At 41.7% G+C, this 249,926-nt stretch overlaps 3 protein-coding genes and 1 long non-coding RNA gene across 5 annotated transcripts; 2 read left to right on the top strand and 2 right to left on the bottom strand.

The window, feature by feature from the left end:
* Positions 1 to 8,157: 8,157 nt before the first annotated feature.
* cbsa (cystathionine beta-synthase a) lies at positions 8,158 to 74,364 on the bottom strand. 2 transcript variants are annotated; one of them, XM_034175101.1, is made up of 15 exons: positions 74,281 to 74,364; positions 35,034 to 35,331; positions 34,428 to 34,534; positions 34,140 to 34,274; positions 28,745 to 28,824; positions 26,467 to 26,671; positions 25,453 to 25,544; positions 25,183 to 25,308; positions 24,831 to 24,915; positions 24,650 to 24,755; positions 23,230 to 23,307; positions 22,974 to 23,108; positions 21,901 to 22,009; positions 20,300 to 20,384; positions 8,158 to 8,972 (listed from the first exon to the last, which is right to left on the bottom strand). In XM_034175101.1, exons 2-15 carry the CDS (start codon positions 35,321 to 35,323, stop codon positions 8,842 to 8,844), a joined length of 1,764 nt encoding a protein of 587 aa, XP_034030992.1. In that variant the 5' UTR covers positions 35,324 to 35,331; positions 74,281 to 74,364; the 3' UTR covers positions 8,158 to 8,841. The 2 variants fall into 2 exon arrangements, with proteins under 2 accessions (XP_034030992.1, XP_034031002.1); XM_034175111.1 differs by lacking the exons at positions 34,428 to 34,534; positions 74,281 to 74,364 and having other exon boundaries at positions 35,034 to 35,285.
* Positions 17,316 to 20,387, top strand: LOC117514588. The gene is made up of 2 exons (XR_004561905.1): positions 17,316 to 18,101; positions 20,266 to 20,387. It is a non-coding gene; the product is annotated as an uncharacterized LOC117514588 (long non-coding RNA).
* Positions 74,365 to 76,116: 1,752 nt separating the features above from the next.
* Positions 76,117 to 130,560, bottom strand: LOC117514565 (splicing factor U2AF 35 kDa subunit-like). Its single transcript, XM_034175093.1, is given in 9 exon segments — positions 76,117 to 76,237; positions 76,330 to 76,422; positions 91,632 to 91,765; positions 109,565 to 109,663; positions 111,158 to 111,207; positions 113,342 to 113,408; positions 125,062 to 125,138; positions 125,141 to 125,148; positions 130,517 to 130,560. Coding segments are annotated over 9 exon segments (681 nt in total). The 3' UTR covers positions 76,117 to 76,128.
* Positions 130,561 to 166,580: 36,020 nt separating this feature from the next.
* LOC117515198 lies at positions 166,581 to 172,551 on the top strand. The gene is made up of 6 exons (XM_034175707.1): positions 166,581 to 166,794; positions 167,973 to 168,299; positions 171,562 to 171,597; positions 171,735 to 171,863; positions 171,965 to 171,999; positions 172,084 to 172,551. Exons 1-6 carry the CDS (start codon positions 166,581 to 166,583, stop codon positions 172,438 to 172,440), a joined length of 1,098 nt encoding a protein of 365 aa, XP_034031598.1. The 3' UTR covers positions 172,441 to 172,551.
* Positions 172,552 to 249,926: the final 77,375 nt, after the last annotated feature.

Genomic DNA, 249,926 nt, shown 5'->3' with positions numbered 1-249,926 from the left:
TGTCTTTATGTCTGTAAGACAATCCTGCAGTTTAGCTAATTGGTGGTGTCCTCTGGCTTCATGGATAGATAAAGCTGGGTATCATCTGCGTAACAATGAAAATTTAAGCAATACCGTCTAATAATACTACCTAAGGGAAGCATGTTATAAGTGAATAAAATTGGTCCTAGCACAGAACCTTGTGGAACTCCATAATTAACCTTAGTCTGTGAAGAAGATTCCCCATTTACATGAACAAATTGTAATCTATTAGACAAATATGATTCAAACCACCGCAGCGCAGTGCCTTTAATACCTATGGCATGCTCTAACCTCTGTAATAAAATTTTATGGTCAACAGTATCAAAAGCAGCACTGAGGTCTAACAGAACAAGCACAGAGATGAGTCCACTGTCCGAGGCCATAAGAAGATCATTTGTAACCTTCACTAATGCTGTTTCTGTACTATGATGAATTCTAAAAACCTGCTGAAACTCTTCAAATAGACCATTCCTCTGCAGATGATCGTTAGCTGTTGTACAACTACCTTTCAAGAATTTTTGAGAGAGAAAAGGAAGGTTGGAGATTGGCCTATAATTAGCTAAGATAGCTGGGTCAAGTGATGGCTTTTTTAAGTAATGGTTTAATTACTGCCACCTTTAAAAGCCTGTGGTACATAGCCAACTAACAAAGATAGATTGATCATATTTAAGATCGAAGCATTAAATAATGGTAGGGCTCCTTGAGCAGCCTGGTAGGAATGGGGTCTAATAACATGTTGATGGTTGGATGAAGTAACTAATGAAAATAACTCAGACAGAACAATCGGAGAGATGAGTCTAACCAAATACCGGCATCACTGAAGCAGCCAAAGATAACGATACGTCTTTGGGATGGTTATGAGTAATTTTTTCTCTAATAGTTAAAATTTGTTAGCAAAGAAAGTCATGAAAGTCATTACTAGTTAAAGTTAATGGAATACTCAGCTCAATAGAGCTCTGACTCTTTGTCAGCCTGGCTACAGTGCTGAAAAGAAACCTGGGGTTGTTCTTATTTTCTTCAATTAGTGATGAGTAGAAGATGTCCTAGCTTTACGGAGGGCTTTTTATAGAGCAACAGACTCTTTTTCCAGGCTAAGTGAAGATCTTCTAAATTAGTGAGACGCCATTTCCTCTCCAACTTACGGGTTATCTGCTTTAAGCTACGAGTTTGTGAGTTATACCACGGAGTCAGGCACTTCTGATTTAAAGCTCTCTTTTTTCAGAGGAGCTACAGCATCCAAAGTTGTCTTCAATGAGGATGTAAACTATTGACGAGATACTCTATCTCACTTACAGAGTTTAGGTAGCTACTCTGCACTGTGTTGGTATATGGCATTAGAGAACATAAAGAAGGACATCATATCCTTAAACTAGTTACAGCGCTTTCTGAAAGACTTCTAGTGTAATGAAACTTATTCCCCACTGCTGGGTAGTCCATCAGAGTAAATGTAAATGTTATTAAGAAATGATCAGACAGCAGGGAGTTTTCAGGGAATACTGTTAAGTCTTCTATTCCATACCATAAGTCAGAACAAGATCTAAGATATGATTAAAGTGGTGGGTGGACTCATTTACTTTTTGAGCAAAGCCAATAGAGTCTAATAATAGATTAAATGCAGTGTTGAGGCTGTCATTCTCAGCATCTGTGTGGATGTTAAAATCGGCCACTATAATTATCTTATCTGAGCTAAGCACTAAGTCAGACAAAAGGTCTGAAAATTCACAGAGAAACTCACAGTAACGACCAGGTGGACGATAGATAATAACAAATAAACTGGTTTTTGGGACGTCCAATTTGGATGGACAAGACTAAGAGTCAAGCTTTCAAATGAATTAAAGCTCTGTCTGTGTTTTTGATTAATTAATAAGCTGGAATGGAAGATTGCTGCTAATCCTCCGCCTCGGCCCGTGCTACGAGCATTCTGACAGTTAGTGTGACTCGGGGGTGTTGACTCATTTAAACTAACATATTCATCCTGCTGTAACCAGGTTTCTGTAAGGCAGAATAAATCAATATGTTGATCAATTATTATATCATTTACCAACAGGGACTTAGAAGAGAGAGACCTAATGTTTAATAGACCACATTTAACTGTTTTAGTCTGTGGTGCAGTTGAAGGTGCTATATTATTTTTCTTTTTGAATTTTTATGCTTAAATAGATTTTGCTGGTTATTGGTAGTCTGGGAGCAGGCACCGTCTCTACGGGGATGGGGTAATGAGGGGATGGCAGGGGGAGAGAAGCTGCAGAGAGGTGTGTAAGACTACAACTCTGCTTCCTGGTCCCAACCCTGGATAGTCACGGTTTGGAGGATTTAAGAAAATTGGCCAGATTTCTAGAAATGAGAGCTGCTCCATCCAAAGTGGGATGGATGCCGTCTCTCCTAACAAGACCAGGTTTTCCCCAGAAGCTTTGCCAATTATCTATGAAGCCCACCTCTTTTTTTGGACACCACTCAGACAGCCAGCAATTCAAGGAGAACATGCGGCTAAACATGTCACTCCCGGTCTGATTGGGGAGGGGCCCAGAGAAAACTACAGAGTCCGACATTGTTTTTGCAAAGTTACACACCGATTTAATGTTAATTTTAGTGACCTCCGATTGGCGTAACCGGGTGTCATTACTGCCGTCGTGAATTACAATTTTACCAAATTTACGCTTAGCCTTAGCCAGCAGTTTCAAATTTCCTTCAATGTCGCCTGCTCTGGCCCCCGGAAGACAACTGACTATGGTTGCTGGTGTCGCTAACTTCACATTTCTCAAAACAGAGTCGCCAATAACCAGAGTTTGATCCTCGGCGGGTGTGTCGCCGAGTGGGGAAAAATGGTTAGAAATGTGAACGGGTTGGCGGTGTACACGGGGCTTCTGTTTAGAACTACGCTTCCTCCTCACAGTCACCCAGTCGGCCTGCTTTCCCGGCTGCTCGGGATCTGCCAGAGGGGAACTAACGGCGGCTAAGCTACCTTGGTCCGCACCGACTACAGGGGCCTGGCTAGCTGTAGAATTTTCCACGGTGCGGAGCCGAGTCTCCAATTCGCCCAGCCTGGCCTCCAAAGCTACGAATAAGCTACACTTATTACAAGTACCATTACTGCTAAAGGAGGCCGAGGAATAACTAAACATTTCACACCCAGAGCAGAAAAGTGCAGGAGAGACAGGAGAAGCCGCCATGCTAAATCGGCTAAGAGCTAGTAGCTGCGCTAAGCTAGCGGATTCCTAAAAACACGCAAAGTGAATAATGTGTAAATAATTTAGAGGTGATTCAGCAGAAGGAGTGCTTTAGTTAAGGCACGTAAAGATTACACTGGGAAACAAATCGTAATCTAGATAACTAGATCAATCTAACTGCGCAGATTAAACAGCTAACAGATACAGAAAAACACAGCTGTGCTCCGGAACAGGAAGTAATACAATACCGCAGTGAGAGCCAACAACCAGTCAGAATGCACATGCTCACTTTTGTCTGCGACATGCACACCTGTGATTCCATTTCCCCGTCAAAGAATAATCTTATTGTACTTCATTCAAATTTACACCTATAGTCTTTATACAATTGTTTGTCTGATTAAACCAGTCACTGAAAGGCTCTGGGGCACTGATTTTAGCTGAAAACAGGACATTATAATTCTGTAAACTGTATCTATTACCTTTTACGCAAAACAGGTGTTTGATTATCATGTAAATATTCGCTATGTGTATGTGAGTTCAAGAAAGAAAATCTACAGTGAAAGAATGTATTCACAGCGCCTTTCCCACATTTCATGTTACAGCCTTATTCCCAAATGCAGTAAATTCATTTTTACCCTCAAAATTCTACTCACAACATCCCATAATGACAATATGAAAAAACTAATTTTTTGCAAATCATGGAGGGGTCTGAAATTTTCATCTTAGGTGCATGTCCACTGTGAAAGACAATCTAAAAAAAAAAAAAAAAAATCGGAAATCACAATGTATGATTTTTTTTTAAATAATTTATTTGTATGTTACTGCTGAAAATAAGTATTTGATCACCTACCAACCACAGACCTGTTAATTTTTCGTTAAGAAGTCCTCTTATTCTGCACTCTTTACCTGTATTAATTGCACCTGTTTGAAGTTGTTACCTGTATAAAAGACACCTGTTCACACAGTCAATCACACTCCAACCTGTCCACCATAGCCAAGACCAAAGAGCTGTCTAAGGACACCAGGAACAAAACTGTAGACCTGCACAAGGCTGGGATGGACTACAGGACAACAGGCAAGCAGCTTGGTAGAAGACAACAACTGTCATGATTATTTATTAGAAAGTGGAAGAAACACAAAATGACTGTCAGTCTCCCTCGGTCTGGGATTCCATGCAAGATCTCACTTTGTGGGGTAAGGATGATTCTGAGAAAGCTCAGAACTACACAGGAGGACCTAGTCAATGACCTGAAGAGAGCTGGGACCACAGTCACAAAGATTACATTAGTAACACATGATGCTGTCATGTTTTAAAATCCTGCAGAGCAGCAAGGTCCCCCTGCTCAAGCCAGCACATGTCCAGGCCCGTTTGAAGTTCACCAGTGACCATCTGGATGATCCAGAGGAGGCATGGGAGAAGGTCATGTGGTCAGATGAGACCAGAATAGAGCTTTTTGGAATCAACTCCACTTACCATGTTTAGAGGATGAGAACAACCCCAAGAAAACCATCCCAACCATGATGCATTGGGGTGGAAACATCATACTCTGGGGGTGCTCTTCTGCACAGGGGACAGGACGACTGTACTGTATTGAAGGGATGATGGATGGGGTCATGTATTGCGAGATTTTGGCAAACAACTTCCTTCCCTCAGTAAGAGCATTGAAGATGGGTCATGACTGGGTCTTCCAGCATGACAATGACCCCAAACACACAGCCAGGGCAACTAAGGAGGGGCTCCGTAAGAAGCATTTCAAGGTCCTGGAGTGGCCTGGCCAGTCTCCAGACCTGAACTCAAAAGAAAATCTTTGGAGGGAGCTGAAACTCCAAACCTGAAAGATCTAGAGAAGATCTGTATGAAGGAGTGGACCAAAATCCCTGCTGCAGTGTGTGCAAACCTGGTGAAAAACTACAGGAAATGTTTGACCTCTGTAATTGCAAACAAAGGCTACTGTACCAAATATTAAAATTGATTTTCACAGGTGTTCAAATACTTATTTGCAGCAGTAACATACAAATAAATTATTTAAAAAAAAATCATACATTGTGATTTCCGTTTTTTTTTTTTTTTAAGATTATGTCTCTCACAGTGGACATGCACCTAAGATGAAAATTTCAGATCCCTCCATGATTTCTAAGTGGGAGAACTTGCAAAACCGCAGGGTGTTCAAATACTATACATGTATGTATATACACTCAACAAAAATATAAACGCAACACCTTTGGTTTTGCTCCCATTTTGTATGAGATGAACTCAAAGATCTAAAACTTTTTCCACATACACAATATCACCATTTCCCTCAAATATTGTTCACAAACCAGTCTAAATCTGTGATAGTGAGCACTTCTCCTTTACTGAGATAATCCATCCCACCTCACAGGTGTGCCATATCAAGATGCTGATTAGACACCATGATTAGTGCACAGGTGTGCCTTAGACTGCCCACAATAAAAGGCCACTCTGAAAGGTGCAGTTTTATCACACAGCACAATGCCACAGATGTTGCAAGATTTGAGGGAGCGTGCAATTGGCATGCTGACAGCAGGAATGTCAACCAGAGCTGTTGCTCGTGTATTGAATGTTCATTTCTCTACCATAAGCCGTCTCCAAAGGTGTTTCAGAGAATTTGGCAGTACATCCAACCAGCCTCACAACCGCAGACCACGTGTAACCACACCAGCCCAGGACCTCCACATCCAGCATGTTCAGCTCCAAGATCGTCTGAGACCAGCCACTCAGACAGCTGCTGAAACAATCGGTTTGCATAACCAAAGAATTTCTGCACAAACTGTCAGAAACCGTCTCAGGGAAGCTCACCTGCATGCTCGTTGTCCTCATCGGGGTCTCGACCTGGCTCCAGTTCGTCGTCGTAACCGACTTGAGTGGGCAAATGCTCACATTTGCTGGCGTTTGGCACGTTGGAGAGGTGTTCTCTTCACAGATGATGTGAAGGAGATGTGTTGCACACTGCATGAGGCAAATGGTGGTCACACCAGATACTGACTGGTATCCCCCCCAATAAAACAAAACTGCACCTTTCAGAGTGGCCTTTTATTGTGGACAGTCTAAGGCACACCTGTGCACTAATCATGGTGTCTAATCAGCATCTTGGTATGGCACACCTGTGAGGTGGGATGGATTATCTCAGCAAAGGAGAAGTGCTCACTATCACAGATTTAGACTGGTTTGTGAACAATATTTGAGGGAAATGGTGATATTGTGTATGTGGAAAAAGTTTTAGATCTTTGAGTTCATCTCATACAAAATGGGAGCAAAACCAAAAGTGTTGCGTTTATATTTTTTGTTGAGTATATATATATATATATATATATGTGTGTGTGTGTGTGTGTAATTATGTATGTGTAGGTGTATGTTGGTGTGTGTATATATGTGTCTTCATCTACATACATATATGTAGATGAAGACACAGGGTTCACTAGATGTTTATGATAATGGGATTTGAGTTTGTGTTGTTAAAGGTGTTTGTAGCATGGCCCAAGCAGAGGGTCACCCCTTAGAGTCTGGTCTGCTTGAGGCTTCTTCCTCAATACATCAGAGGGAGTTTGTCCTTACCACTGTCGCCTGTGTGCTTGCTCTGGGGGTTGGTAATATGTATACGGGGTGGGCGTTTATAAGCTTTGCTTCTGCTCACCCCCTTTTTGGTCACGTCACTATGGAACTGTCTTGTGTATCAGTTTTTGCTATTGTCAAGTTTGTGTGCCAAAATAAATAAATTCAATTCACTTAAGTATTCACAGCCTTTGCTCAATACTTTGTTGATGCACCTTTGGCAGCAATTACAGCCTCAGGTTTTCTTGAATATGTCACAAGCTTGGTGCACCTATCTTTGAGCAGTTTTCTCAATTTCTCTTTGCAACACCTTTCAAGCTCTATCAGTTTGGATGGGGAGCGTCAGTGCACAGCTATTTTCAGATCTCTCCAGAGATGTTCAATCGGATTCAGGTCTGGACTCTGGCTGGGCCGCTCAAGGACATTCAAAGTTGTCCTGAAGTCACTCCTTTGATATCTTGGCTGTGTGCTTAGGGTCATTGTCCTGTTGAAAGATGAACCGTCGCCCCAGTCTTAGGTCAAGAGCGCTCTGGAGCAGGTTTTCATCCAGGATGTCTCTGTACATTGCTGCATTCATCTTTCCCTCAATCCTGACTAGTCTCCCAGTTCCTGCCACTGAAAAACATCCCTACAGCATGATGCTGCCACCACGCTTCACTGTAGGGATGGTGTCTGGTTTCCTCCAAACATAACATTCACACCAAAAAGCTGAATCTTTGTCTCATCAGACCAGAGAATTTTCTTTCTCATGGTCTGAGAGTCCTTCAGGTGCCTTTTGGCAAACTCCAGGTGGACTGCCATGTGCCTTTTACTCTGTCTGGACACTACCATACAGGCCTGATTGGTGGATTGCTGCAGAGGTAGTTGTCCTTCTGGAAGGTTCTTCTTTCTCCACATAGGAATCCTGGAGCTGTGACAGCGTGACCATCGGGTTCAGGCCGTGAATACTTTATGTACCTGTGATTCCTTTTTTTCTTTTTTAAATAAATTTGCCAAAATCTCAAAACTTTTTCCACGGTGTCATTATGGCAGCATGGGGTATTGTGGGCAGAATTTTGAGGGAAAAAATACATTTCAACCATTTTGGAATAAGGCTGTAACATAAAAAATTGTGGATAAAGTGCAGTGCTGTGAATCCTTTCTGTATGCACAGTATCCATCCATCCATCCCTAGGGAGGTCTTCTAGGCATGTCCAATTTTGAGGACACCTCGGGTTAGACCCAGGACACTGTGGAGGAATTATACTTTCCACCTGACTTGGGAACATCTCAGGATCCCTCAGGAACATTTACAAGACTTGGCCAAGAACAGGGAAGTTTGGGAGAGCTGTTTGTCTACTAACACTGTGACCCAGACAAGCGGCAGAAAATTAATGAATCTAGAAATACTTATGAAGCAAAGTTTCAAAATATTCCATGAGGTTTATTTAATCTCAAACATTAAGAATCATGCTTCCTCCAACTAACATTAAGTATTGTGTTACATTCATAACACTGAAAGAATATCAGATTTTAAAAACTTTGCTGTACAAATGCATCACATCTTACTTTCTGCGTACAAATAGACAAAAAGTAAACCACCATACAGGGCGACAAAAATACAGCATACATTCAGTCATATTGATAAATGGAAGAGTTTGTTATGAATCTCCACATCTTCAATATGTAACTGATACCCTAGCAAACAATAAGGCCAAAAAGAAGAAGAAGGAGGAGGAGGAGAAGAAAAAAGGCATTGGAGATAAAGCAATGTAACGAACTTGACATTCAAGACTGATAGTTAATAAAAGCTTTATATATAAGTGGCACACCCCTCGCTTTATGAGCACTACAGGACGATCAACCCATTTTATTCAAAGTCAACTATAATAAACTGACTGATAATGCGCATTGCTTATTATACCTTATGACTTATATTCAAGGATGAAAAACAGAACAATTGTAAATTGGGGGAAGAGAATTTACCTCAAGCAAAAGCTGTGAAGTTTACTTTATGCCATCACCAAACGAGCATTTACTAATCCTGCCACAGTGCAAATTATGACAAGTTAAGAAATGCACATGTTGACACTATTGTGTCAGTCACAGCTCATCAGTGGTCTCTGCCATCAACTGTTCTCTCCTTTCTCGGCTTGTGACAAAGTTCAGAAGGTCAACAGCCGTTACCACACCAAAAACCATCTGCTTTACACTGGGGGCGCCATCCACCAAATCTGAAAAAGAAAAAAAACAAAAAAAACAAGCAGAAGGTGAAAATTTTGAAAAGAAAAAAAAAAAAAAATCAAAAACTGGATAAGATAATGCAGAGAGTTGTTGCCACGCCTACAGAGCAGTCAGCCTATTCAAAGACATTTACAGCTGCATACCCTGGCAGATTTTTTTTTTTTTTTTTTTTTACATTTTTCAGAGAATATGAATACCACAAAACTTTTTGTTCACTCATGGTTCATGGTTGGGTGAAGCCATTTATTGTCAAACAATGGTGTTTACCCTTTTTAAATCATAATGACAACAGAAACTAACCAAATGACCCTGATCACACATTTACCCTGGTGATTTTGGCCTGATAAAATGCACACAAGTTAACACAAACAGGTCTGAATGGCTACTAAAGGTAACCATCCTCACCTGTGATCTGTTTGCTTGTAAGCAGTGTGTGTGTATAAGGGCCCTGTCCCACTGGCGTTTAGAAGGATTTGCATATGGATTGCACACAAAATTGGCCCATATTCGCCAAACATCCGCAATATCCGTGTAACATGCCTGTATGAGTCGGCCGTCATCCGAACACGCCCGTGATCATCCGCAGAGGCACGCATGTCCACAGCCAGGACTTCTGAGCTGTTCAAAACTCTGGATGCGGATGACATCCGCCTTACATACTCCATATATACTCAAGTCATACACAATACATACTCACTCTATGCGCTGTATATCTGCCATTAACCGCTGATATCTACAACTGACGGGGATTTGCGGCTTGGCAGCGGACTGGGACAGTGTGTAAACAGATATATATCATGCCCATCATGTCCACATCACAAACTAAAATATGTTGTAGTGAAAGCATACAAATTGGCCACGAATAAAGCGGTTTTATTACATCTGCATTGCAGCTGATTTGCGGACAATCTGTGAATGCATAACAAACACATCACGTAAACCCAAAGTGTTGCAGAAAGTGACATACCTGCCAGTCAGTGCCGTTCCGGCTGTGTAAATCCACAAAGACGTAATAGCTGCTGCAATCCAGAACTTTTATTTAACACCAAGAAAAGGAAGAGTTGCTGTTTACCCACAACTCACTCAAAAAAAAAAAAAAAAAAACACAGTCTCACACCCCGAGCGGCTTCCCCCCTCCCGCTCCCCAAACTCATGAACAGTTAACCCTCGCATGACAAAATGAACAAACTCTGTGATCAACTTGTCCAAGTCCAGCAAATGCTCCAGAGGTTGCATTGTTGGTGTGAATAGTGACGCCGACGGCCCGAGTGTGCTTCTTTTATGACCGCAATGCAGATGCCATGCACGCGCAACACGTGCGCGATGCATTCATAATACATCCGTAATACTGCCGTGATAATCTCAATGTGTCAGATCAGTTTCCTCACTACATGCGTTATATAACTGTGATTCTTCATCATATATTCGCTATATATTATTAATATATCCGTAATTCATACTGGGACATTTGTCATTTTTGGCCATTTTTGTTGCGGACAACAACGAACACCCGCAATTTGTATACTCAATTCATGCGCAATTAATCCTCTCCCCAGTGGAACAGGGCCCGAAAAGATTAGTGAGTTTCTGGGCTCCTGACAGACCCTTGCGTCTTTCATTCAGTGCTGCATCGATGTTTCTGAGTCATAAGGAAAGCAAAGGAATTGTCAAAGAAAAGGTAATGGAACTGTATAAAATAGGAAAGGGTTATAAAAAGATATCCAATGGATTGAGAATGTCAATCAGCAGTGTTTAAACTCTAATTAAGAAGTGAAAAGGAGGGATTCTGTTGGAACAACACCACAATCACGTAGACTAACAAAAATCTCAGCAACAACTGCCAGGAAAATTGTTCAGGATGCAAAGAAAAAGCCACAAATATCTTCAGGTGAAATACAGGACTCTCTAAAAAAAAAAGTGGTGTGACTGTTTTAAGATGCACAATAAAGAAGCACCTGAAGAAAAATGGGCTGCATGGTTGAGTTGCCAGAAGAAATCCATTACTATGCAAAAGCCACAAAGTACCACCCTTACAATATGCCAAACAGCATTTGGAGTGATGAGACCAAAACTGAACTTTTTGGCCACAACCATAAAAGGCCTATGATGAAAGGTACACCCTTCCTACTGTGAAAACAAGGAAATGGATTGCTGATGTTTTGGGGGATGTGTGAGCTACAAAGTCACAGGAAACCTGGCCAAAATTGATGGCAGGATAAATGCTACATGTTATTACAAAATACAGGAGGAAAATTTGCACTCATCACCCAGGAAGCTGCGCATGGGACACACTTGGATGTTCCAATATGACAATGATCCAAAAAACAAGGACAAGTCGACCTGTCATTAGCTACAGCAGAATAAATTTAAGTAGCCATCTCAGTCTCCTGACCTCAATATCACTGAGCCACTGTGGGGAGATCTCAAATGTGCAGTTCATGCAAGACAGCGCAGGAATTTACAGGAACTGGAGTTTTTTTGCCAAGAAGAATGTGCAGCTTTACCATTAGAGAAAATAAAAAGCCTCATTCACAACTACCACAAAAGACTCCAAGCTGTCACTGACGTTAAAGGGGGAAATACACTCTATTAAGAACTGGGGTATGTCAATTTTTGATCAGGGTTATTGACTAGTTTCTATTGTCATTATGATTTAAAAAGAGTAAACACTGTTGTTTAACAATAAATGCTTCACCCAACCACTAACCATGAGTGAAAAAAGTTTGTGATATCATTCATATTCTCTGAAAAATGCTCCCCCCCCCAAAAAAAAAAAATCAATAATTCTGCCAGGGTATGTAAACTTTTGAACACAGCTGTATGCAAGAACACACAACACACTATATGCCAGGGGTAGGCAACCTGTTGTTGTGTGGGCCGCTGAAGAGGAGGTACTGCTGGCCCACCACCACCAGAGGGCACCCTGCCTGGAGTGCGGGCTCCAGGCACCAGAGGGCGCTGCCGCCTCACAGGAGCAGCCGGGGTGACAGCTGACACTCATCACCCATGACAGCTGTCACCACTCATCGGATCAGCATCGGTATATCAGCAAGACGTCATCTCCACCTCTTTGCCGAGATATCGTTCTACCTGGAAGGTAACGTACCTCAGCTGACTGTTTGACAGTATTCTTTTGTGACTTTGTGCGTTGTATTGTGGACTACTTTTCCAACGAGAGGTGGAGGTAGCTTTCCTGCCGTACGGATTCCTGGGTGCAAACGCGCCCTCATTTAATTGCTTTTTGTTCCTCGCCAGCAGTACCAGGTCCGACACGCGGAGGCAATGGCCACCTGGGAGTTCGGGACTTGGCGGCTCCAGTATTCCTGGGGTCTGGTGGCGGAGGAAATCGTGTGGTTCCGGTTCTGCTTTGGACAGGCGTCTCCTATCTTCGAGCCTGCCCACACGACACCTTTGTGAATTGACTCTTGTCTATTGTTGTAATCTGTTGTATTTGTTGTGCACATTCACAACAGTAAAGTGTTGTTATTTGACCTACTCCATTGTCCGTTCATTTGCGCCCCCTGTTGTGGGTCCATGTACCTACACTTTCCCAACACCTGTTCCAGAAAGAGCCATGAGGGTGCAGGTTTTCTTTGCAGCCACTGACTCCACCAGGTGATTTCACTGATTAACTGATTCCATCTGCTCAAAGTGATATTAATCAGTAAAATCACCTGGTGGAGTCAGTGGCTGCAAAGAAAACCTGCACCCTCATGGCTCTTTCTGGAACAGGTTGCCTACCCCTGCTATATGCCATCAGGCATTGTGAAGTTAATAGCTGGGTGGTTAATGTTACTCATGACGTAACAATGACTGGATGTCTTTAGTACGAGGTCTCTTTGGAGGATCCATGTGTACTGCTGGAATGACTGTCAAATGAGGAGTTTGGCAGTGCACAGCCATTTTCAGATCTCTCCAGAGATGTACAGTTGGATTCAGGTCTGGGCTCTGGCCGGGCCTGAAGAGTTGACCTGAAGCCACGCCTTTGATATCTTGTTTGTGTGCTTAGGCTCATTGTCTTGCTGAAAGATGAACAATCGCTCCACTCTGAGGTCAAGCGCGCTCTGGAGCAGGTTTTAATCCAGGATGTCTCTGTACATTGCCACATTCATTTTCCCTCAATCCTGACTAGTCTCTCAGTTCCTGCTGCTGAAAAATATCCTCACAGCATGATGGTACCACCACCATGCTTCACTACCGGGATGGTGCCTGGTTTTGTCCAAACAGGACGCCTGGCATTCATGCCCAAGAATTCAAAAAAACATAATATGTGGAAAACGTGCGATGCTGTGAATACTTTCCGGATGCACCGTATACTCTTCAGGATGGACGGACAGAAGGACCAACAGACAGACAGAAATCGCCATGACATAACCCCCTGCAGGTCTTTGAGCACCAGGGGATAAGAAGTGGGTGTTAAGAGTCACAGACTCTTCAGCAATGTGTCCTTGAGAGAAGAAAATGATCCCACACAGTCAGTGGGACAGACTGGATGTAAAAGTGGCATAAAACACAAAACGGCAGTGAATCATATGCCTACAACCACAGATATGTCACCACATGACTATGGGTTGACATATTAGTGCCACACCCATGTTCACCTTCAGGTGGTTATGAACTGGGTGAATGTTTTTAAGTGCAGTGTTAATCCTGCCTCCATCCCCAATGAGAAAAAGACTTCAACCTGGAAATTAATGTCAGACAGAGGATGGAATGATTTAAGGTTCATTGACCATCTCAAGTGGACATACACATTATGCATAGTTATTACGTCCATTGTATTATTGAGGATTCATTTTATTGTTGAACAAGTACAATGCTTTCAGTCATGCCACGAGTCTTCCATTACTGGAGTCTGTCGGTTTCTTGATGTGTTGACGATCATCTTCTTGTGTAACAGCAACCACAGCCTCCCAAATGCCCAGTCTACTGTTTTCCCCTCAGTGTAAATGTCACATTTAGAAAGGGTTCACAAGTTCTCAATAGGTTTTAAGTGAGGAGAGGAAGGATGCCATGTCATTATTCTGTCATTGCTGAGGACTTTGCTGGGGAACGAAGCAGTGGAGTACTTTGATGTATGTGATGGGGCATTGTCCTGCATAAAAAATCATGGCCTTCTTGAATGAGACTTCTTTCTGGACAACTAGCAAGTCCCTGTGGCTTATCCCTTATATTCATTCGGGGTCCCCATAGCAGCTCTGAGGTGGATGTGCCATCTTGGTTCAGCACCAATTTTACACTGGATTAACTTCCTGGCGTAACTCTATATTACATATTACATGGAGATTGGACAGGAGTGAGTTTTGAACCAGGAACCTTCCGCACTGAAAATAAACGTACTTAACCGCTTGGTCACCACCCCTGCCCTGACATCTTCTAAAAACTGGCAGTAGGTTTGGGTGTTTAAGGTCTAAGTAGCTCATCCTTAGTAACAGCAATCCACAACAGAACCCCAACTCCACCTTGCTGGCGTCTGACTTGAAATGGTGCCATTTGCCCACTAGTGACCCAGCCATGGGCCCATCCATCTGGTCCATAAAGAGTCATTCTCATTTCATCTGTCTATAAAAACTTTGAAATATCAGTCTTCAGATATTTCTTGCCCCAAATTTCAACTTGTGAGTCTTTTTCAGCGGTGACTGTGTTTCAGCCTTTCTGACCTGGTCATGTCTCTGAGAACAAAGCAACTTGTGCTTCTGGACACTCCAGGTAGATTGCAGCTCTGGAATTTGGTGGCACTGCAGTATAATGGGTTCCTGATAGCAGCATGATTCATTTTTCAAGCTTTGCAATTAATTTGCATCTTGTTTGCGTGTTTCTTGCAATCCTGTTAACTATTTGCAACAAAGCATTTGTTCATCATTGTGTAAACGATCTTACCACGTGGGCTCAGGAACACTTAAAAAAAACATTGTCAGTTAACACGGTTCGCTGCTACATCTACAAGTGCAAGTTAAAACTCTCCCATGCAAAGCGAACGTCATACATCAACAACATACAGAAGCGCCACTGCCTTCTCTGGGCCCGAGCTCATTTGAAATGGACAGACGCAAAGTGGGAAAGTGTGCTGTGGTCTGATGAGTCCACATTTCAAATTGTTTTTGGAAATCATGGACGTCGTGTCCTCCAGACAAAAGAGGAAAAAGGCCATCCAGTTTACCAGCGCAAAGTTCCAAACCCAGCAACTGTGATGGTATGGGGGTGTGTTAGTGCCCATGGCATGGGCAACTTACACATCTGTGATGGCACCATCAATGCTGAAAGGTACATCCAGGTTTTAGAGAAACACATGCTGCCATCCAAACATCTTTTTCAGGGACGTCCCTGCTTATTTCAGCAAGACAATGCCAAGCCACATTCTGCACGTGTTACAACAGTGTGGCTTCGTAGTAGAAGAGTGCGGGTACTAGACTGGCCTGCCTGCAGTCCAGACCCATCATCCATTGAAAATGTGTGGCGTATTATGAAGCGTAACATAACAACGGAGAACGGACAATGGAGATCCCGGACTGTTGAACAACTGAAGTCGTACATCAAGCAATAAAGGGACATAATTCTTCCTACAAAGTTTCAACAATTAGTGTCCTCAGTTCCCAAATGCTTATTGAATGTTGTTACAAGGAAACATACCACTGTCCCAGGTTTTTTGAAATGTGTTGTAGGCATCCATTTCAAAATGATCAAATATTTGCACAAAAACTATAAAGTTTATCAGTTTGAACATTAAATATCTTGTCTTTGTGGTGTATTCAACTGAATATAAGTTGAAGAGGATTTGCAAATCAATGTATCCTGTGTTTATCTACATTTTACACAACGTCCCAACTTCATTGGAATTGGGGTTGTACTATGATCGCCCACACTCCAAAAAAGTGCAAAAACAGGATAAGCGGCTTAGTCCAGCTTGCCTCCTAACAGTCTGGTTTATAAAGTGCACACCTAGCAACTGGCAGACCTGGCAACCTGCTCGAAAATGAAAGTGAGGAGCTGCTCCCTCAGCCAGAACCGCAAGAACTGCTGCTTCAGCTTCAAATATTTACCTAGAGGGAGCACAGTCAAACAGGTTTCAAGCCGTACTCACTAAGAATATCACGTATAAAGAACGTTTGAATGTGACTGAAGTTGTTAAGACCACGAATACCCAGAAATGATAAATGAAATTTTGAACAGTCCAAAAATTTGAGCCAGATTTCAAATCTGAGGTCAATGAGGACCGTAACTAACGTATACAAAGTTTATTTGATTGACAAAGACGGATCAAGAAGTTACTGTGATGCTTCAAAACACACCTCAATTTGCTATTTGGGATTAAACTGGAAGGAACGCCGCTCTGTGGAATAGCCCTACAAGAATGTTTCAGTCCACTAAGCACTCAGGTTTATATTGCTCAGAGTTGGAAAATACACTGACATAAGATCAGGATTCTCACTTTCCTAATAATTGTGCAGGAGAGTGTAGAAAAAGGAATAATCAGGTTTCTAATTTAATTTAACCAGGTTAGCCCCACTGAGATTGAGCAGGGGTGGCGGCCAAGTGGTTAGTGCACTAAGTTTCAGTGTAGAAGGTTCCCGGTTCAAATCTCACCCCTACCACAGTTCTCCATGTCATGTGGAGTTGCCTTAGGAAGGGCATCTGGCGTAAAACTTGTGCCAATTCAACAGGCAGATCCACCTCAGATTTGTTATGGTGACCCCGAGTGCAAAACAAGGGAGCACCTGAAGGGGCTTACTTAGTCCCATGGAGATCGAGATCTCTTTTGGAAGGGAGACCTGGACAATTATAAAGTTTCCAATTCACCTAACCTGCATGTCTTTAGATGTGGGAGGAAACTGGAGCACCCAGAAGAAACCTACAGAAGAACATGCAAAGTCCACACAGATAGGCCACAGGAGGGAATTGATCCCATGACCTTCTTGCTGCGAGGCAAACATGGCCCGTATGGGGAAAAAAACCCGCGACCTTGGCGTTTTTAGCCCAACGCTCTAACCAACTGAGCTAACCAGCCATGGATTATGAGCTCCTAACCCACTACAGCCTGCTCTTACATCTGAAATAAATAGTGAATAGTGACATTGGTTTCCTTTAACCTTAATTTTAATCAACTTTCTGGTATTCATTGGGTGGTATAAGGGTTAAGGCTTGAGACAGGCTGATAAACAGTGAGGCCGGTAATCTCTCTCGGTGCTCTGTAGTGATAGACTGATAATTGGGCAGGGTCAATTATTGGCCAATGCCGATAATTGGCATGGCCAATGCTCAGCCAATTATGGGTCTAACCCTAGTTAAGGCACCATCTGATGTACTGAAACCTCTTGTCTGCAGTGACCCCGGTTCAATTCTTGTGTTGAGCAACCCTTTCTGTAGGTCATTTTTCATAATAGTGTAATTTAAAAAAACACATGAAATATCATTAAATTAATTTAAAATTAACATATTAAAGCAACATAAATATGTTGGTCTTTTGGAGGCCCCTGTTTTTTTCAAGGTCACCACATTTCCAGTTGAAATAGACATTGGGATTTGGCACAAATTTTATGCCAGATGCCTTTCCTAATACAACTCCAGGTTTACCTGGCGAAACAGACACAGTCCCAGAGCTTATCTTCCTGGGTAGGTCCCAATTTACCTCGGTGGACTGCCCAAGTACAGCCTATGAACAGGAACCACTAACTTTACAAATCAAACATCTGAAAGCAATTCCAGAAGTTGAGCCATTTTCCTATAGATTGGCATGGGGCTGGAAATTTGACCTTGACCTGTAACATTTATTGTTGACTGATTGTAAATAAGTGATTAAATAAACAGAAAGAGCTTCCCCACCTCTTCTTCCTAATATAGCTATAAAGTTTGATCTAAATCATAAATTTCAGGCAAATCTAAAATCCATTTAAAGACTATGACAGAGACCAAGGCGATGACAACAGCTTAAGCTTCTTGCGGTGTAGAAATAAAGAGCCGTTTCTATAGTGATTGTCCCAAAATCATTTCTTGATAAGAAAACACTGTACTTAGTGCAGCACAGTGGCTTAGTAGTAGTTTGCACGGTTTCCTCACAGCAAGAAGGTCTTGGGATCACGTCCCGCCTGGTCCTTTCTGTGTAGAGTTTGCACGTTCTCCCTGTGTTCACGTGGGTTCCTCTGGGTGCTCCGGCTTCCTCTCACTTCCAAAGACTAGCTCATGTGAAATAGTGACCAGTGGCGGCTGGCCCACAGGGGCGCCGCCCTCCCAGATGTGGAGGGGAAAAATTATAAAATGTATTTTTTAAAAGTATTATCAATGTCAGTTTTACTTAATAGGATGTGCCTACATGTAATCTGAATTAGTAAAACAACATTTCCACCAACTGACTCTCATTCAGCTGTGCATTTCCACTGACAGAAGTACAGAACATATCATTTCTTGTCTTGGGCGTTCACTCATCTGCCCCTTAAGTGCAGCAAAACGTCCAACTGTGTATGTTGCTAAGCAGATTAATAAATATTTGGCCAACCAGCATCGCCAAATTTAATGGCTTGTGGCAGAGGTGAGACAAAGTCACCATCAAGTCACTTTCAAGTTATGAATCAGCAAGTCCCAAGTCAAGTCTCAAGTCAGAATGACCACCAATTGTTTGCAAGCTGACTTGAGACTTGACTTGGGACTTACAGATTGATGACTTGAGAATGACTTGACAGTGACTTCGTCCCACCTCTGGCTTGTGGGCACCAGAACTGGTGCCCATGGGGCCAACTGTGTGTGGTTGCTAAGGAAATATAATAAATATTTGGCCAATCAGCATTGCAAAATTAAATGCTTGTGTCACCCGTAGATTTATCAAAGTGCTGCTGTTTTTGGCGGAAACAGAAACCCCACCAACGTTTGGGTTATATTTATTTTTTGTCTTGTGTTTTGCTGGAGTAAGTTGAAGAACTTTGGGACTTTACGATTGCTGCTCCTCCTGGCCATTATGTCCTCGGAGGTTTTCAGCTGCGGACTGACTCACCTTTGTCAGTCCGCAGCTGAAAACCTTGTAAATCCTAACAGCTCATCAGGTGAGCTGAAGAGCTGTTAGGATTTATTCCCAAATGTTGCTCCTGGTGTGGAAATTAGGATGAAAATTTAAGCTAAAACGAATGAGTGGTGTTTGTTTCTTTGTTTTAGGGGGTCAAAGCTGTGATCTTTATTGGTATAGCGGACCAGTTATAACGGTTAGGGGGAGACCGGGGCTGTTTGTAACAGTGTCCAAAGCTGCAGCCATGCTGGCAATTTTATTTCAGTTTACATGTAATGAGGATCAGCCCACAGAAGTGAAATATTCTTTGGAGTATTCCACAGTCTAAACGAATGATTTGCTCAGTTTATAAAAACAAACAAAAAACCTAAAATAGTAATTTACATGTTTTTAAGAAATTCTAACTCAGCCAGTGAGTATATACAAGACACTTACAGTCAGACTAACTAAAGTTTAGCAAAGAATTTAATTAAGTGGCTTTGTATAAATGGTTAAAATTAACCAATTTAATTTAAAGATTTTGGTGTTATTAGTTAGCCAAATTATTTAATTTAAGTTATTCTAGCTCCTTTATTTTGCCTCCATTCCACTCAGTAATGTTCATGCAAAATATTACCTCAATTTTCTCTCACACACACACACACACACACACACACACACACACACACACACACACACACACACACACACACACACACACACACACACACACACACACACACACACACTCCCTCTCTTTCTCTCACTCACACACACACTCCCTCTCTTTCTCTCACTCACACACACACTCCCTCTCTTTCTCTCACACACACACACACACACACACACACACACACACACACACACACACACACACACACACACACACACACACACACACACTCCCTCTCTCTCTCTCACACACACACACACACACACACACACACACACACACACACACACACACACACACACACACACACACACACACACACACACACACACACACACACACTCTCTCCTCTTTTTTAGACGGCGGTGTGAACATTGTAATATGTACTTAATGTTCTTTTATCATTTGAGGATTTTTTCCATATTTTGAAAGAGTCTAAATTTGACGGTATTTTCTATTCTGTTGAGGTCTGTGTCACTGTGAAACCCGTGATCTGTGATTTTTTTTTCACCAGCCGCCACTGATGTTGACTCTAAATTGGCCGTAGGTGCGAATGTGTTTGCCCCATGACTGCCGGGATAAGCTACAGCTCACCCCCCCCCCCCCCCCCCCCCCCCCCCAAGGTGACCCTTGATTGGAGTTAAGTGCCTATAGAAAATTAACATTGTACTTACACTGAATCTGTTCATGGACCACCAGGGCAAAGTGGTCAGTCTCCAAGATACGGGACAACTTCCCCAAATTGTCAGTCAGACGGATCTGCAAATCATAGAGAGAATAGTGAGATAGATTGTTCGTGAATTAGTAAGGTCCCATCCACACAGCAAAGCTAAATAGACGACAGATGGCTGTGGTGAATGTTGGTATAAATGAATGGAGCACTGTGATGCTAATAAATTAAGTGTAGAAAGGACTTTCAGCTTTTAAAGTGTTAATTTTTTTTCTTCTTGTTGGTTGTGGGACAAGTGGCAGCAGGCTGAGAAATGCAAATAGAGCAGACAAACACCAAGGGACTTCTTTAAAAACACCATTTATTCTTTCCACAATAAAGATTTAAAAGTATTTCCAGATGTCTTCCAAAACAAGCGCTTCTTATGTAGATAAATTTTTATGAGCCTGTTTTTATGAATCCAGTTGAAATGACAACAGGTAAGATTAAGACTACATATACTCAGTGTTTGACTGGCTTTAATTATTTGAAACGTCACAGATGTTATACTGCACCTGTGTATTTGTGTACCATCCTGAATAAAGATATATTTTATTATTATGATGCCACTATGTAGTGTAGCGTTAGCTTCTGCTGCTACAATGATTAGCGCTTACACATCTCAGTTTTCTGTGGAAGTGTGACAGAGCCACATATAGGCCTGGCACACTACAGCATTTTTGGTTGTTTTAGCCTTTTTTGTGTGTAGATGCTCATAAACCTTGAAAGAGTGCTGTGTTTACGGAACACTATTTAAAAACGACAAAGATCATATTGGGAAAGTTTGGAAATGTTTGGAGGAAACCAGGCACCATCCCTACAGTGAAGCATGGTGGTGGCAACATCATGCTTTGGGGATGTTTTTCAGCAGCAGGAACTGGAAGACTAGTCAGGATTGAGGGAAAGATGAATGCAGCAATGTACAGAGTCATCCTGGATGAAAACCTGCACCAGAGCACTCTTCACCTCCAACTGGGGCAACTGTTCATCTTTCAGCAGGACAATGACCCTAAGCACACAACCAAGATATCAAAGGAGTAACTTCAGGACAACTTTGAATGTCCTTGAGTGGCCCAGCCAGAGGCCAGACCTGAATCCAAATGAACATCTCTGGAAAGATCTGAAAATGGCATCAAATGGAAAGTGGCTATAGACTGACACTCCCCATTCAACCCGATGGAGCTTAAGAGGTACTGCAATGAGGAATGGGCAAAACTGTCCAAAGATAGGTGCACCAAGCTTGTGGCATCATATTCATGAAGACCTGAGGCTGTAATTGCTGCCAAAGGTGCATCAACAAATTATTGAGCAAAGGGTGTGAATACTTGTGTACATGTGATTTCATAGTTTTTTATTTTTAATAAATGTACAGAAATTTCAAAAAAAACTTTTTTCATGTCGAAGTACCAGTTTGAGGTGAAAATGAATGTGTTCCATAAGGCTGTAACATAACAAAATGTGGAAAAAGTGAATCGCTGTGAATACTTTCCAGGTGCACCGTATGCTGTCAGACATGACAAGACAAAAATAAATATCTCCAAATACACTACAACAACTGTGTTTTACCTGCTTGAACTGTTTGTAGATAACTTTGCTGACTGGGTCTGACAACTTTATCTTTCCTGCCAGCACATAGGCCAACATGTTGCCTAAAGTCACCATTCCCAAGATTAACCTGCCAATAGAAACACAAATGTACAGGGGTTGATGATCCTACATTTCAGGAGTACTGCAAGCACTTACTTAGTTAGTTGCAACTAGGGATGCACCGATCCACAATTTTTCACTTCCGATCTGATCCAGAGCCCTGTTTGCTTGCCTTAGTTTTATAGATTAAAGAGAAAAGACAGCACTCTGTCCCTGTCTCCTCCCTTTCTCTCTCTCTGCCTGTCTCTCGCTCTCTCTTTCTCTCTCCCTCCATCTCTCTCTTTCTTCTCTAACTGTTTAAGTGCTGCGCAAACTTTGAACTTTTGGTAAACACAACACGAAGCCTTTCAACTGTAAAATAAATATAATCATCAACGCTCATGATTTTAATGGATTAAAGGATTTTAATGGAGACTTTTTCCCTTTCAACGGACAGAATCTCTGTTTGCTGTCCTCCTCGACTGCACGCAGACCTGGCGTTTTACAGCATCAGGACAGAAGCGGCTAACTTTTTAGAACACATTTTCAGCAACAATTCAGTTAATTTTTTGGAAAATCCGTGCTCGACAAACAGGCAATTTGAAGCCGAGAGCCGGGCAGAAATTTGCAGCTAACCGCAGCTAGAACACTGTGGAAGAGAGCGCTCTCAAACAGCCTGGCTTCAGAAAACCTCCCTCTCCTCCTCCCGCTCAGCAGTAAACAAGCAAAGAGTAAACAACAGCAGTTAAGAGGATTCTCAGTGGCTCTTCTCCGGTATTGGAAAATGTCGTGGGTTGGACTGGTATTTTCCGATACGTGAATTACGTTGGTATCTGCACCCGATACCCATCCAGGATCGGCTCGGTCCCATCCCTAAATGCAACATAATTGAAGCAGTAAGTGTAGTTGTTAATAGTATTTCAACAGTTTTGGTGGCATTTCCCCACTTCAAGAAAAGCATCTTGACACAAGTGTTTTATGGCTTGTTCTTGTTTCTACAGACAGACACCCACCCAGCTTCATCGACCACTGGTGCCTGGTCAAAACCATTGTCCTTGAGGATTTTGATAGTGTTCTGACAACTGACTGTTGGCAGGACGGTAAGTGGAGCAGACAAGTTCAAGTTCTGCAGCTTCAAGTTCCACCACCTAAGAGAAAGTGGAGGGGGCACTTGTAACAAGTACTGCAATGTAGAGGTGACCAGTTATGGGAATAAACTCTTTTCAAGGTTTAAAAAAGAACAACAACAACAAAAAAAAACAATCTTACCATGGCTTTTTCACCATGAGGTCCTTCTCCATCAAGAAGCCCTTCTGGAACATCCACTTATCACTGAGGAATTTAGACCTTGAAATAGATAAAGTATCAATGTCAAATTTGCCCCCTTCGTAAATACACAGCGATGACAGATAAGTAGACAATGATTTTCAGATCAACCAACCACTTGCCATCATCTCAAGGCCCAGTTAAGACAGAGTTATTACAAATACAAGTCAGATTGGAACTGAATGCAAGCACTGCGGCCATGCATTGCTCCATCACCCATGCTACCAAACCACCTTGGGTCTGGATGATAGCTGCTGAAATGGACAATCGGTCTATCCCCAACACTTGAACCCTTGATCTGCTGGAGCCAAGTGAAACGTGCTCATCTCCTAGGGCTTCTGCAACCACAGAGGTCCTCAACACTGAGGCACACATGTACTGGATCACACCCAGAGAAACATAATACTTAGCCAAAATGTCAAAGCTTCTCATAAGTCACAAATAGAATAATAGTTAAACACATTACCTTTGTCACTTTTGCAGATACCACTCTAGTTTACATGGTGCTAAATCTAGAGATTTAGCACCATGTAAATTGTGATGTGTGAGCCTGCGCAAGGGAGGATATATATATATATATATATATATACACACACACACACACCCACACACACTGTATGTATAGTTGGACCCTGCATTATGTGGCCACTGTCATGACAGAGACCCATGAGTTAATGCTGTCCAAGCCTACTCAAAAACCAAGTGTTGTTTTTTAACACCACAATGGGGGTTGACATAAATTCATGTCTGCTGTGAAGTTGAAACTCTGGGTCCTGTGCAATTGAGGCCGAGATGTCAGGGAAGAGCCTACGTCGTCACAAGATTACTGACAGAGGTGTTTGGTGATGTGATACCTTTGCAGGAGAAGGAAAGACAAATTTTGTGTTCTGGTGCTTCCTGTGTTATTGTATGGTCACCAGAGTTGGATGCTAAGGAACTTTGGTACTACTGTGGGTGTCTTGAGAGAATCCTTGGTTACTGGCAGACTGACCATATCAACTGAACGGTAACTTTGAGAGACTTAAGGGAGTCATATCAATTGCAAGATGAGGAAAAGTTTCATACCAACATGTTTGATACAGCAGTGCCTTTTTCTGGGCATGATGCAGCACACAGATGCCTCGGTGTTGAGGAACCTACCAAGTGAAAAAGGCCAAGTGGGACAGCCACGTTTCACTTGGCTGTGGCAAATAGATGGTTACTTTCAAGAGGTAGGTATGGGCCAGTTGTATGTCTGGGTGGTTACAATCTAGGACCCCGGGTGGTCAGTGGTGTGGAGGATACAGTGATGATGCTGCACATGCTTGTCGACCAGACAACAGAAAAATACAGTTTGTAGCACTGGGTAAATGTGAATCCATACATATAGTTCCGGACTGAGTCTGGCAGGATAACCACACAGCGCTGGCCCTCTTTCAGATCTTTTGCAACCTTCACTGCTGCTGCCACGGCACTGCCAGAACTGCCTCCTGTTAACACAGCAAAAAGTGGTTTGGCATCAACAGAATATTTCTGTTAGTGTTTGCAGGAATACAAGAACTTACCACACAGTAGGCCTTCATCTCTGATCAACATACGAGACATATTGAAGGACTCCTTATCATTGGACTTGTACCATGTGTCAACTACCTGGAGAAACGCAACAAGAAATCAAGAATTAGCCATTTGTCAGTCAGTGAGGGTATAGTGGCCATAAACGTCATGAAGGAACATCTAATCCAGAACAGTGCAGAAAAGCTACATGGAATGAAAAATCTATTGTATGTCAAATAAGAAAAATTAGTTAAATTGATACTAAAAAACAACAACAAATAAAACCCAAACAAAAAACAAAACAAAAAGATCAGGAATGACATTTTATCAAACAAGAAAATAGAAACAGCAGATGAAACCAACAGATCTGTCGAGGACAGTGGGGATGAAGTCGTAGCCAATGCCCTCCACCTCATACTGGGTTTTGTCTGTCTTGTTAAGATCATCTGGCTCAGCCAGGATGGAGCCTTCTGGGTCAACACCAACAATCTGCACAAACCACAAACAATCTGAAGCTACGCACAGGTTCATTTTTATTTAGTCAGCAGAAAATTAATATAAAAGTAGCTGGTATTTTGCAGCAGATACGATGGCAGAAATGGATGATATACCCCATCAGACTTGTGGACTTACTTTGATGTTGGGACAGCGTTCCTTCAGTTTGCGGGCGATACCCGTAATTGTTCCTCCTGTGCCTGCTCCAGCCACCAATATGTCCAGTTTACCTGTTAGAAGAATTTATAGCTCTGAGGAATTATTACAACCCCAGATCCTAAAAGGTTGGGATGATATTGAGAATGTGTAACACACACACTACCATTCAACTGAATATGAGAGTGGGTCCAAACTTTGACTGGTACTGTATACACACACACACACACACACACACACACACACACACACACACACACACACACACACACACACACACACACACACACACACACACACACACACACACACACACACACACACACACACACACACACACACACACTCACACTCTTTCTTTAATTAAAATTCAAAGTTTGTGGTGCAGGTGGCTGTTTGGTTACACATTGCCACTCTTGCCACGCCCGCCTCTTACTGCTGTGAAAGCAGGTTGAGCACTGTAACTCACTTTCATATGGAAACCATTTTGTAATGATTTAAAATGTGATCTCAGGTTTGTGAAAAGGTAAGATTTTCTGGCTTTTCCTTGAACACTTTTCACAAATCAATCTGAGATCATGTTTTAAATCATCTTAACAGTCACTGGGATAATCTAGTCTTGATTTGACAACTCTAGATGTATTTTTTTAATTGAATCTGGCCTAATGAAGTGTAGACATGAGAAGAAGAATAAAGGGAAATTTTAATTTTTTTTTTTTAATTTACGAAACTCTTCAGACATTTGGAAATAATTTTATAACAATAATGGCCCCATAGTTTAGCTGATATGCGGTAATATTCAATCATTTTTAAATATAATCATGACATTCAAAGACATTTACCAGTAATAAAAAAAAAAAAAAAAACAGTACCAAAAGAAAAAGAAATGAAGTACAACTGATGAACATTCTCATTTCAACAGGTACCACTGATATTAAAAACTGAGCTTGACAGCTGCAGAGCTCAGTTTTAATATTAAAGGGTACAGCGCCATACCATCACACTGCTCCAAGATCTCTTCAGCTGTGAAGTTGTAGTGAGCTAGAGGATTACTCGGGTTACAGTACTGATCCAGGATGTGAGAGTTGGGGATCTCGTTCTTAAGGCGCCATGCCACACCCACATGAGACTCTGGAGAATCAAAGCGAGCACTGGTTGGCGTGCGGACAATCTCTGCTCCGAGAGCTCTCAAAACATCAACCTAAAAACGGAGGGGAGGGTGGAGTGAAATGACAACAAAAGCGCAACAACCCCAGCCCCACCCACACCCATTTTGTGATATCTGTAAATTTATATATATATATAAAAAAGCCCGAACTATGTTTCCTATCCTTTTAAATTCCTTTTATTCATAATGGAACACGTCTCAGCCTCAACTTCTCTAAATTTTGGGTCTGTTAGTGAAGCTTAGGGCTAGTGGCCGGTGATCACCGTAGTATTTTCTCTGCTTTCCTGTTGATTTAATGCTGATGAATTATACCTTAGGCGTGGTTTCTCCGGCCAACCGATTCTGCTCTTTTTCTCTATCTGAGGTGTGTACGGCAATATGTGGGATTGGTGTCTGTGGACAACGGGATGCTGGACTGACCATGAGATGCCATGCCTAAAGCTGATGCAGCAGATGTCTTGATTTCCTGTTTTCTCTTTCTTCAGCTTTGTAAAAAGCTTGTAACTGTATAAATGGCCTATGAAGTGGGCCACCCCTCTGAGTCTGGTCTGCTTGAGGTTTCTTCTTCAATATATCTGAGGGAATTTTTCCCTTACCACTGTCCCCCCGTGTGCTTGCTCTAGGGGTTGATAAGGTTAGGCCTTACTTGTGTGAAGCACCTCGAGGCAGTGTTTTTGTGATTTGGCGCTATATAAAATGTAATAAATTGAAACTGAATCTGATCAAATCAAATGCAACTAATCACAATTTAGTGTTTAAAGTTGATAAAGATTTTGTTTTTCCGCACTGCTTTCCTCATAGATGTGTGCCTTAATGTAGCACTGCCACTAGATGGTGAGCCTGTCATGTTTATGTTCTCCTCACTCCTGGATGTAGCATTTTTCATCAATTATATTATATTTCATGTATACAGTATAGCTAAAAATGGACTGGGCACCTTTAATAAGATAAGATAAACTTTACTGATTCTACAGCGGAGAAAATCACTTGTTGCAGCACCAAGAGACGTACAGTAGTAAAGAAAAAGAAAAATACTTATATTCAAGAAAGGTGACCAAAGTATATTGCAATGTTTGCTGGTGGGTGCATAAATACTGATGTAAACAGATTATATGAAAAATACAATATAGTGAGTACAAGTATGTATTGCCCAGGATAAAATTCAGAGTTGTGCATGTAATAAGGCACAAAAGTTGACAGCAGATGTAGTTGATAGTGCAAAATAAGCAAGTGATTACGGCGCTAGAGCATTCTGAGGTATTATACAGTCTGACTACATTTGGAAAAACCACCTGCGGAGGCTTTGTTTTACACAGAGGCTGCAGCAATCTATTACTGAAGGAGCTGCTTAAGGCTCCCAGTCTCATGTAAAGGGTGAGAAGGGTTGTCCATAATTGACGACAACTTATTTAAAATCATCCTCTCACCCACCACGTCTATGGGGTCCAAAGTGCATTTAACCCCCTACCACCCGCTTCATTTTGGCTTGTCAGTATCTCATGAAGAAAAGTGAAATTTCCCATCGATGGGATATACAGGCTTACAAAGGGGTTAAAAGACAGAGCCAGCCCTTCTGACTAATCTATTAAATAAATGGACTGCATTTATATAGCGTTTTCCATCTGCTGCCATACAAGGTACTCACTACACACCGGGAGCAACTAGGGGATTAAAGACCTTGTCCAAGGGCCCTTAGTGATTTTTTGAACTGAGGATCCTCTGGTCTCAAGCCCAATGCTTTAACCACTAGACCATCACATCTCCAAAGTCTCTTCCTGTCCCTCTCAGAACTTCCATAACCCCAGCATCAAGTATGGCTGATGCCACTACAGAGTCATAAAGGTTTTTCAGTGGTACCCTGCACACAGCAAAGGACCTCAGTCTCCTCAGCAGGTGAAGGCAACTTTGGCCCTTCTTGTACAGGACATGTGTGTTGTGTGTCCAGTCTATTGTTAAGGTGAACACCCAGGTATTTGTACTTCTCCACAATCTCTATGTCCAAGCCCTGAATGTTCATAGGCACAATCTAATGTAATGCATAGTGGTGCTGGTACACATCCACGTGTATGTAGCTGAGTGATAGTTTCAGTTTGACAGAGAACTCACCTTCTCCATGCTCATTTTCTCAGGCATGACTATGATGCAGCGGTAGCCTTTCACAGCTGCAGCTAGGGCCAATCCAATACCTAAAAAGACCGTCTGAGTTTATGATTTATACACTGCTACTTAAAAAAGTGAAGTACTTCTAACAGCAACACAAACAACAGTGGTTACTAACAACAACAAAATTCCCTCGTTTGGAAAGCAAAGACAATTCCAGCTGAAGTCTGACTAACAAACTAGGGCACAGTTTTGAATAAGATTTTGTGAAGTCAGTTTTAGGAGTTTAGAATCAACAATGACAAAACAGAGCATACATTTGATGTTAAGCAGCAAACTTTTTCAGTAGAGAGAATAAGCCATTTACAGAGTTCTTTTTGCCTCATACAATAAACCTAATTGGGCCATTAGCTTCTGCTTGTTAACATGGTATTTGCATTATAAATAAATGTGAGTGAAATGATAACCCCCCCAAGCATCTAATAAGAGTTGTAATTAAGTGGAATTCTCCTTTATAAACATTGTTGTTACATTTCCACACCCAGGTAATTGCCAAGGAGATGAATATACCATATTTTCTGTAGTATATCAGTTTTTATAAACAAAAACAACAATAAAAAAAACTAGTTTGGGAGGCCCTACAACCTACACTCCAGGGTGGCTTATATACACCAACATGAGAAGAAAAACAAAAAGAACAAAATCACAACATCAAGTTTGTTATAATTATTTATATTTGACTTTCCCAGGAATCAAAGCACTAAACAAAATAAACAGCAATAATAAGAGAATAAATGACAATACCATAAGTGGTTTGGGTTAGTCCTGACTGTTCCACACAAAATTCTGCTTGATGCGCGGGTGGGCGTTTGCATAAACTTGGCCAAATATTATGTTTGTCAGACAGCCCATTTCAATAAAATGTCTGATTTCCTTACAAATAAAGAATAAATCACCTGTCTGTGTTTGTTTGTTTTTTTCCCCCTATCGTTTAGCCATTTAATAAATGTGTTACTCGTCAGTTGATGTCTGGTGCAACAAAAATAAATGATTTACTTCACTGAATCATTTTGCACAGTGTTTATATTAAAGCAGAAAATTCTGGCATGACATCAACACTAAACATTGTGAAAACAATTTTTTATGCTTTTTACAATATGCTGGAGGTCACAGAATTTATTTATTTTAGGTGGGCGTTTCATAAACTTTAATTAAAGTTTATGGGCATTTAACCAACTTTCTGTCTGGCCCTTTTTCACCTCTGCAGCAAAAGAAAAGAAAATGATGTGCACAGTCAGTTTTCAATGTTAACCACACGGACAATTTACTTTGCCGGAACATTTTGCACAGAGTTTATATTAATGCAGAAACCTCTGGCTCTCATGGAATTTTCAAAAAAGTTCCTACCTGTTTAAATTCAGGTGACTTTGTGTTTGTTGCTGTCTGAACATGCATAAAACCTTCTGACAAACTTTGCAGACATCAGCTGACAAGGAACTACTAACTAAAAGATACATCTTGAGATGCACTGGGACATGCCTTCAGTGATGTTCTGGAGCTCATCGGACATTTCGGGTCTTTCAACATCATACGCCCTCCCTCCGGCGACCCAGCAAGGGTTGATCAGACTCTGGCTTGTGTCCCAGTAGCATTTGCCCACAGATCGCTCCTCCTGATCCAAAGCCATCTGGAGGCTCTCTCTGCTGCCTCCATGGTGGACTTGATGGCCTTCCTTTTTGCAGCCCCTGTGATACCAAGCAGCGATACACCTTGCATAGTGAGCAGCCAGCAAAACCCCTGCACCCCACTTCAATGGGCTGGCAGTGTGCTTTCCAGCCTCTTCTTTGGCACTGTTTGACCAGCTCCTGGTACTTTGATCGTTTTCGCTCATTTGCCTCCACTATGCGATCCTCCCAGGAAACTGTCAGTTCAATCAATAGCACCTGCCTTGAGGAAACTAACGAGAGCACGATGTCTGGCCTCAAAGCAGTTGTTGCAATATGGTCTGGGAACTTCAGCTGTTTGTCCAAATCCACTCGTAGATCCCAGTTCACTGCTGAGGTGAGAAAGCCGGCTGCAGGTTTGGGGTGTGACTACAGCTGCTCTCCAGCCCCTGACGAAAGTGATGCTCCTTTTGCCCTGTTTTTTGGTGCTGTTGTTTTTATCCACTGCTTTAGAGAGAGTCTCTGCAACAGACTTCAGCACCTGGTCATGCCACCACCGGTATCGGCCCTCTCCCAAGGATATCAAGCAGCTGCTCCGAATGTGTTCCAGAAAGTCTCTCCTGGAGAACAGCGCGCAGGCTGGAGAATCACCCATGCACCAGAGGTGGAGATTGGATAGGCTGGGCAGGACATCATAAACGGCTCGAACCATGAAGCTGATGCACTGGGGTTCTGCCCGCTAGATCACCGGCCAGGAAGCCTTCCTCTCCAGCACACCCTCCCATCTTGTACATGCTCCTTGCTGTTGCATGCCCACCATCCTACTGGCCCGTTCCTCGACTCCTAAGCGCACCTATTTCAGGACTAGCTGGCGTTTGTCCTTGCCGTGTACCTTCTCAGAGTGGCTGAGGAAATGTTCCTAGCCCTGCACGTCCCTGAGTCACCATTCCCACTAGAGCCCTGTGCCTCAGCCGAGACTCTGCGACCTCCAAACTCTCCTGAGCCCTCCACTTCTTGGCCTTTCGTACCATGATGCCACTCTCGAGTCCTTGGAGTCCCGATAGAGCAAAGCCTCTCTTGTGCGATAAACCCTGAACTCCTCGTTGAGGCTGCTGAATGGCAGCTAGAGTTTGTTTCTTCCCATACAGCGCGGCACTGCAAATACTGCGTGGAAAGCCCATCCATCTACGGAGGTAGGCGCTTATCTTCCTCTCCAGTGTCTCTACTGTCGACAGGGACACCTCATACGCTTCTTTACTGTGAGCTAGCCACATTGTCACAGAACATTTCCCGTTTCTTGCACATGGAGTTTTCACAATAACAGCACAGGACAAACTGATTACGTCCTCACAAGTCGGACACAAAAAAGGAGACAAACATCGTGAAAACAAATTTTTTGCATTTTACAATATGCTGGGGGGGGGGGGGGGGGGTGTGTGTCACAGAATTAATTTATTTTAGGTGGCCGTTTAATAAACTTTAATTTTAAAAAAAATTTAATTTCATGTGAGTGTTTAACCAACTTTATTCTAAAAGGGGTGGACAGATGTTCAGCTCTGCGCTCTCAGAGGCATGAATAAGGTGATAAAACGCACACTGCAACAATATATAAAAATTCCAAATGAAAGAGCTCATAATACAGAAAAATGTGCGACATACGCTGGCGTGACATGCATGAATCCCCCCTTCAAGAGGCATTTACGGACAAGTACAATGTATACTTTGGATAATAAGGCAAATTATTTTGCTGAATTTTCCTCCTCATTGCACAAAGTGGTAGTACAAAGTTTGAAAAACAAACGTGACAGTCCAACACAGCTTATGGGTTTTTTCCTCCTCTTCATGACTTTTTTTTTTTTTTTTTTTACAGACAGGAGTAATACTCTGGTGTGACATACAATACTACAACTCCTGGCAATAATTATGGAATCACCGGCCTCGGAGGATGTTCATTCAGTTGTTTAATTTTGTAGAAAAAAAGCAGATCACAGACATGACACAAAACTAAAGTCATTTCAAATGGCAACTTTCTGGCTTTAAGAAACACTATAAGAAATCAAGAAAAAAATTGTGGCAGTCAGTAACGGTTACTTTTTTAGACCAAGCAGAGGGAAAAAAATACGGAATCACTAAATTCTGAGGAAAAAATTATGGAATCATGAAAAACAAAAGAAAGCTCCAACACATCACTAGTATTTTGTTGCACCACCTCTGGCTTTAATAACAGCTTGCAGTCTCTGAGGCATGGACTTAATGAGTGACAAACAGTACTCTTCATCAATCTGGCTCCAACTTTCTCTGACTGCTGTTGCCAGATCAGCTTTGCAGGTTGGAGCCTTGTCATGGACCATTTTCTTCAACTTCCACCAAAGATTAACAAATTGGATTAAGATCCGGACTATTTGCAGGCCATGACATTGACCCTATGTGTCTTTTTGCAAGGAATGTTTTCACAGTTTGGCAAGATGCATTATCATCTTGAAAAATGATTTCATCATCCCCAAACATCCTTTCAAATGATGGGATAAGTGTCCAAAATATCAACGTAAACTTGTGCATTTATTGATGATGTAATGACAGCCACCTCCCTAGTGCCTTTACCTGACATGCAGCCCCATATCATTAATGACTGTGGAAATTTACATGTTCTCTTCAGGCAGTCATCTTTATAAATCTCATTGGAATGGCACCAAACAAAAGTTTCAGCATCATCACCTTGCCCAATGCAGATTCGAGATTCATCACTGAATATGACTTTCATCCAGTCATCCACAGTCCACGATTGCTTTTCCTTAGCCCATTGTAACCTTGTTTTTTTCTGTTTAGGTGTTAATGATGGCTTTCGTTTAGCTTTTCTGTATGTAAATCCCATTTCCTTTAGGCGGTTTCTTACAGTTCGGTCACAGACGTTGACTCCAGTTTCCTCCCATTCGTTCCTCATTTGTTTTGTTGTGCATTTTCGATTTTTGAGACATACTGCTTTAAGTTTTCTGTCTTGACGCTTTGATGTCTTCCTTGGTCTACCAGTATGTTTGCCTTTAACAACCTTCCCATGTTGTATTTGGTCCAGAGTTTAGACACAGCTGACTGAACAACCAACATCTTTTGCAACATTGCGTGATGATTTACCCTCTTTTAAGAGTTTGATAATCCTCTCCTTTGTTTCAATTGACATCTCTCGTGTTGGAGCCATGATTCATGTCAGTCCACTTGGTGCAACAGCTCTCCAAGGTGTGATCACTCCTTTTTAGATGCAGACTAACGAGCAGATCTGATTTGATGCAGGTGTTAGTTTGGGGATGAAAATTTACAGGGTGATTCCATAATTTATTCCTCAGAATTGAGTGAGTCCATATTTGTTTCCCTCTGCTTGGTCTAAAAAAAGTAACCGTTACTGACTGCCACATTTTTTTTTCTTGATTTCTTATAGTGTTGCTTAAAGCCAGAAAGTTGCCATTTGAAATGGCTTTAGTTTTGTGTCATGTCTGTGATCTGCTTTTTTTTTCTACAAAATTAAACAACTGAATGAACATCCTCCGAGGCCGGTGATTCCATAATTTTTGCCAGGGGTTGTAGTAACAGTAGCTGCTACTGTTAACTGTTCTTAAAGGATTTAATAAGCACATATTTTGAAGACTGAACAATGTTAATTTCGACTGCAACACTTAAGGTCACTTTTAATGACTTTGAGGTTAGACAACACAACACAAGGTTTCCAGTTCTGCAGGGTTACAAACCTGTGTTTCCAGATGTGGGCTCAATGACTGTGTCTCCAGGTTTAAGGATTCCAGCTCTTTCAGCGTCTTCCATCATCTGCAAACTGATTCGGTCTTTGACACTGCCGCCTGCGTTGAAGAACTCGCACTTGCCCACTGTAGCACAAATATTTGGACAAGAAAGAAAGAAAGAAAGAAAACATGGACTTCTCTCATGTCTCAATGCCAATTTGTACCGTCATTTATGGGGTCAATGATTCAAAGTGAACAGACACGTAAACTTTCAAATTTGAAAGTTGTATGACTCACATAGTTCACATTTGAGTCCAAATGTTTTGGGGATCTTGTTGAGTTGTACCATAGGGGTATCACCAATTCTATACAGGATGTTTGGAAGAATGGCTGGAGCAGGAGATCTGGAGGAAAGAGAAGGTAGCAAAAAGAGATTCAGTCAAGCTACATAGACAATGGGTTAGTTAAAAAAGATGTCTTCCTATACCCTGCTGGGTGAAGCTCATTTAAATACATGGTCACAACTCAGATTGCTTGGAGGCTCATTTTGTTTTTTTCACAGGTGTTCACTTGTAGGTAGTGGAGCATGTGATGGTATAAACGCATTTTATGCTCTGCGCATTTCTTCATGAAAAATTTGCGTAACTGCTCAAAGCAAGGGATCTGTCAGTTTTCCATCAAAATCCTCTTTTATAGTTAATCTTTCTGTGGCAACAGGCGATAAATCTTAGCCTTAAAAGGAAATGGGGCCCTGGTCAAACAGCACTTGTACAGACTTGATCAGTATTACGCAGCCAAACAAGTAGTTAATTCTTTAGAGAAGAGGGTGTTTTACATTTGAATAACCTGATCTTGAATTTACACGTGACAGCAACATAAACATAAAAAGCTCTCCAGTTTCACCTTGTAACTGTTGGGTGAGGGGAATCTGCTTTGGAGGCCTGCAGACTCCATGTGCAGCGGCTGAGGAGGTCCGGGCGGATCCACTTTCTTTCTGCAGCAGTGTTCTTTGTTGTGAGCTGCATGGCCTGACTCGCTCCGTCAGAGTTGTCCTCTGGAGGCACTTGTTCAACTTCTTTAAGAGGAACGGTGTTCTCACGGTGACTGACTTCTCCGTTTGTGTGGCTGAGCTGTTTGTGTGGGCACACAGAGGCCTTCACACCACTTTCTTCAGATGGGGGAAGAGATGGCATGGCTAATGCTGGGGACAAAATAAAAAATAAAGTAATTAATAAACATGGCAGAATTCAGCAAGCAAAGTGTACATTCTAAAAATAATGATGCTGAGGGACTGAGCATCAAATAACTTGGGAGTACTCATCAACACTAGGTGAAGGAAAGAGGCACATCATATAATAGGAGGGTCAGCTGAAAGGATCTGCCACCAATGTGATTATTTAAAAAACAAAAAACAAACAAGATATCAAAGTGAAACTGGTGCAAGAATAATCCTTTACTTACTGACTAATATTACAACTGTTTTTCATCTGTAAGTTCAGACATGAGTAGGACTGCCTTCACTGATTGTGTGTAATTAGGATGGGTTAAATGCAGTACACAAATTTTGTTGTATGTATGTGCAATGACAAAAAGGAAAAAAATAATTAACATGCATACAGTAGTAGACCCCCCCCCCCCCCCAACACACACACACACACCATAGGTCGTCCACGATTTACTCTGCTGTAGAAAAGTGGGTGCATGATGGGTCCCAAAAATTGAACCAAAAGCAGGTTTGTCAAGAACACACAAGGTGATTCTTTCTTCTGCAAGACTGTCACTGACAATGTCCTGGGTGCATTACTATGACCCAGAAGACAAGCAGAAGTCATACGGATGTCATAAGGACTCACAATGCCCATTTGGACTGTGACGGTCTCGACCTCAGAACTTTTGGAACACGGCAACACTAAACTCCGATCAACATGTGAATGCTTTGCAAACGGTGCAAGTACGAGGTATAAGCTTGAAGCATGTTCATCCTGGAGAAATGCAAATCTTCACCTTGACAATGCTCGCTAGGGCTGCAACAAACGATTATTTGGGTAATTGATTAATCTGATGGGGTTTCGACACGATTAATTGATTAATCGGATTAGCGGGGAATTTTTTAAAAATGTGCCAGGGAAACAATTTTTCTCTCCTTCCATTACTTTATTTAACAACAGAACATTATTTGAAAACTTAAAATATTTGAAAATCAACAAATTGTCAAATGTCCCTTGGCTGTTCAAATATAAGATAATAAAGAATAAAACAGTTTATAATAAAGAACAAAAATAATTATTTCAAATGGCATTGCTTTATCAAAGGGCTGAGTTGCCATAAAACAACATTGAAACATATAAATGTTATAAAATATATGGTGAAAAAAGAGGTATTTTTATTGCTGCAAATGAGCAATTAGCATAACCAGTTAACCATAAAACCTAAATCAAAAACTGTAGCCTGTCTCATTGTATGTGCAACATTCTCTGTATACAGTGGCGGCTGGCCCATAGGGGGCACTCGGGCGCTGCCCTCCTAGATGTGGAGGGGAAAAGTCATAATATATATATTTAAAAAGTATTATCAATGTTAGTTTTACTTAATAGTATGTGCCTACATGTAATATGAATGATTAAAACAACACTTCCTCCAACTGACTCTCATTCAACAGTGCATTTCCACCGACAGAAGCAGAGAACGTATCATTCCTCGTCTTGGGCGATCATTCAAAGCGCCCTTGAAGTGCAGCGAAATAACCAATTGTATGTAGTTGCTAGGAAAAATTAATAAATATTTGGCAAATCAGCACTGCCAAAATTAATGGCTTTGGGGCGCTGGAATTTTAGCCCTTGCTACAAAAATGTGGGAACGTTAGATTGCTAGTCAGTGATATACGTGACGCTGCAGCTGCTGCTGTCAGTCAGTCAGTCAGTCAGGAAGAGATGATGGTGACGACGACGTTTGGGTTATATTTATTTATTTTTATTTTGTCTCCGTGTGTTTTGCTGGAGTAAGTTGAAGAACTCTTCGGAGGTTTAAAACGGGACAAAACTAATCGAATCAATGACACCAAAGATTGGCGGGGATCCTTTTGGAGGCGCATGGAGGTGTGCACATCAGATCTTTCTCGTGGTTTAATGACAATTGCACATCCCGGTGGGAGGAGAGACATTTGACTTGTTATAAACCGTGTCAGGCTTCATTCACACTGTCAGCGCGCACACGTCACGGAGGCTGCTGATCTGCATTCTTTACTGCGGGGTGGAAAGGAGCGCATCCACCTCTGCCAGCTGCAGACTGACTCCTCTGGATCCACTTCAGCTCAGGTGAGCTGACGAGCTGCTCGGATTTATTCCTGAATGTTGCTCCTGGTGTGGAAACGAGGATGAAAATTTAAGACAAAACGAATGAGTGATATTTTTTTGTTTGTTTTAGGGGCTCAAAGCTGTGATCTTTATTGGGACAGCAGACCAGTTATAATGGTAATAGGGGAGGCCGGGGCTGTTTGTAACAGTGTTCAAAGCTGCAGCCATGCTGGTATTTTGATTTCACTTGACACGTTATGAGGATCAGTTCACAGAAGTGAAATATTCTTTGGAGTATTCCACACTCTAAAACAAATTATTTGCTCAGTTTAAAAACAAAACAAAAACCCTAAAATAGCAATTTACATGTTTTTTAAAGAAATTCTAACTCAGCCACTGAGTACACACAAGACACTTATAGTAAGACAAACCCAAGTTTAGCAACGCATTTAATGAAGTGGTTTTGTATACTTCATTTGCTTTGTCCTCTACACTTAATTAATTTTAACCATTTTAATTTAAAGGTTTTGGTGTTATTAGTTAGTCAAGTTATTTCATTTAAGTTTTTCTAGCTTCTTTAGTTTGCCTCCATTCCACTCAGTAATGTTCATGCAAACTATTACCTTAATTTTCTCTCGCTCTCTCTCTCTCTCACACACACACACACACACACACACACACACACACACACACACACACACACACACACACACACACACACACACACACACACACACACACACACATTTTCTCTCTCTCTCTGAAGGTGGTGTGAACATTGTAGTATGTACATAATGTTCTTTTGTCAATTGAAGAATTTTTCCATATTTTGAAAGAGTGTAAATTTGGTGATATTTTCTATTTTGTTAAGGTCGGTGTCATTGTGAACCCCAGGATGTGTTTGTCTGAAGATAATAGCAGTGCAGTACAGTTTGGTGTACTATGTGTGTAATTGGTGTCAAATGGTGAAATGTTCTTTGCTCAAGAACTTGAGTGTTGTATTTGATACTGTTCCTTTCCAAAGTAGAAATGGGGCCTAATATAGCTGTAAATGGTTAACTTTATCTGTAAAACTGCTGATTTTGAGAAGGGCATGAAATGATTATGAATTGTAGTAATCTTCCGACTGTTCACTTGAATGCCTGTACTGGACAAGGCAAGGGAATCTATTGGCACAGCAGCCCCACCAAGACTGTTTTTCACCAGCCGCCACTGTCTGTATAACTTGTAAATTATGTGGTCATTTCACAATGACACACGTGACTCATCTCTCTCTCTCTCTCTGTCTGTCTGTGTGTGAGGGAACGAGAGACTCTTCACTCTCATACCGTATTTGAGCAAACTTTGGAAACATGAAGGCTTTCAACTGTAAAATAAAGCCTATAAATGAATTTCTGAAGCTATACAAGCAGAAGCAGCTCGTTTTATGTGAAGACTGACAGTTTTTTTCCGCTGCAGCGCTGCTCGACTCTCTGTCTGCGGGGGAGGGGGAGCGGCCAGTTCTGCACAGCCTGGCTGGATTTTAGAAAAACTACCTGATAGCACTACCAAACTACCTGTGACGGAGCTGTCAGAACACTGTGGCGCAGCGTCGTTGTTCCATTGTCTGGGGAGAACCCTGTGTTATCATGTTTTCCGATTGTCCGCTGCCTGGAGTGTGGCAGGAAAAACCGAAGACGCTTCCTCACGAGGTGCGAGAAGAATTTGAACGTTTTAAACCAAAAGAAATAAATAAAAAATAAAAAATGCCACTTGTCCGGTCGGACAACGATTTAGAGCTATTACTTGTCCGATTTTACACTTGTCCCGGACAATCAGACAAGCGTTAATGTTGATGGTAGGACTTTGACAACATTAAAAAAAAAAAAAAAAAACTGTCAGCGCTGTTACTGTTTTTTTTTTCTTTTTCTCTCACTCTCTGTCCCTCACCTCACTGCTCTGGGAGACGCGCAGACAGCCTGAGCCTGACTAGATCCAACCGTCAGGCTTCATATCACTGCCTGACTTGTCATACTGAGATGTTCCGACTGCTTACACAAAAATAAACAGACATTTGTTAACTTACCCAGACACTGAGCTCTCCCCTTCCTTGTTGATGACTCTGATATGCTTTCGTTTGAGATGCTGCATCACCATTGTACTCCCGTGCCATGCGAGGTCCGACTTGCAAATGTTGCAGTTAACAAGCGTCTTTGCATTGTTTAACGTAAAGTGCTCCCACACTTTGACTTCTTAACTTTCTTTTGTCTACTTGCATCTGCCATATTCTAACTGTAGTTCTACGAAACAGCGTCTGATCTGCTTTGTGCACTGGTCGCTACTGGCGTCAGAAGCTGACGTCATAATCGCTCGATACAACGCATCGATGACGCAATGTGTTGCCAACGACTGTTGTCATCGAATTTTATCGATTCGTTGTTGCAGCCCCAATGCTCGCACACAAATAAACACCCACCCATCCACATAGTACAGTCTAGATCTCACACCCACGTCTGAAGGACACCTGGGGAGGCGGATTACAGATCTGCTACCTTAACATCTTAAAACGAGTCCACATGGTGACTGTTAGCAAAGACAACTGAACTGTGTACATTTCAGTTCACTGTTGCTACCTTTGTAAGATCACGGTATAAAAAAGGGATCATTTTTAATGGTGTAAGTCATTTATTCCTTAATATTCAGAACAAATAGCAACACACCAAGAAATAGGAGAGATATAAGAAGAGAAATTCTTAATGAATGAATTAATACATTTAATAAAAGTTTTTTTCCTAAACTAAACAGAACAATAACATACCAGGTAATGCTTAAAAAAAAAAGAGAGAGAGAGAGAGATCTTGGCAGTCATGCAATCACCCCTCCAGAGAACAAATGAATAGCTGAGGTGCAAGCTGGAACATACCACTCAACTCTCCTTCACCTCGTTGAATGGTATGTTCCAGCTTGCACCTCATGAAATATTCGTACCATTGAACTCATAAACGGGCAGCACGTTGGCTTGGTGGTTCGCACTGTTGCCTCACAGCAAGAAGGTCATGGGCTCAATTCCTGCCTGTGGCCTTTCTGTGTGGAGTTTCCATGTTTTCCCCATGTTTGCGTGGGTTTCCTCCGGGTGCTCCGGTTTCCTCCCACATCCAAAGACATGCGGGTTAGGTGGATTGGAATCTTTAAATTGCCCGTAGGTGTGACTGTGTTTGTTTGTGGCCCTGTGACAGGCTGGCGTCCTGTCCTGGGTGTACCCCACCTCACGCTCTATGACTGCCGGGATAGGCTCCAGCCACCCCCCACCCCCAAGACCCTTCATTGGACTAAGCGGTTGAAGATGAGTGTGTGTGTGAACTCATAAACATTCATTATTTGTATAATATAAAAAAATAATAATAAACGTTAGCAATTTCTCTTGACAAACACAACTTAGTCGTAAATAAATGTTTTAAGACTAGTTTTGATGATCAGTGGAAGTTGACTTAATAATTCCTACAGGCAGGCTATTCCACAAGGTAGCAGCAATATGCTAAGATCCCTTCCTGCACCAAGTAAATAAAAGAAATAGCAACAGCACAGAAATAAAAATTGGCACATCAAAGGCAAAACACTTTCTGAAAATTAAACATGAAATTTCAATTTATAAAAATCAAAGAGATTTAAAAGCTGAATGTTAGAATGACAGCTTCTGCTATGGCCCCAAACACATCAATTCAAATGTACATAAAAATAAATAAATTCAATAATTTCTCTTCTAGTTTAGTTTCCAAATTGCCTAAAAACTAATTTCCCTGTTCGCAGGCAAAAACAAAACCCTGTTGACAGTGTAATTACTTCTTGTCAACATTACAATGTGTACCCAAGCAACTAAAAACAAAACAATGAACCACTCCTTAGTCTTACTCAGCCATATTTCACAAAAACAAAACAAAACAAAACAAAAAAACCCCCACACACACAAACACTTTAGGCTTCTTCTTCAGGAAGGCATTTTCGTTAGTGCACTATTGTAATTACTCTCTAACATGGTTTCATTTACTTATTGACTGAGTCCGAACAGCGCCTTCTGAGAACACAGAACTGAGAGCAGGGCAAATATAACACTGGTGACTGAGGAAAGTTTTGCCAAAATTGCATCAGATATCTCCACTCATCTATCCAGTCAATGTAAGATTAGTACTGCACCAAACACAAAGCCAAACAGGTGGATTAAATGTTAGAAAGGCAGTCTTGTGAATAGAGGGTCATGGGTTCAGTTCCCCAGTCAGGCAGGACAACCATGAAGGTGCACTTGAGGAAGATCCTTCATCCTCAAGTTGTTCTTTGTGTGATAATGCAGAATTTGACCCCTTATGGGGACCTGCACGCCGTTGTACAATATATACAACCCCTGGCAAAAATTATGGAATCACCGGCCTCGGAGGATGTTCATTCAGTTGTTTAATTTTGTAGAAAAAAAGCAGATCACAGACATGACACAAAACTAAAGTCATTTCAAATAGCAACTTTCTGGCTTTAAGAAACACTGTAAGAAATCAGGAAAAAAAATTGTGGCAGTCAGTAACGGTTACTTTTTTAGACCAAGCAGAGGGAAAAAAATATGGAATCATCAAATCAATTTTATTTATATAGCGCCAAATCACAACAAACAGTTGCCCCATGGCGCTTTATATTGTAAGGCAAGGCCATACAATAATTACGGAAAAACCCCAACGGTCAAAACGACCCCCTGTGAGCAAGCACTTGGCGACAGTGGGAAGGAAAAACTCCCTTTTAACAGGAAGAAACCTCCAGCAGAACCAGGCTCAGGGAGGGGCAGTCCTCTGCTGGGACTGGTTGGGGCTGAGGGAGAGAACCAAGAAAAAGACATGCTGTGGAGGGGAGCAGAGATCAATCACTAATGATTAAATGCAGAGTGGTGCATACAGAGCAAAAAGAGAAAGAAACACTCAGTGCATCATGGGAACCCCCCAACAGTCTAAGTCTATAGAAGCATAACTAAGGGATGATTCAGGGTCACCTGATCCAGCCCTAACTATAAGCTTTAGCAAAAAGGAAAGTTTTAAGCCTAATCTTAAAAGTAGAGAGGGTGTCTGTCTCCCTGATCTGAACTGGGAGCTGGTTCCACAGGAGAGGAGCCTGAAAGCTGAAGGCTCTGCCTCCCATTCTACTCTTACAAACCCTAGGAACTACAAGTAAGCCTGCAGTCTGAGAGCGAGTGCTCTATTGGGGTGATATGGTACTATGAGGTCCCTAAGATAAGATGGGACCTGATTATTCAAAACGTTATAAGTAAGAAGAAGAATTTTAAATTCTATTCTAGAATTAACAGGAAGCCAATGAAGAGAGGCCAATATGGGTGAGATATGCGCTCTCCTTCTAGTCCCTGTCAGTACTCTAGCTGCAGCATTTTGAATTAACTGAAGGCTTTTCATGGAACTTTTAGGACAACCTGATAATAATGAATTACAATAGTCCAGCCTAGAGGAAATAAATGCATGAATTAGTTTTTCAGCATCACTCTGAGACAAGACCTTTCTAATTTTAGAGATATTGCGCAAATGCAAAAAATTTGTTTAATATGCGCATTGAATGACCTATCCTGATCAAAAATGACTCCAAGATTTCTCACAGTATTACTAGAGGTCAGGGTAATGCCATCCAGAGTAAGGATCTGGTTAGACACCATGTTTCTAAGATTTGTGGGGCCAAGTACAATAACTTCAGTTTTATCTGAGTTTAAAAGCAGGAAATTAGAGGTCACCCATGTCTTTATGTCTGTAAGACAATCCTGCAGTTTAGCTAATTGGTGTGTGTCCTCTGGCTTCATGGATAGATAAAGCTGGGTATCATCTGCGTAACAATGAAAATGTAAGCAATACCGTCTAATAATACTACCTAAGGGAAGCATGTATAAAGTGAATAAAATTGGTCCTAGCACAGAACCTTGTGGAACTCCATAATTAACCTTAGTCTGTGAAGAAGATTCCCCATTTACATGAACAAATTGTAATCTATTAGATAAATATGATTCAAACCACCGCAGCGCAGTGCCTTTAATACCTATGGCATGCTCTAATCTCTGTAATAAAATTTTATTGTCAACAGTATCAAAAGCAGCACTGAGGTCTAACAGAACACGCACAGAGATAAGTCCACTGTCTGAGGCCATAAGAAGATCATTTGTAACCTTCACTAATGCTGTTTCTGTACTATGATGAATTCTAAACCCTGACTGAAACTCTTCAAATAGACCATTCCTCTGCAGATGATCAGTTAGCTGTTTTACAACTACCCTTTCAAGAATTTTTGAGAGAAAAGGAAGGTTGGAGATTGGCCTATACTTAGCTAAGATAGCTGGGTCAAGTGATGGCTTTTTAAGTAATGGTTTAATTACTGCCACCTTAAAAGCCTGTGGTACATAGCCAACTAATAAAGATAGATTGATCATATTTAAGATCGAAGCATTAATTAATGGTAGGGCTTCCTTGAGCAGCCTGGTAGGAATCGGGTCTAATAGACATGTTGATGGTTTGGAGGAAGTAACTAATGAAAATAACTCAGACAGAACAATCGGAGAGAAAGAGTCTAACCAAATACCGGCATCACTGAAAGCAGCCAAAGAGAACGATATGTCAACAGATGTAGACAACAGCAGCCAGCTCGCTCCGCTCGCTTCTGCTGAAGGAGGACTGAGCTCACAGCTATCTGACTACGTAAGACAGAAACTTTGGCTAGTTGTTACTAGTAGCCGACAGTACTAAAAGTTAGCGGTTAGCTGCAACTTCCTCTAAAATTTATTGTGGTTTATTGGTTTAGCGTTATAAAAGTTAACTTGGGGAGGTGATGGTCTAGTACCTGAATGAACTGAACCTCAGAATGAACTATTGAGTTTAGCTTTGACTTTTCATTTCCAGATGTGTGTCAAAATGCACCTTCACTATCTCACCTGCCCTCTCATTCTCCCCTGCATTTTATCCAGTCCCAGCAGCTCCGCAGGCTCACTTCCCTGGTTCCAGCCCCTGTCTCGTTGTCCTGTCTGTCCCGTCAGTCAAGTCCTCATGGTCCCTCCTCCTTTAGTCCTTCCACTGTGCAGTCCTTTGTTGTTTAATAAACTCTTGCTTAAACCTCTTTGCCTGCCTTGCTGCTCCTGCATTTGGGTCAACCATCTAAACCCCGGTTCTCCAACCGTAACATTTATAGCAATATGTGCGCAGTCATTAGCTCCAATTGATAAAAATTACAGACCTCTCTATTCTTTGTAGGTGGGAAAACCTGCAAAACTGATAGGGGGTCAAATACTTATTTTCCCCACTGTACATTAGGGAGACCGGCTCTCGTTGCAAATTGTGCTTTAATGTTGGAATGTGATGTACCTGGATGACATTCAGGTGACTGCGTTCCACACAGCTGGCATAGCTCGGCTCAAGGTTGACAGGCACACTCCTGACTGATCAGCCAGCTCCCGCTGAAATGCCCCTGTTGCCAGGATGCCCAGCATGGTCAGCACCTGTGTGGGCACAGAGAACCCCTGGCTCCTCACTGTATTGCACTCTAGGACCAACTGCAGTTCTCTGTGCAACTCCAATAACAGTGGCCTTTTTAATCAAAATCAGTTTGAGCCAATTGTCATCATTTGCACGTAAATCCTCGCATTCCCTGATTACACGCACACGTCGGACTGCACCATTTGCATGGCCCTCCAACAATGCTAACGCAGCCACTGTTAGTGCCATTTTATGCATCACTTTGCGCATGCTTTTATATTCACCCATATAACTGTAAACACATGGGTGTGCTAATTGTTCATCAGTGTGTCGCTGAAGTGCACATCACTCTGATGACTTCTTGTTTTCACAATATTAACAGTGTCCCAGCCAGACATGGGGTAATCACAATGTGTAATCGTACTCTATTATTACATTTTTTCATATACGAGGTCTGTCAATAATGTAACGGACCTTTTTATTTTTTTTTTAAGACTATATGGATTTGATTCATATGTTTTTACATCAGACAAGCTTGAACCCTCGTGCGCATGCGTGAGTTTTTCCACGCCTGTCGGTGACGTCATTTGCCTGTGAGCACACCTTGTGGAAGGAGTGGTCCCACCCCCTCGTCGGATTTTCATTGTCTGGAAATGGCGGAATGATTTGGACTTTTTTTCCATCAGAATTTTTTCAGAAGCTGTTTGAGACTGGCACCTGGAAACCATTTGAAAAATTTATCTGGCTTTCTGTGAAAAATTTACGGGCTTCACAGAGAATAAGGACTGTTACTACAGCTTTAAGGACGCTCGGCGCGCCGCGCTCCGAGCTGCGACGACGAGGCAGAAAACGCCAGATCATTTCTAAGCTGATGGCTCTGTGGATAAGAAACCGTCGTGTGCACTTTCTCTGGTTATCACAAGAGCTGGACATCAGCCATTTTCCAGCAGATTTCACTTTTAACAAGAGATTTTGTCATGGAAAGCCGCGCAGAGGCTTCGTGCGTAACGACTGATTCGCTGTTTGAGTGAGACAAAGGAACACCTCCGTTTCGGCGTGTCAGAGGACAAGTTAGGACAAGCCCAGCTTTCCACAATTTCTCTGATACTTACTGGACTGGTAAGCATTGAAAGCCAAGATAGGCATGTCTCAACTTGTCCCATGACACGCCGAAACGGAGGTGTTCTTTGTCTCGCTCAAACAGCGAATCGGTCGTTACGAACAAAGCCTCCGCGCAGCTTTCCATGACAAAATCTCTTGTTAAAAGTGAAATCTGCCGGAAAATGGCTGATGTCCAGCTCTTGTGATAACCAGAGAAAGTGCACATGATGGTCTCGTATCCACAGAGCCATCAGCTTAGAAATGATCTGACGTTTTCTGCCTCGTCGTCGCAGCTCGGAGCACGGCGCGCCGTGCTCCTTAAAGCCGTCCTTAAAGCTGTAGTAACAGTCCTTTTTCTCTGTGAAGCCCATAAAATTTTCACCGAAAGCCAGATAAATTTTTCAAATGGTTTCCAGGTGCCAGTCTCTAACAGCTTCTGAAAAAATTCTGATGGAAGTCCAAATCATTCCGCCATTTCCAGACAATGAAAATCTGACGAGGGGGCGGGACCACTCCTTCCATAAGGTGTGCTCACAGGCGAATGACGTCACCGACAGGCGTGGAAAAACTCACGCATGCGCACGAGGGTTCAAGCTTGTCTGACATAAAAACATATGAATCAAATCCATATAGTTAAAAAAAAAAAAAAAAAGGTCCGTTACTTTATTGACAGACCTCGTAGTCTAATGTAATCTATACTTTTAACCAAAATAGTTCAACAACAAATTTATTCAGAAGATTTCCTTTCCATTAGTACCAACAATATGCAAGCAGATTGTGTGACATTTCAATGGCCACACTGTATGGCAGACCCATTGTAAACTCTGATTATCATCCTAGGAATGAATGAACAAAAAAAAAAATTCAAAGTCAGATCTGAATAATTCAGTAAAATTCAACCATCCTTTCCATATTCTGTCAAATTTTTCAGTTTCCCTTCGCACAACATAGGTCAATTTCTCCATCATATGCATGTCATGCATTACATCAAACCAGTTTTCTTTTTTGGGCGCTCTAGTTTTTAGCCAATTTTTTAAATGCCCTTTTTTCCTGCCAACAGTATCAATCTCAACATTTTAAAATTCAAATTCTTTTGGTGAGTCACATCAATTTTCCCCAAATAAAACATTTCAAAAGTGAAAGGAAGATTTGTTTGAAGAACCCTATCTATACAGATGTCTTTCCAATAGTTTCTAATTAAAGGACAACTTCAAAAGATGTGAACATGTTTCGATACTACTTCCCCGCACAGTCGCCAACAGCCCATATCCTGATATTCGGCCTGTGCTGGAGCTCTAAAAAATAAATAAATAAATAAATAAAAATAACAATATTCTTCCAACCATGCTCTTTACACTTTAAAGAGGATTTTGTTTTTCATATTTGTTGATTTATACGGTCCCATTCCTCCTCGGTCAATTTAATATTAGCCTCCACTTCCCATTTCCTTTTTATATATTCAGTGTCTTCTCCCTTTAGGTTTTCTAAGTCCAAATATACTCAACGAAAATATAAAGGCAACACTTCTTATTTTCTTGATGTTACATCAGTAGGTGTCTGGACAGCCATCTGATTTCATCTGATTTTTGATTGAGTGGTTTTGCTCCCATTTTGTATGAGATGAACTCAAAGATCTAAAACTTTTTCCACATACACAATATCACCATTTCCCTCAAATATTGTTCACAAACCAGTCTAAATCTGTGATAGTGAGCACTTCTCCTTTGCTGAGATAATCCATCCCACCTCACAGGTGTGCCATATCAAGATGCTGATTAGACACCATGATTAGTGCACAGGTGTGCCTTAGACTGTCCACAACAAAAGGCCACTCTGAAAGGTGCAGTTTTGTTTTATTGGGGGGGGGGGGATACCAGTCAGTATCTGGTGTGACCACCATTTGCCTCATGCAGTGCAACACATCTCCTTCGCATAGAGTTGATCAGGTTGTCAATTGTGGCCTGTGGAATGTTGGTCCACTCCTCTTCAATGGCTGTGCGAAGTTGCTGGATATTGGCAGGAACTGGTACACTCTGTCATATACGCCGGTCCAGAGCATCCCAAACATGCTCAATGGGTGACATGTCTGGTGAGTATGCCGGCCATGCAAGAACTGGGACATTTTCAGCTTCCAAGAATTGTGTACAGATCCTTGCAACATGGGGCCGTGCATTATCCTGCTGCAACATGAGGTGATGTTCTTGGATGTATGGCACAACAATGGGCCTCAGGATCTCGTCACGGTATCTCTGTGCATTCAAAATGCCATCAATAAAATATACCTGTGTTCTTCGTCCATAACAGACGCCTGCCCATACCATAACCCCACCACCACCATGGGCCACTCGATCCACAACACTGACATCAGAAAACTGCTCACCCACATGACGCCACACACGCTGTCTGCCATCTGCCCTAAACAGTGTGAACCGGGATTCATCCATGAAGAGAACACCTCTCCAACGTGCAAAACGCCAGCGAATGTGAGCATTTGCCCACTCAAGTCGGTTATGATGACGAACTGGAGTCAGGTCGAGACCCCGATGAGGACAACGAGCATGCAGATGAGCTTCCCTGAGACGGTTTCTGACAGTTTGTGCAGAACTTCTTTGGTTATGCAAACCGATTGTTTCAGCAGCTGTCCGAGTGGCTGGTCTCAGACGATCTTGGAGGTGAACATGCTGGATGTGGAGGTCCTGGGCTGGTGTGGTTACACGTGGTCTGCAGTTGTGAGGCTGGTTGGATGTACTGCCAAATTCTCTGAAACACCTTTGGAGACGGCTTATGGTAGAGACATGAACATTCAATACACGAGCAACAGCTCTGGTTGACATTCCTGCTGTCAGCATGCCAATTGCACGCTCCCTCAAATCTTGCGACATCTGTGGCATTGTGCTGTGTGATAAAACTGCACCTTTCAGAGTGGCCTTTTATTGTGGGCAGTCTAAGGCACACCTGTGCACTAACCATGGTGTCTAATCAGCATCTTGATATGGCACACCTGTGAGGTGGGATGGATTATCTCAGCAAAGGAGAAGTGCTCACTATCACAGATTTAGACTGGTTTGTGAACAATATTCGAGGGAAATGGTGATATTGTGTATGTGGAAAAAGTTTTAGATCCTTGAGTTCATCTCATACAAAATGGGAGCAAAACCAAAAGTGTTGCGTTTATATTTTTGTTGAGTGTATATTTTTGAGATCAATTTCCTATTGAGTTTATTTTGGTAAGCCAAGACAAAAATTTTAATTACTGCTGTATCCATATGCATGTAATCTTTAATATCATGCTCCAAATAGTGCCTTAATTGTAGAAACTTGTAAAAGTCTTGGCTTTCCAAACCACACCATTCTCTTACTTCCTGGAAGCTTTTACAGTTATTATTTCCCACTAGTTCCCAAAACATGTGAGGGCCTTGTTTCCAGGCGTTAAATCTCTGATCACTTTTATTGGGAATAAAGTCTGAGTAAAAACCTATCCATCTTAGAAGTTTACAATGGTGTAACAAGTTATTCTTTAACACAATTTCGAACCAAACTTTCAGTGAAACTTCTAGCCATGGATTAATTTCATTGCTACACTGTTGTCTTAATTTATCATTTCCAATTAATGCTTGAACCGGAACTCCTCAAATCATATTGGCTTCAATTTCTTTCCACCTGAGGGGTTAAACAAGTTCAGCAACATTTTGATTTGTGAACTTGATAGTAGCTTTTAAAACTGAGCACCGTATTATAACACACAGGGACTTCTTTAACGACTCTGCATTTATTCATAACAGTTTCCACAAGAAAGAATTAAAGTATTTGTAAATGCCATCTTCCAAAACAAGGGTGTCTTCTGTTAAGTTTTCCATGGACTGTGATAATGAATCTGGCTGAAAGGACAACAGAGATCTGAATAAAAAAGGACTTCATTTTGTCAGTTTGCCACTTTGAAACATTGGAACTACTACATTGATTAGCTTCTTACAGCAGTTAAGGCTTAAGCACATGCTCCAGTCTCAGTTTTCTTGTGGAAGCATTACAGCACTACATACAGTCCTGGTATATGTACTACAGTGTTTTCAGTAGATTTGTGTGTATGGAGATATTTCTGGAAATAAATATACTGCAATATATAGCTATGGGCAAAAAATAAATAAATAAAAAATAATAATCACAATGAAAATTGTGCAGCCCCACTGCAGAAGTAAACCAAATCAGACTAGTGTCCCATCCAGAGGGAGTCAGACTCATCTGTTCACACTACAGAAACCTTAGCCAAGTGCCTATACAGGACTGACAAGTAATTACAAAAGGTGATTTAATTTAATTTATTTTCATTTATATAGCGCCAAATCACACCAAAGTTGCCTCAAGGTGCTTCACACAAGTAAGGTCTAACCTTACCAACCCCTACACCAAGCACGCAGGCGACAGTGGTAAGGAAACACTACCACTGAGGAAGAAACCTCAAGCAGACCAGACTCAAAGGGGTGACTCTCTGCTTCAGCCATGCTACTGACACAACTTACAAAATAATTCACAAAATTAATATACAGGAGATATTGCCAGTGCACAGGACAGGAGGTCCTCAGAAAACAGACACCACACCCATCCCTGGATGGTGCCCCACCTCAAACAGAGAGAGAGAGAGAGAGAGAGAGAGAGAGAGAGAGAGAGAGAGAGAGAGAGAGAGAGAGAAAAAACAGAATCAGACTTCAGAAAGGCAACAAATACAGTATAAGTTGTCAGCATTAAGCAACAAGAAGAACAAAAGAAATACTAAGGTGATCGCTGGCCACTAGCCCTAAGCTCGCTAAAAGGCCCAGAATTTAGATAAAGTTGAGGCTGCGGCCCGCTCCACAGCCTAATAAAATTTAAAAGAGCAAAAACCATAGTAACATACTATGCCAGTATGCTAGCCATACGAAATGGAAAATAAGTGCATCTTAAAGCTGGACTTTAAAGTCCCCACAGAATCTGACTGTTTTATTGATGCAGAGAGCTCATTCCACAGAACAGGGGCACGATAAGAGAAAGCTCTGTGACCCGCATACTTTATATTCACCCTAGGGACCCAATGTAGTCCTGCACCCTTAGAACGCAAAGCCCGTGTCAGTACGTAGGATTCAATTAAGTCAGCTAAGTAGGGAGGTGCCAGTCCATGAACAATTTTTTTAGGCTAGTAGCAGAACCTTAAAATCTGATCTCACTGGGACAGAACGCAGTGAAGAGATGCCAAAATGAGTGTAATATGGTCAAACTTTCTGCTTCGTGTCAAAAGTCTGGCAGCAGCATTTTGAACCAATTGGAGAGCCCTAATGCTGGACTGCGGTAAACCAGAAAATAGAACATTGCAGTAGTCCAATCTAGAAGAGAAAAATGCATGAATCAGGGTCTCAGCATCAGCCATAGACAGGATGGGATGAATCTTCACTATATTTCGCAGGTGGAAGAAAGCAGTCCTCGTAATATCTCTAATGTGGAGGTCAAAGGACAATGTAGGATCAAAAATTACCACAAGGTTCCTCACTTTGTCAGTGTGATGTATAGGGATGAACTGGTTCCTTTTGGGTATCATTAAGAAATTATTCGATCTACCGACATCAATAACCTTTTTGCTTAACGATTCCCTTATCGGTCCTACAGTGTGACCGTTGTTTTTGGGGGTGTTTGTCAGGAAAATGATCATTTCTCTACACTGATTACAGACCCTGCAGCGGGTCTGTAAACAACTTTTCTGCAGCGCGGCTTTGCTTTGAACCAATTGAAGCAGTGATTCGCAGGTCGAAGCAGTGCTTCGATCTGGTGCTTCGTTGATTCCTTGTTTTATTTCGCTTTATCTTAATTTTCCCCGCTAAAACCCTAAAAAGCATATGTCTGTGAGTAATATTTACCTTTTTTATGTTAAACCGACCTGTTATGGTCTTCTGAAACAGTTGATAGATGTATTTTATAACTTAAAAATGGGACCAATGCTAACGTGTTAGCATGTTTATGGCGTTTTCAATATTAAAGTGAGCATTAAGCTGTTTGTTTTCTGTATAATAATGCTCAACGTTAGTTGTCATAAAAGAGTCAAATTGTATTTTTTTCCATTTATTTTTATTCATATATTAATAACAATAGCAACAACAATAATAGTAATAATAACTCATAATGCTATAATTTTAGAGAAAGAGACAAAAAGAACCTGATGAAACAAAACAACAGAAAAGATAAAACCAACTAACAATGAACATAATATAAAATAAATGTTTCCTGTGAACACCTAGTGACTCTTACACCTCCACTTCATCTATGTTTTATTTAAGTTTAATAATTTGTTTCACTCAAACCATATTTTCAATGTGTACCATATTTTCAACCATATTTTCTTCAGTGATTTCCTCCAGAACTATCTGCCAAGCTAGAAAACTGCTGCATCCTAGTAAGAGCAGAATACTACTGGAATGAATTTGAATAAGGAAAGTTAGGTTTTTTTCTCACCAAAATGGATGCTGCACTCACTGCACTTTATTGTCTGGAATAGTCCCAGAATGCATTTCAGAGCTTCAAGAATTCAAACATTTTCATGTGAGTGGTGTTGGGGGGTAATTGTGGGTTTCAGCTTTTTTTTGTTTTTTTCACCACTTTCATCCCTGAATATGTTACTCGTGAGTCACTTTTGTGCGGATTAAAGTTACTAACTGGGACTCCTGTCTTGTTGTGAGAAAGAAAATTGTCCTACATTCTGTTCACACAGCTCCAAATGCTGCACGGCTCTCTGCCGAGTCAAGTTAGAACAACAGAGTCCAGTCGGAATTAATAAATTCAAAGTGAAACGCCGTTTAAATCAAATGACACCTCTTTCCAAATGTTGTAATCAGTGGTGGGCACAGTTCCGATAATAGACAATTATCAAAGATAACGTTTTCATTATCGGATTATCTTTTAAGATAACTTTAAAGACCATCATCGGACTAATTATCTTCCGATGAATTTTTGTCCGATAACTTTTAAACCGATAAACAAAATAAACAAAGTTGAACAGCGTTAAGCATTTTTAAAATTAGTTCAGCAACCACCTGTTAAACATTTTGTAACAGATGCACAGTTATAACCGTTGCAAACAGAAGAGAACTGCTTGTATAAAAAGCATTTCAATCCTCTGCAGACAAAGGAAAAACAGCCCCAAAAAACAAAAAAAAAAAAAAAACATTTCCTTTAACACCATACTGATATACTGGCAATATGACCCGAGTCATCCAGAGGCATACATCTTTAACTTATGGTTCAAATTTTAACCAAACTAATTTTGGACAAGTTACTATCATGTCTGAAGTTGTATAAAGTAAAAATATCAGATATATGTTTTAGTTTTAAAGTAATGTGTTAATTTTTAAGGTTTTGTGAGCACATGCTCTGCCCCGCAGTGCATTATGGGTAGGATGATGTAATCTCAGTACGTCTGTTCAGGCTCCAAGGACAACAGCATTAAACTCTAGTGCCTAAAACTCTCTTGTATATATTCTCTGCGTTTATAGACATTGATTTTTTAATTGTGATTGTTAAATTCCACGCATTTTAAATGTGAACAGACAGGGATTATCTAGAATTTGTTTTGAAAGCCTCTACTGCAATCTAGCATCTACTGGCCAGTAGTGTTCATGGCAGTGTCTGGGAACCAGTAGATGGCAGTGTTCTATTTATTTTGACCCCGGTTATGTCAGATATAAGACTTGTTCTTCTCTCTGCTCCTTTTCATTCTGGTGATTGTGATGCTTTATTTCTGTTTTTTGTTTTTTTTTTCTTTTAAATGAATAAAATAAATATTAAAGAAAGAAAGAAAGAAAGAAAGATGATTGTCAAATCAAATTTTTGCTTTGCAAATGGCTTTTTTTTTTTTACAAATGAAGTTTAAAAACAAAACAACTGCATAATAATAATAATAACAACATTATTACAAGACAGCTCTGCAGTGTTTGCACAGGCACAGTGCAAACGGTTGGATGCTACTTGTAGCTTTCAGCAGCAGGAAACCCTCACGAAGGCCGACCACAATAATATATCAAGGTTTGATTCTCATTCGACCATACGATCAGCGATCAGGAGGTGGTCATCAGATGTTGACCGAAGCTTGATACTCCATAATCACTACACGATGCAGGACGTACGATTAACCTGAAACTTGGTCCAAAAAATTCCTGCATGAAAAATCATCTCGCACAGTGTAAAGTATGTTTTACAACATCAAATGAATGTTGTAAAGAGAGAATGTGGAGAGAATGCGCGCAAACATGCGCACATTCTCTCCACATGCAAAAACATTTGCGATGACACTTCCAGAGCTCCGTAAAAATGCCTGTTTTTACAAATAAAAAAAAATGGAATATTTTACAAAAGCACATTTAAACACCAACACACAACAGACGTCAGATTAACGTGTTGGTTTACATAATGAATGACTGAACCAATCAGTGTTTAGCAGGTACCTTTACCCAGAATCGTTTGCGATCTGTCTGTTACAAAACCCCAGAATTAGTGCATTATTCAACATTAAAAGATATATGTCATATTTTAACTTTGTACAAATGACAGAATTGACATTAATGGAGTTATTCTATCGGTATTAATGTTATTTATAAATCAAAACCATAAGTCAATATGACTTTATTTTTCAAGACCTCCGCATGACCGGACCTTTATAATTGATACAGGGCTGGCTTTACGGCTGCTCTCAGGGTGCCTCTGTGCTGGGAGGGCTGTAATAAACAAGAGCTTCCAGCAGGGGCCGAATGTTGAAAGAAAAAGTGTGGTCTCATTGTTTGGGTCACGGGGTACCTCTGTCTGTGCTCAGAGCGCTGTAGAGCTTCCAGCAGGGGTAGACTGTTGAAAGAAAAAAGTATGGTCTTATTGTTTGGGTCTGTTGTTATTTTTAATATTATTAGAAGCTATTAAATGTTTTACTAGTAGTTGTAAATGTGCCAGAGATAATATTGGAATTTATCTGTTATCGGTTATCTGTAACGTCCGATAAATTTTTGGGTGGTTTATTGTGTTATCTTTATCGAAGATAACTTTTCAGTTATCTGATTATCGAAGTTAATTTTTTGGTTATCTGTGCCAACCACTGGTTGTAATACAAACAAACTGTAATCAATCAAAACATTTTTCCTCCCAAAACAAGACGTCCTGCACTGATGAGCAGCAGCTGGCCGAGGTCAACTCAGAGATACGGAGAGACATTCATGCCAAAATGTCTGAAAGGAAATGCTTTTGACAAAAACTACAGATTTATTTTTATTTATGTCCAGAGATCAAGGATCCAAATTTTTAAATTTTAAAAATTAAATCCAAAATTTAAAATGTTGTTGACATAGAAAACCTGTAAAGCCTACTTTTAGTACACAGAAAATTCACAGGAGGTATTGATAAGGGAATCGATAAGGAATCGGATCGATAATGGCATTGATAGATAAAATCTTATCAATACCCATCCCTAGTGATGTATGACACACGAGCCTAGCCTAAGCGTTAACTGGTAAAATTGATACTGATGTCTCACTGGACCAACAACCATCATTTCAGTCTTATCAGAGTTTAAAAGTAGGAAATTGATAGACATCCAACTTCTCACTGATACAAGGCAATCTTCTAAGGATTTTATGTGGACGAGGTGAGTACATCAGTTTAAGGCTTGACTGTTAACGATTTCTTAATATGACTGGCGTTGTAACTCCCCAGCCAAAAAAATAAAATATTAGGAGGATATCCACTCTTAAGACAATGATACATACAATAAGTTACATTTAGGAGACTTCAACATTATGTAGCTTCAAATACTTGACATGACAAACAGATCCATAAGTATTTGTACAATGGCAATTTTGTAATTGTATCTCAAACTACCATGATGGAATCAGAATAACACAAAGATGTGTATATAGGATTTAAGAAAAAGATTTTCAGCTTTAATTCAATGTGTTAAACCATTAAGGAATTACAGCCATTTTCATACATTTTTCAATTTCAGAGCCCACAAGTAATCCGACAAATAAAAGACCAGAATTACTATTAAAAATGTTCACTTTTACAGACGGTTTTCTTGAGAGAAGTCAGGGGATGGAAAGGTACAGGAACATTTTCAAGTCACTGACTATACCTTGGACTTTATTTACTTCAAACATTAAGAAATACAAGCAGTATGGTATATCTGACTGCAGCAAGCAGTTGTCATAAAATGAGTGGCCGTGCCAGAAGTAGACTTGCCTGTGATCAGAGAAACTGTGCAAAATGAAACTTTTGTTTGTTGCCAACCGCAATCAGTTATACAGCATCATGGTGGAACAGCAGAGAAAGATTTTATTTATAAAACTAGTGAACTGTCAGCTAGAGCTACCAGCCAGAATACTCATGACAGATGTCAAAACAAACTTAACGACGTCCTTCTTCAACCGGTTCAACCAGTCCAGCCTGCCTCACCCTCTCCCTCACTGCAGCCATCTCTCCTTCTTCCCTTATCACACCTTCTCCCCACCAGACATCACAGCAGCAGCCCCCCTCCCCCACCTCAACACAAGCTCCTCCATATATCACTGCGGCCCAGGTCAGAGGACAGCTGAGGAAGGTTCATCCTAGGAAAGCAGCAGACCTGGACAAGGTGTGTCCGCGGCTACTGAAGACCTGCGCGGCTGAACTGGGAGAACCACTACAATGCATCTTCAACTTTAGCATGCAGGTAGGGAGAGTGCCCACCCTCTAGAAGGCATCACCCATCCTTCCAGTTCCTAAGAAGAACCAGCCCAGCGAGCTGAACAACTTCCAACCAGTGGCACTCACTTCAAACCTGATGAAGACGTCGGAGTGGCTCCTCCTTGGCTTCCTCAAGCCCCAGGTGTAACACGCCCTGTTTGCACTTTGCATATCGAGCAGGTGTTGGTGTGGAGGATGCCATCCTCTACCTGCTACACTGAGTAGATAAGGGAAGCGGCACATTGAGGATTCTCTTTCTGGACTTCTCGCCATCCAGCCCCTTGTGCTCCAGGACAAACTGAACAGGTTGGGAGTGGACCCCTGCCTGGTCACTTGGATCTCCAGCTACCTCACAGACAGGCCACAGTATGTCAGGCCGAGGGACAACACGTCTGACACTGTTATCAGTAGAACCGGAGCACCACAGGGCAGGGTGCTGGCCCCTCTTCTCTTCACCCTGTACACCTCAGACGTTTGCTACAACTCTGAGCTGTGTCACATCCAGAAGTTCGCAGATGACACAGGGATGACAGGAAGGGGGAGTACAGGAGCCTAGTGAAGGACTTTGCCACACAAACCATCTACAGCTCAACAAAGGAGCTGGTCACTGAATGGTAAATGGACTGCATTTATATAGTGCTTTTCCAGATGCTCAAAGCGCTTTACACATCAATGCCTCACACTCACACCCTTTGTCAGGCTGCTGCCATGCAAGGTGCTCACTACACACCGGGAGCAACTAGGGGATTAAGGTCCCCCCTTAGTGGTTTTTCAGTCAGGCTGGGATTTGAACAGAGGTTCCTCTGGTCTCAAGCCCAACGCTTTAACCACTAGACCATCACCTCCCTTAAACTTAATTTTGGTAAGTCCAGACCAAGACCGCAACCAGCTCTGATCGAGGGAGCTGAGGTGGAGGCTGTAGATTCCTACAAGTACCTTGGGCTGTGGCTGGACAGCAAACTGGACTGGACAACCCACACCAACCACCTGTACAGAAAGGGACAGAACAGGCTGTACTTCAGGAGGAGGCTGCAGTCATTCAACATCTGCAGGAAACTCCTGTGGATGTTCTACCAGTCTGTGGTAGCCAGCATCCTCTTTTACACCATGGTGTGCTGGGGGACCACATCCAAGAAGGACACATCCAGGCTGGACAAACTGATCAAGCAAGCTGGCTCTGTGGGTGGCATGAATATGGACTCTCTGGTAACAGTGGCAGAGAACACTGGACAAACTGCTGGACATTATGGATGATGCCAGTCACCCTCTGCACAGTCATCAGCAACCACAGGAGTCTCTTCAGCCATCCCTTGGGCCATCAGACTGTACAACTCCTCACTCGGGGGGGAGGAGGAGTAACAGGAAGACAGAGGATGGGAATGAGAGGAACAGTAGTATCCAGTAGTGAGCAGCATTTCTGGTATTTATATTTGCAAATTGTTTCTTACTTTTAATTCTGTCTATTTTAATATATAAAGCTGACCATGTGTGTATGGGCGTGTGTACTCGCTATGCACAGCCATGGTAATTATGCAATCGACACCAAACTTGCTATGGTCACTGGGGCCCTTTGGTTAAAAGTGTATATATTAAATCACGACCCACTCACTGGAGACCTTATTTTTGCAATTCATGTGGTACTCAGGTCAGGTAGCAAGCAAGCTTCACACTTTATCTACTACATAGTAGCAGCTGGCTAGGGTGCACTTACAATCCAAATAGGACAGCGCGTGCCGCGTGAGTTAAGGCGCACGTTTTTCAATTAACATGTACCTGCTATGTACGGCATGCCAGAGCATTGCAGTGATATGACATGCTATCACCTTTTTAATCATCATTCACTTGAGTCTCATGAATATCACAAATTGCTCTCTGAAAATTAATGACAACATACAGACAATGCAACTTACTACACCTTAACTAAAGTGACGTGAAATATATAAGGACATCGCTAAAATTGTTCTCTATTACTCGTGCGCAGAACGTGTAACTCAGCTAATCTAATCTAAAAGTGTAAAGTTGGTCTTTAGGTGGGCTTGAGCTTTACATCCCCACATAACTTGAATTCTTGACATAAAGAGAGCAATGTTCATGTTACATGTGCTACTGCTACGGTAAAGCAACTGTGTGCTAAAATCCTCTGATCAGAGCTGGGCAACATTACAGTGAGTTTAACAAAAAAAACAAAACAAAAAAAAAACAAAACTCACAAACCCCAGGCTGTGGTGAATGTGGTAAATAAATAAAACATGAGGTGATGTCAGACAGCTGCTCTGTCGACCCCAACAGCAACCTAAGCATCAGCATGTCAACCACACAAGAAGAGCAGCGCATACATTTTCACTCAGCCCTAACAAATGGTGGGGCTCAATGTGAAGAGCAGGAATGCCAGTCTGTAAAACGATGAGGCCGCTCTGCACGACATACCAACTCGGTCAGGAAGTTGAAGGGAGAATTATGCTGAACACTGTAAAAATATAACACTGAAGACAGCATTAGCTGACCAACTGCATGTTTTCCATCAACCACTGGGTTTAGGAGAGCTCTGTCCTCCAAAAGGGCCAGTCTATAAAAGTATATTAGACTGGCATGTCCTGGTTGAAATCTTCTGTAGAAAAGCACAAAACTGGCAGTGCTGTATGCAAGCACTTCAGTGTGAACCAAACTACATCAGTTGTATGGAGATAAACAATTTGTTTTCCACCGTTCTTTAACCCTCTGGGGCCGACGCCGTCGTATACAACGGCTAAGACCAAGCTTTACTAAATTATAAATAACTTTTTAATGATTTGAGATAGAAACTTACTTTTTTGCTGAAAAGTTAACTTCGCGAACTTTCGAGACAGCCATCTGCCATCTTTGTACTCCTCATAAAAGCTGTGTGATGACGTGCGCAATGTGTGTCCAATCGGAATTGGTTCACCATCATATGGTTTTCCAAAATCCAATCGTAGGGCAGATTTACCTCACGTGAAAAGCCAAAGATCATTTTCAGGACTGATATGTTACTAGTTGGCCCGTTTGAATAGCCCCCTAGGTGCTCCAATGAATACATACTATTGGGTTCCAATGCGCCCTGCGCCATTATGCACAGCAATCAGTGAAAGCAGATGGAGCGCCTCTGATGACAATCTCACATGCTCAAACAAAGAGTGATCAGGACTGCTCCACTATACATGTGAATGTTACTGGATAACTCAGTTGCTTTCTCGGCGTAAAGCACTGTTTACCATATCAATGGAGCAAGGGGGAGGGCCGCTCCTCAGACTGTAAGGAGCCAAAGTGGGCCAAAGATTGATGAAAGCTGCTGTAAGGGGCTTTCACAGTAGCGCATTCGTACAGCTGCTCATTACAGCGTATCAGCTACGCTGTAATGAGCAGCTCTCCGCCCACTTCACATGGAGTTTTTTCTCAATACGTAGCAGTATGTTGAGGGCTACGCGCGTAGGACGCAAGAAATTAAATTTTAAATGTTTAATTTTCTTTGGCGTACAGCACAGCATGGAGCCTCCACGGGAGTCCACACAGCGCCGTGCTACTGTCCGCTATTGTGAGCCCGCCCACGCTGCAATACGGACTGTGTGTTGTGAAAGTGTTGGAACACGGACCCACAACAGGGGGCGCAAATGAACGGACAATGGAGGAGTCAAATAACACTGTTTTTACTGTTGTGAAATAGGCACAACAAACACAGCCGATTACAATATTGAAATTGAGTCCAATTACAACGGTGTCGTGTGGGCAGGCTCGACGATAGGAGACGTCTGTCCAAGTCGAACCGGAACCAACCCGATTTCCTCTGCCACCGAACCACGGGAATACTGGAGCCGCCAAGTCCCGAACTCCCAGGTGGCCACTGCCTCTGCTCGTCGGATCCGGTACTGCTGGCAAGGAACAGAAACAGTCAGGTGTGGGTGCGGCTGCACCCAGCAACACGGAGGGTGGAGATTCCACCTCCACCTCTCGTCAACAACAATAAAGGAATGTAGGAAGGTGAGTACTTATCCAAGAGTTGTCCAGTAGTCAGCTATCCTACAAACAATCAACAAGAATTACAACTGTAGTTAATAGCACGTTTGGGCGGAGATTGTTACCTCTTTGATAGGGCGATATCTCGGCAATGAGGTGGAGATGCCGTCCTGCTGATATACCTCCCTGTTGATTGGAATCAGCTGTCTCAGGTGATGGGTGACAGCTGTCACCCTGGCTGCTTCTGTGAGGCGGCAGCGCCCTCCGGTGCCTGGAGCCCGCACTCCAGGCAGGGCGCCCTCTGGTGGTGGTGGGCCAGCAGTACCTCCTCTTCAGCGGCCCACACAACAGGACCCCCCCCTCAACGGGCGCCTCCTGGCGCTCGACCAGGCTTGTCCGGGTGGCGACGGTAGAAGTCGGCCAGGAGGGCCGGGTCCAGGATGAAGCTCCTCTTCACCCAGGAGCGTTCTTCGGGGCCGTACCCCTCCCAGTCCACCAGATACTGAAAACCCCGGCCCATCCGTCGGACGTCGAGGAGCCGGCGCACAGTCCAAGCCGGCTCGCCGTCGATGATCCGGGCAGGAGGTGGTGCCGGACCCGGAGTGCAGAGGGGTGAGGTGTGATGAGGTTTGATCCTGGAGACGTGGAACACTGGATGAATCCGCAGTGAGGCCGGAAGCTGAAGCCTCACTGCGGCGGGATTGATGACCTTGAGAATCTTGTACGGACCAATGTATCGTTCTTGTAGTTTTGGGGAGTCCACTTGTAGGGGAATGTCCTTGGTGGACAACCACACTTCCTGCCCAGGATGATACGTGGGAGCCGGGGTCCGCCGCCGGTCTGCATGGTTCTTCGCCCTCATCCGGGCCTTCAACAAAGCAGAACGGGTGGCACGCCACACCCGACGGCACTTCCGTAGGTGGGCCTGGACCAAGGGCACACCGACCTCTCCCTCAACCACCGGAAACAACGGGGGCTGATACCCCAAGCACACCTCAAAAGGGGAGAGGCCGGTGGCTGATGATACTTGACTGTTGTGGGCGTACTCGATCCAGGCCAGGTGGGTACTCCAGGCCGTCGGGTGCGCGGCTGTCACACAACGTAGGGTCTGCTCCATCTCTTGGTTGGCCCGTTCTGCTTGCCCGTTGGTCTGGGGGTGATACCCGGACGAGAGACTGACCGTGGCCCCCAGTTCCCGGCAGAAGCTCCTCCAAACGTGCGAGGAGAACTGGGGGCCGCGATCGGAGACGATGTCTGATGGTATCCCATGCAGACGGACGACGTGGTGGACTAGGAGGTCCGCGGTCTCCTGGGCCGTTGGTAGCTTCGGGAGGGCCACGAAGTGGGCCGCCTTGGAGAATCGGTCCACTATCGTGAGAATGACGGTGTTTCCCTGGGACGGCGGAAGACCCGTGACAAAATCCAGGCCGATGTGAGACCAGGGGCGATGAGGCACGGGCAGCGGCTGTAGCAAACCCGAGGTCTTGCGGTGGTCAGCCTTGCCCCTGGCGCAGGTGGTACAGGCCTGGATGTAACCCCGGACGTCGGCCTCCAGGGACGCCCACCAGAAGCGCTGCCGGACGACTGCCACGGTTCTTCGCACCCCAGGATGACAGGAGAGCTTAGAACCGTGACAGAAGTCCAGGACTGCAGCCCTAGCTTCTGGTGGGACGTAGAGTTTGTTCTTCGGTCCGGTTCCGGGGTCCGGGTCTCGTGTCAGGGCCTCCCAGACGGTCTTCTCCACGTCCCAGGTGAGGGCGGCCACGATAGTGGACTCCGGGATGATGGGATCCGGGGGATCCGACGACTCCGTTCTGACTTCATCTTCATGTACCCGGGACAAAGCATCCGATCTTTGATTTTTGGTCCCGGGACGGTAGGTGATCCGGAAGTCAAAACGGCCGAAGAACAGTGACCAGCGGGCTTGCCTGGGATTCAGCCGCTTGGCGGTCCTGATATACTCCAGGTTCCGGTGGTCAGTGAAAACCGTGAATGGCACGGACGTTCCCTCCAACAGATGTCTCCACTCCTCAAGAGCCTCGTTCACCGCAAGGAGCTCTCGATTGCCGACGTCATAGTTCCGTTCGGCTGGGGTCAACCTGCGGGAAAAATAGGCACACGGGTGAAGGACCTTATCGGTCTTCCCGCTCTGGGACAGCACGGCTCCTATCCCTGAGTCCGAGGCATCCACTTCAACCACTAACTGGCGACTAGGATCGGGCTGCACCAGAACGGGTGCAGACGAGAAGCGCCGTTTCAACTCCTTGAACGCGGCATCGCAACGATCCGACCAGGTGAAGGGAACGTTTGGTGAGGTCAGGGCTGTCAGGGGGCTAACTACCTGACTATAGCCCTTAATGAACCTCCTGTAGAAATTAGCAAAGCCTAGGAACTGTTGCAACTTCCTACGGCTTGTGGGTTGGGGCCAGTCTCTCACCGCCGCAACCTTGGCCGGATCAGGAGCGACGGAGTTGGAGGAGATGATGAACCCCAGGAAGGATAAAGACGTGCGGTGGAACTCACACTTCTCGCCCTTCACAAACAGCCGGTTCTCCAACAACCGCTGCAGGACCTGACGTACATGCTTGACATGGGTCTCAGGGTCCGGAGAAAAGATGAGTATATCGTCTAGGTATACGAAGACGAACCGGTGCAGGAAATCCCGCAAGACATCGTTGACCAACGCTTGGAAAGTCGCGGGAGCGTTTGTGAGACCGAACGGCATGACCAGGTACTCAAAGTGACCTAAGGGGGTGTTGAATGCCGTCTTCCACTCGTCTCCCTTCCGGATCCGAACCAGGTGATACGCATTTCTAAGATCGAGCTTGGTGAAAATTCGGGCTCCATGCAGGGGTGTGAACACAGAATCCAACAGGGGCAACGGGTATCGATTGCGAACCGTGATTTCGTTCAGTCCCCTATAATCAATGCATGGACGAAGTCCGCCGTCTTTTTTACCCACAGAAAAGAAACCTGCACCCATCGGGGAGGTGGAATTCCGGATCAACCCGGCAGCTAACGAGTCCCGGATGTAGGTCTCCATTGATTCGCGCTCAGGCCGTGAGAGGTTGTACAGCCTACTGGACGGGAACTCACTGCCCGGAACCAAATCAATGGCACAATCATACGGGCGGTGGGGGGGGAAGAGTGAGAGCCAGATCCTTGCTGAACACGTCGACAAGGTCGTGGTACTCCACCGGCACCGTCCCCAGATTGGGCGGGACTCTGACCTCCTCCCTAGCCTGGGAGCCGGGAGGAACCGAGGAACCTAGACACACCCGATGGCAGGTTTCGCTCCACTGAACCACTACCCCGGACGGCCAATCAATCCGGGGATTGTGCTTCAACATCCAGGGAAATCCTAAAATCACACGGGAGGTGGCCGGAGTCACAAAAAACTCGATCACCTCCCGGTGATTTCCTGACACCACCAGAGTTACAGGTGGTGTCTTATGCGTGATTGGAGGGAGTAGGGAGCCATCTAGTGCTCGAACCTGCACAGGCAAGGTAAGCGCCACCAGAGGGAGCCCTATCTCCCTGGCCCATCTGCTGTCCAACAGATTCCCCTCAGAGCACGTGTCCACCAGTGCTGGGGCCTTCAGGGTTGATTCCTCATAAAGGATCGTAACTGGGAGTCGTGTAGCAATGTGGGTGTGTCCCACGTGAATGTCTTGGCCCACCCCTAGCCCAGTCTCTAGGGGCGGGCGTTGGTGTTTAACCGCTGGGGGCAGTCTCTTACGTGATGCTCTATCGAGCCACAAACAAAACAAGCTCCGTGGGCCCACCTCCTCTGTGCATCTGGTGCCCTAAATGTTGCCCTACTCGTGTCCATAGCTTCGTCAGCAGGGGGAGCTGTGGCCCCACGGAGGGCAGGGGCCGTGGAGCGTGGGGAAGGCGGAGCGCGGTCGGAACCGGAAGGGAGAGGGACGGCGCGTGCCCGGCCACGCCCTTCGTCTCGTTCCCGCCGACGTTCTTCTAACCGGTTGTCTAACCTTATGACAAGATCGATGAGCCCATCTAAATCCCGCGGTTTGTCCTTAGCCACCAGGTGCTCCTTAAGAACCAATGACAGTCCGTTTACAAAGGCGGCGTGGAGGGCAGTGCTATTCCAGCCGGACCTCGCAGCCGCGATGCGTAAGTCGACTGCATAGGCAGCTGCGCTCCGACGCCCCTGTCTCATCGACAGTAGCACAGTTGAAGCGGTTTCTCCTCTATTAAGGTGATCGAACACGGTTCTGATCTCCCTCACAAACCCATCATATGTCAGAAGGAGCCGTGAATTCTGCTCCCAGAGCGCTGTAGCCCAAGCGCGTGCCTCGCCGCGAAGCAGGTTTATTACATAAGCTACCTTGCTAGCATCGGTCGCGTACATGACTGGACGCTGTGCGAAGACGAGCGAACACTGCATAAGAAAGTCTGCGCACGTCTCCACACAGCCTCCGTACGGCTCTGGGGGGCTTATGTAAGCTTCAGGGGAAGGTGGGAGGGGTCGTTGAACGACCAGTGGAACATCGCTGTTACGCACAGGGTCGACGGGAGGGAGAGCCGCAGCGGCGCCCGGGGGGCGCGCTTCCACTTGTGCGGCGAGAGCCTCCACCCTGCGGTTCAGGAGGACGTTCTGCTCGGTCATTAAATCCAACCGAGTCGTGAAAGCGGTGAGGATCCGCTGCAACTCACCGATCACCCCTCCCAAGGACGCCTGCGCGCCCTGTTCTTCCACTGGCCGTTCAACAGCCGGTTGACGCCCCTCGGGATCCATGACGCTGGCCGAGATATCCTGTTGTGAAAGTGTTGGAACACGGACCCACAACAGGGGGCGCAAATGAACGGACAATGGAGGAGTCAAATAACACTGTTTTTACTGTTGTGAAACAGGCACAACAAACACAGCCGATTCCAATATTGAAATTGAGTCCAATTACAACGGTGTCGTGTGGGCAGGCTCGACGATAGGAGACGTCTGTCCAAGTCGAACCGGAACCAACCCGATTTCCTCTGCCACGAACCCCGGGAATACTGGAGCCGCCAAGTCCCGAACTCCCAGGTGGCCACTGCCTCCGCTCATCGGATCCGGTACTGCTGGCAAGGAACAGAAACAGTCAGGTGTGGGTGCGGCTGCACCCAGCAACACGGAGGGTGGCGATTCCACCTCCACCTCTCGTCAACAACAATAAAGGAATGTAGGAAGGTGAGTACTTATCCAAGAGTTGTCCAGTAGTCAGCTATCCTACAAACAATCAACAAGAATTACAACTGTAGTTAATAGCACGTTTGGGCGGAGATTGTTACCTCTTTGATAGGGCGATATCTCGGCAATGAGGTGGAGATGCCGTCCTGCTGATATACCTCCCTGTTGATTGGAATCAGCTGTCTCAGGTGATGGGTGACAGCTGTCACCCTGGCTGCTCCTGTGAGGCGGCAGCGCCCTCCGGTGCCTGGAGCCCGCACTCCAGGCAGGGCGCCCTCTGGTGGTGGTGGGCCAGCAGTACCTCCTCTTCAGCGGCCCACACAACACTGTGCGCAACTTCACATCTGCTTGTTGTTCTTCTGGAGCTATAAATACTGCGAGATCGTTGGTTCACTTTATCATACTGAACGAGGACTGTTTCAGTGTCGCATCATTTCATAAAACCGCTCTCTCTCTCACACACACACACACACACACACACAGAGGGAGAGCGAGCACGCGTGCGCTGTCATAAAGAGACAGATTCCTCTAAATAGTCACAGCTGTGATTATGGAGAGAGAGAGAGAGAGAGAGGTTTTATTCAGAGGAGTGAGTCTCCTTTTATAAAGGCGCTCTCTCGTGCACGCGCGCTCTCCCTCTCATCAAACGCCCTGATCGATCAGTCTGATCAAAGCTGAAAAGACCTGTGACTAAAATAAACTCGCACTCGCTACATTAAAAAAATAATAACAATAATAATGTTAAATGACTCTGTTAAGGGGCAGCACGGTGGCTTAGTGGTTAGTACTGTTGCCTCACAGCGAGAAGATTGTGGGTTCAATTCCCATGGCCTTTCTGTGTGGAGTTTGCATGTTCGCCCGTGTTTGCGTGGGTTTCCTCCGGGTGCTCCGGTTTCCTCCCACATCCAAAGACATGCAGGTTAGGTGGATTAGAATCTTAAAAAAAAAAAAAAAGAAAAAATTGTCCGTAGGTGTGTCTGTGTTTGTTTGTCTATTTTTGGCCCTGGGACAGACTAGCGTCCTGTCCAGGGTGTACCCCGCCTCGCGCTCTATGACTGCTGGGATAGGCTCCAACCCCTGCGACCCTTAATTGGACTAAGCGGTAGAAGATGGATGGACTCTGTTAAGCCGCACCACACCATGCAGAACAGAGCGCACTTCCACTGTGTGCACACGTGAACACACACACTCAAGAGAGAGAGAGAGAGAGAGAGAGAGAGGGGAGAGCGTGCGCGCGAGAGAGAGAGCGCGAGAAAGAAATCTGTTTTATTTTATTTCATTTTAAGCAGTATGATAGGGGAGAGAGACTGCTCACATGAACACACACACTCACGATAAAATCCCACTGATTTTCAAGCGCAGTCGTCTAGAGAGAACTGAAAAAAAGGGGAAGTGGCTTTTTATAGCGGCAAACGAAACACGCGCTGTGCACACATAAACACGCAGCTATACGAACGGAATTAACACTCGAGGTACGCGCGCACTCCAGGCGTACTAAAATAGCCACACACGCCACAATACGAAACTCGACTAACGGAATGCACAATGGAAAAATCCGAGCACGCACGTATTTGGGGTGTATTTCAGTGACTCGCAACGCCGCAATGAGCAGCTGTACGAATACGCCACTGTGAAAGCCCCTTTAGGAGCAGCACAGAACACTCCAAAGCACAGTAGAAGTTTGTGATGTAACCTTTGTGTAATAGCAGACAGAAATTGCTTTGAGATGAAGACAAACAAAACGCATAGACTATTTTGTATATATTGTTCAAAATGTGCACTTGTGTTCATTGTTTGAACCTTTTTGTTGTACAGTCTTTCACACAAGACCTCAAATTACCTTTATAAAGTGTCAAAACAGACTTAACACCACTTTCATCTATCCTCCTCCCCAACATTCGAAACAGATCTGCAGTTGCCACCAACCACACTGATGTTTGCGGATGATGGCAACAGTGGTGGGCCACATCAGGGACAACAATGAGCTGGCCTACAGAGAGGAGGTGGAACAGCTAGTGGACTGGTGAAGAAACAACAACCTGACCCTGAACATAGACAAAACCAAGAGATCATGATCTACTTCAGGAAGAACCAGCCCAGCCACTGTGGCTGTGGAGATGGTCAGCAGCATAAAGTTCCTGTGGGTGCACATTACAGACAACCCCACCTGGTCTGTGAGCACCACGTCACCGGACAAGGGGGAACAGCAGCGTGTGTACTTACTTCCTGCGCAGGATGAGGAGAGCTGACCTGCACCCACCCATCTTCACAACCTTCTGCAGAAGCATCATACAGTGCATTCTGACCAACTGCATTTCTATGTGGTCTGCAGGCTGCAGTGCCCCTGACTAAGGATGTCAGGAGAGTGGTTAGGACAGTGGAGAAGATGATTGGAACTTCTGCTCCCTCCATTCAGGACATCGCAGCCAAGTGCTGCATGCCCTGAGCCAGGATTATCACCAGTGACTCCTCGCACCCCCATCACAGGCTGTTTTTTTTTTTCTGATGGCCTTTGGAAAGAGGTTCTGCAGCATTCAGTGTAAAATCTCCAGGTTCTGTAACAACCTTTTCCCCAGATAAGCAGACTGCTGCTTTCTAAATGAAAATATGCTGCTCATGTTTCTACCTTTTAATTGCAGGACTGATAATTCCACAGGTCATTTTTACTCTTGCTTGCTAGATTAGATATAATAGATAGAAATTGTTTTTGAGACCTGTTAATCCTGTCCTGTGTCCACTGCAACAAAACTTTATTCTGTGTACACTTGTTGGATACTGAATGACGATAAAGTCTAAGTCTAATCTAGGCCAGCACAGAAGGCCTTGCAGGCCTGACGGCCCATCTCTGACCTCCCAAAACAGTTTATATTTACCATTCATAATCCTGCATCTTCAGCCTCTTTTCTCACATTCTAACAATTCTGGTCCTAGAGCATCTCCAGACTGCATGACATTCACACTGCACACACGGGGTTGCTAACTTTGTAACTTTAGCTGGAGTGAGATACTGCGTGCATGCCAATATTAAAAAAACAAACAACAAAAAAGCAGTCCTTGTTTACAAATATTTCAGCAAGCTCATCTACAGACATGCAAGAGGCAAATAAAGAAAAGTTGTTGATGGGGTTTAGCCATGCTAATGATCCCCAGAACCATTTTCTGCAATGAATTTGAAAGGAGAGATAGGAAGGCTAGAGGCAGCTGTCTATCCAACTCTTTACAAGCTGGACAAAATCTATCTTCATATGACAGCAACTTCTGGAGAGAAGAGGAATAGACTCCTGCCTAACACAGCTGAAATGATCTTGTTTTTAAATAAAAAACTTAGAAGCCCTGAAATCCACATTCATTTTGTTCAACTATGGTCCTAAAAGTCCCTAGTTGCAGAAGCATTTCACAATTTATAGCTGTATTACATACAGTATTTAATGATGGCACAATCATAAAAAATATAATATACGTACAGTGGCTTGCAAAAGTATTGGGCCCCTTGGTATTTCACACATTTTAATTCGTTTATGCCATTTCAACTACAAAACCTAAATCAGGCTTCACAATATAAGAAATTCTAAAATGTTCTTCCTTAAACTCAAATACAAAGCAAATCTCTCTGCAATTTGATATAAATGAATTAAAAATATAAAAACAAAGATGATGGGTTGCATAAGTAATGAGCCCCTTTGGTTTAATATCTGTAAATCAGTTTTATTGCCAATTTTCTTCAGACAAGTCAGGGGATGGATACATGAACATTTCGAAGTCACTGAATATGTCTTGGACTTTATACAAGTACGTGCAAGTGAAAGTTGGATTAAGAATGTTGAAGAGTTGGTGGTTGTGTGTGGCTACATGAGGGTATGGGTGCAGGTGGACGACAGTAAACCAGGGTTGACAAATGTCATGTGTTTATAGAGCTCCTGCTGGAAGTATTAATATTGGTGAGGGTGAATTGACAGCAATGTAAAAGCAACAAATAATAATAACTCAATATTTTGATCATCCCGTGTTTTGATTGAGACAATGTGAACTTTCATGAGACGCAACTAACCCCTGCTGCAAATCAAACAAGAAGTTGCAGGCTTTTGTAAAGCATTGATGACTGATGAAGTGCTTATTAATCATTATTTGATGTATGCAGATTAAGTTAGGCCTTAAAGCGGACCTGGGCAAACTGCAGCCCTTTGCATGTCTCTGTCCGGCCCTTATGAGGTCTGTGATTATTATTACATATATTAAAAATGTCAAGCTTGTGTGTTGCAAATCATTAGAGAGGTTTATTTAGGTATATTTAAATATTTACATATTATTACAATAATAAAAATTACCTATAAAAGCTATTAAATAGGTAATTTTTTTGTAAAATTTGTAATGGTAGACAGCCGAGTTATCGATGGTGTGGCCCTCGGACATAATTCAGGCTCCCTATGTGGCCCCTTGTAAAAATTAATTGCCCATCCCTGCCTTAAAGGATAGAGATTGTTGGACAACCTTTTCAAATGATTATTGTCCATCCTGACCCATGTTTATTCCTGTGAACTAAACATTGTTTGTGTATCTGATTCTGTCCTTGTTCAATTTTTCATTATTTCTATTTATTACTGGTGTTTAAGCATTGCTTGATCCAACAGATCTATTCTGGGATAAATTAGTAAAAGATACTTCAATTCACTTTCATTGATCCTGCATGTTTGATGTTCTGTGCAATAAAACTGTTTTAACATGACACCTCTTAATGGGTGTTCCACCACCCCTTGGAACCCCTGCTCAGTTGATATCCTTTCTCAGGCATGTATGGAAGTCCGCATGCCCATGACGGGTAAGATCCCATCTTAAACCCTGGGACAACCTAAGGCAGGCACAGTCACAGTCACAATTACTCGACCTTGTCTCTGTGACAATCTGAGGATATGGCACTGGGGTACTGTGGTGGGGTCAAATTTGCCCATATGCCTACATGTTAGGCAGTGTATTGATCTAATTGGAGTATTGGATCATTGTCGGGAATTGAACTGTCATATTAAGATCGGCCTGTATTGGAGACCATGCCTTAAACTGTTCACCTCAGGTAACTGAGGTAGCAAGGGGGATAAAATAAGATAAACTTTATTGAGCTCACAGAGGAGAAATTCACGTTACGTCAGCTCTTAAAAACACACAAGATGGGTGCAAGTAGAGGAAAATGTTCATCAAACAGCGTGTGCAAGGATAAGCAATAACAATAATACTTGTAACAGTACAATAAAATAAGAAAATGAGGTAGAAATAGAATATGTGTATAAACATATACACACACATATACATATGCATGCATATATGTACGTACATAAGTACACACACACACACACATATATATATATATATATATATATATATATATAAACGTGATTGGGATTGAAAGAGATAGGAGCATCTTATTTACAATATGCGAGATGGAGTTTAGGTGTGGTAAGGTGACATTAGTGCAGGGATTTGTAAACGAGTTGTTATTGCACATGATTTGTGGACATATTAATATTGCATGTGATTTGTGGACATATTATTGCATGTGGTTATTTCACAGTGTTGTACAGTCTGACAGTAGCAGGGAGAAACGACCTGCGGTATCGTTCCTTCTTGCACTGAGGGTGCCTCAGCCTGTCACTGTACGAGCTGTTCAGCTCCACTACAGTCCGCTGCAGAGGGTGAGGAGTTGTCCGTGATGGATTTGAACTTGGCTAACACCCTCCTCTCAGCCACCTCCTCCAGAGGACATCCCAGGACAGAACTGGAATTGCTGACCAGCTTATTCAGTCGCTTTCTCTCGGCTATATAAGTCATATGCACATAATAATCGATATTAATCAATTCTTATCATTCATCCAATCAATCAATTTTGTTGGTGGTTCCTGCACGAAAAATCCAGCTCGAAGGACCATGAAATGTCAGTGTTTCTCACGTGGTCATTCTCTGTGATAATTTGAGTTGTCTTTTCCACCAGGTTCAACTCTGACAATCATACAGATGTAACTTTAATTGTAAACTTGCAGGTCTTTGGACCCGGAAACAGATTTATCATGTGATGCATCATGTCAGAGCTTAACAACCGGATTGGCTCATTAATGTTGTTAAACAAAAATATAGTGAAAAATTTCAAGATGCACATAGAACCTTTATTATTTAACATACATAACAGTGCTCATTTCATTGTTCCATGGAAGTGCTATGTTAAAGATTGGCCACCAATACCAGACGTCACCTTATTTCACTGTATCAGATGCTTCGAAACAGCCATTTCAGGGTGATTCTTAGACTATGGGCACTTATGTCCTTTGATCATATTATATGAAAAACAGAAAAAATGGGAAATTTCACTTTTATAGTTATCTTTACAATGAAAGTGTTAAGAAATTTGTTCTAGTAGTCTATGATGACTTTTTCACCTTTTCTCAGTATCATTATATGCAAATATTGCCGTTTTGTGCTTGTCCCACACCCAGCCTTTTGATCTTCAATGATAAAAATGAATAATAAAAAAACATTTTTTCTAATGTTTTAAAATCTCTGAATAAAATATCAGTAAAATAATCAAAACATAATTGGGGTATTCAATGTCATACAAATGTTGTGATTTCTTTTAAAACAAAATGTAGTTGTCCCACACTATTTCCACCACAACACTGTAATGTCCCTTTAAACAGTTTGTATGAAAGATTGTTTGGGTAGTTTCTATGGAGATAAACAGTGACATCAGAGCACATGTATATAGCGCCAAATCACAACAAACAGTTGCCCCAAGGCGCTTTATATTGTAAGGCAATGGTGTGGTGGAAATTACATTTACAAGGCCAATAGTGCCCGTAGTTAAAGAATCACCCTTCAACACAATTGTTTCATATCGATTCAATGGTTCAAAACGCGCCAGTTTCTCCATCACCAATAAAACACACCAGTGATGACAAATTTTTAGTGCATATGCACGGATAGACTTACAATCATGAATACTTGCTAAGCAGGACATTAAATAATGTTCGACATGCCCTTTAAATGATCTAGCCTATTGTCTCAACACACAGACTGATTAGGCTATGTCTACAGTGACAAGGGACCCAATTTTATTAGACAACAATGTGCTGTGGTCTGGTCTGGTCTAATCCAGTCATCAACAGAAAATTAATGGGAGAAACTTTTATTTTGGCATGACATTTCATGCTTTTGCATGAGAGTGAGAGATTGATGCTGAAAGCATGAGTGTCACGGCAGATGTGTGAAAGTTGGCAACCCTGCACACATATTAACTGATGATGTACTCGGCTCTCACATAAAACAAGAGTTCCTTTTCAGTTTGACATATTGGCCCAGTTAAACATTCATTTTTTCCTTGTCTCAAAAAAAGTCACAGTAGACGTGCCTAATGAAACATCTCCCCTGTCACTAGAAGCTGCATAACTATTTTTCAAAAGTTACTACTTTTAAATAACTACTAGTTTTTTGGTTCTATCAATTGCATAGATGTGAAGGGGGGGGGGGGGGCAGCATAACAAGTGCAGATTTAGCTTGAACCTGTAGCCCATATCAGGCCCCTGAACCACTAGTTTGACACCAGTCAGTTTGATTTGCCATGTTGGCACAATTACAAATGGATTGTTTCCATGTTAAACAGCCACGTCATTGCAGCAGGACAGTCTGACTCTGTCAGAAAAGTTTAGACAGTTCTCACGTTTTCAGTTTCCCTGTATGCAACGTGGTCATTATGGGTTTCAACTGGCATTATTTACTGCAGGAGTCCAGAGGGCGGGGATGTACTTCAAAATGCGTATTTGCACATTTTCTAAAAATGTGGGAAAAAACTACGTCCCGCCCTCCATCCGCCAATTCGACACCTATGCATCACATGAGCACCCCCCCCCCCCATTACTTTAGAATTAATCTAATCAAATGATTTTATTCCCCCCGCCCCCCAACACACTTCTTGTCCCACTTTTTTTTTTAAACGTCCCTTCGACCGATTAGTCGTAGACAAAACTGTGCCAACATATGGAACAGTTACGTATGGAGCATTGTTTTACATCAACAGCTGTAAAAATAAGGGATGGGAAAGGTCTGAAAATGTTTCAAGTTCGATAAAACAGCAAAAAGCAGGAACATAAAATCTCCTGCCTCACAGAATCTGACGCAAAGTCAGAAAATTCTTGACTAAATAGCGACGTGCACGCAAGTACACGTTAATAGTGCATACGAACAAAGGGAGAAATACGGCAGAAAAGCTGCGCTTTGAAGAGACGCGTTTACTCCAGGAAACAGAAAAGGGAAACCCGACTCCTACGCGTTTATAAAGCTAAACCACACAGCTTCAGAGCAGCTCTCAGACAGAGAGCATCCCACCGTGACAGATTTTTACATCCCGGCTTTTATCTCAACTGTCCACTCACCTAGGAGCTCTGCTGTCCTCAAAACCTTTATTTGACGAAACCGCGGTGCAGAGAAAGAAACAAAGACAGAATGGCGTGACGCTCTTCTGCTGCACTGAAGCCAGAACCCACAAAGAAAGCGAAGAGGGCTGCGCGTGGGGCAGGGATGGGGACGGAGCCACAGCCTCGGGCCTCTGATTGGCTGCAGCATGGGCGTCAAAGCGACCTGCTGCACCAATCAGAGATGCTCTTCGGTGATGGTTTTTGGCTGATGAAGCTGTTGTCCACACCATCTGTTTACATATTACCAGACATCCTGCAAGAACTTTGACGTTTGACACATACTGAGAACTTCACACGGACATTTTTTTTTTGGACAATAAAGTTTATAATTTTATTTTTTTGTCCTGCAAGTGATCACAAACAATCTGAAACATGAATAAAATTTCCCCCACATCAGATTCTGGCCCTTTTCACATGATCTGTAGACGAATCGGATCAAAACGCCACAAAAATGGACAATGTCAACATGTAGACATCTTCAGTTCCACACTTTCAAAACTTTGATCTATTTTGTTGTGTGAGATGATGTGGGCACTGTTCAACTCATCTACTAACAGCTATTTAGAAAAGATTTTTATTAGCATATTAGGTTTTCAGCCATTTAAAAAGAATAGAAGACCAATTAGCTTCCACTAAATGTTGCGAACTATGAGTCAGTTAACATTTTTAGAAATTAAGTTTAATGATCAAAACAATTTGTAACCCCCCCAAAATACATTAGTATCTGCTGGTTTATACACTGATCCAATACGTTATATGGAGACAAGAAGGCAACAAGCATCACCTCCAGATAGCGTCAAATAAAATTACATTAAATACTTTCCATGTTTTCTTTTAAATACTTCTTTTTATATACTCTTTATACAGTGAATAAACTATGTTGAAAGTTTAATTGCTCATTCACTTATTCATGCACATCTTGATCATCATCTGATTTTGGCATGCCAAATCTTTTTGGGAACCTCCATGTTTATGTTTCAGGATATTAAATAGTAAATTAAATTAACAGTGCATTAAATTAGCGAAAGCAAAATTCATATAATAAAAAGGTAGCAATTAGTGTTCAGTTAAATTTCTGAGCAGTTTAACATTATTACAGAAAACTTTTCAATTAGCCGATTCGTGGTCACCGAGGCTAACTTTTAGGTTAAGCACGCCCACTGCTGCTGACCAACATAAGACATTCAAGTTACAGTTACATAAGAAGCCAAGAATCAGCCAGTTTGTTTTTCTGTGACAAGTGGTTTGCAAGGAGAAAATGTAGTTATTGTTCAAGCACAAACTCCAAACTTAAGTTTTCAGTGCCAGTAGCCAGACGAATTAAATGAGAATTAATTTGTTCAAGAAAATCAAATATGAGCTGGTTCTGGTGCTCAGACTACAGCCCCCTGGCACTTTTCCACAAAGGGTATGAACAGGCTGCACTTGAGTACCGTAACCCTTTTTGTGGCTGAACAATGTTGTGTTTTTAATTTAAAAATTCAGTAAGTAGTTATGAAAGAAGTTGCAGGTTATTTTTCTTGGATAACTTAATTTCAGCATGCCAACTTACACAAGAAAATAGCTGGACGAATAAAATAAGTAGGACATAAGAAATTCAGACATGTGACCCCAGTACAGAATTACAAATCTGTTTTATTGAGAAAGCACACAAGATCATCTTAAAAAAAAAAAAAAAAAAAAAAAAAAAACGGGGGTTGGGGGGGGGAGAAGACAAAACACGGCCAACAATTTGCCATTTAACAAAAAAAAAAAAGAAAAAAAAAAATTATCGTTGCTAGGAGATCAGGTGGAGGTGGGGTATCCTTAGAATCTTCCAGAGCGTTCTCTGTCTCGCGACCTCCGCCTCTCACGGTCCCGTCGTCGATCCCTTGAGCGGGAGCGCCGTTCTCGGGATCGAGAGCGAGAACGATGTCTGGTGTGGGAGAAGAGACATTTCATTGCTTTCTGGTCACCTCAAATTCAAGTTGATACGATGTGAATTCTGCCCTGGCTGGTTTTCTGTACCTTTTCCTGCGGCGCCCATATAACTCCCTGCGTAGTTCCCGGGATATGGGTTTCAGGTGCATGAAGTTGCAGAAGCCACCTCTGGTGCACTCTCTGTGGGAAATCAGTACAGAAAGGGTTAAACTGAGCTGGGCTTGTGTTTGGTGGACCTGCGCCACATTGAAAAGTTCCCTGTCACATGCTGAGCAGCTTGACAGAACCTGAGCCACCCAAGCTGAATATCCGGGCCTGTAGCCACAAAGCCACTCAAAGCTCTCTCGAAGAACTCCTAACGTAAGCTGGTTCACACGGAAATTTTTTTAAATTATATGTAGTTTCCAAAACCTGAGACCCCACACGTGAAGACAAAAAAAAAAAAAAAAAAAAAAAAAAATCATAGATCTAACAGTGTTGTTTATACAGTGTGTGGTGTGCAGCTACACGGTAAAAACAACACACCACACAAGAACAGATTTCACACACGAACCTTCCCAGGTCAGACAGGAAATCTCGCAAAATCTCAAGATTAAACGTGAGTTCAGAGTAAACTAACGGAGATAATTTGTGGACTATTTACAACAGAGGAAAAAAACGATACAAAAAGAAAAGGCGTTCTTTAAAGGAGTGGAGACAGCACGACCACCGGACTTTCTGGTAAGTCAGAACAGCTGTTTTGATTTTATTTTCCGCTCCGTACATTCGTCACCTTGCTTTCTGATTGGCTACACGTCACATTCAGCAGGCTGCGTGCTTGTTTGTGGTCGGAGGACACAACACACGCTGCGATATCGGCCCAAGACAATCCAACATGTTGAATATCCCAGATTTGTGATCAGAGCGCTCCTTGCAACCTTCTGAGCAGATCAGAGCACTCTTAACACACCACACACGGCAGGAAAATTTGGTAAGATTATCTTTAGTGTCATCACGACTGTCGGGGGCATCCTTAAGATTGTTGGAAGGGGAAGATTGGGTCTGATATCAGCCTAATTATCTTGCTGTGTGAACCATGCATTAGCCTAAAATTTCCTGGCAAGGAGAGCCAGTCTGAGTAAGGAGGGGACAAAAACTATTTTGACACCATTGTGGAGGAGGCGGGGTTGACCCCGTTGCTAGGTATGACGCAATCCTCTAAGAGCTGTGATTGGTTGTCACGGAACGGGGAGGAGAAATAAATAAACAAATGTACTCCGCCCTCCTAGTCATGAATGGACAGAAAAATCAACCGATCATAAGCTGAACTGCATTAAGACATGTAATCATGCAGATAACTTTATGATAATTTAATTTTGCTGAGTTTCATCAATTGTTACACAGCTTGTAAATGTCTGAACGCACCTCATGCACATGCCGATTATCAATATATTAAAAGCGTGCATGCATGTGTGAGTGTGTGTTTATTTAGTACGTTCATTGAGTACATAATATAATTATAAATACAACCCCTGGCAAAAATTATGGAATCACCGGCCTCGGAGGATGTTCATTCAGTTGTTTAATTTTGTAGAAAAAAAGCAGATCACAGACATGACACAAAACTAAAGTCATTTCAAATGGCAACTTTCTGGCTTTAAGAAACACTATAAGAAATCAAGAAAAAAAGATTGTGGCAGTCAGTAACAGTTACTTTTTTAGACCAAGCAGAGGAAAAAAATATGGAATCACTCAATTCTGAGGAAAAAATTATGGAATCACCCTGTAAATTTCCATCCCCAAAACTAACACCTGCATCATATCAGATCTGCTCGTTAGTCTGCATCTAAAATGGAGTGAACACACCTTGGAGAGCTGTTGCACCAAGTGGACTGACATGAATCATGGCTCCAACACGAGAGATGTCAATTGAAACAAAGGAGAGGATTATCAAACTCTTAAAAGAGAGTAAATCATCACGCAAGGTTGCAAAAGATGTTGGTTGTTCACAGTCAGCTGTGTCTAAACTCTGGACTAAATACAAACAACATGGGAAGGTTGTTAAAGGCAAACATACTGGTAGACCAAGGAAGACATCAAAGCATCAAGACAGAAAACTTAAAGCAATATGATTCAAAAATCAAAAAATGTACAACAAAACAAATGAGGAACGAATGGGAGGAAACTGGAGTCAACGTCTGTGACCGAACTATAAGAAACCGCCTAAAGGAAATGGGATTTACATACAGAAAAGCTAAACGAAAGCCATCATCTAACACCTAAACAGAAAAAAAACAAGGTTACAATGGGCTAAGGAAAAGCAATCGTGGACTGTGGATGACTGGATGAAAGTCATATTCAGTGATGAATCTCGAATCTGCATTGGGCAAGGTGATGATGCTGGAACTTTTGTTTGGTGCCTTTCCAATGAGATTTATAAAGATGACTGCCTGAAGAGAACATGTAAATTTCCACAGTCATTGATGATATGGGGCTGCATGTCAGGTAAAGGCACTGGGGAGATGGCTGTCATTACATCATCAATAAATGCACAAGTTTATGCTGATATTTTGGACAATTGAAAGGATGTTTGGGGATGATGAAATCATTTTTCAAGATGATAATGCATCTTGCCATAGAGCAAAAACTGCAAAAACATTCCTTGCAAAAAGACACATAGGGTCAATGTCATGGCATAGGGTCAATGTCAATGAGCAGATCTGATTTGATGCAGGTGTTAATTTGGGGGATGAAAATTTACAGGGTGATTCCATAATTTTTTCCTCAGAATTGAGTGATTCCATATTTTTTTCCTCTGCTTGGTCTAAAAAAGTAACCGTTACTGACTGCCACAATCTTTTTTTCTTGATTTCTTATAGTGTTTCTTAAAGCCAGAAAGTTGCCATTTGAAATGACTTTAGTTTTGTGTCATGTCTGTGATCTGCTTTTTTTCTACAAAATTAAACAACTGAATGAACATCCTCTGAGGCCGGTGATTCCATAATTTTTGCCAGGGGTTGTATGTTAAAATAAATGCATGACAAGAAAGTGAAAACATTTATTTCCATTGTGGTCCATTTAAAATCAAATGACAAAATAAATGTAATAATAAAAGAAAATAATATTAATAGTAGAGATTAAAAAAAAATTATATTAACAGTGTGTATATGATAAGAACCTAAATAATTTATAAAAATCATTAAGACAGTAAATTAACATAAGATAATTACACAGATCAAGTCGGTAGCGCGTGACTCACTGGCATCCTACATACGGTGAATATCTCTGCTTCCTCTCTGTCTTTTCTGTCATTTCCTGTTTAAGACACTCTTAGGCTTCTTAAAAGTCCTCCTCTTACCAGTTTGGCACCTTAGGAGCTCTCTTAAGGCCTAAGGTGCTTTGCAGACAACTTTCATCTTACCAAGGGAAAATTCTAAGAATTTGACGAATTCTAAGATTTTTCTTAGAATAACGTCACTACGAGCTATAGTTAGCCTTAGACTGCTTTGTGGATATGGGCCCTGTTCTTTATGTTGCCAAAGGCTCACTTTGTCCTCATATGATCTTCGAATGAGGAACCAAACAAGGAAAAAACAAAAAACAAAACTGAAGACAATGTTCCCAAATGTTTAACAAACAATGCTGCCACTGCTCAAAATTACATTTGCAAATGTTCTGGTTTTTGAATGTAGCCTGGATGCTTCTTTTAATGAAATTTTGTGCAATACGAGTATGCTGCAGTTGTGAATATCTGACATCTGCTACCTTCAGAGATAATCTTTGCTTGCCTCTACTGGTGGTTGGCTCTCACTGAGGTATTGTATCACTTCTTGTTCCGGAGCACAGCGGTGTTTTGCTGTATCTGTTAGCTGTTTAATCTGCGCAGTTAGATTGATCTAGTTAACTAGATAACGATTTGTTTTACAGTGTAATCTTCACGTGCCTTAACTAAAGCACTCCCTCTGCTGAATCACCTCTAAATTATTTACACATTATTCACTTTGTGTGTTTTTAGGAATCCGCTAGCTTAGCGCAGCTACTAGCTCTTAGCCGGTTTAGCATGGCGGCTTCTCCTGTCTCTCCTGCAATTTTCTGCTCTGGGTGTGAGATGTTTAGTTATTCCTCGGCCTCCTTTAGCAGTAATGGTACTTGTAATAAGTGTAGCTTATTCGTAGCTTTGGAAGCCAGGCTGGGTGAATTGGAGACTCGGCTCCGCACCGTGGAAAATTCTACAGCTAGCCAGGCCCCTGTAGTCGGTGCGGACCAAGGTAGCTTAGCCACCGTTAGTTCCCTTCCAGCAGATCCCGAGCAGCCGGGAAAGCAGGCCGACTGGGTGACTGTGAGGAGGAAGTGTAGCCCTAAACAGAAGCCCCGTGTACACCGCCAACCCGTTCATATTTCTAACCGTTTTTCCCCACTCGGTGACACACCCACCGAGGATCAAACTCTGGTTATTGGCGACTCTGTTTTGAGAAATGTGAAGTTAGCAACACCAGCAACCATAGTCAATTGTCTTCCGGGGGCCAGAGCAGGCGACATTGAAGGAAATTTGAAACTGCTGGCTAAGGCTAAGCGTAAATTTGCTAAGATTGTAATTCAAGTCGGCAGTAATGACACCCGGTTACGCCAATCGGAGAGATCACTAAAATTAACATTGAATCGGTGTGTAACTTTGCAAAAACAATGTCGGACTCTGTAGTTTTCTCTGGGCCCCTCCCCAGTCGGACCGGGAGTGACATGTTTAGCCGCATGTTCTCCCTGAATTGCTGGCTGTCTGAGTGGTGTCCAAAAAATGAGGTGGGCTTCATAGATAATTGGCAAAGCTTCTGGGGAAAACCTGGTCTTGTTAGGAGAGACGGCATCCATCCCACTTTGGATGGAGCAGCTCTCATTTCTAGAAATCTGGCCAATTTTCTTAAATCCTCCAAACCGTGACTATCCAGGGTTGGGACCAGGAAGCAGAGTTGTAGTCTTACACACCTCTCTGCAGCTTCTCTCCCCCTGCCATCCCCTCATTACCCCATCCCAGTAGAGACGGTGCCTGCTCCCAGACCACCAATAACCAGTAAAAATCTATTTAAGCATAAAAATTCAAAAAGAAAAAAATAATATAGCACCTTCAACTGCACCACAGACTAAAACAGTTAAAGGTGGTCTATTAAACATTAGGTCTCTCTCTTCTAAGTCCCTGTTAGTAAATGATATAATAATTGATCAACATATTGATTTATTCTGCCTTACAGAAACCTGGTTACAGCAGGATATGTTAGTTTAAATGAGTCAACACCCCCGAGTCACACTAACTGCCAGAATGCTTGCAGCACGGGCCGAGGCGGAGGATTAGCAGCAATCTTCCATTCCAGCTTATTAATTAATCAAAAACCCAGACAGAGCTTTAATTCATTTGAAAGCTTGACTCTTAGTCTTGTCCATCCAAATTGGAAGTCCCAAAAAACAGTTTTATTTGTTATTATCTATCGTCCACCTGGTCGTTACTGTGAGTTTCTCTGTGAATTTTCAGACCTTTTGTCTGACTTAGTGCTTAGCTCAAATAAGATAATTATAGTGGACGATTTTAACATCCACACAGATGCTGAGAATGACAGCCTCAACACTGCATTTAATCTATTATTAGACTCAATTGGCTTTGCTCAAAATGTAAATGAGTCCACCCACCACTTTAATCATATCTTAGATCTTGTTCTGACTTATGGTATGGAAATTGAAGACTTAACAGTATATACAGGCCAATCTCCAACCTTCCTTTTCTCTCAAAAATTCTTGAAAGGGTAGTTGTAAAACAGCTAACTGATCATCTGCAGAGGAATGGTCTATTTGAAGAGTTTCAGTCAGGTTTTAGAATTCATCATAGAATTTGTTCATGTAAATGGGGAATCTTCTTCACAGACTAAGGTTAATTATGGAGTTCCACAAGATTCTGTGCTAGGATCAATTTTATTCACTTTATACGTTTTCCTTAGGCAGTATTATTAGACGGCATTGCTTAAATTTTCATTGTTACGCAGATGATACCCAGCTTTATCTATCCATGAAGCCAGAGGACACACACCAATTAGCTAAACTGCAGGATTGTCTTACAGACATAAAGACATGGATGACCTCTAATTTCCTGCTTTTAAACTCAGATAAAACTGAAGTTATTGTACTTGGCCCCACAAATCTTAGAAACATGGTGTCTAACGAGATCCTTACTCTGGATGGCATTACCCTGACCTCTAGTAATACTGTGAAAAATCTTGGAGTCACTTTTGATCAGGATATGTCATTCAATGCGCATATTAAACAAATATGTAGGACTGCTTTTTTGCATTTGCGCAATATCTCTAAAATTAGAAAGGTCTTGTCTCAGAGTGATGCTGAAAAACTAATTCAAGCATTTATTTCCTCTAGGCTGGACTATTGTAATTCATTATTATCAGGTTGTCCTAAAAGTTCCCTGAAAAGCCTTCAGTTAATTCAAAATGCTGCAGCTGGAGTGCTAACAGGGACTAGAAGGAGAGAGCATATCTCACCCATATTGGCTTCTCTTCATTGGCTTCCTGTTAATTCTAGAATAGAATTTAAAATTCTTCTTCTTACTTATAAGGTTTTGAATAATCAGGTCCCATCTTATCTTAGGGACCTCATAGTACCATATCACCCCAATAGAGCGCTTCGCTCTCAGATTGCAGGCTTACTTGTAGTTCCTAGGGTTTGTAAGAGTAGAATGGGAGGCAGAGCCTTCAGCTTTCAGGCTCCTCTCCTGTGGAACCAGCTCCCAATTCAGATCAGGGAGACAGACACCCTCTCTACTTTTAAGATTAGGCTTAAAACTTTCCTTTTTGGTAAAGCTTATAGTTAGGGCTGGATCAGGTGACCCTGAACCATCCCTTAGTTATGCTGCTATAGACTTAGACTGCTGGGGGGTTCCCATGATGCACTGAGTGTTTCTTTCTCTTTTTGCTCTGTATGCACTACTCTGCATTTAATCATTAGTGATTGATCTCTGCTCCCCTCCACAGCATGTCTTTTTCCTGGTTCTCTCCCTCAGCCCCAACCAGTCCCAGCAGAAGACTGCCCCTCCTGAGCCTGGTTCTGCTGGAGGTTTCTTCATGTTAAAAGGGAGTTTTTCCTTCCCACTGTTGCCAAGTGCTTGCTCACAGGGAGTCGTCTTGACCGTTGGGGTTTTTCTGTAATTATTGTATGGCCTTGCCTTACAATATAAGGCGCCTTGGGGCAATTGTTTGTTGTGATTTGGCGCTATATAAATAAAATTGATTTGATTCACATTGATGGCACAACAGTTTCAGTATTAGCGCCATATTAAAAACAGAATGCTGCAGATCTGTTGGTTGCTTAAAATGTCTACTTTTTGTGAGACGACAGCTTGATTTTTCACATTATTCATTCACCAGATTAAAACCATAGACTATATAAGTTTGGGCAACTAGTAAGCAATGTTCCCACTAAGCTTTGCACTTGTGCAATCGCGCACTGCTCGCACATTCTCAGCGCACAAGAAAATCTATGCAGTGCATAAAATAAAATCCAAACCATAACATTTTTTTCTGTGCCATTTTGTAATGTAGTTCAGTGAGTGACAGGTGTCCAGCCAATGATAAAATACAGTTCACTTCGCTACGCAGCCAATCATGGCATTGACGGTGCTTGTGTACGTGCCCTGCCCATACGTGCCGTGGTGCTGTGCAAGTTAGCTAGGTAACAACAATGCGCCGGAGTTAAGAGACACAAATGCTAACACCTCATCATGGCGAAACGAAAAGGGCAGCGACACATCCACTCGCCAAACAAAAGTAAAAAAAGAAATGTGGTTCTTTTAAGATGGAAAGGCTGTCAGAGTATGTGCAAACAGAAGAACAAGCGGTGAAACTCGGTGAGATTTTTTTTTCCAAGTGAGAAATCTCTGCAAAACATGCAGCAAAGCCAAAGTAGCAAGCGAGTTTTTCGGAAGGAAAAAAATGCTGACTGAATGGAAGTTGGACTACCTCAAGCTTCACATTCACATTTGAATGCTGGTGGAATTGTACGAAGACTCAAGTTGGGAAGCGGATTGGTACATTATTGCGGGGAAAGCACAAAAGACCGAGCAAAAAGGAACAAACTGTCTCTCTCACACACACACACAAAAAAATGTGACCCTGAGCAAATTGAAGTTCTCATTGACAATATTGACAAAGGAGATCTCACAGCTTGTGGATATTTGTGCTACATTTCAAGCTTCCAGTGCAAACTGTGAAAGAGGATTCAGTTTAATGAATCATATCAAAACATCATCCAGAAATCGTCTTGAAGTGGCACATTTGGACAAGGTGATGCGCATAGCCAAAGCAAGAAGCAGACAGAACCATAAACCTGGACAAAGTGTACAACCACTGGAGAAGTGAGAAGGACAGACGTGAAAAATAAGGTAAAATTTTTGTCCGAATTGTGCATATTCTAGTGACATTTAAGATTTTTTTATTTGTAGATATAAAATCATTAAATGCTGTTACTACTTGATAATTTATGGGTAGTAGAAATGCTAATAAAAAATGGTGTAATTAGATATTTTACAGAGTTACAGGAATTTACACTGTATCATCAGCTACAGCATGTCATTGTGAAGAAAGCAAATGTTTTAATGTGAACTAACTGTTATGTCTGAAAGGTGTATATGTCTCATTTCTTCCAGAGCAGGACCCTCACCCAGGCCATAACTGGACCCTCACCCAGGCAAAAGCAGGACTCTCACATATAACATACTACACATCTCACAAATGACAAGATTTGTCTTTTTCATTTTAAGTGGGCCAAATCACATATTCAAAGTAAACGAATGGAAATTGCTGCTGTAATGTGATTCTTTTAATACGGCATGTAAATTGCTATGATCCCAGGTTTTGAACAGGTGTGATACTGGTGTGTGGCCACAGCGTGCACATCTGATGTTGCTCACAGTGGTTCTCAGTGTACTCAGGGAGCACGAAAAATTAGAGGGAACATTACTAGTAAGAATGTCCCCTGGGCGCCTCCCCGGAGAGATGTTCCAGGCACGTCCATTTGGGAGGAGACGCCAGAGAAGACCAAAGAAGACTCCACTAGGTGGAGAGATTATATCTCCATACTGGCCTGGAAAGGCCTTGGTATCCACCAGACAGAGGTGGTTAATGTGGGCCAGGAATGGGAAGTTTGGGGTCCCCTGCTGGAACTGTTGTCTCCACAACCCAATCCCGGATAAGCGGTTGGAAATCAATGATTTACGAGGTCTGTGAGAAAAGTATCGGACCTTTTTATTTTTTTCAAAAACCATATGGATTTGAATCACGTGTGATTGCATCAGCCAAGCTTGAACCTTTGTGCGCATGCGTGAGTTTTTTCACGCCTGTCGGTTGCGTCATTCGCCTGTCAGCAGGCTTTGTGTGAGCAGTGGTCCACCCCTCGTCGGACTTTTATTGCAAATAAATGTCTGAACGATTTGGAGCTTTGCTGCATCAATTTTTTTCCAGAAACTGTGAGAGACCTCCAGGTGGACACCGTTCGGAAAATTAATATGGCTTTCAGGGACGATTTTATGGGGATTATACAGAATAAGGAGTGTTACTGCCGCTTTAAGGACAGCCCACAACTGCTGAGAGTGCGGCGCGCTCCCAGCACCGATCGACATGCTCAGACCCCGCTGAAACAACCAGATCATTTCCAACGTGAAGGCTTTGTTGATCCGGGACCTCATCTGACTTTCACAAAAAGGCAGGAGACGTGGACATCAGCACTTTTTCGGCACATTCCACTGTTACAGGAGTTTTTTTTCATGGAAAGAAAAGCAGAGGGACGCGACATGGAGCCGTTCATTACACGGGACAAAACCACCTCGGTGTTGGTCTCACAGGACGGCTTTCAGATGGATTCCGGTTGCTTTTCAGTCATGTGATTATTCGATTGTGATTGTGCATGAGCTGGACATGCCCCAACATGTCCTGGAAGGCTTCATCACGGCGTTGCTTTGCGCAATGCGGCTCCACCGCGACGCACGGAACTCCTCCGCACGTCTGTCTTAATGTGCCAAAAAAGTGCTGATGTCCACGTCTTTTCACAATTCCTGTGCTAGTCAGACGACATACCGGATCAAGACAGCGTCCAGTTTAGAAATGAACGGCACATTCCACTGTTGCAGGAGTTTTTGTCATGGAAAGACGAGCGGCTCCACCGCGCGTCACGGTGGAGCCGCATGGCGCAAAGCAACGCCGTGATGAAGCCTTCCAGGACATGTTGGGGCATGTCCAGCTCAAGCACAATCACAATCAGATAATCACATGACTGAAAAGCAAACAGAATCCATCTGAAGTCCACCTGAAAGCCGTCCTGTGAGACCAACACCGAGGTGGTTTTGTCCCGTGTAATGAACGGCTCCGTGGCGCGTCCCTCCGCTTTTCTTTCCATGAAAAAAACTCCTGTAACAGTGGAATGTGCCGAAAAAGTGCTGATGTCCACGTCTCCTGCCTTTTTGTGAAAGTCAGACGAGGTCCTGGATCAACAAAACCTTCACGTTGGAAATGATCTGGTTGTTTCAGCAGGGTCTGAGCATGTCGATCGGTGCTGGGAGCGCGCCACACTCTCAGCAGTTGTGGGCCGTCCTTAAAGCGGCAGTAACACTCCTTAATCTGTATAATCCCCATAAAATTGTCCCTGAAAGCCATATTAATTTTCCGAATGGTGTCCACCTGGAGGTCTCTCACAGTTTCTGGAAAAAAATTGATGCAGCAAAGCTCCAAATCGGTCAGACATTTATTTGCAATAAAAATCCGACGAGAGGGGTGGACCACTGCTCACACAAAGCCTTTTCACAGGCAAATGATGCAACCGACAGACGTGAAAAAATTCACGCATGCGCACGAAGGTTCAAGCTTGGCTGATGCAATCACACGTGTTTCAAATCCATATGGTTTTTGAAAAAAATAAAAAGGTCCGATACTTTTCTCACAGACCTCGTATGCAAAGTTTTGGATTTGTTTAAAGCAGTTCTCTTTGCAGATGATACAAACCTGTTTTGTACAGGAGAAAATTTGCAACAATTATCCGATTTACAAATTGAAATGATAGTTTGATATTAATAAATTATCACTAAATTTGTCTAAAATTAAAATAATGTTATTTGGAAATTATAAAAAAGACATACAAATTCAGTTAAACATACAAGGGATAAAAAATAGAACGGGTCAAAGAGAATAAGTTTTTAGGTGTAAAAAAAGGAATAAAGTTCATTTTATGAAGCTCCGTTATAAAGCACAAAATGAGTTCCTTGTCAGCTGATGCCTGTGAAGTTAGTCAAAGTTTTGTGCATGTTCAAACTGAGCAGAGATCAGGTGGGAGCTTTGTCTTCGACTTTTCCTGCGGCTGATTTTTTCATTCTGGGCTTCTGCTCTGGTGTCAGTGGGGACTGTAGCTCAGCAGTCATGAAAGCAAGTGTCCCTCAGACAAGTAATCTGCGCTCCAATTACTGTTATGACAACAACCTGCAGCATTAATAACAAGCTGTTACCATGGCAGACCGACAAGATAAATACTGATGAATCCTTTGTTCCATATTCCGGTACAATGTTGCATTTAGTTTAGATTTTGTATGCATTTATTCTGTGCATTTGTTCTTTTTTGGCTTACAACTGTGTATCTGACAGCACCTGGATGAAATACCTAGCGTGGAACTTGTTAATATATAAGTAGGTACATTAAATTTCTGTGAGCTCACTATAAGCTTTGTGTTTTTTGCCCATTTGTATAATCAGAGGTTGACTCCAGAGCTGTGTGTGGAGTGCCTGTCAAAAGAGGACAAAGTGAGTTCCTGAACTGGACAACTAGTCACATGACTTTGTTCAGTCCCTGCAATGTTTTTTTTTTAAACCATTTATATTTTTTATGGGGCTTTTCGGTGTAGGGCACTAGATATAGAAAGGAAGAAGTTTTCACTCAAGCTGAAGCAACGTTACTTGGACTAACGTGACTGTATGCCACCACCACACAATACCACGCTACCCGATGCCATTATTGATTCCGCTGTGCTCCATTGTTGCTGAGCTATAAATCATGCAGGTCTGTTGTTTGAACTTTTCATACCGTACACAATGCCAGTAAAAACTAACAGCTCAAAGAGCACATGATAAAAGTAAAAAAAATGCTCATTACAGCCTGGCTGCGGTCCTCTGCATTTCACCTCCTCAAGTTCTCTCACGATTGTGTTAATAAAGTCCATTAACTCCTGCTCACAGACCACTCGCAGCGAGAGGACTGTCCACAGCCAATATAACTCCTCACGGAGGACATCTCCATGCCCACTCAGGAACGAGCAGGCTGTAGCTCCGTAGTCACAGGGAGAATGACAAACTAGAAGAGAAATTAGAGCGCACACTGCAGCGCTGCACAAGAAGAAAGATAAATGAGAACACGCATCAGAGCGCACACCTGCAGCGTGGCCCAGGAAAATGATAAACCAGAAGAGAAAAATCAGCAATAAAGTCCAATACTCCTGGAAATAATGTTCTTCTGACTTTTCCATTTATCTTTGGAGAGGTGTTCTCTTCACGGATGAATCCCGGTTCACACTGTTCAGGGCAGATGGCAGACAGCGTGTGTGGTCGTCATGTGGGGTGAGGCGTTTTCTGATGTCACGTTGTGGGATCGAGTGGCCCCATGGTGCGGTGGGGTTATGGTAATGGGGCAGGCGTCTGTTATGGACGAAGACACAGGTGCATTTTACTGATGGCATTCTGAATGCACAGAGATTACGTGACGAGATCCTGAGGCCCATTGGTGTGCCTACATTCCAAGAACATCACTCATGTTGCAGCAGGATAATGCACGGCCCCATGTTGCAAGGATCTGTACACAATTCTTGGAAGCTGAAAATGTCCCATTCATTGCATGGGCCGGCATACTCACCGGACATGTCACCCATTGAGCATGTTTGGGATGCTCTGGACCGGCGTATACGACAGCGTGTACCAGTTCCTGCCAATATCCAGCAACTTCGCACAGCCATTGAAGAGGAGTGGACCAACATTCCACAGGCCACAATTGACAACCTGATCAACTCTATGCGAAGGAGCTGTGTTGCACTGCATGAGGCAAATGGTGGTCACAACAGATACTGACTGGTATCCCCCCCCCAATAAAACAAAACTGCACCTTTCAGAGTGGCCTTTTATTGTGGACAGTCTAAGGCACACCTGTGCACTAATCATGGTGTCTAATCAGCATCTTGATATGGCACACCTGTGAGGTGGGATGGATTAGCTCAGCAAAGGAGAAGTGCTCAACAATCACAGATTTAGACTGGTTTGTGAACAATATTTGAGGGAAATGGTGATATTGTGTATGTGGAAAAAGTTTTAGATCTGAGTTCATCTCATACAAAATGGGAGCAAAACCAAGTGTTGCATTTATATTTTTGTTGAGTGTATATAATTTTTAAGGTTTTATGGATATTTACAGAGGTTGATATAGGCAAGCATCAACAATCAGACAATAAGACAAAAAAATAACTGTGATGAAGAGTATTATTAATTAAAGAACAAGCCATCTTATTTTCTTGCTGATGTTACATCAGTAGGTGTCTGGACAGCCATCTGATTTCATCTGATTTTTGATTGAGTGGTTTTGCTCCCATTTTGTATGAGATGAACTCAAAGATCTAAAACTTTTTCCACATACACAATATCACCATTTCCCTCAAATATTGTTCACAAACCAGTCTAAATCTGTGATAGTGAGCACTTCTCCTTTGCTGCGATAATCCATCCCACCTCACAGGTGTGCCATATCAAGATGCTGATTAGACACCATGATTAGTGCACAGGTGTGCCTTAGACTGCCCACAATAAAAGGCCACTCTGAAAGGTGCAGTTTTGTTTTATTGGGGGGGGGATACCAGTCAGTATCTGGTGTGACCACCATTTGCCTCATGCAGTGCAACACATCTCCTTCGCATAGAGTTGATCAGATTGTCAATTGTGGCCTGTGGAATGTTGGTCCACTCCTCTTCAATGGCTGTGCGAAGTTGCTGGATACTGGCAGGAACTGGTACACGCCGGTCCAGAGCATCCCAAACATGCTCAATGGGTGACATGTCCGGTGAGTATGCCGGCCATGCAAGAACTGGGACATTTTCAGCTTCCAAGAATTGTGTACAGATCCTTGCAACATGGGGCCGTGCATTATCCTGCTGCAACATGAGGTGATGTTCTTGGACGGCACAACAATGGGCCTCAGGATCTTGTCACAGTATCTCTGTGCATTCAAAATGCCATCAATAAAATGCACCTGTGTTCTTCGTCCATAACAGACGCCTGCCCATACCATAGCCCCACCGCCACCATGGGCCACTCGATCCACAACATTGACATCAGAAAACCGCTCACCCATATGATACCACACACGCTGTCTGCCATCTGCCCTGAACAGTGTGAACCGGGATTCATCCATGAAGAGAACACCTCTCCTATGTGCCAAACACCAGCGAATGTGAGCATTTGCCCACTCAAGTCGGATACGACGACGAACTGGAGTCAGGTCGAGACCCCGATGAGGACAACGAGCATGCAGATGAGCTTCCCTGAGACGGTTTCTGACAGTTTGTGCAGAAATTCTTTGGTTATGCAAACCGATTGTTTCAGCAGCTGTCCGAGTGGCTGGTCTCAGACGATCTTGGAGGTGAATATGCTGGATGTGGAGGTCCAGGGCTGGTGTGGTTACACGTGGTCTGCGGTTGTGAGGCTGGTTGGATGTACTGCCAAATTCTCTGGAATGCCTTTGGAGACGGCTTATGGTAGAGAAATGAACATTCAATACACGAGCAACAGCTCTGGTTGACATTCCTGCTGTCAGCATGACAACTGCACGCTCCCTCAAATCTTGCGACATCTGTGGCATTGTGCTGTGTGATAAAACTGCACCTTTCAGAGTGGCCTTTTATTGTGGGCAGTCTAAGGCACACCTGTGCACTAATCATGGTGTCTAATCAGCATCTTGATATGGCACACCTGTGAGGTGGGATGGATTATCTCAGCAAAGGAGAAGTGCTCACTATCACAGATTTAGACTGGTTTGTGAACAATATTTGAGGGAAATGGTGATATTGTGTATGTGGAAAAAGTTTCAGATCTTTGAGTTCATCTCATACAAAATGGGAGCAAAACCAAAAGTGTTGCGTTTATATTTTTGTTGAGTGTATATAATTTTTAAGGTTTTATGGATATTTACAGAGGTTGATATAGGCAAGCATCAACAATCAGACAATAAGACAAAACAGAGAAAAAAAAATAACTGTGATGAAGAGTATTATTAATTAAAGAACAAGCCACCTTATTTTCTTGCTGATGTTACATCAGTAGGTGTTTGGACAGCCATCTGATTTCACTCACCCCATTTCATACTGGCGGCAGCAGGCTTCCCTGAAGTCAGTAACTGGTGAAAGTTCTGCATGGATGGGTTGGCCATTGAACCAGCGGTTGTTGAGGTCCATGACTGCTTTTTCTGCATCTTCCTCCCGACGAAACTGAACACAAAGCACAAATACTTGGGCAATAAGTGGCTGCAAGGAAATGGAAGACAAACCAGATGTTTATCCAATGCAAGGACCAAATCCAAAGAATGACAACTACTTTCCAAGATCTGGAGACAGAACCAGACATAAATCCAGCATCTGCTTGAACTACGTTTAGACAACCCTGGTCTATTCAGTCAATATGAAGACACAGCAGGGACACAGATGCAGCAATATCTCAGGATCAACTGTTACTGATTTTAACTGTTTATGCCAGGCTCTGTTCTGACCATGTTTGGGAAACCTGCTTCCTGAGGACAGTGGCCAGTCCAAAGAGTAAAGAAGGGTGCGTATGACTCCATACCAAATAATAAACATGCTCTGCTGGCCCCTTTCCCCTTTATGCTGTATATAGTGTATGCAACAGGAAGTGATTCACAAGTGATATGAAAAGTGTTCTGCACAGTTTGCAAACCAGGGCTCGGTGGAGATTTTTTAAACTCCTGAATGTGATCGCTGTGTCACAACCCTTGGAATGCTTACAAAGTCACTTCCCCATGCCTGAAACAGAAATCACCCTCTCCGTTGAACAAATAACGGTATTTTTCTTCTGTAGCACCTTGGTCTACTCTGTTGGTACCACTTCAAGGAACAAACAAGGAAGTGGCATTCTACTCCTTTCCAAAGGGTATCGTTAAGAAATTATTCGATCCACCGACATCAATAACCTTATCGGTCCTTCAGAGCGGCCATTGGTCAGGAAAATGATCATTTCTCTCCATTGATTACAGACCCTGCAGCGAGTCTGTAATCAACTTTTCTGCAGTGCGGCTTTGCTTTGAACCTTGAACCAATCTAAGCAGCGATTCGCAGATTGAAGCAGGGGTTCAATCTAATGCTTCGCTGATTCATTGTTTTATTTCGCTTTATCTTAATTTTTCCCTGCTAAACCCTAAAGAGCTATGTCTGTGAGTAATATTTACATTTTTTTATGTTAAACCGACCTGTTATGGTCTTCTGAACAGTTGATAGATGTATTTTATAACTTAAAAACAGGTTCAAAGCTAACGCGTTAGCATGTCTATGGCATTTTCAATGTTAAAGTTAGCATTAAGCTGTTGCATAGAGGTGGGCGATACCGGGAATTTTGGTATTGATCCGATACCAAGTAATACAGGCCCAGTATCACCGATGTCAATACTTTTTCGTATTTAAGCTTCATAGATCCAAAGGATACAAAAGACCTAGGATAGAATTTCGCCAAACATTGTACGTGACAACAAAATACTTTATTATCACAATCAACATTTTTGTTTAAAAAAATATCACTCAACACAACTTAAAACAAAATCTCCTGAGGTAGAGGGCTGACAAACCACAATACAAGGGTGCGCTGCTCAGTGTTGTGTGACACAGCGCAGCGCTGTTCTTACAGACAGAGAGTAGACTTTGATGAATGTACGTGCGCAGCAGTCAGTGCGTGCGGGAGAGAAAAAAGTTTGAGAATTGATCTTTTTACACGAGGACCTTTCAATATCAATACCAGCGTTGGTATCGATATTAGGATCGATCCGCCCAACCGCTACTGTTGCGGCTGTCAGCACGTTTGTCTGCATTTGTTTTCTGTATAATAATTGGCTCAGCGCTTGTTGTAAAAGAGTGAAATGTATTACAAATTGTAATATTTTTAAATTTACTTTTGTTTATATATTAATATAGCAACAACAATAATAGTAATAATAACTAATAACACTACAATACAATTAAGAGAAAGACAAAAAGAACCTGATTAAAACAACAGGAAATATAAAAGTAAATATAAAATATAAAACTTAAAATATAAAGGATCAGGCTGCCTAGGTTATAATATATTTATAGCGCCTTATTTTCCATTCTGTACACTCCACAATCATAACACCTGTTTGAATAAACGTTTGTAATAGTAGTTCCTTGGGTTCTAAAGTCAAATAGTGCATTACAGAAGCTTGTAGTACACTCAAGAGAAGTTTTGTTTACAAAACGTCACTCCACTGCAGCAGCCAAGCTGCCCCAGTTACACACAATCAAAATCGCGCCCAGATTACATCATTTTGTGGGAGTCGGCCCTCTCTATGTTCTCTCTGCTCCTGGACCTAAGGCCTTTTTTGGCCATTTCTCTCGCCTGGACTTTTTTATGATGCTGTTATAACAACACCTGAGCCACAATCAAGTAGTATATACAGGGATGAGATTGGCAAATTCGATTTTCAGAGGAAAATAAGCCAGGGTCTAGGGGCCGCAGGCCCTGATGGGTCCAGGGCAGAGCCCTGGCCAGGGGGTCAGGGGGACGAAAAGCATTTTTGCTGTTTTAAAACATGTAAATTGCACTAAAATGATATTAAAAACTACTATAAATGCCAGGTGTTCATATCTATAATTCAAACTGTAAACCCTTACTAAGACCATCTACTGTACATGTGTATTTTTGTGACCAAAATATTTTTTCATAACTAGCCTTACTTTGCATTCCCCACTTTCAGCATGGCACACTTGTCAACAAACATACATGTAAGGGTGGGAGAAAGGAAAGGGCGAGAGAAATGCATATATAAACTTTGTGCTGATTGGTCATAAGCTTTGTAATAACCAATGAAAACGTGTGTAAGTAATAGCTTTGACTGCGCTTCGATACCGTCTCGGTTTTTATGATTTGATGGAGGGAAAACTACCGAATATTGGAAGCTGAAAGACTACACAGTTACCTCCCTTACACTACATGCTCATTGTACACCTACTTCATACTGGTCACTGATCAGCACAGCGTTACTTCCGCGTTCGGCTGAGTGACGGACTGATCGAACTTGCTGCGTAGGCGATAAAGAAAGACCACTCAGTGTTCTGAACAGACGACAATTTTATTAAACAAAGGTACTCCTGGCATTAATTTTTTTTACATTCTTACCCCCCCTAAAATTTTCTCACCGGATTTGGACGTTTCATAAAATCGACCCCCGGGACTGTCAAATCCGGGGAAATCCGCGGATAAATCTCATCCCTGTATATACCCTTTTTTTGTTCTCAGGACAAGCTGAATAAAAATTCTCAGTGTGAAGCAGGGGCGATTCTCACAGAAAGAGAGTCCAGTTTATTAAACAGAAAAGGCAGAAATGGCTTTGGTACAGGCTGATGAATAAATTGTGGATGCGTTGCTTCTACATCAGAACCAGTGGCTTCACAATAAAAATAAAGAAATGATTATTTTCCCATTACACACCCTCAAAAACAACGTAACGGCCCAACTGCAGAGTAATTTTTTATTATAACAGCCTAACGAGCCATTAGGCTGTTATAATACTTGTGAGAACCCTCAAATTTATAAAAACTTTAAAGGTAGCTTGCTGACACCACTTTTGGAAATGTTTAGGGAATCCTCTGCTCTCTAAAGGCCGAATGACACTTGCATGACAATGATGCACGTACTGTGTCATGCAGGAGAGTAAACTCGTCATTAACGGGTGTAGACTGAACGCGAGCCAGTGTGGCAACTGACAGGGGCAATTAGAACTAGAATTGGGGGGGACAAAGTGCGAGGCCACAGGGCCGAAGCCCATAGGCGGGGTCTGGGGAGGCTTAGGCCCCCAGAGTCAACGGTTTCTAGATAAGCTCAGATGCATTCTGAGCATCCAGAACAGTAATTTTAATGTTTTGAGAAGACCATAAAGTGAGCACCATTTGACTTATGCAATTTGAAACTGGATATAAGTACTTTATTCTGAGAATAGCCAGCATTGACTTTATTAACATCCTGGTGTAAATAAGGTATCACCACATGTGTAGAACTCAAAAAGAATGACAGGTTGAGTTTTCATTTAAAAAAACAACTGCAATGTGGTAAAATCAATCAAGCAATCAATTTTTTTATATAGCGCCAAATCACAACAAACAGTTGCCCCAAGGCGCTTTATATTGTAAGGCAAGGCCATACAATAATTATGTAAAACCCCAACGGTCAAAACGACCCCCTGTGAGCAAGCACTTGGCTACAGTGGGAAGGAAAAACTCCCTTTTAACAGGAAGAAACCTCCAGCAGAACCAGGCTCAGGGAGGGGCAGTCTTCTGCTGGGACTGGTTGGGGCTGAGGGAGGAGAACCAGGAAAAAGACATGCTGTGGAGGGGAGCAGAGATCGACCAATATGATTAAATGCAGAGTGGAGCATACAGAGCAAAAAGAGAAAGAAACAGTGCATCATGGGAACCCCCCAGCAGTCTAAGTCTATAGCAGCATAACTAAGGGATGGTTCAGGGTCAACTGATCCAGCCTTAACTATAAGCTTTAGCAAAAAGGAAAGTTTTAAGCCTAATCTTAAAAGTAGAGAGGGTGTCTGTCTCCCTGATCTGAATTGGGAGCTGGTTCCAAAGGAGAGGAGCCTGAAAGCTGAAGGCTCTGCCTCCCATTCTACTCTTACAAACCCTAGAACTACAAGTAAGCCTGCAGTCTGAGAGCGAAGCCGCTCTATTGGGGTGATATGGTACTACGAGGTTCCCTAAGATAAGATGGGACCTGATTATTCAAAACCTTATAAGTAAGAAGAAGAATTTTAAATTCTATTCTAGAATTAACAGGAAGCCAATGAAGAGAGGCCAATATGGGTGAGATATGCTCTCTCCTTCTAGTCCCCGTCAGTACTCTAGCTGCAGCATTTTGAATTAACTGAAGGCTTTTTAGGGAACTTTAGGACAACCTGATAATAATGAATTACAATAGTCCAGCCTAGAGGAAATAAATGCATGAATTAGTTTTTCAGCATCACTCTGAGACAAGACCTTTCTGATTTTAGAGATATTGCGTAATGCAAAAAGCAGTCCTACATATTTGTTTAATATGCGCTTTGAATGACATATCCTGATCAAAATGACTCCAAGATTTCTCACAGTATTACTAGAGGTCAGGGTAATGCCATCCAGAGTAAGGATCTGGTTAGACACCATGTTTCTAAGATTTGTGGGGCCAAGTACAATAACTTCAGTTTTATCTGAGTTTAAAAGCAGGAAATTAGAGGTCATCCATGTCTTTATGTCTGTAAGACAATCCTGCAGTTTAGCTAATTGGTGCGTGTCCTCTGGCTTCATGGATAGATAAAGCTGGGTATCATCTGCGTAACAATGAAAATTTAAGCAATACCGTCTAATATACTGCCTAAGGGAAGCATGTATAAAGTGAATAAAATTGGTCCTAGCACAGAACCTTGTTGGAACTCCATAATTAACTTTAGTCTGTGAAGAAGATTCCCCATTTACATGAACAAATTGTAATCTATTAGACAAATATGATTCAAACCACCGCAGCGCAGTGCCTTTAATACCTATGGCATGCTCTAACCTCTGTAATAAAATTTTATGGTCCAACGTATCAAAAGCAGCACTGAGGTCTAACAGAACGAGCACAGAGATGAGTCCACTGTCCGAGGCCATAAGCAGATCATTTGTAACCTTCACTAATGCTGTTTCGTACTATGATGAATTCTAAAACCTGACTGAAACTCTTCAAATAGACCATTCCTCTGCAGATGATCAGTAGCTGTTTTACAATACCCTTTCAAGAATTTTTGAGAGAAAAGGAAGGTTGAGATTGGCCTATAATTAGCTAAGATAGCTGGGTCAAGTGATGGCTTTTTAAGTAATGGTTTAATTACTGCCACCTTAAAAGCCTGTGGTACATAGCCAACTAACAAAGATAGATTGATCATATTTAAGATCGAAGCATTAATTAATGGTAGGGCTTCCTTGAGCAGCCTGGTAGGAATAGGGTCTAATAAACATGTTGATGGTTTGGATGAAGTAACTAATGAAAATAACTCAGACAGACGATCGGAGAGAAAGAGTCTAACCAAATACCGGCATCACTGAAAGCAGCCAAAGATAACGATACGTCTTTGGGATGGTTATGAGTAATTTTTTCTCTAATAGTTAAAATTTTGTTAGCAAAGAAAGTCATGAAGTCATTACTAGTTAAAGTTAATGGAATACTCAGCTCAATAGAGCTCTGACTCTGTCAGCCTGGCTACAGTGCTGAAAAGAAACCTGGGGTTGTTCTTATTTTCTTCAATTAGTGATGAGTAGAAAGATGTCCTAGCTTTATGGAGGGCTTTTTTATAGAGCAACAGACTCTTTTTCCAGGCTAAGTGAAGATCTTCTAAATTAGTGAGACGCCATTTCCTCTCCAACTTACGGTTATCTGCTTTAAGCTACGAGTTTGTGAGTTATACCACGGAGTCAGGCACTTCTGATTTAAAGCTCTCTTTTTCAGAGGAGCTACAGCATCCAAAGTTGTCTTCAATGAGGATGTAAAACTATTGACGAGATACTCTATCTCACTTACAGAGTTCAGGTAGCTACTCTGCACTGTGTTGGTATATGGCATTAGAGAACAAAGAAGGAATCATATCCTTAAACCTAGTTACAGCGCTTTCTGAAAGACTTCTAGTGTAATGAAACTTATTCCCCACTGCTGGGTAGTCCATCAGAGTAAATGTAAATGTTATTAAGAAATGATCAGACAGAAGGGAGTTTTCAGGGAATACTGTTAAGTCTTCTATTTCCATACCATAAGTCAGGACAAGATCTAAGATATGATTAAAGTGGTGGGTGGACTCATTTACTTTTTGAGCAAGCCAAATAGAGTCTAATAAATTAAATGGCAGTGTTGAGGCTGTCATTCTCAGCATCTGTGTGGATGTTAAAATCGCCCACTATAATTATCTTATCTGAGCTAAGCACTAAGTCAGACAAAAGGTCTGAAAATTCACAGAGAACTCACAGTAACGATCAGGTGGAACGATCGATAATAACAAAAAAATGGTTTTTGGGACTTCCATTTGGATGGACAAGACTAAGAGTCAAGCTTTCAAATGAATTAAAGCTCTGTCTGGGTTTTTGATTAATTAATAGCTGGAATGGAAAGTGCTGCTATCCTCCGCCCCGGCCCCGTGCTACGAGCATTCTGACAGTTAGTGTGACTCGGGGGTGTTGACTCATTTAACTACATATTCATCCGCTTGTAACAGGTTTCTGTAAGGCAGAATAAATCAATATGTTGATCAAGTATTATATCATTTACCAACAGGACTTAGAAGAGAGAGACCTAATGTTTAATAGACCACATTTAACTGTTTTAGTCTGTGGTGCAGTTGAAGGTGCTACATTATTTTTCTTTTTGAATTTTTATGCTTAAATAGATTTTTGCTGGTTATTGGTAGTCTGGGAGCAGGCACCGTCTCTACGGGGAATGGGGTAATGAGGGGATGGCAGGGGGAGAGAAGCTGCAGAGAGGTGTGTAAGACTACAACTCTGCTTCCTGTCCCAACCCTGGATAGCCACGGTTTGGAGGATTTAAGAAATTGGCCAGATTTCTAGAAATGAGAGCTGCTCCATCCAAAGTGGGATGGATGCCGTCTCTCCTAACAAGACCAGGTTTTCCCCAGAAGCTTTGCCAATTATCTATGAAGCCCACCTCATTTTTTGGACACCACTCAGACAGCCAGCAATTCAGGGAGAACATGCGGCTAAACATGTCACTCCCGGTCTGATTGGGGAGGGGCCCAGAGAAAACTACAGAGTCCGACATTGTTTTTGCAAAGTTACACACCGATTTAATGTTAATTTTAGTGACCTCCGATTGGCGTAACCGGGTGTCATTACTGCCGACGTGAATTACAATCTTACCAAATTTACGCTTAGCCTTAGCCAGCAGTTTCAAATTTCCTTCAATGTCACCTGCTCTGGCCCCCAGAAGACAATTGACTATGGTTGCTGGTGTCGCTAACTTCACATTTCTCAAAACAGAGTCGCCAATAACCAGAGTTTGATCCTCGGCGGGTGTGTCGTCGAGTGGGGAAAAACGGTTAGAATTGTGAACGGGTTGGCGGTGTACACAGGGCTTCTGTTTAGAACTACGCTTCCTCCTCACAGTCACCCAGTCGGCCTGCTTTCCCGGCTGCTCGGGATCTGCCAGAGGGAAACTAACGGCGGCTAAGCTACCTTGGTCCGCACCGACTACAGGGGCCTGGCTAGCTGTAGAATTTTCCACGTGCGGAGACGAGTCCTCCAATTCTCCCAGCCTGGCCTCCAAGCTATGAATAAGCTACACTTATTACAAGTACCGTTACTGCTAAAGGAGGCCGAGGAATAACTAAACATTTCACACCCAGAGCAGAAAAGTGCGGGAGAAACAGGAGAAGCCGCCATGCTAAATCGGCTAAGAGCTAGTAGCTACGCTAAGCAAGCGGATTCCTAAAAACACGCAAAGTGAATAATGTGTAAATAATTTAGAGGTGATTCAGCAGAAGGAGTGCTTTAGTTAAGGCACGTAAAGATTACACTGGGAAACAAATCGTAATCTAGATAACTAGATCAATCTAACTGCGCAGATTAAACAGCTAACAGATACAGAAAAACACCACAGTGCTCCGGAACAGGAAGTGATACAATACCGCAGTGAGAGCCAACCACCAGTAGAGGCCAGTGAATTTATGTATTCATAAATATGAAAGAACAGGCGCTTAATAATTATTAACTATCGCATACTGTATTTTTTTCTCAAGATTTGTTTTTGCACAAGTTTGAAAAAACAACAGATCACAAGTTTAGGATAAATTACTTATGAATTTAATTTTTGAAGTGGCACTAATGACAATACTCATACTGAACATAATTTCGCTTGTATAGACTGATTTTGGAGCTCAAACAATAATTGCAGATGGGCTTTCTGAGGTCCCAGATAGCTTTTCTGATTTCCTTTTGTAACTTTCAGAATTTAGTAAATTAGCATATGGTCCATTGATACTTATGTGTAGGGCTGTCACGATTAGGAATTTCTGGAGACGATTAATTGTCAGGCAAATAACTGCGATTGACGATTATATTGTCTATTTTTTTCTTTTTTCCCCCCCTTCTTTATATTCTATCATAGTATGATTACACAACTCTGGAACAACGTTTGGCTTTTGTGAGTGGAGAAACTGGGAATAGTGCAACATTTTTATTTTTATCTTCATTTTACATATAGTCCCAACTTTTTATGATTTGTGGTTGTTTCTGTTGAATTTCTGAAATTACAGAACTGCTACAAAGAACAGTGTGAATATTTTATTGTGTTTTAAAACTTTGTGGAGCAAACACCAACCTCTTATAAAGAAGGAAAAACACCTGGACATGTTCAGGAAAACTGATATAAACTTAACAGAACAATGCAGGCTGATTACACTCCCCATATATATATTTTTTGTATAAATAAATCAGATATAGTTACAGCTTAATAACTTTGAAAAATAACAGAAATCAGCAGCTTGTACTTTTATTCTGACTCCAGTTCATTTTAGTGTGATGAAGTCATCCTTTTTTCCTCATCAGTCACATTTTGTGCTTGAACACTACATTAAGCTCAAGATTGAACAAATACATACCTTTGGAAAATAACAGCTGTTAAAGTTCAGCTTTTTGTGATCTGTGCCTCTGCACAGCTTCTCCACAGCAGGGTTTTTTTAAAACCCGTGTGTGTGTAATTTTTGCTCAGTTCATTTATATATTATCATTTTTAAGGATGTTTTAAGGATATTTGACCGTTTATTTCATCTCGTGAGCTCATAAATTCAGTATACGACGTGCACATGGTGTAAATAGGTCGGTGCCATCAGAACCACGTGTAGAGAAAGTACAGAGTAAAGGCAGCCCCAAGCTACTCACTAACACTACGTGCAGCTCATCAAGTCGAGTAAAGAAGTGAACAGTGTGAGTCGTGTCAGCGCACTACAGAGCGCAGCTCATCTGAACGATTAGAACGAGATGTTAAATCTATCACAAACATACTTTTACAGCTGCACACAAGAAGGAAAGAAAATGCAACTGTTTTACCAAGCCACGACAATATAAACATGACAAAATTCAGTGCATGCGCACGAAAAACAGCAGCTGGAGCGCTACTCTGTAATTCTGGAAGCGAGTAGGTGTTTTCAACAGCTAACTTGGAGAGAAAATGATTAATCCGCTACAAAATTATTTTATATATGCAGCATCCAGTGCAAAACGTGTGGCAGCCAGTGGAGCAAAGCGCGGCATCCAGCTGGGAACACAGCGATGTGCATGCAAGTGTCAGAGGGCCTTAAGGCTGGTAAACCAAATAATGAATGTGAAAACCTGAGACCAATTAGTCTGCTAAAGTTGTGCAAGATTTTAGCAAGAAGGATTGAAGGAATTATACCAGAGATAATTGGAAGGGAACAAAGGGCTTTATTAGGGGCAGATAAGGTTTCCACAATGTTAGAAGCCTTTTAAACATACTCCACAATCAAAAGGGGCGCCTGATACAGCTGTTATGTCACTGGATGCCGAAAAGGCTTTCGATAGAGTGGAATGGCCCTACCTATTTGAAATCCTTACACGCTTTGGCTTAGGGGAGCATTTTTGTAAATGAATTTTTGTAAATGCTCTATACAGAACCTTATGTTGAAATAATGACTAACAGTAATATTTCAGTTAACTGAGCCACATGAGGTGTGCAGCCAGTACATTCTGAGTGCCGGTCCCAAGCCCAGATAAATGAGGAGGGTTACATCAGGAAGGGCAACCGGCGTGAAACAAGCCAACCCAACTATGCAGACTAAGAATTGAATTCCCATACCGGATCGGTCGTGGCCCGGGTTAACAACGTCCGCCACTGGTGCTGTTGCCTGCCACTGGTGCTGTTGCCCAACAGGGTGCCGGTGGAACTTGGGCTACTGCTGGGCGAAGACGATAAAGAAGAGGAGGAGAATGTTGCCACAAACAGCGGGAAAAGAAGAAAACTAGAAGGGTGGAAATGAGAGTGGGGACTTTGAATGTTGGTAGTATGACTGGTAAAGGGAGAGAGCTGGCTGATATGATGGAGGAGAAAGGCAGACACATTGTGTGTGCAAGAGACCAAGTGGAAGGGAAGTAAGAGCAGGAGCATCGGCGGTGGGTACAAGTTGTTGTACCAAGGTGAGGACAGGAAGAGAAATGGTGTTGGGGTCATTTTAAAGGAAGAGTATGTTAAAAGTGTGTTGGAGGTTAAGCGAGTGTCTGACAGGGTGATGAGTGTGAAGTTGGAAATTGAAGGGGTGATGATGAATATCATCAGTGCACATGCCCCACAGGTAGGTTGTGAGATGAAGGAGAAAGATTTCTGGAGTGTGTTAGATGAGGTGATGGAGCGTGTGCTCAAGCATGAAAGAGTGGTGATAGGAGCAGACTTCAATGGGCATGTTGGTGAAGGGAACAAAGGTGATGAGGAAGTAATGGGTAGATATGGTATCAAGGATAGGAATGGGGAAGGACAGATGGTAGTTAATTTTGCAAAAAGGATGGAAATGGCTGTGGTGAATACCTACTTTAAGAAAAGGGAGGAGCACAGGGTAACATAAGAGTGGAGGAAGGTGCACACAGGTGGACTACATTCTTTATAGGAGATGCAAGCTAAAAGAAATCAGGCTGTACTGTGGTGGCAGGAGAGAGTATCGTTAGACAGCATAGGATGGTTGTTCTGTAGGATGACTTTAGAGGTGAAGAAGAGAGTGAGAGCTCAACAAAGGATCAGATGGTGGAAGCTGAAGGAGGAAGACTGTTGTGTAAAATTTAGCGAGCAGGTGAGAGAAGCACTGGTTGGAGGGGAAGCAATTTTGGACAACTGGAAAAGTACTGCAGATGTGGTGAGGGAGACAGCTAGGACAGTACTGGGTATGACATCTGGACAGTGGAAGTAAGACAAGGAGACTTGGTGGTGGAATGAAGAGGTCCAGGAAAGCATAATGCCTCGTTCACACCGGTCGCGAGCAGACGCCACAAATTTGCAGGGGTCGCGTAGCGATGGACGCGCCACCATCGCCCGGTGAGTTGCTCTGCTTTCGCTGCGATAATTCGCGCCAGTGCATCATCAAATAGGAGGAGCTTCCATTCCGCTCACCGGCTCCGGTTGTCAGTCAAGTTAACATGACAAACCTTGATCACACGGAGTGAGTTGTTGTGGAAAGCTGACAAACGTCAGACGTTCCCAATTTGGGGAGTATCATTATTTGCTTCAGGAGCTGCATCTGGTTGACGGCCACTTTTAGCGGCCCATCCGCCTCTGCAGGACCTAGTTTGAGGACCTCCTGTCCCGTTCACGCGCACACATGTAAACAATAAACAAAACAAACAAACAAAAAAAACCTGCTGCCCCTGCTGTGGGGTTGCTGCTCGCTCCAAAAACTCTGTCATAATTGTGTTTAGAAACCAGTCACCATTTGTTTTATTATACATCTGTGTAATTTATTAATAAAATAATCTTCATGGATGATTCGTTCGCGCGTGCACGTAAGAAAAAAAAAAAAAACTCCGCTCACCCTCCTGTGGGGCTGCTGCTTGCTCTTCCCCCAAAACTGTCATAATTGTGTTTAGACACCAGTCACCAGGCTGGCTACCAGAGACAGGACATATTCACATCCTCAGTCAAACTCCAGACATCTCCACGTCACTACATATTCAGTCCCTGTTTGGTTATTGTGGCGCGACAAGACGAAAAAGTTCAGATTTTTCAACTTGGGGAGGACGGCAGCGTGACGTGACACAATATCGTGCCACAAATGCACCAATCACTCAAAATCGCTTCACTCGCATCCATCGCGTCGCGCTGCGTGGCTTGGTGCCAAAATGCGTCCTTCCATAGGGATTACATGGCAACCTGTCGCTCACGTCGCGGCCGGTGTGAACGCAGCAGGAGAAAGAGGTTGGCGAAAAAGTTTTGGGATAGTCGGAGAGATGAAGAATGTAGACAGGAGTACAAGGAGATGCGGGTAAGGCGAAAAGAGATGTGGCACAAGCGAAGAAAGAGGCATAATGTGAGCTATTTAAGAAGTTGAATAGTAAGGAAGGAGAAAAGGACTTGTACCGATTGGCCAGACAAAAGGACAAAGCTGGAAAGGATGTGCAGCAGGTTAGGGTGGTAAAAGACACACATGGTAATGTGCTGACAAGTGAGGAGTGTGAGCTGAGAAGGTGGAGGGAATATTTTGAAAAACTGATGAATAAAGAAAATGAGCGAGAGAAAAGGCTGGATGAAGTGGTGAGAGTAAATCAGCAAGTACAAAAGATTAGTAAGGAAGAAGTGAGGGCTGCTATGAAAAGGATGAAGAGTGGAAAGACAGCTGGCCCAGATGACATTCCAGTGGAGGCATGGAAATGTCTAGGAGAGATGGCAGTAGAGTTTCTAACTAGATTGTTTAATAAAATCTTGGAAAGTGAGATGTGCAGAGCTGCAGTAACTACAGAGACATAAAGCTGATCAGCCACAGCATGAAGTTATGGGAAAGAGTAGTAGAAAATAGGCTTAGAAAACAGGTGAAGATCTGTGAGCAGCAATATGGTTTCATGCCAAGAAAGAGCACTACAGATGCAATGTTTGCTCTGAGAATACTGTTGGAGAAGTACAGAGAAGGACAGAAATAGTTACATTGTGTGTTTGTGGACTTAGAAAAAGCTTATGATAGGGTGCCAAGAGAAGAGTTGTGGTATTGTATGAGGAAGTCTGGAGTGGCAGAGAAGTATGTTAGGGTAGTGCAGGACATGTACAAGAATAGTGTGACAGCGGTGAGATGCACAGTCAGAATGACACTCATTCAAGGTGGAGATGGGATTACTCCAAGGATCAGCTCTGAGACCTTTCTTGTTTGCAGTGGTGATGGACAGGTTGACGGATGAGATCAGACAGGAGTCCCCATGGACTATGATGTTTGGAGATGACATTGTGATCTGTAGTGAGAGTAGAGAGCAAGTTGAGTCTAGTCTGGAGAGGTGGAGATATGCTTTGGAGAGAAGGGGAATGAAAGTCAGTAGAAGCAAGACTGAGTACATGTGTGTGAATGGGAGGGAGCCCAGTGGAATAGTGCAGTTACAAGGAGTAGAAGTGGTGAAAGTAGATGAGTTTAAATATTTGGAGTCAACTGTTCAAAGTAATGGAGAGTGTGGTAAAGAGGTGAAGAAGAGAGTGCAAGCAGGGTGGAGTGGGTGGAGAAAGGTCGCAGGAGTGATTTGTGACCGAAGAATATCAGCAAGAGTGAAGGGGAAAGTTTATAAGACAGTAGTGAGACCAACTATGTTGTACGGTTTAGAGACGGTGGCACTAACAAAAAGACAGGAGGCAGAACTGGAGGTGGCAGAGCTGAAGATGTTGAGATTCTCTTTGGGAGTGACAAGAATGGACAAGATTAGGAATGAACATATCAGAGGGACAGCTCAGGTGGGACGGTTTGGAGACAAAGTCAGACAGGCGAGATTGAGATGGTTTGGACATGTGCAGAGAAGGGACCCAGGGTATATAGGGAGAAGGATGCTGAGGATGGAGCCACCAGGCAGGAGGAGAAGAGGGAGGCCAAAGAGGAGGTTCATGGATGTGCTGAGGGAGGAGATGCAGGTGGTTGGTGTGACAGAGGAAGATACAGAGGACAGGGTGAGATGGAAACGATTGATCTGCTGTGGCGACCCCTAAAGGGAACAGCCAAAAGACAAAGAAGAAGTAATATTTCAAAAACTGTCAAGATTAAACGAGGTTGCAGACAAGGTGACCCTCTGTCTACATTGTTATTTATCATGGCATTTTAACCTCTTGCAATAAAGAATCATAAAAATATTTTAGGAATAACCATAGCACAGCAAGAATACCGTTTGACTATGTATGTGGATGATATTATCTTTCTTAAAGATATTAAAAATCTATCCCAGCCCTGTTGGATCAAATGATTTTTGGAAATATCTCAGGTTATAAAGGTAAATACCTCAAAAACCACAATTATGTTTTTAAACCATAATGAAAGGAAAAACCCACCTGAGGAAGCTGCACAGTTTAAAGTTGTTGATTGCTATACTTATTTGGGAATTAAAATTGTACCAGGCCCTGAAAACATTGTTAGAACCAACAGTCCAGTGGTAGACAACATCTCAGATTCACTAAATCACTGGGCATCTATACCATTGTCATTAATAAGCAAAGTTAAAAATGAATAAAATGAAAATGAATATTATCCCTAAACTATTGTATTTCAAAACATTCCATTGCCACCCCCAAGCAATCTATTCAATCATCTAAAGAAGGTTTTTACTAGATTTTTATGGAACAAGACGCCCCAGGTTGCAACCGTCTCTGCTGTATTTGCCATATGACAGAGGGGGTCTTAAATGCCCCAACTTATATTGGCACTATTTGCCAGCACAATTAAAAACACTGATGTTCTATTTCACAAAGAAGCACGCCCCCTTGTGGAGGGATAAGGGAGACAACCTATTAAATATACCTCTTCCCGGTTACCTGTATATACTTGGCTACAATTAAAAAACTTAAAAAGAACAAAAAAAAAATCCTATTGTTAGAAATATGATAAATATGTGGCATCAAGTTAAAAATACCTGAAGGACAACACAACTCTGTCTTCAGCCCGATATGTGGAAATGACTTTTTTCTCCCGGGGAAGCTTGACAAAGGGTTTAAAACGTGGGTTGCAAAGGGACTGCAGAAAATTGGAGACTTGTATCATTCTGACAGTAAACAGTTGAAGACATTGTTGATAAATATACTATACCACAAAATCATTTAATGATTATGGATGGTCTAGGCAGAGGTTTAGTATCTAATATGACCTGCTGGTAGATGAGTCTTCTGAGTCATCTATAAAGAAGTTGGAGGCATGGAGAGAAGATTTACATGAGGAAATTAACATAGAAGACTGGGAGAGGGTTTGTGCAAAAGCACAATCAAAAACAACAAGCGTCTTAAACTACTACAGTATAATTGGCTTATGAGTACGTTTATCACTCAAGAAAAACTTAATACGTAAATACAGCAGTGCTATACCCGATACATGTATTAAATATGGAAAAGACAAAAGGTACATTTTTTTCCACTGTATATGGCAGTGTTCTGAAATAAAGAAGTTCTGGGAAGCGGTAAGAAAGTGCATTCGGGATATAATACCCATTCAAATTCCTTTAGATCCAAAATTCTGCATACTGGGTTTAGAGCCAATCCACTATAAGATCACAAGGGGACAACATTTTTTTTTTAGATATAGGCTTTTTGCTAACTGAAAGAGTTATTGCATTGTCATGGAAAAATGTGTTTGGGCCAAGTGCAGGTAAATAGATTTCAGAATTATCTATAACTCTGCCTTTAGAAAAAATTACTTACTCTCTCATTTTAGGACATCTGGGGTTCCTTTTTAAGTTATCTAGAAAGGACAGATCAAACAATTTTGATGGAAACATCTGGAAATACATAAATGGCCTTCTGCAGTGCCAGAAATTGTCAAGTTTTTTTCTCTCTCTCTTTCTCCGTCCATTTATAATTCTTAAATATTAGGAATATGTCAAGACAGGAATATAAAAAGTATAAACCTCAACTAAATTACCGTGGGGGTGGTGGGGTGGGAGGTTGTTCTATGAGTGAATGTTAAAGCTGCTGCTAAAGCTTCTGATTTTGAGTCTGAGTGAGTGAGTGTTAAAGCCGCAATGTGTATACCAGTACCACATGTTTAATTGTGTGGCTGTATATAATATCAAACCAAGGTGTTGACAGTACGGACTGAGCATTAACAAGGTTTGTGTGAAAAAAACACAGAGGTCTGATATCCCCGTACAGACCGAGCAAGCGAGGCTATTATATATATATAAACACGCAAACGTACAGTATATCCCAAATATGTTGCTGACTGTGTTGGGCTCATTCGCTTTCTTCACCTCCATGAAGAATTTGCTAAACAGTCCGGTCGTTAGCTGGTAAGCTTTCAATCTGTTTTTTTTTTTCCAGTGCTGTTTAGATATTTATGGAGTACGTTCATGTCCGACTTGGTTTTTCTAATCGTGTTTTTAGTTTCCTGGTTTGTAACGAAAATATGCGTTGCGTACCGACTGTCACGGTAACCAGTCCGATATAGGAAAATATCGGACTGGTAATCAGCCAATCAGAGCGCGCGTAGCATCACAGCCATATAATAAATAGTAATATTTTGTCATAAGTCTCGTAGAGGAGAACCCAAAGTGACAGTCGATCTGCAGTACTTATCATCCTTCCACTGTGTCAATACTTTGATTTTAATGCTTTTTCTGTCTGTAATTAAGAAAAATGTAGTTTTGCTGGGGGTGTGGGTGAATGCGTCCTGCTCTTATATTTAGTGATCGATCAATCACTGCTTTGTCCACACCATGCGATCCACTCCTTTAGAACCCCTCAAGCAACAGCACATCTTAGCAGTGGTATTGCAGAAATGTTAGGATCAGGTATCTCTCAACTATAACTCAACTGAACGCATGAAAGTTGAGTAACACTGTGAAATGTTAAGCCAAGTGGCCACAAAGAGGGTTTTGTGTTTTGGTAATTTGACATTGAGACTCCATGATTGTTTCGCTGAAAGAAGCACCACTAACACCAAGTTTCCAGCCTACAGTATTGTTTCATTTTAGAAAAAAAAAGTGTCCATGTTCACTGCATTAAAGGTCAAAGTGATGTCATGGGGCTGGAAACGCTGATTTGGAGGTACTTAAACAATAATGACGAGTCCCATGAAATTATGAATTTAGCTTTATCTTCACAAAATAGTTTAATGATCATCAACCCGGATGCGTTCTGTTCCAAGGGAGAACACATCCCTGGACTCTCTGCCCTGTCCCATTTAAGTCCCAAGTGGGAATCGCAAAGATTTTTAACTATACTTTAAAGTGCACCACTATTTATATTACATATACTTACAGTATCATGTTCCTTACTAACAAATACAGCAAATAATAGGCATTGCAAACCTTGACATAGACGTTGCCAACAAGATGGTCACCCAGGTTATCACACACATTCATTTCTTCGACTTCTCCGTACTTCTCCTCCATCTCTGTGAACACCTCCTGAATCAAAAACAGAAGGAGGAAAAATACACTGTTTTAAAGTTCACAGAACTGAAACTCAAAAATCATATTGGTGTGTGGGTTCAGGTTAGCCCTCAAAACGGTTTCATTTAGGGTGTTTAGCTCCTTCTGGCTGCATACTTGCATCAACATGATTTAACATGTTTTGTGTTGAAATCTTGGATGACCAGTGACTCTGTGACTTTAATTTCAAAAGCAGCTGACAAAGCAGCAGCTGTTCACTCTTGACCACCTGTTCTCCAAATGAACGTGTATAATCTTAAAGCTATTATCAATTACAGTGTCTGAACAGTGTTCTGTTGTCTGATGAATCTACTATCCAGTAATTCATGGCCAGCAGAATCAAACTTAATTACTGAACACGGCCTGTGTGCCAATTGTCCATAGCTATTGTGTCACTGAGCTTGTCAGTCATCCTTTTCAGGGTTGTATCAGTTGCAATTTTTGCAATACCGGTGTGAAGAACTCTTAAAATCATGCCTATAGCATAGCAGCACTGATTCTGGCTACATCACGAACTCATTAAAGCAAAAGAGGTGGAGCATAGGTGGCCCAGTGTGTGACGAAAGAAGCTTGCACACGACCCTCTTCGACTCTGAACCAGCTAAGCTAACAGGCTAGCATCGATTCAGGTGTTTATTAAAATTACATTTTTGGGGGACTGGGGCGACAGTTCATCTTTTAGCAGGACAATGACCCCAAGTACACAGCCAAGATATCAAAGGAGTGGCTTCAGGACAGCTCTGTGAATGTCCTTGAGTGTCCCAGCCAGAGCCCAGACCTGAATCCAATTGAACATCTCTCGAGAGATCTGAAAATGGCTGTGCACTGACTCTCCCTATCCAACCTGATGGAACTTAAGTGCTGCAAAGAGGAATGAGCAAAACTGCCCAAAAATAGGTGCACCAAGCTTGTGGCATCATATTCAGGAAGACTTGAGGCTATAATTGCTGTCAAAGGTGCATCAACAAAGTACTGAGCAAAGGGTGTGAATATTTACGTACAAGTGATTTCTTTTATTTTATTTTTAATAAATTTGCAAAAATATCTTTAAAAAAAACTTTTTTCATGTCGTTATGGGGTGTTGAGAGTAGAATTTATTTATTGGGGGGGATCATGACATGGTACCAAAATGAGGCACAGAAAACTGTTTTGAATTAGTATGGTAAATACTAGACAAGCTACTTCCTCTATGTTTACATGCCCCCCCATGCACTGATCAATCCATTTTTCTCCAAAATGAAAAAATGACTCATTCATTTAAATACAAGGCTGAAAAGTGCTGAACTTCTCCCTTTAACTAAATGCCCCTAAATCATGGCATTCTTACATCACTAAAACCTGAGTAAATATTGGCAATGTCATGTTGATCTTGCCCCCTTTTCATCAACAGCGCTTCACAGACAACAGAATTGTGACATCTCTTGGCATGCAATCTGTAGACGTAAAGACAAGGTACCTTAGGTCACTCACCTCAAAGAACTCGTCATAGTGCTCCTGCATTTCCACGTCACTGACCGCACCTGCAAAAGTTCACAACACAAAGAACAAATAATGTACAACTTGTATAGAAAAGTGAAAGCTAAACACAGGAGGTAACTTTAGATTTTTGAGGGTGAAGTTCTAATACCCAGAAATTTTTAAAATTAAGCAAACACTGGCAAGGATATATCCAGAGAAATTAATAAAAGTTGTATAAGAAAGAAAGTATTTTATTGATGAACTTTTAAATATAGCAATAACAGTGAAGATAACAGAAGTTAAAGAAAGCCTTAGCAGAAACCTGACCTCTGTGAATTCTGTGACATGCTTCACATTAGCCATCCTCCATCACTAAAGGAATGAAGGATCCAAGTTGATGCAGCACACTTATGGCACCACATTTACTCACTTTATGTTGGGCCAACAATACATGTTTAAAAGGGGGTAGCTTGCTGTAGTGTAGGGGCAGGAAAGAAAAAAAGGAACATTTTGGGGGTAAAAGAAAGGCCAAAAATTTTGGATTTGTATATTTATGAGAAGATGTAACCAGGCAGTCCCTTAGGTCAGACTACATGTATTTAATTTTGCCAGGGGTTGTGATGCAGTAACTTAAGTGCAGTCAGTGCCAGAGGGGCCTGCAGATGAAGGGATAACTTACAGCGTAAACCATCAGCAGACAGGGCAGAGTTTTGAAGTTATGGTAAATGTTCAAGGGAAATGGTCTGAAATACAAAACGTACACTATTGTGACATCAATCAACCAAATATATAGCCTGGGAAGAAAAAAAAACGTGATTAGATAGTTTCCATCAATAAAACTGCCATCATGAGTTCCAGCTAATTCTTACCACTATACAAAAGAAATACAGGTTTAACACCTCTACTGAAAGTGGAATCAGTCAGGAGAAGCCTGTCAAAGCTTAACTGTTTGACAAGATAATCGTCTCAGATCTGTTACCGGTGTGGGTTTGACCTGAGCCATAATTAAAAGATGCATTTGTTTGGCAATAAGAAATCTATAACCATCTTCTTCCATCTCTAAGTTTATAATAATGTTACCTTAAAACTACATGATTACAGTTTTGGCGTGCAACTTTAACCCCTCTAATCTTATACTTCATATACTTCATACATCATAAATGTTCTAATTTCACGTTTTCAAACCACAGCAGCTGTCATCTACCCATTACAAGTATGCATAGTTAATTTTTCCCAAAATATTCAGAGATAAATTGTTCAAAATGACATAATGAAAAACAAAAGTTTGAACTATGAAGCTGAAACAAAATGATTGGACGTTTATCAATCAATAATAACTTTGCCAAATCCAATGAATGTTCTTTTAACCTGTATGTTTGAGAGAGAGAGAGAGAGAGAGAGAGAGCGAGAGAGACTGCAGGTGCCTGATTTAGGACATTAGGGCCCAATTATGGACATAATGTGATGCATAAAACTTTCGAAAGTAAGTAAATATCTTGTTTACTTTGAAAGACTATTATTCAGACTTTGTGAAGTTGTTAAAAACATTTGCATTTGCATGCTAAATATATTTTAAAAAGAACCAAAACCACTGAGCATTTGTCCATTAACATTTTATTTGTTATTGTAATGGTTTAAACTTGAGTAGCCGTTCCTCCAGTAACAATTTACAAACAGGAAATTATTTTTATTCACATTTTACTGCTTCACACATTTTACAAATTTCTATTCAAAGGACAAAAAGCTTACTTAAGTTTCCAGCATAAACTTTGTAATAACCGCTCCCATTTATGCAGAAGTGGCATTTCACTAAAACTGAATATTCAGGAATTAACATTCGATAGATTCTGAACTGCTCATACAACTGCCAAACTGGAAGACAAGAAATGATGTTGCACCCTATTCTGAATGAAAAGCTCTACATCTGCTCTGTTAGACCTGTATTTAAATTACTGTTCACACACACAGGCCATACATGTATGCTAACAGACTGCTCACGTTAAGACTCAATAGAATCCCAGGGCAAATGTCCACGTTAGTAGTCCAATTTCAGTTGAGAAATGTTTGCGCTCACTGACTGATGCAATTTGCTTTGAAACAGATATGCTAACAGTTCCTTACATAGGACATCCACTTAAAAAACCACGAAGGGAAGTAGTGTCTGCACATCACGTAATAACAAATGGTCCGACTTACAACGGGAAACGTCCGCAGTTTGTGCACTGTTCTGAGGATTACGGTAGATGTTTTGAATCAAGATGGTCTGCAGAGGAAAGAACAAAAATGTTAAATGGTCACAGAGAATATTTGATAAATTCAGAGTTCTGCATCAGTTAAATTCAACTTCACTGCACAAACTATGAACAGCTCCAAAGAGTGAAGGGGGGAGAAAAAAAAAAAAATCACATCATTCATAGTGTATTACAAAATTCATGGTAGTGCTTTGAAATAAGCTTCAGCAAGAACTAGAGATGCTATTATGAAACCGTCCCCTCTGCCATACTACGAGTAGTTGCTTGCATGTATTATACAGTATATCAGTGGTAGCATGTCTTTTGTGATAAAATAAATGGAATAAACTAGCTAACGGCTATACATGTAACTCACAAATATGATGTATTAAAAAAGTCTAATTATCACCACTTAAAGACACTGGACAACCAACCACTAAGGAGTTGCACTTACGCACTTGCATATGATGCATCAGTTAAATACAAAAGTATAATTATCAATTGTTGACTATGTCTGACTGGAATTATTTTCCTTAAAGCACAACTTCACATTTTTGAAGTTACATTGAAATTCACCAGATGGTTTAGCAAGAGTTGCACTTGCAAGATTCATTGACATATAGACACTGTGATTTCCATACACCCCATCAAACTTTTGTATATAGGCAGGGTGGGGGTAATAACTAAGTAACTAAGGACTTGCTATATTAGTAGAATAGCTTCCTTGGCAGATATTACTAATTGACAAACAGATTATCTGAAAAAGCAAAACATCAAATGCTTAAGCAATGTCACAAATTGTTTATTTATATATATATATATATATTTTTTTTTTTTATTATTGAAGACTTAGCTTGCTGGTGTAAATGAGTTTTGCTCAAAGTATAGCAAGTGAACTTTTTCCTTTCAAATGCCAAAAAAAAAAAAAAAAAAACTAAATGACGTGCTGTTCCATGACTGAATTTAATTCCAACAAACTGCATTGGTGAGCATTGCGAGTCGATGAAATCATTAAAGTAAAAGCAGATTTACAAACTGGATATGCAGAGCTACAGACTGAATGAGCAGACAGATGAACTGTCTACATGTGTCATCAGGGTTATGTCCACACTAACAAGACGTATTATACAGTAGTGTTCAGAATAATAGTAGTGCTATGTGAGTAAAAAGATTAATCCAGGTTTTGAGTATATTTCTTGTTGTTACATGGGAAACAAGGTACCAGTAGATTCACTAGATTCTCACAAATCCAACAAGACCAAGCATTCATGATAAGCACACTCTTAAGGTTATGAAATTGGGCTATTAGTAAAAAAAAAAAAAAAAAAAAAAAGTAGAAAAGGGGTGTTTCATAGCCTTAAGAGTGTGCATATCATGAATGCTTGGTCTTGTTGGATTTGTGAGAATCTACTGAATCTACTGGTACCTTGTTTCCCATGTAATAATAAGTAATACAGTGGTCCCTCGCTATAACGCGGTTCACCTTGCGCGGCCTCGCTGTTTCGCGGATTTGTTTTAGTCCAATTTTGCATGCTTTTTTTTTTACAGTGCATTGTGTTCCACGGCGTCATCAAGCAGCCGGTCGCGACACCGCGAAGGGAGAGCATGCGCATTGTGTTCTGCGTGTCTGTTTATAAGAATCTTCTCGCCCAGAAGAAAAAAGAGCGCCAACAACTACCCATAACTGTGTTCTACACTCGGAAAAAGACACCTGCAGCGAGGTGTGAGTCAGTGGAAAAAGACGCGACAGCGCAGCGGCGCCAGGACGAAGAGGCGCGATCAGAGGAACTGTGAAATACTGGTCAGTCACTATTAATAATTTCTTATGTGTCCAACCTTGTAGGTTGATCGTTAAAATTAAATTTGTTAGTTCTAAAAGCCATCATAATTATTTATAGGAAAACGTTCTATTTTTATTTCTCAAACAAATGTTTGGGCCTGAAAACAGGTTGGTCTTATTTTTCTACTAAGGTTTGAACTTTGAGAGTGTTTACACATGAGAGAAAAGTGAGAAAATGTTCATGCCTGATTGAGAAAAGTGTATAAAGTGTGTAGTGAGGGGTTTTACAGCTTTAAAACGTCTATAATAATTGTAAAAAATAACGCTGGCCACTTCGCGGATTTCGCCTATCGCGGGCTATTTTTAGAACGCAACTCCCGCGATAAACGAGGGACTACTGTATACTCAAAACCTGCCTTAATCTTTTAGTCACATAGCACTACTATTATTCTGAACACTACTGTATATCCTGAATGCAGTGCTAATATCAAGACAACTAGAGATGTGTAACCAAGCTCACAAAATGACACACACACACACACACACACACACACACGTTTGAATTGTGAAGCATGAAACAGAAGTTTCTAATTTTAACAAATCAATAATAATTTCTCGAACTCCAATGATTGGTCTTAACTATATATTTTTTTTTTTTTTGCAAAAAACATGAAGACGTGTGCATGCTGTAGCCAGCTGAATAAGACCAATAGGGACTGCTCAACTTTGGGCACCACGTGAAAGATAATACTTTCCAAAATAAAGTTTAATCAGTTTGGGTTTAAAAACATGGCACTTTCTGAGTTTTTGGGCAAATTACACACCAAACGAAGTGAAAATGCAAAGAAAAAGTGACACTGGGGTGAAAAGCGGACTTGTTGCGGTTTGTTTATCACCCAGAGCTCAAACATGTCGAGGCAGTTGGGCAGGCGTCGATGAGACACCGCAGCTACTCTGTCCAACTAAAAACTCATTCACATTAAATCTCGCAAACACTTACTGACAACCACTCCTATTTGCCTCGTCTTCCTTTCTACACTGGGAACTAAGAAAACTGCACTTTTCGTGACTGCTTTTGTGATTGTAGCTGAAAACAAAACAGTACATCATTCCTCCATGTGAAGTGATGCTGTGTTTGTGGTGCGCACTGGCAGGCTATTCCCGGAAGTGGTTACGGTCCAGTCACACGGCACTTAACGAAGGGCAACGAAGCCCCAACGAAACAAGAAATCTGGACTTTCATTGGCATCATTTAACCTTTGCTCAGCTTTGTTGCTGCAGCGGTCGCTTCGTTAGGATTTTTAAACTGTCGAAAAAATCTGAACAAAGGGCAACAAAAACCTCAATTCGTCTGTATATCGTTTTGCTGTCATTCTTGACGGTTTCTTATTGTTTGCTTAGTTTTTGTAATGTCAGCCTTTCATTTGACTTCGTTCAACCAGCTGAATGTTTTCACACAGTGCAAAAGCTGGTTTTTGAGCACTTTTGTGGAGGAGTTGCAGCTCCTCTGTGGCAGTGCAGGAAGAATTTGTCGGCATCTCTGCCAGCGGACGGCAGCCCGTGATCATGGTGTTGGCCAGTGTTGCGCACATGAGGGGAGTTGCTGCACAAAACGTCCGGCCACAGCTGCAACATTCTGTCCATGCGCTCCAAAGGGCTTGCCGCCCCTTTCGGCGTCTGGAGCGTGACACAGCAACATTGGGGGGGAAGCGGAGGAGGAGGGGTGGACAGTGCTAGAGTGTGCCACAGTAAGGAAAGTGAAACCTATTCAGGAAGTTTTTCATTTAACCTTTTAGCATCATCACATTTTTCAGTAGAATGTTGTAGATATCAATATGCTCTATCAAACATGTAGGAGTACGTACACATTTCGGGTGTACAGACAGCGATTAGAGTTTTGGTATTTGAGAGATTTGAAAAATATTTGGCATGTTTGCAGTGTGTATAATTTTGGTGGCATATTTAGCGTGTGGTGTTTTTTTTTTGTTGAAAAATGAGGCATCTTATAAATGTTGAACAAGCGCTTCAGTTTTTTAATTTTATTTATTTTTTAATTGGAGCAAGACTGAGCGCAGCGTGTCATCAGACAGTGAGGATTCTGATGATGAAGGTGATGATCCCTCTTTTGTTCTGGACGAGGAACTAGGTGGATCCACCCTCCACAGTGGGTCGGATCACGCGCTTGTTTGGAGCTGAGCTCCGTCCCAGCGCAGAGTCCTGGAACGCAGAGATGCAGACACACACTGCTCCAGTAGTGGCTCCAGGCATGTTTTGTTTAAAGCGTGGAGATCAACATTAGCTTCGGTTTTGTTTGGTTCCTCTTTCATCCCTTTTGCGCACTTGATTCGCAGGCTATTCGGTGATAAAGCTCATTCATCCACCTTATCTCAATGAATTGTGATTTTTTTTTTTTTTTCTTTTTCCCTTTGTTCAGGAATCGTCATATGCCGTGTGACTGGGCTATTAAATCCCACGACATCACTCAGGGGTTCAAAAGAGACTGCGCTGCCCCATTTAATGTGATGTTCCAATCCTGGTCACAACTGCAGTTTCTGCACACACAAATGAATTAAAACCATTTCACCACAAAACAAATTCGCTGTCTGCAGCTAAATGTATCTAAAATGAACACCAACAGTCTCAAGGATGATGACTTTAAAAAACATGATTAAATGCTGAAATTGGTGTAGAACACAGTGAAGGGTTAATTACTTCATACTGTTAATTTCAGAAACATTTACAGCAGAGTAGACAGTTTAGAACTACTAGAGAGAGAAAATGTGTCATGGAAATAAGTGATGGATTTTGGATGACTTTCATGTTCAAAACTAAATTACTTCTATATATGTTTTTGTTTGCATTGTTAAATGTGGCCCAAAAGAAACTGAAAGCACTGAGTCTTTGTCCATTAACATTTTCTTTAGTATTTAAATGATTTAAACTGGGCAGTATGATGGCCAAATGGTTTGTCTGCTCACTGCCAGAGCAGAAGGTTCCCGTTGAAGGCCACCTGTGCCCATTCTTCATTCAGTACTTTAATGTTTCCCATAATCACCCTGGCAGCCCCCTTCTTCCCAGAATGCACCGTGGCACCAGCAGACTTCCGGCATCTCAGAGAGCATGTTAACCCCCCCTCCAAAAGATATTTAAAGTTTAGTTTTATTTTTGTCTCACAAGTAACAAAAATGCATGTAAGGATGAACTGATTCATTGACCAAAGTACATCAAACTTCACTACAACAGGTGGAGCTGTACCCCATACAGCTGGTCAGTATTGAGCCAGTCCCAGTTGACCCATTATGTCACAGACAAAGTACCTGGTGGTAAATTGACAACAAACTTGGTGAATGGCGAGATCGACAACACTGTAGCACTGTATGTTTAGCATTTGCTGTACGTGTTATTCGTATTACACGAGAACAATCATATCATCTTCTACTTGTAGATCAAAGCCAGGGGAGGAAATTGTGGAGCATGGGCCGAACACCCAGAGAAACTTGAGTCCGACTGAGCATATACATGCAGGAGTTATTCAACTTTCAATTTCATTACCTAGGTGTCAGTCTGACTTTGAAAAATCTGATTTAGCCCAATTTAATTCAAATTAATATGTTTACATGTATTTTTAAATGTGCAATTTTCATACAACAAATACAATGATTAGATTTTTTTTCCCCCCCAAGTGTCCTGTAAACAAACATGCTGATTATGTGAAGTTTCACTGAAATCCACCAAAGAGTTTAGGGGGAGTTGTGCTTACAAGGTTAACCTAACGTTATGTAGTAATTTAATGGTAAAATTCAAATCACCTCCCCTCATAGATGTCAAGATTAGAGCCCGACCGATATTATCAGCCGATATAAGCCCTTTCAAAATACTCACTATCGGCCAAAATTTTGCAGATAGAACGCCGATAATTTCTCATAAACAGAACAGTTATTGGAATAATGTTTGTGTCAGCAATGTAAAATGTCCTTGCACCGTTTGTCCAGTAGGTGGAGCTCTGACTCCATTAAACTGAGAGCTGCTTACACCCCTGCTTAAATGTGTTCACCACCATGTGATCACCAGCCCCCGTAGTTCGCAGTCACACTGCAATGATCGGCTGACAAAAGCATACAAGTAAGTTTATAAGGATCTATATCCTTATCCTGAACCTATATCTAAGTTGCAGCAACAAGAGGTACAAGATCAAATGTATTTCACAACTCTTTTTAAGGATATGTATTTGCTAATTTCACAAAGGTTTAATTCTTGATTGCATTTTGTGAACTTGAAAAATTTTCTCTGTTATAAAGTTAATCAATATGAGGACAAAGCTTCAGCTTTTAGCTCATACCTTTTTTGTTAAGGGTCCAAAAAAGAACATTCTATTCATTAAAAAAAAAAAAAAAAAAAAAAAAAAATCGGCTGCTTTATCGGCTATCGGCAAATCAGCCAATATATCAATTATCGGCATTTTTTTCATCCAAATATCGTTATCAGCATCGGCCTCAAAAATCCGTATCGGTCAGGCTCTAGTCAAGATACAGGACCCCCCCCCCCAACAAAAACAACCTACTTTGCTTGCACGGAACATAATGAGCACATTTACATGGCCACAATGATCTGATAACTGTTAGTAATCAAATAACTGTATTAATCTCATGTGTTTACATGCACTTCAGTTATGTGCTAATTGGGAAAATCGTGGTGTCGCCGACCAAACGTGCGTCATTAGCTGCGGTTCAGGGATTATCACCTTGTTTCTGTTTCAAACTGCACTCCAGTCATCATCTGTTTCAGCGACAGACATCAGAACCTTTTGTACAACAATCATTTCCACATAGATTCAGCATTATTTCATCATAAAAGGCAGAGAAAGCAATTAGAGCGCCGCGGCTACATAAGCTGCTTGCTGATGCGTTCACTGCGCGTCTGTCATTTCAAGGAGTCACCCAGTAACGCCTTGTTTCTGCGTAAAACGGCTTTGTTTCTGCTTAAAACTGACTTTAGAATGATTGAAAATGGACTGCATTTATATAGCGCTTTTCCATCTGCATCAGATGCTCAAAGTGCTTTAAAATTATGCCTCACATTCACCCATTCACACAAACACACTCACACCGATGTCAAGGTGCTGCCATGCAAGGCGCTCACCTTTAAGAGGTTTTACCTTGTCATGTGATGGTTAATAATCACACTGATCCATCTGATCGCTTTGGGTGAAGTGAGTCCATCTTACAGGAGCTGCTGTGGTCGCAAATGACGCATGTGCAGTGGAGGCAGGGCGGACCAATTTTTAGGGGCAGACTGTTTGGTCTGCAACACCGGTTTACGTGATTTCATTAGTTGGATTTCTTTTGAAGTGGAGAAACTGCAGCTCTTGAAGAAAAAGCATAGACTGTATAAATGAGAAAGACAGCAGTCTTTCTTTCTTACTACCCCCCCCAGCGAGGAGGCGCACAGAGTTGATGTGGTTGTGCATGAACACTGAGTAAATGTGACATCATACTTTGAGCAAACTCCGCTCAACTTCATCATACTTGTCTATAAACTGCGTAGTTTGACAAGAAATTTGCTGTTTAGAAAGATGAAACAACACACAAGGGATGTTGAAGCACACTTGTGTCTTCTGGTGATTTTAATTTTTTTTTTTTTTTTTTTTGCCACACAATAGACCCTCTGAGCTTTGTGATCTGATGAAGGATGTTACGAGGCCAGATAACAATGTCGCGCTGTACCTCTGAAAATGTTGAGTGGCAATTGCTTTTACAGATTTTCAGATAAATTAGATTCATTGTATAAATTTACCCAAGAAATCGGAGTATTGAGGAGAAATCCAAGTGCGTTAATCAGATTTCTCATAATCAGATAACATGATCAGATAAAGCAGATTCGCTGTTTACATGACCATTTACTTAGATAACAAGTAATCAAATAGCAACTGTGTTTTTAGTGTACACGTTAATGGGGCCATTGATACAATTCATTCAGCCATACCAGCTGCTTGTATGAATTCTATTCATTCATTTACTCATTTTCTATACCCGTTAATTCCAATTAAGGCTCACAGGGAAGCGAGAGCCTATCCCAGCAGCATTTGGGTGAGAGGAGGGGTACACGCTGGACAGGCCACCAGTCCATCTCAGGGCCAATGAGTTATATATTAGCAGGAATAAAACACCCAAATTAACAAACTGTCAATCTCTATTAAAGAAACCAACAGGTCTGTTGATGTGTGTAAATGGAAAGGTATAATGTATTTAAAAATATATATAATGCATGTTAAAAAATAAGTTCAATTATCTGGCTCAGCGTTTGTCACAAAAGAGTCAAATGTATTACAAATTTTAATATTTTTTGAATTTATTTTTGTTTCTATATTATTAATAACATTAGCAAAAACAACAGTAATAATAACTAATAATGCTAAAATACAATTTTAGAGAAAGAGACAAAAAGAATCTCATTAAAGCACAACAGAAAATATAAAACCAACAATGGACATAAATAAATAAATATAGAAATAAATAACTGTTTCCTGTGAACACCTAGTGACTCTTACACCTCCACTTCATCCCTGTCTTAAGTTAAATGACAATTTGTTTCGGATTTGTTTTGTTTCAATTTGTTAATTTCTTCAGTGATTTCCTCCAGAACTATATGCCAAGCTAGAAAACTGCTGCATCCTAGTAAGGGCAGAATACTACTGGAATTATTTTGAATAAGGAAAGTTGTTTTTTTTTCTCACCAAATAGATATGGCACTCACTGCAGTTGATTGTCTGGAATAGTCCCAGATTGCATTTCAGAGCTTCTAGAATTCAAACATTTTCATGTAGGTGGTGGTGGGGGGTAATTTTGGGTTACAGTTTTTTATTTTGTTTTTCACCACTTACGATTGACATATTCAGGAATGAGAGTCACTTTTGTGCGGATTGAAGTCACTAACTGGGATTCCTGTCTTGTTGCGAGAAAGAAACGAGAAACGAGCTCCAAACACTGCGCAGCTCTCTGCCGAGTCAAGTTAAAACAATAGAGTTCAGTCAAAATTAATACATTCAAAGCAAAACACTGTTTAAATCAACTGACACCTCTTTCTAAATGTTGTAATACAAACAATCGATTGCAATCGATCAAAACGTTTTTTTTTTCCCCCTTCCAAAATGAGACGTCCTGCGCTGACGTGCAGCAGCCGGCTGGGTTCAGCTCAGAGGTATGAAGAGACATTCATGCCAAAATATCTGAAACAAAAGGCTTTTGACAAAAACTACAGATTTTGTTTAGTTTTATTTATGTCCAGAAATCAAGGATCCAGTGACCAATTTCATATTTATTTACTTTAAGACTCAATAAAATGTTGTTGACATAGAAAACCTGTAAAGCTTACTTTTAGTACACAGAAAATTCACAAGCGGTATCGATAAGGGAATCGATAGATAAAATCTTATCAATACCCATCCCTATTAATGATCCACAAAGACAAAATAAAAATAAATAAAAATTATTACACTTATTCTCACTATCAAGTCAGTTTGACAAAGGGTAGCGCTGACATACATGACACATGTGTACAGAGAACTTGTCTTTTGCTGTGGAGAATCTATCACAATTTAAAACCAGGCAGCCTGAACAGTGAGTAGATTTTATCACCTTCCAGCGCTCAGTCTGTAGTCTAAAGAGTCTGTCACACCATGACAGATCAATGCAATGTATGAGAGACTACTACAAATTCTGGGTATCCGTTTGTTTTATTCTATACAAATGCATTGCATTTGTTAATTGTGTTTCTTGTCAGCTGATGTCCAGCAAACCCACTGGAAACTTTTGTGTGTGCTCAAAACTTTGAGTGGACTTCATGTGGCGAGTTATCTCAGTGGTTGCACATTTGGTAACAGTTTTGTCCTGTGCTTGTTTGTTATACAATACTCATGTTCATATCCTGTGTTTGCTTGATGCTTCAGAAAGGGCTTCTGATTGGCCATAGAGCCGGGATGAGGTGGGAACTCAGAACCAGGAGAGAGAGGACAGTCCCTGATGCAGTAACATGCAGTGCAGTTGTTCATTTAGCTGTGTGCATTTCTATCTGTACATCAGAGTGCACCTGTTCGATTCCCTTGGCAAGAAGGGGCTGCAGAGACAGAAGGGTTTTTTTTTTGCTGTCCTTGCCGTTACAGGCACACAACACCGGCACAGTGGAGAAGATGCTTTCAGCACACAAACATAGTAAGGAAGTATGACGCCATGATTCGGACTATTACATCTGTGTTCAGACCTCGGTGAATCCTGGGGCACATACCAGAATTTCCGGACTATACGCTGCTACTTTTTTCCACATGCTTTGAACACTGCGACTTAAACAATGATGCAATTAATTCATGGATTTTTTATAGACTTTCTCATAAGTAAAAATATGTCAATCGATGCTGTCTATTAATTGGCTGAAAGCTGCGGCCCTCACGCGGCATAAATTCACACACACAATAAATATAAAGGCTTACCTGTTAGTTTTAGTGGATTCATCAACACGTCCTGAAGAAAACGCCATCTGAAAATACTGTAATTCATGTCATGATGGACTACAGTTGTGCCATCAGATCAGTCAGCGGAGCCCCCAACTCCCCCCCACACACCTTCCCCAATGCGTCTCTGTCTTTGGGCTACAAATTGAAAAAGTCACAGCACGTCATGAACATCTCATTTTACCACGGACACCAGGCGAACCTGGCTGTACGCAATGACATTATCTCATGATCCACAAAGAAAAAAAAGTTAAAATAATCAGTTCTCTGTGTGGACCAGAGCCACCGCGCGACACTGTGCGCACCAGAAAAACAAAACAAAACATTTACGGTACGCATTTAATTAAAAGTTAAAAAAAATCTAACATCCTTCTGTGTAAATATCTCATGTTACAACATGGAGACCCGCAGCTTATGGACAAGTGCGGGCTATTCATGTACAATTTCTTTTTTTTTTTTTGGAAAACTGGTGGGTGCAGCTTATATTCAGGTGCGCGCTATAGTCCGGAAATTACAGTATATGTCTTGAAACCACAAAAATCATTCTACTGAATGCGGCTTTCTGCTGCTCGTTGAAATGTGACATCTGTCCATCACAGCCCCAAATGCACTGGAGACTGACAGATTAAGCGATATTTTCCAAACTATTTTAATCAGTTTACTCAGCCATAGTGTGACAACACATTAAATTACACAGCACTTGTGTCCTCTGACTGCCACTTGCCCCATCTCCCAACCCCTGCTAACACAGCAGTATAGCTGGGGGGGGCTGAAGAGAGAGAGCGAGAAACTCACGCATTGCCGCAACCCAGCAATTAACATCTCCAGCAGACATCTCTGAGCAATGTTGCTGGATGTTATAAATCAGGAGAAGAGAAACATGCCAACCAAACAAAAACACAGTAAAACAACTGGGAAATAGTAAAGTGCCCAGCTTGTCAAACACACAAGTGCCATCTTGCTACTCCCTTAATCTAAATGTATTTTTATGTAATGGAGAACCAGCTATTTATATCATATGACTTTTTCCAATCACACAGGTATTGTCATGGACTGTATGAGGGCAAATCCACCATGATGTACAACATGTATAAGGAGTCTCAGCCATTTCAACCAGTCTCTGATGGTTAATCTATCTATAAAGAAAGAAGCATCTGTGTGAGTGAGTATGGATTGGCCTCAGCTTTTGGATATGGCTTGCGCATAGCACGATGATGTGCATCCTTAATTATGAAAATTTGGGGAATTAATTTTCAAAACTTTTTTTTGAAACCTTTATTTTAAGTTGACATAGCAATTGTCAAAATAGGCCTAAATGCTATCTCAATGTATGCTGATGAAGAGCAACATGGTGGGAGAGAATGCACACCGAACGAAAGCAAAACTTTGGTGGGATGCTCACCTGACTGAAGGTTGGCTTGTTGTGCAATCTGGAACACCGGTCTCCATGTCTGCATGCGCCGATTTTGAAATAAAAGAACAATTGACCCTGAAAAAAGCGGGGGGGGGGGGGGGGGGGAGATACCATCATTCTGAAGTTAGCCTTTATAACCTCCAGATGCCCTGTTGATGTTAGTTTCAATTAATCTGTTAACACAGCCAAGTAATCTTTGACTGATGAGAAATAATTCCTTAGTGAAAACCGCTTTCACATGTATGCTAACAGAGACACTACAACCCTTGTTGTCTGGTCTTTTCCCCAGAGCGACTCAATTTTTTGGTAGCTTATATCTCCAGAGATGTTTCAGTTTTACTATAAACAGGCAACTCACCCATTCCAAAAGTGCACGCCAGTTCTCACTTCACATAGCTAACAGATTAGGTGATTCTCAAAGTGTGGGCCATGAAGGTATTCCAAGTGGGGGCCATGAGAGGTCAATAAAAACAAGTTTTAGCAAAACATCTTGATTTTCAGATTTGTAATACACATGTGGACCAAACTGTTGGCACACCTACATTTCATGTACATATTTTAATATATGGCAACAAATAAATGTAATCAAAGAAATTTTGTTCAATTAAAATATGTCCAAAGTTATTTGGCAACAAGAACACAACAAAAACGTTTTCATAAAGTAAAACAAAAAAAAAATACTGACATAAAATGTACACTGAACACAATTATTGGCACACTGATGAATTCACAGTATCCTCACTTTCACAGCCAGCTGGGTCATTCCGTGTGAACTCATCATGCCGTGTTCCCACCAGACGACACGCGAGCGACGGCAGCGACAGGTTGCCATGTAATCCCTATGGAAGGATGTGCTGTGGCGCCATAAAAGTTCAAGCCACGCATTGCGACGCAATGGCCGTGAATGAAGCGATTTTGAGCAATTGCCGCGTTTGTGGCGTGATATCACGTCGTGTTGCCCTCCTCCCCAAGTTGAAAAAACTGAACTTTTTCGTCTTGTCGCATTGCAATGACCAATCAGGGACTCGATATGTAGTGACGTGGAGATGTCTGGAGTTTATACTCGATGTGGACATGTCCTGTCTCTGGTAAACAGTCTCTGAGCAGGACCTATGTCCCTTATGTCCCTTTTGTCCTTTATTTCACAATTATGACACAGTTTGAGGGGAGAACGAGCAGCAACACCGCAGCAGCCAGTTTTTTTTTCACGTGCGCACGTGAACGAATCGTCCGCGAAGATTATTTTATTTTTTAACTACACAGATGTATAATAAAACAAATGGTGATTAGTTTATAACACAATTATGACAGAGTTGGAGAGGAGAGTGAGGAACTGCAGCGGCAGCCAGTTTTTTTTTTTCTAAATTGTTCACATGTGTGCGCGAACGGGACAGGAACTCCTCAAACTGGATCCTGGAGAGGTGGAAGTACCGCTGAAAGCGGCTGTCATCCAGACGCAGCTCCTGCAGCAAATAATGAAACTCCCCAAATTGGGAGCGTCTCATGAGGATGTTGTGAGCCCAGGGACGCGCCGCTGGCGATGTCTGTCAGCTTTCCACAACAAATAGAGCACAGCAACTCGCTCCATTTGATGATGCATTGGCGCAAATTTTCGCAGCGAAAGCAGAGCGACACACCGGCCGATGGTGAGAGACGCGAATTTGTGGTGTCGCGTGTCATGCGGTGTGAACGCGGCATCGGGTGCCTCCCACGCCACCGACTCGGATTCTTGTGATTTTTTTTTTTTTGGCAAGTACCTACATATGTCTGATGAACATATGCAAAATATTTCTGCTTAATTCCAAGTAGTTTTTTTAGCTATATATTTTTCAATAAGGGTACCCACAATCCTACTTTTCACTCACTAACGCGTTTTGAGCTTTTCCCCATTTTTAAAAGGTATTATCTCAGCAAAAAATGCAGATATAAAGCTCAAATTTGGAACACACCCTATTTGGGCACCCAGACACAGCAGTAATTTTAAAAAATGGGATACAGAACTAATTTTTCATTCTGTAGCCTCACAAAAATGGCAGTTTATCCATTCTCCCAAAAAAATTACAAAATTTTAAAGAGCTGTACTAAAGAAGGGACTCCATGGATAATCTTAATATTGTAGAATACACATATTTGGGGTACTAGTTATATATGTGTTAAACATGGTGGTCATAACTTGAAGGGTTTTGGAATTACTGACTCTTGAAAACCAAACATGATCGTAGAACGTCAGAAATAGGTCTCCAGTCTCTTTATGATTTGACCATGTGGGCAAGTGCTCAGCCACTTCATAATTTTTTTGTGGCGAGCATATTGATATGCCAACTTTATGACCATTTTTAAAATCTAGCTCAAATGCCTTTACAGTGAAAAAAGCAAAGTAGGGTACTGTAATATGCGCGGACCAATTTTGAACCTGTATTTGTATATTCAGAAAGCAATATATCAGCTCTGAATGGAAGCATAAAGCTCAAATTTGGTATTTACAATATGTGGCACCCCAAAATAATGGATCAACTATGAGAGACAGATTACCGAGCTTATTTTTTCTTTCATGGCATCATAAAATTAGCAATTCAGCCATCAACACAATTTTGTTAGAAAGTTTTGAAGAGCTGTACTACAAGAGTAAATTGAGCGATAATTTTGATATTTCAAGTTTTTGTCTTGGACGTCATTTACACCAAACGGTAAATATGAACAGCATGATTCTGTGTAGCAAATCTGGGGTAGGCAGTTCTCAAAAAGTGAATGACTGAGGGAAAACACCCATGACAACAGTCAAGAAGATATAAGCTTCTGTGGCTGTGACTGGAGAAACTAGTATGTGTGCAACTTTTTTCTATTGCATCACAAGCTATAAATCTTCTAGGTGGAGTGAAACAGGAACTTTGCAGATAATTGGCCATATTGTCAAACAAGATTGTGGTACAATGATTGCAATATAGCAGTGATGAAGGCACCAGAAAGAAAAAGAAGAGCAAGTCCAAAAACTATATGGAGCCATACTTTAAGAGAGGAGAGAGGCAGGCTGGAATTCATGGGAAGGTGTACGGATCATGACAATCAATAAGAAATGGAAGAAGAGCTCTGTTCTATGTGCCACAGGGCACGAGGAGGATAGGTAACAAGAATGGAACAAAGAAGGATTTTCTTTAAAAGAAAACATTTAATTTCATCTACAACTTGCAGGAATGGTCACTGAGAATTGAGCCCAGATTTAGTCTGTTTTAATGTATGAAAATTAGGGATGCCCCAATGCAATTGTAAAGATTGGTGTCAGGATCATTTTTGACTTGTTCATATATCCACCCCGACTTGTCTAATAAACTAGCTGTGACAGTGAAGAGTTGTATTCACAATAATCGTTTCAATTAGTTTGTCCAATCACTTATAGACTCTGAAAATGAATGAACTACATGCACAAATGGCTGCAAGACCTAAAGTCCCTTTCACATTGGCGTATTCGTAGAGCTGCTCATTGCAGTGTTGTGTTTCATTTAAATACGCCAGAAATGCGCGTGTACTCAGTCTTTTTCAGTGTTCCTTTCATACTTGCAGCTGCGTGTGTTCGTGTTTTAATGTGTGTGCACACAGCGTGTATCATGCCGCTATTAAACCAGTTCAGTGCTATTTTCTGCCTCTGTTATTATTATTATTATTTTTGTCTTGGTGGATCACTTCCATTGTGTCCAGATGCTGCTGAGTCTGGCTATGGTAAAGGCTGCCCTGAACAAAACGCTGTGACTCAAACTTTTAATCCTGCGGTTGCACCGATCAGATCCGCTGATTTGATCAAACCTGATTGATCAGGGCATTTGATGATCGCATCGACATGCAGCAAGTTCGCTTTTATTTTAAAGAGTCACAGCTCTTTTCAGATTTGATCGATCAGGGCATTTGATGATCGCACAGACATGCAGCAAGTGCGTGTTTATTTTAAAGAGTTACAGCTCTTTTCAGATTTGATCAGACATGCAGCGAGTGCGCTTTTATTTTAAAGTCACAGGTCTGATCAGAAAGAAAGAAAGAAAGAAAGAAAGAAAGAGAGAGAGAGAGCGAGAGAGACCAACCTCTGTTGTTTTTCTGGATTTCTGAGTTGAGGTTCGATTCCCTGTTCCAAACACACCGGTGCTGTGGGCTGTGTGATCATGTTCTCATGTTCTCCAGCTAACGCACTCAGTTTTTGGTTGTGTACAGGAGCGCAGTGTTGCACAGACTTGCATGCAGTAACGCTGTGCTGCGCAGACCTGCTTAAAACTGTGTCCAGCGTTCTACGCCTAAGAAAATTAAACATGTTTAATTTTTTCCGTCCTACGCGCGTAGCCCTCAACATACTACTGTGCAGGGAGCAAAAACTCAACGTAGAGCTGCTAAAAGTGGGCGTAGAGCTGCTCAACTCAGCGTAGACAATACGCTGCAATGAGCAGCTCTACAAATACGCCAATGTGAAAGGGGCATAATGCTGTATTTTTTGTTAAGGCCACTGCTACTGATGGGTTATAAGCAAACCGTGAACTGCTGTTAGTACAGCACACGTTATTTAAACTACCCAATGTCATAGTTCATGCACAACTCTAACCCCCAGGATTAAGCTTGAAAATTTTCAGCTGCCTGACATTAAACCTGATTTTGGTCCACATATAAAAATTGTACAGAACAGGCTTCTCCCTTTGCGCGCATGCGCAGATAGTGAATATACAAATTTGGCACGGGGTCGTCTCAGTACATATCCTTCCTTATCTCGAGATAAACACGGCCGTTTCTTACTTAATGCAGAAAAAGCAAATCAGTCACATTTAAAAAACCCTTTTACACTACTTCACTTTCGATTTCATTTCACCTCCACTGTGGTGGCGTACAAAGACAACGTTACAAAAATTGCGCCACTATTCAAATTCTTATGGACCAGACTGATTTTTAGTGTCGTACTACGACTTTTACTTAAGTAAAAAAAAAAATCCGAGTACTTCCACCGTGAGTGAAATCATCACCGGCCGTCCGTAAGAACTGGTTTAAATAATGTAACCAATGATATTATGATACTTTGTGAATCATGCACCGGTCAAACCAAACACACACCAAAGTTACTTAGGTGTTGTTTGCACTCTTCACCCAAGATATCTTCACGCTACTTGGCCAAACTTTTATGCACTGCACTGCATAAAAGTTTGCATGCTTCCGCATTTGCCGCCAAACAGGGGGTCTGTCAGCAGAACCACATATTACCACAAACAGCCCATTAGCATCTTAGCTAACGAGTTTCATTCAATGTGCTAGCAAAGCGCTAGCTGCATCTGCTAGCGTTAGCTCATCTATAACTTATAAAAGCAGAGCTCCGACTACAACTACAGCCTCGCTATAATATATATCAACAGCATGAACATACTTTATGTGAAACTCACTTTTCGAGTGGAAATATAAATATAACCCACAGCACACTTACTTGTCTTTTTCTGTACCGAAAATGGATGCCAGATATTCCGCCATTTTCGGCTCGTGGGAGACGCAATGGTTTACGTCATTACGTAAAGCGATACCGTTACGTCTTTTTTTTAAGGCTGCCCGGAAACGTCTCGGAAGGACTTTTCCGGCGCTGGCCGGCCCTAATCTTAAATTCCTCAGTGTAACCCCAAGACCAACTTGAATCCCAAACCTTTATAGGAAAGAAATGTTACATTCACTGGTGGTTAAAAAAGAGAGAATAAGCACCAGAAAAGTCCTTTGAAATTTTTCGCGGCAGTTTGCATCCACAGCTTTATATGCAGAGGCTCTGGCCACTAGATGTCGCCAACACAGCGTTTTATATACACCTAGATCCTTCAGTAGCTGAGCTTCACCGTTTGTTTCACATCTGTACTGTATAATATGTATATGTCATAGACATGACGAGCGAAGCTCTTCAGTATCTCACCATGTCATTTAGGTCCTTCAGACTTTTTCTGAGTGGAGCATGAGCATGGCTAAAACCTTTCAGCTTCTGCTCCTCATCATAAGCTTACGATACAGTGCCCTCCAAACTTGGTATTTCACACATATTATGTTAGAAAGATTAAAAAAGAAAATAGAATTATAAAATCAAACCTTCACTGGGCCTTGTGATAGAATCACAACGATTACCAATCCAAGATGGTGCGACCGCATTTCTTGTGTTTACTCCCTATGACAGGGGTGGCCAAGTTCGGTCCTCAAGAGCCACATTCCTGACACTCTTAGTTGTCTCCCTGCTCCAACACACCTGAATCCAATGAAAGACTCGTTAGCAGACTTTTAATGAGCCTTTCATTGGATTCAGGTGTGTTGGAGCAGGGAGACAACTAAGAGTGTCAGGAAGGTGGCTCTCGAGGACCGAACTTGGCCACCCCTGCCCTATGATGTCTGTCTGTCATCGGTTTGTGGCTTTTTACGGCCGAATTTTTTTTTTTACAACTTTTTGGCGGCCGCATTTCTTCTTTAATTCCGACTGGACTCTATGGTTCTACTTGGCAGAGAGCTACGCAGCATTTGGAGCTGTGTGAACAGAACAGAGAATGATTCTCGTTTCTTTCTTTAATCCTCAATTGACTCACGATTGACATATTCAGGGATGAAAGTGGTGAAAAACAAAAACAAAAAAAAACCTTGAAGCCCAAAATTACTCCAACACCATCCACACAAAAATTTTTGAAATCTAGAAGCTCTGAAATGCAATCTGGGGCTATTCCAGACAATAAACTGCAGTGAGTGCAGCATCTATTTTGGTGAGAAAAAAAAAAAAAAACAACTTTCCTTATTCAAATTCATTCCAGTAATATTCTGCTCTTACTAGGAGTAGTTTTCTAGTTTGGCAGATAGTTCTGGAGGAAATCACTGAAGAAATTATCAAATTGAAAATATGGTTTGACCAAAACAAATTGTCCTTAAACTTAAATAAAACAGGGATTAAGTGGAGGTGTAAGAGACACTAGGTGTTCACAAGAAACAGTTATTTACAGTGAGGAAAATAAGTATTTGAACACCCTGCGATTTTGCAAGTTCTCCCTCTTAGAAATCATGGAGGGGTTTGAAATTTTCATCTTAGGTGCATGTCCACTGTGAGAGACATAATCTAAAAAAAAAAAAAAAAAAAAAAATCCGGAAATCACAAAGTATGATTTTTTAATAATTTATTTGCATGTTACTGCTGCAAATAAGTATTTGAACACCTGTGAAAATCAATGTTAATATTTGGTACAGTAGCCTTTGTTTGCAATTACAGAGGTCAAATGTTTCCTGTAGTTTTTCACCAGGTTTGCACACACTGCAGCAGGGATTTTGGTCCACTCCTCCATACAGATCTTCTCTAGATCAGCCAGGTTTGGAGTTTCAGCTCCCTCCAAAGATTTTCCATTGAGTTCAGGTCTGGAGACTGGCCAGGCCACTCCAGGACCTTGAAATGCTTCTTACGGAGCCCCTCCTTAGTTGCCCTGGCTGTGTGTTTGGGGTCATTGTCATGCTGGAAGACCCAGCCATGACCCATCTTCAATGCTCTTACTGAGGGAAGGAGGTTGTTTGCCAAAATCTCATAATACATGACCCCATCCATCCTCCCTTCAATACGGTGCAGTGGTCCTGTCCCCTTTGCAGAAGAGCACCCCCAGAGTATGATGTTTCCACCCCAATGCTTCATGGTTGGGATGGTTTTCTTGGGGTTGTTCTCATCCTCTAAACATGGTAAGTGGAGTTGATTCCAAAAAGCTCTATTCTGGTCTCATCTGACCACATGACCTTCTCCCATGCCTCCTCTGGATCATCCAGATGGTCACTGGTGAACTTCAAATGGGCCTGGACATGTGCTGGCTTGAGCAGGGGGACCTTGCTGCCCTGCAGGATTTTAAACCATGACAGCATCATGTGTTACTAATGTAATCTTTGTGACTGTGGTCCCAGCTCTCTTCAGGTCATTGAACAGGTCCTCCTGTGTAGTTCTGAGCTTTCTCAGAATCATCTTTACCCCACAAAGTGAGATCTTGCATGGAATCCCAGACCGAGGGAGATTGACAGTCATCTTGTGTTTCTTCCACTTTCTAATAAATAATCATAACAGTTGTTGTCTTCTACCAAGCTGCTTGCCTGTTGTCCTGTAGTCCATCCCAGCCTTCTGCAGGTCTACAGTTTTGTCCCTGGTGTCCTTAGACAGCTCTTTGGTCTTGGCTATGGTGGACAGGTTGGAGTGTGATTGATTGAGTGTGTAAACAGGTGTCTTTTATACAGGTAACAAGTTCAAACAGGTGTGATTAATACAGGTAAAGAGTGCAGAATAAGAGGGTTTCTTAAAGAAGAAAGGTCTGTGTGAGCCAGAATTGTTGCTGGTTGGTAGGGGGTCAAATACTTATTTGCAGCAGTAACATACAAATAAATTATTAAAAAATCATTGTGATTTCCGAATTTGTTTTTTTGTTTTTGTTTTTGTTTTTTTTTTTAGATTATGTCTCTCACAGTGGACATGCACCTAAGATGAAAATTTCAGACCCCTCCATGATTTCTAAGTGGGAGAACTTGCAAAACTGCAGGGTGTTCAAATACTTATTTTCCTCACTGTATTTCTATATTTATTTTTTTTTATGTTCATTGTTAGTTGGTTTTATCTTTTCTGTTGTGTTTTGTTTTATCAGGTTCTTTTTGTCTCTTTACCTAAAACTGTATTATAGCATTATTGGTTATTTATTACTATTGTTGTTGTTATTATTATTAATATATAAATAAAAACAAATTAAAAATAATTTGTAATACATTTGACTCTTTTGTAGAGAAGCTTGAATCTTCGACTGGACTGGGTTGCTTGACGCGAGGATGTTTTGCTTCAAATCGCAGAAGCTTCCTCTGCTAAAATTCTTGCTCTGGTAGTCTGACTTCTGACTTGACTCTTGTAGAGAACACATCGGACTACGAGGCTAAGATCAACAACTTGCTCAGTGACTCCAATACATACGAACGTCTGAAGAGAGACCCCACGAGTGGCTATAAGAAGAAAATCATTAGCTACCTCCAAAACCTGGAGAAAGAGGGACTCATCGACAGGCAGGCATACTACAGACTGTACCCTGGGGATGCCACTCCATGCATCTATGGACTGCCCAAAATCCACAAATGGGATGTGCCACTCAGTCCTATTGTATGTAGCACAGATTCCATCACGTACAATTTGGCAAGTGGATTTTGGCTCCTCTAGTGGGTAACTCAGACCATCATGTGGAGAACACACAAGATTTTGTGAACAAGATCAAGGACCTGCAGCTGGAGGCAAATTAAACTATGGTGTCATTTGATGTGACATCGTTGTTCACCTGCATCCCCACCGCTGAGGCTGTCTCAGCTGTGAGGCAGAGACTGCTGGAGGATGTGTCTCTACTTGAAAGGACCAAACTCACACTAGACCACATCTGCCAACTCTTGGAGATCTGTCTTAACACCACGTATTTCCTGTTTAGGGGGAATTACTACAGGCAGATCCATGGTTGTGTGATGAGGTCTCTCGTATCCCCCATTGTGGCCAATCTGTACATGGAGCGAGTGGAGAAGACAGCCTTGACATCTATCACGGGCATGTCTCCCAGTCACTGGTTCAGATATGTCGATGACACATGGGTTAAAATCAAGCAACAGGAGGTTGAGGACTTTACAGAACACATCAACTCGGTGGACTCCAATATCAAGTTCACACGTGAGGATGCCAGAAACAACCATTTAGCCTTCTTGGACTGTGATGTTATGATTGGAGAGAACAGGCAGCTCCAGACAGGAGTTTACAGAAAACCCACTCACACTGACCAATATCTGCTCTTTGGCTCAAACCACCCCCTTGAACACAAACTCGGGGTGATCAGGACTCTTCAACACAGAGCCCTACAGGTGCCCACAACTGCAGAGGGAAGGGCTAAAGAACAACAACTTGTCTGGAAAGCCCTCACAGTATGTGGGTACCCACGATGGTCCCTGGACAAAGTGCAGAAGTCCCAGAGAACAAAGAGACCAGATAGACAGGAGACGGAGACAAGAAGAAGAGGAGTGTCTCTCCCTTATTTAGCAGGAGTAGGGGAAAAACTACAGAGGATCTTCAGACAGCACAAAATCCCAGTTTACTTTAAACCGGTTAACACCTTGAGACAGAAATTAGTTCACCCTAAGGACAGGATCCCTAGTTACAAACAGAGCAATGTAGTGTATTCTATCAGATGTCAGGAAAATTGTAACAAACACTACATAAGTGAGACTAAGCAACCTTTACACAAAAGGCTATACCAGCACCGCAGAGAGGGTGCCAGTGGACCTCAGTCTGCAGTTCATCTCCACCTTAAAGACACTAACCACACGTTTGAGGACAAGGAAGTTAAAATCTTAGCCAGAGAGAAGAAATGGTTTGAGAGAGGGATCAAGGAGGCATTCTAATGTGAAACAGTTGAAACCCAGCCTTAAGCGGGGAGGGGGTCTGAGACACGCTTTGTCCCCTGTTTACAATGGGATACTCAGAACCAAGCAGTTTCAGTCTTTTGTTCATGGTAATGAGTCATTCACGTCATCAGGAGAGTCGTCAAGGGAGCCATCAGGAGAGGCGTCCATCCCATCATTAGGAGGGACAGCTGCTGTTTTAATAAATGTTTTAATAGCCTTAAAATGTAAAAAATGTTTTAATAGCCTTTGTATTTGTACAGGGTTCAGTGCTGTTCATATAAATTTCAAAGACAGTATCGAATGCCTTAAAGAAGTGAAGAAATAAAATAAAACTATCATCATTAACCAATTCGGAATAATCTATTAAGTCAAAAATTAGTCTTATGTTATTTGTGATGCATCTGTTTTTCATAAACCTGGTTAATTTTCATCTATAACTGTGTGAAGAACTCTCTTTAATCTTTTGGCTAACATTGTTGCAAAAATCTTGTAATCTTTGTTTAGCAGACTGATTGGTCTCCAGTTGTCTATTAGAAGAGTATCTTTTTGGGGTTTAGGTTTTAAGGAAATTATATACTCAACAAAAATATAAATGCAACACTTTTGGTTTTGCTCCCATTTTGTATGAGATGAACTCAAAGATCTAAAACTTTTTCCACATACACAATATCACCATTTCTCTCAAATATTGTTCACAAACCAGTCTAAATCTGTGATAGTGAGCACTTCTCCTTTGCTGAGATAATCCATCCCACCTCACAGGTGTGCCATATCAAGATGCTGATTAGATACCATGATTAGTGCACAGGTGTGCCTTAGACTGCCCACAATAAAAGGCCACTCTGTAGTTTTATCACACAGCACAATGCCACAGATGTCGCAAGATTTGAGGGAGCGTGCAATTGGCATGCTGACAGCAGGAATGTCAACCAGAGCTGTTGCTCGTGTATTGAATGTTCATGTCTCTACCATAAGCCGTCTCCAAAGTCGTTTCAGAGAATTTGGCAGTACATCCAACCAGCCTCACAACCGCAGACCACGTGTAACCACACCAGCCCAGGACCTCCACATCCAGCATGTTCACCTCCAAGATCGTCTGAGACCAGCCACTCGGACAGCTGCTGGAACAATCGGTTTGCATAACCAAAGAATTTCTGCACAAACTGTCAGAAACCGTCTCAGGGAAGCTCATCTGCATGCTCGTCGTCCTCATAGGGGTATCGACCTGACTCCAGTTCGTCATCGTAACCGACTTGAGTGGGCAAATGCTCACATTCGCTGGCGTTTGGCACGTTGGAGAGGTGTTCTCTTCACGGATGATGCGAAGGAGATGTGTTGCACTGCATGAGGCAAATGGTGGTCACACCTGATACTGACTGGTATCCCCCCCCAATAAAACAAAACTGCACCTTTCAGAGTGGCCTTTTATTGTGGACAGTCTAAGGCACACCTGTGCACTAATCATGGTGTCTAATCAGCATCTTGGTATGGCACACCTGTGAGGTGGGATGGATTATCTCAGCAAAGGAGAAGTGCTCACTATCACAGATTTCGACTGGTTTGTCAACAATATTTGAGGGAAATGGTGATACTGTGTATGTGGAAAAAGTTTTAGATCTTTGAGTTCATCTCATACAAAATGGGAGCAAAACCAAGTGTTGCGTTTATATTTTTGTTGAGTATACTTTGAGTCATACTGGCAGGAAGAGTTATATTTATAATACTTTTACATAAACCTTATTTAGAAATGGAGCTAATAATTCTGTAAATAGTTTATACAATTCTGATGTAATTCCATCATTGCCAGGTGATTTATTATTTTTTAAATGACTAATAGCATCTGCTACTTCTTGTACAGTAATTAAAGCATCACAAGTTGATCGGTCCTCTTCACTAATTGTATCAAGACTGGTTAAATAATTACAAAAAGTAAACATTGCATCCTTACTAAATTTAGTTTTGTATAATTCAGAATACAATTTATAACAGAATTTTGATGTCCTTTTTATTATTTGTAACCGTTCCATTTATTTTTAGTTCTAAGACTGAGTTAAATTTTGCCTGCAACTTTTCAAGTTTAAAGAAGTAAGCTGTCATTTGTTCTCCTTGCTCTAACCATTTTTGTTGTGATCTTATAAAAGCTCCTTCAGCTTAGACTTTATAGTATATCATCTAATTTGTTCTGAAGTTCTGTTAATTTTAAATGCTCTTGTTCATTTAGGCTATCTGAAGGTAAAGTTGTGAGTGCAGTAATTTCAAATATGACTTCTTCTAATATATGTTTGGATTTATCATAGAATCTCCCATATCTGCTTAAATATTTAGAAATTTCATATTTAAGGAACTCCCAATTAGATCCATAAATATTTTCTTTCTTGGCTTTGTCCCAATAACATTTAATAAGTCTCTCTATTTCTAGTTTTACACAATTGTGGTTTAGTACTGAATTGTTCATTTTCCAATAATAGATATTTTCTGACATTTTCACCAATAAAAAAGTTAATTGTCATCGTCAAAGCTCTGTGATCAGTTAGAGGCATTGTTAAAATGTTAACATTAACCTTGTTTTTTTTTTTTTTCTACGTTGTTGGGAATAAGCCAGAAATCTATATGTGAACTTCTGGAGCCATCTTTATTACTCCATGTGTATGTCATGGACTGGGCTGTTTGGCTGGCTGTTGTTTTCTTTATTTCCCACCAGGTGGCGCGCAAGCGGAGCTAAGCATCTGGAGACCTCACCTGCAGCTCGTTTCCACCTGATCAGGAGCTGCTGCATTTAAAGCCTGGTGATGCAGTTGTTGATTGCAAGTGACTTGTCACTTGACGATGTTACATTGATGCTGAAGCCGACTCGTGTTTGATGATCATGTTTCTGGTGAAGAGGAGGATTTGCTGAGGATGACTACTGTTCAGCTGTCAGACAGCACACTTCCTGAGGTAATCCAGGATCTCTATCTCCCGTTATAGAGCCTGCAACTTTGGCGTTCCCTCGCACGTCCCTGTTTGAGCTGCTATGCCAATTTGTTTGATCAGCTTCTACCTGCAGCTTGTATCTGGAACTTTCTCTGCTCTGCACCTGCCAGTGAAGTGTTTGATCCTAAACTCAGCTTGGAAGTATTTACTGTGTAAATCTGACTGTGAACACTCTTAAAATAACGGTCTGCGTCATAAAGTGTTTGGACTCACCTCAGCCTCTCCTCCTCCTCAGAAACTCAGCTCAGTTGTGGCCACCTGGTGCCGGCTCCCCTTCTGGTCCAGTTCTCGCTGTGGCTTCCAGCTGTTCTACCGCCTGGAGCGGGCCGTGTCCTCCACTCTACAGACCGCCTGACTTATAATTCGTCCTGTTGACCTGTGTGTAATTAAATATGTTATTCCTTCTCTGCTTCCTTGCGTTTGGGTCCAGATCAAACCCTGGGTCGGCTTCAATCTCGCACCCAAACCGTAACAGTGTACTCCTTACAATCAGGGAATTTGTCTCTCCATATATCAGTCAATTCAAAGTTGTCTATCATTAATTTCAATTTGAAAGAGGGTGCTCTGGAGGAGGCCATCTATCTATACTTGGAAATTTAGATAACCAAAATGCTATTCTTCTTTCCAAGATTTCAATTAGCTGGTTATTTTCAGAACTGGCATTGTAACCATACACATTTACTAATATACAGATATTGTCCACTTTTACAATTAAAAGAACAAAATGACCGTGAGTATCACATTCAGTGTATAAGATATCTCCTCTAAAGTTATTTTTCATACAGCATACCCCTGCAGAAAATTCTGTACCATGGGAAAACCAAAGATCATTCCCCCACTGAGCTTTCCAAAAACTGTCTTTGGCAAGTGAATGAGATTCTTGAAAAAAAAAGTCTGTTTTTTGTTGTTTGGCAAATACGAATAAGGCTTTACATTGTTTCGCAACCCCGTGGCATTTAAAGAAAAAATGGACAAAGACATAAACAAAAAATTTAGAACAAGAAAATATAACCTTTTCAAGTTGTGTTTGAGAAAAGTAGACCGGAAAAAAACAGGTCAAAGGTAACGCAGCTGCACCTTTTCAGTAATAAATGTGAAAAGTTATCACTATGAGAACACAGAGCATTAAAGAACAAACCTTCTAATGAGAAGGGTATAACCAGAACCAATTTGATTTTTTTTAATATAGTGTATACGTATATATACTCAACAAAAATATAAACGCAACACTTTTGGTTTTGCTCCCATTTTGTATGAGATGAACGCAAAGATCTAAAACTTTTTCCACATACACAATATCACCATTTCCCTCAAATATTGGTCACAAACCAGTCTAAATCTGTGATAGTGAGCACTTCTCCTTTGCTGAGATAATCCATCCCACCTCACAGGTGTGCCATACCAAGATGCTGATTAAACACCATGATTAGTGCACAGGTGTGCCTTAGACTGCCCACAATAAAAGGCCACTCTGAAAGGTGCAATTTTGTTTTACTGGGGGGGGATATCAGTCAGTATCTGGTGTGACCACCATTTGCCTCATGCAGTGCAACACATCTCCTTCGCATAGAGTTGATCAAGTTGTCAATTGTGGCCTGTGGAATGTTGGTCCACTCCTCTTCAATGGCTGTGCGAAGTTGCGACGACGAACTGGAGTCAGGTCAAGACCCCGATGAGGACGACGAGCATGCAGATGAGCTTCCCTGAGACAGTTTCTGACAGTTTGTGCAGAAATTCTTTGGTTATGCAAACCGACTGTTTCAGCAGCTGTCCGAGTGGCTGGTCTCAGACGATCTTGGAGGTGAACATGCTGGATGTGGAGGTCCTGGGCTGGTGTGGTTACATGTGGTCTGCGGTTGTGAGGCTGGTTGGATGTACTGCCAAATTCTCTGAAACGCCTTTGGAGACGGCTTATGGTAGAGAAATGAACATTCAATACACGAGTAACAGCTCTGGTTGACATTCCTGCTGTCAGCATGCCAATTGCACGCTCCCTCAAATCTTGCGACATCTGTGGCATTGTGCTGTGTGATAAAACTGCACCTTTCAGAGTGGCCTTTTATTGTGGGCAGTCTAAGGCACACCTGTGCACTAATCATGGTGTCTAATCAGCATCTTGATATGGCACACCTGTGAGGTGGGATGGATTATCTGAGCAAAGGAGAAGTGCTCACTATCACAGATTTAGACTGGTTTGTGAACAATATTTGAGGGAAATGGTGATATTGTGTATGTGGAGAAAGTTTTAGGTCTTTGAGTTCATCTCATACAAAATGGGAGCAAAACCAAAAGTGTTGCGTTTATATTTTTGTTGAGTATAAGTATCTAAAGTGGATTATTTTAAATTTGCCTTTTATTTAATTTTCTCTTGAACTCTTTAACACTTTTAAAGTATGATGTGCATTACTGATCAGATACGACAGTCGGACTCTGTGGAGACTTTTAAAGCCAGGCTGAAGACACATCTGTTCTCCCTGTTTTATCATTAGTATTTTATATGATTGTGTGTCTTTATTTGTTTTATTTATTTTACTTCTTTTACCTTTTATGGTTAAATTTTTTTTTATTGTGTGTTAATCTTATTTCATTTCATTCTGCTTTTAAATGTTTGTGAAGCGCCTTGAGGCAATTACTCGTGATTTGGCGCTATATAAATTAATACATTATTATTATCAATCAATCAATCAATCAACTTTTTTCTTATATAGCGCCAAATCACAACAAACAGTTGCCCCAAGGCGCTTATCAGAAAGCATAATTTTGCCTTCTCCTTGAATAAATGCCCTGGCGCCAGCATAGTAGGCCACTTTTCCAGCTTCACGAGCCTTCTGCACATCCGGCCACAGACGCATCGTCGTTGCGTCTCCTTTTGAAAAATCCTCTTTCATTCCTCTGTCCTTCAGGTAGGTGGAGCCCTTGGCTGCCTTCCACACAGCATCCCTGCAGACCCGTGAGATGAACTGCAGAATGATGGGTCTGGTTCTTGTGCTGTTATTGTTGTTAGCTTGCCGCTTATTGCCAATCCGATGAACAGTGTCAACAAGTTTCTCTTTCATAGAGGGGAGGACAGATTGACAAATCTGTATCACAGCAAGGCAAATGTCTTCGTTTTCAGATTCAGAGACTCTTACGAGCTTCAGGTTCCATCTTCTTGTATATGATTCAAGATCATCCATTCTTCGCTGTGCTTGTTTAACTTATCATTTCAAACCGGTAAATTTCCCAATCAAATGAAAATAGCTAAGGTTGTGCCGCTGTATAAGACTGGGGATAGACACCACTTCACAAATTATAGACCTGTTTCTTTGCTTCCACAATTTTCCAAATTATTAGAAAAGTTATTCAATAATAGATTAGACAAATTCATAAATAAACATAAATTACTTACTGATAGTCAATATGGATTCAGAGCACATAGTTCAACATCACTTGCATTAATAGAATCAGTTGAGGAGATTACAAACGCCATAGACCACAAATTACATTCAGTTGGAATATTTATAGACCTTAAAAAGGCTTTTGATAGAATTAATCATGACATATTAATCAATAAACTTGAACAGTATGGGATTAGGGGGTTGGTGTTGCACTGGGTGAGAAGCTACTTAAGTAACAGAAAACAGTTTGTGAAGTTGGGGGAATATACATCATCATGCTTGGACAATGCTTGTGGCGTCCCACAGGGGTCAGTATTGGGTCCAAAACTGTTTCTAATTTATATAAATGATATTGTCAATGTTTCCAAAATATTAAAATTAGTATTATTTGCAGATGACACAAGCATTTTTTGTTCAGGGGGGGATTTGCAGGGGTTACTGAGGAGGATCAGTATAGAAATGGGAAAATTGAAAATATGGTTTGACAGAAATAAATTATCATTAAACTTAAGTAAAACAAAATACATGTTATTTGGCTATTGTAATACAGACATACAGGTTCAGTTACAAGTCGAGGGGGTAGATATTGAAAGGGTACATGAAAATAAGTTTCTGGGGGTGATAATAGATGATAAGATAAACTGGAAGACTCATATAAAACATATACAAAGTAAACTGTCAAGAAGCATTTCAGTTCTAAACAAAGCGAAACATATTCTGGACCACAACTCACTCCGCATTCTTTACTGCTCACTGGTTTTACCATATTTACAGTACTGTGCAGAGGTATGGGGTAATACTTATAAAGGTACAACACAATCACTGTCAGTAATGCAGAAAAGAGCTATAAGAATTATTCATAATACTGGCTATAGAGATCATACAAATCCACTATTTTTACAATCCAAATTCTTAAAATTCACAGACTTGGTTCATTTTCAAACAGTACAAATTGTGTATAAAGCAATAAACAATTTACTTCCAGCAAATATTAAAAATATGTTTTTAACAGATCAGGGGATTACAGTCTGAGGGGGAAATTTAATTTAAAGCATCAGTGGGCATGAACAACATTAAAAGGTTTCTGTATTTCTGTCTGTGGGGTGAGGATGTGGAACAGATTGGGAGTGGGGCTCAAGCAATGTCCAAGCATGAACCAGTTCAAACAGCGGTACAAAAATATGGTTTTTTCTGGGTATAGGGAGGAGGAAGGGTAATGAGGGTTAGGGTGTTTTTGTTTTTTGCTTCGGCTTGTAAATATATAGTATTTTGTATGTAAGTAGGTATGTGTAGGTGTATATTTATGTTTGTGTATATATATGTGTATATATGTATATGTGTATGTATGTTGATGTGTATATGTATGTGTATATATATGTATATATATATATTGATATCGGTTTAGGTGTGTAGGAATTTATGTGTATATGTGGCAAAGGGTATTACTGGTTGTGGGGAAGAAGGGGTAGGGATAAATAAGCTGATGCTTCACCCTACCCCTTTTCGGACATGTTGGGTACACAGTAGGAACTTTTTTGTTGTTGTCTTTACTGATCTATCTTGTAATTGTTGTTGTATCAAATGTTCGAAATAAACAGTTTTCATTCATTCATTCATTCATTCATTCATTCATTCATTCATTCATTCAATAGGCTGTTCTAATGAGTCGAGCTGTTTTTCCAGATTAGCCATCTTGGCAATGACAGCCCGAAGGTCGTCAGCCATTGCATCCACCTTGTTGTTGAGATCAGAAATTTTGTCTTCAATATTGTCTGATCTGTTGTTGATGAGTAGTGTTATGTTGGTAAGCTGGGTGTAGATATCATTAATAGGAGATAAAATGACGACATCTTGCGTCTTTTTCTTGGGTGCAGGTGATTTACTTGGAGTTAGCGGCAGTGGCGGGAAGTCCTCCTCCAAGAAGCAGGCTTCCCTGTTGTTTCCTTGAACATAGCCATGCCCACCGCGGGCTAGCGCACTTGCAGATCCGATGTTAGCATCTTCGACGATGGTTGAATGTTCGCGTTTTTGAACCATGACTGTATCCAGGAGCTGAAAAAATAACGAAGAATGTCTAGATAAAAATAAGGAACTTTCTAAATTAGCTTTTCACAGTTTTATCCAACAATGGTGTGGAGCGTTGAAAAGTTAGACCGCTTAGGCCACCATCTTGAACCTCCCTAAGTGCCAATGTATCAGTCACAGTGAAACAGGAAATGTTCAAATGTCAAACACTTCCTGGCATGGGTGGAGCTAGAGCGGAGGTTCCACTTGACTCTCCTGAAATCTGATTGGACACAGATGATTTCCATGTCACGGCCAGAGGTGTCAAGTAACGAAGTACAAATACTTCGTTACTGTACTTAAGTACACTTTTTACGTATCTATACTTTACTCCTTTACTTATTTTTCTGCCTACTTCTGACTTTTACTCATTACATTTTCACACAAGTATCTGTACTTTCTATTCCTTACATTTTTAAAACAAACAGCCTCGTTACTCTTGCCTTCAGTTTAATGTTATATATATATATATATATTTCACGTCATGTGCACCTGTAATCAACTTTTCTGCAGCACGGCTTTGCTTTGAACCGTGAACCAATCCAGGCAGTGGTTCGCGATTGAAGCAATGCTTCGACCTATTGCTTCGTTTATTCTTTCTTTCGCTTAATTTTCCCCCGCTAAAACCCTAAAGAGCATACTTCTGTGAGTATTATTTATCTTTTCTATGTTAAACCGACCTGTTATGGTCTTCTGAAACAGTTGATAGATGTATTTTATAACTTAAAAACAGGAGCGACGCTAACCTGTTAGCATGTCTATGGCATTTTCAATGTTAAAAGTTAGCATTAAGCAGCTCTCATCACGTTCGGGTGCATTTGTTTTCAAATTGTAATATTTCTTAAATGTATTTTTGTTTATATATTAATAATCTAATGATTATTATATACAATTTTAGTGAAAGAGGCAAAAAGAACCTGAATAGAAACACAACAAAATATAAACGCAACTAACAATGAACATACATATATAAATACATACATACATAAATAAGTGTTTCCTGTGAACACCTAGTGAGTATTACACCTCCACTTCATCCCTGTCTTATTTAATGACAGTTTGTTTCGGTCAAACCATATTTTCAGTTTGTTAATTTCTTCAGTGATTTCCTCCAGAACTATCTGCCAAACTAGAAAACTGCTGCATCCTTGTAAGAGCAAAATACTACTGGAATGAATTTGAATAAGGAAAGTTGGGGTTTTTTTTCTTCACTAAATGGATTTAGCACTCACTCCAGTTTATTGTCTGGAATAGTCCCAGATTGCATTTCAGAGCTTGTAGAATTGAAACATTTTCGTGCAGGTGGTGTTGGGGGGTAATTTTGGGTCTTGGGCCACATGTAGAAGGAATCAGTTTTTAAATTAAGCTTTCAATTCATATAGTGGCATCTACCTTTTTTTTTAAAGGTTACTTTATACTTTTATACTTTAAGTAGGTTTTGGAGCACATACTTTTTCACTTTTACTTGAGTAACGAAGTCAAGTTGATACTTCAACTTTTACCAGAGTGTTTTTAAACTGCAGTATCTATACTTCTACTTAAGTAACAAATGTGTGTACTTTTGACACCACTGGTCACGGCACCACACGTCTGGTTGAAAAACCTGCATTTTCAAATCAGTCACATTGACTGCTAGGTTCCTCCTGTCCAGTAGTTTGTGCTGTGTACCACAAAAGTTCTAATCCACCTTAGAAGAAGAAGAAAAATGTTTGAACACGTTGTTTGAACTATGGACTTCTACTCACACCAAACTTATATTGCTGAGTAAACGATTGTATTTTATGTCAGAAATGAGGTCCAGGTTGTTAAAAGCAGCATTTCTCCGTTAATTCAGGTTGGCTTATGTACACATGTTTAAACTAATAGACAACAGCTGGTTCAATCTCTGTTGGCTTATTAGTGCAGCAGATAACTGAAACAATCCTTCAAATGGTGATACAAGCATCAAATTCAGCACAAATACAGCTGGAGCAAAATTAATGGAGCAACGTTAACTTTTGACCCCTGTACAAACTGAAACTGACCTTTGTCACCATTCTTGCTGCTTTTACCTCATAACACCATTAACATTCAGTCATAGATTGTCCAAACTATACCTTTTTTGGAATCTTTATGATCAGGCAAATAATGTAGTGTAGTTTTCTATATGATTGGAGCATCTTTTAATTTAGACCAGGGGTGGGCAACGTGTTCCAGAAAGGGCCATGAGGGTGCAGGTTTTCTTTGCAGCCACTGACTCCACCGGGTGATTTCACTGATTAACTGATTCCATCTGCTCAAAGTGATATTAATCAGTGAAATCACCCGTTGGAGTCAGTGGCTGCAAAGAAAAGCATCGGTCACGTTTTTAAGTTATAAAATACCTCTATCAACTGTTTCAGAAGAAACAGGCTACTTTAACATAAACAAGGTAAATATTACTCACAGACATAAGCTCTTTAGGGTTTTATCGTGGAAAAATTAAGATAAAGTGAAATAAAACAAAGAACCAACGAAGCAGCAGATCGAAGCACTGTTTCACTGGTTCAAGGTTCAAAGCAAAGCCGCGCTGCATAAAGGGTTGATTACAGACCTGCTGCAGGGTCTGTAATCAATGTAGTGAAATTATCATTTTTCCTGACAAACACCCCCAAAAATAACAGCCACTCTGAAGGACCGATAAGGGAATCGTTAAGCAAAAAGGCTACTGATGTTGATGGATCAAACCATTTCTTAACTATACCCGAAAAGAACCGGTTCCTGATACCCAACCCTAATGTCTCTGTTTGTCTACTGTCGGTTTGTGGCTTTTTACAACAATGTTGTCTGGTTTGTGGCTTTTTCTCCACTGAGGCTGAATTTTGTGCCATTTCCGGTTTGTGCCTCCGTCTACCATAGAGCGAGCTTCACGCCGCTCTGTGGCGCTCCGCAGCGCTCTGCTCATAATATACTGAAACAGCAGAGTTTCAATCAGACCCAGGGCTGCTGAAAAGGGGAGAATATATGGAGAAGGATTTTAGGGGCCCATCATTGACAGGGGCCCAGAGAGGGCGTGAATACAATTATATTACTGACAAAATAATACGGCGGGGAGGGGGGGCAATAAGTTTTTTTATGGTGCCCGAAATCAGTTTCTGGGAAAATGTAGTCATTCATTGTTTTATCCTTATCTATATTTTGTGCATATATGCATATACATAGGTTCAAGCAATTTTCACATGGGGGGGGTTGCTGAATTAAGTTGGTCAATGTGCCACTATCAAGTGTTTACACATGATGTCACGAGCCCAGGGTTCGGCCATCTCAGCAGTACTCCACTGTCTCTTCTGTTTACAGGCATCTATTATTAGCACTCTAATGTGGTGAATTAAAGTCATGTCGTTGGCTGCCACAATCAGCCAGACAGAGAGACAGACCTGCATTACTATTGATTGGTGAAGGTGATAAAGAATCAGGGTGAAACTTGTGAAAAACTGTAAGAAAGTAAAAGGTCTGAAGGTATGATCTCTTTAATCAATATCTTATTGGATCCAAGTCCATTTAATTTTTAAATCTGGATGAAAAACATCATGAATCAAACATTTTTAAACTGTCTTTAACGTGTCAGAGCTCCATGAGGCTGTTAATCAACGTCAGGAAAAGCACAAACACACACTGGAGATTTAACAATAGCAGTTATTAAAGCAAGTTAACTTTGGTATGAAAAGTATTTAACATGTATTTTACCTGAACATATTGCAGAGCAGTAGGAAGCATCGACATGGGAGAACAAGATAATCCATGCGCTGTGGATGTGCTGACAGCGTTACTTTTCATTTGTTTCCACAATCCGTGACACTTCTTTCTCTGACTCAGCCATGAACAAATTGATTACAGGCATCCAAGCTGTAGTTTTAAAGTCCTCTGACAGGGCTCGGTGAAGATAATAATTCACGGTGTCCATGTACATAACACTCGGCAGTGAACTCTCACTCTCCAACCACGCAGATGATGGCATTTCATGCGGATCTCCACCATTAATTAATTTCATCTTCATCTCGTAGAGCGATCGGGCTTCACTACTGAGTCCATCTCTATATCTGACGGCTGTCTCACAAAGTTTTGCGACATTTTCGCGAACTTTTGCCATCAGAGAGAGTAGGATGTGTACTTCCAATATCTATTGTTTACTTGGCAATGCCACCAAGATGGCCAAAACAGCTAGTCATGCCCATAATTCTGACATCAGGGAAAACACTCTACAGTGATGCGATGTCAGCTGTCACCTGCATCACAAGGCAATTTTTGGGGGGTTAATTTTGCTTATGTGGATATTATCAACTAAATCAGCATTTATTTGTTGTTCATTATTTGTAACAAGAAGGATACAAAATGTGATTTATTTAATTTGTGATTAACAACTCCAAATCAGAAAAAGTTGGGACAATATGGACGCCACAACCCACAAAAAACAATAAAAAACACCTTGTTTTTTTACATTGACTTTTTCTATTCCATTGCAAAGAGTATGAACCCAAGATATTTCACGTTTAGCGTAGTCAGCCACATTTCATTTGTTAATATACGAGGTCTGTTAGAAAAGTATCCGACCTTTTTTTTTTTTTTTTTTTTTGCAAAAACCTGATGGATTTGAATCACGTGTGCTTGCATGAGCCAACCTTGAACCTTCGTGCACATGCGTGAACTTTTTCATGCCTGTCGATTGCATCAGTTGCTGGCAAGCAGCATTTGTGTGAGGACGTGTGTAGTGCTCTCAGTGGTTTTTCATTGCAAAGAAAATGACGGAACGACTGGAGCAGCGCGATTGCATCAAATTTTGCCAGAAACTGAGCGACAGCCAGGTGGAAACCATTCGGAAGATTCAGACAGCTTTCAGTAGCTTTTCAGTTGTGTGACTATCTGAGAAATTGTGGAAGAGGTGGGCATCATTTTTCGGAGTCCAGCATGTCCTGTGAGACTTCAACACGGAGGTGCTTTTGCGCCGCCGTTAGCAGCTTCGGCACGAATTTCACTGCCACTCTTTTCATGGCCAAACCTTCTGTCACAATGGAATGTGCTGAAAAAGTGCTGATGTCCACCTCTTCCACAATTTCTCAGATAGTCACACAACGGTCCCGCATCACCACAGCGTTCACTTTGGAATGATCTGGTCATTTCAGCATGTTGATGGCCGACCGGAGCGCGGCTCGCTCTCCACCATTGTGCGGACGTCTTTAAACCGGTTGTACCGCTCCTTAATCTGTGTGATGCCCATAGGATCACCACCGAAAGCCGTCTGAATCATCCGAATGGTTTCCACCTGGCTGTCGCCCAGTTTCTGGCAAAATTTGTTTCAGTAGCGCTGCTCCAGTCGTTCCGTCATTTTCCTTGCAATGAAAAACCACCGAGAGCACTACACACGACCCACACAAAGGCTGCTTGCCAGCAAATGACACAATCGACAGGCGTGAAAACATTCAGGCATGCACACGAAGGTTCAAGGTTTGCTCATGCAAGCACACGTGATTCAAATCAGGTTTTTGAAAAAAAATAAAAAAAGGTCGGATACTTTTCTAACAGACCTCATACACCCATCCCTGCATATAAGGCCTGCAACACCTTACAAAAAAGATGGAATGGGGGTAATATATTGTAAATATATAAGAATTAAATCATCCCTTTTTTTAGAGGCAGTTTTCTTGACACAAATCAGGGGATGGATATGGATGCGTGAACATTTCCAAGTCACTGAATATGTCTTGGACTTCATTTACATCAATCATAAAGAAATACAAACAGTATGGTATTGTATACCTTTAATTGGAGTAAGAAGGTATAGAAAATGGATGGATGGATGGTATTGCATGGTACAAATACGGTGGTCCTGATTACACATGGTCTGCAGTTGTGAGGCCAGTTGGCTCTACGTGCCAAATAAAACTACACAAAAGGCTGCTTATGGTAGTAAAATTATTCACATTGAACTGTTCTGGTGGACATTTCCAAGTTTTCCAATTGCACGCTCCCTTAATATATGTGGCATCAGTGGCCTTGTGTTGTTTAATAAAACTGTATATTTTTAGTGAGCTTTAATTGTGAGCAGTACAAGATACATCTGTCCAATAATCATGCTGTTAAATGAACATCTTGATTCATCTCACCGGCCAGGTGGACGGAGTATATTGGCAAAATTGTAGTTCTCACTAACATGGAAATAAGCCTTTTGTGTGCAAAATGGGAGTGAAAACAAAAGTGTTGTGTTTATATTTTTGTTGAGTATATTTTAGTTGTGTAATCTTCTAAAGAACATTCATATATACTACGAGTCAAATGTTTGAATGGCACCAGGTGTGTACTTGAGATGACCTGTCTGTGTTTTTGGACAAGACACTTCATCTACATCATTCCTTTCCACCCAGGTGGAAATGGGTACTGACCTCGGTCAGGGATGGACTGGTGTCCCGTCCAAGGGGAGTCAGACTCTTATCTGCTTCATGTTATGGTATCTGTATAGGACTGAGGATCCTCTAAAAGGTACTTTGTGGAGGTACAGTTAACTTTGTTTTTCACTACATTTTTCTGTCGACTCCGTTGGACAAGTCAAGTCATATCTGGGAGCATCCAGTGGTGCTGCATGTCACTGCATCCACCACACCACAGATCCTGGGTCCTGGATGGTAACAAGCCAGGCAGACAACTGATTCATCCCCACCTCTTGAGAGTAATCATCTATCTGCTGAACTGCAGTCAGGAGAAACACGGGTGTCTTCTTGACCTTCTCCAGCCCCTGTGGTCCTCAGTGTTGATGATCCAGCACCTGTGTGCTGGATCATGCATAGTGGAATGCACCACATGGTCAAAATGTCATACTAGCTCATGCTCCCTCACAATGCAAGTGATACTCCTCATCTGAGTTTCTCTAAGTAACTACTTGTTTGACACAAAGACAGTCCAATGGTTGCCATGGATCCCCTGGAGATTGAGGCCTTGCTCTCACTGCCTCCGATGCGTTTACCGAGTCTGTGGGCTAAGTAAACGCTGCAGCGGGCCACTCACACCACCCAAATGTCTGCTGTGCGGAGCTGCGGGCAACTCCGGCAACAGGTCCAGAGACTATGCTCACTGTTTTGATGCGGAGCGCTCCGGCAGCCCGCAAGGATAGACTTCTTGCGGAAAAATCAGCCGCAGAGCTCTGTGGCCACTGAGAGAGGTTTGTATCTTTTTAATGACTTGGATTCTCTGTGGGTCCTGCATCCATACCCTGCAACGTTAACACCGGAGGCAGTGTGAATGAGGGGTAAATGCAAAAGACATCCAGTCCTCACCTTAGGTCACCAGTTTGCATTCAAGTCTCACAACCATATAGTAAGACAGGTAGCACCAGGACTCTAAAGACTTGGATATTCATTCTTCTGCCAATATATCAGCATCGCCAAATTCATCTGTTCAGTGTCCTCATGTCTTCTTAAGCTCTTCGCAGGCATCTCTCGAGTCTGAAGACAGAGGAAATCAAAAATTTTGCATAATTTTGAGTGCAGGTCTTTTGTTCATTTGGCGAGAATCTAGATTATATTTTACTTTGTTCAGATGATTCATAAGTGATATGCAGCCAGTCTGCGCTGTGTGAATCTGATCCCGTCAGGTCTCTAAGCTGGGTGGGTCCCGGTTAGCATTTGGATGGAAGACCTCTTTGGAGCACCAGGGGCTGTGCGTGTTTCTCCAGGTCAACCTGGAGTTACGTCAGGAAGGCCATCCAGTGTAATATCTGTGCCAAATATTAATATAGATCTGGCTGCATCCTCTGTGGCAACCCCGAATGAAACGAGAGCAGCTGAACATACAACAACAACAGCAACAGTTGATTCATAAGTGAAAGCACTTGATGAGACGTCTGTGCAGATTTATATCTGATCAAAACAGGTGTGAGTCATCATAGTCCACACGTTGATGGTGTTACACAGAGTAACTGCACACAAATCGACTGGGTGGGCATGACGAAGTGGGTGAGGTCCTCTGCAGAAGACTGTACTTCCTTTAGTAAAACCGCAATACTGTGCAGAGCGCCACAGTGCTTTGCAAAAGCCAGAGACAAAGAGGATGAAAGTAAAGGTGGAGGGAGAGGAAGTCAACTCAAAGATAGTTAACCACAGACTCTTCCAAGAAGTGATGTCACAGACAATGTCAAAGTGCACAAAATGACCCCCCCCCCCCCCCCCCCCGCCGCCAAAAAACAATAGACCAATTGTGAGAAAGGGGAAAGTGAACCATCTCTACTGGAGGGTCTAAACCTGGGAACTCCCACAACACTTGTAGAAGCCGCAGTGTTGAGACATACCGTCGATCTACAAACACCTCCACTACTTTCACACTGCACATGCTTTAAGGAAGGAGAACACAGAGAGTAGAAAGAAGAAGCAGCATGTAGCTCTTCTCTCTTTCGTTTAACCAACAAAATGAAGCGTACGGAGTAATACATGATGCTTGGATCGGCTGCACACGGGGTCATTATTGTAACATTTCCAACATGAGGACTAATTATTACTGGATATTTCAACACATGTCCATCTTGGTGATGCTCCTCACCTTGAATGCTGCTAGTAAGTTTCTTCTTGTAATTCATGCCAACTAACTACGGTGTATATTCACCACTGCATTTTCTTCCTGTAACCACCCTCATATGTACTAGCAAAGTATACATACTTTGCTAGTATACACACAACAAAAGCTTGTTTGCATAGTTGGCTTTTTAACATTTGTGAAATGCTTATATTTGAATCTCATGGACTTTTGGTTGCAGCAAACATCCACAACCTTAAATTTCACATATAACACCATATAGCGGTTGAGAAATTGTTCAAAACAAGGCCGCGGAAATTGTCACTGTCACCGTAACTATGTGTTGGTAGGTTATTATTACCGCGGTGACGTGGCATCCTAACCCTCACCCTAACCTGAACCTTAATTGCCCAAATAACCCAAATCCTACAGAGATAGTACATGAACCCAAACAATAACTGAAACAAGAAATTTTTGTAAGTTTAAAAAGCAAAAAGTCTCCCATCAGAAAATCAAACCCCTGTCTCCCACATGACAGGTGCAGATGCTTAACATGATACTAACAAGGATCTAATAACACACACTGAGTCACAGAACATCAGTTGTGGTGGCTACCATAAGAATAGTCCCAGGATTTAGAGTAACGACTGCCGTAACTGTAACCACTTCGAAGAAGAAATGCAACAGCGTACTTTGTTATTAAAATGTTAATAGTCAATGGTTAGTCAGGTTAGGTGAACACAACTGAGCAATGCAAATACCGGATAATATAAATACATTCCCGTCACATCAATGTTAATTTATTTTTGGCCTGTAGTCTTGGTCGCGACAGGCACTAGTCAGTTCATGCTGGCATAATGAGTTAGCATGAAACTGATTCAGAAGCGAGACTCTTAATCTCATTTGCAATCAAAGTATTCGGGTGATACATGTTTATCCAGGAAGTCTGTCACTTTACTTAATTCAAGGTATTTTGGGATTTGGAGCAACCTGGCGTTATTTGCACACTTGTGTTTCTTTACCTGTTGTTATTGTTAAATGACATTTTAGAGTTTAATTCTGTCAAAATTAAGTGAACATCAGTCAGTATTTTGTGCATAACTGGAAAATTATTAAGAAGGCTGTTCATTGATTGCTCAAATACAACAAATCTTAACAAATATGAACTTTGTACTGAATTCCCCCTCAAGCACATTTTGCATATTAAAATGTCACAAGATCACTGCGTCTGCAGGTATCATGAACAGTTTATTATCTGGTTATGAAAATTATAGACTATCAGTAGTAAAAATGAAAACTCATGTCATACTATGAATTTAAATTCACATCGATGAGTTAATTAAAAAACTGCACTACTTCCTTTCATGTTATTCAAGTATACTTGAAAATTTTGTATGCCAGTATGGTAAAAAAAAATCTGTACACACTGATCCAAAGTACATAATTTCAAATATTATGCTGCGTAAAAGCACAAAAATAGCAAACTTAGAATAATGTGGCATATGTGTGTTTGTCCACTTTAACAACAGTAACTGCTGCAGTACTTTTATTATTGCGGACAGATGGTGGTTAAATGAGGTTTTTTTTCTAGAGCAGAAGTTCTGAGTTTTAGGCGACCTCTGCCCATTTTCCATGAAATGTAGACTTGCGTCAGGAAGGTCATAAGGTGTAAAAGTTGTGGTAAATCAACATGCAGATCCACCTCAGAACTGCTGTGGTGTCTCCAAGTGAAAACAAGGGAGAAGCTGAAAGGGACTTAATGTTTTTTTATTGTTAGAGTTTATTTTGTTTGGTCATTTGATTACTGACAAAGCCTTTTTATCCACAGCCATTATAATTATTATTATTATTATAATAACTAATGTGTGATTTTTTTTTTTTTTGGTTTATAAGTTGCAGTGGTGTATAAAACACAGGACCCCCCCCAAAGTATCTATCTATCTATCTATCTATCTATCTATCTATCTATCTATCTATCTATATATATATATATATATATATATATATATATATATATATATATATATATATATATATATATATATATATATATATATATATACACACACACACACACACACTCACAGTGCACCCGGAAAGTACACTTTTTCCACATTTTATTTTGCAGCATTTTTCCCCTCAAACTTCTACTCACAACACCCCATAATGACAACATAATTTTTTTTTTTTTTTTTACAAATTCATTCCAAATAAAAACTAAGAAATCACATGTACATAACTATTTTCACACCCTTTGTGCAATACTTTGTTGATGCACCTTTGGCACCAATTACAGCCTCGAGTCTTTTTGATTATGTTGCCACAAGCTTGGTGCACCTATCTTTGGGCAGTTTTGCCCATTCCTGTTTGCAGCACCTCTCAAGCTCCATCAGGTTGCATCAGTGCACAGCCAACAGGATGCACCTGAACTCAATTTTGACTTTCATGACAAAGGCTGTGAATACTTATGTACATGTGAGTTCTTGGCTTTTTTTTTAAATAAATTTGCAAAAATCTAAAAAAAAAAAAAAAAAATGTTTTTCACATTGTCATTATAGGGTATTGTGTGTAAGATTTTGAGAAAATAAAAATGAATTTCATCCATTTTGGAATAAGGTTGTAACATAACAAAATGTGGAAAAAGTGAAAATAAAAATGAATTTCATCCATTTTGGAATAAGGTTGTAACATAACAAAATGTGGAAAAAGTGAAGTGCTGTGAATACATCTCGGATGCATCAACAACTGCTACATATGCATGCGGAATATCCGAAAAAATGGTAATGGCAACAGTGGTAATGGTAACAATCTGGCTCAAAGTCAGAAAAATAAATGGAGGCAAAGAACCCTTCAAGAGTTAAAAAAAATAAAAATAAAAGGTATGTTTTGTCTGTGGGGTTGTCTTTTTTTTTAGGCGGTAAAAGTAGGTATTTTCAGAGTGTGGGAGCACAATGGAAATGATTTGTGATATATTTGTGAAAAGGTGAAAGTAACACAGGCAACACATTTTTCCCACAGTGATTAATCATTATCGCCACCGTGGTCTGCCCACTTCATGTTCCTTGTATATATTTGTTGAAAATGTTGATTTTCAAGACTGTAATAATTTCCATAATTTAGTGTACCATGTGACATTTTAACGAAACAGCCAATATGCTATCTCATAACACAAATTTTACTGAACAAGGAAAGTGAAATGTGCTCCAACATAAGAGAAAACTATTAGATATTCAAAGCTGGAGTGAATGACTTTAATTTATATACACAAACACATATTCATATTAGAGCACCACGCTCAGACAGCGCAAATCTCCACCAACGCTAGTTTCCAATGCCACACATTTTCAAGGTCAAAGTCGTGTTAGAAGTGACTTTTCATAAGCTAAAATATGATACAAAATATAGATCAAAAGGGTTTTCAATGTTAAAATCAAGTATCTGCTAAACTGAAATACGGATCAGATGCAGATCAAACTTAGTTTATTCACTGAGAGTGCCAATTTGCACCTCAGTGTCACAAATGAGAGTGATTGAGGCACTTTTAAATGAGATATAATACAAAATGAACACCAAATGGACTTTTCAATATAAAATTCAAATGTCCACCAAATCCACAATCCAGATGATATACGGATCAAACTTTGTCAGGCGATAGTGAGTGTCAGTCTGCACCTCACTATCAAATATGAGAGTGATTGGGGCACGTTTGATTAAGATACTATAATGTAAAATATACATTAAATGGGGTTTTCAATGTCAAATTAAATGGCCACAAAATCTGTAATCCAGATCAGATCCGGATCAAACTCTGTCAGTATATAAAGGATACCATCATACATAACACTCTCAAATGTGAAAAAAATTTGATCTTTTTTGACAATTATGAATTTTGAATGAATGCTAAAGATAGGGATTTTTCCAAGTTTTTCCTGACTGTACCCTTTGACCTATGAACTTGAAAAGTGAATCAGTTCTAGTCTGTCAGGATATGAATCTTCAGTAAAAATTCAATAACAATATATAAAAAATTGTGGGCTCCATGCTGTTCAAAAACAGACAAACAAACAGGGGTGAAAACATAACCTTCTCCAGTTTTGTTGGTGGGGTAATAATGTCTAAATTTGTTCAGTGGTTTCTCAGTGTCTAAACTGTTTCATTGTCGTCGTCGCGTGAAGCTAGAATGCTTACTTTATGAAAAGTAATTCACTGCTGCACCACAGAAAGTCAACATTTTATATCCCATGTATAAAGCGCCAAATGTATTGTGTGTGTGTGTGTGTGTGTGTGTGCAGCCCATATGAAGTTAATGGTCATAGTCGGATGTCTCGGTAGGTAGGACACTGGCCTCTGGCACACTGCAGCGTCAGCGCGTGAGAAAGAAAAATAAATAAATAAATAAATAAATAAATGAATAAATAAAGCAACTAGAGCAATGGTGTCCAAACTTTTCCAGAAAGGGCCGAGAGGGTGCAGGTTTTCTTTGCAGCCACTGACTCCAGCAGGTGATTTCACTGATAAACTCATCCCACCTGCTCAAAGTGATGTTAATGTAAATGCAAGTAGTTGCACTTTCACATATACTGCGCTGTGCTAATGCTTTCAGACTAATTTAGACTCAAACTTAATCTAAAATAGATTGATCGATCTATCTATCTATCTATCTATCTATCTATCTATCTATCTATCTATCTATCTATCTATCTATCTATCTATCTATCTATCTATCTATCTATCTATCTATCTATCTATCTATCTATCTATCTATCTATCTATCTATCTATCTATCTATCTATCTATCTATCTATCTATCTATCTATCTATCTAATCTATCTATCTATCGGTTTTTAATCTTTTCCATTCTGAGAAACCAACATTTTGTTTGAGAATGTGTGAAACTTTGACTCAATGGGTGCAATGTTGCAGACACAATATTTCAGTGAAGTGAGTAGGGGTGTGTCAGATTGGCTAAATGGACAAAGCTGGTGTGCGTGCTGTTATTCAATATCACAAGAAAAAAGAAATGTCGCAGAAGGAGATTCATTAAATGCTGGTCAGCTGAGTTGAAGAGGGGGTATCATCCACACATTCTATGATACGAGGTCTGTCCAAAAAGTAACGGACCTTTTTATTTTTTTCAAAAATTATATGGATTTGAATCACGTGTGATTGCATCAGCCAAGCTTGAACCTTTGTGCGCATGCGTGAGTTTTTTCCACGCGTGTCGGTTGCGTCATTCGCCTGTGAGCAGGTTTTGTGTGAGCAGTGGTCCACCCCTCTCATCGGATTTTTATTGCGAATAAAATGTCTGAACGATTTGGAGCTTTACTGCATCAAATTTTTCCAGAAACTGTGAGAGACCTCCAGGTGGACACCATTCGGAAAATTCAGATGGCTTTCAGGGACAATTTTATGGAGATTACACAGATTAAGGAGTGCTCCAGACGGTTTAAAGACCGCCCACAGCGTCTGAGAGTGCAGCGCACTCCGAGCGCCGATTGACAGGCTGAAACCCCGCTGAAACAACCAGATCATTTCCAAAGTGAAGGCTTTGTTGATCCGGGACATCGTGTGACTACCACAGAAATGGCAAGAGAGCTGGACATAGCACTTTTGCGGCACATTCCACTGTTACAGGAGATTTTGTAATGAAAGACGTGCGGGGGATTTCGCGCGTCGGCACGGAGCTGCTCATGGCCTCCGTGTTGGAAGTCTCACAGGACATGTTGTGGCATGTCCAGCTGTTACACAATTTCTCGGATACTCACTCGACTGAAAAGCCATCGAAAGCCGTCTGAATCTTCTGAATGGTTTCCAACACGTAGGTGTTTTTTTTTTTTGTTGGGCGCCATGAGCGGCTCCGTGCCGACGCGCGAAATCCTCCGCACGTCTTTCATTACAAAATCTCCTTTAACAGTGGAATGTGCCGCAAAAGTGCTATGTCCAGCTCTCTTGCCATTTCTGTAGTCACACGATGTCCCGGATCAACACAGCGTTCAGTTTGGAAGTGATCTGGTCGTTCCAGCCTGTCGATGGCCGCTCTGTGCGCCACGCGTCCTCCGCCGCTGTCGGCCGTCTTTAAAAAGGTTTTAACACAACTTAATCCGTGTGACGCCGACAGAATCTTCATCGAAAGCCATCTGAATCTTTCGAATGGTTTCCAACTGGCTGTCTCTAACAGTTTCTGAAAAAAATTTCATGGAGCAAAGCGACAGTCGCTCTGCCATTTCACTGACAATAAAAATCCAACGAGGGGGCTGGACCAGTGCTCACTCAAAGCCTGCCCACAGGCGAATGATGCAACCGACAGGCATGAAAAAACTCACGCAGGCGCAGGAAGGTTCAAGCTTGGCAATTCAAATCCATATAGTTTTTGAAAAAAATTAAAAGGTCTGTTACTTTTTGGACAGACCTCGTATGGTCCTCACCTACCACGTGCTGGGTAATCGGGAGAGTCGGGACTTTTCCCGGTGGGCTGGTCCAACCTGGGGCCGTTGTGAGGGGTGTTAATATATATGAATACATATATGACCACCACTGTTAGGCTACACAGCAAGACACTTGGGCTGCTGTATCTTAAAAAGAAGACATTAAGTGTTATAAATGTCTTACAATCACGAAAATTCACAAGAAAATAACTTAAGACTGCTTCTTTTGCAACGTTATCTTTTCCAAAGCCCGAGGTAGGCACATCCCATTACACATTTAACACCCCTATGCATTCATTACAGTTAGTTCAGTCCAACCAAGCCCTGTGCGCCCAGATGGGATTTGCGCTACTAGCAAATACAGGAGGAGTGTCCCGTGAAGGAAAAGATGGACAGATAAAAGCCAGGTGGAGCTGAAAAAGCTAGATTAAGTAAAGGAAAAAGACACTGACTTGGCTGGGCATACACTGTACGATATTTTCAATCGTTGTACTCGGCTCCAGCTCAAACTGTGCGACAAAAACGCAGGGTTTAAAAGTTCAGAGCGCACGATTCATGTTCTCACACTGTACGGCCCGATGCTCTGATGTGATCTGACTGCTCACATTGTACCTTCAAAAACCACACGTCGGGGTCGCGTTTGTTTTTTAAAAAAAAAATTTATTTCATGCCTATCAGCGCGCACAGTGAGTGAAATCAGGTGGGTGGAGACTGAGCGCATATGCGCGCGCACGCACACATAGCAGACAGCAACATGATTCATGAGAGGACAAAAAGAAAATATAAACATTCATAACAAGTGTTACTACTTACACTGTTGTATAAATAAACTATATTTCATACGGAGTCTTACAGCTGCGCAAGGTGTAGCAACTTATTCCCTCATCTGTCGTGAATCCTGTTGTTGTCTGCTGTGTGTGTGTATGTATGTGTGTGTGTGTGCGCGCATATACGTTCAGTCTCCCCCCACCTGATTCCACTCACTGTGCGCGCTGATAGGCATGAACTTTAATATGATATTAGGTTACTGCGAGGGAACGCAATAATAAAAAAAAAACCCCACAAGACTTTACATGAGATCACTGTTTGCTCTCATTGGTGTTTGCTCATGGACAGTGCGCAACGTAATCAGCACGTAGACGCTTGTAGCGCTGCTTTAGCAGCGCGGAACCCTCACGAGTCACAACGGCCGACCAAAATATCAAACAGGGTTGATATTCATCCGACCATATGATTCCCCATCGGAAGGTGGTCGTGAGATGTTAAATGCAGCTCATTACTCCATGTAGACTGCACGAGGCAGGACGCAAAATTAAGCTGAAACTTGGTGCAATCCAAAAAATTCTCGCAGGAGTGAAAAATTGGCTGAAAAAGGGCCAAAAATGGTGAGTTAACAATACCGTTCTTGTTTTAACTAACTAGCTTTTACTTTCTATTATAAGCCACCCAATTTTCACAGTCAGTCAGCACATAAATGCTGGATTGAAATGCCACAGCAGAACTCTTATTATCCCTGTGCGCTGGCGGTTTTTGGGTGTCGGTTGGATATGAAACTCCCGGGCTGAAAAATGTTCCCAGCATGCCCCTGGTCCTCACTGACAGAAGAATAGGCATTTCCAAGGAGAGAGTTCATTCATTTCTGACTAAGGAACTGGGAATGATGAAACTTTCAGTATGATGGGTCCCAAGGCTTCCCACGGCCGATCAGAAATGCATGGGGTTCCAGATCTCCAGGGAGAATCTTCAGCTTTTTTGAGGCAGATCCATTTAATGTCATATGACAATTTGTGACCATGGACAAGACCAGAGACCATCTCTTCGAAACAGAATCTAAACAACAGTAGAAACATTTAGGTTCTTCCCACCGAAGAAAGCCAAAGCTGTCTCATCTGCTGGAAAGGTCATGGCCTCTGTGTTCTAACCGGATAGCCACCGGATAGCTTAGTGGTTAGCACTGTTGCCTCACAGCAAGAAGGTCATGAGATCGATTCCCACCTGTGGCCTTTATATGTGCACTGTGAAACTCATGTTCTTTGACTTCTTCAGTGCATTCAACATCATCTGGCTTGACTTGCTCATGTGGAGTTTGCATGTTCTCCCTCTGTTTGTGTGGGTTTCCTCCTGGTGCTCTGGTTTCCTCCCACATTTAAAGACATGCAGGTTAGGTGAATTGGGAACTTTATAATTGTTCAGGTTTCCCTTGCATTGATCTCAATGGGACTAACCTGTTTAAATAAAGATTAAATTAAAGTTTCTCCAGGGCAATGTTCCGGTCCACACCTCAGTCATCGCAATGACTGCCATTCATGAATGTGGCTTTGAAATTGTTCCACACCCATAATTTGGCTCCTTCTGACTTCCATCTGTTTCCAAACATGAAAAAGCATCAGGCTGGAACTCATTATAATACTGATAATGATGTAATACAGGGCTGGATCCAGTGAAAATCTGACAGATGCATTTTTGCCCAATGATAAAATAAAAATTGTACATGTCTTGTTATTCAATAATCTTCATTATTTTATTCGTGTGCAACATACACTGTCACACTTCTTTTAATATATTTATTATACTTCATGGACCATAGTGAACACTTCTTATTTGTATAAATATGATGTCCTAAAAAAACAACACTATAACAAAAATTGACTGTAAACAGGATCAAATTTATTGCCAAAATCTTTCAATTATACCTGAATCTATATATGATTTTTTTTCAATTGATGAAATCAATAAAAATATGATTCTTAATAATAATATTTTGAGAGACAGTTCACAGAAGACATTTTCGATTGATACCAATCAAAATTAAACAGTCCAGCAGGTAACAATATTCATGTCCATGACTAAATATACTAAAACTTTGTGTGTGCAATTGCTCTTGCTTGCCTCTTGCTTGCCTCTACTGGTGGTTGGCTCTCACTGCGGTATTGTATCACTTCCTGTTCCGGAGCACTGCGGTGTTTTTCTATATCTGTTAGCTGTTTAATCTGCGCAGTTAGATTGATCTAGTTATCTAGATTACGATTTGTTTCACAGTGTAATCTCCACGTGCCTTAACTAAAGCACTCCTTCTGCTGAATCACCTCTAAATTATTTACACATTATTCACTTTGCGTGTTTTTAGGAATCCGCTAGCTTAGCGCAGCTACTAGCTCTTAGCTGATTTAGCATGGCAGCTTCTCCTGTCTCTCCCGCACTTTTCTGCTCTGGGTGTGAAATGTTTAGTTATTCCTCGGCCTCCTTTAGCAGTAACGGTACTTGTAATAAGTGTAGCTTATTCATAGCTTTGGAGACTCGGCTCCGCACCGTGGAAAATTCTACAGCTAGCCAGGCCCCTGTAGTCGGTGCGGACCAAGGTAGCTTAGCCGCCGTTAGTTCCCCTCTGGCAGATCCCGAGCAGCCGGGAAAGCAGGCCGACTGGGTGACTGTGAGAAGGAAGCGTAGTTCTAAACAGAAGCCCCGTGTACACCGCCAACCCGTTCACATTTCTAACCGTTTTTCCCCACTCGACGACACACCCGCCGAGGATCAAACTCTGGTTACTGGCGACTCTGTTTTGAGAAATGTGAAGTTAGCGACACCAGCAACCATAGTCAATTGTCTTCCGGGGGCCAGAGCAGGCGACATCGAAGGAAATTTGAAACTGCTGGCTAAGGCTAAGCGTAAATTTGGTAAGATTGTAATTCACGTCAGCAGTAATGACACCCGGTTACGCCAAACGGAGGTCACTAAAATTAACATTAAATCGGTGTGTAACTTTGCAAAAACAATGTCGGACTCTGTAGTTTTCTCTGGGCCCCTCCCCAATCGGACCGGGAGTGACATGTTTAGCCGCATGTTCTCCTTGAATTGCTGGCTGTCTGAGTGGTGTCCAAAAAATGAGGTGGGCTTCATAGATAATTGGCAAAGCTTCTGGGGAAAACCTGGTCTTGTTAGGAGAGACGGCATCCATCCCACTTTGGATGGAGCAGCTCCCATTTCTAGAAATCTGGCCAATTTTCTTAAATCCTCCAAACCGTGACTATCCAGGGTTGGGACCAGGAAGCAGAGTTGTAGTCTTACACACCTCTCTGCAGCTTCTCTCTCCCTGCCATCCCCTCATTACCCCATCCCCGTAGAGACGGTGCCTGCTCCCAGACCACCAATAACCAGCAAAAATCTATTTAAGCATAAAAATTCAAAAAGAAAAAATAATATAGCACCTTCAACTGCACCACAGACTAAAACAGTTAAATGTGGTCTATTAAACATTAGGTCTCTCTCTTCTAAGTCCCTGTTGGTAATGATATAATAATTGATCAACATATTGATTTATTCTGCCTTACAGAAACCTGGTTACAGCAGGATGAATATGTTAGTTTAAATGAGTCAACACCCCCGAGTCACACTAACTGTCAGAATGCTCGTAGCACGGGCCAAGGCGGAGGATTAGCAGCAATCTTCCATTCCAGCTTATTAATTAATCAAAAACCCAGACAGAGCTTTAATTCATTTGAAAGCTTGACTCTTAGTCTTGTCCATCCAAATTGGAAGTCCCAAAAACCAGTTTTATTTGTTATTATCTATCGTCCACCTGGTTGTTACTGTGAGTTTCTCTGTGAATTTTCAGACCTTTTGTCTGACTTAGTGCTTAGCTCAGATAAGATAATTATAGTGGGCGATTTTAACATCCACACAGATGCTGAGAATGACAGCCTCAACACTGCATTTAATCTATTATTAGACTCTATTGGCTTTGCTCAAAATGTAAATGAGTCCACCCACCACTTTAATCATATCTTAGATCTTGTTCTGACTTATGGTATGGAAATAGAAGACTTAACAGTATTTCCCTGAAAACTCCCTTCTGTCTGATCATTTCTTAATAACATTTACATTTACTCTGATGGACTACCCAGCAGTGGGGAATAAGTTTCATTACACTAGAAGTCTTTCAGAAAGCGCTGTAACTAGGTTTAAGGATATGATTCCTTCTTTATGTTCTCTAATGCCATATACCAACACAGTGCAGAGTAGCTACCTAAACTCTGTAAGTGAGATAGAGTATCTCGTCAATAGTTTTACATCCTCATTGAAGACAACTTTGGATGCTGTAGCTCCTCTGAAAAAGAGAGCTTTAAATCAGAAGTGCCTGACTCCGTGGTATAACTCACAAACTCGTAGCTTAAAGCAGATAACCCGTAAGTTGGAGAGGAAATGGCATCTCACTAATTTAGAAGATCTTCACTTAGCCTGGAAAAAGAGTCTGTTGCTCTATAAAAAAAGCCCTCCGTAAAGCTAGGACATCTTTCTACTCATCACTAATTGAAGAAAATAAGAACAACCCCAGGTTTCTTTTCAGCACTGTAGCCAGGCTGACAAAGAGTCAGAGCTCTATTGAGCTGAGTATTCCATTAACTTTAACTAGTAATGACTTCATGACTTTCTTTGCTAACAAAATTTTAACTATTAGAGAAAAAATTACTCATAACCATCCCAAAGACGTATCGTTATCTTTGGCTGCTTTCAGTGATGCCAGTATTTGGTTAGACTCTTTCAATCTATCTTTGTTAGTTGGCTATGTACCACAGGCTTTTAAGGTGGCAGTAATTAAACCATTACTTAAAAAGCCATCACTTGACCCAGCTATCTTAGCTAATTATAGGCCAATCTCCAACCTTCCTTTTCTCTCAAAAATTCTTGAAAGGGTAGTTGTAAAACAGCTAACTGATCATCTGCAGAGGAATGGTCTATTTGAAGAGTTTCAGTCAGGTTTTAGAATTCATCATAGTACAGAAACAGCATTAGTGAAGGTTACAAATGATCTTCTTATGGCCTTGGACAGTGGACTAATCTCTGTGCTTGTTCTGTTAGACCTCAGTGCTGCTTTTGATACTGTTGACCATAAAATTTTATTACAGAGATTAGAGCATGCCATAGGTATTAAAGGCACTGCGCTGCGGTGGTTTGAATCATATTTGTCTAATAGATTACAATTTGTTCATGTAAATGGGGAATCTTCTTCACAGACTAAAGTTAATTATGGAGTTCCACAAGGTTCTGTGCTAGGACCAATTTTATTCACTTTATACATGCTTCCCTTAGGCAGTATTATTAGACGGTATTGCTTAAATTTTCATTGTTACGCAGATGATACCCAGCTTTATCTATCCATGACGCCAGAGGACACACACCAATTAGCTAAACTGCAGGATTGTCTTACAGACATAAAGACATGGATGACCTCTAATTTCCTGCTTTTAAACTCAGATAAAACTGAAGTTATTGTACTTGGCCCCACAAATCTTAGAAACATGGTGTCTAACCAGATCCTTACTCTGGATGACATTACCCTGACCTCTAGTAATACTGTGAGAAATCTTGGAGTCATTTTTGATCAGGATATGTCATTCAAAGCGCATATTAAACAAATATGTAGGACTGCTTTTTTGCATTTACGCAATATCTCTAAAATTAGAAAAGTCTTGTCTCAGAGTGATGCTGAAAAAACTAATTCATGCATTTATTTCCTCTAGGCTGGACTATTGTAATTCATTATTATCAGGTTGTCCTAAAAGTTCCCTAAAAAGCCTTCAGTTAATTCAAAAATGCTGCAGCTAGAGTACTAACGGGGACTAGAAGGAGAGAGCATATCTCACCCATATTGGCCTCTCTTCATTGGCTTCCTGTTAATTCTAGAATAGAATTTAAAATTCTTCTTCTTACTTATAAGGTTTTGAATAATCAGGTCCCATCTTATCTTAGGGACCTCGTAGTACCATATCACCCCAATAGAGCGCTTCGCTCTCAGACTGCAGGCTTACTTGTAGTTCCTAGGGTTTGTAAGAGTAGAATGGGAGGCAGAGCCTTCAGCTTTCAGGCTCCTCTCCTGTGGAATCAGCTCCCAATTCAGATCAGGGAGACAGACACCCTCTCTACTTTTAAGATTAGGCTTAAAACTTTCCTTTTTGCTAAAGCTTATAGTTAGGGCTGGATCAGGTGACCCTGAACCATCCCTTAGTGATGCTGCTATAGACGTAGACTGCTGGGGGGTTCCCATGATGCACTGTTTCTTTCTCTTTTTGCTCTGTATGCACCACTCTGCATTTAATCATTAGTGATCGATCTCTGCTCCCCTCCATAGCATGTCTTTTTCTTGGTTCTCTCCCTCAGCCCCAACCAGTCCCAGCAGAAGACTGCCCCTCCCTGAGCCTGGTTCTGCTGGAGGTTTCTTCCTGTTAAAAGGGAGTTTTTCCTTCCCACTGTAGCCAAGTGCTTGCTCACAGGGGGTCGTTTTGACCGTTGGGGTTTTACATAATTATTGTATGGCCTTGCCTTACAATATAAAGTGCCTTGGGGCAACTGTTTGTTGTGATTTGGCGCTATATAAAAAAAAATTGATTGATTGATTGAATTGTGATGTATTTGTTTTAGTATATTTAGATTTTGTTGTGATTTGGCACTTTATAAGCCGATTAAATTGAAATTGCGAATGCGAATACCAATGGAACTGTTTTACCAATCTTTTACAATACAAATATTATAAATAATTACCTTTGACACAATTCCAAATGCGTTCTCCACTGCACAATATGCATGAGAGAAGCTGCAGCTGCAGATAATTTCTCTGTGATTCTGGGAGCGATGAGAGATGGTTTTATCAGCCAAGTTCTGAGAGCAAATGCGTCATCAGCTATAAAATTATTATTTGATATAATCTGGTGTCAAACAGGACAAAGAGTGGCATCCAGCAGGACAAAGCAGGATGCAGTGGCATGATGAATTCTGCAGCAGTGCAGGGATCAAATTTGGGCACGTGTCAAAGTGGCTTTACTCTCACCTGGAGGAGGCAGGCAGCACTGTGAAACTCATATTCTTTGACTTCTTCAGTGCATTCAACATCATCTGGCTTGACTTGCTCAGCGATAAGGTACATGACATGAAGGTGGAGGCTCCACTGGTGGCCTGGATTACCAACGGTATCATAGGCTGCCCACAGTATGTCAGGCTTCGGAACATAACATCCGACACCATCAAGAGCAGCACAGGGGTCCTTGCTGTCTCCCTTCCTGTTCACACTCTACACCTCAGACTTCAGGTTCTGGTCACAGTCCTGCCACCTGCAGAAGGTTTTGGATAACTCTGCCTTTGTGGGCTGCATCAGCAGTGGCTAGGAGGCTGAGTACAGGAGTGTGGTGGACAGGTTGTAGAGTGGTGTGGACTCAACTACCTGCAGCTCAACGTATTTAAGACAAAGGAGCTGGTGGTGGACCTCACAAGATGGAAGACCTGTCCGAACCCAGTTACCATCAATGGAACTGAGGTGGATATTGTGGACTACTGCAAGTACCTGGGTGTCCACATAGACAACAAACTGGACTGGACTGTAAACACAGATGCTGTGCATAAGAAAGGTCAGAGCCGACTGTGCCTCCTCAGAAGCCTCCAGTCTTTCAATGTCTGCAGAAACTTGTTGCAGATGTTTTATCACTCTGTGGTCCCCAGCGTCATCTTCCATGCTGTAGTGTGCTGGATCAGCAGGCTGAAGGCAGCTGAGACAAACAGACTCAACAAGCTCATCAGGAGCGCTGGCTCTGTCCTGGGGGTTGAGCTAGAGCCTGTGGTGGAGGTGTCAGAGAGGAGGATGTTGAGGAAACTGCTCAGCATCATTGACTGAGACCACAGGGTGCACCACAGAATGCCACAGGAAGTCTTTTCTACCTGTGGCAATCTGCAATCTGTAGAATTCCTCTCCCTTCTGCAGGAGGAATATATAATGAACAGAGTTATTCAGTTAGTCAGAGTTACGTGCAATACTTGTATTATCGAACATCTTGTGCAAATGTCTTCCAGTCATTTCATATAAATTTGTTGTACTTATTGTAAAAAAAAAAAAAAACATTGTTCACTGTTTACTGTTTTGGTACTCTGGCAAAATAATTTCTTTTGGGTTAAATAAATAGATCTTATCTTATATTAAATATAACTTCCCAGGTGTGAGGATTTACTGCTCTTCTCTTCCATTGTCTTGCTTAACTCTGATACTTTTTCAACAGCTGAAGTCACTCACATTTATTTCCTTAATTTTAGCACTGAATCAATTATCAAATAAAAATAAACCTTTTTTTCATCTGAACATTTTATTTTTCTTTTGCAGGTGGCAACTCTGAATGTGAATCATTGATTAAAGTACAACGCGACACAGTTTATGAGGTTGTGATTGGAGGAAACCTGAAGATTACCTGCTCAGTTGTTTTCTGCAGCAGTTCACCACCAAATGTATCCTGGTTTAAATTCGGAGAAAAAACTTTTGTTCCTGTCGATTTCAACAGAAATCCTCACATCAAAAAAGAGTGGGAAACGTTAAATCATACTGAAGGGAAATCATATTTGGTCTTCCAAAACATACTCAGGAATGATTCTGCACTGTATCAATGTCAAGCTCAAGGCCAAATTAGTCATGCCATCAACCTATCTATCAGCGGTAAGTATACCAACATTTGGAGTACTCTGAACTAACTATGAATTTCTGTTATACCCCCATCACACTTGAGCACGAATTGTACAAATTCCATATGAATTGATATTCCAAAGACATTTGTGCAAGTTGTGCCACATTCGAACTGCACTAGAATGCCTTGTGCAGAAGAGCGGTGCTCAGCCTGCCATGCAGCTCTCCTCCTCCCCAGTTGCTTCCCACCCAGATCTCGGGTGCCGGCATTGTGTTGTTTCGTGCTGTGTTGCTTTAATTCTTTGTCTTTTCTATTTTATTCTGTTGTTATTTTTTTCATGGGGGAAAGTTCATGTCCGCATTCGACTTGCACTCTGGGTGGTCGACCTGGACTCGGGTGCTGCTGCATTCCTAATTGTGCAAGTCATTCGTGCTGGCTTCATACCACATTTTGGGTATTTGTACACGGCTATAAGAATGTCGGTCTTGCATGACTGCACCTCGAATTCTGTTTGTTTTTCAAATTCATGTGATTCGTACAGCATTCATGCTCTTGTGTAAGGGGACCCTTAACATTCAACAGCTCACAGTTAAATTATTGCTGAAAAAGCAAGCATAATTGACATTAATTCAAAATATTTGCTTTGAGTCCCTGTTAATTCAAGTAGAAATCCCCACTGAAAAAGAGAGAAGATAACTTGAGTGCAGACCGTAGGTCGGTGGTTTAATATCCATCCATTTTCTATACCCAATTACTCCAATTAAGGGTTACGGGGGGCGGGGGTGCCGGAGCTTATCCAAACGGTCATCAGAGCTAACCACTAAGTCACCATGCCGCCGGTTTAATATCAAATATTGTGCTTTTGGTTTTAAGTCAGGTAGATTCACAGTTTATGCAGTGCTCACGTTAAGACACACTGTAAAACTCATTGAGTTAGTTGAACTCAAACCATTTGAAGAAACCGATTGCCTTAAACCATTTGAGTTTGCCAACTTAAATAAAATAATTTTAAAAAATTTAATTGTTAAAGTTTTAGTAACTTAACAATTTATATTTAAGTAAACTTATGTAAATCTAGTTTCAATAAAAAATTGACAAATTTCTCCCTAAAAAAAATTTGCATACATTTGAATTAGATTTTTTGATGCATTGTTTGGTTTACTTGTTGACTCTGCATTGTGTTGTTATGACTCTGCCAATTCCCTCTCCTCGGGATGTGAACTCACGATCTCCAGCATGGAAGTCGGACTGTCTAACCAGAAGGCTAAAAACCAGGACTCTGGCCTTGTGACCAGAGAATTCTTTTGAGCTGTTGGGAGTGAGGTTTATTAACGGCATATGCACCGCGACACCTGCTGGCCTCTGTTACATAAACTCAATTAAAATGAGTTCATGGAATGCACTGGAAACACATCACCAACACTTAAATGCCCCAAAACCTTACATGCACTTAAAGGAACTGAGTTGTTATGACAACAGTTCATTTTTGAGTTAGTTTAATTAATGGAAATGAGTGACTATAACTTTTTTCAAAGTTTGAGTTACATTAACTTAATTATTGGAAACCATTCAGAAGATTCAGACGGCTTTCGGTGGCTTTTCAGTCGAGTGAATATCCAAGAAATTGTGTAACAGCTGGGCATGTCACAACTTGTCCTGTGAGACTTCCAACACGGAGGTGTTTGTTGTGCGCCATGAGCGGCTCCGTCCCGACGCGCGAATTCCTCTGCACGTCTTTCATTACAAAATCTCCTGTAACAGTGGAATGTGCCGCAAAAGTGCTGATGTCCACATTTTCTGTGATTTCTCTGGTAGTCACACGACATGCCGGATCAACACAGCCTTCACTTTGGAAATGATCTGGTCGTTTCAGCCTGTCGATGGCCGCTCGGAGCACAGCATGCCCTCCGCCGGTGTGGGCCGTCTTTAATCCGGTTGTAATGGTCCTTAATCTGTGTGACGCAGATAGAATCTTCACCGAAAGCCATCTGAATTTTGCGAATGGTTTCCACCTGGCTGTCTCACACAGTTTCTTAAAAAATTTTCATGGAGCAAAGCGGCAGTCGCTCAGCCATTTCCCTGACAATGAAAATCCGACGAGGGGGCTGGACCAGTGCTCACTCAAAGCCTACCCACAAGCGAATGACGCAACCGACAGGCGTGAAAAAACTCACGCATGCGCACGAAGGTTCAAGCTTGGCTGATGCAAGTGCACATGATTCAAATCCATATAGTTTTTGAAAAAAATAAAAAGGTCTGTTACTTTTCGGACAGACCTTGTACACAGGCAGGTAGTCAAAAACCGATGAGGCAAACAAAGCAAGGCAAGAGAACAAGAACTGAGCTGGAAGGAAGGCACAAGGCGCATCGATCTGGCGAAGGACAGAGACAAACTGTGAGGCTTATAAAGCACCCAGGTGATTAACTGCAAACTCAGAACAGGTGTGTGGAGAACCTCCCAGAACAGTGGTGTGGCCAGACAGAGGGAGACACCCACCAAAGAACCAGGAGAGAAAGACGAGAAACAACAGGACAGAGAAAACCCAAGCAGAAAGATAGAGCAGAGGCAGAGCAAGAGACAGATGGAGCACAAAACAACCCATAAACCAAGAACCTGTCAGTTTGCCTGAGTGGTTACCATCCAGGTTCCAGGAACTAGGAACCAATACTCCAAGACTTGACTTGCACCTGTATGGGGACTGGGGAGCCAAACGGCAATGATCACATCATGCTCCTTGAAAATTATTTGAATTGCAAAAAAATTAACTTGTCCTTCTTGGCCTAAAACTGTCAGTGTAGACACCCACCCATCCATTTTCTGTACCCACTTAATCCAATTAAAGGTCAGAGGGTAGCTGGAGCCTATCCCACCAGCCACAAGATGAGGAAGAGTACACCCTAGACAGCAGGGCCACATACAGATGGACAAACACACACTCAAACCTACGTTCAATTTATATTCACCAATTCACCTAACCTGCATATTAAGTGGGAGGAAACCCATGTAAATATGATGAAAACACGCAAACTCCACACAGAAAGAACCAGGCGGGAAGCAATCCCAGGAACTTCCTGTTGTGAGGCAGCAGTGCCAGCCACTATCCCACCATGTCGACCGTTGCAGATACATTTTCAGCAAATTTACAAAAATGGCAAATCAAAATTTTGCTTATATCAGGAAAACATCCAGCTGCACAACCCCCAAACATATTTCATTGTATAAAGCACAATTAACAAAATAATAATAATCATAAAAATAAATGACTTGAAGGAAACACCTGACTTGTTTTTCAGATCACAGAAATCCAATCCCAACACCGGGTACACCTGGTAAGAAAATATAGTTTGTTTCTGTAGTTTAAAACAGTCTGAGATTGGAAATAAAAACAATTGTTAGGCTGTTCTTCAGACACAATTGTTGCACACAGATATGCTGAATTCATGATAGAATTCTCTTCTCCTTGTAGATGCCACACGAAGTCCAGATGCTCCTGCCAAAGATTTTTTCTGGATGTACTTGTACTGTGCTGCTGCCATTTTGGTATTCGTCACCATCGTGATCGTTACGTCTGTCATAGCAATGCGAGGCTGTAAAGGTGAGTGCTAATTTTATAGCATTTGAGAGGTAATTTTTCCACCACAAATTGCTGCTAAATAAATATGCCCTGTGATCATAAACACAATGCCCATCTTGCAGGGAAGTGGCAGAAAGAGGTGGCACCTGACAATCAGGTATTACAGTGCAAACACGCAGCAGCACGAGTCACACTTTATTGCTACAAAAGTCTGATACAAACTTTATTGTTATGATTCCAGTACATGGGCATACCAATGTGTGAGCAAGCCTCCCCACATCTCAGTGTCCAAGCTCCCCAAAGAGCAAGCCCCTCCTCCCACCATGCCCTACCCAGCATAGTTCCTGAGCCTGTCATTTATAGCGTACCAGCTCGCCAATCTACCCGGAAAAAGATGTCACCCTCACGACCCCATGACAACAAGAATGTGTGCAAAAGCAACACAGAGGGAGGACAAAGGATGAGGGATATGGGGGAGGAAGAAGGGAGGTCTATTGTGTATGCTGCTCTCAATCATCAGATTCTACCCGGAGCTGCCGCTCGGCCGAGAAAGCCACGGGAGGAGACTTCAGAGTACGCGGCCATCCGTGTGTCGTGACGCTTCATCGCATCCAGATAGACCGACGGTGTCAAACTCAAGCACAGTTACCATCATAAACAACAAACAAAAACATATAGTTCATCAGATTTAATCTGTTCATTTGTGTGACATGACTCCATTATACAAATAATGAATGTTTATGAGTTCATTGAATATTTCATGAGGTGAAAGCTGGAACATACCATTCAACAAGGCGTTGGAAGCAGCTACGAAATTACATGTTTTGCATACAATTTCTGCTTCATGCACACTTTATGTGCAATTCGACCAAATTCACATGATGTGTGAAGGGGCTTGATTCTGCTCTCAACGTATTTGAAAGATATTCATTTTTATCCTTTTCTAATGAGACATGTTGTCTGCATTGGCAGTGATTCCATGGTAACAGCTAAAAGCAACAATCTTATTTGTCACAGAGGCAAGAGAACAGATTTTTGTCTTAAAGTAGAGTCTCCATGTTTGTGTTCCAATTTAGCATTTGTCCTCAAAATGAACAGGAACTTCTGTTTTGACCCTTGACTTTGATACAATGACAGTATCTCAGGAATGACTGAGGCCAGAGAGCAGATTTCTCTCTTCAGTTCCTCTGACACTTAAAGTTTCTCTTTGCTCCAATTCAGCATTTGTCTTTAAAGTCACCAGACATTCCTTTTTTGACATTTGTCCATGATAACATGGTCCCTGGTGTCTCAGGAACCATTTTGGAGTTAAAGTGCTCAGAAACCACTGCGAAACATCCCATTGAAGACAAAAAAACTCAATGTAAAGATTAAGAATCAGATTTTCTATTTTCTAATCTAATTCATAGTGACATAATGAGGAAGGGGACTTTGCCTAACGTTATACGGCCTTTCAAATGTAGTTCCTACAAAATTTAGTTCCTACTGAAATCCATACATTATTATATCGGTTATTTTTTAAACATATTGCTAAATTACAGCTCATTTTAATGAAAAACATATTTACCAGGGGGGAGCTTAATGATTATTTTATTTTCCTTTTAATGCTGATTGCAGGAGGACATGCGCGTGCCTTTGACCCTCACGTGATGCGTGTAGTCAGGGCATGCACGCTAACATCCATAAGCTGTCTTGTAAATCACCATAGAGGTGTTCCCTGGTTACAAAAACTTATTTTTTACATTTATAAATATTTATTTCTTGCAAATTTTTACAAAATATATGACAAATATTAGAGCCCCTTCACATATAGTGCGAAGTTTGGTTGAAGTGCGCATGAAGCAGGAATCGTGTGCAAAACGTGGAGAATCGTCCCTGCCTCAAACGCCTCTTACACCTGTTGCTACAACTATTTGCACAAACCAGTGGCTGAAAGACAGAGTGTGCGCTGCGAGAGCCCATTGAACCCTTTCACGGCAGGTGTTGGCCAAATTCCAGGTGACATGCACAAACATCTAACACTGCTCGCATGGCACTTAGAAAATGTGTGGGCATTTGCAGCATTGACACAACAACATTCTGCAGACAATTGTAGCGGGATGAAAGTCCCGGGTCCCAATTGAAAAGACATTCCCGCTAGCTTGGCTAACGGGGAGTTCCCCTTTGGCTGACCTGGTAGAGGAACGGTCTTTTGTGTGAGCCGCGTGGGTTTGATCCCCACCGTCGTCCCAGCCACGAAGGTCCTGCTGCTTCAATCTGGCGTCACGAACAGGATGTGGGTTTGTACCTGTGACTTCGGGACGAAGTCAAAAATTGTGGGGAGATGTGTAGCGGGATGAAAGTCCCGGGTCCCAATTGAAAAGACGTTCCCGCTAGCTTGGCTAATGGGGAGTTCCCCTTTGGCTGACCTGGTAGAGGAACGGTCTTTTGAGCGAGCCGCATGGGTTTGATCCCCACCGCCGTCCCGGCCACGAAGGTCCTGCTGCTTCACAGTCATTGTCGTGCTGGAGGTGAAATTTGTCTAAGTACCCCACAAGTGTGGCTTTGATGTGTGCGCTGAACTGACAGAACGTGTAGCAGCGGACAGAAGCAGCTGTGGAGATCTGTGGATCTGGGCATCTCAGATGGACAACAGGTACTGTGTTTGGACAGACATGAACTAACAATTGCCCACTGTGATGCATGTGTGTCTGCTTGCTGCCCTTATGTGGACATAAATAAAAACATACAGTATATCACTGTGGCGACGGGCTGCAGGGAGCGAGCACGCGCACTCTGCAGCCTATTGACAGGCTGCCCCCCAGGTTGAAACAGACCACCAGATCATGACTGTATGTCTGGCATCACCAGAGGAACAGACAGATCATATTTGTATTGCTCGCATGATAAATGCGGTGTTTTTATATGGTGTGTGATTTTAATTTTTTTGTAATACTTCCTTGTCCTTCCTGATATGAGGCAGATTCCCGCAGCTTTCAAAGGACAGCTCTGTAGTTCGTTGGTAAAGTTTCTGACTGGCAGTTAGAGCTTTTGGAAGGTTCGGGTTCGAGTCCTGTGGGTGGTATGTTTTACTGTTTTCCACATAAGCGGCGTAATGTGGTCCCACAGGTACTACCTGTTTTTTTTTATTTATTCCACATAAGCGGTGTGATGTGGTCAGGGCTTAATTTGAGGGGGAGCAAGCCAGAGCGCGCTCCAGAACCTCGGACGTTGGCTCCGCCAGCTATTTATACTGGATCCGTGATCCGCCACCTCTCTTGACTAAAAAAAAAAAAAAAAATCACCGCCTGCTGTGGGGAATTGCGCCAAATCTGGCAACAGGTCCAGAGGCTACGCTCGCTGTTTTGATCCGGATGTTGACCGTAGCCGCAGAGCTCCGTGGCCACCGAGAGAGGACTTGGATTCTTTGCGGGTCCCGCATCCGTACCCCCGGAGACAGTGAGTGAAGGGAGAGTACACGCATTGTTCTGCGTATGTCTGTTTATAATCTTCTCGCACAGAAGAAAAAAGATTGTTTACACAAGAGAGAAAAGTGAGAAAATGTTAATGCCTGTTTGAGAAAAGTGTGTAGTGAGGGGTTTTACAGCCTTAAAACATAAGTGTAAAAAACAGCGCTGACTACACGGATTTCGTTTATCGCGGCTTATTTTTATGCTGCGTTCACACCGGGCGCGATCAGATGCTACAAATTCGCGGGAGTCGCGTGGCGACGGACGCGCCTCCTTCGCCCGGTGTGTCGCTCTGCTTGGGTGGACTTTCGCTGCGAAAATTCGCCCCGTGCGTCATCAAATAGGAGGAGCTTCCATTCCGCTCGGCGTCAAGTCATCATGACGGACCTTGATCACACGGAGCGAGTTGTTGTGAAAAGCTCCCAATGTAGAGAGTATCATTATTTGCTGCAGGAGCTGCATCTGGATGACTGCCGCTTTCAGCGGTCCTTCTGCCTCTGTAGGACCCAGTTTGAGGACCTCCTGTCCTGTTCACGCGCGCACATGTAAACAATTAAAAAAAAAAGAACTCCGCTGCTTGCTGCAGCTCGCTCCTCCCCCCAAAAAACTCTGTCATAATTGTGTTTAGAAACCAGTCACCATTTGTTTTATTATACATCCGTGTAGTTAATTAATAAAATATTCTCCACACAGACAATTCGCTCGCGCGCACGTAAGACAAAAAAAAACAAAAACAAAACTCCGCTGCTTGCTGTGAGGCTGCTCCTCGCTCTTTCCCAAAAAAACTCTGTCATAATTGTCTTTAGAAACCAGTCACCATTATACATCTGTGGACCCTCGCGCGCGCACGTAAAAAAAAATAAAAAGAAAAAGAAACTCCGCTCCCCGCTGCTGTGGGGCTGCTGTTCGCTCCAAAAACTCTGTCATGATTGTGAAATAAAGGACAAAAGAGACGTAAGTCCTGCTCACAGGCTGCTACCAGCGACAGGACATGTTCACATCTTCAGTCAAACTCCAGACATCTCCACGTCACTACATATTCAGTCCCTGATTGGTCATCGCGGCGCGAAGAGACGAAAAAGTTCAGATTTTTCAACTTGGGAAGGAGGGCGACACGACGTGACGCACTATCGCGCTACAAACGTGCAAAACGCTCAAAATCGCTTCACTCGCTTCCATCGCGTCGCGCTGCGCGGTTTGGCGCCAAAACGCGTACTTGCATAGGGATTACATGGCAACCTGTGGCTGCAGTCGCTCACGCCGCGCCCGGTGTGAACGCGGAGAATGTAACTCCCGCGATAAACGAGGGACCACTGTACATCATTAAACAGGAATTTGTACTCTATCCGGATTTGGTGTGACTACTAGTGTTATTAGGCCTACAATACATGCCCAGTTTATTTTCGGTGTGGCGCACAGCGTTGTTCGCAAGCCCCCCCGCCCTTCTTTTTTTTTCTGCACCGGAGCCACCCATCCTCTGCGCTCTGGGACTTCCCACCTTACAAATTAATCACTGGATGTGGTGCACCTCGCACTGTGTTCCTGCTCGAAAGATACCATTGCTTCTTGGATCTTGCATAACTGCCCGTTGTCGCAATGTTTAGTGGTGCGCGAATTTGAACTGTTTCACGCTGTTTCGCCGTATTTGACCAAACTTAGCACTATGTGTGAAGGGGCCCTTAGATTTCATATGGAAAGAAGTTGTTTGGAGCATTTTCCGTCATCTTAGATTATTTCATTCGAGAGAGCAGCCAGCAGACGACACCGTGCACCTCTACTCTGATTGGCTGTCACCATATGCTTCTGAGCATCTCTCACACAAATTAGTGGAAGTCCCCATGCCATCTATTGTGTCGCTATTATAGACTGTATGGGTTGCTACCCAAAGTAGTTCAAGGTCGCCTGTTCTTTTGAAATTTTGCCCTTCTGGGGAACTATTTATTAATTTTTGACTTTTTTCCAGACAGTGCAAATTTTGACCATATTGGCAATGTCTTATTACTAATAACGTCTAATAAATACTATTATACTGGTGCCAAAGAAAATTATTTTTAGGACTTAAATCTTCCAAATTTTAAAGGCTGTACAGCTTCAGTGTTTGCAATAATTTGGCACCAAAATCGAGTTCACAATCATTTTTCAGAGCAACTCAAGCTTGATATGATGAAAATAAAAAGACAAGATGTATTTTAATTTTAAAATGAAATTTATGTACATGGCTTTCTAAGTCCCGTGAAAAAAACTTGTGTGCCTATTCTTGTTTTTGTGCATGTGTAGCAGCTTGTAGTTGGGTGCAGACAGGACGTGAGAGGGTGCGTGCTATTGTGCACAGAGAATTTTGAAATGTTCAAAAAAAATCTTTCATGCATAAATGTTGTGCTACGTGGTGCAATCTAATCGCCACTGAGATATGCAGCTCGCCAAGTGGAGTAAAGAAGAAGTGAACAGAACGAGTGGTAACATCAGCGGATTGCATCAGAGCGCAGCTCATCTGAAGGATTATAACAAGAAGTTAAATCTGTTATAAACGTACTTTAACAGCTGCACACAAGAAGGAAAGAACACACAACTGTTAAGCCATGACAATGTAAACATGACAAATAATTACCTTTTTAGATGGCTCCAAATGCTTTCTGCAGCTTGTTAGGCACGCGCGTGCAAACACCTAAAGCTGGAGTGGTCCTCTGTGATTCAGGAAGTGATTACAGCTGTTTTCAACGGCCAATTTGCAGAGAAAATTATTAATTCAACACAAAATAATTATTTTATATACACAGCTTCCAGCGCAGAGCGCATGGCAGCCGGGAGAACAAAGAATGGCGTCCAGCTGTGATCCCAGTGGATGGGATCATCGTGACAACGGGTGTGCAAGTGTGTGAATCAAAGATATGCTCTCATCAGGGGGCCTTGACAGAGAAAAAAGACAATACATAAAGAAAAAGAAAAGGTGTTGGTTAAAGGAGTGGAGACAGCGCGACCACTGGACTTTCTGGTGCGCCATAACAGCCGTTTTGATTTTAGATTCCGCTCTGTGAGTCCGTCACCTTGCTTTCTGATTGGCTACACATCACATTCAGCAGGCTACGTGCTCATTTGTGGTCGGGGAACACGACACACACTGGGATATCGAACCAAGACATGTTGAATATCCCCAATTTGCCGTCTGAGTGCTCCTGACGTCCTTCCGAGCAGACTATAGCGCTCTTATCACACCACACACGGCAGGAATATCTAAGATTATCTTTAGAGCCATCGCGATATTTGGTGCGTCCTTAAGATTGTCAGATGGGGAAGATTACGTCTGAAATAGGCATAATTATCTTGCCGCGTGAACCAGGCATAATGAAAAATATTTGTTCTAAAAACTGCTTTGGTTGTTTTTATTAAAACCACCACTTTGTAATAAAGTAAAACTGTTGAATCAAAGAGACCCACACCACATGTAACGGATACATCAAAGATGTGCCGTATTGTGAGACCCCAGGACACTACTGGAAACATTTGGTCAGTACTGTAAAATCGCCTCTTTTTTCATCAGATATCAAACCTCTACCAAGACTACATTCTTGTACAGTCAGTGTGGTGCATATCCTGACAACATCTGTTGTTTAAATTATTTAGGGAGATAGTCTGATTCTGCTATTTCTCATAGATTCACGCACTTTCTTATCCAGTTCTTTTAAAAATCCTTAGTTTTTCACTGATCATAATAATATTACCTACACGTTTCAATCATATATTTGCTTTCATTGAATTTTTTTGTTACTTATAGCACTGAATATTAAGCGGGTACAGAAAATTAACGAATGAATATTTTGAGCGAGCAACACAAAGCTCCACTTCAATCTTCACCACTGTAAACAGCGCCCCCTGTGTCCACATACACTTACTGCTTCAAGCAATGAAATTAAGTTGTTGGATTTACTGATATTATTATTTAGTTATCTTAGTTTGAATATTTTGTGTTCAAAATCCAACAGAACCTGAACACACCATCAAAACTGTGACTTTGTGCTCTTGCACTCGCGACTTGAATCGTCTCTTCCGAGTGACACAATAACTTCATAACATCAATATTTTCATGTTTTTATAACCTGCGTATGTGACATTGTCATCTTCTGGTGATGTAAATGACCATTTACCTTTATAATTGAATGCAATAAGTTTTTGATTATGTTGCTGTTCATGTGACTTAATGAATGTAACAGTATTGTGATCCTTCTGTGCAATCAAATATCGATTTCATCAAAATATATTTAACTGCTTTTTAAAATTAAGATTTCAAGATGCTTTTGTGTCAACCTTACTGGCTTATTTGTGCTTTTTGCCCAAAGTTTGACCATGTGGATGCGGTCACCTGCTCCAGTGTCTGTCTGTTCACCCCTTCTGTCCTGTTACATTACAGCTCTATTTTTTTAAACAAATTACATAAATAAAAATGAATGCTGTTGAAATTCAGTGTCCGACTCATAATTTTACATTATTGCTGAGTATTTACATCCCCAATTCCAATGAAGTTGGGACGTTGTGTAAAATGTAAATAAAAACAGAACACAATGATTTGCAAATCCTCTTCAACCTATATTCAATTGAATACACCACAAAGACAAGATATTTAATGTTCAAACTGATAAACTTTATTGTTTTTGTGCAAATATTTGCTCATTTTGAAATGGATGCCAGCAACACGTTTCAAAAAAGCTGGGACAGTGGTATGTTTACCACTGTGTTACATCACCTTTCCTTCTAACAACACTCAATAAGCGTTTGGGAACTGAGGACACTAATTGTTGAAGCTTTGTAGGTGGAATTCTTTCCCATTCTTGCTTGATGTACGACTTCAGTTGTTCAACAGTCCGGGGTCTCCGCTGTTGTATTTTGCACTTCATAATGCACCACACACTTTCAATGGGTGACAGATCTGGACTGCAGGCAAGCCAGTCTAGTACCTGCACTCTTTTCACACGAAGCCATGCTGCTGTAACACGTGCAGAACGTGGCTTGGCATTGTCTTGCTGAAATAAGCAGGGACGTCCCTGAAGAAGACGTTGCTTGGATGGCAGCATGTGTTGCTCCAAAACCTGGATGTACCTTTCAGCACTGACGTGCCATCACAGATGTGTAAGTTGGCCATGCCATGGGCACTAATACACCCCCATACCATCACAGATGCTGGCTTTTGAACTTTGTGCTGGTAACATTCTGGATGGTCTTTTTCCTCTTTTGTCTGGAGGACACAACGTCCATGATTTCCAGAAACAATTTGAAATGTGGACTGATCAGACCACAGCACACTTTTCCACTTTGCGTCTGTCCATTTCAAATGAGCTCCGACCCAGAGAAGGCGGTGGCGTTTCTGGATGTTGTTGATGTATGGCTTTCATGTCGCATGGTAGAGTTTTAACTTGCACTTGCAGATGTAGTGACGAACTGTTTTAACTGACAGTGGTTTTCTGAAGTGTTCCTGAGCCCACGCGGTAAGATCCTTTACATAATGATGTCGGTTTTTAATGCCGCCTGACGATCAAAGGTCACGGGCATTCAATGTTGGTTTTCGGCCTTTCTGCTTACGTCTAGAAAGTCCTCCAGATTCTCTGAATCTTCTAATTATATTACGGACTGTAGATGATGGAATCCCTAAATTCCTGGCAATTGAACGTTGAGAAACATTGTTCTTAAACTGTTGGACTATTTTTTTCACACAGATGTTCACAAAATGATGATCCTCATCCCATCTTTGCTTGTGAATGGCTGAGACTTTTGGGGATGCTCCTTTTATACCCAATCATGACACTGACCTGTTTCCAATTAACCTGTTCACCCATGGAATGTTCCAAACAGGTGTTCTTTGAGCATTCAGCAACTTTCCCAGTCTTTTGTTGCGCCGTCCCAGCTTTTTCGAAATGCATTGCAGGCATCCATTTCAAAATGAGCAAATATTTGCACAAAAACAAAAAGTCTGTCAGTTTGAACATTAAATATCTTGTCTTTGTGGTGTATTCAATTGAATATAGGTTGAAGAGGATTTGCAAATCACTGTACTCTGTTTTTATTTACATTTCACACAATGTCCAACTTCATTGGAATTGGGGTTGTAAACAAACAAATAATCAAAAAATACGAGGTCTGTTAGAAAATTTTCCGACCTTTTTATTTTTTGCAAAAACTATATGGATTTGAATCATGTGTGCTTGCATCAGCCAAGGTTGAACCTTTGTGCGCATGCGTGAGTTTTTTCATGCCTGTCGGTTGCATCATTCGCCTGTGAGCACGCCTTGTGGGAGGAGTGGTCCAGCCCCCTTGGCGGGAGCTGTTGACCCTGAGTGGGGATGTTGTCGGGCGGTGGAAGGAGTACTTCGAGGATCTCCTCAATCCCATTGTCACGTCTTCCGAAGAGGAAGCAGAGACTGGGGACTCAGAGGTGGACTCATCCATTACCCAGGCCGAAGTCACCGAGGTGGTTAGAAAGCTCCTCGGTGGCAAGGGTCCTGGGGTGGATGAAATCCGTCCTGAGTACCTTAAGTCTCTGGATGTTGTGGGACTGTCTTGGCTGACACGCCTCTGCAACATCGCATGGCGATCGGGGACAGTGCCTCTGGATTGGCAGACCGGGGTGGTGGTCCCTCTGTTTAAGAAGGGGGATCGGAGGGTGTGTTCCCACTATAGGGGGATCACACTCCTCAGCCTCCCCGGTAAGGTCTATTCCAGAGTACTGGAGATGAGAATTCGACCGATGGTCGAACCTCGGATTCAGGAGGTACAGTGTGGTTTTCGTCCTGGTCGCGGCACACTGGACCAGCTCTACACGCTCCCTCGGGTGCTCGAGGGTTCATGGGAGTTTGCCCAACCAGTCCACATGTGTTTAGTAGATCTGGAGAAGGCGTTCGACCGTGTCCCTCGGGGCACCCTGTGGGGAGTGCTCCAGGAGTACGGGGTCCGGGGTCCTTTGCTAAGGGCTATCCGGTCCCTGTAGGACTGCAGCAGGAGCTTGATTTGCATTGCCAGTAGTAAGTCAAATCCATATAGTTTTTGCAAAAAATAAAAAGGTCGGAAACTTTTCTAACAGACCTCGTAAATGAAGCCAGGCAGTACTCTGTTTATGGTCTTGTAACAGAGTGGATCCTGTCCAGGGTGTACCCCGCCTCATGCCCTATGATTGCTGGGATAGGCTCCAGCCCCCCCATAACCCATGATTGGAGTAAGCAGTTGAAGATGAGTGACTGAGTGAGTACTCTGTTTATGTGTCAGATCTTTGATTAATCTTTGATTCTGACTGATTTGTGATCTGCCCCCTGTTCCTGACCACTCATCTTTGACCTTTTGATCCTAAGTGGTGAGTTGTGATCTTGATTATAGAACTTTTATTATAATCTTTGATTTTCACCATTTACCAGCTGGCTTGGGAACACCTTGGGATTCTCTGGGAATAGTTACAGGGCTTGGTCCAGGATAGGGAAGCGTGGCACGAGCTGCTTGGTCTGCTGCCACCGTGACATGGACTCGGCTCAGAGGTAGAAAATGAATGCATGAATGATTTTCATCACTAGGGGCGTAACGGAACACAAACCCCACGGCTCGAATCACAACTTTGGATTAGGTCATTTTTCAGATCAGCAAAGACAAAAAGAGACAAATATGATGTTACTTTCTATTTTTAAAAAGAGCTTAAGAAAACAAAACTTTTTTGCCCATGGTTCTCAATGAAAAAGGGTCCTGTGTTTCAAATTTTTTAAATAAAATGCAACACCCTGTTATTAGATACTGAAGTATCGGACACTTCACAGCACAGCACCGCACTGAGTCCTCACTAAGCAGACATACCACTTATCAAAAGTCATTCTCGTAATTTTTTTTTTGTCCGAGCTCCTCCCACACTCAGCTCAGTGAGTTTAGATGACATGGAGAAAACCACTGATGTGATCAGCGGAGAAAAAGGGAAAATGTCATGCACACAGGCCATTCTCAGTTCCTGATTGATTGTAGAGATTTTTTTCAGATGCTTGGACGGAACCCGGGACTGAGAGCGGAGCACCAGCTGCACTGTACAGTATTGTTCAGAATAATAGTAGTGCTATGTGTCTAAAAAGATTAATCCAGGTTTTGAGTATATTTCTTATTGTTACATGGGAAACAAGGTACCAGTAGATTGACAAATCCAACAAGACCAAGCATTCATGATATGCACACTCTTAAGACTATGAAATTGGGCTATTAGTTAAAAAAAAAAAAAGTAGAAAAGGGGGTGTTCACAATAATAGTAGTGTGGCATTCAGTCAGTGAGTTTGTCAATTTTGTGGAACAAAAAGGTGTGAATCAGGTGTCCCCTATTTAAGGATGAAGCCAGCACCTGTTGAACATGCTTTTCTCTTTGAAAGCCTGAGGAAAATGGGATGTTCAAGACATTGTTCAGAAGAACAGCGTAGTTTGATTAAAAAGTTGTTTGGAGACGGGAAAACTTATACGCAGGTGCAAAAAAATTATAGGCTGTTCATCTACAATGATCTCCAATGTTTTAAAATGGAAAAAAAAAAAAAAAAAAAGATGCGTGGAAGAAAACGGAAAACAACCATCAAAATGGATAGAAGAATAACCAGAATGGCAAAGGCTCACCCACTGATCAGCTCAAAGACAGTCTGGAGTTACCTGTAAGTGCTGTGACAGTTAGAAGATGCCTGTGTGAAGCTAATTTATTTGCAAGAATCCCCCGCAAAGTCCCTCTGTTAAATAAAAGACATGTGCAGAAGAGGTTACAATTTGCCAAAGAACACAACTGGCCTAAAGAGAAATGGAGGAATATTTTGTGGACTAATGAGTAAAATTGTTCTTTTTGGTTCCAAGGGCCACAGACAGTTTGTGAGACGTTTGTGAAACTCTGAATTCAGGCCACAGTTCACAGTGAAGACAATGAAGCATGGTGGTGCAAGCATCATGATATGGGCATGTTTCTCCTACCATGGTGTTGGGCCTATATATCACATACCAGGTATCATGGATCAGTTTGGATATGTCAAAATACTTAAAGAGGTCATGTTGCCTTATGCTGAAGAGGACATGCCCTTGAAATGGGTGTTTCAGCAAGACAATGACCCCAAGCACACTAGTAAACGAACAAAATCTTGGTTTCAAACCAACAAAATTAATGCCTTGCAGATGTGAAGAAATCATGAAAAACTGTGGTTATACAACTAAATACTAGTTTAGTGATTCACAGGATTGCTAAAAAAGCAGTTTGAACATAATAGTTTTGAGTTTGTGGCATCAACAGCAGATGCTACTATTATTGTGAACACCCCCTTTTCTACTTTTTTTTACTAATAGCCCAATTTCATAGCCTTAAGAGTGTGCATATCATGAATGCTTGGTCTTTTTGGATTTGTGAGGATCTACTGAATCTACCGGTACCTTGTTTCCCATGTAACAATAAGAAATATACTCAAAACCTGGATTAATCTTTTTAGTCACATAGCACTACTATTATTCTGAACACTACTGTATATATGGAGAAACAGAAGCTGTTTGCTTTAAACACGCTCCATTTAACACATTGAACACGTAACCGCTTTCCCTCCTCTCACACTCTGAATTCTCTGCAGCAAAATGTATGCAGTTATTGCTTTAAAAACAATTCAACGTGAAATTTAGCCTATATTTCACAATATGATGTAAACTTTATAATGACTTGGCGGTGCATATACTTGAAAAAAATTGCCGTTTCTTGAATGGCCGCTTGAGGCAGGCTCCAAAAGCCAACAGGTTCCTATATGCCGTATTTTCCGGAGTATCCGTCAAGTTTTATTTACTAGTTTGGGAGGATCAACGACTTATCGCGCAGTGCAACCTCACCCCGAAATGTGTTAGGAGTCAAGAATTAGGATACAAATAACAGTGCAGTGGATTTGTTTTGTGTGTGTATGTGTGTGTGTGTGCACATGTGCAGAGTGCAATGGTACCAAACGTATGGAACCAAATTTGCATTCTAAATGGAACCAAACTGCACTCTAAATGCAATGCAACACAAATGGGATTAATTAATCCATGTCATGTGACATACAAAGCACCAATCTAATGACAAGAATCCACTCAGCCATGGATGAAGGCACACTAACACTACGAGGGTAGGCTGAAAAGTTCTAAGGCTGACTATGATGCAGTTGTCGAATTGAACAAATTCAGGGTTATTTTTCTACATAGTCTACATATTTTTCTACGATTCCCTTGGCATAGAAGCTTTCATCTTGAGAGTCAAAATAGTCCTCAACGGCAGCCATCACCTCATCATTGCTCCGATAATGCTTCCCAGCCAAGTTTTTTTTTCAGGTTTGGGAACAGATGAAAGTCCGAGGGTGCCAAGTCAGGGGAGTATGATGGGTGATCTACCAGTTCGAATCCACACTCGTGGATAGTGGCCATGGCCACTGTTGACTTGTGAGCTGTAGCATTGTCTTGATGGAACAGCACCCCTTTCCTCAGCTTTCCTGGTTGCTTCTTTTTGATAGCCTCGCGTAACTGTCTCAGTAGGTTAGAATAGTACTGTCCATTTATGGTTTGTCCCTTTTCAAGACAGTCCATGAACACAGTGCCCTTGGCATCCCAGAAAACTGAAACCATGACCTTCCCCACAGACGAAACAACCTTGGCCTTCTTTGGAGGTGGTGACCTTGGGTGTTTCCACTGCCTTGATTGTTTTTTGTCTCTGTTTCAAAGTGGTGAACCCAACACTCATCCTGGGTAAGAAAACGTTCCATGTAATTGGCTGGATCCTCTTCAAATTGCGCCAAGTTTGCCTTTGACATGACTAGCCTGGTGCGTTTCTGGTCAGGCGTCAGAAGACGTGGCACCCACTGAGCTGACACCTTTGACATTCCAAGTTCTTCATGCAGAATGTGTTCAATTCTCTCACGGGATATTCCCACAGCATCTGCTAGCTGATTAATCTTCGATCATCTGTCATCCATCACCATTTCAATCAATCAATCAATCAATCAATTTTATTTATATAGCGCCAAATCACAACAAACAGTTGCCCCAAGGCGCTTTATATTGTAAGGCAAGGCCATACAATAATTACGTAAAAACCCCAACGGTCAAAACAACCCGCTGTGAGCAAGCACTTGGCGACAGTGGGAAGGAAAAACTCCCTTTTAACAGGAAGAAACCTCCAGCAGAACCAGGCTCAGGGAGGGGCAGTCTTCTGCTGGGACTGGTTGGGGCTGAGGGAGAGAACCAGGAAAAAGACATGCTGTGGAGGGGAGCAGAGATCAATCACTAATGATTAAATGCAGAGTGGTGCATACAGAGCAAAAAGAGAAAGAAACACTCAGTGCATCATGGGAACCCCCCAGCAGTCTAAGTCTATAGCAGCATAACTAAGGGATGGTTCAGGGATGGTTTCATGAACAAGGTCAATGTTTTTCTGGGTTGTGGCTGTTGCAGGCCACCCAGACCTTGGTTCGTCTTCAAGGCTCTCTCTGCCCCTCTTAAATTCAGCTGCCCACTTCTGCACTGTAGATATGGAGGGAGCTTCATCCCCTAATGTAGCAAATCCGCATGAATGTCCTTGGGCATTAACCCCTTCATATGCAGGTACTTAATCACACCGCAATGCCAGATTTTGTCCATTTTTGCCATTTCCCTCTACCACAAACTTTCAAACTTGGCTATGAACCACAAACTACCTCACAACCTGGAAGAAAATAACAGTTAGTCATCAGAAGAGTTGAACTTAATGCATGCCAAGTTTTATTGAAATGGCATTTCTCCTTCTTGGTGAGCCTTAGAACTTTTCAGCCTACCCTCGTACTGTATATTGCAAATGCAAAAAGTAATTTGTCAATCATATTATTTTTACTGTACCTCAATTGGCCTTTTTTCCTCCCCTGGGCACCAGTTTGGTCCATTTTGACATTGTTGACTTGTTAATCACGTAATTAATTGTGACCCAACACCAGACAGTTTGGCCGTTTTTTTTTTTGTTTTTTGAGAAGGGCTCCACTCATTAGACACTTCGGGGTGGAGGAGGGTGAAGAAACTATCATCATCAGTATCATTTAATAGGCTTTGCTATGCAGTTAAATCAATATGGCTTATATTTTTTATATGAAATAGTATTAACTAGTTTTCGTATAAAGATAGTAAAAATTGACTATATTTTTTTCCCCCTCATTTGTGGCACCTCCTCCATATGCACCTCACCCGAATAGAAACTATACTGCCTATAGGCCTGGGCCGGTTATGCTTTGAATGACAGTAGTGTGTTGTTGCCTTGTCGCTTAGTCTTTGCTCAGCATCACTGACTCAGCTGTTGTGGAGAACTGTGGCTGTCATTTTAAGCATTTTATTAAAATTATCTAAAAAGAGACGAGGTCCACATTCAAATACGCATAGTGTGTGCTTTAATCACAGAAAAAGAAAAACAGCAGCATCACTTTTCAGGCACACATCTTAAGGTGCCCTGACACTTGCACGACTTTGATCCGCGCACTTGCACACACATCGTCGTGATGATCTCACCCGCTGTGCTTTGTTCCACTGGATGCCATGCGTTGTGTGCTGGATGCTGTGTCTATAAAATAATTATTTCATAGTGGATTAATCATTTTCTCTTCGAGTTGGCTGTTGAAAATGCCTCTAATCGCTTCTGGAATCACAGTGGACTGTTCCAGCTGGAGCTTTTCTTGCGCATGCGCTGAACGAGGTGGAGAAAGCGTTTAAGGTAATTATTTGTCATGTTTATATTGTAACGGCTTGGTAAAACAGTTGCATATTCTTTCCTTCTTGTGTGCAGCTGTAAAAGTATGTTTCTGATAGATTCAACATCTCGTTATAATTGTTCAGATCAGCTGCGCTGTGATGCGGTGCACTGACGCAATCACTTGTGTAATTCACATAACTAATGCGTGATGGAGATTTTGAACATTTTAAAATTTTCTTTGCCCACTTGCATGAAGCTTTACAACAGTTTACAATTTAAATTTGAGATGAGTTTTTACTCTTGTGCACAACAAAGTGTGTGCAGGAGCGTGGATTAGTCATCTAAGTGTCAGTGGGCCTTTAAATACTCCTGGCCCAGCTTGAACTCCACGGAGGGTGTGTCTGTGGAGGACAAAAGATCTGGCAGATCAAATACACATTCTTCAGCTGCAGACAGTCTGCAGCTGAAGACCAAGCAGTGGAAATCGAAGCTTTTCGAGTAGCACTTGAAACCCTTTATTGTGGCAATTCACAGAAGCATTTGACTTTGAGCATCAAGGTGTGAAACGGTTTAAGCCCCTTTCACACTGGCGTATTCGTAGAGCTGCGTATTGTGGCGTTGTTTCATTTAAATACACCCAAAATGTGCGCATAGTCAGCCTTTTTCCGTGTTCGTAGATCTGCTTGCAGCTGCGTGTGTTCTCTTTTTAATGTGTGCACACAGTCATGTGTACCTCGCCGCTATTTAAACCCAGTTTCCTCCTGCCGGCTGTGCAGATAACATCACTGCGCTTGGAAAACAGTGGACTGTATCATCAGCTTTTTACAGTTGCGTTACTGCCATGTATGTAGTCAAAGTTGCTATTTTCTGCCTCTGTGGAAGTGCGTCAACTCCTGGTCACGCTCTGTCTTTGTTGTGACGCGCTTCCAGTCGTTACTGGACCCATAGGCCGTCAGCCGACATAGTTACACGTCGCTCCCCTTGTCTTGTTCGGGATCTTTCAGGTATCTTTGTCTTTTACTGTGGGATAGATGCACCCAAGATGACCTCTCTGCGATTTTCACGGCAGTGGGGGTGGTTAGCAGCACTTGGAATGGACCTTCCCACCTTGGAGATGACCAGTTCTTCGTCTTAATAGTCTTTATCAGCATCCACTCATCGATCTGGATCTGTTTCTCAGGGCTCTGCACAGAAATAGGAAAGTCTGGTATCGTGTTAGAATGTATGACATACTTATGGGACAATACTTGTCTCATGTAATCAACTAATTCCTCATCCTTGCTCAGGCCCAGCTATCTTCTGTAAATCTGGTATTCTGTAGGGCCTGCCATATAAAATTTTGAATGACTTAAGGCTAGTCGCTAGTTTGCTAGCAGCTAGTCATAAGCTGGGTATTATATGCATGTACAATTTCACCAAATTAGAAAAAAACAATAAACCCAGGTTTTTTATTATTTTTTTTCTTCCACAATGCATATCCCTGAGCTCACTTTTAATTGTTCCATTTGTTCTTCCCACTAAACCTACACTTTGAGGATGATTAGCACAATGTGTTTGTTATGTGTCGGACACAGCCCGGAGAACCGACCAGCGTTTGAAGGACCCAGTATAAAATAAGCAGAGCACGGTACAAAGGATAACAGAGTTTAATGAACATAACAGTGCTGTGAAAAGATATAAAAGTGCGCGTTTTTGCATTTATTTCCAAATGTTCTGCCAACTGTTGGATGATTTAATTTGCAAAATGAGTGCCATTATCACTGTACATTGTTTCGGGTAGCCCATGTCTTGGAATTATGTCTCTACAAAGTATCTTCGCCACTGTTAGAGCATTAGTGGTTATATTGTTGTTATTGTTTTTAAGTAATGCTATCCCACTCAAATATGTTGGAAAATAATCTGTCATGACAGAAAAACTCTGCCTGCTTCACTGGATTAAAGAAGAACAAAGCAAATATTATATGCCCAACAAATATTAATGTGTTTTTAACCTTTTCAACATTATTTATTTTATTAACTTAGACTTTGGCAGAAACATTTTAAAAAGAACTTTGTTTTTTTGTGCGTATTATTCTTGCTTTCAATGCATCTAAAACCACTCAAAATTGGTTAAAATAGGGCTTGCCAATAACATTTTAGAGGTATAAAACCCTATAGCTTCAGGAGGCTTTACCCCTGCACCCCCGACCATGAGCCACGATCACATAATTTACCTGGCACTAAAATGGTTCTGGCTAGAACCCTGCCCAGCACCTTGGGCAAAAATATATTAAATTCCATACTTATATATCACTATAGTTGGCATTTTCAGCACCACATGGATAAATTAACATAGCACTGAGGGCATTTAGATTGTTATTAAAAGATTAAATATACACATTCAAAAGCCTTTGAAATGGCTATACCTTCAAAAAACAATGTGCAAATGATAAGAAGTTGCAAAATACATAAAAAAAGAGAACTGAGTAAAACAAAATCAGATGGAAGGATTTATTGTTCTGAAAGCTGTCATGTTTGATAGAATGGCATTATTGAATGAGGAACACCAGCAGCACAAATTTAATGTAAACAATCAAATGAACCAGACTGAAAATCAATGGAATAAAAAGTAGGTACATTTTTTAGGTCATAATGGATTATTCTCAGGGGCAATTTCACCAGTTTTTGAGCTCCTACAGCCAGGCCCATAAGCATTTGGACTGTGACACCATTTTTGTAATTTTGCCTCTGTACACCACCACAGTGGAGTTGAAATGAAACAATCAAGTGTCTTTTGGCACACTGTAGCTTAGATTTCACATCTTCTTTTTGAGAACATTCTTCTCTTTTTCACTCCACCGTGACACTGTCTAACTGGTGACCCACCAGATAAAGGTTTCACTATGCACAGTTGTCATGGGTGTTGAAGGCCACATATTCAATTTACATGCAAAAAAAGAGTCCATATATCTGATTCCAAAAAGTCCCATTTTCTTTGTTGTGTGTTGGATGTTTTTGTTCAGCATTATCCCACTATAGCAGATGTCATCAGCAGGGCGCAAGGCCAGTCCACATCCAGTGGTTCAGCATACAGTAGGGGAAGCTGGGCCACAGTGGATCAGAAATGTTGTTTTGTGGCAGCATAAACACATTATGCATAGGTTTAGGTCATTCTATTGTGGATTTAATACAGCAAGTTATTGTTTATAAGGCTGTGTTATTTATATCTCCCCAAGTGTAATTAATTTACAGGTGTTTAAAATCGATTTTAAAATTTTCCGGGGCACAGTGAATCAACTTAGAATACTCGTATAATGAAAAAACACGATTATAGAGATTTCTTCAAAATTATTAAATACTTGCTGATACATATACAAACTATAATCCAGCAAACCAGCTATATAGTTTGTGTGTCTTATATAGTGATATAAGTCCTTTAGAAACTATTATGAATACAACTTTCATAATTTCTGTTCAAACATGAAAACAGTTGTTTATGTAGCAGGATGAAGGTCCTGGGTCCTGATTGAAAAGACGTTCTCGCTAGCTTGGCTAACAGGGAATTCCCCTTTGGCTGACCTGGTAAGAGTCTTTAGTGCGAGCCATCTGGGTTTCGATCCCACCGCCGTCCCGGCCACAAAGGTCCTATGGTCACAATTATATACACAAATTCCAGAAATAATTCATGGAAAATTAAATGTATAAGTTTCAACAAGTAATATTTGTCATCCACTTGATACTGGGGCTTAGTAAATTACTTTCTAGACTGATTCACTGTGCCCGATTCACTGTGCCCCAGGTGCATGTGACACACATGAGTCATGTTATCAAATAGCTGATAGTCTGCTTATCAGTTGGATGGGGTAAATGGTAGAGAAGAAGAAGAGGATCATATTTAACGTGGGTAGCTAACGAAAGCACGAAGCTTGTTTCCAGAAAGGCCTCTCCTTAAGAGTGCCAGTTTGGAGCATGGCTGTGATCGAGAATTGAACCCAGATCGCTGGCATCCCAGTCCAACGTGCAAACCATTACGCCACCATCTCCCTAAGTGGACTGCATTTATATAGCGCTTTTCCATCTGCATCAGACGCTCAAAGCACTTTACAAATAATGCCTCACATTCACCCCGATGTGAGGGTGCTGCCATACATTTTCCAGTCAGGCTGGGATTTGAACCGAGGATCTTCTGGTCTCAAGCCCAATGCCTTAACCATAAGACCATCACCTCCCCTAAAGAGACTACAGAGAAGAGGTAGCCTTATAACTAATCACTATTTCTTGGGCCACCTTTCCTCTGTTGTGAGACATAAATGCAAAGACACTGACATCCGCAAAATTTACTTTTGATACGAAAAAAACTGACTTCACTTGCCACTTAGTTTTACCCTTAATGTAATGCATAATAATATGGCACAACTGCTGCAAATATATGTCGTTTTGCAGATATAGCTACTGATTCACTGTGCCCCGGTTTCCCCTACCAGATAGACAGGGCTGAGCCAGGTAAAAACTGCCATTTTTTTCCGGTCAAGGTTTTCTCAACGGATTCCGGTACTTCACACCATACTAATCAAAATAAGATTTTGTGCCATCTTGAAATTTGTCCAGAATCCAAGATGGCCGCCTAAAATCCAGATGGATGCCTAAGACACATAAAGTTGGTCCTAAGTGGTAGGAACTTGTCTAAAGATCTGTTTTTTTGTGTGTGTGTTTTTTGGCAGGATTTGGTGAGTTATGACAAAGGAAATAACAATTAGTGGCTTAAAAATCATAACCAGGCATTTCCATAGTGCAAATCCAAGATGGCCACCGGGCGCGGTCCCCTAAACTTCAACGTGTTATATCTCCTATTCTAGAAGGACTACGGCCACACTTCTGATGTCTTTCCATAGGTTTTTATGGTCAAGGAATCCATTTCCACCAGTATTTTGCAAATTAGATCATGCAGTCTATCAGAAAATTCAATATGGCTGCCAAAGCCGTTGCTTTACTATAGTAAATGGTCTAGGACTTGCTCTAAAACTGATGTAGCAATAATTTGTGATCAATGGGCAAAGTTTGGTGAATTCATATTTTCAACTCAATTTAAGGATTCTCATCCCATTTCTGAGTATTAGATAGGCGGGAAATTAAGCTTGTTATCTCTGATTTGCAAAATTGACACTCCTGGTATGTTAGTTTTTAGTTTAACTAAAATAATTGAAATATCATTTACGAATCTATTATCCAGTTCACAAAATTTTATGGCTAATTTACTGGTATATAATAACCTGTATAAACTAAAGTTTTTTTATAAACACAACGTATTTTGACCATGCATTTCATGATTTTGTCTGAGGTGGCCGACTGGCAATAGTAACATTTTCTAATTGTGTGTCTTTGATTGATCATGGGGCTGCTCTCTCCATTATTTTGATAGGATAAATAACTAAGAATTCTTTGCAGATTGTGTGATGCTGTGATTTTATCAGAGAATGTTGCCATGGACAAGAAATAGACTTTTATAGAAGCTACGGCAATGGCAGAAAAACCGTTCTTGAGCCAGGGAGACAGTGAGGGAGAACTGTGCATTCTTTGCAACAGTTGCATTAAAGCGAATGATAATTTTCTAAGGTGGCTGTACTGGGAGTTAGCAGACAGGTGGTCTGAACTGGATAATAGATTCGTAAATGATATTTCAATGATTTTAGTTAAGCTAAAAACTAACATACCAGGAGTGTCGATTTTGCAAATCAGAGATAACAAGCTTTCCTGCCAATCTAATACTCAGAAAAGGGATGAGAACCCATAAATTGAGTTGAAAATATGAATTCACCAAACTTTGCCGCTTGATCACAAATTATTGCTGCATCAGCTTTAGAGCAAGTCCTAGACCATTTACTGTAGTAAAGCAACGGCTTTGGCAGCCATATTGAATTTTCTGATAGACTGCATGATCCGATTTGCAAAATACTGGCGGAAATGGATTCCTTGACAATAAAAACCTATGGATAGACACCAGAAGTGTGGCCGTAGCCCTTCTAGAATAGGAGATATGACACTTTGAAGTTTCGGGAGCCATGCCCAGTGGCCATCTTGGATTTGCACAATGGAAACGCCTGATTATGATTTTTAAGCCACTAATTGTTATTTCCTTCATCATAACTCACCAAATCATGCCAAAAAAACAGATCTTTAGACAAGTTCCTACCACTTAGGACCAACTTTATGTATCTTGGCAACCATCTGGATTTTTGGCGGCCATCTTGGATTCTGGACAAATTTCACGATGGCACAAAATCTTATTTTGATTAATATGGTCTGAAGTACCGGAATCCGTTGAGAAAACCTTGACAGGAAAAAATAGCAGTTTTTACCTGGCCCCGCCCTGTCTAAGACTGCACAGTCCCAGGTACCAGTTTTGGCAGCAGCACCTCAGACAGAGAGCAAGACAGCCAAATCAGTCAGCTGGAACTAACAGGACCTAAGGCATTACTTCACCAGCAGTAAATCAACAGAGAACCACAAAGGTTACCAGTGGTGGGCACAGATAATCAAAAAATTAACTTTGATAACAGATAATCAGATAACTGAAAAGTTATCTTTGATAAAGATAAAACGATAAACCACCCAAAAATGTATCAGAAGTTACAGATAACTGATAAACAATAAATTCCAGTATTGTCTCTAGTACATTTGCAACTACTAACAAACTGAATTTGAGTTTTAACACCACAATCACTTCTGAAAGCATCAAAAATGACAACAGACCCAAACAATGAGCCCGCACTTCTGTCTTTGAACATCTTGCCCCCTGTTGGAATCTCTTGTTTACTACACAGCTTCCAGACCAGCCACAAGCTTAGAGCAGCCAAAGCCCAGCTCTCTACCCAATCATAATGCTCCGGTCAGGCGGAGGTCTTGGAAAATAAAGCAGTGCTGACTTACGGTTTTGATTTATAAATAACATTAATACCGACAGAATAACTCCATTAATGTCAATTTTGTCATTTGTACAAAGTTAAAATACAACATATATCTTTTAATGTTGAATAATGCACTAATTCTGAGGTTTTTAACAAACACAGACAGATCGCAAAGGATTCTGGGTCAAATGTGCCTCTGCTAAACACTGATTGGTTGAGTCATTCATTATGTAAACCAACACGTTAATGTGACGTGTGTTGTGTGTTGGTGTTTACAGATAAATGTGCTTTTGTAAAATATTCAATTTTTTTATTTGTAAAAACAGGCATTTTACGGAGCCCTGGAAGTATCATTGCAAAATGTTTTGCATGTGGAGAGAATGTGTGCTCATTTTATTATATTGTGCCGTGCGCACGTTTTATGATGTTGTGTGCACGTTTTATGATGTTGTAAAACATGCACTCAATATTGTCTTGACACATAAATGTTGGGTTTACACTGTGCGATTTTTGGCCCTTTTTCAGATGATTTTTCATTCGTGCGAGAATTTTTTTGGACCGAGTTTCAGGTTAATCGCGTGTCCTGCATCGTGTAGTGTACATGGAGTAACAAGCTGCGTTTAACATCTCACGACCACCTCCTGATCGCCGATCATATGGTCGAATGAAAATCAAACTTGTTTGATATTATTCTGGTTGGCCGTTGTGAGGGTATCCTATCCTAAACAAAAATTTATCGGAAGATAATTAGTCCGAAAATCATTTTTAAAGTTATCTAAAAAGATAATCTGATAATGAAAACATTATCTTCGATAATTATCTGTTATCAGATTATTGTAATTGTGCCCACCACTGAAGGCTACTAAAATGCTTCACAAACAGACTCAGAATTTAGATATAGAGAAGCTGGGACCTGTTCCATTGTTCATCATGCAGTTTAAAAGGAGAGAAAAAATGGTTCAATAATACACATGTATGCTAGCCATATGACAGGAAAAATATGAGCCTTTAGTCTAGACCTGTATGACTCCGGAGAAGCAGACTGTTTTATCTCCTCAGGCAGATTGTGGCCTGCTGACTTCTTTTTAATGTTAGGTTGTCATTATGATCCTACGTCCTGAGGACACAGAACATGAGCCGGTATGCAGGTCAGCCAGGTAGGTTTCTTTGGATTTCTCCATTTGCTTCTGGCCATTGAAACAGTAAAAAAAAAACAACAACAACAGCAACAACAAACAAAACAAGCAAACAACAACAACAACTCCATAGTTGCTTTCTTCATAACAAACAAACAAACAAACAAGATTTGGTCTTCATGGGTAAGGAAAAAACTCGTGTGTTTTTGATTATAGGAAGAAACCTCAAGCAGACCAGATTGAAGCCCCCGTCACACAGCACAAATGAGCATAAATGAAGCCAAATCAGGCTGAATTGGAAAAGAAAACCAAATTCGAGGCACAGTTGGGAGGGACAGACATTCGGACAGCCATGTATAAATGCTGTTCAACTACTTAGAATATGCATGGATTTTGCCTGGACTGATTCATGCACATCCCATGCGTATACTTATACCTCTGTCACACATAGCCAGAATCACGCAGAATGGCGTCAAATTTATGAATCGGCACATATTTGAAAAGTGTCGGATTTCAGTTCCAAAATGTTCTGACAGCCATCTGCGGAGGTCCACACAGTGGGTCAAAATTGCCCAATGGCCCCAAGTGTGACGCACATGTTTAAAACTCTCCGGGTGTGGTCGAGATGGGACACCTACTGTATCCAACGGTGGTCTGAACGCCATCTGACCACAATTTACTTATTCTGAAGGTGGCATAAACAGGATCCAAAATGATTTGAGCGCATATGAGGGAAACCCGAGATGGATCGGGAATGGCAAAGCCTGCGGTATGACCTGCACATGCCACTAATCCACTTATAATGTCCACTTCCACTGCCCCCCTCCAGGTGTGCAAAGGAACCATTCATCATGCAGCCATCCATGTGCAGGCGATGTGAACACAGCGCAAACAAACTGAAAGCGTTAGCGCACCGCATCAGTGCAGCTCATCTGAACAATTATAATGAGATGTTAAATCTGTCACAAATATACTTTTACAACTGCACACAAGAAGGCAAGAATATGCAACTGTTTTACCAAGCCATGACTTCAGACTTGATCGATCCCAAAAAAGGGCAATTATGTTTGCACTCCAATTACCTCAGACACAAGATACAGCAATTAATCCACAATTATTACTTGTTTACCATAATAATGGCACACATCAAAATTAAAGACAACACATATACATTTGACATTGTTTATGTGCACTAAACTTGAAGCAGTCTGTCATCCGAATTGAGGCAAAGTGGGTGAAGGCCGCTACAACTGTAAGTCGCGCCGCCAGACAAGCTTGAGAGGGGACAAGGCCTGCCGCAGGGAGGGAGGGACAGAGAGTGGTAAGAGGAGAGGTGGGAGCATGCTTTGGTCCATGTGTAAGTCTATCAGTTTATTGTCCTTGTGGGTTGAGATAAGAATGGAGCCAAATAGTCTCACCAGAGCCTGGATAAATTCCTCTGGAGGTAAACAGAGGGCAATTGACCTTGATGCCTGTAATGTTGCAGCCGAGCAGTGAAAAACACTTTTTTTATAGATCCACTCACTCAGCCAAATCCCAATTATAAATTAAGAATATTCCTAACTTTGAATTAAGAATATTCACGGGCCTCCGAAACCTTCAGCTTCAACTGCAAGGCACGCATCAGCTCCAAGGTGTCATCCAATTTGCGTCTAAGTTCAAGAGTCAACGCAGTCTGAGAATGCACTGCCTTGCCGACCTCGTTAATCATGACGGACAAGCGAGGGGCCGTGGTTCTTGATGCCGCTGTCTTGCCAATTTTCCGGTAGATCAGGGCAGCACATAAGCCAAAAAGTACCAGCCGTGCTACCATTAGACCAAAAATGAATAAATCCTCGACGTCCTCCACAGAGAAAGGCACCAAGCATGCCACACGCCAGGAACTCCAGGAGTCGAGGACATAGCCCGCAGGATACGTTCTATCTGGGCAGGCAGGATCCCCCGGTCCTGACCTTCTTGTAGAAAAAATGGTGTCAATAGCGTTCAGAGACCAGCTGATCAATTCCATGGTTAATCCAGTAGTAGTCCAATAGATCCAGAATCCAATATAGTTTTGAGGAATTCACAAGTCTGGTGAAGTAGGGACTTGAAGGTTAAAAGCAGAGAGATAAGGGAGAGTGGAGGAGATGTGACCGCCCTCGTCGGAGTCCCAAGCTGTGTATGACAATGTAAACATAACAAATAATTACCTTTTTAGGTGGCTCCATATGCTTTATCCACATCGTTCAGCGGTCCTCAGCGATTACAGTTGTTTTCAACAGCCAACTCGAGGAGAAAATGATTAATCCACTACAAAATAATTATTTTATATGTGCAGTGTCCAGCGCACAATGAGTGGTAGCCAGTGGAACAAAGCACAGCGTCCAGCTGGGAACACAGTGGGTGGGACCGTCACGACGATGTGCGTGCAAGTGCATGCATCCAAGTCATGCAAATGTCAGGGGGCCTTTCCCCTCTTTCTTTGGGTTCTTGCCCCCTTACTTCTTGAAGACTCTTACATTCTTTGTTTTCTTCATGGCTGAACAGGCCCCATGTGTCCTAGCCTAAAGTTAGCTAAAAGCTACCATATGGCTTCTTTGTTCTTTATGGAAGTGTATTGCATTCACTGGATAAAGAAATTTGACCGCTGATCTCATAATTATGAGAAAACAGCTCATAATTATGAGATCAAGATCTTGTCATTATGAGTAAAGATCAGGTGTTTGTTTTATATACACTATATATATTTCCGTACTTCCAGTCCCTCAGTAAAGAAGCGGGCTGAGGTTAGCCGATGATAACTGTTAGATAATATCTGTGCTTATTCCTTATTTTATGTTAGTGATCAAGTATTTGGCTTTGTTATCTGATTGGAAGTCTGAGAAATCTGGTTTAAAGTTTAAACATAAGAGTTAAGTTTCACTTCCATCATGCATGTGCAAGTTTCAGATACAGGGAGGGCTCCACCTATCTGTGAGAGCCAGTAACATATAGACTAAACCACACCCACTGTAACACCCACATTGTATAAAAGTATTGTCTCAGCCACGTTCGTGGTCTTTTCACAAGATGGACTCCGTCTGTGAAGACCCAGGCCTGATTTTCAAAGTGACTTTCAGTAAATTCAAAATGAGGAATATATCGATTTAGTTCTTTGTAAGGAGCAGTAAATTACATAAAGAACTGGGAGAAATTACAATAATGCACTGTAATCAAATACAAAGTGTGGATTTTCCTGGATGAACAGTTTGAACATTAAATATCTTGTCCTGTGGTGTATTCAATTGAATATAGGTTGAAGAGGATTTGCAAATAATTGTATTCTGATTTTATTTACATTTTACACAACGTCCCAACTTCATTGGAATTGGGGTTGTACAACCCAGTCTCATGGCATGTCGTGACTCTGCAGCACGAAATATACATTAATCTATTGGTTCATGATTTTGTTAGGAAAAGTGCAAAATGTTTGTAGTGGGAGCACAAATTTAGTCTAATACATTCTGTGATGGGTGCACAAAATTAAAAGTGATGCGCGGAAGGTTGGGGGAGTTATGATTAGGGGAAGGAGTAGGGTTAGACAGTGGTGGGCACAGTTCTGATAATCCGATAATTATCGAAGATAATGTTTTCATTATCAGATTCTTTTTAGATAACTTTAAAAACCATTATCAGACTAATTATCTTCTGATAAATTTTTGTCCGAAAACTTTTAGACCGATAACGTAGTAAACAAAGCTGAACAACGACAAACATTTTTAAAATTTAAAATCAGTTGAGCACCTAGCTGTTAAAAGTTTCCAAACAGATGTATAGTTCTACCCTCTGCAAACAGAAGAGACCTGCTTCTATGAGAAACTGCTCTATCCTCTGCAGGTAAAGGAGAACTGGTCACCAAAAAAATAAAAATCATTTCCTTTAACACCATACTGATACGCTGGCAATATCACCCAAGTCATCCAGAGGCATACATTTTCAACTTATGGTTCAAATTTTAACCAAACTAATTTCGGACAAGTTATTTAAAATTACTGTCACATCTGAAGTTTTATAAAGTGAAAATATCAGATATATGTTTTAGTTTTAAAGTAATGCGCACATTTTTAAGGTTTTAGTGAGCACATGCTGTGCCCAGTGCATTATGGGTAGGATAGGGTAATCTCAGTACGTTCCCAACAGGACAAATGCATTTGAGACACTCTGATCAGGCTCCACGGACAACAGCATTAAACTCTAGTGCCTAAACTCTTGTGAATATATTCTCTGGGTTTATAGACGTTATTGTATTTGCATTTGTTAAATTCCACGCATCTTAAATGTAGCAGACAGGGATTATCTGGAATTTTGTTTTGGCATGTTTTCACGGTCTCTACTGCCATCTACTGGCCAGTAGTGTTCATGGTAGTTCATGGCGGTATTCGTCCTGAAGCTGGGCAGACACTGTGTGATATTTTTAATCACTGTACTCGGTTTCAGTTCAAACTGTACAACAGAACCGCACGGTGTAAAAGTTCAGAGTGCACGATTTAGGTTCTCACACACATTGTACGTTCAAAAACCATACGTCGACTCGTGTTTCCAGAAGCAAAACATAAGCTTTTTTTCAAACTTAATTTACAAAAACTCTCGAGGGGAGACATCAAAGTTTTAAAACAAAACAAAACAACAACAACAAAAAATACATTACAAGACAGCTCTGCTGTGTTTGCATATGCACACAATGCGAGCGGTTGGATGCTTGTATGTTGTGTGGGCCGCTGAAGAGGAGGTACTGCTGGCCCACCACCACCAGAGGGCGCCCTGCCTGGAGTGCGGGCTCCAGGCACCAGAGGGCGCTGCCGCCTTAAGATAGAGGTACAATTCTCTGCTATATTATATTGCCTTTCTTGTTGAGCATTGCAGGACAGCTGTCTACTCAAAGATAAGTACTCACCTTCCTGCAGTATTGTGACGTGAGGTGGAGACGGCTTCTCCCCTCTCTGTGTTACTGGGTGCAGCCGCATCCACACCTGTGTGTTTGTTCTCTTGCCAGCAGTACCGGATCCGACGAGCGGAGGCAGTGGCCACCTGGGAATTCGGGACTTGGCGGTTCCAGTACTTCCAGGGTTCGGTGGCAGAGGAAATCTGGGTGGTTCCGGTTCGACTTGGACGGACGTCTCCTACCTTCGAGCCTGCCCACACGACACCAGTGGAATTCGGCTTAACCCCAAATTGTCAATTGTTGTATTGGTTGTGCACGTTCCACAACAGTAAAACCTTGTTATTTACCTTCCCCATTGTCCGTTCATTTGCGCCCCCTGTTGTGGGTCCGTGTTCCTACACTTTCACAACACTTGTAGCTCTTCTGCAGCAGGATACCCTCACAACGACCGACCAGAATAATATCAAACAAGTTTGATTTTCATTCGACCATATGATCGGCGATCAGGAGCTGGTCATGAGATGTTAAACGCAGCTTGTAACTCCATGTACACTACACGATGCAGGACATGCGATTAACCTGAAACTCGGTCCCAAAAAATTTTCGCATGAAAAATCATCTGAAGTAGGGCCAAAACTCACACACTGTAAACCCAACATTTATGTGTCAAGACAATATTGAGTGCACATTTTACAACATCATAAAACGTGCGCACAACATCATAAAACGTGCGCATGGTACAATATAATAAAATAAGCGCACATTCTCTCCACATGCAAAACATTTTGCAATGATACTTCCAGGGCTCCGTAAAAATGACTGTTTTTACAAATTAAAAAATGGAATATTTTACAAAAGCACATTTATATGTAAACACCACCACATGACATACGTCACATTAATGTGTTGGTTTACATAATGAATGACTCAACCAATCAGTGTTTAACAGAGGCACATTTTACCCAGAATCCTTTGTGATCTGTCTGTGTTTGTTACAAAACCTCAGAATTAGTGCATTATTTAACATTAAAAGATATATGTTATATTTTAACTTTGTACAAATGACAGAATTAACATTAATGGAGTTATTCTATCGGTATTAATGTTGTTGATAAATCAAAACCATAAGTCAGCACTGCTTCATTTTCCAAGACCACCACCTGACCGGAGCTTTATGATTGGGTAGAGAGCTGGGTTTTTGGCTGTTCTAAGCTAGTGGCTATTCTGGAAGCTGTGTAGTAAACAAGAGCTTCCAGCAGGGAGCAAGAAGTTCAAAGACAGAAGTGCGGGCTCATTGTTTGGGGTTGTACATCTGTGTGTTTCAGAAGCGATTGTGGTGTTAAAACTCAAATTCAGTTTGTTAGTTGTTGCAAATGTACCACAGACAATACTGGAATTTATTGGTTATCTGTAACTTCTGATACATTTTTGGGTGGTTTATCGTTTTATCTTTATCAAAGATAGCTTTTCAGTTATCTGATTATGTTATCGAAATAAATTTTTTGGTTATCTGTGCCCACCACTGGGGTTAGGTTATGGTTAAGGTTAGGGTTGGGGGTAGGGGTAGGGTTAATAATAATAAAAGCACTTTGTGACCTCTGTCTGTGAAAAGTGCAATATAAATAAAGTTTACTTACTTACATTAGAAGTTAGCATCTTGTGAATTGTCTTGAAATGCCGCTCCAAATTACCTTTCTTCAGTAAAGCCACACTTACATTGCAGATAAGACAGATGGATTTGGCCATTTGAATAAATGAAAAAAATAATCCAGGATGAAAATGATCATTTTTCATTTTTTTTCCTCCACCATAGAAGAAGACCTCTTCTTCTCTGGCATTTAACGGCAGCTGGCATTGTTATTGGTGCATTGCTGCCACCCGCTGCATCAGTCTGTTATAACAGCACTAAATCCTCTCGAGTCCAGTGACAGTTTTTTTTTTTCACCCATTCAGTACATCCACTGCATTCAGTGATGTTATGACATAAGATAACTGGATGCGGTACTTATAATGATGCCAGTGAAGAAGGTTCTGATGATGATGGCAGCGACAGTGAAATGGAGTAACTGATCACCATTTTTTTGCTTACTAAAACCCCTGTCACACCTTGACGTTTTAGCCAGCATATGCTGAGCATATTAAAAATGCTGGCACATGCGGGCATATGTCTAGTAAATTATGGGTAAGTATTGTGTAAGTTAACAGCATGTTGAAACACGCTGATATACGTCGTATATACAGTAAGTATGCTGAAAAGGTTTGGGCATGCACAATGTTTTCAATGTATACCACCGTATGATTCATATGTTCCGCATACACACACCATAAGGTGTAGGTAAGTTATGCGATTGTTGACACACGTTTCTTGTAAGTTACTCAAAAGTCAAAATACGCATCACCCATTGATGCTGTCCGTTGATTGGTCCAGCAACTGAAAGCTGTAGTCCTCATGCAGTTTAGACTCTTACAAACATTAAAACCTTTCACACACTGAGTAAATATAAAGTCTTAATCTTACCTGTTAGTTTCAGTTGGATTCATCATCACAGCCTGATGAAAAGTTGTCCACATGAAGCGTCCTGATTTTGGAAAACGACGTCTGAAAATACTTTAGTTCTTTGTCATGGCTGAAGAAATGTAGCATTTTTAACAATGTCCCTCTGTGTTTGTCTGCTCCGGGTGCATTTCTTAGCCTGAACCAGAGAATGCCAGCACTTTCTGCCACAAGAAAATTAACTTATTTTAAAAGTTGAGTTACAGCGCCTCATTCATTCACGTCAGCATTTATCAGTCGACTCTTCAGCATTCTGCATGCCATGAAAATAAATTCCATGATCCAAGACAAAGACAAAAGTAAAATAAAATAAAAAAAAATGTTAAATTACTCTGTTTGACCTCCATGTGGAGCGAAGAAGCCGTACAACAGTGTATGCATGCTTGATGATGTGCTCGTCAATATTTGTGTGTTCTGCCTGCCAAACAGAAGGGTTCTGCTGGTTGTGGAAATGCAAACCAAGGCAGACTCAACTGTTCCAACCCGCACCACACCGTGAAGTACTGACCCAGACCACTTGGTGGAAACGGGACAGTCGCCCAGTGTCAGTGATTTTCAAAGTAAGTATGATCAGTGTTATTAGGGTTTTTAACTTTTGATGTGTATCTGTACAAATGTTTTTTTTATCATACAGTAAATGTTTTGTCATGTTGTCATCATGCGCTTGATAAATCATCATGGTGGGACAGCAGCATTAACGCATTCGACATCCAGCGTATTCGGGACATTTTTCATATGTTGGCATACACTGGCTAAATTGTCAAGGTGTGACAGTGACCTTAATAATAAAATCCATAAATACTGATGAAAGTATTTTTTAAAAGTCAATTGCATACTTTGTGTGTTGTTATTTTGACCCCACTTAACCCCACTTAAAAAAAAACTAACTTGATAATACATGATGCACATTGAAATTTTGGGCCAGCGGGTCTTACTAATGCTAAAAATTCACATTTGTGGAAAAAAGTTACTATGTTTACATGCCGTTAATATTCAAGTTAAGGTCAATATTCCGGTTTCTGAATCATTAGGAATAACCTGTTTACATGCTTAAGCAGACAGAGTTACTCCTGTATACATAGTCACTGGTATCATTTGGAATATCCCCATCTAAACAGCGGCGCATGGACAACGTCCAGACGCACGGAGAACGTCATGACGCAAAAAAAAAGGGTTGTTGTATTAGGAGAAAAAAAAATTGCTTCTGTTGATTACAACAGAAATCCTGAAATCAAAACAGAGTGGGAAATGTTAAATCCTACTGAAGGCACATCATACCTGTTCTTCCACAACATAATCAGGAATGATTCTGCGCTGTATCGATGTGAAGCTGAAGGCCAAATTAGTTCCTCCATCGACGTATCTGTCAGCAGTAAGTGTAACCTTATCTACCTTCTTCACAGAAGGTAGATAAGGTTACACTGCACAGCACATATTACAGTTAATCATATCTGTCAACATTGGGCTGTGAAAACATAGAGATTTTCTGTGGTATCAGTTGGAATGGCCTACTTCAAAGATCTGTGCATCTGCGCATGACCCTTTTAAAGTTCTTTGTTGCATCTTTATGCAATTTGTCACAGAAACAGAGGCTTTTTCTGCATTAATTTGTCCCTCAACGAGCTCCACTTCTTTATGCAACCATCAGTCTCCAAACCAACAGGATTTCGCAGCGACACAGAGGGCTCTGATCTAAAGCGGTTTGGTTTGTCACACCCAGGGATATGTGTGAAACTTAACACCATGTTACAGTGCAGGCAACAAGCAGCATTTTGTTAATAATCACCGGCCTTGAATTACACCTTGCCTCATTTAGGTGCCGGGTCTGTGCACGGTTTGAAAAAATTAATGATTAATGGGCAGTCTTTTAATCATGGAAATATGGTACCCGCTTTCCTCAAATCAATGAGTGTCAGTGCTGAAATTCATTTCATACCTCAGTGGGCACATCCAGACTGCTCTGTCTGGTACACGCGAGGGGCATTTAATGAAAATGTATTACGATCGGACAGGACGTTTTGTCTGACGTGAGCGAAATCCTGTGATACAAAATCCATTATGTACAGTGTTTTGTTTTTTTTTTTTACATGGAAAGCCATACAAAGGCATTGGCACTTTTGCTTTTGTCCAGTGAGTGCAAATATCCGGTTTTTATGATGACAGTTTAGGCGAGTTTTACTGTTCATGGTAAATCTGTATCACGTAGTCATTTCTCAAAAATTGAGTGACCATGCTGGAAGGATTCTTGTGAGGGAAGACACCCAGACAACCCTGAAAGAGGTTTAGGCTTCTGTGGATGTGAGTGGAGAAACTGAGAATGGAGTAGACAAGGATTGTAAAACAAAACAAAACTAACAACAACAACAACAAAAAAAAACAGATCAAATCTAGGCTCAGGTTTCCCATGTACCTTCTGCCATACTGCTGCTAAATGTTTCTATTTTCAAAACTTAAATCACAGAATCTAGTTTGTGCATTGTCTTGCGTATTCAACAAAGTATTCACATTTTAATATTTGATGGGAGGAGCTTGGGGTTTGCTGTAAATCACAAATGTCGATGTTATCTAACACCCAGGTGTTGATGGCTGGATACACTGCCAGAATACAGTTTTCTATGCTCGGATAGATATGGCTATTTATACCTTTGTGAACACAGAGGTTTGCATGGAGGCGTGCGCATGTACACAGTGTTATACACGAAGACAGACACACAACAGAGCAGCCTATGCAGTTGATTTTGAAAAAAGCTCTTTCTGAGGAGAACAAGCAGGATGTGGTGGTCCTGGGTTGGGTTGGCATGGTTACAAGTGGTCTGCAGGTGAGAGGGTGGTTAGGTATACAGCCAAATTCTCTGAACTTCTAAAAAACAAAATCTTGTTTTTGAGAGAAAATAGGCAACTGTGGCTGCCAGAATCATTCTGTAAAAATAAATAAATAAATACAGTAAAAATATGGAAACACCTTTACAGAAAATACTCTACATTTTATGGTATAAAACTGTTCTAATTTGCAAATAAATTAAATAAAATAAACAATACAAGGGGAATGCACTATCAAATGGTCTGTATTAATTTGAACATGCAATGAACAGTAGAATCACGTTAATGCTATTGATATATTAAATTCTAACAAGATGATTTATTTTTTCAGAACACCACATATCATATTAACGTACTTTTACAAATGCAGGAAAACATGTTAATTATGGCAATATAACTTTCAGTGTAGTAACAGCACAGTGGCCCAAACAGTAAGCCAACCTGCCTCCCAAGTGAAATATTCCATGTACAAGTCCCATTCACTTTATACAGCTCGTATTAGTAAGAAGTACGGTTTGCTCAGAGTAAGACAGTGTCAGTATGCATTTAAATGTGTTCCACATAATCCACATCACGTTTTACTAAAATTGGAGCAATTTTAAATTTTGACCCCTGTACAAAAGTGACCTTTTTTGGCTTTTACCCCAGAACTCAGGTGGGTTCAATTACCACCTGTGGCCTTTCTGTGTGGAGTTTGGGTGTTGTCTCCAGGTGCTCTGGCTTCCTCCCACATCCAAAGACAAGCAGATTAGGTGGATTGGAAACTTTAAATTGTCCACAGGTGTGCGTGTATGTATGGATGTGTTTGTCTATATTTGGCCCTGTGACACACTGGCGTCCTCTCCAGGGTGTACCTCACCTCATACTCTATGACTGCTGGGATAGGCTCCAACCCCCGCGACCCTTGATTGCTCTAAGCGGTTGAAGATGAGTGATATATATGTCGTCTCAACTACATTAAATTAAATTATCCTGCATGTAAGTGGTTTTTTTGAGTTGGGGCTACATATATTTATTAGATGGAAATCCTGCACATAATTTAATTGAGTTCATCCAATGAGTCATTTTTTTGAGTGTACACTCAAAAAACTGACTCATTGGATTGGATTTTCAGCTAATAAATATATGTAGTCCCAATTAAATTAAATTAAATTTTCTTGCATGGATGTGCTTTTTTTAGTCGGGGCTACATATATTTATTAGATGGAAATCCTGCACATAATTTAATTGAGTTTATCCAATGAGTCATTGTTTTGAGTGTACACTCAAAAAACTGACTCATTGGATTGGATTTTCAGCTAATAAATATATGTAGTTCCTCACCGAAAGCCGTCTGAATCTTCTGAATGGTTTCCACCTGGCTGTCTCTCACAGTTTCTGGAAAAATTTGATTCGGCGCTGCTCCAATCGCTCAGCCATTTCCCTGACAATAAAAATCCGACAAGGGGGGTGGACCAGTGCTCACTCAAAGCCTGCCCACAGGCGAATGACGCAACAGACAGGCGTGAAAAAACTCATGCATGCGCACGAAGGTTCAAGCTTGGCTGATGCAAGCGCACATGATTCAAATCCATATAGTTAAAAAAAAAAAATAAAAAGGTCAGATAGTTTTCTATCAGACCTCGTACATTAATTGATTAGTGTCATCTGATGACAGTGTTTGTGTGTGTGTATGTGTGACAGAGAGTTAGTAAGGTTATTTAGTCAGGTGTATTTGACTACTAATATTCATTCGATTGTCAGTTTATTAAGTAAACCTACGGAAAAGAAGCCTTGCAGCAAATTCCACATCATTAACAAGTGAAGGTGTGTCTTCTTAAAAATCAGTGCCACCAGGCGCCCCTGTGTGGATCCCATCCCAACAACAGCACAAGAAATTCTCATTCAATAAGGTTCAGTGTGCAACAAGTACCAAGTGCCAACTATGTTTAACTTATAGAAAAATAATTAGATTAAAAACACAATGATAATGTTAATTTAGCAACAACAAAAAAGTGCTGGATGTACTGTTTTAAAATGAATGAATGAATTAATGCATGAATTTATTGTATTTTGTAAATTACATCTTTGTCCCATAAAACGCACGAGTTGTTCTGTAAAGCTATTTACATATTTTTATTTAATTCTGAACTTATTTATTCTTGTATTTTTCAGAATTATTCTTGCAATTACAGATACCAATTTTTACCTGTAAAAATTACAGACTTATTTCTTTTTTTTTTTCTCCAGTGTGAAATGATGCTTACAGTAGTGAAATGAACACTCAGTTCAAAAGCAGCAGCTCTTGCGGACGTTCAGCTTAAACTGGACTATCCCTTAAAACTTGTTGGCATCTGTGACATTTGTGCTGTGTAATAAAACTGCATATGTTTAGATCAGGCTTTTATTGTGTGCAGGCAAAAGCACATCTGTGCAATAATCATGTTATTTAATCAGCATCTTGATTTGCCACATCTGCCAGGTGGAGGGATTATTATCTTGACAAAGGTGAAGTTCTCACAAACATGGAACAAATTTCTGAGCAAAATCCAAGCGAAATAAGCCTTTTGTTTGCACAGAGGAGATTTTAGATTTTTTTACTTCAACTCGTGAAAAAAAGTGAATGAAAACGAAAGTGTTAGATGTATATTTTTTGAGTATTCTCTTGGCTGTTTGTTCAGCCACATCAGATTAGATCAGGACATCTTTTGTAATTTTCATCACAGTAACATGGACGGAGAACACGGGTAAAAAATCATTAAATACATCCTCAATGCATTTAAAGATGGAAAGCTGATATTGTGTAGACTTTTTCATTAATTGTCCTCTTTCTGTGACAGTGAGCTTGTTCCCTCAGCACACTCCCTGGTGGTACCGTGTTGCTGGATTCACAGTGTTGGGTTTCATTTTTCTCACTGTATGTGTTACATTTGTCCTGTCAAAGATAAAGTGTGAAGGTGAGACACTGTTTATTTGACATCAACACGTATCACACTGAACAAGGTGCTGATTATAAAAACAGTTTCTGTCCAGATAACAATTGAAGATGTTCATCACACAGGAGGATCCAGGAACGGTGCCGATGTGAGCCTGCGGTCTCTGCCTGGAGAAAATCCTCTTTCCCAGCATGCACTGGCTGACTGACTGCAAGTGATCACTTGTATGGAAAGTAGAGAGTCAACCAGTATTATATTAGCTCCACCAACCAACAGAGGACAGCAGTCCTCTTTAAGTCTTAGAACTTCTTGCCACAAGGTCACAATGTTGAAGAAAAGCAAAACCCATCTCTGAAGGAAGATGACCAAAATCTATTATTTCATGACTATTATTCCATGAGTATTGTTATTTCTATTATTCCATAAAATCTCAAAATGAATGAGTGAATGAATTAATTTTATTTGGCGCGCGCGCGCACACACACACACACACACACACACACACACACACACACACACACACACACACACACACACACACACACACACACACACACACACACACTTAGCAAAAAATCTCTTGTGAAACAAAATCAAAACCAAAACAAAACAAAAAACTCATAGGCAATTTCCCAGTTTTGTGCAGCCAAAAGGGGCAGAAGCAAAAGCTTCAAAATAAACACCCACCCCTTTTACCATTTGCTATACACACACACACACACACACACACACACACACACACACACACACACACACACACACACACACACACACACACATATATACACTCAACAAAAATATAAACGCAACACTTTTGGTTTTGCTCCCATTTTGTATGAGATGAACTCAAAGATCTAAAACTTTTTCCACATACACAATATCATCATTTCCCTCACACAAGGCCACAAGGCCACAGATGTCGCAAGATTTGAGGGAGCGTGCAATTGGCATGCTGACAGCAGGAATGTCAACCAGAGCTGTTGCTCGTGTATTGAATGTTCATTTCTCTACCATAAGCCGTCTCCAAAGGCGTTTCAGAGAATTTGGCAGTACATCCAACCAGCCTCACAACCGCAGACCACGTGTAACCACACCAGCCCAGGACCTCCACATCCAGCATGTTCACCTCCAAGATCGTCTGAGACCAGCCACTTGGACAGCTGCTGAAACAATCGGTTTGCATAACCAAAGAATTTCTGCACAAACTGTCAGAAACCGTCTCAGGGAAGCTCATCTGCATGCTCGTGGTCCTCATCGGGGTCTCGACCTGACTCCAGTTCGTCGTTGCAACTTCGCACAGCCATTGAAGAGGAGTGAACCAACATTCCACAGGCCACAATTGACAACCTGATCAACTCTATGCGAAGGAGATGTGTTGCACTGCATGAGGCAAATGGTGGTCACACCAGATACTGACTGGTATCCCCCCCCCAATAAAACAAAACTGCACCTTTCAGAGTGGCCTTTTATTGTGGACAGTCTAAGGCACACCTGTGCACTAATCATGGTGTCTAATCAGCATCTTGATATGGCACACCTGTGAGGTGGGATGGATTATCTCAGCAAAGGAGAAGTGCTCACTATCACAGATTTAGACTGGTTTGTGAACAATATTTGAGGGAAATGGTGATATTGTGTATGTGGAAAAGGTTTTAGATCTTTGAGTTCATCTCATACAAAATGGGAGCAAAACCAAAAGTGTTGCGTTTATATTTTTGTTGAGTATATATACGAGGGCTGTCAATAAAGTATAGGTCCTTTTTATTTTTTTCAAAAACTATATGGATTTAATTCATATGTTTTTATGTCAGACATGCTTGAACCCTCGTGCGCATGCGTGAGTTTTTCCACGCCTGTCGGTGACGTCATTCGCCTGTGAGCACTCCTTGTGGGAGGAGTCGTCCAGCCCCTCGTCGGAATTCCTTTGTCTGAGAAGTTGCTGAGAGACTGGCGCTTTGTTTGATCAAAATTTTTTCTAAACCTGTGAGACACATCGAAGTGGACACGGTTCAAAAAATTAAGCTGGTTTTCGGTGAAAATTTTAATGGCTGATGAGAGATTTTGAGATGATACTGTCACTTTAAGGACTTCCCACGGAGCGAGAGGTCGTGCAGCGGTCCCAGGCGCTGTCGTCAGCCTGTTTCAAGCTGAAAACCTCCACATTTCAGGCTCTATTGATCCAGGACGTCGTGAGAGAACAGAGAAGTTTCAGAAGAAGTCAGTTTCAGCATTTTATCCGGATATTCCACTGTTAAAGGAGATTTTTTTAATGAAAGACGTGCAGACGGGTCCGCGCATCGGGACGCAGCCGGCGCGGTGCCGCGGCACAGGAAAAACACCTCCGTGTTGATAACCATTTGTAAAATCCAGGCAGCTTTTGATGGCTTTCAGTGGAGTGAGTATATGAGAAATTGTTTAACAGCTGGACATGTTCCAACTTGTCCTTAAGGCTTCCAACGGAGGTGTTTTTCCTGTGGCGGAGCGTTGCGGCGGCTGCGTCCCGACGCGCGGACCCGTCCGCACGGACCCATCCATACGTCTTTCATTAAAAAAATCTCCTTTAACAGTGGAATATCCGGATAAAATGCTGAAACCGACTTCTTCTGAAACTTCTCTGTTCTCTCACGACGTCCTGGATCAATAGAGCCTGAAATGTGGACGTTTTCAGCTTGAAACAGGCTGACGACGGCGCCTGGGAGTGCTGCATGACGTCTCGCACCGTGGGAAGTCAATGACCTAAAGAGAGCTGGGACCATAGTCACAAAGATTACATTAGTAACACATGATGCTGTCATGGTTTAAAATCCTGCAGGGCAGCAAGGTCCCCCTGCTCAAGCCAGCACATGTCCAGGCCCATTTGAAGGTCACCAGTGACTATCTGGATGATCCAGAGGAGGCATGGGAGAAGGTCATGTGGTCAGATGAAACCAGAATAGAGCTTTTTGGAATCAACTCCACTTACCATGTTTCAAGGATGACAACAACCCCAAGAAAACCATCCGAACCGTGAAGCATGGGGGTGGAAACATTATACTCGGGGGGGGGGGGGGGGGGGGGGGGGTGTTCTTCTGCAAAGGGGACAGGACAACTGCACCATATTGAAGGGAGGATGGATGGGGTCATGTATTGTGAGATTCTGGCAAACACCCTCCTTCCCTCAGTTGAAGATGGGTCATGGCTGGGTCTTCCAGCATGACAATGACCCCAAACACTCAGCCAGGGCAACTAAGGAGGGGCTCCGTAAGAAGCATTTCAAGGTCCTGGAGTGGCCTGGCCAGTCTCCAGACCTGAACTCAATAGAAAATCTTTGGAGGGAGCTGAAACTCCAAACCTGAAAGATTTGGAGAAAATCTGTATGGAGGAGTGGACCAAAATCCCTGCTGCAGTGTGTGCAAACCTGGTGAAAATCTACAGGAAACGTTTGACCTCTGTAATTGCAAACAAAGGCTACTGTACCAAATACACTCAACAAAAATATAAACGCAACACTTTTGGTTTTGCTTCCATTTTGTATGAGATGAACTCAAAGATCTAAAACTTTTTCCACATACACAATATCACCATTTCCCTCAAATATTGTTCACAAACCAGTCTAAATCTAAATCGGACGATAATTCATTGGAAGATAATTACTCCGATGATGGTTTTAAATTTATCTAAAAAGATAATCTGATAATGAAAACATTATCTTCGATAATGATCTGTTATCGGAAGTGTGCCCACCACTATATATATATATATATATATATATATTTTTTTTTTTTAAAGTCTTGTTAACCCAACTAAAGTACCAGAAGATTTAATGCCATCAGAACAGTTATTACAGATTTTAACACCTTTTACAGAAACACTGACTTTTTGCAGTAGTTTGAATCTTGAATTTATCAAATACTAATGTTCCTCTCAAATTATAGCTGGACCCCCTCATTTTGAACAGTTCCTGGACATGTTGTGGCAAAGGTTTATTTTTTAACTTTATACATGATTTGTATTGTGATATAATCAACCAAGTCCCCGAATTTCAAAATGTGTAAATGGCAAATAGTGGGTTTGTTGGCTCACAGTATGGTTTATTACTGATAACTGTTATAGTTTTCTTTTGTAATAAAAATATTGGATTTGTATAGGTCATATATGGGACAAGTAATTACAATATAGCGTAACTAGCGAATGTTGGGAGAGGAAGTCTTGTGCTTTATACAGAATTGCAATTGCTTTTGAGATTTTAGATTTAACATAATTTTTTCCAGTTTTCAAGCTTAATTTATCATCAATAAAAACTCCAAGAAATTTGGTTTCGGTTGCAATTTCAATTTCGACGTCATTCAATAATAAATTTCTACTTAAAACTTGGGCTTATTTCCGAATACAATACGCTTTGTTTTACCAAGATGAAGCAATAATTTGTTTAAAGCAAACAATTGTTTTAAATTAAGTAGAACAGTGGTATCACTTTAGCTATTTTCATTTTGGAAATAAATTTCCCAGTCATTAATGACAAATTACAAATATAAGTTAAAGATTTAACAATAAAATTAATAATATTCTTGATCAAAAACATATCAAGGTTGTAACTGTCAGCTGATTTTTTTCCCTTTTAGTTTATGAACTATGTCAATAATTTCATTTTCATCTGTTTCTTTAATATACATTGAATCCAGAATTGTGTTGTTTCACTGTTGTCCAAAGAACACATTTTTGAGGATACAATTGCATTTGATCATTTTTTACCCACATTAACAAAATAGTTGTTGAAATAATCTGAAATAAGTTTATTTTCTTTTACAATTGTGTCAAAATTGGTGTAACAATAAGCTGGATAATCTTTAACAACTTTTTTCTTTTTAATGATTTAATTTAAAAGCTTCCAGGTGCTTTTAATGTTGGTTTTATTTTATTTTTTCCAATAAATCGCTATAGTACTGCTTCTTACAAGATCTCATAATGTTGGTTAATTTGTTTTTGTATACTGTATGTTATGTTTTCTTTCAACTTCCTTTGTTCTGAATTTTATAAACTGATATAAAATGTTCTGTACTTGTTCAGAATTTTGTTGTTTTAGCTGCTTGATTTCTCCCAACAGTTCTGTGTTGATGTGGTTTTGCTTTGTTAAAGATGCCATTTCTATAGACATCATATTCATGGACTCCTTTAATTCCTCCATGTCTTTTTGAAGGATTTTTAAGGCCATGTTGCTTTCACGATGCAGCAGATCTTAGCCTGTACAAACTGGCAGCCATTGTTGTAGCCCGGGCCTGGTGGTAGCCGATGCAGAAGCCCTGGTAGAAGATGCAAGCAACCGACAGCGAGTTCCTTCATTTCATTAGCTGGAGAGCATTTTGCACTGAGCTCTTCTCATTGGCTGCCCGATTTTTCGTTGCCTCTCTTGTGAATCCCATTAAAGGCCTGTTAGCACTGCAGAAACTCGACCTACTCCCCAGATTTCAAGAATGGTACAGGAACAGCCCATTAAGTGGCGCTTGTGTCTCCACTGCAGTGAAGAACCATCAGGCTTGCAGTGACAGCTCGTCAACAAAATTTAACTTTAATTTTAGGTGCAGAGCAATATAAATATGTAAAAAAAAAAAAAATGCTTAAAGCAGCTGCATTTAAGGGTTAAGTTTTGATGGGCTCAGATGAAGCTCACAAGGAAGTAGAAAAACTTGCATGGGCACTTTGAATGACAGCTGCTGAGCCCAGCGCCTCCGACTCTTACAGCATCTTTAGCTCAGATGCCGGTTGATGTGGCTGCTAGCTGTTGTGGAGGTCTGTGTCTGTTATTTTAGGCATTTTCTTCCAAATACCTGGAATAATGGGAGAACATGCAAACTCCACACAGAAAGGCCACAGGCGGGAATTGAACCCATGCCCTTCTCGCTGTGAGGCAACAGTGCTAACCACCAAGCCACCGTGCTGCCCTAATATAAAACAAATAATGAAAACTTTTACATTCTTTCAGTGGAACGAGTATTTAATTTTGAAAGCTTCACCTCATTGAATGGTACATTCTAGCTTTCACCTCATGAAATATTTGCACCACTGAACTCATAAACATTCATTATTTGTATATTATATAACGGCTGAGTGGATCCTTGTCATTGATTGGTGCTTTGTATGTCACATGACAGATTAATTTGTCCCATTTGTGTTGCATTGCATTTGGAGTGCAGTTTGGTTCCATTTAGAGTGCAAATTTCGTTCCATACATTTGGTACCATTGCACTCTGCACACGCACAATGCTCGTGCACGCACACACGTGCTCGCGCGCGCCCACACTTGCGTGTATACACACACACACACACACACACACAACACGTGCGCGCATGAACACATAACATAAATCCACTACTCTGTCTGGCAGCTGTTAGCAGGAAGAAAGAATAAAAAGCTGGACTAATTTCTGACTTGATTTTTTTCGCTGCACTGAGGATGTACACAGTCTTTTTTTTTTCATAGTACACGCACTCACAAGGGCCAATCCTGTTGCGTGTGTGTGCACACGTGGGGGACAGTGACTCTACCGAGACATGATTTGATTGAGCTAACTGACGTTGCTAATTCTTGTAACACACACACACACACACACACACACACACACACACACACACACACACACACACACACACACACACACACACACACACACACACACACACACACACACAAAATCCACTCCGCTGTAAGCTGTCTGGATGCATGAAGACCTGTTCAGATGAAAAGCTGATGTGATTTTTGGCTGGACTGAGGAACTACACAAAGTCTTTTTTTTATGGATGTCTGAAGTCAGTGCACAGCATCACTGGACTACACGTCACAATATGGACTTCAGCAGCAGTGGAACGCCAAAATGTAAGTCCCTTTTCTGCTGTTTATAAATGAATAAAATATCAAATCACAGGGATCTATTTTAGCTGTTATATAACACAAATAATGAATGTTTTTACATTCAATGTAACAAATATTTAATTAGGTGAATTTCACCTCATGAAATATTTATACCATTGAACTCATAAACATTCATTATTTGTATATTAATGCATGATTACCAACAAATTAAGTGGATCATAAATTTTAATGTCTACACCAAAGTAAAGTGTTATGAGGACTGCTGGGCAGTCCCTAGAAATATGACTTACTAAACACCTGAACTGAGGTTAGTCTGTTAGCTTAGCTGGTTCCACAGAGCCCAATGCTGCCTACTAAACCCTTCATGGACAGCGACATGACACCTCCTAACCGGGCAAAATATTGGCAAAGTGTCCAGATGTAAATGTTTCATGTGCATTTTCAATACGGATAAGCGAGTGAACACACACGGAAAAAAGCTCACAAAATACATGTTAAAATATCGTTCTGACCTGGATATCGAGCCAGTAAAATTAACTTACATTAAATTATGTAAGGAAAGTATTAAACTTACCCTGATGCCTGCACATTCCTAAATATTAGTGTTGAAAGTTACACGGATCCGATCTGTTCCAACTGCAGGGCTGAGACGTCCTGCTGCTGTGTTCAGCACAGCATGTTGTGAAAGTGTAGGAACACGGACCCACAACAGGGGGCGCAAATGAACGGACAATGGAGGAATCAAATAACACTGTTTTTACTGTTGTGAAAACAGGGACAACAACACAGCCGATTACAATAGTGAGACTGAGTCCAATAACCACGGTGTCGTGTGGGCAGGCTCGACGATAGGAGACGTCTGTCCAAGTCGAACCGGAACCAACCCGATTTCCTCTGCCACTGAACCCCGGGAATACTGGAGCCGCCAAGTCCCGAATCCCCAGGTGGCCACTGCCTCCGCTCGTCGGATCCGGTACTGCTGGCAAGGAACAAAAACAGTCAGGTGTGGATGCGGCTGCACCCAGCAAAACGGAGGGTGGAGAGTCCACCTCCACCTCTCGTTAACAATGATACAGGAGTGTAGGAAGGTGAGTACTTATCAAAAGTTGTTTAGTAGTCAGCTGTCCTACAAATACTCCACAAGAAATACAACAATGGTTAGTTATATGTATGGCAGAGAGTGTTACCTCTTTGGTTAGGCGATATCTCGGCAAATGAGGTGGAGATGCTGTCCTGCTGATATACCTCCGTATTGATTGGGATCAGCTGTCTCCAGTGATGGATGACAGCTGTCATCCTGGCTGCTCCCGTAAGGCGGCAGCGCCCTCCGGTGCCTGGAGCCCGCACTCCAGGCAGGGCGCCCTCTAGTGGTGGTGGGCCAGCAGTACCTCCTCTTCAGCGGCCCACACAACACAGCACGGCTCATTAATCTGTTTAATTAATTAATTTAATTTAATTAATCTGTTTTAAATATATATATATATATATATATATATATATATATATATATTACAAATAATTAACTTTGAGATGATTCCAAATACGTTCTCCACAGCGCAACGAGACACCTGCAGCCGTAAATGATTTCTGATTCTATGAGCGAATGCTTTCATCAGCCAATAGTTCTGAAAACAAATGTCATCAGCTATGAAATTATTTTGTTTTATTTTAGTATTTTTAATAGATCCGATATGTTCCAGCTTCCAAATTCTGCAGACATGAAGACACAATATCACACAATCCAGATGGGCACACAGAGTGCATTAATTAATTCCACATGGTCCACATTAATTAAATCCATTTTTGTATAGTACTGAATAAATTCAGCTTTGAATAAAATTCCATTCAAGGTGGTTTCAAATCCTCAGATTTGACACCCAGACATGACGCTTTATGTTGTGTGGGCCGCCAGAAGAGGAGGTACTGCTGGCCCACCACCAGAGGGCGCCCTGTCTGGGGTGCGGGCTCCAGGCACCAGAGGGCGCAGCCGCCTCACAGGAGCAGCCAGGGTGACAGCTGTCACGCATCACCTGCAACAGCTGTTACCAATCATCTGATGGCAGGAGTATATCAGCAGGACGACGTCTCCACCTCTTTGCCGAGATATCGCTCTACCAAGGAGGTAACGTACTCAGCCAATTGTGTTATCGTCTTAACAATAATACTTTGTTGCTTGTGTATAGGACAGCTGGAGACTGTATTGGACTTTATTGGATAAGTACTCACATTCCTACACTACAGTATTTTTCTGACGAGAGGTGGAGGTGGTGTTTCCACCCTACGTGTTGCTGGGTGCAGACGCACCCACATCTGACTGTTTCTGTTCCTCGCCAGCAGTACCGGATCCGACGAGCGGAGGCAGTGGCCACCTGGGAGTTCGGGACTTGGCGGCTCCAGTATTCCCGGGGTTCGGTGGCGGAGGAAATCGGGTGGTTCCGGTTCGACTTGGACAGACGTCTCCTATCTTCGAGCCTGCCCACACGACACCGTTGGAATTCGGCTTATTCTCGACATTGTAATCGGTTGTGTTTGTTGTGCGTTTCACAACAGTAAAGCATTGTTATTTGACTTTCTCCATTGTCCGTTCATTTGCGCCCCCTGTTGTGGGTCCGTGTTCCTACACTTTCCCAACAGCTTTACATGAGTTTATTACCCAAAAGTCACAGAACAAGTAACAAGAATAACCAAAACGGCTTACTTATGGAGGTTTGAGCTTTGCCAACATGCACAGCTTTCCAGCATTTTGCACCTGTTTCTTGACAAGATTCTTTGAGTGTCAGTGTGCATTGCCCACTGAGTTGCCTAATTCCAAAATGGCAGCCACACCCCCTTGCTGGGACATGTCTCAGTTTGACTACGGACTGTAGTTCTTAAATAGTGCTCTGTGGCTGGTTCAGACCCAAAAACAGGGGCGTGTTCAAGGGGTTCAAGCTTCTTTCATCTCACCCAGGTCACAGACAGAGGTCACCCTCTTTATCCATTTATGGTTTTTGCCATGACGCAGTTAGAGTAAGCGTTGCAGGCATGGATACACCCAGAGCAGCAAATTCTGGGCTTCATATTGGCTGTTCTTGGTCTCTAATAATACTACTACTACTAATAATAAAAACCTTCGGGTGGCACCACACAGGACTTGCCTGTACTATGTTTTTTACTTGCCTGTGGGCTTCTTGATGGCTCCTTTCCACTGCAGTGTTTTTAAAATTTATTACATCCATCATGGGAAAAAAAAGCAGTTGAGTCTTTTGTCCGAGCACTGCTGGCACACAGACATCTGTATTGAAATATTCCATTAGTTTGGCAGTGTGAGCCATTTTTATGCTTGGTGACACTCAGAAGCTCGTAGTCCTGCTTTAACTTTTCTAGTGCCTCTCTACTTTTCTGCATTATTTTTAATTCTGCAGTCATCCAGGTCTGCTGATGCAGATTTTTGCTTTCCTTTTTCGAGGATTTAAATCCTTGTTGAGCCTTAATTAATTTATATGAAGTTGTAGAGATTTGCTTTCAGTTTGAGATTAAGGAAGATCATTTTTGAAAATTAATTTTTTTTGTATTTTTTGTATTTGAAATGGCATGAACAAATTAAAATGTGTGAAATAAATACCAAGCGCTTCAATACTTTTCGAGGGCACTGTATTTTATTTGAACACTTTGAAGAACTCCTGCATCAGACCGTAGTGCCCTCTATAGTAGGGGCAGAGCTGGAAGATGATGGAGAATTTTCACCAATTTCCCTGGTGGAAGTCACTGAGGTAGTCAAACAACTCTGCAGTGACAAGGCCCCGGGGGCTGATGAGATCCATCCAGAAATGCTGAAGGCTCTGGGTGTAAGCCCCTTTCACATAGGTGTATTTGTAGAGCTGCGTATTGTGACGTTGTGTTTCATTTGAATACGCCCTAAATGCACGCATACTCAGCCTTTTTCCGTGTTCGTAGATCTGCTTGTAGCTGCTTGTGTTCGCTTTTTAATGTGTGCACACAATCGCGTGTACCTTGCCACTATTTAAAACCAGTTCCCTCCTGCCGGCGGTGCAGAAGACATCATTGCACTTGGAAAACATTGGACGGTATCAGGAGGTATAAACAAGAGTTTATTGAACAAAACAAGGGACTGCGCAGTGGAAGAACAACACCAGGAGGACCTCGACTAGACAGGGCAACAGGACCGGAACCAGAGACTGAGAGGACAGGGACCAGGTGAAGTGAGCCTGCGGAGCTAGTGGGGCTGGATCAACTGTAGGGGAGAATAAAAGTGCACGTGAGGTAGTGCAGCTGCATTTTGGGCACACATCTAGAGATAATCAAAACTAAACTTAAATAGTTCATTCTGTGTAGCTGTTCAGGATCAAAGTTCAGTTTGCTCAGGATCAAAATTCAGTTCACTTCAGGAGTCCAGATCAAAGTTCAGTTTATATCAGTGTTCAGGATCAAAGTCTTAGCGCTTTAAGGGCTTCAGTTCTACATGACACACCCAGAGGCATGCACATGTGACAGACAGAATGACAGGTCCCGGTGTTGGGCTTAGGAGTGCAGCTAAACAGCAGAGTTCTCTGGGTGATGGATTAGTGGATCTGATCACAGATTTTGCAAATAACTTAACAGTTAAGTCAGCTGAGAAACTAGATACTGTGCACATAGTTACGGAACAGCACGAACGCAAGAACTCTGGGAACTGAATTATAGCTGGACTATCAAGAACTGAGTAAGAGCTGATCACTAAGCAGCGCGGAACAGAACGTACTCTGACCAATTAACTAATTAGTACGAAGCGCTGCAGGTGAAACATACCAGGCGGCCAGCAGAATGAACCAGGGTTAAAACAAGCAGTAAGGAGGCATGATCATGGAAAAAACACAAATGATAATTTGACATTACAAACCTAGATGCTCATAAAGAAATGGAGGGTTATGACTGCACTAGAAAACACACGGGGGAAATAAATACAGCTGAATAAACTGGGAGGCTGGTGGCAGGAAAAAATACACAACTGATTTAGTTCAGTAAATGGAAGCTCAACTCGACAGGTTACTTCTGAGCCTGGCAAATCACGGCAGGAAAAAACACGACATGTAACACACTGAGCCTGGAAAATCTTGAGAGGAAAAAAAACGCAGCGGGTTGCAGACTGCACCTGGAAGCAACAGTGAAAGAACACAGACAGATACTTTTGTGGACATGGGAGCCTACAGCGGAAGAGTTCCGACAAGAGTGCGGAGACCTCAGTCCGAGAAAACACAGCAGGAAAAGTTAATGAGCTCGGAGGCTCACGTCAGGAAAACAGACGTGCTCCAAAATGGGACGTCAGGCAAAGAACACTACAACTAAATATAAGGTCGGGTTACCGGCTGGGTGCGATGGCGTGGCACAGCTGGGAACCCGTAGCAACCCCATTCCAACCCGGAGGAACACGGAGGTTCTTCAGGCGGACTGCAGCAGATGTCAGCAGTAGGAAGCAAAAGATTCTGGCCCCGAACCCATGACAGGTTTGGGGTTAAATCTGGAGCGGTGATGAGACGGGATGAGCGTCAGCTGTGAGCACCCACTCAGTGAAGATCCAGCTCAGCTGTGAGACGCCGCTCTGTCAATTCCATGCGCTGTCTTGACAGATGGGGTGGGGCCAACGTGCAAACTTGACAGCCGGGAGCAGAGCCCTGACGTAGCACACAGCGGATGCAGTCAGCCACTTCACCAAGCAGCTCCACCTCAGCTTCACCTGAAAACACAAAGAGACAAAAACCAGCAGACCAGGGGCCAACCACAACAGTTTAATTTCTTCCATCCTACGTGTGTAGCCCTCAACATACTGCTGTGTAGGGAGCAAAAACTCGACGTAGAGCTGCTAAAAGTGGGCGGAGAGCTGCTCAACTCGGCGTTGACGATACGCCACAATACGCAGCTCGACGAACACACCAGTGTGAAAGGGGCTTAAAGAGTGGCAAACTGGGGTGGTGGTCCCCATATTTTAAAAGGGGGACCAGAGAGGGTGTGCCAACTACAGGGAGAGGGAAGTATGGGGTCACCTGCTAGAGCTGTTGCCCTTGTGACCCAATCTCGGATAAGCAGTTGAAGATGAGTGAGTGAGTGTATTTTATATGTGTTTCTGAAGAAAATTTTTTGTTAATGATTGTGATGGTGATTTCTTGACACATGAGCCAAACGAAAATTTGTTTCTTCTATCCCAGATCTTGAGAATGATCTGGTCTCTAGATTTATATTTTGTGCAGTAAAATTCCACATCAATTCCTGAAAACACTGCAATAATAGTGTAATAACACTGCCAATAGAAGCAAAGAAAAACAACATGTCCTCTTCCTGTGCTCCCGAAGGTAAAAATCAGTCAGACACTTTACATTTTATTCAGCTGTATACATACTATGTGTGTGTCTTTTGTTTCTTTGTTTTATTGTGTGTTTCATTTTCATCTGAGAAACAAGCTTGCTGTGCAACCCTGTGGTGAGCCCAACATTCCGTTTGTAGCACTGACACCGGATTTATGTCATCATTGCCTTAGGTGGTACGGAGACAACAAAAACCACCATATGAATAAACAGGAAGCAAAGTTGACCACCATATGTGATACAAGGCAGTCGTGTGAATAGAAGTGGACTGCTTCACTCATGCATCTCTGAGACTTTCAACTATGAGACGGAACATCAGCGGTACCATGGTTCAACTATCCATCTTAGTGATGATACTTCTCACTGTGCATGTTGTCAGTAAGTTCCACACTGAACAATACAGCATCATATATTTGTTTTATGCTGTGTATATTCCACAATAATACACTCGCTAAATGGTTGCCATACTAAAAACAATCATAACACTTGTCATTAATAGTTTTTTTACTGGGATTTTGGTTATCCGTAATCATAACCAAAATCCAGAGCAGGTAGGGAGTTGTTTTCTTATGTGATAAATTGAAAAGAAAAACTAAAAAGATGTAATAACATTATAACTCACAACAGAATTCAACTTGGATGAATCATAGTTTTGAAGAAACTTCGGGCCAAAGTAAACCACTCCTAACAGGAAACAGTCCAATATTGCTTGGTAATTTTTCATCAGCTTAGTTTCTTTTTTCATTTGAAGTTGTAGAGCCACTATAGGATCATTATATCTACTAAAATGTACGTTTTAGCATTTTTAAATGTACTATGAATGGCCTTTTTCAATGTAAAAATGAAATGACTGAATAATTAACTCCGACTGTCACCTGAGCTTTTATGTCTCTTGTTTACATTCTCGGTATCTAAGTGCATGCACGTTAAGAGCATGCATGTCCTGCCTATGGAAACGGTAGTACTTCCCCACATTTAAAAGGTGGCAGCTATAACTACTCACTACTCAGTGTTTAGTTGTTGATTTTCCAATATGGTGGATAGGGTTGAGCCAGATACTTGTTTCAGACGAGTATCCGGTACGGATAAAACATTTTGATGAGTACGAGAAATGGAGCCTAATAATCTTGAAAAAGGAGTAAAAAGTAACGAAATGGAGCAGACTGACAACAAATATGATTCACTTAATTACTTTTATTTAATTATTATTGAGCGAAATGGGGATTGATAATAACGAAACAGTGGTAAAAACGTAACATTTCTTAAATATTTATTACGGCCACTCTTAAAACTTCAGTTATCTTTATAATTTTATTACTGGTAAATTTTAGAATTAATTTAGATCAAATATACTCAGTATCTCACAGGAATATATCACAATTACCTGGGAACTACTTTTTGCACAGGAATCCATCAATCACGTCAGCCGCGTACTAACACCCAGAAACTGGCTAGAAGTGACCAAAACGAGTGTCCACTTTTAGCTTGCCATAAGATAAGCTAGTGGCGCTCATGAGAGTGTGGCAGCTTCTCTCTCACACACACAGGATCTCTCTCTCTCTCTCTCTCTCTCTCTGTGCTTTGGTTTGATTCTACCTAATTTTCTTCAACTCGCCTCTTTTTCGGTTTGTATGATAAAGTTACTTGGTGAATTTGTTTTGTATCATACGCGGTGCATTTGACAAGGCAGAGCTGAAAACGGCTCATGTCGCGTCGGTCACTGCCTCCACTCCGGTCGTTTTTTTTTTAACCGTTTGTTGGCTCTAAGTTTGGCTGGTGATATAAAGTCAGTTGGAAAACTTTGCTCCTACTGCATGTGGTGCTTTTGAGAAGAATACAATGAACAAGGCTGACATATTATTTCCATTTGCCATCACTGAATGTTTGCATGAATCACCAAGTTAACACAGATCATTAAAAAAAAATCAAAACTATATTCATGTTCTGAGTTTATAAAAAACTTGTTCTATAAATAGTTCCTTTACTATTGTGATCAAAAAAATTGATTTGAATCTCAATTTTGAGGCTGTTTTGTAAATAATTTTCAAATAAATATAGTAACTTCTGATCAATCCATATCAATTTCAGACTTAAAATAATGTACTGATTTAAACCCCAGACATTTCAGGCTAAACCACGCCCACTTCTGGTTTAGGCCACGCCCACTAAAAAGTACAGATACAGATTATTTAGATGGTTGAACAGATACAGATAGTGGTGTAATCACTCATCCCTAAGGGTGGATGTCAGAAACTTTTCAAAAATACTTCCTAAAAACACCTTTCAAGGCTAACAATGCCTCTGACTAAGAACATGGTTGGACTAGAATCAACTTATGTGTGGCTGTTCCCACATAGAGAACTTTGTTTTGTTTAAGCCTACAAATGACGTTTGTTCTGCTCAGTATGAGGGTTAAGGAGGAGTGGCTGAGGAGAGAAACTTTGTTCATGTCCTAAATGGCACAACTGCAACATCTAGCTGCTAAAAACTCAGTCATAAGAAGGGATGGGTATTGATTAGATTTTATCGATATCAATGCCATTATCGATTCTGCTTATCGATTTTCTATGTCAGCAAGATTTTATTGAGTCTTAAAGGAAATAAATATGAAATTGGTCACTGGATCCTTGATCTCTGGACATAAATAAAAATAAACAAAATCTGTAGTTTTTATCAAAAGTATTTCCTTTCAGATATTAATGAGACAAATGTAACGCCACAGCCTCTGAGCTGAGCTCTTGCAGCCGGTGTTACCGACCAAACAGTCCCCCCTAAAAATCGGTCCACCCTGCCTTCACTGCACATGAGTCATTAGCCGTGGTTCACCAATTGTCACCTCATTTCTGCTTCAAATTGCTCTCCAGTCATCTCAGCGACAGATATCTGAAGCTTTTGTACAACAATCATTTCCACATAAATTCAGCATTATTCCATAATTAAAGACGGAGGAAGCGATCAGCGCACCATGGCTACACGAGTTGCAAACTGATGTGTTCACTGTGTGTCATAATTTCAAAGTGTCACCAATTATTGCCTCGTTCGGCTTAAAATGTCCTCCTTTCTGCTTAAAACTGACTTTAGAATGATTTAAGAGTTTTTACCTTGTCATCTGATGGTTCATAATCACATTAATCCATTTGATAAATTTGGGTGAAGAGACTCTGTCTTAGATGAGCAGCTGACCTCCGAAATGATGCATGTGCAGTGGAGGCAGGACGGACCATTTGGTTTGCAACCCCGGTTGCGCTGCACGTCAGGATCAATGTCATTCATAAAGAATGCAGGATGTCTCATTTTGGGAGGAAAAAAAACGGTTTTGGTTGGTTGTAGTTTGTCTGTATTACAACATGTCATTTCATTTACAACCCCAATTCCAGTGAAGTTGGGACGCTGTGTAAAATGTAAATAAAAACAGAAATAATTTGCAAATACTCTTCAACCCATATTCAATTGAATACACCACAAAGACAACATATTTAATGTTCAAACTGATAAACTTTATTGTTTTTGTGCAAATATTTGCTCATTTTGAAATGGATGCCTGCAACACGTTACAAAAAAGTTGGGACTACTGTGTTACATCACCTTTACTTGTAACAACACTCAATAACTGTTTGGGAACTGAGGACACTAATTATTGAAGCTTTGTAGGTGGAATTCTTTCCCATTCTTGCTTGATGTACGACTTCAGTTGTTCAACAGTCCGGGGTCTCCATTGTCATATTTTGTGCTTCATAATGTGCCACACATTTTCAATGGGCGACAGGTCTGGACTGCAGGCAGGCCAGTCTAGTACCTGCAGTCTTTTACTACGAAGCCACGTTTGTTGTGTGGGCCGCTGAAGAGGAGGTACTGCTGGCCCACCACCACCAGATGGCGCCCTGCTTGAAGTGCGGGCTTCAAGCACGAGGGCGTCATAGCAACCGGGAGTGACAGCTGTCACCCGTCATCAGCACCAGCTGTCACTCATTTCACATCATACCACCACCACCATAAAGGCTGGACTGCAACTCCACCTCCCCGCCAAGAAATCAGCTACCTTGGAGGTAATTTCTCTGCTGAACGTGAAACTGCATTATAGTCTGAACTCTTTTTGCAGCCGTATTCCTGTGGTGTTCCTTATCCGTTGGATTGGTGTTAGGTGTGATCAGCGACGGCTTCGCTTCACACTCCAACCAGATAAGTGGTTAGACAGGAGCTGCACGAGTGTGTGATAGGAGGTGGAGGTGCTTCCTCCCAAAAGAACACAGACGGTGGAATTACTGAGTGTGCGAACTCACACTCATCAAAAGTGTTTCTGTTCTCTGCCAGCAGTACCCGGTCTGACAGCTGGAGACAGTGGCCACCTGGGGCTCCAGGACTTGGCGGCTCCGGTGTTCTTCAGATCCGTTGGAGGCTGTGTGGGATCCGGCTCGGTTCTAGACGGAGGTCTCCTATCCTCAAGCCTGCCCACACGTCACTTAACATTTAATTGTCTGTGGTACCAAAACTGTGTTTGTCTGTATTCCGTTGTGCATTTCACAACATTGAATTGTTACTGTTTGGCTTATCCATTGTCCGTTCATTTAGCGCCCCCTGTTGTGGGTCCGTGTTCCTACACTTTCACAACAACGTTGTTGTAACACGTGCAGAATGTGGCTTGACATTTTCTTGCTGAAAAAAGCAGGGACGTCCCTGAAAAAGACGTTGCTTGGATGGCAGTATGTGTTGCTCCAAAACCTGGATGTACCATTCAGCATTGATGGTGCCATCACAGATATGTAAGTTGCCCTTGCCATGGGCACTAACACACCCCCATACATGCTGGCTTTTGAACTTTGCACTTGTAGCAATCTGTATGGTCTTTTTGCTCTTTTTTCCGGAGGACATGATGTCCATGATTTCCAAAGACAATTTGAAATGTGGACTCATCCGACCACAGCACACTTTTCCACTTTATGTCTGTCCATTTCAAATGAGCTCGGGCCCAGAGAAGTTGGTGGCGTTGCTGGATGTTGTTGATGTATGGCTTTCACTTTGCATGGTAGAGTTTTAACTTGCATTTGTAGATGTAGCGACGAACTGTGTTAACTGACAATGGTTTTCTGAAGTGTTCCTGAGCCCACGTGGTAAGATCCTTTACACAATGATGTCAGTTTTTAATGCAGTGCCGCCTGAGGGATCGAAGGTCACGGGTATTCAATGTTGGTTTTTGGCCTTGCCGCTTACGTGTAGAAAGTTCTCCAGATTCTCTGAATCTTCTGATTATATTATGGACTGTAGATGATGGAATCCCTAAATTCCTTGCAATTGAACTTTGAGAAACATTGTTCTTCAACTGTTGGACTATTTTTTCTTGCAGTTATTCATAAAGTGGTGATCTTCTCCCCAGCTTTGCTTGTGAATGGCTGAGCCTTTTGGGGATGCTCCTTTTGTACCCAATCATGACACTCACCTGTTTCCAATTAGGTGTTCTTTGAGCATTCATCAACTTTCCCAGTTTTTTGTTGCCCTGTCCCAACTTTTTTGAAATGTGTTGCGGGCATCCATTTCAAATTATATTTACTTTCATAATTATAGTTTACAAAACGTGTTAAAGAGGAATTAACAATATGTCATCTCAGCTGAACATTATTTTCCTTCTGCGGGTGGCAACTCTGAGTGTGAACCTTCAATAAAAGCACACAGAAACACAGTGAACACTGAATTTTTATGCCTTTTTATAATTTCCAAAATACATTCAGTTACTTAGAGTTATGTGCAATATTATCAAACATCTTGTGCAAATGTCTTCCAGTCATTTCATATAAATTTGTTGTACTTATTGTAAAAAAAAAAAACATTGTTCACTGTTTAGGTACTCTGGCAAAATAATTTCCTCTGGGGTAAATAAACTAGATCTTATCTTATGTTAAATATAACTCCCCAGGTGTGAGGATTTACTGCTCTTTTCTTCCATTGTCTTGCTTAACTCTGATACTTTTTCAACAGCTGAAGTCACTCACATTTATTTCCTTAATTGTAGCATTGAATAAATTACCAAATAAAAATAAACATTTTTTTTTTCATCTGTACATTTTATTTTTCCTTTTCCAGGTGGCAACTCTGAGTGTGAATCATTGATTAAAGTACAACGCGACACAGTTTATGAGGCTGTGATTGGAGGAAACCTGAAGATTACCTGCTCAGTTGTTTTCTGCAGCAGTTCACCACCAAATGTATCCTGGTTTAAATTCGGAGAAAAAACTTTAGTTCCTGTTGATTTCAACAGAAATCCTCACATCAAAAAAGAGTGGGAAACGTTAAATCCTAATGAAGGGAAATCATATTTGGTCTTCCAAAACATACTCAGGAATGATTCTGCACTGTATCAATGTCAAGCTCAAGGCCAAATTAGTCATGCCATCAACCTATCTATCAGCGGTAAGTGTAAACTCATCTATCTTTACGTACCACTCTCTGGATTAACTACAAACATCTGCTGACATTTAACAGCATTTAAAGTCTTACAGAACCATTAACTCATGAAATGATATTCATTCAGTATTTGTGATAATTCTTTTACATTTATTACATTATATGTATGCCTGTGTTACCTTAAAGTGGATATGACACTTAAAGACAACATAATCTTATTACATGTAACAAAGGTTATATAATTTGGTCAACCTAAGCGTTTTGGGAAAATGGACGCGATTCTCCCGTTATATATAACATTTGAACGTCCCGCCACTGAAAAATGTTGACGCCCCGTGACCAGCTTCCCGCTGAGCACCAAGCCTAAAATACGTCACTACATGTAGACCGTATCGGCTCGCGCGCCTGGGGGCTGTTGTTTACACTTTTTTTTAGCGGCAGAAACTTTGATTAAACACAGCTCTCAGGGACTTGTTTGTCGATATGCCTGACCAGTGTGTCGCAGCATATTGCACAAACACAAGGGCAAAAGGTTTTAGCCTTTTCAAGTCCAGGCAGATTGATTGAAAGCCGCATTGTTGTGTGATGCACGAAATGTCAGGCTGCAGCTCGCTCCGCTCGCACACACGCATTTGCTCCCGACAGCAGACACTTTCCTCTACCGTCTCCATGTTCTCGCACCGCTCACAGGAACACATAAAATGTCAACCCCAAATAATATGTTCACAATAATCTTGAAATGGTCAAGGAACTTATTCGTAGTAAACACGGCGGCGGCATGTTCACTGTTGTTTTCGGTGATCTTTTTCAAAACTTTCGCCGTTTATTTCCTATTCTTTCGGGAAAATAAAGTAACTAAACATGGATGAATGCAATGCCAGGCACTCAAAATGGCAAAAACCCGAAGGTAATGATGGTGGTCCGCAAGTAACAGCTACACTATCGCAGCTCCGGAACAATAACAAAGACAGCAAACAGATGCTCGAATCAAAAATGCTATACAGTGGTCCCTCGCTATAATGTGGTTCACTTTTCACGGCCTCGCAGTTTTGCAGATTTTTTTTAGTGCAATTTTGCATGCTTTTTTTTTTTTTTAACAGCGCATTGTGTTCTGCGTCCTTATCAGGCGGGCCGCTTGCGGCACTGGTCGGCATCACCGCGATTGCTCTCACTGACTCCGATGCCTCCGGGCCACTCACACCGCGCTCCTGTCTGCTGTGCGGAGTTGCGCCAAATCTGGCGTATAAAGTGTGTAGTGAGGGATTTTACAGCCTTAAAACATCTATAATAATTGCAAAAAATAGCGCTGACTACTTCGCGGATTACGCTTATCGTGGGTTATTTTTAGAACGTAACTCCCGCGATATACGAGGGACCACTGTAATTATTGTGTTATAAACAGCAGCAATAAAAATCAAATCCTCCCTTACCATTCCATATTCTGCAGCCTTTCAAAATCCATCGGAATTGACACGTCTCTTGCCTCTGCTTCGGCTCCGCCATAAGCTCCGTCGGCATTATTTTCACTGCCATAATGCTCCTGGTTTGAATGTTTGTCCCAAAGATATGGCTCCAATCTGTAGGGTCTAATCACTGCTGCGACATCCTCAGGATCCGAGTCAGAAATAATCCACACTTGAAGAGGAGTCAGAAAAGTTCTTGATCTCGTCACTGTCCATGCTGAGGTCCATCTGTTCCTGTTGTTAATCTAACAGACAAAGACGGGACTCTACATTCTGTGACGTCACGGCATCACGTGACCGCTGATGGAACGCTACCAGCGAGCTTTCCAAGAAACACACTTTTGAGAAACTGTACAAACTTTATTTCTGTTATAATAATTAAAACCACTTTCAACTTACTATACTGTATGTATATTTTGATATTTATATCAGTTATATATATATATATATATATTCAGTTTAAGTAGTTTATGGATTTCAGTTTATGGATCAATGACTGCAGGAATCTTGATTGCAAACTGTATCACAGCAATTTTTTTAATTCATTTATTTATTTATATTTTTGGTGGGTGGGGGTTACTCCAGCCGGTGAGGTGGGGAGGTGATCTGAGCGGGCTCTCGCTCTTGGTGTGATGCGCCTGGCCCTGCTGGGTTTGTACCCCTCTGGGGACAGTGGTAGGTGAGAAGTTTGACTGGGATGACCCACCTGTCAAATTGTAATGAAGGCGTCAAACTCACAGAGGACAGAAACCTCCCCCTCCGGTAAATGGCTCAATAATCTTAAGAGAAACATTGTAGAAAAACTAACAACATCACTTTCTAACCTCAGGAATGTACACAATGACCTACAACCTTATTTTTATCTATATGACCTGTCCTCTGAGCTGGAAAAATAACATTGTTCTGAACAAGCAGGAGGCTTAGCTGAGATAGATGTTATGGGCAAGGTTGTTGGGCCGGCTGGTGTGCCTACTGCCATCAGCCCAGAACTGTTGGCTGTGGAGGACGGTTTTTGGACTGTGGTTAGGCGGAGGAAGTCGCATAGGGCTCAGTGGAAGTCACGTGGTGTTTGTGGTTGTGGGACCCAAATTACATTAGTCTCTGTGAACTATGAACCAGTTTTCTCTCCTGGATATGCCTGATGTCAGTTTTTTTGGCCCACGGGTGACTTCCACTCCAATCTCCAGGCCGAAATATCGGGTGTTAGGGACAGGGGATTCTATCACCCGCAAAGTTAGGTTGCAGACAGCGACTGACATTATATCAGGGGTGGGCAGTGAGGGTCAAGACACTGCAGGTTTTCCTTGCAGCCAATCACCTCAGCAGGTGGTTTGCTGATGAGCTTCTCCCTTGAACATAAACACCTGATCATCAATGAAATCACCTGCTGAGGTGATTGGTAGTAAGGTGTCTCGGCCCTTCATAGCACATGATTGCCCACCCCTGCGTTATATGTATTCCTGGGGCTAGAGCTCATGATATTACCTCCCACCTCATGGTACTGACGTTGCAGAAGGGTAAACAGACTGAGAAACATGATATGAGATACAGTCTCATAGTTATTCACATCGGTGCCAATGATGTCAAGATGAAGCACTCAGAAGTCACAAAAATGGATATAGAGAGGACTTGTGACCTTGCCAGAAAGATGTGTCGGCATCGATTAGTAGTCTCTGGTCCCCTCCCCTCCCGGGGTAATGATGAGGCTTTTAGCAGGCTGATTTTGTTAAATAGATGGCTGGCACAGTTTTTTATATGGGGTGGGTTGGCATGATTATGCGTGGTCTCCAGATGAGAGGCTAGCTGGCTGTATGCCAAATTCTTTTCACTATAAAAAATTCTGTTGTTTTTATGAAAGAACTGGCAACTGTGGTTACGAAAAAAATTCTGTAAAAAATACAATAAAAATATGTAAATACTTTTGCAGAATCCAACCTTTGTAATTTGCAAAAAAAAAAATAAAAAAATAAAAAAATAAAAATATACAAGCAGAATGCGTTATGAGCAGACTTGACGACTAACTGTTTGCACCGACATTCTGTCTAATGTTCTGCATGAATCTGAAAAATCTGTAATGAACAACAGAATCCATTTTAACCCATTCATATACTACTCAATTGTACAATGATATGATTTTCAGAACTCTTCATATTAGCATACCTTGTACAAATAGAGCAAAAATATGTTGCGTAATAAGGCAATATAGCATACAGTTCATGATATTTTTGAACAAAAAAACAAACAAACAAAAAAAAACAGATCAACATGTCAATCTCATTCCAAACTTCAAACAAAATCTCACTGAAGGAGGTTCAACTGGAAAGGAACAACTGCATTTAAATGATCCAACAAAATAATTATTTTAAAAACAGCATGGTCATGTTGATTGATTTCTTTATAGCTTTGTATCATACATTTTACAAGTTGTTTTGAAAAGATATTTACACATCTTACTGTTTTTTTTTGTGTTGTTTTACAGAATTGTTCTGTTAACTGCAGCGGCTGATTTTCATCAATAAAAATGTATACAGTAGTGTTCAGAATAATAGTAGTGCTATGTGACTAAAAAGATTAATCCAGCTTTTGAGTATATTTCTTATTGTTACATGGGAAATAAGGTACCAGCAGATTCAGTAGATTCTCACAAATCCAACAAGACCAAGCATTCATGATATGCACACTCTTAAGGCTATGCAACTGGGCTATTAGTAAAAAAGTAGAAAAGGGGGTGTTCACAGTAATAGTAGTGTGGCATTCAGTCAGTGAGTTCGGCAATTTTGTGGAACAAACAGGTGTGAATCAGGTGTCCCCTATTTAAGGATGAAGCCAGCACCTGCTGAACATGCTTTTCTCTTTGAAAGCCTGAAAGCCAGAAGAAGAGCGTAGTTTGATTAAAAAGTTGATTGGAGAGGGGAAAACTTATACACAGGTGCAAAAAATTATAGGCTGTTCATCTACAATGATCTCCAATGCTTTAAAAAAGACAAAAAAAACAGAGACGCGTGGAAGAAAACGGAAAACAACCATCAAAATGGATAGAATAACCAGAATGGCAAAGGCTCACCCATTGATCAGCTCCAGGATGATCAAAGACAGTCTGGAGTTACTGTGTGAAGCTAATTTATTTGCAAGAATCCCCCGCAAAGTCCCTCTGTTAAATAAAAGACATGTGCAGAAGAGGTTACAATTTGCCAAAGAACACATCAACTGGCCTAAAGAGAAATGGAGGAATATTTTGTGGACTGATGAGACTAAAATTCTTCTTTTTGGGTCCAAGGGCCGCAGAGAGTTTGTGAGACGACCCCCAAACTCTGAATTCAAGCCACAGTTCACAGTGAAGACAGTGAAGCATGGTGGTGCAACTGAGCGTCTTTGCTCCCTCTACTGGTGGTTGGCTCTCACTGCGGTATTGTATCACTTCCTGTTCCGGAGCACAGCGGTGTTTTGCTGTATCTGTTAGCTGTTTAATCTGTGCAGTTAGATTGATCTAGTTAACTAGATAACGATTTGTTTCACAGTGTAATCTTCACGTGCCTTAACTAAAGCACTCCCTCTGCTGAATCACCTCTAAATTATTTAGACATTATTCACTTTGTGTGTTTTTAGGAATCCGCTAGCTTAGCGCAGCTACTAGCTCTTAGCCGATTTAGCATGGCGGCTTCTCCTGTCTCTCCCGCACTTTTCTGCTCTGGGTGTGAAATGTTTAGTTATTCCTCGGCCTTCTTTAGCAGTAATGGTACTTGTAATAAGTGTAGCTTATTCGTAGCTTTGGAGGCCAGGCTGGGCGAATTGGAGACTCGGCTCCGCACCGTGGAAAATTCTACAGCTAGCCAGGCCCCTGTAGTCGGTGCAGACCAAGGTAGCTTAGCCGCCGTTAGTTCCCTTCCAGCAGATCCCGAGCAGACACACCCGCCGAGGATCAAACTCTGGTTATTGGCGACTCTGTTTTGAGAAATGTGAAGTTAGCGACACCAGCAACCATAGTCAATTGTCTTCCGGGGGCGAGAGCAGGCGACATTGAAGGAAATTTGAAACTGCTGGCTAAGGCTAAGCGTAAATTTGGTAAGATTGTAATTCACGTCAGCAGTATTGACACCCGGTTACGCCAATCGGAGGTCACTAAAACTAACATTGAATCGGTGTGTAACTTTGCAAAAACAATGTCGGACTCTGTAGTTTTCTCTGGGCCCCTCCCCAATCGGACTGGGAGTGACATGTTTAGCCGCAGGTTCTCCCTGAATTGCTGGCTGTCTGAGTGGTGTCCAAAAAATGAGGTGGGCTTCATAGATAATTGGCAAAGCTTCTGGGGAAAACCTGGTCTTGTTAGGAGAGACGGCATCCATCCCACTTTGGATGGAGCAGCTCTCATTTCTAGAAATCTGGCCAATTTTCTTAAATCCTCCAAACCGTGACTATCCAGGGTTGGGACCAGGAAGCAGAGTTGTAGTCTTACACACCTCTCTGCAGCTTCTCTCCCCCTGCCATCCCCTCATTACCCCATCCCTGTAGAGACGGTGCCTGCTCCCAGACCACCAATAGCCAGCAAAAATCTATTTAAGCATAAAAATTCAAAAAGAAAAAATAATATAGCACCTTCAACTGCACCACAGACTAAAACAGTTAAATGTGGTCTATTAAACATTAGATCTCTCTCTTCTAAGTCCCTGTTAGTAAGTGATATAATAATTGATCAACATATTGATTTATTCTGCCTTACAGAAACCTGGTTACAGCAGGATGAATATGTTAGTTTAAATGAGTCAACACCCCCGAGTCACACTAACTGCCAGAACGCTCGTAGCACGGGCCGAGGCGGAGGATTAGCAGCAATCTTCCACTCCAGCTTATTAATTAATCCAAAACCCAGACAGAGCTTTAATTCATTTGAAAGCTTGACTCTTAGTCTTGTCCATCCAAATTGGAAGTCCCAAAAACCAGTTTTATTTGTTATTATCTATCGTCCACCTGGTCGTTACTGTGAGTTTCTCTGTGAATTTTCAGACCTTTTGTCTGACTTAGTGCTTAGCTCAGATAAGATAATTATAGTGGGCGATTTTAACATCCACACAGATGCTGAGAATGACAGCCTCAACACTTCATTTAATCTATTATTAGACTCAATTGACTTTGCTCAAAATGTAAATGAGTCCACCCACCACTTTAATCATATCTTAGATCTTGTTCTGACTTATGGTATGGAAATTGAAGACTTAACAGTATTCCCCGAAAACTCCCTTCTGTCTGATCATTTCTTAATAACATTTACATTTACTCTGATGGACTACCCAGCAGTGGGGAACAAGTTTCATTACACTAGAAGTCTTTCAGAAAGCGCTGTAACTAGGTTTAAGGATATGATTCCTTCTTTATGTTCTCTAATGCCATATACCAACACAGTGCAGAGTACCTACCTAAACTCTGTGAGTGAGATAGAGCATCTCGTCAATAGTTTTACATCCTTATTGAAGACAACTTTGGATGCTGTAGCTCCTCTGAAAAAGAGCCTTAAATCAGAAGTGCCTGACTCCGTGGTATAACTCACAAACTCGCAGCTTAAAGCAGATAACCCGTAAGTTGGAGAGGAAATGGCGTCTCACTAATTTAGAAGATCTTCACTTAGCCTGGAAAAAGAGTCTGTTGCGCTATAAAAAAGCACTCCGTAAAGCTAGGACATCTTACTACTCATCACTAATTGAAGAAAATAAGAACAACCCCAGGTTTCTTTTCAGCACTGTAGCCAGGCTGACAAAGAGTCAGAGCTCTATTGAGCCGAGTATTCCTTTAACTTTAACTAGTAAGGACTTCATGACTTTCTTTGCTAATAAAATTTTAACTATTAGAGAAAAAAATTACTCATAACCATCCCAAAGACATATCGTTATCTTTGGATGCTTTCAGTGATGCCGGTATTTGGTTAGACTCTTTCTCTCCGATTGTTCTGTCTGAGTTATTTTCATTAGTTACTTCCTCCAAACCATCAACATGTCTATTAGACCCCATTCCTACCAGGCTGCTCAAGGAAGCCCTACCATTAATTAATGCTTCAATCTTAAATATGATCAATCTATCTTTATTAGTTGGCTATGTACCACAGGCTTTTAAGGTGGCAGTAATTAAACCATTACTTTAAAAGCCATCACTTGACCCAGCTATCTTAGCTAATTATAGGTCAATCTCCAACCTTCCTTTTCTCTCAAAAATTCTTGAAAGGGTAGTTGTAAAACAGCTAACTGATCATCTGCAGAGGAATGGTCTATTTGAAGAGTTTCAGTCAGGTTTTAGAATTCATCATAGTACAGAAACAGCATTAGTGAAGGTTACAAATGATCTTCTTATGGCCTCAGACAGTGGACTCATCTCTGTGCTTGTTCTGTTAGACCTCAGTGCTGCTTTTGATACTGTTGACCATAAACTTTTATTACAGAGATTAGAGCATGCCATAGGTATTAAAGGCACTGTGCTGTGGTGGTTTGAATCATATTTATCTAATAGATTACAATTTGTTCATGTAAATGGGGAATCTTCTTCACAGACTAAGGTTAATTATGGAGTTCCACAAGGTTCTGTGCTAGGACCAATTTTATTCACTTTATACATGCTTCCCTTAGGCAGTATTATTAGACAGCATTGCTTAAATTTTCATTGTTATGCAGATGATACCCAGCTTTATCTATCCATGAAGCCAGAGGACACACACCAATTAGCGAAACTGCAGGATTGTCTTACAGACATAAAGACATGGATGACCTCTAATTTCCTGCTTTTAAACTCAGATAAAACTGAAGTTATTGTACTTGGCCCCACAAATCTTAGAAACATGGTGTCTAACCAGATCCTTACTCTGGATGGCATTATCCTGACCTCTAGTAATACTGTGAGAAATCTTGGAGTCATTTTTGATTAGGATATGTCATTCAAAGCGCATATTAAAGAAATATGTAGCACTGCTTTTTTGCATTTGCGCAATATCTCTAAAATTAGAAAGGTCTTGTCTCAGAGTGATGCTGAAAAACTAATTCATGCATTTATTTCCTCTAGGCTGGACTATTGTAATTCATTATTATCAGGTTGTCCTAAAAGTTTCCTGAAAAGCCTTCAGTTAATTCAAAATGCTGCAGCTAGAGTACTGACAGGGACTAGAAGGAGAGAGCATATCTCACCCATATTGGCCTCTCTTCATTGGCTTCCTGTTAATTCCAGAATAGAATTTAAAATTCTTCTTCTTACTTATAAGGTTTTGAATAATCAGGTCCCATCTTATCTTAGGGACCTCATAGTACCATATCACCCCAATAGAGCGCTTCGCTCTCAGACTGCAGACTTACTTGTAGTTCCTAGGGTTTGTAAGAGTAGAATGGGAGGCAGAGCCTTCAGCTGTCAGGCTCCTCTCCTGTGGAACCAGCTCCCAATTCAGATCAGGGAGACAGACACCCTCTCTACTTTTAAGATTAGGCTTAAACCTTTCCTTTTTGCTAAAGCTTATAGTTAGGGCTGGATCAGGTGACCCTGAACCATCCCTTAGTTATGCTGCTATAGACTTAGACTGCTGGGGGGTTCCCAGTGTTTCTTTCTCTTTTTGCTCTGTATGCACCACTCTGCATTTAATCATTGGTGATTGATCTCAGCTCCCCTCCACAGCATGTCTTTTTCCTGGTTCTCTCCCTCAGCCCCAATCAGTCCCAGCAGAAGACTGCCCCTCCCTGAGCCTGGTTCTGCTGGAGGTTTCTTCCTGTTAAGAGGGAGTTTTTCCTTCCCACTGTCGCCAAGTGCTTGCTCACAGGGGGTTGTTTTGACCGTTGAGGTTTTTCCGTAATTATTGTATGCCCTTGCCTTACAATATAAAGCGCCTTGGGGCAACTGTTTGTTGTGATTTGGCGCTATATAAATAAAATTGATTTGATTTTAATTTGATTTGGTGCAAGCATCATGATATGGGTATGTTTCTCCTACTAAGGTGTTGGGCCTATATATCGCATACCAGGTATCATGGATCAGTTTGGATATGTCAGAATACTTGAAGAGGTCATGTTGCCTTATGCTGAAGAGGACATGCCCTTGAAATGGGTGTTTCAACAAGACAATGAACCCAAGCACACTAGTAAATGAGCAAAATCTTGGTTCCAAACCAATAAAATTAATGCCTCGCAGATGTGATGAAATCATGAAAAATTGTGGTTATACAACTAAATACTATTTTTGTGATTCACAGGATTGCTAAAAAAGCAGTTTGAACATAATAGTTTTGAGTTTGTAGCGTCAACAGCAGATGCTACTATTATTGTGAACACCCCCTTTTCTACTTTTTTTTTTTACTAATAGCCCAATTTCATAGCCTTAAGAGTGTGCATATCATGAATGCTTGGTCTTTTTGGATTTGTGAGAATCTACTGAATCTACTGGTACCTTGTTTCCCATGTAACAATAAGAAATATACTCAAAACCTGGATTAATCTTTTTAGTCACATAGCACTACTATTATTCTGAACACTACTGTACAGTAGTGAAATGAACATTGAGTTCAAAAGCAGCAGCTCTGACCCTAACCATCCATCAAAACCTGTTGGCATCTGTGACATTTGTACTGTGTAATAAAACTGCATATGTTTAGATCAGGCTTTTATTGTCTGCAGATAAAAGCACATCTGTGCAATAATCATGCTGTTTAATCAACAGCTTGATTTGCCACATCTGCCAGGTGGAGGGATTATTATCTTGGCAAAAGTGAAATGTGTTGTGTGGGCCGCTGAAGAGGAGGTACTGCTGGCCCACCACCACCAGATGGCGCCCTGCTTGAAGTGCGGGCTTCAAGCACGAGAGGGCGTCATAGCAATCGGGAGTGACAGCTGTCACTCGTCATCAGCACCAGCTGTCACTCATCCACATCACCACCACCATAAAGGCCGGACTGCAACTCCACCTCCCCGCCGAGAAATCAACTACCTTGGAGATAATTTCTCTGCTGTATTTACAACGAATAATAGTCTGATCTCATTTGCAGCCGTTTTCCTGTGACATGTTCCTTATCTGCTGTATTGACGTTTGGTGTGGACTGCGACGGCTTCACCTCACACCCCAACCAGATAAGTGGTTTTCACAGGAGCTGTCCGAGTGTGTTATTGGAGGTGGAGGTTCTCCCTCCTTACAGAACACAGACTGTGGGATTACTGAGTGTGCATACTCACACTCACCTGTGCTGTTTCTGTTCTCTGCCAGCAGTACCAGGTCTGACAGCTGGAGACGGTGACCACCTGGGGACCCAGGACTTGGCGGCTCCGGTGTTCTTCAGATCCATTGGCGGTGAGGGCCGTGTGGGATCTGGCTCGGTTCTGAATGGGCGTCTCCTATCCTCAAGCCTGCCCACATGTCACCCAACGTGTAATTGACTATAGTCCCAAACTGATTGTTGTCTGTATTCCGTTGTGCACAATTTACAACATTAAATTGTTACTGTTTGGCTTATCCATTGCCTGTTCTTTTACGCCCCCTGTTGTGGGTCCGTGTTCCTACACTTTCACAACAGGATTTCTCGGCCAGCGTCATGGATCCTGGCCAATGGAAGAGCGAGGTGCACAGGTGCCAGCAGGAGGCGTGTTAGGTGAGCTGCAGCACATCTTAACCGCTTTTACTGCTCGGTTGGACTTAGTTACCGAGCAGAGCATTGTTCTCAATCGAAGGATGGAGGCTCTCACCGCCCAGGTGGAAGCGCATGCTCAGGGCGCTGCTGCAGCACCTCCTCCTGCTGACCGAATGCCAGAAACAGACGTTCCACTGGTCGTTCAACGAACCCCCGCACCTTCCCCTGAAGCATACATAAGCCCTCCGGAGCCGTACGGAGGCTGTGTGGAGACGTGTGCGGACTTCTTGATGCAGTGCTCACTCGTCTTTTCACAGCATCCCATCATGTACGTGTCAGACGCTAGCCGGGTGGCTTATGTTATAAATTTACTTCGAGGAGAGGCACGCGCCTGGGCTACAGCGCTGTGGGAGCAGAATTCACGGCTCCTAACGATTTACACTGAGTTTGTGAGGGAGTTCCGACAGGTGTTCGACCACCCTCATAGAGGCGAGACCGCTTCAAGCGTGCTGCTGTCGATAAGACAGGGGTGTCGAAGCGCAGCGAAGTATGCATTCGACTTCCGCATCGTGGCAGCGCGAGCCGGCTGGAATGATTTTTCGCTCTGCGCCGCCTTTGTAAACGCACTGTCTCTGGTCCTTAAGGAGCACCTGGTTGGCGAAGGACGAGCCGCTGGATTTAGACGGGCTTATCGACCTGGTTATACGGTTAGACAACCGATTAACAGAACACAGACGGGAGCGAGACGAAGGGCGTGGTCAGGCACAAGCCGCCCCTCTTCCTCCTGGGTCCGAAAGGGAGCCGACTTCCCCACGCTCCACAGCCAGGGCTCTCCACGTGACGACAGCTCCCCCTGCTGACGTTGCTATGGAAACGAGCAGGGCCAAAAAGCGATCAGATCAGAGACAAAGGAGGCTGATCCGTGGAGAGTGTTTTCTCTGCAGCTCAACCGAGCATACACAGAGAGAATGCCCCAAACGGTCAAAACAGCAGCACTCGTCCTTAGAGACTGGGCTAAGGGTGGGTCACAATACCCACGCGGGGAAACCCCGAAAATGTGCACGTATCCCAGTCATGATCCTGAGTGGGGATCTAACCCTTCACGCCCCAGCACTGGTGGACACGAGGTCGGAGGGGAATCTGCTGGACAGCAGATGGGCAAAGGAGGTTGGGCTCCCTCTAGTGGCCTTACCGTCACCATTGTCGGTGCGGGCACTAGATGGCACCCTTCTTCCATTAATCACACACCAGACACAGCCCGTGACTTTGGTTGTATCTGGGAATCACAGGCAGGAGATTGTGTTTTATGTAACACCTTCTACCTCCCGCGTGATTTTGGGTTTTCCATGGGTGTTAAAACACAATCCCTGGATTGATTGGCCGTCTGGGGTTGTGGTTCAGTGGAGCGAAACCTGCCACTGGGAGTGTTTAGGATCCTCAGTTCCACCCGGTGTGACAGCTAAGGAGGAGGCTTTAGTCCCCCCCAATCTGGCGGCGGTGCCAGCCGAGTACCATGACCTTGCTGACGTCTTCAGCAAGGATCTGGCACTCACGCTGCCCCCACACCGTCCGTACGATTGTGCCATTGATTTGATACCGGGCGCTGAGTACCCGTCCAGCAGGCTGTACAACCTCTCACGTCCGGAACGCGAATCAATGGAGACCTACATCCGGGAGTCGGTAGCTGCCGGGTTGATCCGGAACTCCACCTCCCCGATGGGTGCTGGTTTCTTTTTTGTGGGCAAGAAGGACGGCGGACTCTGTCCATGCATTGATTACAGAGGGCTGAACGAGATCACGGTTCGCAACCGATACCCATTACCTCTGTTGGATTCAGTGTTTACGCCCTTGCATGGAGCCCAAATTTTCACAAAATTGGATCTTAGGAATGCTTATCACCTGGTTCGGATCCGGGAGGGAGACGAGTGGAAGACGGCATTTAACACCCCGTTAGGTCACTTTGAGTACCTGGTCATGCCGTTCGGCCTCACCAATGCGCCCGCGACATTCCAAGCGTTGGTTAATGACGTCTTGCGGGACTTCCTGCATCAGTTTGTCTTCGTATATCTAGACGATATACTCATCTTTTCTCCGGATCCTGAGACCCATGTCAAGCATGTACGTCAGGTCCTACAGCGGTTGTTGGAGAACCGGCTGTTTGTGAAGGGCGAGAAGTGCGAGTTCCACCGCACTTCTTTGTCCTTCCTGGGGTTCATAATCTCCTCCAACTCCGTCGCCCCTGATCCAGCCAAGGTTGCGGCGGTGAGAGATTGGCCCCAACCAACAAACCGTAGGAAACTGCAACAGTTCCTCGGTTTTGCAAATTTCTACCGGAGGTTCCTTAAGGGCTACAGTCAGGTAGTTAGCCCCCTGACAGCCCTGACCTCCACAAAAGTCCCCTTTACTGGTCGGATCGGTGCGAAGCCGCGTTTAGGGAGTTGAAACGCCGGTTCTCGACTGCACCGGTTCTGGTGCAGCCCGATCCCAATCTCCAGTTTGTAGTTGAAGTGGACGCCTATGACTCAGGGATAGGAGCCGTGCTATCCCAGAGCAGGGAGTCCGACAAGGTTCTCCATCCATGTGCCTACTTTTCCTGCAGGTTGACCCCGGCTGAAAGGAACTATGACGTCGGCAACAGGGAACTTCTTGCGGTGAAGGAGGCTCTTGAGGAGTGGAGACACCTGTTGGAGGGAGCATCGGTACCATTTACGGTTTTCACGGACCATCGGAACCTGGAGTACATTCGGACCTCCAGGCGTCTGAACCCCAGGCAAGCCCGCTGGTCACTGTTCTTCGGGCGTTTTTGACTTTCGGATCACCTACCACCCCGGGACGAAAAACCAACGATCTGACGCCCTGTCCCGGGTGCATGAAGAGGAGGTCAAGACCGAGCTGTCAGACCCGACGGAAACCATCATCCCCAAGTCCACTGTCGTGGCCACCCTCACCTGGGACGTGGAGAAGACCATCCGGGAGGCCCTGACATGGAGCCCGGACCCAGGGACAGGTCTGAAGGACAAATTGTACGTCCCACCAGAGGCCAGGGCTGCGGTCCTAGACTTCTGTCACTGTTCCAAGCTCTCCTGTCATCCAGGGGTGCGAAGGACCATGGCAGTGGTCCGGCAGCGCTTCTGGTGGGCGTCTATGGAAGCTGACGTCCGGGAGTATGTCCAGGCCTGCACCACCTGTGCCAGGGGCAAAGCCGACCACCACAAGGCCCAAGGCCTCCTCCAGCCTCTGCCCGTGCCTCATCGCCCCTGGTCTCACATCGGCCTGGACTTTGTCACGGGCCTCCTGCCGTCCCAGGGCATGACTACCATCCTCACGATAGTGGACCGGTTCTCCAAGGTGGCCCACTTCGTGGCCCTCTCGAAGCTCCCGACGGCCCAGGAGACTGCAGACCTCCTGGTCCACCATGTCGTGCGTCTGCATGGGATTCCATCGGACATTGTCTAGGATCGTGGTCCTCAGTTCTCCTCCCAGGTTTGGAGGAGCTTCTGCAGGGAACTGGGGGCCACCGTAAGTCTCTCGTCCGGGTACCATCCCCAGACGAACGGGCAGGCAGAGCGGACGAATCAGGAACTGGAGCAGGCCCTCCGCTGCGTGACCTCCGCGCACCCGACGGCCTGGAGTGACCATCTGGCCTGGATCAAGTACGCTCATAATAGCCAAGTATCGTCTGCTACCGGCCTCTCCCCATTTGAGGTGTGTTTGGGGTACCAGCCCCCATTGTTCCCGCTAGGGGAGGGAGAGATCGGGGTGCCCTCGGTCCAGGCCCATCTGAGGAGGTGCCGTCGGGTGTGGTGTACCACCCGCTCTGCCCTGCTCAAAGCCCGGACGAGGGCCAAGAACCATGCAGACCGCCGGCGTGCCCCGGCCCCTACGTATCAGCCTGGGCAGGAGGTTTGGCTTTCCACGAAAGACATTCCCCTGCAAGTGGAATCCCTGAAGTTAAAGGACAGATACATTGCACCCTTCACCATACTCAAAATCCTCAGTCCTGCCGCAGTGAAGCTGAAGCTGCCAGCTTCACTGCGGATACATCCGGTTTTCCATGTGTCACGTATCAAGTCTCACCACGTTTCACCCCTCTGTACCCCCAGACCGGCGCCGCCTCCTGCCCGGATCATCGACAGGGAGCCGGCTTGGACTGTGCGCTGGCTCCTGGACGTCCGTCGGAAGGGCCGGGGGTTCCAGTTTTTGGTGGACTGGGAGGGGTATGGACCCGAAGAACGTTCCTGGGTGAAGAGGAGCTTCATCCTGGACCTGGCCCTCCTGGCCGACTTCTACCGGCGGCACCCGGACAAGCCTGGTCGGGCGCCAGGAGGCGCCCGTTGAGGGAGGGGTCCTGTTGTGTGGGCCGCTGAAGAGGAGGTACTGCTGGCCCACCACCACCAGATGGCGCCCTGCTTGAAGTGCGGGCTTCAAGCACGAGAGGGCGTCATAGCAACCGGGAGTGACAGCTGTCACTCGTCATCAGCACCAGCTGTCACTCATCCACATCACCACCACCATAAAGGCCGGACTGCAACTCCACCTCCCCGCTGAGAAATCAGCTACCTTGGAGGTAATTTCTCTGCTGTATTTACAACGAATAATAGTCTGATCTCATTTGCAGCCGTTTTCCTGTGACGTGTTCCTTATCTGCTGTATTGGTGTTTGGTGTGGACTGCGACGGCTTCGCCTCACACCCCAACCAGATAAGTGGTTTTCACAGGAGCTGTCCGAGTGTGTTATTGGAGGTGGAGGTTCTCCCTCCTTACAGAACACAGACTGTGGGATTACTGAGTGTGCGTACTCACACTCACCTGTGCTGTTTCTGTTCTCTGCCAGCAGTACCAGGTCTGACAGCTGGAGACGGTGACCACCTGGGGACCCAGGACTTGGCGGCTCCGGTGTTCTTCAGATCCGTTGGCGGTGAGGGCTGTGTGGGATCCAGCTCGGTTCCTATCCTCAAGCCTGCCCACACGTCACCCAACGTGTAATTGACTATAGTCCCAAACTGATTGTTGTCTGTATTCCGTTGTGCACAATTTACAACATTAAATTGTTACTGTTTGGCTTATCCATTGCCCGTTCTTTTACGCCCCCTGTTGTGGGTCCGTGTTCCTACACTTTCACAACAGAAATGGTCACAAACATGGAACAAATTTCTGAACAAAATCCAAAAGAAATAAGCCTTTGTTTGCACAGAAGAGATGTTACAGCTTTAACTTCAACTTGTGAAAAAAACAGGGAATGAAAAAAGGTGTTGGATATGTACATTGATTTGATTATTGAGTTGGCTGTTCAACCACATCAGATTAGATCACGACATCTTTTGTTCTGAATTTTATAGATATTTGAATTGTCTTTTTCCAGGTAATATTGAACTCACCACAGTAACATGGACGGAGAACACGGGTAAAAATTCATTATACACATCCTCAATGCATTTTCACATAGAAAGCTGATATTGTGTAGGTTGTGTCACACAGTACATGCTTTTTCATTAATTAAATGTATTAATGCATCACCCATATTATGTCACATGTCTCTCTTTCTGTGACAGTGAGCTTGTTCCCTCAGCACACTCCCTGGTGGTACCGTGTTGCTGGATTCACAGTGTTGGGTTTCATTTTTCTCACTGTATGTGTTACATTTGTCCTGTCAAAGATAAAGTGTGAAGGTGAGACACTGTTTATTTGACATCAACACGTATCACACTGAACAAGCTGCTGATTATAAAAACAGTTTCTGTCCAGATAACAATTGAAGATGTTCATCACACAGGAGGATCCAGGAACGGTGCCGATCTGAGCCTGCGGTCTCTGCCTGGAGAAAATCCTCTTTCCCAGCATGCACTGGCTGACTGACTGAAAGTGATCACTTGTATGGAAAGTAGAGAGTCAACCAGTATTATATTAGCTCCACCAACCAACAGAGGACAGCAGTCCTCTTTAAGTCTTAGAACTTCTTGCCACAAGGTCACAATGTTGAAGAAAAGCAAAACCCATCTCTGAAGGAAGATGACCAAAATCTATTATTTCATGACCATCTCTCCATAAAATGTCAAAATATCTTCCCCATTTTGTGAGATACAAGACAGAGGTCAAGACATTATGCCTGCCCTCCTCTGTTAGTTGCTATGTAATTTTGTTGTCTTCACATCAAAGGCACATCTTGAAATTCACCTGATAAGGCAAAATCTCTGTTTTACTGTCATAATTTTTGTTTATGTATTTCATTTTGCATTATGCATATTTTAGACGGCATTAGGACTTTTATTTTGAAAATCCCCAGGTAAGGGAGAGATTTGAATCCCACAGCGAAGGATTATACTTACTGCTCGGCACCGCATAATGCATACTCAAGGATCGACTATTTTCTGATGTACGGTAAAGATATGCATAAGGTAGAAAAATGTGACATAGGAGTAAGGGATCTATCAGACCACAGCCCCCTTTATTTAATAGTACGTCTGGAGAGGGAGAGAAAAACAACAGTCTGGAGATTAAACTCAGACATATTAAAAGGACAAATGAAGGAAGAAATAGTGAAGGACCTTAAGACATATATAGATGAAAACGATAATGGTGGGGTGTCCCCATTTGTACTGTGGGCGCATGTAAGGCTATAATGAGAGGGAAAATAATAGCTAAAACAGCCTATTTAAAAAAGGTACAACAGTTAAAACTTGACACACTAAAATTTGACCTAAAAAAGATAGAAACTCAGCATAACCATAAATTGGAAGGGCACATAAACCAGGAAATTAAGAAAAACAGAGCAGAGATAAATGAGATTTATGCAAAGGAGATCCAAAAAAAAAAACTACTGTTTACAAAACAAAGATACTACGAAGTGGGGGGCAGGTCAACAAAATTATTAGCATATAAATTGAAACAACAGCAGACAAAAAGCAATATTTACAAAATGAGAGACTCACACACGAGAAGGATAGTGGATAAAACTGATGAAATTCAAAAGTGTTTTGAAATTTACTATAAGAACCTATATGCCAAAAGGGATACTTGTAATAAGACCCAGATAGATATATTTTTAGAGAACTTACATTTACAGAGAGTAACAGAAGAACAGAATGAGGCCTTGACAGCTGAAATATCAGATGCAGAAATAAATAGAGCAATCTCAAGACCAACAAATCCCTGGGTGCGGACGATTTCAATACAGACTGGTACAGATCACTTAAGGTAATATTAATCCCCCTTCTTCGGAAGGCCTTTAACTGGGTGTTGAAGGTGGGAGAAATTCCTCATTCATGGAGCAAAGCCATTATATTGGTAATTCCGAAGGAGGGGAAGGATGAGCTGGAATGTTCCAGCTACAGACCTATTAGTGTTCTTAACCAAGATTATAGACTGTTCACAGCTATTCTAGCCAGACGTTTAGAAATAATTCTGCCAGAAATAATTCCTTTGGATCAGACGGGATTTATAAAACAATATTAGGCGCACCTTACACTTAATGCAATACGTAACTAACAATCACCTGGAGATGGTAATGCTGAGAATAGATGCTGAAAAAACATTTGATTCTGTTGAGTGGGATTTCCTGTACAGAGTGTTGGAACGGTTTAATTTCAACAACGTGTTTATTAAGGTCATACAGGCACTGTATAATAAACCGACAGCTAGGATCCGGATCAATGGGAGTCTCTCGAAATCTGTCATACAAGAACAAGGCTGTCGTCAGGATTGTTCGGTGAGTCCCCTTCTCTTTGCCATTTTCTTGGAACCCCTGAGCAATTGGACAAAACAAAACAAAAATATAACAGGTATAGATATGGGGGGAGGGTAACATAAAATAACTGTTTTTGCAGACGATGTATTAGTATATTTATCAAGCCCAAACACTTCCCTTCCCGCACTTATGACAACTCTCACAGAATATGGCCATCTTTCAGGATACAAAATTAATATACAAAAAAACTCAAGTTATTACTTTTAATAATAGACCAAGCCAAATGATTAGGGACATGTACAAGATCAATTGGGACTTAACCCTCTGGGGTCGACGCCGTCGTGTACGATGGCTAAGACCAAGCTTTACTAAATTATAAATAAATTTTGAATGATATGAGATAGAAACCTACTTTTTTTGCTGAAAATTTAAGTCCACGGACTTTCGAGCCAGCCATCGGCCATCTTTGTACTCCTCATAGAAGCTGTGCGACTACGTGCGCAATGTGAGTGTCCCATCGGAATTGGTTCACCGTCACATGGTTTTCCAAAAATCCAATCGTAGAGCAGATGTACCTCACGTGAAAAGCCAAAGATCATTTTCAGGAGTGATGTGTTACTAGTTGGCCCGTTTGAATAGCCCCCTGGGTGCTCCAATGAGTACATACTATTAGTACATACTCAGTGTGCCCTGCACCATTATGCACAGCGATCAGTGAAAGCAGGAGCAGACGGAGAGCCTCTAATGACAATCTCGCGTGCTCAAACAAAGAGTGTGTAACTATCAGGATTGCTCCACTAGTTTGCATGTAAATGTTACTGGATGACTCTGTTGCTTTCTCTGCATAAAGCACTGTTTACCATATCAGTGGACAACAAAACGCATAGACCATTTTGTATATATTGTTCAAAATGTGCATTTGTGTTTATTGTTTGAACCTTTTTGTTGTACAGACTTTCACACAAGACCTCAAATTACCTTTATAAAGTGTCAAAACAGTTGTTTATTATAGTTTGCTGTGTGTTTTGAACAAATGTGTGTGGAAAATTATTTTTCGCTTTATTTTTTCCTTGCCTATTTTTGATTGTAAACCTTTATTACACTTATAAAACACAACAAAAACATATATATTCTGAAAGCACAGGTTGTCCTGAAAAAAAAAGAGAAATAAAACTTGACTGTGGGATGCAGGGAGAGCTGTTAACAGCTATAATAAAACATTTATGCCAGGTGAGTGAACTGTCCAAAAAATGCCCTCGGACCCCAGAGGGTTAAATTCAATAAAATATTTGGTGGCCAACCTACCTCAAGACTTAGAACAACTAAAATCTATTAATTACGACCTGTTGATTAACAGAATAAAATCAGATATTAGCAGATGGACTCTGATACCATATATGACTACTGTGCAAAGAGTGGAAGTGATAAAAATCAATGTATTGCCAAGGATACTATACCTTTTTCAGAGTCTGCCAGTTGAAGCAACAGAGAATGAATTTAGGGAATGGGATAAAATTATATCTAGATACATCTGGCAGGGGCAGAGACCGAGGGTCAGGTACAGAACACTGCAGTTACCTAAAAATAAAGGAGGGCTTGCACTTCCTTGTTTGAAGAGCTATTATCAAGCAAAACAAATAAAAATTCTACTGAATATTTACAATCCTTCCTACTCAGAAAGATGGAAAGAAATTGAAGCCAGCACAACAGATGGAGTTCCTATTCAGGCTTTAATCGGGGACATCAACTTGAGAAAATGTATTAAAGAAGGAGCAAACCCATGGCTAGATACATCACTGAAAATTTGGTTTGAATTGATTGGGAAAAATGACTTGAAAACACAAAGTAGATTATTAAGATGGATTGGATATGATTCTGAATTTATTCCAAATAGAATAGATAAGAATTTTAAAAATTGGATCACAGGTCCCACAATATTTTGGGAGCTTTTCAAAAAAAAAAAAAGGACAAAAAGTTTTCAAGAGATAAAAGTCCAATATAGTCTAACAAATCAGGACCAATACAGGTATTTGCAATTAAGGCACTACTTAGAACAAATAATAAGGGGAACCATGGTGGGGAGGGGATTTGAATTCATTAAGATGTTTATTTTAGCATATGAATCAAAACTGGGGAAAAAGCTCATCTCAAAACTCTATAAGGGAGTGGAGGTTTAAAGGGAAATGACAGTGTATATTAAAAACATGTGGGAGAGGGAAGCAAATATTACCATATCAGATGACAAATGGGAAGAAATAAATGAACAGCAATGGAGAACAACTTGTTCCTTAACATGGAAAGAAAGAACATGGGAGGAAGAACATTATAAGATTCTTTAAAACACCAGCACAGAAAACACACCCGGACAAAAAGTGTGGAGATTTTGTGGAGCTGATAAAGCAGATCATTTTCACGTGTTTTGGGGATGTCCCCT

Source organism: Thalassophryne amazonica, chromosome 1, assembly GCF_902500255.1.
Source record: "Thalassophryne amazonica chromosome 1, fThaAma1.1, whole genome shotgun sequence".
Lineage (NCBI taxonomy): Eukaryota > Metazoa > Chordata > Actinopteri > Batrachoidiformes > Batrachoididae > Thalassophryne > Thalassophryne amazonica.
Note: the sequence above shows the minus strand (reverse complement) of the source record. Positions and strands in the feature narration are given on the sequence as shown.

Bases quoted from the DNA above. Each gene is read 5' to 3' on its own strand.
- cbsa (XM_034175101.1), bottom strand. From the start codon at position 35,323: ATGCCATCTCTTCCCCCATCTGAAGAAAGTGGTGTGAAGGCCTCTGTG. The intron at 25,545-26,466 runs GTATGGCGCTGT...TTCTTCTAACAG, and splicing joins GATCTTGGAGCAGTGTGATG to GTAAACTGGACATATTGGTG. The intron at 20,385-21,900 runs GTAAAACACAGT...TATGATTTGCAG, and splicing joins TCTACAAACAGTTCAAGCAG to ATCCGTCTGACTGACAATTT.
- LOC117515198 (XM_034175707.1), top strand. From the start codon at position 166,581: ATGCAGTGGCATGATGAATTCTGCAGCAGTGCAGGGATCAAATTTGGG. The intron at 166,795-167,972 runs GTATCATAGGCT...TTTCTTTTGCAG, and splicing joins GGTGGCCTGGATTACCAACG to GTGGCAACTCTGAATGTGAA. The intron at 172,000-172,083 runs GTATTACAGTGC...TTATGATTCCAG, and splicing joins AGGTGGCACCTGACAATCAG to TACATGGGCATACCAATGTG.